This window comes from Cavia porcellus, unplaced genomic scaffold (assembly GCF_034190915.1).
Source record: "Cavia porcellus strain 051 isolate PalLab524CR breed Dunkin Hartley unplaced genomic scaffold, mCavPor4.1 scaffold_29, whole genome shotgun sequence".
Taxonomy (NCBI): Eukaryota; Metazoa; Chordata; class Mammalia; order Rodentia; family Caviidae; genus Cavia; species Cavia porcellus.
The window spans coordinates 23,943,391-24,231,748 of record NW_026947512.1 but is presented as its reverse complement, the minus strand read 5'-3'; the positions used below and the strand labels follow the sequence as shown (position 1 = coordinate 24,231,748).

Below are 288,358 nucleotides of genomic sequence, written 5' to 3'. Positions count from 1 at the left end.
ATACAGTATATGATTTTTCTTTTTCAAGTTATTGCATGTAACAATATTTTATTTTTATTGCTGAGTGAACTAGGGCCTTATAGATGTAATACACTGAGGCTGAATACCTCAACTTGTCTGTGTATTTTGATCAAGATAACTAAAGAAAGTGTAATAAAGCTTAGCATCCTACTTGGTTTTATTGGTTTTGTCAGTAACTTGCCACATAACTTGTAAAAACCATTCACTCACTTAATTAAATGTGTTGTGGGCCTGTCGTGAACAATGAACTATGTAAGTGCCTAAAATGTGAAGTAAAATAGAACCATGGAAGTGCCCAGACTTTCAATGACATGGTGATATCTGAAATGTAATCACTGAGCATTTGTGAACATAGACTAAGAATGCGATGCATCACTGAAGAGAAAGCCTCGGGATGTGCAGAATTAGGCTAGAGGCATCAGTAGCTGTTTGAAAGAACATTTGACCGGGATCTTGAAAGATGATAAGCATTTGTTAGGATAAGAATTTTGTTAAGAGAAGGGAGACAAAGAATACTTGTGGAACAGTAGTATCAAAGGCGTATGACCTCAGGACTTGATTCTATCTCCATTACTTAAAGAAAGCACAGTATTATTCACCTTCTACTCATGGACATGTTATTCTGCTGAGCAGGGTTATCTGTTTGCGTGGTCATGGTTCAACAGAAAAGAATGCCATGACAATTGGGAATTTACACTCCGAGATGAATTATCTCAAGATTTATTAATACATTCAAAGCATCTAACCCTAGACAGAAGCCTAACCACTCCGCATTGGATCACTCAACCTCTGGTTTGTCAGGCAGATTTGCCCGGTGTTTCTCCTCTAGACATCCTCTGTGACTTCTTTCTTGAGAGTGATATTCTAAGAAATATTCTTTTATCGCTGAAACTAACCACATTCTGTGGTCTCAGATGTGAGGTTTCTATCTATAACCACTGAAATTAAATAAACTGCTTTTTTAATTATGATTTCTTATAATGTGCCAATAACAGTGTAACCTTTGAACAGAAACAAGGAAAGTTTCTCTTTCTGGAAACAAACTGACATCACTGCAGAGAAGATTAGCAAGATTAGCAATTGGGAAACAAGCGTGACCCCTAACAGGGCTGACCACAGACCTTGGCGGAGCAACGCATCACCCACAAAGAGTGCCACAGTTATGCTGAGGACACACCAACTAAAATCGTATGACAGCAGCACTGCATACCTTCAGGATCCTCACTGAAATGTAAGTATACAAGCAGCAGACTTTGTGAGGGAACTCTCGAAATAAAAACTTGGACTGAGTTGAGGAAAATACTTAATTTTAATTTTCAGATGTTTCTGGAAGCGGACAGCCTGCACCAGCTCCCCTTGGAGGCACTGTGTGCACCAGATGCCAGGACGAGATGAAGCAGCAGAAAGAAGTAGCTGTGACCTGGTGCAGAGTACACCTTGTTCACAGTTTTGTATTATAATGCAGCTCTTCTTAAAAATCAAAAGAAGCTAGTCTTCAAACACAGAAACAAATCAATTTTACATGGGATGTATATGCACTCATCATCAATCAGAATTTAAAATATTTAGTAACTTGGAAAACCATTCATAGGCAGGAAGAACAGTTAGAAAAACCAAGTGTACAATTACCATTCCAAATAGGAAAATGAACAGGAGAAAAATACAATGCAGTATTACCAGTGATCAACTAGAAAGTATGTATTTCTCACACTGTCGCTTTTTTAATATCTCTACAGTGAACTTGCTTTATTCCAATATTGTATATACGTTTACAAATGTATAAATTTGTGCTAAATGTAAACATACATATGACAAGCGCGACAAGAAATTATTCTTTGTGATATGAATCCTTAAAAAAGCTTCCATGGATTTCAGACACCACTGTGATAGCAGGATAGCAGACACTGGAAGGCCAACAGTCCTAGGACTGAGTGCTTCAGTCCTAGTCCCTGCATTCCTGCTCCGGCTGCTCCCTCACACGCCCTAAGTGCTGGCTCTGACTCAGGGGAGGTGTGTGGCTTGTCCTCGGTGGCCTCACTATCTAGCCCAGCATTCACACCGTGTTTGAAATGGAAAGGAACTTTCAAGATTCCTGGCTTAAAGTGAGATGATGAAATATTCTTTCATTATTGGGACATGTTTGCAAAACATAATGATTACATTCATGGTGGGGAATTGGTCTGTGTCCATAACATATCTTGGTCCTTTTTGATATGATGAAATACTCTAAGGGACATGGTGGAGAGTGAACTGAATGTTTTTGAACCATTCGTAGTCAGTAAAAGGATAATCAAGTAAAATGCAAATAATTTATATTTATATATCCCCTTCCTAAGTCTGAAACAAATCAGAGGATAGAAGACATTCTAAAGCACAATATAAGGGAAAAAATCTAGAAAGCTAATAAATCTTATAGTACTATTCTTTAAGCATACTTTTAAATATTTTTAATATCTAGTAAAAATGAGTTAATTTCTTTGAAACTATAGTAAAGATGAAAGGTAAGGTAGTACTTGATGCATAAGTTGAAGGAATGAGCTAAAATTGTTTTGACTGGTTTTATAATTTATAATAATATTTCTCTATCCTCATATATGCATATAAACATACACACATAAGTAGGCACACATACAAATATACAGTAGTTCCCCAGTGTCCACTGAAGTGATGTTCTAAGACCCAGGCAGAGGGCTGAAGCCACAGGTGATGTGAAACCCTAGGTATGCTATGTTTGTTCCTATATACCCTGCCACAGTGCACATAGTACCAGAGATAAGCTATCCTTCCACATTTTATACTCTAGCATCTCTTTCTTGCTAATATTCTTCTGCCTTGAGGTCATTTTTAAGTCAAAGGATGACTAACTTGAACACAATCATTGTGACCCCTTAAATGCCTACTCAGTGAGGAGCAGACAGGGAGCACACACAGACAAAGGGATGATTCACGATTGGGTTGGATGGAGCCGGATGGCAAGAGGTTTCTTAATGTCACTCCAAGGGGCAAACAATGTAAAATGTATAAGGTACTTATCTCTGTAATTCTCCATTTAGCAATCTCAGAACACAGTTCACTGTGAGTAGCTGGAACTGAAAAAAGGAGATTATATGCAAACATATACACATTAACACATACAGGGATATATATGCACACATGTAATTAATATATCCGCATTACCAATCTTACGTTTTTTATCTTTTTGTATAACCAAGCAAAGAACAGCACCTCCCACCTGGTAAATAATGTCAAAATGTCTCCTTCACCTGCAAACACAGACTGCCATAAACAATCTAAGCAAATGGCATAGACACCGCTCCATCCCACCACCTGAAGGCCATGAGGTCCAACCTGACACTGCTCGTTTTTCATAATTCAAGTGTCTCGCTTTGTTCTGCCTGGACACATAATGTAGTTACAGTATTCAAAGAGTGTATGTAGTGTTGTGGCCAAACTTGGTAAGATCCTGTCAGTCACAAGAAGCCCCAGGAAGCCAGAAGTACTGGTGCATAGCTGTAATTCTAGCACTTGGAAGGCTGAGGTTAGGATTATCTGGTGGTGAAACACTACTCTGCTTAAATGGTTATGTTTTGATCTGCGCTGTTTCGTTGTTATGCCCTCTTTTATCTCAATCTCCACTCCATTATTTACTTTTTTATCTTTATCCTTTTAATTAAAGGAAAAAATAGCAGGATATATTATAGTAACCCACTTTGACTTTTCATTACCTTGATTTAAAGCCCTGTATTACTCTCACCATCTGGTTTTTAACTGATGTTCCCCTATTCTGTTTTGCTGGATAGTATCAGGTTCGAAAGTTTAGGCATCAGCTGTGAAGATAATGAGATTCATTATGACGCCCATTCTTGTTGACTTTTATCTACTTTTGAAGACCTACAATGTCTCCAATGTTTTGGTTTTGTCGGTTTTATTCTTTACTGTTTTGTTCAATTGTATTATAACTAACGATATAGGCAATTCTATTAGAGATAGCGGGAGGCATTATGGTAACCATTGTTGATCACCTTGTATTATGTTTTTACATTATCTATTATGTCCACCCTTTTGACTTGACCGATTCTGTTCTGTTATGTCACATTTGGTTTTACTCTCTTCCAAAAAAGTAATAAGAACCGTGGGAGCAATGAAACCCAAAATGTGTAATAGTCATGGTACAAAAGAGAGGAAAAGAAAGTGCTCCAAACTATATAACTGCATGTATATTTAAATGTATAAGATAGAAAATGATATCACAGAGTTTTATTGGATCAATGAACAGAACTGTTTGCAGTATCATTGATGGAATGTCCACTTTACAAGCTTTAATTTTGTGACTTGAACAATTATTTCTAAGATGACAATATGTAATCCATTAACTAGTGATTTCCTACTGTTCATTTTTTTTTCTGTAAATCTGTATAACTTGTACCCTTTCCCTGCTTTTTTTTTTCTTTTCTCCTTAAATAAAATTAAAAAAAAAAAAAAAAAAAGAATTGCTGTGAGTTCAAGGCCAGCCTGGGCTACGAAGTGAGTTGAAAGTCAGTCTAAACTACAGAGCAAGACAATGTCTCAAAAAGGCAAATAAATAGACAAACAAATAAATAAAAGCAGCCCAGGAACCTTAAAGGACTAGTGCTGTGAAACTCGGCTTTCTGCATTACTTAACTTCTCTTGTGGTACTGAAGCAGTAACTTGCAGTGTTCTGCACTTCCAGATAAGCCCTGTGGTGGAGGAGATCTTGCCATGATGATCATCTATTCTAATAATCACCATGTATTTCGTGAGAACCTTCTGCAGGCAAGAGGCCAACACAAAGTTAGGAAATCGATTGTGAAAACACTACCAATGAGTGTAAATTACACCCGTCACAGCCAGCACAGACGCAAACTTATTACAACTGCACGAGAATACTTCACTGATAAACCGAAATGTCCCAAGAAGATGAACACGTCTGTCTCTATTGAGAGCATGTCACATAATTTTGCCTTAATCCAAGGTAATCAGAACTGTTTTTAGATTTATGGTGGTTGAAGAATACGCTTTTCTGAGAGGCTTGTACTTCATTTCAGAGCGGGCTGTGCTGCAGCACCTTCTTCCTTAAAGTTAAGAAAAATATGTGACACTTAGGACCACAAAACAGCAACATTAATGTTAGTCACATGTTAATGTCTGTTTAAGTTTTAAACACATGCACACTTTTCTACCTGACATTAGAGTTCTTTTTACAGACTGGAATCGGAAATCACTGAAGAACAGGCATGTGGAATATGTTTTCGCTCAGCCACTGGATCCTCAATTTTGCCACCTCCCCAATTCTACCTCCACTGATTACTTAGGTCAACTTTAGCCCAGTTTTTTGAGATTTAGAACTTCTAGGCAAAAGAAAAATGACACGAATTAAAGAGGCATGAAATGAGCTTTTGGAAGAATCTATAAATGAGTCTAATCTCCTAATGATTATGCCAAAAAGAGAAAAACAGCATGAACTACAGCCTTAAAAAAGATTTATTCTTGCTTTTATTTTCAAGGGTTTTTTTCCTTTTTAATTTCTGAACTTCTATCCCCAAAAATGTAGGCCCCTCAAGTGTTTTTCCTATTCTATAAGAGTCTTCAATTTTCTTATCCTCTTTCTTATACTTCCAAATGAGAAAGGAGCTTATATTTTGCTTATCGTTTTGTTTTTTCTCTTTTACATCCCAGAGTTGGTTGGGAAACAAAGCCATGCTAAAAAGGAAAAACAGGAACCCTGCACCTGACAACAATAAAAAATATCTTCGTTTTAAACACCACACAGTTGGCTGACAGACACATTTTCTTTTTTTCTTTTTTCCTAGGCACCAACAGCTGCATAAGTCACTGGTGTGTGTTTTGCCTGTCTGAGCACTGAGTGGGCTGATGTAAATAGGAAGTGATGAGGAAAATCAATTTGGGGCAAACATATTTTTTTCAAGGCTGTAACAGGAAGAGATAGGAAGCCCAGGAAGATACTTGATAGATATTCAACTCCGTAGAAAGGAGGAAGTAGCATGCTGAAGCACTCGGCTAGTTATTTTGAGTTGTTGAACGGAAACGGGATACAAACAGAGAAAGGACACAGATAGGATGCATTCTGTTGCATAGCAACACAGAGCTTAGAAGCTACTGTACATAACTGAGACCATCTGTCTGCATGAAAGACAGAGGAGAAATGGTTTTAAACAAAGAAAAAGAAAGAGATTCACAAATACTTGCAAAGAATAGCTGAGGTTCTGTATTTCTTTTAAAGAGAATATTTTGTGGTACTATAAAAAGATTATTAGTGTAAAAGTTGTTTCAAATAGTTAGTTTTGATACATGAAATGTAATGCCTATACTTCTCCTTCGTCTTTGTTTTATACTCCTTGTTTTGTATCAACCACCTGCCTAGGAACTTTCCAGAAAGGTCTGCCGACATTGGGTTGGTGGAGTGAGTAGTACTTATAAATTTTGCAAGTCAATGATCAAGAAAAATTGGTGGCCAATTAGCTTAAGGACAAACCAGACTCAGTGGTGATAAATGGGAAAGGGAAAAAGAATTCCCAATGATAACCCTCTCTCCTGTCTTCTTGTCCACCCTGAGAGCTTCCTGGGAAGTAGTTCCTGTCATAGACTGCTGACTCAGGCAGAGGCAAGGAGACATACACAGTAATTCTTGCTTAGGAAGCCCTAGTTCAAGTAGGAAAATGTGCAAAGTGGATAAGCTTGTCCTTAGGGGAATGTCCAATTTCCTGCTGCCAAAGACTGTCAGCCCTGCAGTCGATTCTACTTCCACAGAAACCTAAGAGCCCGCTTCCTTCCCTTTACCCCTGGTCTTCCCCAGACATGCCCCTTACTCCACATCACAGAACCACCCAGCAATATTCTTCCTGAAGATGTATCTGTGTTCCCTCCCCTCACCTTAGTTGGGAGCTATATGATCATTACCTTCCCTGAGAGAGAAAAGGTGCAGAGACAAGCGGTTCCTCTAACAATAGTAGGCATTATTTCAGGGAAAACCCAAAGAAGAGTTGTACTTCATAGAAACCTTCGCTTTGCTGATATTCAAAGAGAACCCCACCCTGAAACATTTTGATTCAAGGAGATCTTCATACAATATACTGTGGGGTAGAAAACCACAAGAATGCCAAAGAATTAAGAGCAACATAAGACAACGACCTAGAAGAATGAGATGCAGGCATGCTCAGTGTTTTAGTGTGAGGATAATTTCTCTTTCTCTTTTCTTTTTGGTTATGCAGTCTGTTTTGATTTCATGCTAAGGTTCAAACCCGGGGCCATGCACATACTAAGCATATACTTTGCCACTGAACTACAACCCTAGCCTTCGGCGATGCTTTTACTGGGTAATGTTTTTTGAGCAGCGGCTTCTTGATTTTATAGTTTCACAATACAGTTAAAAGCATGATTTCTTGGAGCCAGAACACTGGGTACCATTCCAGTCTTCCCCTTTTGCCAGTATGATGACCTTTTGGCTTTCTTATCTGTAAAATGGTGATAAATATGCATAGCACATCCTGAAAGGAAAGTAGGATTCCAAAAGAAATGACAAAGCATATGCATAGGAAGAACACACATACACGGTCAGAACTCACTAAGCATTAATGATGAGCAAACCAAATTAGGCAAAGACCTTAAGAGACCTTAATCCAGATGACTGAGTCTACAATGATGCATAATATGTAGCAATCTGTGCAACAAATAGAAAATAATTCCTCACTGACATATTAAGAAATCAAGACCAAAAGATTTGTGTTATTTTTAAAGTGTATATATTTGTATTAACTAGTAACTGTGTACACACATTAAAGGTTGAATTTCACTTTTTGCCAGGCATGGTGGTGGCATGCTTGTGTCTCAGAACTCTGGGAGCTAAGGCAGAAGGATGGCTGCAAGTTCAAGACCAGCCTGCACTACATAGTAAAATCCTTTCTCAAAAAAAAAAAAATTGGACTTCAATTTTTGCTCTATTTTTTTCTTAACCAAAGTAGATTTATTGTAACACAAGCATCTCTTTTGATGTGTATGATTACTCTGAAGAATCATTTTAAGATTTATTGTAGCACATTAAAATTTTAAGCAAAAAAATAATTTTTAGTTTTAGTCCTAAGTTTCTGAATTTCAACATATCAGCAATTTCTCAAATGCATGTTCACAGGCTCTTATTTTGCTCAGTATAGTTTACTTTTGTATACTTCAAAGCTCTCAAGAAGTGGGAAAGTAGGGTTGGGGATTTAGTTCAGTGGCACAAGTGCCTGCCTGGCAAGTGTGAGGTTGTGAAGTTCAATCCCCAGTACCAAAAAAAAAAAAAAAAAAAAAAAAAAACTGGGAAAGAAACTAAGATACACAATGAAGTGTCTAAATCCCAGGACTGTGTGCTGTGCTGGGAAAGAGGGCATGGTGTATCTTAAGGTTACAAGAAACATACAAACAACAGCTCTGTCACCCTCATCTGGGAAGCCCTGGGCCTACTGTTCAATTTTTCAGAGCCTCCAGTTTCCCAATTTTTAAAATAGTGTAAGAATTTACCTTTGCAGTATAAGATTTTTATAAAGATTAAATGACTGAATAGGAGGGTATCTGGCTCAAAGGAGGCATTCGGCAGATGATCATTTCTTCCCCTCCTCCAGTTAATAAAAAGAATCCCCTCTATCTCTACTACTCTATTAGATCCTTAGATGGTAGGCACGATACCCTCTCCATTCTCAAAGGAGAGAAAGGAAGCAGTGATGAATGGGGAATTGTTTTAGAGACTGTGTTTCACCACACAGAGTAAAATAATTACTCTTGGCAAAAGCTAAGTGATTTCCCGTCGTGTGTGGGAAAGGGGCCCTCGAGAAGCCTCTCTGCTTGCCCAGTAACCCAGGACACAGCAACGACAAACAGCAGGCACTGCCTGGCCTCAGGGATGCGCCCGGCAGCTCACAGTTTTCCCAGCAGGTTTTCAAAGACCCTGGAGAGGCCCAGAATATAGCTCAGCGGCATAAGCCCCTGCCTAGCAAGTGCAGGGTCCTGATTTTGATTCTCAGTCAGTACCAAAGAGCCTGGGGAAGCCTGTGACAGTGACCTGCTCTCAGATCCCCAACTTGCTATGCATCAGTTCTCTAGGAAAGACCTGGACTAAACATGGGGAAGGAGTTCGGCTAGGGTGGGAGACTCTCAGATGGGAAGAAGGCATTGACATTAGATCCACATACTGCTGCGGTATGTGCTTGTTTTAATATATACTACAATTACATTCATGAGCTTTTCCAGACTGATATGAAAAGACTTTCTAATGTATATGTGAGATTTGCTTATGATAAGCTATCCGCCACATAGTCGATATGTTTATTTATCTAATTTGCAGATTGTTTTATGTCAAGATAAATGTATTCCCTATAGAGAATAGCATTCATACTTGGCACTTACTAAAAATTCTCACCTTTACCACATATCTTATCCTCCACCTCACTCATAAAGTAATCAAGAAAATTGAACCTATTATATCATATATAAAACAGTATAAAACAGTCACAGCTGAATTTGCTAATAAAGGGAAATGTCTATGTGAAATATGCCTATCACACATGGATAGAAGAAAGCTAAGAAGCACATCTAACTTTATTGCTGCCACATAAAGTTTTACTAAAAGATTTTTCCTGTAAGAGAATTTTTATTATATGAATAAACACAATGTTTCAGAATTTAGTATAACCTGAAAAAAATTGGGTTAGTCCACCCAGAAGGTCATTTTTTAATGAACAGATTTGATGTCAGATCCACAATGTGTGCTCCAAAGTGTTTTATTAGAGGGTAGTATACCAGCTGTAGCTCCCTAAATAATATCAATTTTAAAATCAGATTCTTATAAATTACCTAGAAGTCACTGTTCTAGCTAGCTAAAAATGATACGACTTATGTTTTTTATAAATATGAAATGAATTTATGACAGGGAAAAGGAAGGGAAATAGAAGGGGAGTAAGGGGTTTGGAGGGAAGATAAAGGCAAAAAGGGTAGAGAAAACAGAGCGGGAAAATTGTGGATACCTTAATCACATTTCCTGTTACTATAACTAAATACTGCATACTGGGTAATTTATAGGGTAAAGGTTTGTTCGTCTAACAGTTCAGAAGCTGGAGGTGTTGAAGATAGATCGCTACACTTGATGAGATCTTTCTTGCTGATGGGGACTCTTCTTGGACCTAGGCAGTGCAGGTTATCACATGGCAAGACTGGCACAGGACCTTTCTTTCTTTCTTTCTTTCTTTCTTTCTTTCTTTCTTTCTTTCTTTCTTTCTTTCTCTCTCTCTCTCTTTCTTTCTTTCTTTCTTTCTTTCTTTCTTTCTTTCTTTATTTCTTTCTTTCTTTCTTTCTTATAAATCCACTTACAAAATCCTGAGGGCTTCATCCTCATGTCATCTAACCCTAATTACTCCAACTCCTCTAAACACCAACTACAAACATGACTAATAAGTCAACTTTCTATCACTATGATAAATACTTGTTAAACATCATAAAGAAGGAAGAAAATTTTGCTTAACAGTTTCAGAAATTTCAAACCATGCTTGCTTGGCTCCATTGTTTCTAGGGATACCATATAGCAGAAGGGCATAGCAGGGAAAAGTTGCTTACCTCACAGTAGACAGATAAAATGACAGAATACAGCAACAGAACTGAGGGAAGGGGCAGAGCGGATACAGCCCCCAGGGTCACACTCCCTTCAATGAAGTCTCACTTGTTTCCATCACCTCCCAATAATGCTATCAGTTAGCATTTTATTTTGTGGACCAGAGATCGAACTCTTGACCATGTGCTTGCCAGGCAGACACTGACACAGCTGAGCTACATGGGCTAGGGATCAGTTAGGATCTTACCCAGTTGACAAAAAGGGAAAAATATTTGCCATGTACTCTTCTGACAGACGATTAATATCCAGAATATATAAAGAACTCAGAAACCTTAACACCAAAATATCGAATAACCCAATCAATAAATGGATAACTGAGCAGGACAAACACATCTCAAAAAAATAGTACAAGTAACCAATAAATGTATAAAAATGGCAGGCTGCAGTGGTACAATCCTGCAATCCCACCTTTCTAGAAGGGTGAGGTAGGAGGATCACAAATTCAAGCCCAAGTGGTCAATTTAATCAAATGGCAAGACCTTGTCTCAAAATAAGGAATAAAAAAGGGCCGAAGAAAGAGCTCAGTGAAAGGGCCGTTGATTTAATACCCAATGCCAAACAAAAGGGAAGCATATGAAAAATGTTCTACATCTTTAGCCACCAGGGAAATGCAAATCAAAACACTGAGACTCCATCTCACTCTAGTTCATCCTAGTAAGAATGGCAAGCATCAAGAACATGAAAACAATAAAAGCTGGTGTTATGGCTGAATCTAGATGTCCCCAGGAAACCTCGTGCACTCACAGATGGGGATGTTGGAGCTGGTTAAATCTAGGATGTGAGATGCTGTGATTAAGGGTGTGTGGTACTAAATTAGTCCACTGGTTGGAATTAGCATAGTTTTGGGTGTGGCTGAATGGATGTCCTAAAAATAAATGCCCCACCCTAGATGTGGGTGCCACCACCCAAAAGGCCTACAGCCTATCTGCGATATAAAGGAAAGGCACAGGCTGGGGAGTTTATCTCAGTGGCACAAATGTCTGCCTGGTAAGTGCAAGGTCATGAGTTCAATCCTTGGTACAAAAAGAAAAGAAAAAAGTGCAGGGGTGGGGGAAGGCTTACTGCTTCCTGCCTGCCTTCCATGGACTGTTCCTCCTCTGCCATGTCCTCGTGCCATGCCACTCTACCTTGGAGCCAGCTGCTAAAGACTGAAACCTCTACAAACTGTGAGCCAAAATAATAAGGCAAACACCAGAAAGGGTATTTTGTCCCAGCAACAATAAAAGTAACTAAGACAGCTGGAAAAGATACAGAGAAAAAGGATCCCTTATACACTGAGGGTGGGAATGTGAGCTAGTATAGTCAGTATGGAGGCTCCTCACAAATTAAAAATAGTCCCACCATTTATCAGGTATACCACTGCTCCGTATATTCCTGAAAGAATTAAAGTCAGCATACTAGAGAGAGACCTACATACCCATGTTTAATGCAGCACAGTTCATAATAGCCAAAATACAGAAACAGCCTAAGTGCCTGTCAACAAACAAATGGAGATAGATAGATAGATAGATAGATAGATAGATAGATAGATATCTAAAAGGGAAAAGGGATAAAGAAGAGAGAAAGGGTAGGTAGAAGGGTTAGAAAGGAAGGGAAATAAATGGTAGGTAAAGGGGACAAACAGGGGATGGGAATGCTCAATACATGTTATATGCATGCATGAATACACCAAAATGAACCTACTGTCCAGTATAACTAATACACAATAATATTTTTAAATTATAATCTTTTCCAACATTTGACTTTCTTGTATTTCCTTTCTCTAATACTCTTCAATCATCTTGATGGAGTAAGAGCTGTCATGATGCAATCACTTCCCAAAAAGCCCTCAGCTGGCAATTAAGTCTTTAGCCTATTAATTTTAGGAGACATTTCAAGTCAAACCATCGCAATTAACATGTGACTTTGAGGATGAAGTTCCCAACCTGTGAATTCTGGGCTACATACTCAAACCACTGGACAGGAATATAAATTTGGCTGGATTTCACAGCAGGCAGATAAACATGCATTTGAGTCCTGGCTGTGACCTCTAAAAGTCTCATGACCTGGTGAAAGTTTCTCTAAGTTCCAAGCTCCTAAGGTTTCTCTTTTGTAGTGTAATAACTGTGTTCTTAGTGCATTGTCATGAGGATACTTTCCTTTTACCTGATAAAAGATGTTCAACAGACAAAGGGTAGCTGCCAGCCTTTTATGCTGCTTTAATACATGTAATTGTGTATATTTAACTCATGTGTTCACTAGGTAATTCAACTCTAAAATACTATCACCCTATTTTTATTCCACAAAGAGTCTAAGAGAGTTATCTATGCATAGTGGAGCAGAGTAGCACAAAACTTTTGTTTGTTGGTTGGGTGTGTGTTTGTTTGTTTGTTTTCTTTGAGGCAGGTTCTGACTATGTAGTTCAGATTGACCTTGAACTCACTGTAGCCAAGGTTGGCCTTGAGCTCACAGTGATATTCCTGCCTCAGCTTCCTGAGAACTGGGATTACAGATGTGCTAACACGTCTGGCCTTATGAAGCCTTTCAAATACTAATTTTTTTCAAATACTTAGGTAACAAAACTTGTCCTTGTTTAGGACTTTACAGTACTGTACATTAAGTGACAAGCTTTCTTTCCCCAGGGCATTGAGTCCCAACACACACATACACCTACACCACAGGATGAAAGCAATACGAGTTACTGCCCCACCTGAGATGTGCAAAATAGAGGGCGCTAAAGTTCCAGAAATCAGCAGGAAAAGTTTGATCATCTGCCCCTGAATTCTGGCACAGCCTCCAAGCACAGCACAGGCTACCCTGGAGAGAGTCTTTCAGAAGCTGGCCAGGACCCAGGTTAATCTCCTTCATTTCTGTGCGTGGCGTGCACATGAATGGCCATTATTACCATGTACAGTGTAATGGGACATTTAAAAAAGAAGATACTGTCTCTTTCTAATGATCACCTGTCTGCCTTTGATCAGATTAAAATCCATGGGACGGGGGGGGGGGGGAAATATGTCAGAAAATGAAGCATAAATAGCTTCTCTTTTCCCACCATTTGACTCCATTCTATTTACTTTCTTTAATAGTGTTTGAAATGAGCATACAGCTAAGCAGTCATTTTCTGCAGCACCCAATACAATGTGTAATTGTTGAAGAAACAGCTATGTTAAATCTGCCTTTGCTAATTTATTATCATGTGGCTTGCTGGGCTGAATTGTCACAACTAGTGACATTGCAGGCTGTGTGTGGAATTCTGGGATCCCACCCTCAGCAGACCAAGAGACTAGTGTCTATGTATTATGTTTTCAATGTGAAATTTGTTTGAATAAAAGATTTCATTTTTAAAATGTCTTAAAATGATTATACGCATAACTAAAACAGAGATTCAAAATGAAAGCCAGAGATCCTAGGGATAGAAAAAGAATGAGACACTGGATGATAGCAAAATACAAATTTGAATTTCTGAAGTATTTACTTTGTAGAGTAACTCATTAGACCTTGCAGATGTCTATTTAGTTCTCAGTATTTCTTCTAGATAAAACAGGCATTCTTTTTCAATAGCAGGACTGTGGAACCTGAGAGACAGGGAATTGTACTGGAGCCACTGTCTCACCCTGCCCCACAGGAATAAGCTCTCAGAAACAGAGGACAGTCAGCTGGCAGAAGGGTACAGGCAGCAAGAAGCAAGTCCATGACTCATAAGGCTATAGCCCTAGACAGAGGCTTAGTGAGTCCAGAGAGAAGCTACGCAAACAGATCCACTCCTCACGTACAGCTTCTCCTAGTGAGAAAAGAACAGAGGACAGTGCAAACTGGAGTCTCCTCCCTGTCCAGACCCCTTCCCAGTAAGGAACTGGGGAAATCTACACATCCATTTCCTCCTGTGCTAACACATCATTTCTTCCCTATCTTTTCCCTTCATGCCTATTACTTTCTATTCTTATTTTTAACACTGCCTAAAAATTAATAAAATGTAAATGTAAATCATATGCAACTTAAATTAGTTTCTTCGCTCACTTAAATAGTTATGCATTATCTAACAGTGAGTGCCTAGGACACGGCAAAGAACAAAGCAGAGAGACAGTGTCTGTCATTTGTGACACTGTTTGTCTATTTGTGCTAGGAAGGTTGCAAATAATTACACTTGCTTCCACTTTTTTAGGGAAAAAAATCTTTTTCTAAATCAAATTGATATAGCCTACATATATTCATGGAAAAAAGATATAATGTTTTTATTGGTAAAAGTTTCCATTTTTACTATACACTCACAGCAATTCAAAGGAAACAGAGGTTCCCCGGGATTCTCCTTTCTGCTCAGTGGAAGGAATCTCCCCAAGGCAGATATTATAATAAAGTCCCATAAGCCTCCATTGTTGTACCTTAAACTTTTTTTTGATACTAGGAAACAGAAGTATTCACAGTATGGTCCACAGACCTGCATAATCAGCATTGAGGTGGAAACCCTGTGGAAGCACACAATGTTAGACCCCACCCTGGACCTACAGCATGTAATCCCCATTGTGAGGCATTAAGAGAGAAGAAGACATAACCCAGTGATGCCTGTGTGTAGTAAATAGGATTTTATGCAATTAGACATCAGGGTGGTGGTGCCATGAATACTGTGCCTTTATCAGAGTGAGGGAGACCAAAGTGCTCACAAGGGCTCCCTTTCAACATGATGCTCCGCACCACTCCAGTCCTCTGCCAAATAAAAGACATTACCAGTTAAAATCTCTTTCTTGGGGGGCTGGGGATTTAGCTCAGCGGCATAAGCGCCTGACTTGCAAGCAGGCAGTCGTGAGTTCGATCCCTGGTACTGGTAAAAAGGAAAAAGACCAAAAAAAAAAAAAAAAAATCTCTTTCTTGGACCAGAAATGTAAACCAAAATGCACCTCTTTTCTTCATAATAATCCCTAATAGTAGTATGCCTACTGGCAACAGAAAATGGACTAAGGTACCTGTTTATAGATTAAAAACTAGTGGTCAACTTAAACTTAACACCAGCTGAATTAAATCAGCATGGTGCTGAGCGTAAATGTTCCACCTAAGGAAAGTTGCCAGCATAGAGACATGGAGAAGGAAAGAGGAGGCATTGTGGGTTTCTCTAAGTGTTGCTGTTTTTGAGCCATTGGTTCTCCTGGAGGAGCTTGCCATGACTAGCCTCCCCAGTGTGAGTCAACCATTGTCATTGGAGGAGCTCAGGACCTTGTTGGTGAGAGTGGCTGTGGTTCACTTTGGCAGAGCTCTGGTCCTTACATCGAGCATTGCTTCCTGGCTCTGGGGGGAAATATATGTGCTGTTTAATCTTCAGGAGAAGCTTTTCATGCTGGCTTTCTGGCATGTACTTGACTGTTTTTATCATCAGAGGAACGTGTGAGCTCCATGTTGCTGATGATGGCTGTGGTACTTTTCAGGGCAGCCCTGTTCCTTAATTTGAGCATGACTTCTCAGCTCCAGTGTAGAATCCTCATCCTACCAGCACAGCTCCTTCACCCTACTGGCATAGACTTTCTAGCTTCCACCACTGATCTTTGGGCCTTCCCAGTGCAGATTCGTAAAAGAAACTGACGTGAGTCCTTCTGGTGAGCTCTAGACCTCCAGCTGGGCTCATGGGAGACATTGTCACGGGCTCTAGGTTTTCATCTGGTTTCATGCAGGACATTGTTATGGGATCCAGGCCGTTGGCTGAATATTTTGGGTCTTTAGTGTTATGTACACATTTTTCTGCACTTTCTTATGTTTAACTCTGAGTGACCATCATAAAATAATATTATAAATTCTGTGTCCTAATTCCAATTGTTTTCCTCACAATCCCTGATAACAACAATACCTACAAATCAGAAGCTCTGGAGCTAGGACTCAGCAAGCATGTTTCTAATAACCTGACCAAGAGACTGCAGTACACACCAAAGTCTGAAAGCCACTTCTACAAAGATAACCCCAATCAAAGCCAGCATGAGACGATAAAACTCTATGATTAAAAAGTTGGCCAGACCCTATCCTGAAACAGCTTAAACATCATGTATAGGCCAATTTTTAGCATATGAACACTAGGTAAGAAAAATAGGACAAAATGAGCTTTGGGGAAGATAAGTGAGAGCCAAGATGGAAGCTGAGCTCCTGCCTGAGGGCTGCGGAGAGGAGAAGAGCTCCCTCCCCCCACCATAAGCAACCCGCTGATTTGGAAGAACTATATTGTTTGATTGATTTTGCAAGCCTAAAGCCAAGCAACTCTTTAGAGGACAACAATATGCAGTATAGTAACTACTGTGAATTTCTTTGTCCTAACACTGTTTTGATTTGTTTTATTGCTCTGTTTTATCCTCTTTTAAAATTAAATTTAAAAAAAAATAAACCTTGAAAGGCAACCTACACTCACCACTATGCCACCAATGTACACCATGAACTTTGGTTTGGAATGGTTCCCTTTGGAGCTTTGAATTTGGCTTTGAGCACCTTGAATTTATTTGTATTCTCTCCACCAAGCCTCACCTTCAGACAGTTTCAATAACCCTGACACACCACTCCTTCTGAATCCCTGCCACCAGACCCCTCCACTATCTTGGCCTGCAGTTTCCTAAATACTTGAAGTTCAAGGGCCAGCAATTCACACCTGGTTGCCAAACTTCAGGCAAACCCCACCGGCTCCAGGATTCTTTGCCTCCTGTCTGCTGTGCAATGCCTATCATTTGTGTTGCACCATCTGTTAAGTCTTCCACCTGCTGTCACCAGCTGCTGCCCTGCCCACCTGGACTTCTGCTTGGGTCCTGCTACTTCTGAGGTCCCAGGTACTCATTAGCGTCTCCCTGCCTTTGACAAGAGTAAAATATGTTTTATTAGAAGATTTTATGGACTAATGAATGGGCATATTTTTATTTTATTTAACAAACAATGTTGCATATTCAGTGATGAAATAAGAAGTTATTGTGCTGCATAGGAAATCTTATATCAAAAATCTAACATTTTGTAATATATGAAAGTCTAAAGGGTAAACCAATATTCTGCATATTATTTATAGAATAAAAAATTATCTTCAAGGCCTGGAGGTATAAATCAGTGTCTTCATTACTTTTCTCATTTCTGAGACAAAATACCAGGCATCCACAAGTTAAGGTATAAAGGTCTGTTTAATTCACAGTCTGTAGAGGTTTCAGTCTGTAATCAGCTGACTCCATGCCAGGGTGGCACATGGCAGACAGGCATCGCAGAGGAGAACAGTTCACAGTGGGGAGAAGGTAGCAAAGCCAGCAAGGGACTTTAGCAACTTCTTTCTGTCCCTTTTATACTCTGAGCTCTCAGAACTAGGGTGGTGCCAAGCAATCAGTGCATCAATTTAGTAATTCCACTTCCTTAATTCCAGCGTCTATAATCCTAGCATTACACCATGAATCAATCACACACTCCAGATCCAGCCATTTCTGCAAAAGCTCCCACCCACTCGTGAGGCTTTGGCGAGACATCTAGACACAAGCCCTAACAGTCAGTGAGTGTTATAACAAAACTTCAGGGCTGGGGATTTAGCTCAGTGGGCATAAGCGCCTGCCTTGCAAGCATGTGGTCATGAGTTTGATCCCTGGTACCAATTAAAAAAAAAACTTCATAAAAATTAGCATAACAATAATTCATTGTGTATCATTATCTTTGAAGTAGATATGTAAAGACATCTGCTTAGCATGTGCAGGATCCTGGGTTTGATTCTCAGAACTAAAAGTAAAATAAAACAAAATTTTAAGAAAGATTACCTTCAAAGAACTACCTTGATTTGACGCTTGAAATTCATATCTCACCACAACTTGCCCCATTCCTGGACACAGAGCTATAGGATTTAATATTTACCCTACTAGGCTTCAGTCTTCCTTTGCTCCTATTCCTTTTTATCCCCCTGTCTCTCCCTTGGAATAGGAATGCTTACCCTGTGCCACTGTATGTCAGAAGCAGTTGACTTTGTTTTTAATTGTTATGGGAGCTGACAGCTGAGTTTGGCCTGAGTCTTAGGAGGGACTTTGGACTTGGACTTCTCAACAGTGGAACTGTTAAAAACTTTGATAACTCTGAAAGATGGAATAAATGCATTTTGTGTAAAGTGATGCACATGAGTCTTTTGGGCACCTGGGGAAAAATGTTATGGCTCTGATCTGGACCATCCCCAAATGTGCTCAGTAGATGGGGCCTGGAAGTGTGGCTTGGAAGGACATCCAATTCCCCAGCTTCCTGTGCTTCCTGGACACCAGGACATGAACAGTTTCCTGCCCCCCAGCCCCTTCTACCATGTTGCTCCTGCCTTGAAGCCAGCCAACCATGCAGCATAGCTGTGAGACACAGTGACCCTCTCCTCCTTAAGTCATAGTATAAAATATCGTGTCTCAGTGACATGGAAGATGACTAAGACACACACTGACCTGCCGGTCCTCAGAAACACCAAGTTTGCTCACACTCCAGTACATTTGCACAATCCCTTGCCTCAACTGAGTGGGATCCCCCTATTCCAGATGGTTCACTCATTCACACCTCTGCTCAAATGTCACTTTTTATCTAAATTATTCCATGTCACCTAGCTCAGCCCAGTTGAATCACTCTCACTGCTACTCACTGATTTATTTTTTTCTCTGGCATCTAAGTAAAATTTTTGTATTTTACTATTTTTAAAATTATTATCCATCTCCAAAACTCCAATGCATATTCTTTAACACGAGGCAAGGGATTTTTGTAACTACAGTATCCAGCAAAGACAGTGGTCTGTAAATGTTTGTAAAATGAGTGAATGAACTCATGGCTTTTGTAATAAATTTTATGGGGGAAATCATAAAAGGACTTCAAATAGGAGGGACAAAATAATGTATCTAAACTACATAAAATAGAGATCCTAATGAAAGATTAAATGTCTGAGAATTATACCAAGAAAGAATGAAGACAAATTCTATTTCATTAACAATCTTCAAGGGCACGTTTCAATCTACAAATGCTATTCCAACTTCCTAGATTTAAAAATATCAGTTCTTCTTACTCCTTAAGCGATTGCTGTGCAATCACTGGGCATCAGACAGTTTAAACACGGTTAGCACAGAGGTGAATCAACCGATAATTTCCTTGCCATCAAAGAGCTTATGTTCTAGTAGGAAATAGCAATTATAAACAAGTTGAAAATATAGGAAACATAACTTCAGAAAAGTGTTAGCAGGAAAATGCAAACCAGTCATACTATCTGCTTAATTCATAGCAACAAGGTGGATGGATAAGTGGATAGATGAATGGATGAATCTGCATAGAGTCTTCAAGAACCCTAGAAAATTATAGGAGATGGGGATTTGGCTCAGTGGCACAGCATCTGCCTGGCAAGTGTGAGGTCATGAGTTCAATCCCCAGGACCAAAAAAAAAAAAAATTATAATCATAAGGAAACAATCAACTTCTAACTCCTGTAAAATCTGTGGTTATTAATGAGCTGGCAGTGGTTGTACATACTTGTAATGCCAGCATTCAGGAGGCAGAGGCAAGAGGATCACTGAGTTTGGGACCAGCTTGAACTACACAGTGAGACCCGATCTCAAAAACAAAACACAAAATAATATGCAGAGAGAGGTATGCATCCAGCAATGGGTGGCCTCTAAGTTTGGAGGAATCTGTGTGACACAGTTTGAAGAAGTATCTTGTGCTTCAGTGTTGGAGACCACAAATTCATAATAGCTAATTCTGCAGCCTTCCCTAAGGGATAAATGGAGGCTTAAAATTATTGGTATCACCCTTTTGAGATTTCCTATTATCTCTTTAGGGATGAGCCATTCTCTCTTACCCACTAAGATGAAATCTAAGGCCACTAAGTTTAAAAAAACACTCCAGGACAAGATCCTCCTTAGCACAAGACCACCTCCACTCTCTTGAGTCATCCCAAATCATCCTTTACCCACTGAGTCATCAACCTCCGTGTCTTCCCCTAATCCCTCCTACCATTGTAAACCCAACAAACAGCAGATAGCATGAAGTGTGTGTCTCTGCCTATCCTGAGGCACTGACCTCCCAATCCCCTTCATGCACTACAAAATGTGGTTGTTTCTTATTTCATCCCTTTCACCATACCCCTCATACAGGCAGTTGGGGATCTTGGCCAGGTCTCTGATACTTCAGCTTTGATGTCTTGCCCTGAAACGTCACAGGTTCTTTCTCAAGTTTCAGTTTCATTCAATAGGGTGCCATCTCTTGGCCTGGTTCACACATACTAGTTGAGAGCTATAGGCTGGACATGACTGACCTGAAGCATTGCTTCAAAGCCTACAAATCAGTACCTTCGCTAGACCCACTTGCATTGCTTAAATACAGCTGAGAGACAAAGTGTTATCCTAGTGAGCTCTCTATATATAAGTACACAGAATTAGGGCCAGGTTTAGCCAAAATGAAGGCAAATGGTCTTCTTTTCAGGAGAGTTATCCTGGTGGTAGTCTGCACCCTATTTTTCCATCTAATTTGAAGGATAGTTTTGCTGGGCAAGGTAATCTGGGTTGTAAGTTATTTGCTATAAGGGCTTGAAATATTTCACCCCAACTTACCTAGTCTGTGCTGAGAAGTCTGCTGTGGTTTTGTATTTCCTTTATATGTCTTTTTTTTTTTTCCCATTCTTCTCTGGCTGCCTTTAAATTTCTGTATTTTTGCTGGATATCTAAATTTAATGGGACTATCCTTGGTGAACTTCTATTTTTACCATAATTGTTAATTGTTATAGTCAGGATTTATAAGGGGAAAGATTTAATACAGGAAACTTAATTTATAGGATTATCTTACAATATTTACCCAGAGTCAAATGCAAAAGAGTACAGGAGATCTGTCTATACACCAGAATATCCATTCAGGGGCTAGATCCCATGGCAGTGTCCCCCACAAGTCCAGCTGGAGACTTAGAGCCAGTGGCAATATCCTCCTTGAGTCCAGCTGGAGGCCTTGTGCCCATGACAATGCCTCATCCAAGTCTGTATCAAGGATCTGCACTCGGAAGGCCCAAAGGTCAGTGGTGGAAGCTAGAAAGTCTGCACTGCAGGATGAAGGATCTGTGCCAGCAGGCTCAGGGATCTGCACCGGTATAAGAAGTGATGTTCAAGGTGAGGGACAGAACTCATCCTCAGTGACTGCAAGGATTGGAGCTCCTCTGACATGAGAAAAGTTGACTTCAGGTCAGGAAGCCAACACAAGCTTGTCCAGGAAGATCAACAGCGCAACGTCTTCCTCTCGAGTTCTGCCTTTTTGCTGTGGGCAATGATCCTCAGGTGGGCCTTCCACACCCAGCACCACACTGATTCAGTTCAGCTGGGTATTACAAGTTAGCACTTAATCCACCACAGTGTTCTATTTGCATCACTTATTTATATTTTAAAATCTTTTCTTATAGTTTGGAGATTTTCTTGCAGAATTTCTGTAAGCATGTTAGTGAATCCATGTGTGCAACCTTCTAGATTTTCTCAATTGCTCTTTAGGTTTTTTTTTTTTTTTCCTTTCTTTGCTTATTCTCTTCTGTTACTTGTGTCTAATTCTATTGTCTTTCACTAATCAACTGGAACCTTTATTTCATTTTTTTCTCCTCATCTTTCAGTTTTTTCAGATTTTAAGTCTTTCCTTTTCCCCTTCTCCACCACCTACATTTGTATTTGTATTACTATTAAGCTTTAGCAATATTTAGAATGCTGTGTGTTATTATTTTTTAATTCTAATCTATTGTAAATGGTGGTATAGTTGTTACATTTAGCAAATATTTTCTGAATGTCAATACTTACTTTGCTTTGTGTTTATACTACTGCTGCAGATTTCTGTTATTAGGTGGCAGTAATAGCTCGGCAGTAATAGCTTTTATTGGTTCTTATTGTATGTCAATTTGTATTTGACTTTATTATTGTTGCTGATTGCTTTGTTGTTTCATTGGTTACATAGCTGCTATTAATTGGCTTTTACAGTATGTGAATATATGATTTGTCTTAATGACAAAAACACTGCTGTGGTTCATTTCCAGAGAAGCAGGTGCTAATCTCATTACCCTGAACCCTTCCCTCTTCAAAAGTAGTTTGATCTTGGGAAAGAGACAAAGGACACTAACTAAAGCGTTATCACTACCAGCTGCAATGTCCACCATGATCAGCCTTCAACTTTCAGCACAAAAAAACAAACGTGCAAACAACCAGCAAAAGGCCTCCAGAAAGTCCCATCTTTCCCAAACCTACTCACAGGGCATCAATGAGAATGAAATTCAGAATGGAAGAGCTGAGGCATACAACACAGTAAATGAAGAGACAACAGCAAAACAGATCGGTAAGGTTTCTGATAAGCACAAAGATGATGATATATACCTGAGAAAATAATGGAAATAATAAAATGACCAGTTAACTTACAGAAGACACTAATAAAAAGCTAGGCAAGCTAAACAAAATGATAAAAACATTAATGAATAGTTTAGCAAAACGAGAATCTCTGAAAAGGTACCAAACAGTAATCCAGGAGATAAAATTCAAAAACTAAAATAAGGCTCAGTGATAGAATACTTGCCTTACATGCATGATACATGCCTTACATGTATCTATCTATCTATCTATCTAAATTGCAGGAAAAAAATTCTTTAATTTTAAAACATATTAAAGGGTTGGACATGGTGGCACATGATTATTATCCCAGTATTCAGGAGGCTGAGGCAGGAGGATTGCTGTGAGTTTGAGGCCAGCCTGCCTAACATGGTAAGACTCTGCCTTAACAAAAGAAAGAAAAAGAAAACCAGAGACAGTGAATAAAGAGAAAAAGTCATTTATTGAAAGGAGGAAAAAAGAAACTGGAGTAGCTTGCTAAGGAAATGGAGTTGCACAGGAATGATTCTTTAAGCATTAGCTGCTCTGACATTGACATGACCCACCAGAGTGAGGAAGTGGCGTGGTGAGGATGGAAGAACAATTGGTGGCGGCCAGCCTTGGTGGGCAGGAGACGGGACGGGCTGGCCAAGCGAAAGCACAGAGAACTCATCCACTCTGGGGGCTGCAGAGGCGCTCGGCAGGTGGGAGCAGATGTGGAGATGTGGAGAAGGACTTTTACAGTTTCCTCCCAAGAGCAAGTGCATCAGCAAAAGTGAAGACAGAAAGGGGACTCTGGAAGTTTAGGAGGAAAACAGAAGCTGTGAAAGGGACATTTTACACTTATTTCTAAATTTTACAAATGATACGGTTTCCCGATAGCATTTCTATACCCGTATATATTGTGTTTTGATCATGCCAACCTTCTGTCTACCTCCCCCAATTTTTTTTCCAGATTCTAATTTTAAGGTCATCTTTGGGTTTTCGTTTGTTCAGTTTTGTATCCACATGTGAGAGAAAACATGCAAAACTATCTCTCTATATCTGGTTTATTTCACTTAATATGACTTCTGCAGTTCCAGCCATTTTCCTGAAAATGACAAAATTTCATTTATGGCTAATTTTGTATTGTGCACATGCACCATATTTTCCTTATACATTTATTTACTGATGGTCATCCAGTTTGATCCATGCCTTAGTTACTGTAAATGTTGCTGCCATACCCGTAACTGTGCTGGTGTCTCTCTTGCATGCTGACTTTTTTCCTCTGGGTACACACCCAGGAGTGCTACAGCCAGACATTATATAGATTTATTTTTAGTTTTTTGAGAAGCCTTCATACTGTTTTCCATAGAGGTTGTACTAACTTGCATTCCCACTATCAGTATATAGGAATTTCTTTTTCTTTACAACCTTACTAGCACTTGGTTTGGGGTTTTTGTTTTGTTTTGTTGTAATTTTTATTTTAAGGAGAATAAGTAAAATAAAACAAATAAACCAAGTAAAATAAAACAAAGTAAAGCAAATCAAAACAAAACAGTGTGGTACAGAACTTCAAAACAAGATAATAAAATGATATCACTAGCAGTTTATTTAAAACAGGATATTTATTTAAATAAAAAATATAAATTTCAAAAAAGATGATAGAAAATCAACAATGGTTAGCATAATGCCTCTTGTTGTCTTCAAAATAGTTGCCTATACCTTGCAACATAGTAAAAAGCAAACAAAACAGAATAAAAACAAAACAATAAACACAATACAAGATAATAGTAAATCCAAAATGGGTACCATAATAGATTTATCTTCAAAATAGATGCCAATGCCACTGGATATAATAAAATCAAACAAGACAAAACAGAACAAAACCCAACTCAAGAAAACAATGAAAATGATACAGGACTTCAAAACAAGACAATAGGGAATTAACAATGGCCACCACCTTCAGAAGGAATCCTGCACAGGTGCTACATTGCATACTGTTATCCTCCAGATGATCAGATGACTGACTTTAGGCCTATAAAGTCAGTGAAACACTAAACGCTATAAGCATTAAGCTGTATTCTGCTAACTCAATATCTATCATTGCAGCCTGTGTTTCTGGATTAGCAGCCAGTCGCTTAGGGGAATTTTTTGGGAGGATCTGGGCCCTTCCCATCCCCTAGCCAGCATGCTAGAAGGAACTGGCGTCTGAGTCTCACCCCAGTGACCAGTGCATGGTGCCAACTTGCAGGGAGGGCTTGGCTTCTTTTGGCTAATTGTTCTCCTCCCCTACCAGCATTTGTTATTTTAAAGGTCGATTTGTTAATAACAGACATCCCACCTAGTGTGAGATGGAATCCCAAAATAGTTTTGATTTGCAATTCCTTAATAGCTAAAGACACTGAGTATTTCTTCATGTATTTATTCGTCATTTATACTTCCCATTTTGTGAAGTTTCTATTCAGACTATTTGTGCAGTTATTGATTGGATTACTAGGTTATTTTTTAGATACTAAGTTTTTTCAGTTCTTTGTTTATTCTAGATATTAATCCTGTATTAGATGAATAGTTGGATATTAGTCCCATTCTGTAATTGTTCCTTCACTTTGTTGATCATTTCTTTTTTGTGCAGCTTTTTGATTCAATATAATCTCATTTATCAATTCTTTCTGACTCTTGAGCTGAAACCTTATCCAGAAAATTACTCCCTATGCCAATTTCATACCATATTTCCTCCGTTTTCTTCCAGTAGTGTCAAAGTCTCGGGTCTTGTATTAATATCTTTGATTCACTTTGTGCTGATGTTTGTATAGGATGAGAGATAAGAGTATAGTTTCAGTATTGTACATGTGAATATCCAGTTTTTCCAGCATCATTTGTTGAAGAGGCTGTCTTTTCTCCAATGTACATTTTTGATAGTTTTGTCCTTATCTGGGACTTGGCTAATATCCCCAATTGCCTACATGAAGTGTATGGTAAAGCATAAAATAAGAAACAGAGACAAGTTTAGCAATGCTTGAGCAATGATGAGGCCTGAAAGGTCAGTGCCTTAGATGAGTGAAGACCCAGATACTCCAAATTAGCCACTGTTTATTGGGTGTGTACAACGTGATAGGTGTATATAATGATAAGAGGGACTAGTGGAAGATTTCAAGGCCCATACCTCAGCAGGCAGTAAATAATTCTGGGATGTCTCAAGAGGGTGGAGATTTTAAGCTAAAAAGGATCTTGCTCTGAAATATTCTTTTTCATCTTAGTAGCCTTAGTTTAGTCTTAGTGGGTGGGAGAGGATGGTACATCCCAAGAGTTACTGGAAAGTCTCAAAATGGTGGTACCATAATCCCAAACCTCCATTTATCCCTTTGGGAAGTATATAAAATTAGCCATTGTGAATTCATGATTCCCAGTATTCCGAAATCAGTTGACTAAAACTGTGTGGATTTGTTTCTGGATCTTTTCTATGTCCCATTGATCTATAGGCCTGTTTTTATGTCAGTATCATCCTAGTTTTGTTATTATGCATCTGTGGTACATTTTGAAATCATGTATTATGATGCTGCCAGCATTGCTCTTTTTGCTTCGGGTTGCTCTGACTATTCAATGTCTTTTGTGTGTCTATATGAATTTCAGATTGTTTTCTCTGGTTCTTTGAAGAACGCCATTTTGAAAGTCATTGCATTGAATCTGTAGATTGCTCTGGATAGTATGACCATTTTAGCAGTATTGATTTTCACAATCCAGTAACATGGTAGTTCTTTCAATCTTCTAGTATCATCTTCAATGTCTGAAAGTCTTTTAAGATACAAGGAAAACAGCCAGGCATGGTAGTGCATGTCTGTAATCCCAGCACTTAGACGGCGGAGGCAGGAGGATCACTGTGAGTCTGAGGACAATCTGGACTATATAGTGAGTCCAAGGCCAGCCTGCACTACATTGTGAGAACCAAAAGAAAAAAAGAGAGTGACGGATAGGTAGACATTCAAGGAAAATATACAGCCTAGAAACATGTAATGTGACTAGTAGGATATCAGCAGGTCCAATTTGACATTCAAATCATGACTCATTGGAGTTTGTGATGTAAATCAGTAATAGAGAACATGCCTGGCATGCACAAGAACCTCAGCTCCATCTCCAGCACCAAATAAATAAATAGTAAAGTATAATCAGTTATCAGAATTATGCATTAATATCAAAATATGAAGTTTTAAAACTTAGGCATTTTGAATAATCTGAAGAGCTAGAAAAAATGAAGTACCCAAAAATATGTTATGAGCAAATACTATACAAAACCTTGACAGATAAAATAATTCCTGGGGCTGAGGATTTAGCTCAGTGGCTTAAGTGCCTGCCTGGCAAGCATGAAATCATGAGTTTGATCCCCAGTACAAAAAAAAAAAAAAAGATAATTCCTTATGCTGCAGAATCTAAGGACACTGTAATTTTGCACACTGAAAACCATGGATTTCTGAAATGTGTACAGGGTGTAAATTGTAAATAATCATGTTGCTGACAAAATTTTACTACTTTGCACAGAAAAGTTAATAATACTTTAATATTTTTTAAAATATGCAAATATTTAGAAAGAGCTGGAAGTTTCTAGTTTACATATTCACTCCATGCAGTAATGGTACCAAAGTGAACTGTGTTGGTTTCACTTACTCAGTACACAGTAATATAATTAAAGGAATCTACAGAAAGGGAAATCGGTAAAGAAAGGTATCTGACTCTTGTCATTGGCATTGAAATAAACAAAGCTCTGAGTGATTTTAGAACCCCGGCATATGCTTAGCTCACATCCTTCAGTTGTGTGCTCAGGAAGTAATTATGGCACAAAGTAAAGTAACAGAAATGCCAGCTGTGAGCATAAAGATTGTGGCCATGTTCATCATTCTTCTACAACCAATGACAATATGAGTTTTAAGGGATCCTGTACTCCATTAAGATAGTCAAACAAAGAGAAGCAGTAACTAACAGTTTTCTAAAACAAAACAAAAAAAATCTGCATGTTCAAAGGAAATCCTTCCCTTGCACTGTGGGAAGAATATTTGTATCTGCAGCAGAGAATTACTAACAAGTGAGTACTTCCTTGCAGACAAAGATCGCTGTCCATAAGAGGGTAAGCACTGCATGATAATTGCAATTGTGAAGTATTTGGGGATCACATTATACCACCAAGATGCTAAAGCTGAAAATGAATATTGTAATGGAGAACTGAGACATGGATGGAAATTCAGAGACTTCCCTAACCTAAAAGCCAGTTCCATGGCTCCACTGATACATTTCTAAATCTAAGCCTTAGGGATAAATTTTGCCCATGTAAGTATATGAAACTTACATGTATATCATGTGCACACAGAGATTATTGAAAAGAAAATACATACCACCACTTTATTCAGCAGTTTCTTCTTCTATCAGACAAAAAGCTTAAATTTGTGGTACTGCCTCTATGTAATTAACAATCACCAATGAGCAAATCTTCAAATGCAGAATAAGAAGGGTAGCTAAGTCTTCATTTTAGTTGGCTAGAATTCCAGAGCAATTCCCTAACTCTGTGGCAACACGACCATGTGGTGACAAACGGTATGTCCCTCCACTGTGTTCAGACGATCACAGACACAGTCTCAAGACCATGAGCTACTGAGACACTTCACTAGAAAATAACAAGCCTGCTGCATGTATATATAAGTGTGTAAGATAGATAATGATATCACTGAGTTTTGTTGGATCATTGAACAGAACTGTTTGCAGTCTCACTGTTGGAATGTCTACTTTACAAGCTTTAATTTTGTGACTTGAACAATTATTTCTAAGATGACAATATGTAATCCATTAACTAGTGATTTCCTACTGTTTATTTTTTTCTATAAATCTGTATAACTTGTACCCTTTCTCTGCTTTTTTTTTTCTCCTTAAATAAAATTAAAAAAAAAAAAAGAAAAGAAAATAACAAGCCTGGGCCACAGTACCGAAGTTTTTAACCTTATAATGTGAAAACTTTATCGTGAAATTTTACTGATGATTAAACTTATTGATCTTGTTTTAGATTCAGTTTGCTATTCGTGAAGTCCATTCTTTGATGGGTACATTGGCCTTTGGCCTCAGTTCCACAGAATACTGGTCTTAACAGCAGTCTCCCTCCATTCACCCAAAATGCATGAACTTCTATTTCATATGTAAAGAAGCCATATTTGCAATATAGAGATAGAGCTGAGAATAAACCAGGCCAAAATGTTGCCCATTACTTTCTGTAAGTACCAGTCAATTCTGGTTTTTTCCTTGGAACATGTTTTTATTGCCCGATTTCTTCAAGTAACACACACAGACACATACACACACACAGACACAGACACTGTAGGGAAAAGTCAAATGTTCTTTTTGCAAAAACAGCACTTATGAAACAAGTATCTTTAAAATGCAGACTTTGACAATTCTTTATACTTTTTTGTAACCATGGAAGTTGTTTTTAATGTTAGGATAGAGCTACACGAATTCGAACTCTTAGAGTTTGCTTTGGGATTGGACAATGATTTTAAACAGTCCTAATTTTGCTCCCACATTGTTTTTGCAGTGGCCTCTGTGAGTTGAGACTGAACGAGAGCTTTGGGATAATTAACAACTGAACTACAGCTAACAAGGAAGATGGAAATTTACATCTATTTGATCCTAAAGGCGGTTTAGGACATTTGGCAATTGTAGCCTGAGGCAAAAGAAATAGAAGTGAAGTGTGAGTGTGAAATTGAAGTCAATTAGATCATTTCTCAACCTACATTTGCCCTATGTATCTGATCCCAACCACAAAATTTACTGTGGAAAAAAATAGATTTTCTCTTCAAAATGAAGATTCTAAAATGTATCAGGCTGGGCATCATGGCACATGCCTATAATCCCAGCACTCTCAGAAGGCTGAGGCTGGAGAATTGCTGAGTTTAAGGCTATCCTGGACTATGTAAGAGAGTTCAAGGCCAGCCTGAACTACATAGCAAGACCTTGTCTCCAAAAAATAAACAAGTAATATAAATAATATATACATACACACATAAAATATATTGGAACTGACACATTATATGAAAATAAACTTCAAATGAATTAAATATTCAAAATATAAAAGAAAAGAGAAAAAACATATTTTTGATCTTGGAATAGAAAACAATCTTTTTAAGTGGTACCAAAAAAAAAAAAAATTCACCAATGTTACAAAGAAAAAATAAAAACTGAATAGTACTAAAAACCTGCATACAAACTGAGTGCCTACCAATGAAGAAATTATGATACATTCCAAGAAAAGAGTACTATGTACCCATTAAAAAGAATGAAGTATATCTCAATGCCCTGACAGAAAGTGTTTCAAAACATATTATTTGATTAAGAAAAAAGTTTTAGAAAAGTATACTATAATTTTGTTTTAATAAACATAAAGAGGTAATATACATAAGAATAAATCTATGTATGGTGAGAGTCCCATACTGAAAATATAGTAAACACTGACTCATCTCTTCTATAAAATCACATTCCCCTGCAGTCCTAGCATCTTATGGGCCTGAAGGACCAAGGTCAGTGCTGTCTCCTTATGGAGGAAAATACAGCCTGGCCATTCAGAAAGGGAAAGTAAAGAGAAAGTCCTTCATCTTCCAGAAGCAGAGCAAAGAGGTCACTTTAAGAGGAACTTAAAGGACAAAGCATAAGAAACACAGACAAATGTGACTGGACCTGAGACAGGACGGCAACAGTCCAGACACAGGAACCACACTGGAGAGAAAGGGGTCTGGCAAGGTAGACCTTGTCAACACTGTGAATGAAATGATGCCGATCCAGAGGTGCCAGATGAAGCAAGGATACACTGAGGGGATCTAAGAAATGGGCCTGGGGAGTAACACAGATGCCACAGCAAGCAAGTACATCGAGGTCCAAGGCCCAGGACAGAATTCTAACAGGTACCGAGTACCGAGTACTGAGACTCATTTACCACACTGATGGTTTAGGGGAGGAGACAGGTTCACAGCTAGGAAAAAGTAAATGGATGCAGCTAAAGACAGGAAGGAGTCAGACAATAGAATGTGGATTTCAGCCCGACCCCTCCAGCCCCTCAGAAACACCACTTTCTCACACCCAGATTCCCCCTTGGGGACAAATCGGGAAAGGCAAACCCATAGCATTCTGGAAGGTGGAGCTAACGTGAAGTGGAGGTAACCACCAGGAACTGAGTCAACCTGTACAGTCAAACAGCTTCCAAGTTCACCACCCACCGCTACCCACGCAAAGTCACACGTGTTTTATACAGTATGAACTCTAGAACATTAATGATCACTCAACTACAAAACGACTTGAAAATCTTTCTGAAGATTAAATTCATATGATAGAATAAAGCCAAGCGCGGTGGTGTACATCTGTAATCCCAGCACACAGGAGGCTGAGGAGGATCACTGTGAGTTCGAGATCAGCCTGGGCTACAAAGTGAGCTCCAGACCAGCCTTAATTGCATAAAGAGACCCTGTCTCAAAAAGACAATAAAAATAAAGATCTATGTCAACTACAATGTAAAAACAAACAAAAGTCTACTACAGAAATACATCTGCTTCAACTGCCAAACCCAAGGCAGTAAACAAGTATCACACACACTGAGAGTAGGTATGTTTTCTTTTCCTGTACTTTCTTGTAGAGCACAGTTGACATCTCTTTTGCTCTCCTGTTTTCATAGTAGGTCTCTGTGATGCTGTGCCTACCTATACACCTGTCAGCTCACCAGTGTGCTCCACAGTACTTTTATATAATTCCCTGGGCAAAAACATTTTGTTTTTCTTCTGCTGTAAACTATCTCTTACGAGCTCCAGCCCCAATCCTCTAAGAAAACTTTTCTGTGATATTTTTCACTTGTCATTTTCTTTGTAAACTATCAAATTATTTATGCCACATGTGCTTAGGTAAAACACAATGCTTTGTGTTTCAAGTGACATCATAATTGCTGCATAACTCATCATAACAACATCTAATCCACGTTTAGTTTTGTTGTAGAAAGTTTCCATCTCAGGCTTTTGTTTTGCTGAGCTTTTCTTAACATTTCCATCATAGTGAAATGTTGACATCACCAATACTAGTTTGCTTTTATTTGTCGTATACAAGCCAATGTTATATTTTCTGAAATTCAAAGATTATACCATAAAATTTTCTGTTTTGAAACTGTAGAACTTAATTTGGAATTCTTCCTTTTTTCCTGTGTGCAGTCCTGTACTAGTCAACTGGTGCTCTGTTAGCAAATGTAACATCAATTGGAAACTGATAAACCAATTGTCAGTCGTCATATTCCAATTAGTTTGGGAGATGTGAGAAATAAGTCTGTTTAGGACATCATATGATTTATTACTGTGCAAATAAGGAACTGATGGCTGAGTTCCAGGATAAATGTCTAAATTGAAAGAACAATAAGTCTTCACATCTACAAGGGCAAAAAATTTTATGGCATATTTTGAGCCAATGCTATTCCTTAAGTCTTTTACATTCCTGTGATCACCCTAAGAAAACTGTTCTAAGTGCTGCAAACTCATGAGTGATTTCAGCTCAGGCTACTAAGGTATCATAATAAATACATGTTTTAATATGGCTACTGTTGCACACAGAACTTTCTACTTGCATTTCAGCCTTCGTACATTTCACATTATTTAGTAGTAGTTTATTACAATTTCCAACATTTAATGACAATGCTGGCATTCTGTCCCGTTTATCCCTACCAAGACCTTCACTATATTTTCAGGCCAAGTTCTAACATTGGATGTTTTGTTGGGTCATGTGGACATTTCACTACATTTTGACTAGTCAAATATGTACTCACATTGCTGGTCTCTTCATCATTTGAGTCAAGGAGGTTTGCATCTCCTGTATCCGTATCAGTAGACTCTTGCTCCATTTTACTGTCACAGGAACTTTGGAATACTTGTCCACTATCAAAGTTGTCATCACCATCCAACTTCACTGCACTTCTGTCATGAAAGCATCTTCATCATTCATGCATCTGATGATTCACTTTGACCTTCCCTAAAAATTTGAAAACCTGGTTTTTCATGTGCCAATTGTATTGAACTGGACTACTTTTGCTGAAAAATCAAAAGAAAGCTTTTTTAAAAACAAATTCAGGAATAGTGTGGGTCTATTGGACCCTATGTGATGCTCGGGTAAACATACACAAAACCAGTTAGATAGAGCATAAAAGCGGGTCCAAATATCATTTTGATACTTTTGCACATGTGCACATTCCTTGCTGTCATACCAAATGGGTAAACACATACATTGCTTCCTGTATCCCTCAGAGAAAGGTACTAAGACTCAGCAGACTACTATAATGCTAAAGTACAAATTTACATTAGAAAATTAAGGGATGAGTCTACTGGACCCGGGCTTATGCTTCAAAAGTAAGATGGCAAGAGACCCATATACCATGAAAAACAGTATCTGCAGATCTTGGGAGGTGTACAGATGTAACTCAAGGTCTCCCCTGAAGTCAGAAGCTCTGAATGAATCATTCATTCCCTGCTTTTTTTTGCTTTACTTTCCTCTCCTACCTGCCACAATCAACTAGAAGAAAACACTCCTGCATCTCCTGAGAGTGTTTTAAAAGCATCATCTAAAAATATTCCAGAGATTCATCTTAATCTGTTCCACAATAGAGTGAAAGACTACCATGCACAGGATCTATCTTGGGTCATTGTTTATTTAACATTTCAGAAAGCAGTTGTCATAGTCACTTTCCTCATCCCCGAGACACAACACTGATGCCAGCACTTTAAAGGAGAGGTTATTTTGGTTCACATTTCAGTTTATACTGTAGCAAGATAGCAGGACAGGGTCAGAGCCAATGAAAAGCTCCCAAACAGCCCACCTCTGAGCAAATGAAGTTTTAGAGGATGTTCCCAATCCAAACCACCACAGCAGTAGTCCTAGTCATTTTCCTCATTCCTGCAACAAAATACGAGACACCCATAACTTAAAGGAGGGCAGGATAGTTTGTCTCACATTTTAGAAGTTTCAGTCCACCTTGGGGAGGCATAGGCCTGAGTAGAAAGAAGTGCTCACATCGTGACAGCCAGAACGCAGAAAGAAGAGGGGGTGTGGGGGTGAAATACCTTTCTGGGTTAGGGTTAGGGTTACCGTGACCACACCCTAGCCTCCTAACTGCACCTCAGCTGTCAGTCCACCCTACAGTCCAATCACCTTCCACAGCCCCACCTATGAGCACAGGAGGCTCGTGAGAACACCTAGAACAAACCACAGCAGCACCAGACTGAAGGCGGGCCACAGTGTAGTATATTCTCCAAAATGGAACGCTAGTGAAGTTTACCAATAAAACCACACATGCCTTAAAATTTATTTACCCACTTCCCACATTTCATGTAATCAATATCTACTACAGACATATACTAACCAAAAAAAAGGTCTTTTTAAATAAATATGAACAGAATCTGGGTTTGGTGGTACATGCTTTGTATCCCAGCACTCTGTAAAGTTGAGGCAGGAGAATGGTAAATTTGGGCCCAGTCTGGGTAATTTAGGAATTTAACAAGATCCTACCTCAAAATTTAAAAAAAAAACAAAAACAGTTTTTTTAAGAGACGAGGACTGCCAGTCTTGTGGTGGATGCCTCTAATCTCAGCACTCAGGAGGCTGATGCGAAAGGGTTGCTTGAGTTTGAGGCCAGCCTGAACTAAATAGTGAGTTCAAGGCCAGCCTGAACTGCAGACTAAGATCTTGCCCCCAAAAAAAAGCTGAGAAGGTGGCTCAGTGGTAAAGTCAGTCCTTGGTTCAATCTCCACAATTGCAGATGGACAGATAATAAAGATAGATGATAGATAGATAGATAGATAGATAGATAGATAGATAGATAATAAACAGATGTAAGTGCATACTTTATAGTAATTTAGAGATGCTTGATAGATTTCTAGTGTTCTAAATACTCTGTATACTCTTAAAAATAACAAAAGGCAGAGGATTTTGTTTGCTGGGAAAATGGCTTTAGTAGGGACAAATCATGCCTTTCCATGAGCCAGGCTCTGCTATGGGGATTGGGAAAAGCTGGTGCATGGGCTAGAAAACCAGCAGAGCATCTCCCCCTAACCAAAAATTTGGCTGATTTAGAGGACTGCAGGTGAGATGATAGCAAGAAAGGAGTAGCCTGATGCTTGTATTGTTTGACAGATTTTTCAGGCCTGGGGCCGGTAATCTGGGCATCTATTTGAAGGATGGCGGTGTACACTGTGGCAACTGTGGGGGTTTCCTTCTGTCTTGATTTTGAAATCCAATATTCTGTTCCATTTTAACGTTTTATTTTATTCCTGTATCTGGTAACCTGAGCAACTATTTTAAAGATAACAATATACAGTATAACAACCATCATTACATTATCATTTTATTTTGAAAAGCTATATAGGTACTGTTTTGTTTTTGTTTTTGTTTTGCTGTTGTCATTATGCTTTTGTTGTTTTTAGGTTTGTTTGCTTCTTGATTTTTGTGGGTTTTTTTCTTTTCTTTAAAATAACATGAAAGAAAATTTTAAAATGGCTTGGGGAGGAATTTTACTTTTATTTTTTCATTTCTGATATGTTAGTTTTTGTGCGATTTAAAATTTTAAAGATCTCAGGCCAGGGATTTAGCTCAGTGGCATAAGCGCCTGCCTGGCAAGCACAAGGTCCTGAGTTCGACCCCCCACAAAAAATTCGGTACCGAGAAAAAAAAAAAAATTCAAAGATCTGAGGCTAGGGATTTAGCTCAGCTGCATAAGTGCCTGCCTGGCAAGCCCACAGCTGTGAGTTCAATCCCCATTACCAACAAAAAAATATCCAAGATCCGGGTGCCACCCTGGGCGAAGGGAAATCTCCCCCTGCCCAGCCTAGTCCTGCTCTCTGGTGTCTTCCGTGTTCCTGGCCTGTCCTCCCCCTCCTCCCTCCCCCTCCCCCCTCCCCTATTCCCCCTCCTCCTTTCCCCCTCCCCCTCCCCCCCCCTTGCGGCGCAGCCTCCCCACAGTCTCTCCAAGTCTCCCATCCACAGCTTCTCTCCTGCTCTGGCTGAATCTGACATCATCTCTGGTCTTCGTTCTCATTCATTTCTACTTCCTGTGCTTCTCCTTTGCCCTCTGAATGTCGTGCTTTTTACATCCTTGAGGTCAAACTGAAACTCAAGTGGCAAAGGATAATGAGTTTTAAATGTCAAATGTTCTGAGAAAAAGAGACCTTTAAAGTTGTATTTTGACTCAAACTTTTTCCTTGACATATTGCTACTGTCACAGAAGTTACAATTTTAAAGAGTTAGAAATCTTTTTCCATCTACAGTCATATGCTAAGGTTACTTAATTTCAGGAAACACTGAGTGACAAAAATATGCATCTAATGTCATGATGGTACAAGCCTGCAATCACAGCATTCGGGAGGCTGAGACAGGTGGATTACCTAGAGAACGAGGCCAGAAAGGGCTACATGGTGAGTTCAAGGCTGGCCAGAATTATGGATCAAGATGCTATTTCAAAAAAAAAAAAAAAAAGAAGAAGAAGAAGAAAAAGAGAAAAGAAAAGAAAAGAAAAAAAAAGAATATTAAACATATTTTCCCTCCTTTCTGGGATATTCAATTGCATATGATTACTACTTAAAACTTTTAATTAGAAAACAAATATTTTTGAAACAGGTTCTTGCTATATAGTTCAACTTGGCCTTCAACTTATTGTGTAGCCCAGGCTGGCCTCAAATTCACAGCAATCCTCCTGCCTCAGCCTTCAGAGTACACAGATCACAGGTGTGTGCCACCACACACAGCCTTTTAATTGAAATTTTAACACAGATCGAACAGCTTCCTTTCAAACTGATAAAGCAAGCTTTTAACATTGCTCAAACCACTGGGCTACATAAAACCAAAAATATCTATGATCTCAGATTTCTCAGTTTAATAAGAAAAGCAGACATTAAACCTAAAAAGCCACACAGTGTGAGATATCCATAATCCAAAATGCCACTCCAGTGATGGAAACAACATGGTAATTAGGAGATGCGAAGATGAATTAGACACTGTCATGTCCTTAACAAATTTATAGTGTAAGAAAAAAGAAAATAGATCCAGACATGGTCGTAACTACTTTTAATCCTAGTAGTCTGGGAAGCTGAGGCAAAAGGATCACAAGTTCAACCCCAGGCAAGGCAAAACAAATTTGTAAAAAAGACTGGAGAGGTAGCCTAGAATTGAACCTAGAATAAAGATTCTAGGTTCAATCCTCAGTAACACTCACAAAGAAAAAAAAGAGGAAGAAGCAAAGAAAGGAAAAGTAAAGAAAAAATAAGTATGACTGGGCCAGGTGGAATGGCACATACCTATCATCTCAGCACTCAGGAGGCTGAGGCAGGAGGCTCACTTCAAGATCAAGGCCACTCTGCACTACGCCAAGTCCAAGGCCAGCCTTGACAACACAGCAAGACCCTTTCTCACCTTCCCCCCAAAATAGATTGGAAAATTAAAATATTATTAAATTTTTAAAGAAAAAGCTAGGAAATCTTAGCAGTTTTAATTTACATCTAGAAAGATTTCAGAGAGAATGATATAGATGGACCTTAAAAATACTAATGAAAAAACTATTATTTCTGCTTAATTTTACTGTTAACCTAAAACTGTTTTCAAAAATAAAGTTTAAAAACAAAATATAAGTAACAATTAAAAAACAGCATTAGATCAGCATGTGGTGTCACGTTTGTAATCTTGGCACAGGCTGAAGGATCACCAGCTGCAGGGCAGCCTGGGTAACAGAGTGAAACTACAGCTCAAAGTTTTAAACATTAAAATTATAAAAATGTTGAGCACGTAGCTCCCCTGAAAATCAATTCCCAATACTAAAAAAAAAAAAAAAAAAAATGAGTGTGTAAATATGCACATTTGGTGAGGCAGGATAGGAGTGACTCTAGAGAATCACTCAGGATTCTCCAGAAAGAGCGACACAGAGGAGTTGGGACAGCAGAGAGCACGCAGACAGGCTGGCAGCACGGCAGGCAGTGAGTGAGACCTTCCAAGAAGAAATTGGGTTTTCTGATTACCTATTGCTACTGCTGCGGCAAGCAGAAACACCCAAATGACAGCCAGGATTTGAGGGCAGATTTGTCTACAACTACGGGCACTGATAGGGGTCATTCCCAGAATGTTCAAAGAACTGGGACCATCAAATGTGTGAGGCCCTGAGTTCGAGGCTCAGCATGGCAGGAAAAGTGAAAGAAGGGAAGGAAGGAAGAGTAGAGCTTTGTTTTGTTTGTTTTGTTTTGTTTTGTTGAGATAAGGTCTTGCCATGTAGTTTAGGTTTGCCTTGAACTCACTTGTAATCCAGGCTGGCCTCAGACTTGTGGTGATCCTCCTGCCACAGCCTCCTGAGTGCTAGATTTACAGGCATGCACCACCACACTGCAGTAAAAGCTTTCTAAAACAATCTTGCTAAAATTGAGAAGAATGAATTTAGTATCTATGAAATTGTGAAGCAGAGGAAAGAAACGTGCTAATGTTGCTGTTGTACTTCAAGCTGAAAAAAGTTACAACTACACATTGTTGAAAGACATTAAAATGTCCATAAAGATTGTAGGAATTAAAATGAAGAAATTTTTGTTTAAAAAGTTACAGCTACAATATGAGGCAAGTGCTTAAAAATGGAGAAAGTACTGTGTGCGTGGGTGGAAGACAGAGAAAAACCCAGGCTTCAGCTGATGGCAGTATTGCCCTAGAGAGTGCCAAGTGTTCAGCAGGGGCCCCCTGACATGAGTGCTCTCAAGCCGTCCACTGCAGCAAGAGATGCACCCAGCCTCGAGGACAGGTACAGTACGTGGGTTTCAGTAGGATCCACGCTGTCAAGCATCCACCGGCAGATTTGGAATGGATCCTCCTCCGAATTTGAGACCAGCCTGGGCTACAAAAAGCCTGTCTCAAAAGACAAATCAAGCCGGGGGTGGTGGAGCACACCTGTAATCCCAGCACTTGGGAGCTGGGCTACATTGCAAGATCTGCCAAAAAAAACCTAATGCGAAAGGAGACCCATAACGAGGTGTCCCTAAATCAGGTGCCCTGGAAATAGGTCTCCATCAGGGCTGAGAGCAACGCAGGCCCACAGTACAGCACCACCCGCAGCCTGAGAGTAGCTTCTAATGAGGCTTCCAGCCAAGGACTTCTCTCAGGAGTGAAGTCAGGACCAAAGCAATGGGAGTGGCCTCAGATCTCAGTCCGTGTCGTTTTCCGTGACCCCAAGATTAGGTAAGAAATACTGTAGATTTTTTCTCTTGAAATTCTGTATTACTTGCAGCCTTTTACTGTTTTGTTTTGTTTTGTTTTTCTCTTTAAACAAAAATAAAAATAAAGATTAGGTAAGAAAGTAACGGGAAGAACTCGGTCCTGGGTGCTCACCGCTGACTCGGACTGCATGATGTCCAAGTGGCTGCGGATGGCAGAGCCCCCTAAGGAGTCGGCTGGATTCATTCACGGGTAATGGACCCGTCTGGGTGCAGGTGCCATGGGCGAAGTGGGGACGTGGGTGGAGGCCATGGTCTGTCACTGTCATCACAAGGTCACTGCCTGGCCCCAGGGGAAGGCCGAGGCCCAGACACCTCCCTGGCCTCTCAGAGATCAGCCTCCTGGCTGTCATTCACACAGAAGCCCAGAGACAGGATAAGGTTCCCAAGGTGAAACTGGCCCAGGAGGGTAGGGGGTAGGGTGCTCCTCGAAATCCCAGGATCGTTCTTGGTGCACAGCCAGTTCCTGATGGACAACACTGCAGGTCTTACAGACACAATTACCACCAGCTTTTATGTGCCAGACTGTGTTAACCCACATGGTACAAAGTGGAACATTGACTTGGCTCAAACCCTGTCTGATCCCAAGGGAACCCTGATCTATAAGGCTCTAAGGAAGCCTGTACAGGAAGTGTACTTAGAGCCAAGTCTATGGTTTTCTATCAAACAGAGGTAAAAGAGGGCGGGGGATACACGCCTCCTTGGCAAGCATGAGGCCCCGAGTTCAATTCCCAATACCAATTTAAAAAGGGCATCTTTGTATATATAAAGACACAGCCGATCACCGAGGCCCATGCCTGTAATCCTAGCAATCTGGGAGGCTGAGGCAGGTGCACCAAAAATTTGAGCCCAGTGAGAGCAATTTGGAAGAGGCTGTTTGAAAGAGTTTTGCCCTAGAATGAAGTACAGGACATTATGGTGGTGGCTCAACATGGTGGAAGGCCAAATTCGGGATGCTTACCCTGACAGCCACATCCTCCTTCTTTCTCCACACAACTTCTTCCTTTCCCTTTGCACAGGAAGAGAATTCCAATTAGCTCCTCACCCATCATCAATGCCTGCAGCAAGCGCCACTTCTGATCTATCCCACACACACACACCTCCATCTGCTCAGAGAAGAAAGCCAAACCCTTGCAGGTTGTGGACCCACTCCACATCCTTTAAATAAAAAGGCCACTTTCACTTTTTCTTACATTGTTTCTCTATTGCACCAGAAAACTCTAACGCTATTGCAAAAGAAAAAGGGGCTGAAGGTGCCTGTCCCTCAGGGTTAAGGCCTTAAGTTCATTCCTCAGTAAAAGGAGGGTTTTCTTAAGACACAGTCACACTGTGTAATTCAAGCTGGCCTTGAACTTTATAGCCCTGGCTGATCTCAAACTGACAGTGTTCCTCCTGCCTCAGCCTACCTAGTGCTGGGATAGCCAGTGTATACTACCACACCCAGCCCTTGACGTTCCCTAAGTAGAATTATAAAGAATATTTTCAAATGTGGAAGCCTTTAAATTGTATGTCTGGGCTGGGGGTTTAGCTCTGTGGCATAAGAGCCTGCCTGGCAAGCCCAAGGTCATGAGTTCAATCCCTGGTACTGCAAAAAAAAACAAAACAAAACCCACACAATAAGTTGTATGCTTACTAATCGCTTGTTAGGAATGGATTTTTCTTTGTGCGTGCTTTCTCTGCAGTCAAAAGTACGTGGAACAAAGCAACAGCTGCATAAGAGGCTTGGAAGGCAGGAGACCCAATCTACAAAGTGAAAAAAAAATTATCAATAGTTTAAAAAGTTGGCCAAATTAATCAGATACAGTGAATAAATAAACACCTGGTAGACAACCCACCCCCCCCACACACACACATACACAAATGGGCAAACCAATGTTAATCTTTTATTTATTTATTTGAGAGTTTCAGTTCTGCCTGGCCTTGAGCTCACCTTGTAGCCCAGGCTGGCTGGCTTTGAACTCACAGTGATTCTCCTGTCTCAGCCTCCCAAATGATGTTATTTCAAAAATATTAAATTTTCACTTTCAATCCAGAAATGCAGGGGTAAGAAGGGTGGCCTTCTCCCACCTGTTTTGACCACATATTCATTGGCAACTTGTAAAAATTGCTTCACCCATTGCAACTTCATTAATCACAGCAAGACTTGAGAAGAATTTGAAGGCGAAACATCATACTGGGAGTTGTGCTTGTAATTATTTCCACTTGGTTTTATTTGTCTCCTCTCCCCTCATTCTTTGCTTTGTTTCCTTCTCTGGTCAGTCTTCTGTCTTTGCTGCTCTCCTATCTCCTCACCAGCAATAACCATCACTGCCATTCAGCAAACACTTAATGAGACCCAGTCTCCTTCCCCAGCCACATCATTTACCTGCAGCGTTACGTGTTAACAACCAGAACTTGGTAACATGACCAAGACCTTCAGGATTTAGATCCCCTTCTGTTTCACTGTAACAACCTACTTCCTCTCTGCTTCAGTTTTTCACTTTATGTTGCTCTCAACTCAGATCAGATACAACTCACATAATGTATATGTTTTGTTTTGAGAAAGAGTCTCAAAATCTCAGTGATCTTCCTGCCTCAGCCTTCCGAGTGCTAGCATTACAGGTGTGTGCCACCACGCCTGGCATGTATATGTTATCTTAAGAGTTTGCATGAGTGTTTGGGGCAAGGAGAGGTGTGGTACATCTGGATGGATAGATGTGAAGCTCTCTAATTCATGGCATAGAGTTTGAAATTTACTTTAAATATAATACCAAATATATTAGCTAATGCTCCGTAATAACTCCCAAATCTAAACAAGACAAGAAGAAGAAAAACAAAAGAAAAGAAAAAGTGATTGGGAATTAGGAAATTTGGAACAATGGGAAAGAAAAGAGAAAACAGTACCTCCCAGCTACCCAGGTGCAGCCTCTAAGGCTGAGCTCTGTAGAGCCCTGAGTGTGGACTCTCACATCCTGCTTTCTTTCTAATGCGAATGAACAAAACCTTTGCCTCCCACCCTCACAAAGGACTGTGTGTATCCTCTAACACGGGTCACCGCGGCCCAGCAAAACAGAGCTGTGGTACCCAAAACACTGGTACGAGTTAACACTGTGATAAAATGTTTTATAAATACTTTCAGATATTCTCTTACCCTGGTTGGGTTAACCAAGTCAGCAAATTAAAATACAAACCACCTAGTTAAAATTTAATTTCACACAGAGAATAAGCCATTTGTCTCGTGTAGATGCAAAATTCTATACATACATCCGTATTTTTAAAAGTATTTGCTGTATATCTAAAATACAAACTCCACGAGGCAGTCTGTATTTTATCTGGTAACCCTACTAATAAGAAGTAACCTAGAATTTCTCTTTGGCTTACACTTTGTGGCAAGTTATTTTAACAGAGAACAGTAGGAGATATCCCTTTTAAAAGAAAGTTCAGCTAAGTAATTTAGTGAGGCAAAGATTCCAGTTGTAAAACAATCATGCCACTTTTGCATATTTGTATTTGTTTTGTTTTGTTTTTTGTACCAGAAATCAAACACAGGACCCAGGGGCAGGGGTGTAGCTTAACAATGTAAGCGCTTGCCCTGGCAAGTAAGAGGTTGTGAGTTCAATACCCAGTACCAAAAATGGACACAGGACTTTGTGTTTGCAGCGCAGGCGCTTGTGTACTGAGCTATATCCCGGGCACATGTTTGTATTTTTGTGTTATATGTTTCTCAATAATTCTGCCAGGAAAAGTATAATTTAAAAAAGGAAGATTTTTTTTTTTTTTTGTCAGTACTGGGGATCAAACTCACGACTGCCTGCTTGCAAGGCAGGTGCTTATGCCGCTGAGCTAAATCCCCAGCCCCAAAAAAGGAAGAATTATTTTTTAATTGTTTCAGATTCAGAAATACAGGGCTACACATTCATGAAAAGACATTCAAGCAACAAAAAAAGTGATGAACTCCAGTTATTATAAAGATGAAAAGACGTTAAAGCAAATGAGGATGAAAAACTGCCTCTTCTGACATCCTTTAAATTAACCAGAATATGATTGATTCTGCTTAACTTGTTCTGTAAACATAACATACAGAGGCCTTGCTCTGTTCTTGGGAAAAGATATGACTATTTACAAGGGGCAAGTTTTAAGATTGTTAAGTAAGCCAGGTGGGCCATTGTACCAAATGTCTGGAATCCCGGTACTCAGGAGGCTGAGGCAGGAGGATTAAAAGTTTGAATCCAGCCTGGACAACTGAAACCCTATTTCAAAATTATAATAAAAAAATGAAAAAAGACTGAGGATGTAGGCTGGAACAAAAAAAAAAAAAAAAAAAAAAAGGAAGGAAAATCTGAGGTCACATTCACCTCAGACCTACAAAATGTTTAGAAAAAGATATGCAGGATGATCTCCCAGCCACCCTAGGGCATGAACAGCCACCCCTCTGCCCTCCGGCTTGTAGTATGCATATTCAGAAAGTAACCCAAGGGGACTGTACAGCCGGACTGCAGGGCATCAGTATTCTCTGCAAATTATCACAGGGCTGACTTTATTTTCCCAGAATCTGCTTATTGAGACAGGTTCTTCCAAAACTATTTACATCTGTTTAGAACATGAGGCTCAGGACTGACCAACTCAGCCAAAGAGCAGGTCATTTATTAAAGATAAAACCAGACGAGGGGGAAAAAACCTCATAATATTTAGGGTTAGCTTATCTTCTCCATGTAACAATACAAACCAGAGGGGACTCCTGTTGCACCAGAGTAGTCTCGGGGAATTCAAATGTGTGTCTATTTCTGATTGGCTTGGTTACTTGAATAGCTAAGAATAAAAAATAAAATTTGAGGCTGGGGCTACAGCTCTTACCTAGCATATGTGAGGCCTTGGGGTCCACCCCCAGCACTGCAAACAGCAAATAATAATAATAATAATAATACTGTAAAATTTCACCTTTTCTTTAATTTAAAAAAAAACTTTAATACTTCCAGTATGCCTCTTTATAAACCATAGAAATAGAGAGGATCACCAAGCCAAAGGGAAAGTACACAGTACTTACCTTGAACATGGCAACATTTAAGATCCTGTGAGGGGTAAAACAAATGAAAATAACTACAGTATAAAGAAGAGAAAAAACGCAGTAGGGGTTATGTACAGAAGGAAGACTTGAGGTTTTCCCAAGAGATAGATTGTAAGTTTTATGTGGCACTGGGAGAAAAACAGAAAGTACCAAGGTGTTTGTTCTAAACCACAAAGGGAATAAATGGCAGAGCCTTGTCACAAAGCTGTAGAATGTGGCGTGGCTGGGGAATACCTCAAAGGGTGAGTCTGAGGCCTCGAAGGGTAGGCCCTGTTCTAGGTATGGTGTGGTGCTGTAGTATAGAGAGCCCTTAAGGAGATCTCGTGTTGCTCTGAGAATATATTTATAGTCCCATGGAAAAGTTATTGGAATTCTAGTGAATTAATTCCAATCTACCACTTCCAGTGCACTCAAGGCGAGAGTAAAGACACTAAGATATATATACAGGGGAGTGAAGGGGGTCCCAAATCCGGCCAAGATGGTGGTTCACACAAGGGCCAATGCTGGTTTTACTAATCCTCGGTGAGGGGAATGACTTAGGGATGAGTGACAGTGAGCGTGGCAGGAAATACCTGACTGCTGTGAGCTGGGCTAAAGTAAGAGGCCTGAGTTCACCTCCGCATAACACAGCTGAGGTAGTGTCTAATACTGGGAGGCCACACTTAAACTCTGATGTATGATCTTTTAAGCCCAGGGAAATCAAAGTCTCTTATCTTGAGGTTCAGTTCCAGCCAACAGCATGGAACACAGCTCTCTGTCCCACAGGGCTCAACCAGGAGTCATTGGGGGCGGGGCCTGTGCCTCGCTTCAAAGATTATACATCAAATCCTCAATCAGCCCAATTTACATTGCTTAAAGGCAATTGAAGGGACAAAGAAACGATGTAGCCAACTCTGTACATTTCAATACATGGAGATAGGTCCAAACTTACCCAAATTGGAGATAACTGCTCTTCTTTCAAGGAGCATCATCCAGGTGGTTCCCCACAGTGCAGGGCTGATACAGGAGGGTCACCACTAGTTTGAGGCCAGCCTGAATTACAAAGCAAGATCCTGTCTCAAAAAGAAAATAAAACAAAAAAAGGACCCCTCGCTTGCTTTGGCCTCATTGTTTTCCCTTACCGTCTTCCTATTCTGGCAGCAGCACTGGGACACCCTCTTTCCTGGCAGCCACTCACAGGCCTGTAGCATTATTGAGGGTGGAAGAAGAAGCAAGGAGGTCTGAAAGAGAGTGTGAACTACTGGGGAGAAAGGGAGCCCAAAAACAGACAGGCAAAAAGAGTAGGCAGCGGGGTCAGAGCGGTTGAGTCACAGAGGCCAAAGGTAGCAAGTCTTCCTAGCAGCAAGAGTGTGCAACGGCTCATAGTTTCTGAAGGGACAAATACAATGGAGACTGAATAATACGCTAGGGTTCATGACAGAAAAGCTAGAGAGCTGAACGGGAAGGAGAGAGGTTTGCACACAGTGCTAAGCCAAAGGCTGTGTCCCCTTGGGTCAGCACCTACTAGAGACAAGGAAATAGCCAGCCAGGATGGACAGTTCTTCCAGCCCCACAAAGCTGGGCTGTGCAAGAAAGATGACAGATAAGGCAGGGACTGAGAGGGAAATGAAGCATCTAATGGGTGTTTGCTTGTTTATATTTGGATATACTTTTTTTTTTTTTTTGGTACGGGGAATCAACTTGCCAGGCAGGTGCTTTTGCCATTGAGCTGTAACCCTGGCCCTAGGTGGATATACTTAAACATGATTTGAAAATGGTGGGAAGAGCCTAATACAGAAATTAGTTTGGTGTGGTGGTACATGCCTGGAACCCTAGCACTCAGGAGGCTGAGGCAGGAGGCTCACAAATTCAAAGGCAGCCTGGGAACACGGAGACAGGGCTGAGAGAGACTCCTAGCAGGTGGCAATCAGAGAGCTCAGGTCAGCAGGTCTTCAACTGGATGGGAATCAATGAGCAGGTGCACATGAGGGCAGTCTAGTACACTTAGTGTCAGAATAAGAAGATGGCTCAGATGACAGCTTCCTCCCGCTCGCACATGGAGGGTCTGAGTGAAGTGAGATAGACACCACGGTGGATAAGAAAGAAGTAAAAGAGGAAATTAGAACGGAAGGAGGACCATGACCCACTATGTATTCCTCTATAGGTTAATTTTTTTTTTAATCCAGGTATTTATTTGCACATCGATCTTGCCTATCAAGTGGCTAAAATGGAAGAAATAAATTAAGGTGTACTCAGAAATGTTTTTTTCACTTTTGAAAATAGATTAAACCATGCATGGTAGTACATACTTGTAATCCCAGCTTTTTAGGAGTTTGAAACAAGAGGATCACAAGATTGAAACTAGCCTGGGCAATTTAGCACCTTGTCTCAAAAGTTAAAAAAAAAAAAAGCACCAGACATGGTGGTCCACACCTGTAAACCCAGGGCTCAGGAGGCTGAGGCAGGAGGTTCAAGCCCAGTCTGAAATGCATAGGGAGACCCTGTCCCTCCAAAAATAGAAGGAAAGAAAGGAAGGAAAGAAGGAAGGAAGGAAGGAAGGAAGGAAGGAAGGAAGGAAGGAAGGAAGGAAGGAAGGAAGAAAGAAAGAAAAAAAGAAAGAAAGAAAGAAAGAAAGATTAAAAAGGCTATGGATATAGCTTAACATGCCCTGGGTTCAATCCTTAGAACTGAAAAAAAAAAAAGAGAGAGAGAGAAAACAAGAAAGGGAGGAAGGAAGGAAGAAAGCAAAGAGAAAGAAAGAGAGAAGAAAGTTAGGTTCAGTAAATTGCAAGTGGAACAATTCTTTCAATCTTCCAGCTTTAAACAGTTTTCAGAAGTTTGGATAAATCCAAGTCTTAAATGCCAAAATGTAAAATCATATTTGAAATATATTCATTTTTATAAATTAGAGGAACTGCAAATAGTATATTAATAAACACTCCAAACACTCAAATTTAATCAGCATGATTGTTTAAATCAAATAGATAAATAATACAATGGCTTTGTCTTTGGGATTTTGACTACAAAAGCCCTATTCCATCACACACACCTTAAAGGTAGCATAAACAATCCTCTAACATAAATCAGTGTATGCCTTGCAAAGCAGTATCACTGATGTCTTTTATATTTCTATGATTGATTATCTGCTTACCCCAAACTCATCTAACTGCCCATCAACAGTATACACTGAAAGCAGGTTTGATTCTAATAATAGGCAAGGAATTTTTAAAAGCCAATGCATTAGTGGTTTAGAATTTTTAATTACTCATCTTAAACATATCCAAGATCTGTAACACAAGTATTTGTTAGGTAGTATCCATAGATGGACAAATTGTTGGTATGATATTTTTTCCTTTTGTTTTTCAAGACAAGGTTTCAGTACATAGTTTAGGCTGGGCTTGAACTCACTTTGTAGCCCAGGCTGGCCTTGAACTCACAGTGATCTTCTTGCCTTGGCCTTCAGAAGGTTGAGATTACTTAAAGACACACGCCATACCGACTAGCTCATCAGTTTTCACCAAATGAATTGATTTATCATTACTGTTTAAAGTCACGGATGATTGTGTTATTTTAAAATGTTTTGACCTTTACTGTTATCACTGCGATTCTTTAGTCTATCTTCTTACACCTGCTCTTTTCATGTGCTGTTAGCTCTGACAAACATTTGTCTGGCAAAACCCAATTGAAAATGCTCCTCCATTTCTAAAGCCTTCCCTACCCCAGTTAGTAAAAAGCACCCTCTCTCCTCCTATGCTGGTATATAGTTATTTACTCATCGCTACCTCTAGCCTTTTTATATCCCTTGCAACAAGCACAGCTCCTGAAATTGCACTTTCAATAAACTGAGCGTTTTCGAGCTCACTAGCAGGTAGGTGGACACTGAGGGTCACGTAATATCTCGGCCAGCTCCTCACCGCACCTTGCTCCACCCGTGTTACCACAGCTTCTCAGACAGCACCTAAAATACACGTCCTTCCTGTCACTCTCATTCTGTTCTATGCTCATCCTCAAGCAATTCTGTGTCAGCCTAGGGCTGCAGTCAGGAGCGATGGTGCAGCCTGTAATCCTGGCTCCTGGGGACAGTGAAGCAGGAAGATGGTAAGTTCAAAGATAGCCTGGGTGACTCCACAAGGCCCCTCTCACAAGATGGACATAGAGATTAGAGAGCAAAAGAAAGAGGGGGAGAGAGGGCTGGGGCATGTGGCTCAGTTCCCTGTGGACTCAGTGTCCAGTGATGGGGAGAAAAACAAAACCATACCTAAAGTTCTCAGTTCCACTCATGCTCCATCTCACTCCCTTCCTTCTAAGTTTACCCTTACCTCTTAGCTGCTTACTATCGCTCTCCTGCGAGCCTTATTGTTCCTTTCTCCATAGAAACTGAAATCCATGCTACCTGACGATGATGGCTTCTCCCACTGCTTGTTGATCTCAGTGACATGTTTCAAGGTCATGAACCAAGTCACTGGTAATTGTGGCAACTGGTTCACACTTTCCCTCTGGTCTCTTACGTCATCATGGGCACTTCCAACAATTATGTGGGAACATCAAAGAGGAATGAAAATACTAGCTGGCATCGACCTGGTACTTTCTCTGTACAAAGAATTGTTCAAATCACTCGATGGGCAGGGCGTGGTAGAGCATTCTTAATCCCAGCACCCAGTAGGCTGAGGCAGGAAGACTGCCATGAGTTTCAGGTCAGCCTGGTCTACATAGTGACTTGAAGACCAGTCTGAACTACATAGGGAAACTGTTTCAAAACAACAACAAAAGGAAGCCATTATGAATAACCTTGATCAATCTTCCTACCAATCCCACGTGGCAAGGGATATAATTGACCCCACCTTTACCGGGGAGAAAATAGGAGGAGTGAAACTCTAAGGACTCTGGACTAGGTTATAGACTGGGAGGGAAACTCGGACACCATGACCACCACGCAGCCCTTCACACCACTGCCCAAGACTCTCTCTCCAACGGGGCCCTGCCTCTAGAGCAGCAGGATTCCCTGCCACATCCAGGAGTCTGGGGACACTGACAGCTTCCCACCTGGGAAAGCCTCATCTTCCAAACCCCACTGCACAACACCCATCCCCATCAGCCCACTACCCTGTGCTTCCTCTACTTCTGCTTTCTTTCCTCCTTCAGAGGCATCTCCTGGCCTCCTCTTCCTCCGTTTTATTTTTCCTTGTATTGTTTTTGGCAGTGCTGGGGATTGAACCTACGGCATACTGCACACTAGGCAAGCCCTCCACCACTGAGCACCACCCTTGGCCCTCCTGTTCTTCTCGTCTCCCTCACTGGTGTTTTCTAGACCTTGGTAATCACTGATACCCTAACCTGCAACAAGCAACCCCCACCCCACTGTCTGGCCTGAGATTCCTCATCAGAGTTGTTTTAGCAACTTGCCTTTCACGGGCTACACCGCATCTGATCAGGGTGGGACCCATCCATCTGGAAAGCTTGGGATGGGGCCCTCTGCTCCAATAAGATTTGCTGTATTGTATCTAACAGGTTTATGTGTTTGCAGTCAGCAGTTTTCAGGTTTCTGGTCTTCCTTACTGTACTGTCATAACTAGAAGGGCCCTCTTTCCATGTTGCTACATAAACAGCCAATGAGTAGCATTTATTCCCATAGCTTTATCTGCTATCTATATGTTGATTAACTCTCAGAACTGTCTCTAACATAGACATCTCATTTGAGTTCTAGAATTGACAGGTGAACATTTCTCCTGAAGACTGCAACCAGTCAGCAACTTTATAGGCTAAAAAAAGGGTTGGGATGGTTTCTGAGACAGGATTTAGCTCTGTAGTCCAGGCTGCACTTTAACTCACTGTGTAGCCCAGGCTGGCCTCAAACTCACCATGATTCTCCTGCCTCGGTCTCCTGAATGCTGGGGTTACAAGCATGTGCCACCACATGTAGCCTAGATGCAAATTTTAAACTTCCACAAAACTAAGTTTACTTTTCAACTAATGCAACCACCATTCCACAGTTCGCCATTCCATAAGTCTGGCAGTTTTCCTTAACATTTGTACTCTTTGTTCCCTGTCAGTACTCTATTTTTTGTTTTGTTTTGTTTGATTTGGTTTTGTTGGAGTTTTTTGTTTATTCATTCGTTTGCAGCACTGCAGGTCAGAGAGGCTAGGCCCTCGGGAAGCCCACACAGAGGACAGGTGTCTTGTTACTTTGGAGGAGACCGCATACCTCTTGCTGTGGGCCAGATCTCAAAACAGAAGGCAAAACAAATGCAACCACACCTTAAAGTATAAACTTCAGGGGTTAAATCTGGATCACCTTGAGGAAACCAGGAGTCAGCATCCCAACCACCTATGGGTAGAGTCATTGATCCATAAAGAATGCTTGCTTGCTACATGACTCCCATTTGTCCCTAATTTAGTCAATTGTACCTAAACAATTAATCTGATAGGTTGACCTTAGCTCTGCCTCACCTCATGCCTGTCTGCCTTGCAGGTTCCCAGTTTTCCCCACCTTAGGCCCACCTCACCTCATGGTTTTACTCTATAAAAACCCCTAGAAAATACAGAACATTCATGGCACCTCTTGGTACCCCTTCTGTCTTTCTCAGGCAGCTTTCTTTCTCTCAATAAATATTTCTGCTCTTAACCTCCATGGTTGCTAAAATTCATTCTTTGATTTTAGAGAACATGAATTCATACCAGACATATAGTAGGCCGGGAATTTCATTCCTCTATATCAATATGATTTGGGCATGGTGGCACATGCCTATAATCCCAGCACTCAGGAGCCTGAGGCAGGAGGATCACCACAAATTTGAGGCCAGCCTGGGCTACATAGTGAGTACAAGGCCAGCCTGAACTGTGTAGCGAGACACAGTCTCAAAAAATCCAAACCAAAACAAAAAAATTCATATGATCTCTTGGGTCTCCACCTAATCTAAAATCTATGATTTGTATCTTTAGTCAAACATCGAAATAATTCCCTCAAGAGCTACACAAGGGGGATAAATGCTTATTCTTTTCCTATTTGTAAGACATATATTATAAACACGATAAGGTAGATATAATTATATACTGCCCCATGCCTATGCCACCCCTGCTTCAGTCTATTTTTTAGAAAGCACGAGGATAAGTGTACATTATCCTTTCTTAGAGCAAATGGCACTTCAGCTTGACCAAATTTAATGTCCATATAAAAATCAGAAATGCCTCAAATTGAGGCATATAGAAACATCTCTCATCTCTCCTTCAGGCTCTGCCTGCCATCTGCATCCTCCATCCCCACTGCCAAGCTGCATCTGACCACTTTCAATCTAGGAACCTCATTCTCTGTGCAATACTTGAATCAGAACTAATTACAGCAATAACTAAAATGGTCCTACGAATGCACACACTGCACAACAAGAATACTTTTACTGGGTTACTTAGCCGTGGCCTGCCAGGCCTGTTAATGTGCTCTGCCTGGCTTCACTGCAGACATACTTCAGAAAATGCGAGTCTGCAGTTAAAGTCATAGAGGGCCAAAGAAACTCAGAGGAATAAAGAATCAAATTCATCTCCTTGGGAATATGTTTTAAAACAAGCCACTAATGGGAAGAAGGGATTTAAGAGGTTCATTTTCCAAGCAGATAGCAAACCTAAGGCCAGTTCAGTGTCATAGTTTTTGTTCACTAGTTGGTTTTCTGCTGCATCCATCTGACTCAGGTTCAGGAAAGGAAGCAGAGACCGGGTTTGGAGCAAACGCTGTTCTGGGTTATGATAGGTACACTCTTCAGCAAGCCCCACTGCAAGGACCCGGCCACCTTGTGGCTCACTCACTCAGCTACAGGGACATGACTCTTGTTCTTTGAAGAGAAAATGAAACAAAAAAAAAAAAGAAAAAGAAAAGAAAAGACTAATTTCAGCTTGTTGTTGAAGCGTAAGAACAATCAATGTGACCTTTGGTTAAGTCCACCAAAATGGAAGGAAATAAGGGAATAAACCTACAGTGGGGCAGTGTTTGAAGACAGAAAGCACATAGCTTGGTAAGCAGTGTGTGACTATGAATTAAACACAGGGGTTAAACTTAACTTTTCTCCAAGTGTAGTATCATACACCTGTAATCCCAGCACTTGGGAGGCTGAGGCAGGAGGGTTGCTGTGAGTTCATGGTCAGTGTGGGCCTCATAGCAAGATCAAAGTCAGTTTGAACTACATAGTGAGACCTCTATCTCAAAATAGAATAAAAATCTCAAGTTTAGAAACCTGGAAATTTAAATGTCAGAAAGCTCTTCTGAAAATTCTGGCGATCATGTCAGTCAGGCAAGTTTCATCTTATGGGAATCACAGCAAATATGTGTAAAGCACCACATGTGGATCAGACGTTTTCATATGCTCTGCATTCCTTCCAGTCATGTTTAAATTTTGTACTATCTACAGATAACTCCTGACAGTCTCCTTCCCCTAAATACTCAGGACTGTCCACATGCAATTCACCTGAATGCGCTCTGGAGAGACAGATGCCTCTATATTCCTCTCCTATGCCATAGCAGCAGAGTTCTTCCACTTAGCAAAGAAGACTGGGTTGCATTTTCTCATCACAGCTGGTGCTCACCATGCTGCATACACAAACCGTACAATGATCAAAAAGACTCACAGGTTATCAAAGTGTTACCGGGTTCCCAGTCCTGAGCTCACCTTTGGGAAGTGTTTTCAAGGTTCTTTCTGTCCTGACCAAAGAACTGATTAGCACAAGCACAAAGGGTAGCAGTTCATTAAAGGTAGGTAAAGAAGCAAACTCTGCAAAGCACCTTTGAGCCAAGTAAAGCAGGAAAAGGAAAACACCCTACAGCGTGAGGATGAGCCACCATGCAAGAGAGAGCACAGTGACAAAAACGCACTGTGGATCTCCTTTCCACACCACCCACCCCATGGTCAGGCTGGTGTCAGGTCTAGACTATCCTATCAAAAACCTACAAATTCTCTGGAGAAGTCCACATGCAGAGATTTGCAGACTGTTCTTTGCATGTGTGGTGGGGTTTTGTAATTAACCGGTCACTCCTAAGCTGGGCATGGTGGCTCATGCCTGTAATCCCAGCACTCGGGAGGCTGTGGCAGGAGGATTGTTGGGAGTTCAAGATCAGCCTGGGCTACAAAGTGAGCTCAAGGCCAGCCTGAACTGCATAGCGAGACCCTGTCTCAAAAAGACAAAAAAAAAAAAAAAACAGGTCACTCCTACTTGCCCAGCCAGGTTTGCCACATCCTAATCTCCTGCCTCAAAAGACCATAATTACTACTGAGTTTACACCTATTGTCTTGTTTTGTGTGTATAATTTTTGTTTTGTTTTGTTTTTTTGAGACAGGATGTCACTAGATAGCCCAGGCTGGTCTCAAGCTCCAAGTGGTCCTCTTTCCTTAGCCTCCCAAGTGCTAGGATTACAGGCAAGTGATTCTGTTTTTATTGATTGGGCTTTAGAACATGGGATAGGACATATCCTGGGACACAGCCCTCCCCAAGTCTGTTCTAATCTTCCTAGGATGCTTTTTGGGGCATTTCCTTCTTTTCCTTGGCTCTGCCCTTACTGGCAATGGACTCTTCCTTTTTCTTGGGGACACCCCTGCTGACTGCCTCTTCTGGTTCACTAGCTGTCTCTCCTGGGGTGGGTTTTTTGTGTGTGTGTGTTTTATTTTGTTTTTGGTGGTAGGGATGAAACCAAATATCTTTGTATTTAACCACATCCACAGCATGTTTGTTGTTGTTTTTATTGGTACTTATGCCACTGAGCTAAATCAACAGCCCCTAGTTGTTTTGTTTTTTGATGACTTGTAATTCTGAGACAAAGTCTCTAAGTCACCCAGGCTGGGCTTGAACTTGCAATCCTCCTGCCTCAGCATGGCAGAGCACTATTATAAGCAGTGCCTCACACCCAAACAGGTTTCATTTTTTATTCCAGAACATGGAATATATGTTCCAATGAACGGAGGAGAAAGAGTTCAGTTTTTTTACACACAGAAAAAGAACTCAAAAAAAGTGGACACAAAAATCAAATCAAATCAGACTGGTCATTTTGAGACAAGACCTCCAAATGATACAGGAAAAATAAGTGAACTCCCAACCTGCTAGATGACTGACATGCCAAGTTCATGTTGACCAAAGTCAAAGAATGAATTCTAAGGGACAACAGAGGTTAAGAGCAAGAAAAGGTATTGGGGGAAAGAAATGAAAAACAGAAATAGCTCCTGAGAGACAGGAGGGTTGCCAATGAGCCCACCTCAAGGGAAGTTTTATACAGCAAAACCATGAGATAAGAATAACATGGGTCAAAATGATGATCAACCATTAAGATTCCAAGTATAATCACATGGGTGCTATTGACTCAATGGGAAAGCAGTGTACATGGATGACATCATTAACCTTGATCAATAATCTATAGTGTTAGTCTTGAGTCTTAGTGGTTTTAGTGGGTGGGAAAGGCTGGCCGGCCCCTAATTAGATAATGCTTTATTTATACCAGGGAAGCTCAAAAGGGTGATCCTGATAATCCCAAACTTCCCGTTGAGCCCTGACGGATGTATGTACATCTGGCCACTGTGACTGCAATCTTCTTCAGATGCCCCTCCAGCCACTGTTTTGATGTGTCTGGTCTTCTACACTGACTCCCTCGAGGGCCTAGCCCTGTCTGACTGCCTACAATATTTCTACCTAATTTAGCTGTCATGTTGTCTTCCCTATAAGGCATTGGCAAGGAGACAACACAATAGAAAAACAAGTTAGTTAACATTAGTTAGTTCATTTCTGGTTACTTACTTTGTGTAAGAATTCAAGTATGGGGAACTTCATTACCATACCAATTGAACCGGCCTGGTTTGAAGAAGTAGCTGTTATCTCTAATCCTGTTTTCTAGGAACATCAGATTAAGAGTGTAGTTTCAATTTGGTGATATGGAACTTTAGCATGAATGATTCCATTTTGAGTTTTAGTCTGCTCTGTTGAGCAAGAGCATAGTCCAAAACAATGGCCTCTATAATGTTTATTTAACAAAACTGTTATAAAATTAATGAGTTCATGATTCAGCAACCCGAGTAAATTACCCAATGAGAAGCTTTCCTAGGGGTCAAAGCTCCCAGAATTAAACTTCCCCTCCCACCTCTAGCCATGCCCCTCCCTGTGGAGCCAATTCATGGGCTGCCCAACACCAGAGACACCTGGCTGGATATCTAGCTTCTCCTACACAGCCTGTTTTTGAGTTGTTATTGAAAATATCCACAACAAAATAAATTGAACTTCCAGCAATTTTGCTATTGCTGTGTGGTGGTGCACAGCTGTAATCCTAGCACTAGGGAGGCTGAAGAGGATCACCTTTTGTTCAAGGCCATCCTGGGCTACCTAAGCAAACTCAACGCCAGCCTGCATACATAGTGAGACCCTGCTTCAAAAATAAAACAAAATAAAATAAAATAAAATAATTAGCAACAAACACTTCAACATTAATGAAAATTGTTCACTTTTTAAATGATGGCTTTGTATCCTAACCGAGAAAATTTGTCTGTTGGGGTGAGAGGTTTAGCTTAATGGCATAAGCGCCTGCCTGGCAAGCACAAGGTCATGAGTTGGAGCCCTGGTACCAAAAAATAAAAAAAGAAAGAGAAAAAGAAAATCTGCCTGTTGAGCCGTTTGCCAAAACACCGAAACGAAACAGGGTAGCACTTACTGCCAGCCTTCACAGCCTTTAAATCCTTTCTGAACCCGAATCAAAGCCTCCCAAGGGAATGTTTGACAGCCTGAAGATGGCTAATCTCCTTAAAAATAGTTATTCTTCTAAATTGCCAGGGCATCGAATGGATTATAATGCAATAGAGCTATAAAAGTTAGTGCCTCCACAATAAATGTCAACTACACTTCTCATGTGGTTATTTAACCCTCCTTCAATCACAGAAGTTATGTTGCCAAAACTAAACTATAGATGAAGCAGGAAGGGATGTAAGAGATTCTTTCAAAAATTAAAAACTATAGGAGCCCTACTTACAGAAACATGGATATTTAGGGAAAACTTCAGAATCCTCGGGTTGCCACGTGGAATAAATAGCATGCTGGTAATCCCAGCTCCTCAGGAGGCAGGAGAACCTCAAATACATGCCCAGCCTGGGCAGTGTGATAAGCGTCTGTCTTAAAAGGAAAAAAAATAAATAAACAAGGAATCACTAAAGTTGTTGACAGGCAGTGAAATGAAAACTAAAAGTATAAGTAATCCTTTTAAAAATGTAAACGGAGCCAGGTGTGGTGGTGCGGACCTTTAATCCTAGCATTTGGGATACTGAGGCAGGAGGAACATTGGAAATTTGAGGCCAGTCTGCACTACATTAGTGAGTTCAAGGCCAGCCCGGACTACATAGGGAGACCCTAACTCAAAAAAATTTTTAAAATAATAATAAAAGAATGGGAAAAAAGAAAAATATATTATGTATAAGTACAAATTCTCTACAATGAATGTTATGATTATGTATATCCAAAATATACCAATAAAAAAATAAGTGTGGGGGGCCGACAGCTAAGTGTGTAGACTCAAGGAGTGAAAATAATGCGGCCTTATGGGGCTGAGAGACAGCGGATGCAAATGCTCAGAAACAAAATGCTTCCTCCAGCCTTAGACTTCCTCAGGAAGTGATGACAGATAGCTGGATTCATCCCATTTGCACTTGTCAGCAAAATCTACAGACAAAAATCCTATGGTTGATTTTTATTGTAGTTTTGTTTGTTTTGTTTTGCAGTACTGGGGGTTGAACCCAGGCCATTTGCACTGAGCTATGGTCCAGCCCCTTTTTCATCTTTTCTTCTTTGAGACAGTCTTGCTACATTGTTAAGGCTCAGCTTGCACAAGGATGTGCCACCATGCTCAGTTACAAAATCGGTTTGATCATTTTGAGACAGGATCTTATTATGTAGCCCAGGCTACCTTGAACTTGCGGTGATCCTCCTGCCTCAGCCTCCCAAGTGCTGGCATTATAGGCAAGTGCCACCATGCCCAGATTACAAAAGCATAGTTTAACAACAGTCCAAAGTTTGGGTGGATTACATTGCTATCAATCCTGAGGAACTAATAGAAATAATGCTATACACTATAAGCTTCATACCTTTCATCTAATGATGGGTCATTGTTTGTTGTGACCATTTCAGCAGGTGAAAGCTTACCGAAGTGCCTCAGTCATCCAGAAACCCAGAACTGTCACAGTAATGTTGGAGTTTATGGAAAATGCTGCTCATACAAGGACCAAGCAGGACACAGCATCTTAAGGCATCACCAGTGGGAAACACTTATCAACCCTGGGATTAAAGGGTCCCAGGAAGGGGGAGGCCTGAAAGTTGGGGACAGAAGTGCAAAAAATTCCAAAAAAGTCACCTTTCAAGAGCTGTGTATACTGGGCATGGTGGTGCAAGCCTGTAATCCTAGCACTCAGGAAGCTGAGGCAAAAGGAACACAGTGAGTTTGAGGCCAGCCTGGGCTAAAGGGCAGCTTGACCCTATCTCAAAAAAAAAAAGTGAGAGCCAGCTGGAAGCCTCTCTGTAGGAAGAGGACTCAAGGCCCATCGTCCCTTCCTCTATTCTCCAGCAGGTGCCGCCCATCAACCAAACCCAACCAAACCTAGGGAGCAGGAGTCCCTGGAACAGTACCGGGGAACAGGTGATGGAGACGGCAGGGTGAAGAGTGGGTCAGAAGGGACGAAGGGAAGGCACCAACCCATGTGAGAAGGCAGGATTGTCTCAAGTGATCAATATGATTGACGCACTGTGTCAACTTGAGAAGTTCAGAAGTTTAACTAAGAGACTCAGCAGGGCGCCAGGGTTCTTACTTTGTAAACATCCCCATCCTGTGTAAAAGGAGGACAAGGAGATTTTGTAAGTAGAGCTCCTGGAGTTGGAGGTGACCTGTGTACAATATGAAGGAGGAAAAGAGGCTTCCTCTCCCCCACCTGTTCTGCTCTGGCTACATTTGTTGGCTGCTGCCTTGAAGTGTTGTCCCAGTGCCGTGCCACTCTGCCTTGAAGCCAGCTGATTATGGACTGAAACCTCCACAAACAGTGAGCTAAAACCTTTCCTTTCTTTTTCTTCCTTCATTTTGGGTGTTGGGTGTTTTGTCCCAGCAATGACAGAAACGTAACCAAGACAGAGACTTTCAATCTTTCCTGTGTTTCTTTTAGCAGTAATTCTCTAGATGAAGCCATTTGCTTGGTTTCCTCCCTTACATGAGCCCTTCTAACAAAAAAAAAAAAAAAAAAAAAAAGGATGGAGGGTGGCCATGAATCCCAATTTCCTAAACATTTCCAGGTAATATAAGCTTCTCCCCCTTAAAAAAAAAAAAATCAAGTATTTACATTTAAACTGGGCACAAAGGACTCTCACCTATAATTGCAGCTACTGCCAAGGCTAAGACAAGAAGATTGCAAATTCAAGCTCAGATTGGGCAATTTAGCAAGATCCCATCTCAAAATTTAAAAAAATAAAAAGACCTGGACTCAGTGTGAAGGCTTGGGTTCAATCCTGGGGAAAGAAAGAAAAGAAAAAGTAAAGAAGAGAAAAGAAAAAAAACACAGATTTCCACTTAAGTCCATAAGAGATTTAATTTCATCTAACAAAGAATGACTTTTTTAAGGAGTATAATCAAAATTCTCCATTTTTTAGTTTTTACAAATCAGGTGAATAGTGTACTTACTCTGAATGATAGCAGTTCTTTGGCTACTTGCGAAGCTTGGAAATATTGATCAGTTAAAAATATTCGGTTATATCTCTTAAATTTGCTTACTGCAGCCCTTCTTCCCGGCTGGCCCAGAAAGCACCAGCATTTTTGCTATCATGATAAATTACCCTCTCTGGTAGGTCACTCTTTTTTACCTAAAGTCACAATTTGCTACTTCCTTTAGGTCACAACCTGGTTTTTCAGGGTGACAGATTTATTGCTTGCTTTATACTCCAAAAAACAAATCGCCAACATTGCTAAAAATACAGCCCTGTCACACTAACTTGGGATAGTTCCCAATGGCCCTGAGACCCAGCATTTCTACTCCTCTTGGGATATGGTAAGGATGTGTTTCCACATTGTTCTGATGTCATAGTCACTTTGTGCTCACTGAGATTCAATACTTGATGTTCGCAACGTCAAGGAGATGAGGTGTATTTTGGCTCACAGTTACGGAGGTGTTAGTACATGCATGGTCAGCCAGCACTAAAGCACAAATTGCATGGTGAAAAAGGATGACAGAGGAAAGCTACTTGTGTCACAACAGTCAGGAAGCAGAGGGGAAAAGGGAGACAGAGAAAGAAAAAGAGAGATCCTTCCAAGTCATGTCCCAGGTGACATGCTTTGAATGGGGCCATCTCCTCACTGAACACTCAGCTGCTAGTCTCCTTGGGAGTGAATCCATGGATGAGTATAGTACCTGCTCGACCCGATCACCTTCCAGAAGCCTGCCTCAGTGCCAGGAAAGTTTGTGGGGTGCTCTCGAGCTAATCTGTAACATCTGGACTGGAGTTAGGAGGATGGTAGTTTTAAGTCATGCTGCCATTAGAGTAATTGATGAGTAAGTATTTGTTGGCATTGCCTTGGGGAATCACTCTTTTTGAGGAAGCTCAGGAAGCAGAGGAAACAGTTGCTTCTGACCTGCAAAGCAAGCTTTTCTCACTGTAGGCACACTTTCCTCTAACATCAAACAAGTGAGACTCCATTTACACGTCCCTAAAACCCAAGAATGAAGTGACGACTCTTCCACAGTCAGGGAATGTCATGGAGTAGAGCTCTCATGGCAGAACATGCTGTAAAATCCTTCTGTGAGGAGCCTGAAAAACTTCCCATACTCAGTCCTCCGTGCCTCTTTCCAGCCCGAAGGAGGGTGGGCTGCAAAGCTCCAGCCATGTATGTAGTTTAGTTCCTGACTGGTCCAAGGGAGTTCTTCCAAAGAAAGGCTGCACTATACACACCGGAGTCTCTCATCTCAGAGGACCTTTAACAAAGCAACCTTATAAACCGGGTCCAATGGTGCATGCCTATAAACCCAACTATTTGGGAAGCTGAGGCAGGAGGACCAATTAAAGTTCAAGGCCAGCTGGGGCAAATTAGCAAGACTCAGGTACAATGCCCCCGGATTGATCTCTAGCACTGCAAAGCCATAATAATAATCCTATGATCTGGCTCTAGTCAGTGGACCACATCTTCTCTGCCTCATTTAAACTCACCCTCTTCCCCCAGAGCTCTAATCTTTTCCTCTACTCTTGATCTCAACCAATGGCACCTGGATCACCAGGAAAGCCCATTTTGCCCTTTTCTCTTTTTTGCCTCATTCACCTGAACACCTGGCTGTCCTAAATAGGTCCAGATGCACGAGGCTGTGGTCACACAATGGATTGTTACAATTTAAAGATTTAATTGGCTTTATTTTCAACTTCAGGAACTGGGTCATGGTTCATTCCATAACATAGAATGAGTCTTCCAGTGGACTATAAACAGAAACGTTTGATTTTATAAACAGAAGAGGAGGGAGCAAAAACAAAGAATAAAAACTGAATTGACCATTTCAAAATTAAATCCCCCTTTTCCCTGGTCACGTGGGGGACAGAACAATAGAAAAGCAATTGGTGGATTCACAGTAGGTGCCATAAGGTTACTTTTTGTAAGAATTAAAGGATATAAAATCTCATCCCCCTAACACTGTTGTTTGGGAAACTGGTTATCTCATTTTTCTCCTTGGTTCTCTGAAATCCTGGTGAACAGTTTACTGTCTCAGCAACCTAGAATGTTAGCATGAGCAACTCCATTTTCATTTTTAGTCTGGTTTCCTGGGGCCCAAGGCAGGAGCTGCTCTTCCCCGCTGTGAGGAGACAACACAGAGACGGCAGTCTGCACCCCAGAAAGGGTTCTCATCAGAACCCAACTCCTCTAGCAACTAATCGCAGACTCACCACATGCAGGACCGAGAAAAATAAATAATGCTGTTGATAAGTTCCCCAGAGTATGGCACTGTTAAAATGCAGGCCAACACCAAATATTTTATTCCCAGTGTTATCACTGGTTTTATAACAACAGCACATACCTGCGTGACTGACACCAGGGCTTCCCAGACAGATGAGTGAGCCAAACACAAACCATTTGATGCCATGAAACCAGAAACATTTCCAACAAGAACTAAAGTTATTAATTTACTTTCACAATGGATTAAACTCTATGATAGGATACAAATATCATTCAAATAATTTCTAGTCGCAGCCTTAAGTACAACATGTTTTCTTTTGTGTTTGCAGTGCTGGGGATCGAATCCAGGGCCTCACCCATGCCAGGCAGGCTCTCAGCCACCGAGCCCCAGCCCTGACATGGAGCGCATTTTCCATGTGGTCTCACTAAGCAGCCACACGCCTCCCACTGCATGCAGGCACTACGCCACACAGACCTAAATGGTACAAACACTGAGAAAAAGTCTCCTTTCTCAGAAGATTTATTGTCCACTGCAGACAGTGAGGGAGGGCCAACAACTGCTCAAGATGTAGAAGTCTAGGTAGAAAGAGCTGTACAAGGAGTAATCAAAATATATGATGAATGTTTGAAAAAAATTTTAGAATATGTATTGTAGTAAGACATAGCGTTACTCTCCCTCAAATCACTTCCCCTTGCTCCGAACACATTAACCCCATCATGCTTGCCAGTTCCTGAGAAGTTCAGGAAGCCCTCTTTCCTGATCTTTTTTGGTTTGTTTTTGTTTTTGCTTTTGAGTTGCAATCAAAAGAAGCAGGGAACACTGCTGCCAGACACAATTCATGGGAAAAGTAGGCCATAGAAACGGAAAAGCAGATCTGGCAACATGTGACCTGTGGCTTTTCCCTAGGTTAAAATGATCAGGAAAGCTATGAATTGATTCAGGACATTGAGACAGCCAGGACAGTGCAACTGAAGACACCCACAAGAGAGGACTTCCAAAGCTGCTTCAGAAAGTGACAAGAACAATGAGACAAGTGTGTGTGAAGTGTGTATGAGGAGGTATCAAGAAGGATTAATGGCAATGATCTTTCACTATAGCAACTTTTTAACTTGAAGCACTCACCATATTTTTTTCATCACACCTTGTAGTTTTCTAAGCAAATACAATTTTTAAAAATTCTTTCTGAAAAATAGATCTGAGAAAGCTTCACATTTGTGTTGTCTTGATTTTGGTTTGAAACTTCCTTTGGGGTTTCTTGGGCAGATGAATAGAAGCCAATCAACTGGAAAGAGTGAATGAGTATTTTCCTTTTTTTTTTTAATTTTTAAATTTTTTATCGGTACCAGGGATCGAACTCACAACTGCCTGCTTGCAAGGCAGGCACTTATGCCACTGAGCTAAATCCCCAGCCCTGAATGAGTATTTTCTAGGAAGAGAGAAAGTATGCAACCATGAAAGGGGGCCAAGTGCAAGGACACACGCCCGTAACTTTAGCAGTAAAGGAGGATTAGGCAGAAGGATTGCAAGTTCAAGTCCCACCTGGGAAAATTTTTGCTTTGTTTTGTTTTGGTTTTTGTTTGATACCAAGAATCAAATTCAGGGCCTCGCACTTGCTGGTCAGATGCTGCACCACTGAGCTACCTCCCCCGCTCTCACCTGGGCAATTTGACAAAAGCTTGTCTCAAAATAAAAACCAACAAAAGGGCTGGGGATGTCGCTCAGGGATAGAATATCCCGGATCTGGTCCTCAGTAACAGAAAAAAATTTAAAAAATAAGTGATGAGGGGATGAAGGATCTTCTATGACAAGCTTTTGGATACCATACTCCAGAATTGCCAACTGCAGCTTGTCACTGGCATGTGGTCTTGTGGTCCTACCCACTGGGCTGCACACATCCATGCCAGAGCTGAGCAGTTAGCTACAACAGAGACACTAGGACAGTAAAGCCTAAAACACTTCTCATCTGATCCCTTACAAAATCATTGGCTAACCTTGCTAGCATTGTGGAACAACATCAAGTTGGAAGAAAAAACTCAAATACATTGAATTTTATTCCACAGGAGGCCTCAACACAGTGCTCAGGGGTAAGGAATAAAGTGGTGAGACGAAAGGCTGGGTCTTGGTATAACAGAGCCACACTGTTCTTCAAAAGGGACAATGAGATGGCAGTTATAGTTTATTCCACTTTTTAAACAGCGTACAGTATTTGATAGTGCGAATGTCCTACAATTTATTTACCCTTTCTGCTTCATCCTGTGGTACAAGGGATGGAACCCTCAGCTTCTCACTAAGGCTCTAGCCCTTTTGCTGTTGTCACTATTTTCTCTTGTGATGGAGTCTCATTAAGTCACTAATTTGCCCAGGCTAGCCCTGAACTTGAGATCCTCTTGCTTTAGCCTCCTGAGCACTGGGATAACAGATGTCACCACACCTGGCCCTTTCAACCTGAATAGACACAGGGCTTATTTCTAAGCTCGTTCCTTTTTTATGACCACAACTACATTGAGTCTTTGACATCTCTCAGTTCACATAAGCAAAGGTCACTCAAGGATGAAGATCACAGAATCGTGTGCTTATGTGGTGCGCCCATGTTTTGTTTCACTGGGTCACGCCAAACTGTCTCCAAAAACTACTCACGGCTGAGATGCAGACTCACCACGTGCTTTATAATGGATGAAGAGCAAAACGGAAGTCAAAAGTCACAGACTCCACCTGGGGATTTAGTTTAGCAGCTTGAGCACCTTCCTGGTGAGTACAAGGTCATGAGTGCATTCCCTGGTACCAAAAAAAAAGTTATAAACTCCCAAAGCAGTGCATCTGCCTGCACCTTGTTCATTTGACTTGGGGGTGTCAGTTTGAGACAGGGTCCTGTTTAATTATCCAAGCTGGTCTGAGGAATTGAAGCCAGGGCCACATACATGCCTGTCTTTTTTTTTTTTTTTTTAAATCGGTACTGGGGATCGAACTCACAACCACGCACTTGCCAGGCAGGCGCTTATGCCACTGAGCTAAATCCCCAGCCCCTCATGCTTGTCTTTATAATTGACGTAACTTATTCTAAATAAACTGTAAAACTGCCAATCTTCAAAAGACAATTGCCTAATATTTCTGTCAGCTTTTTTTCCCCACAATACCAACTCAAACCTATGGCTTCCTGCATATTCCACAACCGCCCTGCTACTGAAATCCAGCTACTGCCCTTAATTTTTATTTTTGTTTATTTTTATAATTCTAGGAATTGAGCCCAGGACCTCCACACTAAACTGTTTCTTCAGTCTTTTTTAATTTTTTTTTTCTTTGAGACAGGGTCTTGCTTGGTTCACCAGGTTAGCCTTGAACTGTCAGTTCTGCCTCAGGCTCTGGAGTAGCTGGATTCCAGGTTTGCACCACCACGTCAAGCATTTTGCATTATCTTCAAGGTTGCCCTATGTGGTAGATATTGTTAGTGTCCCTGTTTCTCATTGTGTTTCATTTTGTTTCGGTGCTTAAACCTGAGAGCATTCTCATTTTTGAGCGTCTCTAAATTAGAGTTTATCTACTAAGCCCATAAACATTTCCCACGCACCTGTAACTCAGAAAGTGCTGTCCTAGAGGTTTCAGAAGCTGTAAAATTACAACACAAGTGATTATTCTGCAAGATAGTGTAGAGCCATGAGGTCGTGTAGGAAAAAGACAATTGCTTTAGTAGCTCAGAGACAACGATGACCACAGCTCAAAAGGAATCTGGAAATGCTGCATTGAGCAGCTACTGTAGTGTGGCTTTGAAACAGAGGTCGCTCCCCTTCCTTCCCAGTCCACACAAGCCACAGGGGTTCTGCTAGGAGCTCCTGCCGGAGGCACATGCAGCAGGTCATCCCCATGGACACCATCTGGAACTGTGGCACCATTTGCTCTCATTCCCATTCATGCTCTTCTGGACTCTGTGTGCTTCAACTCTGTTTGCTGGTGGTGTTGCCTACTCATGAACTGGTTCCTAGTCTCAGTCCATTCCAACTTCAGCCTACTCCCATCCCCTGGAAAGATGTGTTGGGAGTCAATAGAATATATCCACATAGCTATTGAAGTTCTTCAAACAGCCATCCAGTGCAAAGAAACATGGAGATTTACAAGTGCATCATCAGCCAGGAACAGTGGGGCTCACCTGCAATACAGCTGCATGGAAGGCTGAGGCAGGAGGATCTTTTAAACCCAAGGGCTTGTGATCCCTGAGCAACATTGTGAGACTCATCTCAGCAAACAAACAAGTACATTGTCCTATTACAGTATTCAATTTGTAAAAATAAAGATGGCAAAAAACACTGGATTGTTTGGCAAGTGGTTATGAACATGTTAGACATTTGGGGGAAATATGTTGGGCACAAAATAATACCCTGACTCCAACACACTCACATTTTTTCAATTTACATTCTGTGTATGATCTGTAATAACATGCCATCAAAAAAGAAATACTTACCCAGGAACCAACAGAATTTTCCAAAGTCCTCTCCAAACCACCCTACATATGCCCCATCTGAGCAGTAGAACTCCCAGTTTTCTTCTGCTGGTCACTGTCTTCTTTTTGTGGCCACCAGAAGCCACCAAGGCAATCACCCAGAAAATGTCACTCATGGGGAGCTCATGACAGTTTGCTCCCTATGCTTCGATTTATCTGAGAAAGCTTACTTGGGGCAAGAAGTTTCAGAGGCTAGGGAGAACTCAGCAAGCAGTCAGTCAGAATTCCATCAACAGCTCCCCCGTCTCCAGGCAGAGCACTGGCCAGAGCAATAAAACACAAGCTTGTCCTGTACTGCTAGCAATAAGAGGCCTCAGGTGAAAGTACTCTCTCCTCACCATTGCTTGTCTGGATTTATTACAGCTGCTATCTAGATGGCCTCCCAAAGCCTCATGGGCTCAAAGGTGGGGTTTTTGGAGTTTGTTTGGTATAGGGCATGTGATAATGGGGACTGAGGGTGTGTGATATGAAATTAGCCCACTGATTGGAATTAGCATGGTTCTGGGTGTGGCTAGTGGATTTACGGGATGAATGCTCCACCCTACACGTGAATGACAACACCTAGAAGGTTTGCAGCCAAGATGGGATAAAAGGGAAAGGGAGGCTGCTTGCTCTCTTCTGTCTGCCTTGCTGTGGACTGTTTCTCCTCTGTGACGCTCCTTCCAATGTCCTGCAATGGAGCCTGCCAGTTAGGGACTGAAACCTCTACAAACTGTGTACCAAAGTAAACTTTTCCTCATTTAACTTTGGGCATCAGGTATTTTGTCCCAGTAATGATAAAAATAACTAAGATACAATTGTGTGGTTTAATAGAGTTCCATAAACCAAGGTTGAAAGACGTGAGATCCAATCTGCCATTAAATAATCAGTAGATTCCATCTAGGTGTGGTGGCACCCACATCTGTAATCTCAGCACTCTGGGAGGCTGAGGCAAAAGGATCAAAAGTTCAAACTCAACCTGGGCACTAAAACAAAATTTAACCTCCAAATAAAATGTATAAAGTACCAAAAGCCATGGGTTCAATCCTTAGTACCCCCACCTCAAAAAAGAATAGACTAGGGCTGAGGATTTAGCTCAGTAGCATAAGCGCCTGCCTGGTAAGCACGAGGTCATGAGTTTGATTCCTGGTATCAAAAAATAAATAAACAGAGGCCTTCTAAATCACTTGCAACCCCCAATAAAAATGGGTGGAGTGTGAACTAAAAGATTTGCTCATGTTTCTGTCTGTGGACAAGAGAGTCTCTAGACTGACTCCTTCTTGGATTTAATTAAAACCTTTATTAAAGATTAGACCCCATCTGTGAACCAAAATAAGGCAGACCCATTTCACAGTTTGTTAGGACAAATTGACTTTCTCCATGATGAACTCAAATCAAACTCATAAAATATTTTAAAGTTGCATAAAGGGCTTTTTAGTCAGACCTGTTATTTAATCTTTGAGTCATTCGGATACTAAAGAAGAAAACCCTTAAGTTTATTCTTTTTTTTTTTTTGTCTTTTTTTGAGATGGGGTCTCGCTATGCAGTTCAGGCTGGCCTTGAGCTCACTTCGTAGCCCAGGCTGGTCTCGAACTCCCAACGATCCTCCCACCTCAGCCTCCGGAGTGCTGGGATTACAGGCATGAGCTATCATGCCCACCTCTTAAGTTTACTCTTAAGTAGTGTGGCACTATGCCTGTAAAGAGTTTGGTGCACACCTGTAACTCCAGCTACTCAAGAGGCTGAGGAAGGAACACAGCAAGCCTGAGTGACTTAGTGAGACTCTGTCTCTGAATAAAAGAAAAAGAGCTGGGAACATAACTAAGTGATAGAACACTTGCTTAGCATGCATGAAGCCTGCAATTCAATCCCCTGTACTATAAAGCAAAAGAAATACGTTTACAACACACTCAATAAAGAAGCCTATTGCAAGGCAAGCACACCTTTCTGTCCTATTTATTACAAGGCTTCTTTCCTAAATGAGGTGTCTTTGTTACTTTTCTTTCATTTTTGGGACAAAATTAAGGAACAAAAGGTTTATTTAGCTCACAGTTTGTGGAGGTTTTAGTCCATAATCAACTTGTTCCAACTTGCACCACAGCAACACTTCAAGGTAGCAGCCAGCAAAAGCAGCCAGAGCAAAAACAGGGGAAAGCAAGCCTCTTTTCCTCCTTTATACTGTACACAGGTCACCCATTAGTTCCTAGGACAGATGTAGCATTCACAAAATTTCTGTGCCCTCCTCTTGCACAAAATGAGAATACTTACAAAGCGACTCCCTGCTAAGTCGCTTACTTAAACTAAATTTCCCAAGTTGGGTCAGGGATGTGGCTCAGTGGTATAAGCACCTTCTTGACAAGTGTGAGGTTGTACTGAAATAAATAAATAAATAAACTTCCCAAGTTGAGGGCCACAGATTTAGCTCAGCGGCATAAGCACCTGCGTGGCAAGCACAAGGTCATGAGTTTGATTGGTACCAAAAAACAAAACAAAACAAAACAAGGAAATCTTCCCAAGTTGTCACACTGTATCAAGCATAACCTGAGGCTTTTCTGATCTACCCCAAACTTATCACCACTTATTCTCAGAAGCCATATGCTCAATCTCGTTTTTATTTTTCTCTTTAGTACTTATTATGTAACAGTTCGTTTACTGAACCTATTATCTGCCTGCTTTCTATGAAAACAGAGTATGGTCTATCAGTCACTGCAGTGTGCCACACAGAACACTACTGCATACACAGAAGGCCTTCCACAAATATCTGTTGAATAGTAAGTAAATATTATTTATTCTGATTTGCCATTTGTAAAAGAGTGACACCCAAAATAAAGGCGGTTCTCTTCCCTCAGGCTGTCTTCCAGTTCCAGATTTCTGGAAAGGCACACATACACCCTACTGAAATAACTAAACAGCCTGGAAAGGTGATGTGCACCTAGACTCTGAGAGGCTGAAGCAGGAGGATCACAAGCTCAAGCCCAGCCTGGGCAACTAAGTTACTTAGTAAGAGTTTATCTCAAAGTAAAAATTTAAAAACTGTTTGAGACTGTCTCTCGCTGTGTATCCTAGGCTGGCCTTGAACTCACAGTGATCTCTTGTGCTTCAACAGGAGTGCTGGGATGATAGGTGTGCAGCACCATACATGGTTAAAATAAAAATTTTAAAAAGGGTTGGAGATGTAGTTCAGTGTGAAGGCCCTGAGTTCCATCCTCAGACCCAAGAGAGAGAAAGCTAAATAAATTAATGTTACATCTCAGGTTTGAATATCTCTAGTATAACCAGGAGACATGGCTTTGAAATAAGAGAATCAAATAAATATATTATTCTAGAGTTTTTAGGCAGGTTTGGATGATGTATGGATTAAGTATAGATTCCTTAGAAGGCTTTTTTGCTGTCATAGCACCTGAGTGAATGAAGCTGTGGCCTTTCCATCCCTAGCACACTTTAGAATGAGCAGTTCCACAATGAGATGAGCCTCAGGTTCCACTTACCTCCCTGAGTAGAAGACAGTGCAGGCGGTCCTGGGCTCCTCTGAGATCAGCGATGGTGAACCTTTTAGAGACCCAGTGCTTCAACTACACTGCAAAACCCAATTCTCTAACACAAAGTGCCCAAAGTAAACCAAATTAACACTGCACTTAAGTCTGAATATGGAGGCTTCAGCTTAGAAAGAATGACTGCTACCAGATGCAGGGGTGCCGGAGTGACTAGTCATCACTGCTGACCTCGTGGATTACAGCTGCAGCAGCCCAGGCGGTGGGGAAGACAGTGTGTGCCAGCCAGACGTTTGTCCGGAAGGAGGAGCCACCAGGCCTGTACCTGCCCTGAGCCCAGTTGGGTTCCAGTCTCATGAGAGCCAGCAGCTGCTGTCCAGCCTTGGTGAATCCAGGCTGTGGCCATATCTTCCCTCCCAAAACTAGGCATTGTCCTTCCCACCACCAATTCCCAGGCCTCCCATGCTGGAGTTTGGCTCATCACTTCCAGGAAGCTTAACTAGAAACAAAGACCCTGTACTCTCCACCTCCCACACCCGCAGGTTCCACCAGTCCCCTTCACATCTGTATCCCGGAACCCAAGAATTCCTCTTCCTTGGCAACAGCACCAAGCTGGGCCTCAGGCAGCCTTCTTTCCTGCAAGTTCTCTGGAAGCAATATATCTTGTCTCCTTGTTAATTTACCAACTCACCACTCCAAGCTCATCCTCCCTGTTGGCAGCACTCCATGCCTCTCACAAGGACACTATTTTGCGATGGCCATCACCCAGGAGCCTTCTCTGGGCTGCAGGAGGCCGCCCCATCCTAGCCAGGTGGCTCCTCTTCCAAGTCAGCCCGGGTCCTAGAATCCTCAGGTCTCCTATCTTGGTAAATGAGAACCAGCACGGCTGCTCCAGCCCAAACTCTGGCCATCTTATCTGGGCACAGTGGTGCTTTCCTGTGATCTCAGCTACTCAAGGGTCTGGGAATTCAAGGCCAGCTGGGAAACAAAGCAAGGCCCTGTCTCAAAAAAAAAAAAAAAAACAATTCTGTCTCCTACTATTAAACCTACCCAATCCGTCCCACGTAGCCTCATCCTTCTTGTTACTATTTTACCTAAACTGCCAGGAATTGTCACCTGTATGTAGCAATTGTTCTGTTGCCACCCCACTTCCCGGTAACCCAAGCCACTGTGTTACATCCATTAAGTCGCTGTTCTAAGAGACAATGATTTCTCTAAATCACAGACCTATCTAATTTTTTAATTGCCTTCCTTGATTCCCTCTTATCCTCAGGATAAAGTTAAAATCTTTAAAGTGGTTCACAAAGGCTTTCCTAACCTGGGCTTTAACTAGCTTCAGCTTCATCTCTTGCCCCTCCCCCCATATCCCCTCTAGAGGGAGACCCCCAGTTTCCCTTTGGGGTGTCTCCCAAATTATTCAAAACCTACCTCGCCCTCAATGCCCCAGTCTTTTGGATCTGCTTTTCCTCTATGAACCATACAACACATTCTCTAACCCACAGCAAGCTCGAGGACCATCTTAGTGGCTTTCTCATTCCAGAGACACCATACCTGACACCTACAATTTAAAGGAGAAAGGTTTATTTTAGCTCACAGTTGTGGAGGTTTCAGTCCATAGTCGGCTGGCTGCAAGGCAGGGTGGCTTGGCAGAGCAGAAGGAGCTCGTGTCAAGGCAGCAGGAAGCAGACAGCCATGAAGGGAGGAGGAAGGATGTATGTGTAAACCCTGCCAGGCCACGCCCACAGTGACGCACCTCTTCCCACCAGGCTTCACCGCCCCACATCACACCCAGCTGTAGCCTGGGTGGACTCACCCGGTATCACACATCCGCGTCCAGTCACCTCCCTGCAGCCCCACCTGTGAACTTACGAGGCTTCTGGGGAGGGTGTCCAGATACCGTATAAGCCATGGCAGGGACACACACAGGACTCAATTTTCCAAAAGGCTGTCCTGCTCTTCAACTCTCTTCCTTGCTATCAAGTTGGACATCACTTTAAGAAACTGCCCCACTTCCTCCAACCCTAAACCACTCTGCTACACCACCTTTGCTGCACTGCCATCATTCAGTGGCTGCAGCCCATCTACCTATGTCCCTGCTGGACGACAATGAGCCCGCTAAGCTTAGGGACCATGTTTGTTTTTTTGTTTTGTTTTTTCTGATGTATCCCTAATAACTGGGAATTCACTAATAAATACTAAGCACAACATTTTTGAAAACCCAACGCATAAATTTTTGAATTCCCCAGGTTAGTTTCTTTAGAAGTTCTATTATAAGAAGTCAAGTATAAAAGGTTTTTCAGGGGAATTAGACTCTGGAGAAAATGGGGCGAGGCAGGGTGTGTAGCCAAACCGTGTGTGGCTTTTGTGTCTGTGACCAGAGGACACTTTAAGAAGAGCAGAACCTCAGCCCCGAGCCAAGGTTGACTCTAAACACGCCAAGACCTAGAACTGTCAGCCAACTGCACTTAGGGCAGCTGAGTAACAGAGCTCAGAACCTGCTACAGTGTCCAGAAGTGTCTGCCTTGGCCTCCAGAATCAACATCAAAAGGTAGTGCCATGCTGTGTGTGCGCAAGCTCAGATCCTCTGGAGGCTGAGGCAGGGTTAGAAGTTCGGGGCCGCTATGAGTACCATACTGAGATTCTCTCTTTATTAAAAAAAAAAAAAAAAAAGATGGCTGCCAAAAATAGTTTGACCGTCCATTCACAACATTTCTCACTGACAGTAATCCCATGAGAGGCTGAGGCAGGAGGATCATAAATTCAAGCCCAGCCTGGGCAATTTAGTGACTTAGCCAGACTCTGCTTCAAAGGAAAAATAAAAAATAAAAAAAAGCTGAGATGTAGCTCAGGAGAAATTCCCTGGATTCAATACCCAGTACCAGAAAGTACGATATTACTTATACCTGTAATTCTGGTTACTCATGAGGCTGAGGCAAGAGGATCCAAGTCTAAAGCCAGTCTGGCAACTTAATCAATACTTCTTTCTATCTCTCCAAAAAAGGCAGGGTGTGGGTTGTGGTGCATGGGGAAAAATACAGCCAGGGAGAGGAAAAGAAAAAAAGAAAGAAGAAAAGGTTAAAAAAAGAATTATTTTCCATTTTGTAAATGGAGAGGGAAAGAGGGTCTGAAGGGAGGGCAGGAAAAATGGGGAGAAAAAAGCAAGTTATGGGGCTGGGGATTTAGCTCAGCGGCATAAGCGCCTGCCTTGAAAGCAGGCAGTCGTGAGTTCAATCCCTGGTACCGATAAAAACGAAAAAGCCAAAAAAAAAAAAGCAAGTTATGTCATATACAGGTACAGATTCTCTATGATAGATGCCATCTTAGGTGGATCTAAAATGTATCAATAAAATTTGATTCAAAAATATTTTTAATTGAAAAAATAAAGCTGAAAAACTGTGCATCAGGCACTGTAACAGTCACTGAATAAAAATCAATAAAACAGCCAAACATCTTTGTTCTTGTGGTGCTTATAACATAATGCAAAAAAGACAGATCCAAAGTGTGGTGTGGGGGAAACACTATGGGCTGTGGTGTTTTAGGAGGATCTGAGAGGTAAAGGACAAAACAACACACATTAGGGGCGTGGGGTGCACTTTTCTTTTTCTTTTTTTGTTTAATCTTAAAGAGAATAAAACAGAGCAAAGCAAATCAGAACAAAACAATGCAAGCAACACAGGACTTCACCACAAGACAACAGGTCATCAACAGTGGCTACCAGAATGTCTCTTGTTTTCTTTGAAATAGTTGAGCATACCTTCACACACAACAATAGCGATCATAACAAAATAGTATAAAACCATTCAAAAGAAGGAAAGTGTTACAGGACTTCAAAACCAGATAACAGAACATGAACAATGGCTACTATAATATCTCATTTTCCTCAAAAATGTTGTCCAAACCATCACACATAATAAAATCAAATAAAACACAATGGGATGCAACCAATCAAAACATAAGAACAAAAGCATGAGAGGACTTCAAAGCAAGATGACAGGAAATGAAAGGTTCTTGCCCTCGTATAAATTACTCTACAGTTATGGCGGTGGTCTAACATGGTGGAAGGCCAGAGTGGGAATGCTTATCATTTCCTGCTTCTTCTCCAGCCCTAATTGCTACTCCTCTTCCTGTTTGCACACACAGAGAATTCCAGTCGGTTCCTCACACATCATCAATATCTTCCCCCTGTGCTACTTCAGTCAGAGGTCATATAACTCTCTGCCTCTCTGTATCCAGTCGGAGACAGCCCAGCCGCCACGGGCTGTGTTCTCCTTCCCACGCCCTCAACTCAATAAACCTTTCATTTTGTACTTTTGCTTCTCTGTTGTGCCAGAACACTCTAACATTATGGTGTCTTGAAAGTCAGATGGCAGAGTGCGTTAACTCCTGGGAGTCACTCCCAGTTCGAGCCACTCTGCCTATAAACCAGCTTTTTTTTCCTTCAGGACTGTTTTCTTGCTGCCACAAATCCACATGCAGCACCAGCCTTCCTAACTCATCCCAGGTGAGCTGACATCTGGGGTTTTCTGTTTCCATTTCTAAAATTTGCAAGCTTGCGTCAGAAAACCTATCCTTGCCGTCCCTGGACAGAGATAGCAGTTTTCATGCTCCTTAGGCCGCACAGCCTGAGGCAAAACTGTTATTTTGTTCCCTGGGACCCCGCCCTGCACTCTTTGGTGACTGCCTGAGGAGAATGGGGGTTGGGACTTTGCATGTCACACTTTCAAAACAGGGGACAACTTTTTGACAGGTGTAACCCAGCACAGCTTCCACGTTCCTTGAGGGAGAACTAAAGCTTTTATGTCCCCAGGCAAAGTTGTTCTCTCAACTCATTTATAATTCAGTCATGGGGACCACCTCCTGTCCCCCAGAAAACACACCTTTGTGGTACCTGGTTCATAACCTTGGTGCTCTTGGCATCTAAAAGGCTACCAAAAACCAAAAAGCTGATATTTTATTTATACTTTTGTCACAGTGGCAGCAAGTTGGCAGAAACCCCTCATTTTGGGGCCTTTTCCACTTGGTAGATGTGTCCTTCTCTCACTCTGTCTTCTATGATGGCCCAAATACTTCTGGCTCACTGTGCTCCCCACCAGACTCCTTAAATGATCCTGTCTTTACAGCTCCTCTCCCATATCTCCAAGACCAAATCCCTCAGCTTTCTCAGCCAGAGGCTTCTGTGCCCCCTGCGTCATCCTCTCCCCCTTCCTCACTCCAAGTGGCCTCTAATCCTTCTCTTAGTTTCTCTCCCCAGTCTCAGATTTCTTGATTCCCTCCACCTGAGCCATCTATCCCACCAGACGGCTCTTCTTTGTCCCCTACTGCATCGCCATTTTCGCCACCAGCTCACCATACTTGCTCTTGTGCCTTCCAGCCACCTAGAGGCCACATGGTATTTGACTGCTATCTTGTGATCCCATACCACATGGTCTTCAGCAGCCATCTACAGCAGCTCATGTGGGGGGCAGTTGTCATCTTGCAGCCCTCCACCACGTGACAGTGTGCTGCCATCTTGTAACAGGTCACAGGGTAAATGGCCACCATCTTGTGGTCCCTCATCGTGACACCAGCAGCAGCCATCTAGTTGTGGGTCTCGTGGTAATCAGTCACCATCAAGTGCTTCCCTGTCACATGGTGACGAGTGGCCGATTTGTAGTCATTTACCTGGTAATTGCCCATAGATGCCTGCTGGACAGTTGGCTGCTCAGTGGCCAGCTACACCTCCCACTCCAGAGCCTTCTCAGCCTCAATCCCTATTCCCGATTCAAGAACAGGCTGATCTCATGGGGTCAGTTCATATTCATGTTCTTTTGTCCCCTCACCAACCTGTCTCAGAGTAGCCATAAATTAGGTTCCTTTTCTGCTATTCTTATTTCAAGAGATCTCTATTAATTAATCTACAAAAAGATTCACACTAGTGTATTTATTATAGTTCAAATTGGCCAAATATATTTGAGGGCACTCTGATTTTGTAAGATATTTGTCAGTCTTTATATCTGTTGTCTGTTTGTCCAGGCTGTTTATACTATACAGATCATGTCCATGTTTATCCATTTGTCTGCTCTGTAAACATCTTTTCCTTTTTATTTGGGCTCAACAATATTTTTTCTTCTTCTTTTACATTTTCAGATCACTTAAGATTTATTTGGGTTATGGATTTTAAAAGCATGCTCCCAGCTAGGTTGCCAGCTGGTCAAAATGATGCTAAAACTGATTAAACAAAATCCTTTGAGATGAGGGGAGATTGGACAAGACTTCAATTGATGAATAAGAAAGTGACCACCTGGTAAATTTAACTGGCTCTTATGCATTAATCAGAGGACCCAATAATCTCTATAGCCTTATGAGAGACACACCAACTGAAGTATGACTAAGACAATTCATTGTTGCTGATCTGATGGTTTATTGATGCATTCAAATATAAACTTGGGATTATTTATGATGACAAGTGTTTTCTTTCAGATCCAGATGTCTGCCTTTTTCTTGTACTCCAGTCAAGAAATTCAAGTCAAACCAACATGAGGTTATCAGTCAAATGATAATTTTTAAACAAAAATTTATGTAATATCCATAAACAAAAGGACCTAAGAGTCAATGAATTACAATTGCTGTAAACTAAAAGCAGTTTCTAAACTTAACTGTTAGCCCTACTGCTAATGCTTTAATTATACATGCTTCATACTTTGATTATGTATGTTTTGGTTAACATCTGTTCTTGCCTAAAAGATGCCAAGCCCCAAGGTATCATAACAAATCTACTAAATTCTTTTTAGGTTCCTTTTACTGAGACCCACCAGATCTTTTCCATAAAAAAGTTATATGATGCAAATTGGGGCCATAATTAACTATACTCAACTGGCTTTAAATGATACCACAGCTGATCTCTCTTCTAAATAAAAAAGTTAAAATTAATAAAACAGGCCATCCTCCAAAATCAGATGGCATTAGACATTCTAATAGCACAGGAGGTATTTATATAATTGTAAAACCTAAATGTGTGTATGACAAATGAATAACATGGCAATTTCTAAAATTTCCTGGACCTTATATTATCCTCCTTATGGGAAGCCATTACTAAAATTATACTCATAAATACCTTGTTGATTCTATTATTTGACTCCTGCATACATAATTGGCTCTTTGCCTTTGTCTCCTTCAGACTTAAACCTGTACGCCTACCCAAGATGAAAATGCCTGCTATCTGCTGAGGGCCACTAGTTAAAAGCTCTGCAGAGTATCCCTGTCTGCCATTCAACAACTTCAACCCCCTTCCAGCCTGAAAAAGCCAGATCGGTAACCACCCATTATCCCTCATGGCACTTTGGGTTACTTCTTCGGAGAAAAAGTGGTATAGGCTGCTAAGTCAGTTAAAAATATTATAGGCAGTCAGACAGGGCTAGGGCCTCAAAGTAGCCAGCACAGAGGACCAGATGTCTTGTGATCATGGAAGAGACATATACCTGTGAGCCAGATTCCAAGACAAAAGGCTAAATTTGGCCCTCAAACCCTATAGGGAGACCTTCTTAATATGGCTTTTCATATTTTCAACAACAGAGATAAAAATCAAAAGGAAAAACAACACTCTGATCTTTTAGAAGTGACACTTAGAACTCTGAGACAGGTAAACTGAGACAAGGTGGAGCTGCTCAAGCCCCTCCCAGATCATGTTTCAAGTGCAATAAAAAGGACACTGGGCAAGGGAGTACCCCTTCTGCAATCTCAAGGACCATGAGAAGAGTGACTGTCCTAGTCACCAGAGAGCAGGTAAGCCATCCTCTAAATCCTTGCCCTCACAGGAGATCTCATCACCACTGCATTCATCACTGGCTGATCTACTTGGACTTGCTTCTGAAGATTAATGGGGCTCGGGGCCCACAGCCCCCCATTTTAAGGTATCCTTCTCAAAGCCCCAAGTCTCACTGGAGGTCTCAGGTAAGACATTCTCTGTACTTGTAGCCACAGGGGCCATGTATAGTGTTTTTCCAGAGTTTTCAGGATCTTGTATTAAGTCCTCAGTCTCTGTAGTGGGTGTTGATGGTCAACCTACACAGCCTCTACAGACAGGGCCTATTCCGTGCAGGTTCCAGACTCTCTTCTTTACTCATAACTTTCTAATAATTCCAACATGTCCCGCACCTCTTTTAGGTATAGATCTTCTTTAAAAGCTTAACTTCTCCTTTACTTTCTTCCTCCCCACCGCTCTTTGTCCTCCAAACACCCTCACAATGTGCTACCAAGCCATCCCCTCCCCTCCCTTACTTCTCAGGTTGATCCCATCATTTAAGATACCCCCAACTTCACCCGCTCTACCCATGCCATGCTTATTTTAATTTGTCTCAAGGATACTTCAATTTTTCCTTGCATTCCCCAATATCCTATAGCTCCCAAACATTTATGGGGACTTAAACCTATAATCAAGCATCTTTCACACAATGGTTTTCTTAAACCTACCCATTCACCCTATGATACTCCCATCCTCCTGGTATTCAAGCCTAATGGGTCCTATAATCTGATACAAAGCCTTAGGGTAATCAATGATGCTGTTACCCCAGTTCTCCCAGTGGTGCCAAATCCTTGTACTATGTTCTCTCATAGCCCCTTCCACCACTAACTTCATAGTCCTAGACCTTAAAGATGCCTTTTTTTTTTTTTACCATCCTCTCTACACCCTAATTGTCAGGATTCTTTTGTGTTTATGTAGACACATAAACACAGACACTTTGCGATCTCAACAACTTACACCTGTCATCCCTATATTAAGAACCTCTCTCAGGGACACATGCCACCACCTTCCTTTCCTTTTTATCAATTTGGACATACCCCTGTTCAGGACATGCCCCACCACAATACTCTCAAATACCTTCTCATCTTTGTTTGTACTTTTTCAGGATAGATAAAAGCCTTTTCCACAACCAGGGAGACTGCTGATATAGTTACTAAAGTCCTGTTACAAAACATCATTCCAAAGTTTGGTCTACCTCAGAGTATCCAGTCAATTAATGGTCAGCCTTTATTTCTCAGATCTCTCAACAGCACTACAGCTAAAATGAAGTGGCCCCTACCTAGTCTTCTTCAGAACTTCAACAGTGGTCCAGGTTGCTGGACTGCCATCCTGGTCCCACATTACACAAGCTAAGCTGTGCCCTCCTAACCCTAACTCTAAACATCCTAAGTGGTCATCTCATCTCCTATCTTCCTTCTCCATCTCACCAGGGCCCCACAGCCACAATTTTAAGGCCAGGTTTTCTTTGGTTATCTGTCAGAGTCACTCTTGGCCGGCAGGAAGAACACACGACAAGATCTGGCAGTGGCTAGGTTCTCTTTATTTTTCTTCTCCGCACAGTCTGCCCCGGGATTCTTCCCGGCCGAAGCCTCTACCGGTCCGCTCCCCGCGGCTCCTTTCGTGCTTCTTCCCCCGAGCGGGAGAGGCACTCGCTTATATGCAGGCACATCATCTAATCAAGCCGAAGCGGGTCAGGCAAGCTGATTGGCTAACATCAATTGTTGCTAGGCAGATTATTCTGTGAGGCAGGCTGTTTACGCGGCAAGGACACCCAGGAAGCAGGACGCAGGCGCCATCTTGGCGCCCTCGATGGGAGGAGTAATCTAGCTCAGGCTTTGCTCTTTCCTACAGGCCCCATGGCTGTTATGCATGGTGGCCTAGCATAGCCGCGGCTCCCAACAGTTATCCTATTTGGTTCCTGATCCCATACATCTGTTAATTATTTTTTTACAGTAGGATTCTTGCCAGCCTTTCCTAAAGATTCGCACATCATACCTAAACTTCTTCATGTTGTTCTACATAACATCTATCTTAGTTCTCTCTACCATCAGCTCTTTAGTTAAACATGAGACTCCCGTAGGTCTAAGATCTTATGTCAATTATAGTGACACAGCCATGGCCCTTCCCACCCCTACTCTATAATTTCTCAAACATGATTCAACTGTCAGACCTTATATTTCTCATGCTTCTTATTCTTTCCAGCTCAATTCTTGGAGCAAGGACAAGTCCTACCTACACTTTTAACTTTTACCCTTTCAGATGAGGAAATAATTATGTTTCATAACTCCACTCCTGCCAACTCCATGCTTATTTTTCAGATTCTACCTCACCGTGGCCCTGATGGAAAGACATATTTAGATCAAGGGCACCTTTCCTTCTACTTCTCCTGGGTCCTTTAATTATGATAGTGGACTGCCTCCTCATAGCACCTTGTAACTCTGTTTCTCCAATCTAGGATGTGAACATTCACCAATGATAAAGTTGTCCTGGCTAAAACAGCTGGTACCAGCTTCTACATGGGCACCAACCGTCATCCCATCAACCTTCCTAAACCCCAATATGGAGCCCCCTTTCAGCAGGAAGTAGTAAGAGAGAGGCTTTGCCCTTTTCCTAACAATACAAAGGCGGAAATTCAAGGTTCTTGCCCTAGTATAAATTACTGTACAGTTATGGAGTTGATCTAACATGGCAGAAGCCAAAGCGGGAACACCTACCACTTCCTGCTTCTTCTTCAGCCCTAATTACAACTCCCCTCCGTGTCTGCACGCACAGAGAATTCCAATCAATTCCTCACTGTCATCAATATCTTCCCCATGCACCACTTTACTCAGAGATCATATAACCCTGTGTCTCTGTATCTGGTCGAAGGAGACAGCCCAGCCGCCCTGGGCTGTGTTCTCCTTCCCATGACCTCAACTCAATAAACTTGTTCATTTTGTACTTTTGCTTCTCTATTGCACCAGAATACTCTAACAGGAAATCAGCAGTGGCTACCGTATTGCCTCATTTTCTGCTGTTCAAACCATCACACATAATAAAATCAAACAAAACAGCATAAAACCAATTAAACAAATGAAAGCATTATTAGACTTCAAAGCAATATAATAAGAAACCAAGATTACCATAATATATCCCATTATACTCAAAATAGCTGCCCCTATCATCAGAGTAAAATCTAACAAAACAAGACAAAGCAAAGCCAAACCGAACAAAATTGTGAAAATAATACACTAGTTCAGGACTAGACAATAAGAAATTAACAGTAGTTACCACCTTCCCCTCCCAGGTATGTCCTCCCCTGTCACTCTTATAATAACTATTTTGCTTTTGGATCCCATTAACTCCTTTTGTTTCTTATGTTAGGGTTCACAGGAATGAGTTCAAACTGTTTCATCCACGAACATGATCTCCAGTTGTGTCCATCTGGTTGTACTTTTCAATAAGGGAGTCAAGAGGTCGCCTCCTCAAAGGCACCAGCAGGGCAGAAACTGAACCAAAAGAGAGGGCTAAACTGGCTGTGGTGGCCCCCACCTGTGAGTCCAGCGGTGCAGGCGCTGGAACAGGATTGTAGGTTTGAGCCCAGCTGGATAGGTAGCAAGTTCAAGGCCAGCAAAGCACACAAGCACTGCCTTCTCAAGGTGTGCTTAACGGTCCTCCCTCTACAGTTACCCACAGCCACCCACTCCGAAGCAGAACTGGAAACCCGAGTCAGCTGTTCAAAAGGTTGATTGTTTGGTTGGCTTGTTTATTTGTTTGTTTTTGAGACAAAGTCTCTTAATTGCCCCAGGCTGGTCTCAAATTCCAGTTCCTTTTGCCTCAGTCTCCCAGGTAGCCAAGATTATAGGCATGGTCCACCATGCTCTGCTGAAAGGTTTCTGAAGTTTTGTTTGGCCTTTGAGTTTTAATTACTTAACGGAGAATAAGAACCGGTTAAGCCAATGTGATGTTTTCTTGTGTGAGAAATCCAGGTGGAAGGTAATTCTCACAAAGCTTTGGTCTCCAGGGAGACAAGGAGGAAACTTCTGTCTTCAGGGAGAAATAGCCAAAATGTGACTTTTCTAGTAGTTAAAAGGAAAAAATGTTGCAACTACTCAAATCAATAAATGACTACCTCCCTCAGCCCTGAGGCCAAATGTGTGGAAATATCCGGGCAGCACAGCCAGTATTTGCGCTAACATTAGCACACTCAAGGAAAATCAAAATGTGCTCTTTAAGGCTGTCAGACCTCTTAAAAGCTTTCCCCTCCCACATCTCTTAAATGAGGCAGACAGAGACGCAGGATAATGGAAGAGAAAGCAAAGCCCTCTTTCCTGTACAAGGCCTACGGCTAAAATTGTCTACAGGCTTTCCTCCCCTGATAATTCTGTATCGTACCTGCTTGGATTAGTAAACAGAATATTGAGTAAAATAGAGAAAACCCAAGAGACTACAAGAGCCGCCCTTTCTAGATCGCATACCAGTCCTTAGCGCTCTCTGCCTGAAAAGCACTTTCCTGAGCTACACATGCACAGCCTCTGCCTCTCATGGAAATTCCCCCGGCTTGTACTGCACCCCACAGTGGCCTATCCTGACCGCTCCTAAAGCAGGATCTAGGTCGGGTATTGTAGTAGCACATACCTGTAATCCCAGCACTCAGGAAGCTGAGACAGGAGGATCGCTGCGAGTTCCAGGTCACTTTGGACTACATAGTGAAACCTCATCTCAAAAAGACAAAAATAAATAAGCAAATAAATAACTTTTAAAAAGTCAAAAAATAAAGGACTGAGGAAGTAGCTCAGGGAAAGGCTTTGGGTTCAGCTCCCAGTCTAGGGGCGGGGGAGAGATTAGCAAGTAAACATAGGACCTGACTTTCCCAAGAGGCAGACAGCAATAGCTCAAATCTGCATATCATTTCTCAACGGATTCATAGTAATGGATACCCTCTAATTAGCAAGTCAAAAGCAAGTACAGCAGCAATTATCCAGGAATTCAGATACAAAATACTTTGATTTCCAAAGTTTTGTTTCAAGAGAAAGTTAATCTTTCAAGTTACTTCAATTCTTTTTTGCTTGGCTTGGTTTAGTTTTTTGAGACAGGTGTTTTGCTTTACAATTCAGACCAGCCTTGAATTCACTAGGCAGCCACACTGGTCTCAAAGGAACTCAGAGTCATCCTCCTGCCTCAGCCTCCTAAGTATGTACTGGGATCACAGGCCTCGCCACCACGCCCAGCTAAATTCCTTCAATTCTTGACTTGGATGTGTACATCTTGTTTCTTTCTGACTGTTAAACAAAATTTGCAGGAGTCTATTGATTTGGACTCTGCTCCTGCACTAAGCCACGGTAGATTCATTCATGTTAACTTGGGCGCAAATTGAGTTTCAGTTCTCCACAGCAGTCTGGGGCAGCTAGTCCATGCAGTGAGCTGTAGCCAACTAAAATATTCTTCTTACCTCATTTGGGGCTTTTGTCCACAAACATTGCCTGATCACATTGCAGCCCTTGAGTTCTTGGACTCTGTTCTGGTGCTGAGAGGTATTCAGTTCTTTATTCTTTTGTTTCTTTTCCCTTTATTGAAACTTGCCTACATTTTTGTTTTTTTAACACCACTGACAGCGGGCAGATGATTTTTCTCCTTTCTTAAGAACTAGAGCACTTCTGCCAGATGTGGTTGTTCATACCTGTAATCCCAGCATTTGGAGACTGAGATTTGAGACCAGCCTGGGCTACAACAGTGAACTCGAGGCCAGCCTGAGCTAATAGTGAGATCTGGTTTCAAAAAACAAGCAAACAAACAAACAAAGAAAAAAAACTAGAGCATTTCAAGTTAATGAGACCCTTGTAAATTATGAATAGGTGTGCATAAGATCTTTTCTTTTTTTCATCACTGATCCAAGGGTCTTCACATTTAACCATATTCCCAGTCCTTTAAAAATTTTTAAAATTTGAGACAGGGTCTCACTAAGTTGCGAAGTTGCCTCTAGGCTGGCCTCAAGCTTGTAATCCTCCAGCCTCAGCCTCCCAGAGTGCTGGAATTACAGGTGTGCATCACCACATCTAACTTACAATTTTTTAAATTTTTAATAATTTTAAAAGGTTTTCTACTTTTCTGTACTACTCAAGTAATAATGTGACATTAGATTATAAGGAGAAAACAATGTAAGTACTAAAGGCAGCCAGGAAAAAAAAGCATAAAGGAAATCACAAGTGTAAAAGAATTCATTCTATCTGAATTCACTTTGTTAAGTTTTCCTGAAGCACCATCTTCACTTTCCCTCCAATGAGGATGAAACAGAGATCCCCACCCAAATCAGACCTACTATTGCGCTACACCAGTAGTTTTTATTTTTGAGACACTCATTAAGCGGCCCAGGCTCCCCTTGAACTTGCGATCCTCTCACCTCAGCCTTTTCTTTTTCCTGTACCAGGAATCGAACTCATGACTTCACACTGGCCAGGCAGGCACTGAGCTGCTGAGCTGTACCCCCGGCACAGCCTCAGCCTTTTGAAGAGTGGAATTATAGCAGTGTGCTATGTGTAAGTGATAGTATACAGTCACCTAAATCCCCTACCGCCTCAAAGAAATTTTCTCTTTGTCAAGTCCTAGAGTTTTATTTATTTAGCTAAACAGTGTTTCGAGGCAGGGTCTCCCTATGTAACCCAGGCCAGCTTTGAACTCACTATGGAGGCCGAGCTTGCCTCAAACTTCCCACAATCTTCCTGCCTCAGCCTCTCAAGCTCCTGTGTTCTGAGATTCCAGGCATGTGCCACCGTGCCTATCTCCACATCCTAGAATTTTTTTAAACCGTGGCATTTGACCAAAACAAAAAACAAACAAAAGAAATCTAAACAAACATGCTAGACTCGGAATTCACAGGGCTCTAGGCTCCCAGTGAAAGCAGTGTGCCCCACATGCTGAAAGCAGAGTGGAGGCTCCGGGCACAGCGAGCCAGGCTTCCCTGAATGCATAGAGCCATCAGGCTGCACCCCTCGAGCACTTGGGAGCCCTGCAGCTCGCCAAACAGTGAAATAACTTCACGGTTGGCGATAAAAATAGTCATTTCTTGATGGCGCACGCCAGTAAGCCCAGCAACTCGGAAGAATGGGCCAGGAAGATCTTTGCAAGTTCGAGACCAGCCTGGGCTACAAAATGAGCTCAAGGCCGGCCTGAACTGCATAGTGAGACCTTGTCTCAAAAAAAGACACCCCCCAAAAAAAGTTGCTTCTCTCTAGACTTCATTAGTGCCAGTTTCCACTTAAAAAAAAAATTCTTTCAAAAAGGAGAATCAGCGTGGCAAGGCCTAGCTGCGCTTTGTTTCCAGACTCACACCTTGGGATCTTCGGAGATGGAGGCGCGCGAGCTACTCTTAAAAGGCTGGACTCCTCCAGATGGAAGGCATTTAAGGAAACTCAACGTAGCGTCCCAAAATTTATAAGCAACAGAAGACAACGGCATTTCTGTGCTAGAAGACGGACGGCCAAAACAAACGAACTGAGTCCTTTGCTGCTCCTGGGTGTCTTGGCCCAGCCATTAGCCCTGCACTGCAAGTCACAGTCAGCCAGGGCGGGGGCTGAGGTGACCAAAATTAACACCGAGGGCAGACACCTCATCGGGTACCACAGTGCCAACTGCCAGGGTGGCGGGGATCCCAGGGGCCAGGACTCGGCCTGTGTGGTCCGAGAACTGCACCTGGTGATTGGATTGAGGGGTCAGGGTGGTCAGAAAACATGATGATTTAAAACTTTACTAGGGTGCAAGCATTGCTAGTGGTCCCCTGCCAACCACCCCGCCCTTCCACACACATCCCATTGTTCCTGCCACTTTCCGAAACAGCTCTGGGAGTCCTCTTTCATGAGTGTCTTTAGTCACTGTGACAGCTCCCTCGAGGTCCTGAAATGATTCAAAACATTTACTTTTCATGGTCATTTTGACTTGAGGGAAGAGCAGGAAGAGACACAGTGCCAGAGGTGGTGAATAAGGAGGATGAGGACAGGTTGTTATTTCACAGAAATTGCCATAAACATTGCCTCGATGAGTGCTGAACAGAGGAAAATGGTAAATGTTTAAACTAAAAAGATAAACTGTGAACCAAGCGGGGTGGCACACACTTGTAATCTCGACACTCAGAAGGCTGAGGCGGGAGGATTGCCGAAGGTTCAACGCCAACCTGGGCTAAATGGTGAGCTCAAAGCCAGAAAAATCTTGCCTCAAAAAGCAAGTATATGTTTTACTATAAGGTTTTTTTTGTTTATATGTTTGTTTTAATTTGAAAGGGAAAAAACAGAACAGTATTTTAAGTGAAACAAAGCGAAACAGTGAGACATCCACAGCCATTACCATGTTGCATACTGTTATCCCCTAAGTAGCTGCTCACTCGATCGGCTCCAGGCTTGCACAGTCAATCCAGCAACAGGAATGTCAGGTTACTCTCAGCCTGGATTGCCTCCAGCTGCTTACTGGTTGGGTCGGTCAAGGGGCAGTGGCAGTTTCCTTGCAGGTCCCCCTCCCCATCGGGCAGCACCTCTGCCATCGCACTAGCATTTAATCTTTTGTTGTTTATTATTTTTTCTTTTTTTCAAATCCATTTTATTTCAAAGAGGAATAATTTTTTTTTTAATTTCAAAACACATGGACCAGGGGTAACAGTGGCACATATATTGCGCATTGTCACCCACCAGCATTTAATCTTTTCGCTGATAGTAGACTAAACTGTTGTGGGTTTGTTCCTCAAAAGCAAGAGCTTGTTTTGTTTTATGAAACAGAGTCTCACTGTGTAGGTCAGGCTGGCCTTGAACTCATGGCAATGCTCCTAACAGTCTCCTGAGTCCTGAGATTATAGGCACACACCACATGCCTAGTTTATAATTTGGTAATTTAAACATGCACAATATCTTTTGGTTACCCTTGGTATTTTAACACATATCTGAAAAATGACAGCTCAGTTAACAAGCAATAGAAATAAAGTATTTAGGTTACTTTAGTCAAATTATTTCTAAAAGTGTAGCTTTAGGGAGAGAGATGTAGTAGGGTGTGATGACACATGACTATAAACCCAGCACTTGGGAGGCTGAGGTAGGAAAATCAAAAATTCAACCACAGCCTGGGAAAATTTATGACTTAGCAAGATCTTGTCTCTGCAATGTGGCTCAGGGTGAAGTTCTTAGAGGGAAAAGAAGGAAAGAATTTTTTAAAAGTGGGGGAAAGGAAAGAAGCAGGCAGTAACCCCAGGACTTGGCAGCCTGAGGCAGGAGGATCACAAGTTTGAGGCCCTCTTGAGCTATTTAGCAAAAAAAAAAAAAAAAAAAAAGATGGGGCCCATAGGTGGGACTTCTGGGGGTTGACTGGGTCATGGGTGTGTAATGCTAGGTTAATCCATCTGTGGTTTTTCAGCTAGGTGTGGTGCTGGGAGCTGAGGCCTGAAGAGTATAACATCCTTTCTCCTTCCTGATCCCCTCTGTCGCCTCCTGCCTACCCTCCATGGACTGTTTCTCCTCTTTGGTGCCCTGGTGCCACCCTGCCTTGGAGCCAGCTGGGTAGAGACTGAAACCTCTGCAGACTGTGAGCTAAAGTAATCTTTCTCCTTTAACTTGTGGATGTCGGGTAACACAATAGGGAAATAGCTAAAGCACTAATGAAAAGCCAGATAATTCATAATTTCTTTCTCCCTCCAAAGTGTGCTTGCCACCCTACCCTTCCCCTGAATTGGGAAAGAGAGTGAGAAGGTGCACTCTTAACCCTACTTTGTATTTTCATAGTGAGACAGGGCCTCGCTAAGTTGCCTACACTGGCCTCAACTGTGTGATCCTGCTGCCTTAGCCGCCTGAGGAGCTGAAGTTACAAGAGTGTTCCATCACCCTGGTCGTGACACCTACTTTTAAAAGTTTGCCTGAGCTATTTCTGTTTAAATTTTTTTTCCGTTTAAATTTTTAAAACAAAGAAACTTAGTATATCTATTATTCTTGCATTCTTTTTTGTTTTCTGTATTTGCTCTTGTTATTTATATTTTATTTTTTAACTGATACATAAAAATTACACATATATTGGAATACTATGTGAAGTTTTCATTCATGCATACACTGGGTAACGTTTAAATCAGAATAAATGCATCTATCTCCTCAAACATTTATCATTTTTCAATAGTGAAAACACTCAAAATCCTTTCTTCTTGATTTTTGAAACTACAGTACTTTATAATTATCTCTGTGTAATTATCCTTTATTATTACTTATATTTTTATAGTCCACATATGAATCAGGCCATGCAGTGTCTATTTCTTCTTCTTCTTCTTCTTCTTTTCTTCTTCTTCTTCTTCTTCTTATTATTATTATTATTATTATTATTATTATTATTATTTGGTTGTGCTGGGGGCTGAACCCAGAGTTTCCACACTAAGCACTACCTGCAACCTATTTTATTTTTTAGGTTGAAAAAGGGTCTTACTAAAATGCTAAATTGTCCAGGCTTGACTCAAATTTGCAAGCTTCCTGCCTCAGCCTCCAGAGTGCTGACAGTGCAGGTGTGCATCACCACACTGGCCCCAGAGCAGTTTTAAATCCATTGCAAAACTGAGCAAAAGTACCACCCCAGCACCGTGCAGTCTCCCCTCCCTGCCAAGTGCCATTGGTCACACAGTTCCTGAAGCCACAGCCCAGAGGAGAGGACTAGCATGGCTCTTGTCCTTAGCCCACGGGAGGAGGGGGGGGTGGGCGAAGAGAGCCGCTCACCTCCAGGCAGCCAGCAAGCAGGGCATGCAGGGAGGAGCCTCAGAGAGAGATGCCCCATCCTGGCCACAGCCACAGGGGCCAGCTCCTCCCACCAGACAGGGTCCCTAAGAACTAGTCAGCTGCAGCCCCCACTGTTCAGTCACCTCCAAACGCATGAAGCTTTGGGTTCAACTCTATATCTAAACTCCAGAGTGGTCCTGTGATTACAACTGATGAACCTCCAGTGACCCCGCATGACCCACAGTTTATTTACATTAGAATCCACTCTTGCGCATTCTCTGGGTTTGGACAAATGGGTAAGGTCACACACACACTGTTAAAGTGTCGTGCAGAGTAGTTTCACTTTCCCAACAATGCCCTGGGCTTCCCCTTTCTCATGTTCATAAAAAATCCGAATGTCTCTTAATATAAAGGCACGTGTGGCATGGTGACGCACACCTGTAAGCCTAGTGCTCAGGAGACTGAGGAGGAGGACCGCTGAGAGTCTGAGACTAGCTTGGATTACATAAGTAGTTTAAGGCCAGCTTGAACTACACAAGTGAGCTGGAGACCCTGTCTCAAAAAACCCGTAAAACTTAAATAAAGAAAGAAATAGGCAGAATTGCAATGTGTCTATAACGATGTCACATTCAGATTCAAACAGCTGTGGGAACCTGAGGAAGACCAATAACTGAATACACCTAATTCCCTTCAGTTACGGGGGCAAAAGGCAGCCCCAGGAGGCGCTTCTGAAAGGGTCAAAGCTCCTTCCTCTGTTCTCTTCAGTGCACTCCGTGTCCGTCTCTGTGCTTTTCTCTGGGCTCCCCGTTTCCCAGTGTTCTCCCCACCTTCCCACCCTCTGCTGCTCCTCCCACTCTTGCTGCACCCCACTGCACCCTGAACTCTCATCCACGACTGTTCCATCAACTGGCTCCAATTATATCCTGGTTTTTACTGCTTGTTAAATTTCCATATGTGCAGGTTTCATCGCTCTAATTGCGTTGTAAACGCATGGGACACAATGGCTCTATTCTCTCCTCAAAGGAAGCCATCACTCCCTAGCTAGGGATGTAGCCCACTAAATTCTTTGCATATGGAGCCTTTGCACCAAGCTACATCCCCAGCCTTTCTTATTTTTTTTTTTTTCAATAGGGTCTTATTGAATCACCAAATTGCCCAGGCTAAGCTTGAACTCATAATCCTCCTGCCTCGGCCTCCTTCAGTGCTGGAGATTATAAGCATACACCATAATTTCTTTGCAAATTTGGCATCTATCCAAATCTGAAGCATTTCCACCCTAAACTGATGAGCTCAGAAAATCATATAGCATGCAGGAGTGGTGGCACATGCCACCACTCCCTCAGGAGGCTGAGGCAGGAGGATCATTGCAAATTCAAGACCAACCCAGGCTACATAAGTGAGTGCATGGCCAGCCCTGAACTACACAGTGAAACCGTCTGAAAAAAATCGTAAAGACCTTCCTTTTTTTTTTTTTTGGTACTGGGGATGGAACTCATGACCTCATACGTGCCAAGACAGGTACATATGCCACTGAGCTAAACGTTCATCTCTAAAAATCATCTCTTAATGCTGCAGTGTAACTGGGACTAAACAACCCAAGATCATGTCAGTCCACTGAGGCTCACCCATGCTCTTCTGCAGGCCAAGCTTGTTAGCAAGCTGTAACACACTGACACTAGAGAGTTAAACGACCAACAGCTACACAAGCCAGCTTTCCTCAATGCCGTGCTCCTCTGGCTCACATGTTGAATGGACAGATAATCGGGACTATCTGGAACAGTTAAGTTCTGGCCTTACACCTGTAATCACAGCACTTGGGAGGATCCCTGTGGGTGCCAGGTCAGCCTGGGCTGCATAGTGAACTCAAACCCAGCCTGAACTACATAGCAAGACCTTGCTTCAAAAGAAGAAAACACAAGAAAGAAAGAAAAAGAAAGAAAGAAAGAAAGAAAGAAAGAAAGAAAGAAAGAAAGAAAGAAAGAAAGAAAGAAAGAGAAAGAAAGAAAGAAAGAGAGAGAGAGAGAGAGAGAGAGAGAGAGAGGGAAAGAAAGAAAGAAAGAAAGAAAGAAAGAAAGAAAGAAAGAAAGAAAGAAAGAGAAAAGGTAAGAGGGAAGGAAAAGGAAAAAAATTATAGTTAAATTATTTCAACAAAACCACCCTGTTTGTTCATGCTTTCATGAGAGTCAGCTCCTGTTTTTTTCTGGAAAAGATAGCACAAATTGTGGTAATACAAACAAGTAAATTTTAGTGTAATTTCTTGCTGAATTTGGCAGGTGTAGAGACAACTGTGACACAAGGGGCTGAGTGGGAAAGGTGTATTTGCTTAGTGAGGGTGACCTGGCATTGGTGGACACAAAACCACTTTTTTTCCTTAAAAGCTGTTTTAGTGCCTTTGTGTTTTATTAAGAAACCCTCTTCTCTTTAAGGCCCATTCCTTAAAAGAAAAGAAAATACAGTTGGTGATCATTAGCCAGCTTTATTTTATTTACTGAGATAAGATTTATAGCTTCTAAGTAAGACTAAACTCTCGTGCACTGCCTACAATTACCCTGGGACACTGACCATGGTGGCTCAGCTGCTTTGTAAAGGCTGGACTCTTCTGAACAGTGACAGTTCCTGTACACGACTGGCTCAATAACCTCAGAGAAATGCTCACATACTGCTTCAGGACTGGGCAGGACCACTGCATGATCGAAGGTAATCTATGGAGAGAAGTTATTGCACAGTAATGGCAAAGAGAGTCAGGCAGGGTGGTGCACACCTGCAATCCCAGCACTCAGGAGGCTGAGGCAGGAAGGTGCGATGTGAGTTCAAGGTCAGCCTGGGCTACAAAGTGAGTTTAAAATGAGCCTGAACTGCGTAGTGAGAAAATAGAAAATAAATAAATAGAAAATAGAAATAGAAATAGAATAGAAAATAGAAATAAATAAAAAGATAAATGATACTGGCTGACAGGAGATAGGAGACAGGACAATGATTTAACTTAATGCATGAAATCTAAGGCCAAAATATAAACAGTTAATTAGTTTTAAATCCTTACAAATTAGCAGGAAAGCAAGCACATTTTTGAGACGATCATGAGTTCCTCACATTTGGCACAAGATAAGAAAGAATGAAAGAAAAAATAACTAGATCCAATAAATAAAAACATTTATTGTTTTAGATGAAAATTCAAGAATAGAAGACAGTAGTAATGCCAAGAGTGATATCAATATATCATTTTAAAATTTAAGAATAACAAAGCTACACACAATGGTGCATATCTGTAATCTCTACACTCTGGGAGGCAGAGGCAGGAAGATAACAAGTTGGATCTTAGCCTAAACAATTAGTGACTTAGTGAAACCCTTTTTTAAAGATCTGAGATGGGGGTGGCGCGGGTATAGCTCAGTGGCACAGTACCTACCTGGCAAGCGCAAGGTAATAAGTTCAATTCCCAGTACCAAAAAATAAATTAAATTAAAAATAAAGATCTGGGATGTAGCTCAGTGCAAAGACTCTAGGCTCAATTCCTGGTATACACACACATGTGCATGTTCACAGACACACACACACACACACACACACTCACACACATAATGAATAATGATTAGAGGCAGGGATGTTACTGTGATAGAGTGCTGACCCAGTGTGCAGAAAGCTCTGGCATTTACCCTCAGCTCCTCTCCTAAAAACCCCTCAAAAATGAAAAGACAAAAGAAAATAAAAATTATTAAAATATCATGTGAAAACTACTCAACCTGTCAGTAGTTTAAGAAATAATAAATCCTAACAATAGCTATAATAATTAACATTTAGGTACTAGATATTGCACTAAACACTTTATAGGTATTACTTATTTATTTATTTAGGATTGGGGATTTTTGTTTGTTTCTTTGTTTGAGACTGGGTCCATGCTGGCCTAGACCTAATGGGAGTCCCCCTGCCTCAGCCTCCCAAGTGTTGTATTATAGGATTGTGCCCTCTACTTTACCTATGGATGTTGATCCTCACGATCAATCACTGGGTATGTATTCTCATTCCTATTTTATAGTTAGAGAAGTTAAGATTTAGGGATGTTAGTAACTTACCCCAGGGCACAGGAATATGTTTTGTTGTCACTGAGACAGGGTCTCACTACATAGTCCAGCATGGCCTTGAATTTACTATGTAGCCCAGGCTGGCCGTGAACTCATGGTTGATCCTCCTGGCTCAGGCTCCCAAGGGCTGGGATTACAGGTGTCTGCCACCACACCCAGCGGTATAGAGGAATATGACTCCAAGCATTCAACGGACTATTTGCAATCTGGGCAGGAGTGGTACAACTGGTCAGGTTATGTGGCTTTTTTCCCTCCAGTAGTGGAGACTGAAGCCACGGGGTGCTGAGCCACCTTCTCAGACCTTTGCTTTTCTTTCTTTCTTCTGCTCTCCTCCTCTTTCCTCTCTTCTTCTCTTCTTTTCTCTTTTCAAGGCAGGGTCTTGCTAAATTGCCTAGGCTGAGCTCAAGCTTATGATTTTCCTGTGCCAGCCTCCCAAGCTGCCAGGATTACCCATCACCATGCCCAGCTCATCAGTTTGTATGTTGATGATGCGGTACAAATCAATAAAACTGTTTGTTTCCTTGTTTCTTTTGTGGCACTAGGGATTGAACCCAGAGCCTTTGAACTAAGCTACATTCCAACCCTTTTATTTATTTATTCTTTTTTAAAAAATTTGAAATAGGACCCCATCGATTTGCCCAGTCTGGGCTCAAACTTGCAATCCTCCTGCCTCAGCCTCCCACAGTGCTGAGATTACAGGTGCCACTATGACTTTAGATGACTCTTTGGAAAGACATGGCAACGTGTATCATGTCACAGTGCTGCTCACACCATTTATATTAATGATTTCATTTTTTAAAAAGTATATATTTACATATATGTATATAGCTTCTTTCAGCTTCTCACACTGGTGAGACAATACGATGTTTACACATGCCTGTCTCATTTATTTCACTTATGAGTATGGTCTCAAGTTGCATCTATTTACCTATAAATCTCAAGTTTGTCCTTCATTATGGCTAAGTAGTACTCCATTGTATAAAAGCACTGCATCTTTATTTTTTTTTAATTTTATTTAAGGAGAAAAAAAGCAGAAAAAGGTACAAGTTATACAGAATTTCAGAAAAAAAATAAACAGTAGGAAATCACTAGTTAATGGATTACATATTGTCATCTTAGAAATATTTGTTCAAGTTACAAAATTAAAGCATATAAAGTGGATATTCAAACAGTGAGACTGCAAACAGTTCTGTTCAATGGTCCAACAAAACTCAGTAATATCATTGTCTATTTTATACACTTAAATATACATGCAGTTATATCATTTAGAGCACTTTCTTTTCCTCTCTTTTGTACAATGACTACTACACTTTTTGGGTTTTATTACTCCCACAGTTCTTATTACTTTTTTGGAAGAAAGTAAAACCAAATGTGACATAACAGAACAGAGTCGGTCAAATCAAAAGGGTGGACATAATAGATAATATAAAAACATAATACAAGGTGATCAACAATGGTTACCATAATGCCTCCCACTATCTCCCATAGAATTGCCTATATTATCAGTTATAATAAAATTGAACAAAACAGTAAAGAACGAAACCAACAGAACCAAAACATTGGAGACATTACAGGTCTACAAAAGTAGATAATAGTCAACCAGAATGGGCGTCATAATAAATCCCACTATCTTCACAGCTGCTGCCTAAACTTTTGAACCTGGTATTATCAAGCAAAACAGAATAGAGGAAAATCAGTCAAAACAAGATGGTGAGAGCAATACAGGGCTCCAAATCAAGTTAATAGAAAATCAAAGTGGGTTACTATAATATATCCTGCTATTTTTTATTTATTTTTCCTTTAATTAAAAGGATAAAAATAAAAAATTAAATAATAAAATGGAGATTGAGATAAAAGAGGGCATAACAACAAAATAGCACAGATCAAAACATAACCATTTAAGCAAAATAGTGTTTCACCACAAGATAATCCTGACATAAAAGTAGTTACCATATTGTCTCTTTCCTTGAAATCTTTGAGCATAACTTCGTATACTGTAGCATCAAATATATCAAAACAATGTAAAACCATTCAAGAGAATGACAGTATTACAGGGTACTTAGAATCAACTAACAGAAAATGAACAATGGTTTCTGTATAATCTCCTTGTCTATAAAAGTTTTTATTTATACTATCACATATAATAAAATCCAATAAGATACAACATGTTAAGACCTATGGAGACAGAAGAACAAAAGCTTGATGGGACTTCAAAACAAGATGATATTAAATCAGCATTACTTATTATGATGTCGTTTTCTCCAAAATAGCTGTTGCTATCATCCAATCTTGTCTGCCTCATTTCTGTTGAGCTCTTTTTCTGCATTAGTTGTCAGTTTGTCTTCTTCATTTTGTTTTCTGCTCCATTCATTGTGGCCTCTCTGCCACTATTTCTGGATTCTTTGTATTTTTCTTTTTTAGAATATCCTGCAGTATTCTCTGTAGGGTTGAATTGGTGAGTGCATATTCCCCTAGTTCCTCTTTATCCTGGAAGCACCTTGTTTTTTCATCAATTTCCAGGGACAGTTGTGCAGGATATATCAATCTTGGATGGAGGTTATTATCTTTCAAAGCTTGAATTATTTCCCCCCACGCTCTTCATGATTTGATGGTTTATGCCGAGAAGTCTGCTGTAATTCTGATGGGTGTTCCCTTGTAAGTGATCTGTTTCTTGTCTCTGACAGCTTTTAATATTCTGTTCTTATATTGGATTTCTGGTATTTTGATTATTATATGCCTGGGTGTAGCTCTGTTTGGGTTGTAGGTGGCTGGGGTCCTGTATGCTTCATACATCTGAATACCTTTATCTTTTGCTAAATTAGGAAAAGTCTCCTGGATTATTTCTGTGAGTAGCTTTTGTAGTTCATTTGTTTGTGTCCCCACCTCTTCTTTTATGTTCTTTATTATTAAGTTATAGACTCTCTTATCATCTTCTAGTCTTTGTATTATTGCTGTTTGTTTCTTTGTTATTTTTAAGAAGTTTTTCATTTCATGCTCCCATATTATAAATCTGTCCTCCAGTTCAGATAATCTATTCTTAGTTTCTTTCAAGCTGTTATGCCAGTTTTCGATAGAGTTTTTAGTTTCTTGGTAATCTCTTTGAACCTGCTTCACATATTCTGTTTTCTTTATTTTCTCCATCAAACAATTCTGCCCTTTTTTTCTGTTCGTCTGTTCCACCATCTGTTTTTTCTTGGGTAGTGCTTAGCATTTCTCTAACTATTTTGCTTATGTCTTGCTTCATTAATGACTTGCTTCAAGTCATTAATAACTTCATTCCTGAACTCGTCTATGAGGCTCTGGAGATAGCACTTTATGTCTATTGGTGCCATGTCTGCTATTGCCTGTTTCTCAGGATTGGGGGCCGAGGAGCCTTTCTTGTTGCTCCCTCTTCCCATATTCTTTGTTCCTTAAATACAAGCGTATATAGGAGGCCCAGCTTCCTTTCCTGTTGGCCACAGTCTGTTTGAATTGCACTGGCTAGGTGTTCCCGCCCACCACAGTTCACCAGGGAGTTATGGACCGGGCAGCCTATGCGGGGCCTGCCCCTCCAGGTCAACCTACCGAAGGCTTCACCGCTAGCGTGCACCTCCAGGCACTGGGACCTGGGTTGTGCTAGCCTACTGGGTCTCAGCCAGCAGTGTCACGTAGGCTAGGCACTGCTCACCAATCCCGCTTGAGAGGGGGATATGTGACTGAGGTCACTACAGCGCCCTGTTCCGGCAAGTCTGCCTGGTCCCAGAATGTCCTCTGTTGGAGCCTCCTAGATCATGGAAGGGTCTCCGTTCCTCTCACTCACCGCAGGTCGATGCACGGCTCCCTGCCCCTCCCACTCCTAGCTCCGTTCACTGATTCCCGTTCTCAGAGCTTTCGTGTGTCTCTCTCCCTGCCAAGCTGATTCAGACGCTGTGGTGGCAGCAGGAAAGCCAAATCACGGCTTCCAATGGTGCAGGCTCCAGCTTCCACGCTGAGGCTTTATCTGTTCCTGTTATAGCACCAGGATTGCATTCCCAGTTGGTTTCTCTCAGCCCAGTTCGTTCTTAGGTCAGCAGGGCATATCTCCTCTCTTGCTTAGGATTCTTCACTCCACACCATTCCTGGATTCTAAGCTGGGTCTCTCACAGAGCCTCGGTAGCTGCTGCTATCTGTCCGTCATTTTCTCCCGGAAGTCAGTGCCTGTATTTCTAACTAACTCAGCTGCAATTGACACCATGACACTAAAAGCACCGCATCTTTTTTATGCATTCCTCTCTGGTTATTTAGGTTGTTTCCAATATCTGGCTATAACAAATTGTGCTGCCATGTCCATGCATGTACATACAATGATTTCATTTTTACAGACATTAATCCTGCTATAATTTAAATCTCCACGTGCCCTCAAAGCCTCATATGATCGTGGGTGGGCCTTTTGGGAGGTGAGTAGGGCCCTCCCTGCACTGGTGGGTGGATTAGACACTGGGGGCGTGGCCTGGAAGGGCAAACCTCTCCCCCAGTCCCTCTCTCCATGCTGCTTCTGCTGTGGCACGCTGTGGTCTGAGCAGCTCCTCCTCCACCAGACCCCTCTGCTCTGCCATTTCCTCTTAGGAACCGAGACCACGGACTGCAGCAGGAGCCAAAATAACCCTCTTCTTCCTTCAAATTGCTGGTGTCTGTATTGTGTTTCAGCGAGAAGGAAAGCAACGAAGACACATCCTGAGAAGATAATTCACAAGAGTTTTTACAGGATGATTCGTAAAGATGTTTGTTATAGATTCATTTAAAATAGCAAATTACTGGAAAGGACCATTTTACAAAGATGGAAATTTAATATAGTAAACGTTGGCACAAAAATTTGATGGGCTATTAAGTAACTTTTAACAGATACCATCATAAAAATAGAATAGTATTTAAAAATGCTAAAATATAACACAAAAATGAACAGGTGTTCTTTGTATACTTGTCACTGTAGTTACAGTGATCTAAATACTAAGTGGCCAAGCTTGGAGGAGGAGCACCCCTGTAGTCCCAGCACTCCAGAGACTGAGGCAGGAGGAGAATCAGCCCACATGGCTATGGGTTGGATGCAGTTTGCCACCCTCAGGTTCCTGTGCTTGAAGCGTGGCCTGCAATGCCATGGTGCTATTCCTTTCCCAGGGGACTCCTAGTAAAAGACAAATAGGTCATGGGTGCTCCTGTGAGTCTTCTCCATTGCCAATAAAATCCTCAGGTCCTCACTGCTAACTGAAAATATGCCCATTACAGTAAACACTGTGTCTCCCAGGCGCCTCTGTGCTTGTGAGCATGCATCCAAAACCTAGCTGTAAGCCTGCAATGGGCTTCAGTGGGTAGGTTGGAACCAGGCTCGTCAGAGCCTGTGGAGAGGGCACAGATTGAAAGAAATGGGACCTGTGTCCCTCATCTTCCTGGAGCCGCCATACCAGACCAGAGTCGTGCAAATCTGTGTGAGAGGAAAATAAACCCCTAACAGATGAAAGGCATTATTCTGGGTTATCATCACTCATACTTGTGTCAGATCCTAACTAGTGGATTCATTCCATTTGAATCACAAAAAAGTCTTTGTTGCACTTTTTGGGAGGTTTTGTTTGTCTGTTTGGATGATCTTCAACACGGAGGATGTTATTATTCACATGGGAAGAAGCAATAGTCAGGCACAGTGGTGGGCACCTACAGAATCATGTAATTGGGAGGCTGAAACAGGAGTATTCATGTCCTGAGCCCGAATTTGAGACCAGCTTGGGTAACACAATAAGACTTCATCTGGAGAAGGAGAGGGTAGGGAAGGGCGGGGAGAGGAGGAAGAAAAGAGAGGCAAAGGAAAGAACAGGAGGGGAGTGGAGGAGCAGACAAAAGAGAAGAGAAAAGAAAGCAAAAGAAACACTGTTTTAGGCTAGGGTATCTGTGTTAATAAAAGCTGCATTAATACAAGTGGGAAGACTACTCCTTACTTTTTTGATTTTTGTTTGTTTAGGTTTTTTGAGACAGAGTCTCCTTATGTAGCCCAAACTGGGCTTGAATTTGAGATCATCCTGCCTCAACTTCCCCAAAACAGGGATTACAGGCACGCATCCCTGGCTGCCATCACCTCCTTCTCCTCCTCCTCTTCTCCTTTTCCTTCTCTTCTTCCTGCCTCAGCCTCCCAAGTGCTAGGATTACAGGCATCAAGTCCAGCTTCTTCCTTCTTAAACTTTTTCTAGCCAGCAGCAGAATAAAAGCCTGAAAGGTGAACTGTAAAGCCAAGCTAAGCCGTTCTCTACTTTACATCACGGAGCTCCAGACTGGCTGAAGTCAGGGCTAGGACTTTGCCCTGTGGCAAAGCTTACTGCAGAAGAGAAAGGTGAACCAGTCACAGGGTGCACGTCCAGATGGGGGCTTCCCACAGACCCTACTGAGCTTCCCTCCGCCTGTCCCTGTTCTCCCCTTCCTCCCTCCTGACCGCAGGCGCCGGTGGCTCTTGGAGGTCAAGGTGGTCCTGGCTCCGTGGGGGAAGAGTGGAGTCTGTACATACTGGGGCTGCACTGTGCCTTTGTGTACTGTCTCCTCTCTGTAACTCAGGAGAACCAGGGATCCTTACTGAAGTATCTCAGGATTTAAACCAGTGTCTGCTCGTGGCAGAAGCTCATAAGAACTTTCTCAATGTGCTCCTGAGTTTCAACTCCTTAATGAATGGGTTACTGTAGGATTATGTGTGTTATAACTTTGTGTCTTATGATGCTATGATACTCATCTTAAGACACTATGCTATGGTTTGAGTTTGGATGTCCTCTCAAAGCCTCAAGCAGTCAGGGAAGTGGCTTCTAGAGTTTGTGAATGACTCATGGTCTAATGCTGGGATTATGGGAGTGAATGCTACACCAAGTGGGCGTGGCCTGCATACAATATAAGGGACAGAAAGAGTCTTCTCTCCATGCTCCTTCTCTTTTGCCCCTTTTGAACTTTTTACTCTTGTCCCTTGCAACTGTCATGAATGGCTGGCCCTTAGCCATGCCACCCTGCCTTGAAGCCAGCTGAGTATGGACTGAAACATCTAAAAACTGTAAACTAAATAAACCTTTTCTTCCCTAATTTTGAGGGTTGGGTATTTTGTGCCAGCAATGAGAGAAAAGTAACCAACACACACTATATCATCATTATTTTTATTATTTGGAATATCAGGAATTGAACTCAGGACCTTCACAATGAGCTATAACCCCAGAACTTCTTTTGTTTTTTTGAGACAGAATCTCATTAAATTGTTAAATTGTGCATGCTGTGGTCTGATTTGTGATCCTCCTGCTTCAGCCTCCCAGAGTGCTACAATTAGTGGCATGCTCCACTTCGTCAAGCTTCTTCTTACCATATTAAAATGGGAAATTGGGATTTGTTTCTTTTTGTATCCACAGAGGATTAATATCAACCCTTTCATTCCAAAATCCACAGATGTTCAAAACTCTCATACCACCTAGTATTTGCACAGAACCTATGCACATCCTTCCAGTATCCTATATCCTCCCTAGATTACTCACAATACTCAGTACCCTAAGAACTGACTGGGTACTTGTATCACTACACTGATGAGAAAAAAGCAGTTCATATGCTTAATATAGATGAATTTTCTTTTTCAGGTTTTTTGATCCATGGTTGGTTGAATCCATGGATACAGAACCTGAGAATATAAAGGGCAAGCTGTAATTTGTTGTTTTGTTTTGTTAGGATAAAACACACATGATAAGGCAGAGATAGCATTTTAATCTCAGTGCCTACTGAGCAGCTGTTATCTACCAGTAACTGAATTGGAAGTGCTGGAGACCAGAGAGCTATGAGACAAAAAGTCCAGGTGCGGGATATAGCTCATCAGCACAGCGCCTGCCTGGCAAGCACAAGGTCCTGAGTTCACTTCCCGGTACAAAAAAAAAAAAAAAAAAAAAAATGACAAAAAGTCTTTCCCTTCAAACAGCTGTTATGGAAGTCCAGAGAAAGACAGGCACCCATGGAGCCTGCACAGGCAGAGGGTAACAAGTCCTCCGGGGGAGGGACCGGATTTGCTTTCAGCTCAGGAACCTCAGTGTCCGTGGGCCTTCCACTTCCGGGGACCTCTTGTTTCTAATTAACTGCTGGTTAACTCACCCAAATCTCATCCTGAACTGAAAAATCCTCCAAAAGTCAGGGTTTATGTCTTATCTGCCATAGTCTCCGCAGCATCTAGTATACTGACTTAGAGTAAGCACACAATAAATATTGGTTAAATAAATGAATGAACTATGAGGCAACTGAAACCTTTTATCTTACATCTTTGCCTTCCCTCTTTCAAGTAAGGTCCTGGGCAGTTCCTCAAATGAAGGCCAAATAGGGTCATTCAAACCAGTTTAAATTTGAAAAGTCCAGTTTGAAAAGCACAAACAAGGTAGGACAAGGACTATGTGTGAAAGGGTATTCCAGAGATAGATAAACGGCAAGAAAAGATCCTGCTAAGTGATCCTCCTGCAGCCAACTAAACTAAAAGCTCAGCCTGGAGCTTGCTGGCTCTGGGCTGCAGCTGTAAGTGGCCCCCGCTTTCCAGGCAGATGTTAGCAGCCAAGATCTCAGATTCGGCCAAGCTTCCCTCCCACGAGTGCCAACCTGGCCTCCAGAATGGAAGGGAGAAGAGACACTGCCTGACTTCACCGTCCAGTCACGGTTTCGTAAATCAAGACTAAAGCAGGAAAAAGAAAAGGTGGAAAACAGTAAAATTAGTGTGGTGTTTTTTGGTTTTTTTTTTAAGTCCAGGCATGCTGACATCGACCTCCCTGTGTAGCTCAGGCTGACCTCGAACTTACAACCTCCTATCTCAACCCCCAACGTGTTGATCTTACAGCCATTGCCTCACCCGGCCGAAAAATGAGTTTGATGATTGATTGATTAAAACAAATAGGAGTAAAGTTACAATATTCATTTTCCACACTGTCTTAGCTAGTGCTCCACTGCTGTTCAAAACAAAAAAATACCTAGGCAGGTGCAGCAATGCACACCTGCCAGAACAGCACTGGGTAAAGGACCACAGGTTCAAGGCCAGCCTGGACCATGATGCAAAAATCTATCCCCAAACAAAACAAAACCAATGAAAAAACAAACTAACCAACAAAACCCTACCTAACAAACAAACACAGAGCTAAAGCGATCTGTTTCACTCATAGCTGTGGAGGACCAGGGTCTGACAGGAGCCTCTGCTATCTCTGGTGAGGCTGCAGGGAGGTGGCCTGTCATGGGCAGAGCCTGGGGAAGTGGGGGTGGGGGTGTCCAGATGGCGGGAGGGGCCAGCAACACTTCTCAGGACTCGGTCCCCTAGACGTGGGCCACCCATCAGAGTCCACAGGAACTCACTGGGGAGCTTGGGGCACCCTTGATTGGATCCTTGCTCCTTGGCTTAGCTTTTAAATGTTCCATGCTGGAGACCAGGTGCAAACACATGACACTGGGGGGACAACATCTACCCCTGACTCTCTATGTAGTGTAGACTGGCCTGGAACTCAATGATCCTCCTGCTTCAGCCTCCCAAGTGCTGGGATTATGGTCATGTGCCACCACATCCTGCAATCTTATTTTGTTGTTGTTGTTTTTGTTTTTTTTTTTTTTTTTTTTTTTTTTGTCTTTTTCATTTTTATCGGTACCAGGGATCGAACTCACGACTGCCTGCCTGCAAGGCAGGCACTTATGCCACTGAGCTAAATCCCCAGCCCCTTTGTTTTGTTTTTTAATTTTGAGTAAAGGAAAAAAATATTGAGACAGGGTCACTAAATGTCCCAGTCTGTGACTGAATTTGCAGTCTTCCTTTCTCAGCTTCCTAAAGTGCGGTGATTACAGACATGCACCATCATGCCCAGCTTCAACGGTACTTTTAAGCCTTCATGATGCAGTGTGGTGGGAAAAGCAGGTGTCTTAGAGCCCGGGGTGCTTTGGAGAGACTTTGGTTTTTGAAAGTTTACTAAACTTGGAGAATTCATTTACACTCTTCTCCTCTTCATGTCTCATTATACACCCAGCAGACACAGCCCCTTCGGTGAACATGGAGAGGGCAAAGAGCTCTGGGAAACCCAGCACTGACTGTGGAACGTTTTGTCCCCAGGATCATATCAGGGTCATTTCTCATATTGTGTTGACCAAAGAAATTTTCATAGCCGCACCCAGCTTCAAAGAGGCAGGAAAGCTTCACACCTGTGTGTGCAAGGACTGGTCACAGTGACTGCACTATGTGAGACGGGGAGTGCACCCGAGGCGAGAGAATAATCTAGCGAACTTCCTGTCAAAGCAGAGGACCGGACACCCCGTGGCCATCCTTCACTCCCTAATGTTGGAAGACCCCCAACGTGAGGGGTGGGAGGTTCTCACAGGGCGCCACTTTGTAGGAATTTCGATTACTCTCTGCTTTTGTGTCCTTACACATTAAAAAGAAGGCAATGGATTAGGCTCATCCCCAATGTTTCGTTCAGATCAAATAGCTATGATTTTCAATAAAACTTTAGAGCAGACAAATGAAGCCAACCAATTGTCACAAAAATTCCATGACAGATTTTCACTTATAGGAAACAAAAACAAAATAAAGGGGAGGGGGAAAACCCAGTTGGCAAATTTTGGGATTACTACTAGATGAGGCTGAACACTGCAGACATAAGGGGTGTACTGTGATTGCCTTAGTCAAGCTTCCCACATCTGGAACTTCCATGCCTAGCTGAAATGGTTTTTAATCTTGCTTGTTTTTGTAGTACTGAGTGTTGAACTCAGGGTCTTGCACTGAGCTACATCCTTAGCCCTTTTAAATTTTATTCTTGAGACAAGGTCTTGCTAAGTTGGCCTGGCTGGGCTCAAACTTAGGATCCTCCTGTCTCAGTGTCCCAAAGTTCTGGGACTTAGGCATGCACCACCACGCCCAGCTCCCCCTGAAATAGCTTTATGCCAGCTGCTTACACATTTCATATTTTCTGCCTGCCATCTCTGCCAGAGACTATGGAATGAGAACAGGAACTAGAATCCTCTTCTTTCAGTCATTCACTGATATTTCTAACCAGCAAGACTTTGGAGCTAAATACATAATTCTTACTTTTCTCCTGACACCCAAAGTTAAAGGAGGAAAGGGTTATTTCAGTTCACAGTATGTAGAGGTTTCAGTTGGCAGTTGGCTGGCTCCAAGGCAGGGCAGAAAAGCAGAGGAGCATCACAGTGAAGAAATAGTTCATGGCATGATAGAGCAGGCAGAAGGCAACAAGCAGCAAGCAGAAAAATAGCAGAAACAGCAGGCTTCCTTTCTCTTCTTTGGAAAAGCAGTAGGCTTCCCTATCCCTCCTTTTGGGTGGTATTACTCACACCCAGGGTGGGACACCTTTAATTCCAGGGTCATACCTATAATCCTAGCATCATATCCTGTTATGGTCTGTGTCTTGATGTTCTCCCAAAGCCTCTTATAGTCATAAGTGGGGCTTTTCAGAGGTGGCTTTCCTAGGGTGTGTGATGCTGGGATTAAGTGTGTGATGCTGAGATTATAGGTGTGTGATTGCTACATTAGTCTTCTGATTGGTTTGGCATAGTTTTGGTTATAGATAATGGGAAGGCCCAACCTGGGTGTGGATAGCACCACTCAAAGGGAAGGCACGCTGGATGGGTATGAAGGGACAGAAAGAAGGCAGGCCAATTGCTGCCTCTTTGCTTCATTCTATCTGCCATGAACTGATTCTCCTCTGTGATTCGCCCCTGACGTGGAGCCAATCAGTTATGGACTAAAACTTCTACAAAGTATGAGCCACAATAAACCTTGACTACTTAGCATGTGGGTGTCAGGTATTTTGTCTCAGCAATGAGAAAAACTAACAAAAACATACCCTTAATCTACATTCACTCATCTAATCCAGCCACCTTCAAAACTCGCTACCTTTGACTGCATGAGGCTTTGGAGGGACATCTAGATATAAGCCATAACATATATATTTTAGAAAGACCTGATTTCCTCTCACCAACACAGGACTTCAGTTATCTTCAGAGCTGACACTGAGGGCATATGTCATAGATAAAGGTCCTACCCTACATAGGATACTGAGGAAGTTACTGACAGCTAAATCTCATCTGTGCTTGGCCCTGGATCAGACCCTGGAACCAAACTAACTTCATCACTCACTAGTCCTGTGATCCCGGCATCCTGCCCAGCATCTTTAATTTTATGATATGTAATATAAGGTAGGTAACTGAAATGCAGTACTTACCTCACAGTGATATTTTGAAGTCACAAGGATTCACTGAGTTAATATTTTTGGAACTATACCTGACATATGACAATAATCAAGAAATGTCAGGTGAGTGTGGTGGCACAGGCCTGTAATCTCAGCACTGAGGAAGACTGAGACAGAAGACCACAAATTCAAGTCCCACCTGCACAAAAAAAGGCTGAGGCTGGGTCTCTAAAGTAGAAAGCAGAGTTCAATCCCCTGTGCTACAAGAGAAAGAACAACTCATTCACACTACTTTCAGAAATTATATAAAACTATTATAAAGAGTATATCTTGGTCTACCGTTCCTGGCAGTCTGGACCTAGGAAAAATCTGTCTTCAAAGGATTACCTGTAGACTAACATCATAATGGGTTGGTGTGTTACCCCCTTGACTTGTGAAGAAGACTTGATAGGAATTATCTATTAACTCCTAACATCAGCATTTATGGCAGCTTTGTAAAGAAATATCCCACAATAACCAGATCTTTCTGCATCTCTTGACTACAAAGTCATCATTGGTCACTGTAATACTAACCAGCTAACTTCAGCGATGCACTCATTAATTCTTAATGCCAGAAGAGAAATACTACTGAACCCTCAAATATTGTATTTTCTCAAATTATAATTGTGTTGAGCTGGTCATGGTGGCGCACATCTGTAATCCCAGCACTCAAGAGACTGAGGCAAGAGGATTGCTGAGTCTCAGGCCAGCCTGGGGTACAAAGGGAGTTCAAGGCCAGCCTGAACTATACAGTGAAACCCTGTCTCAAAATGACAAAAATAAAACAAAACCAAAAATTACAAATTAATACAAAATATCCAAATGCATGTTAGAGCTAATGTATAACGGCCAGTACAAGGAGTTACTGGTCAGATATCCTTTCCTAGATAGATCTACAAATAGCATAGCACTTCTAGGGATTTAAATTTTTTAAGTGTATAAGAATAAATAGCAATATGACATAACAGCACATTGACATATTTTAAATAATTCCTTGTTAGATGAGAGACAAGTTTCTCAAAACTTTGATGAAGCAGATTAAGTAATTGAACCCGGAGCATCTCAAATCTCTGAATCAGAGATTGAACACTAAAAGCAATTAGCCAGGAACCAGCCCCTGCCTCGGAGTCCTGTCAGAAGACAGCCAGGAGACAGCAGCTTTTGCTGACTCCCGGATCATTGTGCTGAACCTATCACCATGTCGCACTGTGCTTCTATTTCCTGCTCTGAAAATTGGGGCCAGTAGGTGAAACCAGCCCATAGATGGCTTCTGGAAAATAATTACTCTACCTGAAGGATGGAAAAATTCTCTTCTAGCATTAAGAGGAAACATTATTCTATGGTGTAAGTTCAAATGATTCAAAGCAGCTAGTGGAAATTAAAATGCATGAAAAAGCACAAAATAGAAACAATGGAGACCCCAAACAGGCTCCTGTGCCCCATAACAATGGTACCTAAGAATGGTCCAGATACAGTTGGTTGGACTTACTTGACTCACTTTCAGCAGGACAATCCTTTTTATTCTCGTGAAATATTTTTTAAGTCAAATGGTACCCTGACATTTCCTGGATTGTTTCACTTCTTAAAAAGTGACCCCTTGAAAAATGACACCTTTAAGGAGTGACGTTGGTGATAGAATGTACCCTTAGTAGAAACAGGTCCTATGTTCAAACCCCAGAATTAATGAGAATCGTAATAGTAACAGAAAAGAAAATTCAACAACTAATAGAAATCAAAGTGGGGCAAGGTTTCCCTCTATTTAGTCCATTATATCTCAGGGAGAAAATGACGTGCTCGTTATAGCTTTGAATATCTTCAAAGCCCTGTAGGGAGGGTCCTGAAAACAGTTGGCTCATATCGAATGATATATTCCTAGACACAAAGTACTGGGATAAATGGGAGATTTTACTCAATGAACACAAGACACTGCCACACTACAGTGTCATTCAAACTGATTTCAAAAAGCGTTCTGGTTTTTAGGGATACTGGAATGTCTGCTGACCAGTGTAACCTGACCTGGTCAGCTCAAGGCAAATTACAGTGCCTGCTTGTTCTCAAGGTATCTAGTATCAACTTCCAGTTCCTCAAAAACCTAGTTTAACATGAATCCTTTCCTTGCTTCCTCTAAGCAATCACTGGAAACCTATATAATTCCCATCTTATAAAAGCATTCATTTAAAGAGGTTAGAAAGTTAATGGTTAAACCCACTGTTTGTGGTTCCATGAATATAGGTCACAATAGTAACAAGTCTTGAGACAGAAGGTACATAAAGGGGCAGTGAACAGTTCAGGACCTTATTACAACATGTCTCTCAAACTGGAGGAGACACACAATGTGTCTGATTGATTAAAAAAAAAAAAAAACCCAGCAGACAAAGCTCATTGTGTCCCAAGCCTCCAAACCCTGCCCCAAACTAACATTTAGGTTAAAACAAAGCTTTTCTGACTCATCTGCCTGGGGCCAGCTTCCTTAAGGGAGAAGATTCAAGATTCTAATCCTCTGCCCCAGGTTCAGCTTTGCTGGCCCCGAATGTTCCTGTGTAAGTAACAGTCCCAAGGATGGACACTCTCATGGAGATCAAGACAGAGCCCCTTGCCTGACCCAACCAAACCCACTAATGAGGCCTTCCACACCTCACAGTCCAGCTCCACGGCTGTCCATCCTGCTCTGGAAAAGACCAGGTTTTGGCACAGTAAAGGGACATCCATGCCCCTGAGGGATGGTGTAGGAGAAAGAATATAAATAATTTCTAATGCTGTCATTTTTTGTTTTCCAAATTACTGTTGTGTCTATAAAAGATAAACAATAGGAAACAGGAAGCAGCCCTTTTGCAGACAGGAAGGGGACCTAGGGGTGGAAGGAAAGAAGGAGAAGCAAAGAGGTTAAGATGTGATCAGTACACGGTGCACATACCCACTCCCCACCACAAGGAACGCATTCATTACTCATGACAAACATGGGCAAAAACTCAAGTTATAGCAAAATAAATAAATAAATCAAGTTCCCCATTAGCAGTCATCCAGAGTCTTTTACATTTTATATGATGGCAGCCCTTGTTATATTATACTGTTGTTGCCTAGGTGACCGTGTATGGTTCCTTGGCTCCTCAGCATTACATTTTATGATCTCCAGCGGGAGTCCCAGGATCCACTGGCTCTGCAGGCCGATGCATTTAGAGGCTGTAAGGAAGGGTGTCAGGCTGAGGGTACAAGGCATGTGGCAAATTAGAAAAGATGATTCTTTATTTTATAAAGAAGAAAATTTTAGATTTATATAGGAGAAGACTACTGACGCAATTCTACCATACTCCAGATTTATTTTATTTTATTTTGGGTTTTTTTTTTGAGATAGGGTCTCCCTGTGTAATTCAATCCGGCCTTCAGTTCACTGTGTATCCCAGGCTGGCCTCAAACTTGTGCCAATCCTCCTGCCTCAGCCTCCTGACTGCTGGGCTTACAGGTGTGGACCACCACACCTGGCTTATATTCTAGATTTATGAAGCACATGCAACTGAATAATAAAAATTGGATATGCGAGATATAAGCTTTTATGAATATTTTTCAGGTATATATTATCTATATGGTATGAAGGAGATCTACATTCATGCTATGTATCTTGAGAATTATTTTACTATACATTCCAAATCCAAAGAATTATAAGCCAGAGCTCTGAGAGTAAGTTAAAAACATATTTAGGGGCCAGTGACGTAGCTCAGTGGCACAGCATTTGCCTGGCAAGTGTGGGGTCGTGAGTTTGATTCCTAGTACCAAAAAATTAAATTAAATTAAATTTAAAACATATTTAGATATACTTAAATTTGACTTTTTTTTACACTAACCAAATCCTAAAGAAATGGGAAAGGAAATATGAACTTAGCAAAATATCAAACTAAACAAACAAATAAAGCCTCCCAAAAAATTAAAAAGTCTTCTTTGAAGTGTGTTTAGTTCTTTGGGGATTAGGATGATGTCCCAGGCTTCTTTTGTCTTTTCCACAGAGACTACCAGTGCACTATAGAATGCAAATTACACTCATGTCCTGCTGTCTGCCTCATTTTTAACATGTCCCAGAGAGTTCTGTAAACATGCTCCTACCTCAGTGTGTGCTATACTGTTTCTTTCAATAAGAACAAAATGAGTAAGTTAGAGAGGACAGAGCGATGTCGCTGATCAGGGCTGTGCTCACCAAGATGACTCTGCAGCACTGCGGCATCTGGGTTCCCATTTCTCTCTAGCACTTTGCACAATGCCGGACACAAAACAGGTACTCAGCAAATATAATTAGCTGGTACTGGGAGCCTGAGGCAGGAGGATCACGAGGTCAAGCCCAGCCAGAGCACTTAGAAAGATTCTGTCTCAAAATAAAAAATAAAAAAGGATAAGGATGTACTTTAGTGCTAAAACACTCCTGGGTTCAATCCCTGGTTCCACAAAAATAAAAATAATAGAACTAATAATAATAATACCAATGAGTAAATATCTATCGGCAACTTTCCTCTTTAGGATTTTACTTTCTTTTGCTGCAGCAAATGTCTGCTTTTCTGCCAGGTTCCCCATCATCTCTCCTCACTGTGCTCTCACAGATACTGAGATGAGCCTCCCAAGAGAGACTGTGTCTGCGCTCTGGTCTTCCCTGATTAAACACAGGCTTAGTGCCCTGTGCCTGGTGACATGGGGATGGTTTGTCACACTTCTCGGGCCTTCAGATGCCAGTCTCTTGATGAAGCCTCACCATTCTGTCCCCATCTCCCAGATGGCCAGGTCATAGGTGGCACAGCTGGGATCTCTGCCTCTAACTCCAACATCTGGCCTCACTATGAACTCTGACAGGAAAATGAAACCTGTAACCAAACCTCCTTGACACCCGCGTCTCTCTGTCTGGCCTGTTTTTGGTGGTATTGATTGTTTGGGGGTTTTCTTTTCTTTTCTTTTTTCTTTTTTGGTGCTGGAATTGAATACAAGGCCTTGAATAGCCAAACAAACACACTACCACTGACCTATACCACCAACCTTAGCCATTTTTAAAATTTATCTTCACACTCGTTTCCTCAATTCTACCAGCAATGGCGGGCTTTCAATTTATTTGGAAGTTAACTGTATGTCGCCTTAGTATATCACTTAGTATATTATTTTACTATAAATTGTCTATGAGTATATTCTGCCCTCTGAGGGATAAGTAAGGCATGACTCTCCCCTAGCTTTTTCCTCTGGGCCCCACATTTCCAGCTTGCATCTGTGTTTCAAGCCCTTCTGGCTTCCACAGCCCCTCGAATTCATCCTTATAACAGCCCCCCACAGCGAGCCCTCTGATTTCCTGTTTTTCCTAGGAAGGGAAGTCTAGCTTTCTCTGAGGAGACCTTTTGCTTTGGAACCTCCAGTGCCTAGCACAGGGCCTGGCACAATACAAACACTCATCTAATCAGGCAGGTACTAAATAGCAGTGGAGAGCCAGTGCCGCGGGCTCCACTGCCGGCTCTGCGCTGCAGGCCCAGTAGTGAGTACCTGCACCTCACTGGCTCCTGGGTTCTTCAGCTCTAAGCTCATCAGACCGGATTCTCCCTCCAGGTCCCAGTCCCACTGCTCTGTTGTCTGGACTCTCTGTATCCCTGTGAAGCTAGGAGAGCTCTGAGTGGACACAGCAGGCGCTCACTCACACCCACCTGGCTCAGTTCTAATAACTGAATCAGGGGTGACGGAACTGTAAAAAAGCAAAACAAAACAAACAACTAGCCTTGAGCTCACTTTATAGTCCAGGCTGGCCTCTAACAATCCTCTGCCTCAGTCTCCAGGTGCTAGGATTTTAACCCTGACCCCGTGCCTGACTGCCCAGTGGCTTCAGATTTATGGCAACCAACCGTAGGAAATTTATTCAGATATGTACTTGGTGTGAGTGAGTGAGCAAGCCAGTGAGTAAATAGAAAAGTCAGACAAGGATGAAAGCTCAGTAAGCCAAAGAGGACCGAACAGCCAATCTCACAAACTTCAAGACAAACTGGATACTGACACTGCAAAAGGGCTTTTCATCTTACAGAAAAGGTACAAGTTTGCACAGTATCACAAACGTAATGGTTTTACTTTGCTAAATTTGATGTAAACCTTTTGTTTGTTTTGTTTTGCTTTTTTGTCTTTTTGAGACAGGATTTCACTCTGCAGTTCAGGCTGGCCTTAAACTCACTTTTGTAGCCCAAACTGGCCATGAATTTGCAGTAATCCTCCTGATTCAGCCTCCTGAATGCTGGGATTACAGGCATGTGCCATCACATGCAGTGAATTATACCTTTTCGTTTTTCATTTTTGGAAACAGGGTCTTGTTATATACTCCAGGCTGGTCTCAAACTCATGATCCTCTTGCCTCAGCCTCCCGAATGCTCAGATTACAGACATATATCATGCCAGGCTGCAATTTAATCTTTGAAAAAAGCCTATCACAGCTTGAGACCATACTCATAAGTGAAATAAATCAATCTCGCATGTGTGAATACCGAATAGTTTCCCTAATGTAAGTAATGATTCAAATATATAAAAATATGTGGTAATCATGATTCCCCATTAGGTGGCCTTGAAGCCTTATAAAGTTTTCACTCATTAATTAGAAAGGCTTTATTCTGGGCTTCTTGATATGAAAATATTTGAAGCTAGAGTATATGAAGTTTTACCCAAATATTTCAAGGAAAAAGACACTATGGTAACTACTATTAAGTCAGGTTATATAGTGGTGAAGTACTAGGTTATTGAAACAGTCATGCTGTGACCTCTATTGTTATATTGTTATGTCCTGTTTTATCTCAATCTCCCCCTTATTGTTTCAAAAAAAAATTATTTAGTCATTTCTTATGTTTGTCTTAATTAAAGAAAAAATTCAAAAAAATTAGGATATATAAATAGTAACTCTTTTCGATTTCCTATTAACTTGTTTTGAAGTCCTGTAGTACTCCCACGATCTTGTTTTGACTGATTAGACTCTGTTCCATTCTATATGATAGTATCAAGTTTGAAGACATAGGCAACTACTTTGAAGACAATAAGATTCACTAAGATACCCATTCTGGTTTGACTATTGTCTTCTTTGGAAGTCCTGTAATGTTTACAATGCCTAAGTTTTATTGGTCTTGTTCTCTACTGTTTTGTCCAACTTTATAATATCTAATAAGATAGACAATTCTTTTTAAGGAAACAAGGGACAACGTTGATAACCATTGTTGATAAACTTGTACTCTGTTCTACACCATGTGCTATGTCTATCCTTGGTATTGACTGACAGCTTTGTTTTGCCATATTTGACTGTATTCTTCCCCCCCCCCCAAAAGAAAGTAATAAGCACTAAGGAGTAATAAAATCCAAGATGTGTAAATTTTGTTGTAAAAAAGAGAGGGGAAAAAAAAAAAAAAAAGAAAGAAAAAGAGCTCTAACGGATATAACAGCAAGTGTGTTTGGGGGTGTTAAATAGTTGACTTTATCAATGTTTTTGGAACATTGAACACAGCTGTTCGCAGTCTCCCTGTTTGAATGTCCACCTTGTGTTCTTTGATACTGTGATTTGAGGAACTATTTTCAAGAAAATAGTGTGTAATCTACTAGCAGGTAATTTCTTACTGTTATGGTTTTTTGTTTCGTTTTGTTTTGTTTTGTTTTGTAGTTCTGTATTGCGTGTACCCTTACGCCGCTTTGGTTTGTTTTGTGTTTTTCTCTTTTTCCTCTTAAATTAAAAAAAAAAAAAAGAAAAAAAAAAAAGAAAAAAGCCTATCAGCTAGGCCTGATGCCACAGATTTGTAATCCCAGCACTTTGTAAGGCTTAGGGAGGAACAAATTACTGGGCAATTTAGTGAGACTATGTCTCAAAATAAAAATAGGCTTGTGGATGTAGCACAGTGTGAAGTTCCCTGATTCAATTCCCAGTACCAAAAGGTAGGTAGCTGAATGGAACTACTGAAGTCAGAAGCCCCACACTGGGTGTTCCAGTGGCCCCAGCCACTAGGCTTACAGCCTGGATGGAATAAAAAGGGAAAGGGAGGCTCACTGATGCTGCTGTCTGCCTTCCCTGGCATCTGACCTTGTTGCCTGCCAACTGTGGACTGAAACCTCTACAAACTATGAACCAAAATAAACCACTCTTCCTTAAAAAAATAAAAAAGAAGTGAAAGAATAACAGTCAAGTCTGAAGGTGTAGCTCACAGGTGGAGCACTTGCTTTAGCAGGTAGAATTCCTGAGTTCAATCCCAGTACCACAAACAAAACAAAACAAAATAAAATGGTCAACACATTGTTTTACATCTTCATATATTATAAGATCCTTCACTAAGGTTGAGAGAGACCACTTGGCATAGCAAGAACTCATCAATCTGGCACCTTGGGGAGGTCCAACCTCCTAAAATGGACAGTAGGATACAGTGGCCAGGTATAAAAGTAGTGGAATGAACCATGAAGAGTGACACACACCACTGTCACCACAGCACTCTGGGAGGTACGGCTCAGCTCCAGGCTCTGTCAGCTCCCCATGGGTGCTCTGAGCCCAGGTCCTTGCTCTCCCTGTGCTGTCTCTGCACCCTGGTCATGATGACCCACTCTGGTGGCAGCTTTTACCGCTCTGCCTTGCTGCTGTAAGACCCTGGGGACACACAGGTTTCTGAGATTCTCTTGGCTCCAGGCCTCCGGAACATCCGCACACGGTGACAGGCGTGCTCTGCAGCCCACCAGCCTCGCCGTTGCTGGTCCGCAGCCCCTCCTCCTCCTTCTCTGTGGTCTCCTCTCTGCCTTGCGGGGCATCCACACTCCCACCGTTCCATTCTACCTTCTTGAACTCTGTCCTGTCTACTTATGGGAAATTAATGATTGCCAGAGTGATGTGGATGTTTTAGAAGGCAGAAAGGGAGCAAAACTTAAGGGACATAGAACACATACTGATCACCGACCCCAGCCCATTCTTTTTTCCTCTCCTTGCCATTAGGTCCTTCATTTTTCCTTGCTGGAAAAATGACTCTATTGTGGACCCTGCTTAGCAGTAAATCCTGAATATTTTAACTGTTCCTGGCCACTCTAATCCTTTCCTGGTATCTCGTCTAGGGGTGAACATGTGCATGTAACCTGTGCCCATCAGTGCTAAAGAGGAGCCTGCCAGGCTTTATGGGGAGAGTATCCTTCCTTCCTTCCTTCCTTCCTTCCTTCCTTCCTTCCTTCCATCCTTCCTTCCTTTCTCTCTCTCTCTCTCTCTCTTTCTCTCTCTCTCTCTCTCTCTCTGTCTCTGTCTCTGTCTCTCTCTCTGTCTTTCACTTGTTTTTTTTTGAGACAAGATCTCACTATGCAGTTCAGTCCAGGCTGGCCTTGAACTCATTATGCAGCCCAGGCTGGTATCAAACTTCTAGCGATCCTTCTGCCTCAGCCTCCCAAGTGCATGAATTACAGGCATGTGCCACTGTGGCCAGCTAAGCCATGTCTTCAAGAGGAAAAAAAATCTAAAGATAAACCTGGCAAGACAGAGTCAGAGAACCAGAGCTGCTTAGTGATGGAGTCAAGATATGTTTTAATCTACTGTTTTAATTGTAAGGATAGCCTAATCTTTTACTTACATAAAAGCTGATTTTTAATGTTCCTTCAGCAAACTTTGATAGAAAAATATTTAGTGTCCAATATAAAACTGGCTTTTATCCAAAGATGGACTTGACTGAGGACACTTTAGGGATTTTGTTAAATGCCTCAAATTCATCAGATAGCCAAAGAAGAAATCAAATTTCAAATCTACCCCTTATCAAAATGTTCAGAGATTATCTTAGGTATTATCAAGGAAAAAAATCAATATCAATTGTTCAGATCCTTAACTCCCATTAACTGGCACCCCGAATCTCTGGCACAGTGGTTGACTGCAGACAAACCTAACTAACCCCCTAATGAGACTGAATGACTTTTGGGGGGATGGGAGAGTGTCACTGGGGATTGAACCCAGGTTCTTCACGCTGAGCTACACCTACAACCTCTTTTTTTCATTTTTTATTTTGGGACCCTTACAGTCTTCCTAAGAAAGTGCCTGTCCTGAGCTGGAATTTATGATTTTCCTGCCCCAGCCTTCCCAAGTGTTAGAATTACAGGTGTGTGCCCCATATCCTGCAAGCTTTTCACAAACTAACTGGAAGGCAAAGCACTTATCAAACTTCCTTCCAGCTGGGCGGCTTCTCTGTGAGACTCGAAAGTCCCATCCTATCACAGCTAAGACGTGCAGGATCTGGGCCAACGGGAATTTACAGTCATTGTATCCGCTGTGATCTCCCTGCCATGAGCATTTCCCTAGAACTGCAGTTAGAAAACTTGGATTCTTCATTCGGAAAAAACTCACATCCTTAGTTGATCTTTTAATTTTTGGTATGCCAAGAATTGAACCCAGGGCTTCAGCACAAGCCAAGCATGTGCTCTACCACTGAGCTCTGTCCCTGGACTCTTTTTTTCAAGCACTTTGTTCCAGGTTCTCTCTCTCTCTTTCCTCTCTCCTCTGTCTCATTTTTATGTAGTTTAATGCCAGTCTGAACTAAAGAAATTTGAAACTCTTTCCAAGAGTTAACAACAAAACTCATTTTATCTCTGAGTAAGAGATGTGAATCCTGACACCATCAGCAGCTGAGAAGCTTAAATACTATTATTTGAGGCAGGTCTTCTCATGATGTAGTGCAGGCTGGCCTTGAACTTACAGTTTTCCTCCTCAGCTTCCCTTGTGCAAAGATTATAAGCACACAGCAACATGCCCAGTTTGAGAATATATTTTCTTTTAAATCTTAAATTTGTGAACTTCAAGTAAACAAACCATAGTTAAGAGCATCAGAAAGCCTTGTAATCCCAGCACTTGACAGACAGGCTGTGGCAGGAGGATCGCTGTGAGTTTGAGGCCAGCCTGAGCTACATAAGCAGGTTCAAGGCCAGACTTCACTACATAGGGAGACCAGGTATCAGGAACAAAACAAAACAAAAACATTTACTTCAGTAAGTTGCCCAGACTGTGCTCAAATTTATGATGCTCCTGCCTCAGTCTCCAGAGCAACCAGGATTACGGTGTGGCCAGGTGGTTCCCCTGTCATTTAACTGACATGCACTATATTTCCATCATTAGCATCATAGAAGAATTCATCTCTTTTCTTCTGTGTCCTCAGTTTTCTGCTCACTGATGACTCAAGAGCAGCAAGATGCCAGATGTGAATTTAGAGAGGCAGCCTCACAACTCAAGGGAAAGGGCCATGACTACCCCAGACATTCGGCGGGGCACGCGAACACCAGACTCGGGCTGCAGCTCTCTTAGGACATCCTGACCTTCTTGGTCTGTTTTCTACTGCAAGACCCTGTATTACAGATCACTGAGTAGTACAGAAGAATGTCAATAACCATCTGCCAAACTATTAAAGAAGAAACACCGAGAGCCAGGTGGCTATGCAATTTAGCACTGGAATTGACAGGCCTACTTGACCTTATTCAACAGGCACTGAAGCTGGGTCTGGTCCAAGCTCCACAGAGGATGGAGGGAATCAGTGATGAGGCTTGGGCTCACTCACTTCCCGGTGCCTTACCAGCTGATTGGTCTGGGCTCCCAGCCAGGCATTCTGGGAGGCTGAGGCAGGAAGATCACAAGTTCAAACCCATCCTGGGCAACTTAGTAGCTTCATGAGAACCTGTCTCAAAATTTTAAAAAGTTTTCTTTTTTTTCAGAAGTGCCGGGGATACAGCTCTGCATGTTCACCCCCAGTAGTGCACAAAGAGCTGTGAGGATGCTGAAAACCTAGTTCCCTCATGGGGAGATGACTCCCACTCAGGATGAAATGAGACAGTCTCTATCGGAAGGTTGCTATGAATTGCCCTGCTGGCCGTGGAGACCCGCACTCACCCTCTCTCTGGATTTACCCGAGTGGTCGGCCCCTTTTCAGCTCCACTGCTTTCGTTATCTTTTACTCTGTCTTCCCCCTTCACCTTCGGTTTCCTTACCGTTGAACCTCATTCCCTATGATCATTTATCTTTTATCTTTTCCTTCCCTGCTGTCTCTTATAACTTTCGTTTCAGACCCTCCCTTTCTACTGTCCCTTGGCCAAACACTCACCAGGTGTCCACAGAGTTGAGCTGCCGTGCTGACCAGATGGGAAAAACTGACATCTTGGGGAAGAAGTGAAGGAGAAAAGGAGCCCCTGGAACACAAAGGGTTACACACTGAGTGCTGCTGGAGTACAGAGGAGCAGCACTGCAGAGACAGGAGAGCTGCAGAGACTGGAGAGCTGCAGAGATTGGAGAGCTGCAGAGACTGGAGAGCTGTGGCATCCAGGGCGTGGACAGAGGAGGCTCCTCCTGTGCTGGCACCTTGCTAGCCACTAGGGCACTCAGCACCACCACATCCAGTAAGCTGTTCATCCTTCACAGCTACCCTCTGTTATTACTATCTCCATCTCACAGATGAGAAAACAGAGCATTGAAAATATTAAATAAACTGTGCAGAGTCTCACAGCTAATGAGTAAGTAGTAAGGCCAGGACTGTTCGGGTCAGCATATGCAGACATATATATACACGTACTTAAGTATCCATAAACATAAACCCAGCCGGCTGGGACGCTGAGGTAGGAAGATAACAAATTCAAGACCGACCTGGGCTACTCAGTAAAAATAAAGTGTCTTAAATTAAAAATAAAATAAAAAGGGCTGGGATGTAGCTCTGTGGCCGAGCACCCCAGGTTCAATCCCCAGCTACCTGGAGCAAAACAAAAAGAAGAAAAGGGAAGAGAGGGGGAGGGGAAGGAGGGGGAAAGGGAAAAACAAACAAAAAGATGCTTTAGTAGCTCAGCGGTATAGTGCTTGCATGTTCAAGGTCCTGGGTTCAGTCCCCAATATCACAAAAAGAAATGCTAGAAGAAAAGTAATTCAACACATTAGAAACGCAAGACGTCAGAACTATAGGTGCTGCTATTATCTCTCCTTTTCACTTGTCCCCTAATTGTCTTAGTCTCTGTACTCTGTATACATATCCACAAGTACACTTCCACACTTTTTCTTTGCTTGAGTCTCCCAGTCAGGTAACTGTCTCACTTTGCTCACGCAACAGTAAGTATTGCACAAGACCCTCCGAGCCATCCAGTCAATTCCTTTTTATTAATGGCTGCCCTACAGCCAAAGCCTTTGAGGCGCTGTAATTTATGCCACTATTCCCTGTTGTAGGTTATTCTCTTCGCTACTGTTAAAGAAACGCTCCAGCGATATCCCAGATAGACCGCTAAGCATGGGTCAGGCTCAGCTCCACCAGAACGTGCTTAGGTGGCCACAGACCCCGAGTCTCTGCCAGCGCTGCTTCCTTTCAGGAGCACCCATGCTGCTTGGCCAGCTCTAAAAGTCACTCGGTAGAGGCTCAGACACCATCTCCTCTGGGATGCTTCTGCTTTTGTCTCCCAAGACAGACTCGCAGCTCCTGGGTATTCTCTACCTACCATCCTGAGCTTAGCACTGATAAACAACTGTTACCTTTCATCTGTTACACTAAATTGGACCTCACCAGGCTGACTCTGCACCATCAGCACCAATAATGAACTCCAGTACAGTTTGGTTAAAGGAACAAGTGCATGAATGGGTGGATGGATGAGAAGATGAAAGATAAGCATATGGCTTGTAATATCAAGATATTTTCAATGAACATCAAGTAGTTATTTTAGTTAGGGCACAGGAGTGCAAAGAGTGGGAAAAGGTAAACTAGAGAAGTGAAATTGGTTAGACCCTAAAGGATCTTACCTATCAACTTCAACAATATGACATTTATCCTAAAGGGTATGGAAAACCATTGAGAAAATTTATGCAGCAGAATATTATTTTTATTTGTTTCATTTTATTTCTATGGTGCTGAGGATTTAACTCAGACCTCCCCCATGCTAAGCACATACTATGCCCCTGAGATCTTTCTCCATGAACCATCAAGGAACAACAGAAGTACCCAAAGTAAGAAATGGTCAAGGCTACATGTATGTGCCCGTCATTAGGTGAGCCATGACACATCTGTACATTATCATTTGACCCACATGGTACCCCAAGAGGTGGGTTATATAAAACACAGACAAATGACTCAATGACCAAGAGTCACTAAGGGTCCCTAATAATCAGAGACTGGTCCTGACTGTACCTCGCGTCTGTCTGGCTCTTAGCCTGCAAGTTCCCAGGATGTTGATGAACAAGGGCAACAAGGACAGGTGACAGAGAAGGGCTGCCACTGCCAGGGTCCAGGAGACAGAGAGGGCTGAACAAATAGGGCATGTGAGCCACAGGAAATATTTGGGATGACACTCCGATTTCCCAGTTAGCAATGTGGCGACATTGCTCATCAAAAAAGTAATATTCTGAATGAAAAATATAGGCGGGATATACACATGGAAAGCCAATACTCTAGAATTAACAGTGAGAGACAGAGAAAGAGAGATTCCATCTGAGGCTTGATAAATTGGTTTGGCTTGTTGCTATTTTGCGCGCGCGTGTGTGCCTGTATCATTTGAAGATATTATTAATTCTAAATTAAAGTTCTGTGTATCTAGCCGGGTGTGGTGGCTCACGCCTGTAATCCCAGCACTCGGGAGGCTGAGGCAGGAGGATCCTTGCGAATTCGAGACCAGCCTAGGCTTCAAAGTGAGCTCAAGACCAGTCTGAACTGCATAGCGAGACCCTGTCTCAAAAAAAAAAAAAAAAAAAAAAAGTTCTTTACATCTCTCCAGTGTGAGCCTTCCCAACTATTGCTATTAACACTGAGACCAGCCATGGTGACACGTGCCTGAAATCCTAGCACTTAGGGGAGGAGAATCACAGGTTTGAATGCAGGCTGGGCAATTTAGAGACACAGTGAGAACTTGTCTCAAAATAAAAGGGACCAGGGATGAAGTACAGTGTGAAGACTCTGGGTCCAGTCCGAGCATTGCAAAAAATTGTAAGAATTAATATTGATAATTGATGTTTATGCATTTCCACTTGCCAAGTGTACATGTCATTTAATTCACAAAATAGTTTTTCAAAGAAGAATCTTATAATATCTTCACATTAAACATATATTTGAATCTATCAAAAACTTGGTAGCATTCATCAGATTATTTAAAATTTGTTTTTGTTTGTTTGTTTGTTTGTTTTGAGACAGGGTCTTACTGTGTAGTTCGGGTTGGCCTTGAGCTCATTATGTAGCTCAGGCTGGCCTCCAACCCATAGTGATCTCCTGCCTCAGCTGCCTACTACTGGGATTACAGGTGTGCACCTCCACAACAGGCACTTTAAAACTTCTGAGCATGAATTTTTTTCATATGTAATGAAGAGGGGAAAAAGTTTATTTTGAGAATTAAATAAAAGAACATATGTAAAACACTTAGCAGACATTACACACAATAAATTTAGAAATAATACATGAGTTTATAAATGTAAAAAGGGGTTGAAAAATTAGTTAAAAATCATAATGTAACAGAGCTGTTCTAAATCTGACATGGTCCAATATTAGTATAAGTAAAGCTTTCTGGTCATATTAAATAAAAATACACTAAATTTAAACACCCACAATTAAGTATTTCTTTTAGTGCTAAAACCTGAGCCCAGGGTCCCAAGCAAGCTAAACATGAACTCTACCAATTAACTATACCTCAGCCTCCACAGTTCGATTTTGTGACAATGGAAACCAATGACAAACAGAATATGTAATAGAAATCTTACAGTTCCAAATTATTTATTCACTCAGAAAGTCTATTTTCTCTTCTCTTAATTATAGAAATATAGAAAGATAGGACAAGTTGTGGACTTCTGAGAAAAGCAAAAGAACTGAGAAAATCTAAAATGCAAATATTCACTATCTAAATAAATAAAACTTGCGTGTATAGCTTGAGAGATCCATGGAAATAAAAGTAGCAAACCACTGCGTGAGGTGGTACGTGCCTGTGATCCCAGCCCTTATGAGGCTGAGTCAGGAGGATTGCTGTGAGTTTGAGGCCAACCTGGGGCACATAGGCAAAAAGTGAATATATCTCTTTGAAACTCTTCATTTTTGCTATTTCATATAATATGAAGAGAGATTTCTAAGGTGATCTCAGTGCTTTTATGTTTTTTTAATTTTTTTGAGACAGAGTCTCGGTACATAGCCCAAGCTGGCCTCAAACTCATGGTGATTCTCCTGCCTCAACCTCCAGAATGCTGAGATTACAGGCATGTGCACCATGCTCAGCTTCTAAGTCTCCTTTTAAATTAATCCACTCACTGGATGTGGTTACATACGCCTTTCTTGTTCCTTTCTTTCCTTGTTTTATTCTTTCTTCAATAAACTGAAAAATGTAACACATGAATTTATGCACTTATATTCTAGAGTCAGTAGATTGAAGTGATTTTTTTTTGTTTTGTTTTGTTTTTTTGTTTTCTTGGTACTAGGGACTGAATTTACAACCTCATGCTTACCAGGCAGGTGCTTATGCTGCTGAACTGAATCCTGGACCCTGAGATTGAGGTTTTGACTAAACTCAGAATTGATACATTAAGAAACTGCTTAAATAACAAAAATAACTAAAAATTCTGCTTTCTCATTTTTATTATACAGTTTCTCATTTTACAAAGGGCTGAGTCTATTGAAATACTGAAAATGAACATCACAACTGAGTTATGTGGCTCCACTGAACATGTAGCCATATAGAATCAGCCTAAAAGAACATCTACTATTTGGATAACTATTTTCAGATGTTTAAATTTTTAAAAAGTTATTACAGTAGGGGCTGGGGACTTAGCTCAACGGCATAAGCGCCTGCCTTGCAAGCAGGCAGTCGTGAGTTTGATCCAATAAAAACAAAAAAGACAAAAAAAAAAAAAAAGTTACTACAGTAAAAGACAAACTGCCATTTAATACCATCAAAATATTCTCTATCAATTTCAACACACCTGTCCTATTGTGCTTGCCACTTTTGTTTGTTTTTTGACTATTGAGGCAGGGTCTCACGATGTAGTTCAAGCTGGCCATGAATTCCCATTGCAGTCCAGACTGGCCTTGAACTCACAGCAATTTTCCTGCCTCAGCCTCCTAAATGTGCCAACACATCCCTTTGGCTGTTTCCTTTTTAAAGCATTTTGATCGTTTAGTTATTTACTTGCATGTTTTAAGAGGTCTTCAATGGAAACAAAACAACACTGCATTTATATGATTTATTCTATACAAAGGTATGAATTAGAAGCCATGAGACACAGATCAGAGACATGATAATCATGGGAAACTCAGCACAAACCGACCAGAGAATAAATTCTTAAACACCTCAATTGCCAAAATATTGACTAAGGCTCTGTTTAATCATTAGTGCTATAAAAAGTAGGTGATATTTACCTGGCCATAATAGTATTGCAGAAAAATCACTTATCTTTCCTGCCAGGTGCCACATTTCTCACAGTTACATTTAAAAAGAACACAAAGAAATCTTGAGTCACCTCTCTCTAAAAAAAAAAAAAACATCCACCATCATTATAATTTGGCAAGGAAGAGAATTTTTAAGAAAATGATTTTAAAATGAGTGCCAGCTCTAACTCAAGTCCTATATAAAACCAGTGACAATAACATTTCCAGTGAAAAGCACAAGCAAAATACACTATTAAGCAATGATTTGGCAGGAATGAACTGGCTCAATTATTCTAAGCCTTCTATAACATCTTGCTAATATTTGTTGCAGCCCATCTATCTGAAAGGTGGTAGTAAAGTGCTTGTTATTAAGAAATTTGGATTATAAACATACTTAAAGGAACTTTCTGGCATGTTTGTGTAGTGTTCATCATAAACCCAATTGTACAAAATTATCAGCTCCTACTGCGTATGTCACAATGCCTTGGAATCGTGTGTGCAGGAAGTTTACAGTGACTGTAACTCATTAACTGAACTTTAACATTATCATGCAATATGGGTTCAGATGACATTGTTGAATACCTTTTAGATTTTGGCAAAGATGCCTTGGAGTCATTAGTTATCTGTCAATCATTTACAAATCTCTTCTGCAATCAGTTAGCAAATAGTGTTTTATCATTATAAACGTGTATTCTTGTACATGTGAGTCATTAGAAGCATTCAGCACGGTGGTACCCAGTGAGTTCAATGGACTAGGGAAGGCATGAACTGAGATGCTGTCATGGAAAATGCTCACACGCACCAAAAGAAATGATTAAAATACACCTTGATTGAGAAAAATAATTAGTGAACCTGGACGGTGTAATTTGTTTTCTGTGCCCTCCAGCACAGTTGGAAGCTACATTGCTTGTTAACTGTGAATGAGCTGAGTTCCAAGCACCTGTTATTTGAAGCACATGTGAACATCGCTCTGGTCTCTCTTTCAGAAAAACATGTTCATTTCTCACAAACTACTGACTGGCCATTTCTATTAAATTGGCCTGTGTAGATAAGCTTCAAAAGACCAAAGTAACTCATTAATATAATATTTCCTCAGCATGCCAGTAAAGTTTAAAGGAAACTGAGTGAGAGAATGACGAATAGCAAAACGTATTTTACAAAAGTTCTGCAGGAGTTATTAGGCAACTCAGAAAGGCTACTGTTCTTCCATTTTTTTGTGTGTACATTTCCCAAAATAACTGTAGCTAATCAGAAGCAGTTTAAATTCAATATTTGTGCTATTAAATATTTTATTAACCGTAAACATAGAAGAGGAAAGCAAAACAAATGGTGCCATTAAGTTTCACAAAGCCAACAGGACTTCTTTAAAGTACAGCTGTATCTGTGACTAAGATACAACTCACACGGTGTACGTCTTCCATAATCCTATGCAGAGGTAGGTGTCCCCCACATAGAGAAATACTAGGTTTTTTTCAGTGCTGAGGATTAAACCCAGGGCTCTGTACCTTCTAGGCAAGCACTATATCCCCAGCGCATAAATGCTTGCTTTGATGACATTTGCATGTGTATTGAACACTATGTGCTCATATAGACAGATACATAGTATATAGATGTATATCCGTATAGATATATCTTTATAAATATACAAAGCTATACAATAAGTATATATAACATATATATATATATATATAACATAGATAGATAGATAGATAGATATTTCTTACCCAAAAAACTATTGGATTCCATCATTTTTATCTTTTCTTTTTTGAAGACAGGGTCTTGCTATGTAGCCCAGGCTGGTCTTGAACTCACTATGTAGCCCAGGCTGGTCTTGAACTTGCTATGTAGCCTGAGCTGGCCTCAAATTTGTGGCAATCCTCCTGCCTTTGCCTCCTGAGTGCTGGGATTACAAGCATGCACCACCAAGCCCAGTGTTTTTGTCACTTTTACCTAAGAAAAATTCAAGGCTTAAAGAGACCAAGCATCCCTCTGTCCCCAAGCAGAGGCACAGCAAGGGGCTCATGAGCTTCTGGTTCCAAATCCAGACTTGTAGCCATCCTACTACATGACACTTTTTTCTCACCAGGCTCTGCTGGTGAGTTCTGTTCAGTTAGGTTATATATGCTGTTCAAACTGTACGGTTTCTTGTGGGACACAATGAGAGTTTCAACCAATGTTTTCAGAGGATCTGAGGACTCCATAACTGGTAACACCTTAACAGACATGCATCCAACATTCGGGCATGTATCAAAGACCCACATATTCCAAAGTAGCAGCATACACAAAATACACTTGAAGAAAGAGATTAGATATCCCTCTGCATTTCCATCTCTGATTAAAGTATTGAGTTCAATAAAAATCATAGTTGAAATCCACCATATAGTTAAAAGAAAACTGACCTAAGTAAATAACACCTAATAGAGCATTAATGCAAAGTCAACTGCAATGGTTATGAATCCACAAGAAAGCTTAAAGCTCAAAGGAAAAATTGGCATGTTTATTTCTGCTCTCCACCAACATCCAGGATTACCAGTTATCTCAGCTGGTGAAAAGCAGCCCTAATTTTTCTTTGAGTATTGGAGATTGAACCCAGGTCTTTGCACTGAGTTACATCTTCAGCCTTTAAAAAAAATTTTTTTTGAGACAAATCCCCACAGCCAGATGGAACAGAGATTGAGTGTGCACAGACAGTGTTCAGAGGTAGCAGCCCAGCCCAAAGGCGTGCAGGCAAGAGGGCTGGAGGTGTTCGTCTCCTTTCCAGCTGCTCTCTCTCCACGCAGCACCTAACTGTTCAGATTCAACACCTAACATTTCAAGTGAAATAAAGTGGGTCAAGAGGGGAAATGAAGGGGCTGGGGATTTAGCTCAGCGGCATAAGTACCTGCCTTTCAAGCAGGCGGTCGTGAGTTCAATCCCCGGTACCAATAAAAATGAAAAAGACAAAAAACAAAAAAAACAAAAAAAAAAAAAGAGGGGAAATGAAAACATGACTGTCCTCAGAGCTAAAAACAAAGGAAAATGGGAGCACAAATTCCATTAATCAAAGCTTTAGGAAATCTACTGTAGATATGACATGTGAAAGTTTGCTATAAGAAATGTCTGCAGGTGTGATGGCATATGCTTGTAATCACCATGAGTTTGAAGCTAGCACAGACTGTATTAGTGAGTTCAAGGCCAGCTTGCCTCAGTATTTACTTACTTACTTAATTAATTAATTAATGTTGGTATATTGAGCTAATGATCTGTACACATACACAAACAACCTCATTCGCTGCATTTAAAAGAAGTGTCAATATTTTTCAAAACTCCTGGACATTGGGTGCATGCCTATAATCCCAGCACTCAGGAGAATGAGGCAGGAGGATCACAGAAGTTTGAGGCCAGCCCAAGCTACACAGTGAGTTTAAGGCCAGACTGAAATGCACAGTGAAAGTCTGTCTCAAAAAACTGAGAAAAAAATTTAGAAAGTAAAAAGAGCTGGTTGGCAAAACACCTCTGGGTTCAATACCCAGCACCTCCTCTCCCCAGAAGCACATTCTTCCACAGTGTGAGAAAGACATGCATTGCTCTAAGAATCCAGATTTTATTACTTTGCAGGACAATAGAAATATTCATCAAAAACTCAAAACTATCTTTCTTTGATTTTAATTTTTGGTACCAGGTATCAAACTCATGCCCTCCCACTTGCCAGGTAGGTGCTGTGCCATTGAGCTATATCCCTGGCCCTTCAAAATACTTTTAAATTTTTTAAATTTTTATTTTAAAGAGAACAAAGCCACCCAAGACAAGCTAGTGTAAGTGATACAGGACTTCAAAATAATATGAAATCAACAATAATGCCTCCTGCTGTCTTCAAAATAGCTGCCGATAACTTCAGACATTAAAAATCAAACAAAACAGAACAGAATAGAATCAATAAAAACACAACAATGAATGCAATAAAGGACTTCAAAAACAAGCTAATAGTACATCCAAAATGGCTATCATCTTATTATCTTTCAAATAGCTGCTTATGCCATCAGTTACAACAAAATCAAACAAAACAGAACAAAATTCAACCCAACAAAACAATGAAAATAATACAGAACTTCAAAGCAAGACAATAGGGAATCAACAATGACCACCACCCTCAGAAGGAAGCCCCCCTTTCATAGATGCGACACTGAGTATTGCCATCCTCTGAATAGATGATCAGACCACTGACTTTAGACCAGCAAAGTCAGTGAAACACTAAACACTACAAGTATTAAATTGTATTCCATTTCAATAGGCGTCATCACAGCCTGTTTCTCCAGATCAGCTGGTTGCCTATGGTGGGATGGGGTGAAGGGTGGGGTGTTGGCTCTTCTTGATTCCCAGCTGACATCTGGTTCTCCCCCTAGGGCCCATACATGGTGCCAACTTGCAGGGAGGGCTTACTTCTTGATGATGTCTTGTCTCTTCCTCTACAGTCCGCAAATGATGCTGACTCATGGGGAAAGACTGGCATCTGGCAGTCCCCCCAGCAGACCGTGCATGGCATTAATATCAAACCTTAAGTTCTAACTTTAGTAGGATAAAAAAAATAGACCTCTTTTTAACTCCTCACCTAATAAACAAGCACGGGTTTAAAACTCAGTTGAGGCCTAGTGTGGTGCATATGCCTGTAATCCTGGCATTTTGGGAGACCAGGACGATCACAAGTTTGAGTCCCATCTGTGCAATGTAGTGAGACCCTGTCTCAAAATTTAAAGAAATGAAAAGGGTTGCAAGTGTAACTCACTGCAAAGGTCCCAAGTTTCACCCCCTAGTGCTACCAAAAAAAAAAAAAAAAAAAAAAAGTAAGTTACTAAAATGTGAACAAATAAATGACCATAAGTTTGGAAATGCTACTAGTGGTGTCTCACAGTGTAGGTCATATTTGGGATTTTTTTTTGGTAGATAATACTTGTTATCAATTGAAGAATTAACATCTGCCAACGTTATCACCCAAAATGTATATATGAGAGGTCCAAGAGCTGTCTGTCCTTCTCCCTGAAAGAAGCAATGACATCAGGAGGGTATGTCACAACCCAAAGTGTAGTTAGTGGATCTGAGCTGGTTTGGAGCTTCATTCTCTCAGCATGATCTTCTGACCCCCGCCCCCCCCCCCCAGTTTTACAACTTTCCACTCTGTGTGCTGCATAGCACCTCTCCTCTTTTGAGTTAATCATTTCTTTGCCATTATCTGCCAAGAGTTCTTATCTCCTCTGCTGTCACTTTATAACAGGGACCTCTTATCAACCTGCACAGGGTCACATGACCTGCCCAAGCCTATCACAAGTTCCCATTCCTGTGATTAGAAACCATCATGAAACTGGATCCATGGTTTACAACAGGTCACTGATGCTGGAAAAGGTACAGAGTCCAGGGAAAGACTTGCTCGTAACTTTTTGAATTCTGGATTTTTTTAAAAAAAAAAACTTTTTCTTAACTTTCACTAAGGAAATACGGGTTACTGTAGTCTGATGTTTGCTCCCCAAGCTCACAAAATATGACAAGCAGCACTTTTTCTTATGCTCAATGATTTCTGCCTTAAGCGAAAGAACTGCCTATAATTTCACTAAGAATGTCTTCTAATTCCGATACGGGGGATACACATGAATCTCTAAAGCATGGATTTACACCTACTGGTAAGTAGGAAGTCGCTCTATTTATCAACTAGCTTTTATTCTGCTACTACAATATACATGTAATTTAATCTCATTGATGGGTTTTGTATGTTAAATCCTTCTTTTCCTACGTAATAAACCCATGCATGTATCACACATCTCTTACAGCTCAAAAACAGTAAATGAATATGTCAAAGTATATTATTCATTATAGCCAGTGTTTTTTGATGTCACTGTTATCTTAAGACAGTCAGAAAATAAAACTCATACTCTATGAATTGCAGCCTTAACATTTCTGGCAATTTTTAAACAGATATAAAGAGCTAAGAGTTGAACAATTTGAAACAAGTTTTTCACACCTAGTGACCATTGCTCAAACTATGGTTTTCAGTAGCTGTGAAATTTCAAACAACACGACAGCATGTTGTCAGTCACTGTGGAGACCTGCAGAAAAATTTTTATTTTCTTGACAAATTAAAGTCATGCAAGAAAAAAAAATCAGGATTAGAAGAATTGCTATCTTTCAAAAGAATGCTCATGTCTTGTTTTCATAAGCAAAAATAAGTACATAGGGGCTGGGGATTTAGCTCAGCGGCATAAGCACCTGCCTTGCAAGCAGGCAGTCGGTCGTGAGTTCGATCCCTGATACCGGTAAAAAGATTAAGAAAAAAAAAAAAGTACATTAAGTATTTTCTTCTCCTCCTCTTTGTCCTTTTATTTTAAAGGCCATGCTGGGTATGGACCCTTGGCCAGGGCAAGTGCTCTAAGAATAAGCTATACCTTTAGCTCCATAAATCATTTTTTCATTTTTAAAACATGCAGGATTACGAAGTTGGTTTTACTGCAAGGCTATGTCCAATTAAAAGGAAGGGGAGAGTTTTCCAACAGGCTGTGATCAGTCTGGTGGACATCACGTCCTGCTGGCCTCCAGTTTTGAGGAATCTGAGTCCAGTCTGGTGGGGGTTTCCGGGGTTCTTGGACCGGAACCCCCCCAACCCCAACTCCCAGGGGTCTGGCCAGAGTTCGGTGTTCCAACTGGGTCGTAACCAGAAGCAAAATCAAAGCTCAAGGCTCGGTCTTCTCCTCGTTCCCTCGGGGTAGCCAGCTGACTCCACAGACCGCAGTAATTGCTTTTTTTATGGGCCAACTACACCCTAAGTATACCAATTGAGGAAATGCGTACTAAAAACGTTCTGTACCTGAGAAAAAGAAAACATGGGGTGGGGGAGCACGCAGAGTGCAAAAAGAAACAGTTGCTTCGTAGGTCTCAGACACAATGCAGTTACAAGGATGGAGCTGGGAAAAAAGCACAAGAAACCATTTCAGATCTTTCTGGTCGCGCGCCAGCCGCCCGGAGCTCCGCGCCCCCGCAGGCTTGGTTGGGGGTGCGAGGGGAGCGCCCGTGAGCGCCGGCTGGGGACGCACACCACGTGGAGCGCGCGCACTCAGGGGCTCGGGCTCGCGCCCGCGGTGGCTCCCGTTGGTTGCAGCCAATGAAAACCCAGCAAGGGTTCGGGACCACACAAGTGGACCTCGCGCGTCGTGCCCCGACCTTAGGGATGAATTAAAGATGCTAGGTAGCGAGAGCAGGTGGTTTGCACATCTCTCTGCTACCGTGGGAGAACTGTATTTTTAGCACCAGTCATCACTGAGCAGGGGTTATGCTGCAACAGAGCCGGGTCCTGCTGACAGAAGACAGACCATGATCTGCAATCAGGCCTGTCACAGAGGGCTGGGAACCCTAAGAGTGTCAGTCTAAACCCGGACTGATATTCAAAAATTCACCAAAGCCGCGCGTGGTGGTGCAGACCCTCAATCCCAGCACTTTGGGAGGCTGAGGCAAATTCGAGCCGGGCCTGGGCCCCATCTCAGAAAAAAGAAAGAGAGAAGGACTAGGTTTACAAGGGACTGGGTGGGGATGAACTCAGTCCAAAGTTCACCCCCAGTTCCAAAGAAGGGGGACAGTGCCAAGAGGCAGCCACCCGGGTTTGGTGAGTTTACTCACTCTCCCACCCCCAACACACACACCTATGTCTGCCCAGGCACCTTGGGCGCCAGGTCCCTGAGGACAAACCTGTGGTCAGTTCTCCTTTCTCTGAGTTTTAATCACAGCCACGAGGCCCAAGCATGCTCCTAGAATCTCTTTTGCCTTGCATTGTGGTCTGGCAAGTGGTTGTGAGACATAGCCTTAGGGACCACCAGAGCTCCATCTGTTCACCAAGTAGCTGCCCAGGAGTGCCGAGGATCAGTCATGGGATCTTGGCTGAACGGAGCCATCCACAGGCCTGAGGAGAAAAGAGGCAGTGTGGAGTCCTCATACTGAATGGTTGGATTGGAAGGGTGGAGCCCATTCCTAAAGATCACACTTGGATGGGTCTTTCTGACTGTCCAGGTCAGGCCTAGTGAGAAGAATCTACTGGTGAAAATGAAGAGACATCACCTAGGGTCCCTGTAGAGCTCCAACCTGAGTCCAGCACATCCACACCCCTCCAAGGGCTTGCAGCACTACATCTGTAGTTACTCCAGGCAACACACTTCCTCCATTTAAAAAGCCCTTTACATGGGTCTTCACCAGGCACATTCTCTTCTATGTGCTGGGGATTAGATGGCAGCTGTGTATAGATGTTAGTGCTTATATATAAAAAGAGAACTAAGGTAAAGTTGTTCCTTCTGCCTACCTGCAGGATAATTTTCCAGATTTGGGATATAACTAGATCATTCCCTTCAAGGCAACTAGCTCAGGGACACTGGTCAGGGACACTTGGTTACTGATCTAAGATATTTCCCCCCTCCTTGACAGTTATTGTACTGAATGATGTACCATACTAACTTGGCTGTCTATAAAACAGCCACATCTGTATGGTAGGAAACAAGCTCTGTAACAGGTATTTATTGACCTCTTAAATATGGCCAACATCATGCTTTGATTTATATTAAATTTAACTAATGTTTTAACTGCACAGGCAGAATATTTTATGTACCTTTGATATGCCATTGCACAGTATCCACAGAAAGTTACGTCTTCATAGCTAAGGATACATAATACATAATGCAAACACTGTATTGAATCTGTGATATGAGATTTGCCATCTGGTCACCTTACCACTCCCAAAGTCTGATTTTAATTTGGTGATAACCTCTAGCAAACGCTGTACTCAGAGGAACTCTGAAAGTAGATGTCACTCAGTGGAAAATGTGACAGCTTGTTATATCACCCTAACCTCTAACCAACCTTATTTGCAATGCAGAGTAGAATGCCAGGCACCCTAATCCTATGACACCTGTACTTTGGGCTTAGGCAACCAGTTCCTTCCAGGAAGCTAAATCCTGGAATCTCTTTTCCTTTCCCTGTCCCATCTCACCTCTAAAACGGTGCTTCCCAGATTCCTCTTCACTGGCCTGCGTCCACAAGTGGAGGCCAGGATTTCTTAAAGATTTACTTTAATAGGCCAAGAAAGATTTACAACATAAGGGAAAACAGAGGTTTGGTCATGCCTCTGTCCTTTGTTTAACTCTCCACTGGTCACAATGTGTAGGCTTACCCAGGATTCTTGAACCGAGGTAGAAAGGCATTTCAGAAGACCAGGCCTGGTGGCACACACCTATAATCCCAGGACCCAAGAGGCTGAAGCAGAAAGATAGCCACAAATTTGAGACCAGCCTGGACTACATAGTGAGTTCAAAACCATCCTGAACTACATGGTGAAACCCTATCTAAGTAAATAAATAATTTTTTTTTTAATTTTTTAAAGGGGTTGGGGATTTAGCTCAGCAGCATAAGCGCCTGCCTTGCAAGCAGGCAGTCGTGAGTTCAATCCCTGGTACCGATAAAAATGAAAAAGACCAAAAAAAAAAAAAAAAAAAAAAAAGTAAAAAAAAATTTAAAAAGAAAGAAAATGGCTCTAGAACAGTTTTTCTGGGCAGAGCCAGCCGCAATGCATTCACTCCCAGGTCTACAAGTTCATAGTTCTATGAGTTGTCCCTCCTCATTCTTCACTTTTTTGTGACAGAAACTTTTCTGACAAATACTGTTGACTTCAAGGGAGTGCAGGAATTTTGAGGGGGCATCAGGCTTTGGGGAGGCCCTGAGAAACAACTGACACTGCCCTTCCCAGCCTGGGAGATGAGACTTAGAAAAACCAGGTGGACTGCAGTGGACCACACAAATGGATAAAAGCTGCCTCTTTTTTCATTCTTTTGGGAAGTTGAGAAGACTTGTAAACTCCAAATAATCTGAAAACATGTTCATGAGCTATGTGATGGACTCTCCCCCCACCCCAGTGATAATATAATTAATTGTCCATAACGACTGTAAATCCCCACAAGATGATAAGTTAGCAAGCCTCTTTCATTGAAAGGCTATGTCTATATTTAAGGCCCCAGAATGGTTAGTGATTTCCTACTTGTTCATATTCCTTTATAGGAAGTGTTTGGGTGAAGTTGGAGGAGGCTGATATTCATTAACAGATAATTATTTAAATATAAAGCCTACTTGGTTGGCCTCATTTTCGATGCAGAATATAAAATCAGAAACTTCACTTGACTTACCAAAGATTATCAGATTGTCTGAACAGCCATAAAATGTCAGAACTGATTCTGAAATCCATGTTCCTTCCCCAATGTAGTAACCATGTACAAGCTTTTGTTGATACAAAGTAATTATGATTTAAACTATTGGTCAGGGCTGTGAGTGTTGGTACTCCTATAATCCCAGCACTTGGAAGGCAGCAGGGCTGCTCAGAGCTCCAGGCCAGCCTGGGCTACATAATGAGTTCAAGGTCAGCCAGAACTACATACCAAGACCCTTCTTCAAAAATAAATAAATGTGTCAGTCAGACTTTCTTCTAAAATACAATGGGGCTTAAGAAAGACCATTTGTCTTTCTGAGACAGGGTCTTGCTATGTGGCCCAGGCTACCCTCAAACTTGCAGTGATCCTCCTGCCTCAGCCTCCCAGGCAGTGAAATCACAGGCATGTGTTACTATGCCCAGCTAAGAAAGACATCTTTAAATGACTCTTATATTTTTAAATTCCACAGTGGAAATCTCATTTGGATCTCTGTAGAACCCAGAAAGGTTTGATGGGAAGTAAACCAAGGGTAAAGTAGCTCATCGGGAAGGGTTCGGGTTAGAACAGGTGAGGTGAGAAGCAATTTCTGGTCACTCACTCTGGAAAAGAATCTCTGGAGTTTGTACAAAACCTATCTTGGTTGGCAGTGTGTAGTGTACCTTGGAGACCACAAGGCTACCAACCTTCCAGTGAGGACACAGGAAATTCAGTGCCTCCACCTCCTCCAGGGCCAATGGGCATGAGGAGGACCAGGACACGGAGGCACTGCGTTTAGACAGAAGAAACACGCTGTCGTCGCACTGGGAGAAGGGCTGGGGGAAAGGACAACCGGGCACTTTAAAAAGCGCTTCTGATAAGCCCTGCTGTGCCTCCTGCGGGGAGGGATGCAGGTCCCTGGCCGGCGCCAATAGTTTCCCCAGCGAGTCCTGGATTCCTTGCTCAGGGCTGAACGCATGAACTCTCTGTACCTGCCCACCCCAGCCGAGTTTTACTGGGTCCAGAAATCTCCATAGGATTACAAAGAAAATTGCTTGGAATCCGCGGACCGGTCCTGGAATCAACTCCCTAGTTAACAGACAAGAAACTCAGAGAAAAGGAATGAATTTGCCTGCAGCCTCGTCGCCCGCTGGCCTCCATCTCCTGATCGCAAAAAAAAAAATGCCCTAAGGTTGGAGAAATCGAGGCCCTCTAAGCTGTGGTCTCCGAAACACTTTCTCCGGGTCTGCGAGTGACCACCCCGCTGTGAATCCGGCTTTCCGAGCCCGCAGCTACTCCGCAGACCCAGTGCCCTGCGCGCTTGGACCTTGGGTCAGAGGGCTCCTTTCCCCAAGGGAGGTCCCACAAGAAGCAGCCCTGCGGCTCCAGAGCTGAGGGATTCGAAGGTCCCCTTTTCAGTGCAGCAGACCTAGCTGAGGACAGTGCCTCGGATTTAGTCCCTAGTCCAGGTTGGGACAGGGCTGGGGGCGTGCGGGGAGTGCCCCTGTCAAGTGTGCACTTGGCTTCTCTATGGGCGTCGTGGCTTGCAGGCGGCAAGGGTGTCTTCCCGGCTGGTCCCGCGGCGAGGACTCGGGTGGTGACAGTTGCTGGGACGTCAGTTCGAGCTACAGCTGGCTCCCCCTGCGCGTCAGCTGCGGAGAGGAAGAGACTGATGCGTTCCGACCACCTCCCGAAGATTCCTCTCCAGCCGATACTTTCTCCCTGCTGGGGGGCACCGACTGAGTTTGGGGCGCGCCTGTACCCCTAAATTGGGAAACTTGCTCAAAGAAAAGGAAGTTGGAAAGTTCTCCTATAAGTCATTTCTTATGTGGAGAGGCCCAGATTCCGACAATCCAGGCCGTATTCTCCAAATTCCCCGAGGGAGAGATGAACAAACCTGGATGATCCAAATTGCAGCTTTCCATGTCTTTTTCCCAGTGAAGACAGAGCTGTGCTGGCCTGAGCGCCTCCCAGAGTGAGCGGGAACCCAGCGCCTCACTTTCCATTCTCCCAGAAGAAGGATGTTTATGGGGGCTGCAGGTTTTCCCCTGCACTAGGGACTGAGGTTGATGCTGTCTTGAGTAGTTCTTTAATCCACGTGGCAAAAAGGGGATTTTTAAAACACATGGCCCATTTTCTCACTTACGTGTATTTTTTTTTTTTTCAAAGCTTCGGCCAGCGACTCCTTGGTAATTCACAAGGCTGCATTGAAATTTAACCCGTTTCTTTTTAAAACAAAGCGCTCCAGAGGGGGGCGGGTGGAGTCTAGGCGTGGGGGCGTGGAGCCCGCCTCTTGAGCCCAGAGCGAATCTTTGGAGCTTTTGCTCAACTTAATTTTCAGAAAAAGACTAAGGTGGTGTCATATGGGTTTTTTCAGATGGGAGGGGCGGAAAATTAAGCAAATTCGAGCTTCACAGTATGTAGATAAACTTGCTACTCTCTCGCCTCGGGCTATCGCTGCCAGTGATGAAGACCTTTAGAGAGGAAAAAAACTAGGTTTCTTCGAGGGGCGGAAAAGTAGAAACGCGCGGGACGAGAAAGGTAATTGTTTTTTTCTTTTCTTTCTTTATTGAGACAGGGTCTCACTAAGTAGTTCATGCTGGTCCTGAGCTCACTTTGTAGCCCAGGCTGGCCCGCAACTCACAACAATCCTCCTGCCTCAGCCTACCGAGTGCCAGGATTTAAGGGCATGTGTCACCACGCCCGGCTTGTTCTGGTTTCTTAAAAAAGCCAAAAAAGTAGATACGGAGAAGGAAATATTAGAAAGTGCCTAAAGGATAAAGGTTTGCAAACTTCTTGCGAGGTTGGATACATCAGGAGAAGCTTCATCTGCCCAGGCGCGTGGGAAAGTTTGGGCCTGCTACTCAGTTTCCGAGTCCAGGAAAAGAAACCGCTCTTGCATATCTAAACATCGGATCCCCCGCATCCCGCGTGGGTGAACGCCGCCGGGCCAAGCAGACTTCCCAGGTCAGACCAAGGGCTGGCAGCTCCCCGCGTGCTCCGGAGCGCGGCGCGGCAGTGCGGGAGGGAGTGTGAGGCCGATCGGCTCCAGCCCGCTGGGTGAGTGGGGCGCGCACGGCCCCCCCACGCCGTACCTGGATAAAATATGCTAGGCCTGCGCTTCTCGGGTTCATCAAGGCTGCGGGAGCCTCCCCGAGCCATCATCTTTTGTAATTGCAACCGTCAATCAACGCTTTAACACAAAGTCAGAAGCGGGAAGGCCGAGCCCTGGGAGACCAGTCACGTTAGCAAGAAGGAGAGGCGCGAGAGATGGAGAGAAGGGGAAGAAGTTTGCCAGAAGTTGGCAGCAGGCGAACTGGGAAGGAATTAAGGACGCGCCGGTTATCTAATACTAGAGCTGTGTCCCTGGCTTCTGGTCTCTGGTCTCCAGCGGTTAATCCGCGGGAATGAGGCCAGAGGTATTCCACGACTACTGGCTCTGAGAGGAGGAGTGGGGTTGGGTAAAAGATGCACTCGGCCAGAGATGGGCTGCGTTTGCCCGCCTGGTTTTGCAGATGTCGTGGTCCATCGAGACCACCACAGGGAACAGCGCTGAGAACACACAAGGGCGTGATCCACCTGTGTCCATCTGGACTGCCTCCCATCTCTGTTGGCCACAGGCCTCTTGGCCTCACACCTTCCTCGGGAGCCTAGAACTGTCCCGGGTAATCGGTCACAGACACTGCGAGCTGGAGCCCCTGCACCGTTCTACAGAGAGGGCCTTGCAGGGGACGCGGGGCTCCGACCAAGGTCACAGAGTAGGCGGGCCTTTGCCTTCCGCGGGGTCCTCAGCCCAGTACAATCGAAAGGTCAAGGGACCAGGGTGAGCGTTCAGAAAGGAGGAGTGCAGAGGCCATGGGAGACTGGTACTGCGCTCGGTGTGGGAGCCTGGCTCCGTGCCCCTCCCTCCGCGTCTGCACCGGGGTTGAGATCCGCACCTCTACCAAACTCCTGGAGGAGCTGCCCGGGGAAAGGTGAAAGCGCCTTTGGATCTCTGACAAGACCCGACTCCAGTAAAATTTCCCTTTTCGTCAGCCGCTGGAGGGGGTTTCGGAGGTCCCTGGAGAGAATCTGGAATTGGGCTGCCCTGGGGAGCTTTTCCCGCCCTGGAGGGCCTAAGGCTACCGGGCTTCCGCGCTCTGAGTCCCTGGGTTCCTAGAAAAGGTAGTTTCCTCTCTGCTTGAGACCTCTGGCTCTTCCGTGCCCCTTCCGTTCAGAGCAGAAGGTTCTGCTTGGACTAAACCTTTAAAGTAGGGAGGAAAGTTCTGGACTTGTCTTTCACCCGTGCTCCTAAACTTTAAAAGTTCGACTGCAAGCCCCACTTCCTTTCACCTCATTTCTATCTTTGAGCATTTTCTTAGAAATGTACCTGTAGGCGATATATGGATGCCAGCTGGCCTTTTGCCACCATCGCTGTCTGTCTTGGAGGATGTAGGAGGGCACACTGCCCTGGTGGGGGAAGTCACTCATGTGGCCTAAGCGGAGTCCCTTCCAGCTCTGAAGCTGGTGTTAACAGCATGACCACAAAATTTGCTTCTCTAGGTCAGTCTCTGCCTCAAGTCACAGATTTCTTGCCACACTGCAATTACAAGGTCCTGTGAAATTCCCTGTGAACTTTTTTCAGCTCTCTTGATCTCCTCCTCCTGGGCCACGCAGAGTCCATGCCACACAGGACTGGAAGCTTGTTCTTAGGATCAAGCTGTGGAGTCCTGCATCCTTGGAGGTGGGGGGATTGGGGAGGTCTTGCATAAGTGGCCCCAGCCTCTTTGAATTGCAGTGGGAGAAAACCTTCTCCAGGCTTTGAAACAAACTGATTTTCCAAGTTCACCTAAACTGACAATCAAAGCAGGAGAAACAATGATCTTCTTTCTGTGATGTTATCATAAATATCTAAGCTTCTTAAGCATTACTCATTTTGGCAACTTTAGCCCACTTCCCAATACACAGTAATGACTTCCCTAAATTTAAAATTTAAGTGTTTCCATGAAACTGAAATACAAGTAAAGCTAACATTTTAAAAATACAGATTCTGAAGGTAGATAGGCAAAAGGACAATTTAGTTCAGAGAGAATAGTACCTGACTTGCCAGGAGTGGGTGCATGATATGCAACTCACTTCATATAAAAGTGTAAATTATACACTGCAATGATTGGAATCATTTTAAATTCATTAAATAGTAGACTGGGCCATTTGAATGTGTGATCTCTGCCATTTAAATTGAATAAATTCAGATCTTTTGAGATTCAAATTCACCCCCTTGTGGGTAGATTCTGATAATTAACCCTGTTGCACAACAGACCCCGAATATGAGGCTTTTCGGATGCAGTCAGGAGGCTGGAAAAAAATGTTTTTCATCTCGTTGGGATGAAATCTGAAAACTTTGAAGATGTGGCTGGGCTGGTGGCCGAAGAGCTTGCATAACAGATGGTTCTTTAAAACTTTTTGTTTTTTTTTTTAAAAAATGCTGAGCCTCTGGGCCTCATGTGGATCTGTCCCACCAAAGAGACACCAGAATGGAAAAGGCAAGCAGTGACAGATCTGTGCATTCTGTATGGAAATACTATTCACTAAAACTAGGAAGCCTGTCACCAAGATAATCGTGGGCTCCGGTGCAGGGTTCACAGTGTGCAAAGTCGCAGAGCTGGGGAGCGGAGGGGCAGCCCCTTCCCCTAATCTCCCGCAAGTAAGTGAAACCTCAGGGACACGGATGTTCCCTCACCGAGTGCCCAACCTCGCTCGGGCCCTCTTAGGCACTCGGGCCCCACGCGCTGGCCTGTTGAAACGCTGAAGGTCGTGGGAGAGCAAAGCTGCGAGAGCCCCGACTGTAGACCATCTCTGCGTTGGAGAAGAGACGGCTGCTGAATTCAAAACCCCTTCTCTCCTTAAGTGAGCGTTTGCACTCCTCTCGGTCTCCTCACCGGACAAGACAGCGAGGGCACGTGCCCACAGCCACGCGCGCCCTAGCCCTTCTCCCCCCGCTAGCAGAGATCGCCGCCCGGCCCTGGCTCCTAATCCCCGGGCGCGGCGCTCAGGCAGAGGTCGCTTCTGGCCAGCTGCGAGACCCGGCAGCCTTTACCTCCCCCGCCCCAGGCCACGGTGGGTGGGAGTGGGCGAAGGCGGGGTGAAGAGGTTGGGCGAGCGGGGGACGGGATGGAGCATCCTCATTGGCTGGCGGCTGGTGTCCGACCTGAGTCCGGAACCCGCGTCCCGGCTCCCTGTCATCACCCTTCATCCCAGCCTCCCTACCCAGCCCCGGCCCTACTTACCTCCCTTCTCCTAGCCGAGCTCGGTTCCTTCCAGCGCCGTCGCCCTCGGGCTGGAAAGGGCCGCTCCCAGCCGCGCGCGCGGAGTGGACGCGCAGGAGAGGGAGGTCGGAACTTCACAACTCCGCGCTAGCGATAGGGAGCGCGAGGGAGGCAGACGGAGACGGGGAAGGGGCGGAGAGGCCGAGCGCGGGGAGAGGCGGGGAGAGCGGGAGGCGAGCGCCGCGGGAGAAGGGGAGCGAGACCCTGCCGATCGCGAGCTCAGGGCGGCGGAGGAGGACGGAGGCGCCCGGCCGTCCGGGAGCGGCGGCAGCAGCAGCCGGCGGCCGCCCGGAGCTCGGCGGCTGGAGGATCCGTGGCCCGGGCAGCTGTGCCCTCGCCGAGCGGAGCCGAGCAGAGCCGCGCCGGGGCGCCGGGACCTCGGCGTCCTCCCTCGCCTCGTAGCCCCGACCTCCTCGTCCGCGCGGGGTGCGGGACCGGACGGGGCTCCCAGGTCCCGGCCGGCAGCTCCGCGGGGGCGCGCGCCGGAGAGCGGGTGGGTGAGCGGCCGCCCCTTCTTCTTCCCGCCGGAGTTGAATGTGTGCTGCCCGTGTCCAGGTGCTGGGCCTCCGGACCGACACCGACCCCCCATTCCCGCCCGCGGCCGCCTTGTCATGCTGCCCAAAGTGGAGACGGAAGCCCTGGGACTGGCTCGATCGCATGGGGAACAGGGGCAGATGCCGGAAAACATGCAAGGTAAGGAAGGCGGCGCTGGCTCGGGCCGCGGCCGCTTCTCCACCCCCCATCCCGGCCCACGCCGCGGGCTGCAGCTCCCCGCCGAGGGGGGACAGGGGCGTAGGGCGTCGCGGGGCTTCACGCCCCCTCCTCAGGTACAGGCATAAAAGTTTATGCCCCTTCCCCAATGATATCTAATTAGCCGCCCCTAATTAAAGCGTGAGGCTTCGCGGTCTACGCAACTGGAGCGGTGAGGAGGGAGCTTGAGGCTGCACACACTTGGGGTGATAAGGTCCTGAGGACGGGAAGGTTTCACTGGACACCCGCGCGGGCTCGGTCACTGGAATCGCAGCGCGCCGTCCTATTCACACGTGGAGGGAGAGGACTGCCCAGGGAAGCCAACTGCAGAGCGACAGGGCGACCCAAGAGAGGCCGTGTTAGCAGAATTAGAGTACGCTCCCCCTCCCCCAAGCTTGGGGACCCCCTAGAGCCGGCTCAGGTGCGGACAACTGCAAAACTGTAAAGCTCAAGGGAACCAAAGTCACTGCCACCCCATTCCCTGCCAGGGTAGTGACCAGTCGAGGGGCTATTAGTTTACTGCCCCTTCCGTCTGTGAGCTGTGACCATGGAGAGCCTATGTGTTTCCCCAGGTCTTGATTGCTAACAACAGAAAGAAAAAAAAAATTCTACTGGCTATATTTTCTCCACATTCCAAAATAGTCACTCTAGATCTGGCTTGTATTAACCCCGTCAGAAGTTTATCGCATTTGCCCGGGGCCAGGAGGGAACAATGCTAGGAAAAGTCACCGGTGCTCTTCCATCCTCGCCCCTTCCCGCGCGCAGGATGTGCGGGCCGGCGGGCCTGTGATCCTGCACGCTTCCTGCCATCCCCTTGCGCGAACTTGAAAGGGCCGGGAGGTGTTGAGAGCAGAGTTCAGGGCTGGCGTGCTCTTCGGCGCGGGGTAGGCAGCGCGCCCGGGGCGCTCAGGCTGGGGGCCTAGACTCCCACATCGCCGGGGGAGAAGGGGGTGGCAGGAGGACGTGCATTTTCCTCGTGGGGTCGGTTGTTCTCTCGACGATCTGGGGTCCCTCCGAGACTTCGGATGGGGGAAGCCGTGAAAATCCCCTGGGTTCAAAGCCCCGGAGAGCAATTTTGCGGGTTTAACTGCAGAGGATCCCGGTTAGCCTAAAGAGGCGTTTCTTCCCAGAATCTGGAATGGAAGAGAAGTGTGTCTTGGCGGAGGCCCCAGGGGGATCTGGCCGGAGCGTCTCTTCCGCCAGCCCCAGGAGAGAGACGTCTCCCCTTTTCGCCGCCCTCGGAGGCCCGCGCGCTTTTGGCTCCGAAAGGAAAGTTAGTTCTTCGCGTACGCATTCTGGCGCGGGCGTTCCCGAGACTGGTAAAGCAGCTTAGGGAGGCACTGGAAGAAGCTGAGAAGGGGAAACCCCAGGGTTTAATGGTGGAGGAGTATCCAAGATGATATTTTCTTGGTAAAGTTCTAGAGGCGCCTTCCTGGCACTAGCTTAGGCCCCCAGTGGGGAGCACCGGCTTGCTGTGTGTCCGGGGCTCTGGAGAGTCCCCCCCCCCCACCCCGGCCGCTTGCCAGGGTCTGGGTTCAAAAGCAGCACCGGGAGAGCCTGGGCACGGTTTCCTCCAGGACCCAGCCTGTCTGTCGGAAGAGATCGTGGACCCCATTCCCTTGCGTGCTCTAGTTCCAGCGCCTTAGTGCAGCCTCTCCGGGGTCCAGAAAGAGGGTCTGCTGCTGGGTTCTCAGCGCGGCACACCCAGCCCCGCGGGAAGTTTTTGGCGCGCCCGAGGCCACAGCTTTCCCGGACCCTGTAGATATCTCCTCTCCCCAGATGGAGACCAGGGAGAGCGCAAAGACTTTGCTGCAATGGATTCGCTTGTCCTTCCGCTGCACCAGGGTACTGGTGACCCTAAGATGCCCCAGCCACCCACAGCGGCGCCTGTCTCCCCACTCAGCCTCTCTCTTTTTAATTTTTCAACAGGAGCCCCATTCCTAGAGCTAGGTCTTTAGGGTGTTAGACCCCGAGGAGGGTACGGAACCCTTCCTTCTGTAAGAGGCTGCCTGCCTCTCTGTGCCCATAGGTGTAAAGTTAAGAGTTTATTTGTTCCAGGGAAAAGCAGGTAGAAAAAGAACATACTTTACAAATACAATATTTTTCCGTCCTTAAAACATGGTTTGAGTTTTCAGAGTGCCATAAACGTGTAGGCTAAAAAGAACTTGTTGAACTCTCAGTGACTCGCCAAACCCTGGGCACCCTAAACCCAGACAGGGCTTCTCAGGGCCGGATTTCCAACCTGCATGCTGGTAAACTGCGCACAGCATCCCTTACTTCTGTGTGTGGCCTTTCCCAGAGCCTCTCCTCCTGGGATTCTCCCAGACTCTGGCGAACTCCTCCTCCTAAGCCCCAGCCAGGACCCTGTCTGGGGAGGGACACTGAGGCCACAGGGACACCCTCCACCGCCACTCCGACGGCGCTTTCCGAGGCTCTCAAGAAAAAAGAACTTTATTTAAAAAAAAAAAAAAAGGCACTGGCCAAGAGGTCCCTATGGTGACAAAGTGGTCGGGGTGGGGGTTTGGCGATAGGGCGGGGGCTACTTCTCTCGGTTTTTGGTAAACAAATCAGAGGAAACTTCTGCTGGACTGTGGTTACCCCCTCCCCCGCACCCCCCCAGCTCCACCCCCTGCAGTGCCACTGATTAACTTAAAACAAACTGGCCTCTGCGTTTGTACTCCATTGGGTAGCAGAAGGTTGAGCAAGGGACGGGAGCCGGGCGCGCCCGAGGGTTTGGGAGCGGGTTCCCGGGGAGCAAGGTCGGCCGCGCCTCCGAGCTGCGCAGACCTGCCCGGCGCCCTCGGCGCCCGCCCCCGCGCGCGCCTGCAGCCGCGCTCCTCCGCGAGCTGTGCTCGGGACTCGAGCTGCGCGAGTGCAGAGTCTCCGGGAAGTACCTGAGCAGGTACTTCTGGGGGGCCCCTGGTCCCTTCTCTTCACGTGCATAGTTTATCTTTTGATTTAAGACGCCTTCCTGTGTTAGCGTCCAGAGGAAGGCGATGACCCGAGCCGAGCTGTGAGCAGGGACCTGATTTCTGCCTAACAGGGCGATCTCCAGGTGTTGATACTCCTCAATGATGATCTGAAACACGTGAGGTTTATTATAGGGCGTCGGTCGTTGGTACTTTCCGACGAAATGAAATCTTTATGTCTTTCTTTTCCTCTGCTACACCACACACACACACACACACACACACACACACACACACACACACACACACACGCCGTCCAGAGTCCTTTCTTTTCTTTTTATTTCCACAGGACTGTTGTAAACTCGAGGTGAAAGTAACCAGGAGTACTGTCGATACAGAACTGAATGTTTCGATTAATCTAACAGATCTGAACACTGGGAGCCGCAGGCTGTTGAAGTTGGGCAGTGCTGAGAAGCAGGTTTCTAAAGTCTCAGCTCCTCAGTGGAGCAGCGGTTACACATATAAATGGGTGCTGCTGTCCTTACCAGCCAGGTGTACTGGCAGCAAACTGCTGTGAGAGTGGGGGAGTAACGGGTGTGCTTGTTTCTCTCCGAAGGCAAAGGTGACATTTTGGAACTGAACTTTGCAGAGACTTAAAACCAATTCTAGGTTCGCTGCTTTATGCAATTCATGTTTCCCTGCTGATCTGGTGCTTTGCAGAGTTAGGAGACTTGGTGTTCAACAGTTCTCGGTTTAGAATGTTAGCAAGAGAAGTTGGAATTATTTTTAAGTTTAGTAATGTGAAGTGCATGTTCACTGGTGCCCAAAGAGGTTTTACTTTCACTGTGTAAAAATACACAGTACCACCTGGGTAAAAATTATTTTTTTATTTTAGAACTTACCTAGTGATATTTTGCCAACCTATCACCAAAATGCTTTTCTTTGCATAGTGAATTAACTGGCCGTACATGTACATTGCTCTTTTTTGTTTCAGTGTCTCAATTTAAAATGGTGAATTACTCCTATGATGAAGATCTTGAAGAACTTTGTCCTGTGTGTGGCGATAAAGTGTCTGGGTACCATTATGGGCTCCTCACCTGTGAAAGCTGCAAGGTTTGCTTATGTGTTGCTACCTTTAAAAAATGCAATGTTCAAGACCAAAAGAAGCCATTTGAATTACTTTTCAAGGCTAAATTTAGGCTGTTTTATTTTACTCAAAAAATGAGTGCGAGAGAGAGCTAGTCTTTCGGAGATGATTCTTAGAAATATGTGTCTGATTTAGTTCAAAAGGCAAGGAAATTTATGCTGTTTAGAAAACTTTGCCAGTCTCATGGCCTTAAAATACTTTATTGTAGGAAAGTGATACTGCTGTGGAATGGTTGCCATTTCTTACACTAAATATTGATTTCACTTGAGTTATATATATTTAAAGCATTGTTGGTCTTCAGAAGCAACATGACAAAGTATTTCCCAAATAGGTTTTAACTTCAGGGTGCTTTGTCCTACAAATGTAAGCATTTTTTATCCACAGATATAAAAGCCTAAGTCCCCAGCTTCATGATTTCATCCTGATTTATTCCAAAAATAATTTTTAAGATTTTTGAAATTTGTGTTATAATGACAAAGAAACTGGGTTTTAGTTTCCGAATTTTTTAAAATAAGTGTATCATGTGATGTATTTAAATGCAAGGAATCTGAATATGTAAAAATGTCCTCTGTTGTTAGGAATATCTATGATACCTTAAGGATTTATGTTAAACTTTTTTGTATAGTCCTCGTTAACTCAGTGTTGACTAATTTTTAAACTGTTTTGTTTTTAAAGTTAAAGACAGTTCAACACAATTAATTAAAACATTGCCAGGAAAACCCTTTATAGTCTCTGTTACAAAGTGAGATTGTTTCCCTTGATGGCTAGTAGTATAAACAAGAGTACTGTTTTATAAAGCCGTTGTTCTACTACAAAGTTATAAACTTAATTTTTGATTAATCCATTTGAATGAAATATAATCAATGCACAAATTCTGCTGTAATTCAGTTTCATGATATTCTTTTTCTCATTAGTTTCACTTTTTTAAAACACAGTGCTCATACTTGAATGTATTCCAGTGGGGAATTATGAGCATTTTCCCATTTTACTCTTTAAATCCTTTTACTTTTAACTATCCAGTGTTGACATTTCTCAAAGATCTGAAGTATTTTATTATTCAGTTTTTCCATTGGCATTTTTGCAATGGTTTGTCACTGAAATTGTATCAGACTACTTAAAAACAATGCAGACTTCTATGAGTACTCTTGTCTGGAACATGAAGCTTAATAGGAAAATAGGTAAAAATCACTGGTCAATATAGAGTGTGTTTTTTCTATTAGAATGAAATAGTGTGAGCCTGGTGTGGTAGCACACACTTGTAATCGCAGCACTTGGGAGGCTGAGGCAGGAGGATCATAGCAAGTTCAAGACCAGTCTGGGCTACACAGTGAGCTCAAGGCCAGCCTGAACTGCATAGCATGATCCTGTCTCAAAAAGATAAATCAATCAATCAATAAAATAAAGAATGAAATGGTGTATAGATAAATCTCCCCAAGATTTGATGTAATTCATCAGGAACATAACTGAGACCAGAAAAATTTCTGTTATGTCCTGGCACTGTTTTGAAGGATTATATTGCTGAAATGTAAAGTAAACTACAGAACCACGTAAGGGTTCCAGTGTTGCAGTGAAAGGATTTACTGGTGATTTCTTTAAAATGAAACAGTGAAAGAGACTGGTGTTCGATTTATAACATATCTCACTATTTTCTGTCTTGTAGGGATTTTTTAAGCGAACAGTCCAAAATAATAAAAGGTATACATGTATAGAAAACCAGAATTGCCAAATTGACAAAACACAGAGAAAACGTTGTCCTTACTGTCGATTTCAAAAATGTCTGAGTGTTGGAATGAAGCTGGAAGGTAAGATTCTTCTGCAGACTGCTGCTATTAAGTCTCTAAGGATGAGGACTTTAAAACAACACTACTTATAACATGGTAACATTATTTCCCCAGTCTTTTAACACTACTGACAATAATGTCAGATCATTTTATATTTTGTCTGCCGAATAGTCGGAGTCTCATGGTAACATCTAGTAAGAAAGAAATGTACAGAAGTCCCCCTTCTTGTGAGTTTGGGAAACAGAAACTTTGATCAATAAAACTAGCTAATAGACAAGACCAAAGTAATTCAACTGAGTACAAACAAAAATAATTTATTAAAACATGAAAAATAAGATACCTGTTACATTTTTAAATCAAAAGTTTGCTTTCAATCCTTTTAATAAGTGTGCTGATCACAATTGTTTTGTGAGTAATATTTAGTCTTTCCTCATGAAAAGTTTCTCAGGTAAAATTTCATTATTTTGTAGTATAGGAATGTGCATTTGTTTTTTTTTTGAAAGATAATGACTGAGCCTGCGAAATGAAACAATTGAGAAGCAAGAAACGTGAAAAATAGCTATTAAGTCAGTAATGGTGGGTGCCAAGAACAAGAGACTGATGGTAGTGGTCGTTCCCCATAAGATACACTAAACTTTGTTTAAGGAGCAAAACCTACATGACGGCATTCGGATTGGTAGGCTGTAAAGTTAATGTGTGACTGCTGTAAATAATTTGTAGTGCATGGATTGTAATAGCGGGCGCTGCTGGTTTTCAGCCTTTGACCTACTGGCTTTTTACAGATTAAATATACTGCAAATAAAGTAATAATGAGAGACACAGCGCTCTGATGGTGCCAGATACAAGACTGCATTTTAGTTGATCAATGACACGCAGGCTATTTTTATTTGGAGCTTTTTTTTGTCATTTGGAACTCTTACTTAATAGAAATAAGAAAAAAAAAATTTAAATAAATCTTCCAGATTGCCAGGAAATTTCTTCCAAGCAGCCACATTGATGATCATGAAGACTATTAAAGTCAATACTGTATTGCTTTAAGAAAAGACTGAGAAGAGAAATAACTACTGTTTATTAATTTTCTTACCATTAGTCACTATTATTTACTAAATAGCAGTATGTTTTGGTGGATGCTTATTGCACTATGAGAAGACAGATGTGAAAAGATAGATGATATGATTTTATATGATGTCATTTGATTTTTTAAAAAAGAAACGAAAGAAAAAGGTTGCATTTCTTTACATTGAAAATTATGTTTTATTATACATCAGTCACTCGGGATATTCATACTTCTTAAAAGTGGTATGAAACAATTGAATATTAGGTAAATTATCATCCAGATGAAAAAATCTTTATGATCTTATGCAGTATTCTAGATACCTAGAATTCACAATAAATTTTTAATGTGATACTAATCCTAAGATAAAAAGCTCAGAAACTTAACCTCCAGCAATTTTAGTATGTCACAGGCTGTCAGAGGTTGCTGGTTTCTGTCTAATTGCCATTGGCCACCACCGGCTTGGAGAGAGCAGCTAACTAAGGTATTAGGCATGGCCCCAGCTCCACACACAGGGTGGCAGAAGAGCCTCTGGACAGCTTTAGGGAGGAATTTGCTTTAATTATTGTCCAATTCTGCTGAAATTAAAAGCAATAACTGGCTGTTATCTGATAGGCACTTACTAAGTCCAGGTGAAAATGGATTTTCCAAAAAGGACATATATGCAGTCCTTTTGCAACAAAGAAGCCACAATGGTCACAATTTAATTCAGAAGTAGATTGAGTGTGTGTGCATTCGTGTGTGCATGCATATTTGCACACATGTCTTTCTGAGACAGGGTTTCACTATGCAGATCAGGATAGCCTTGAATTCCCTTTGTAGCCCAGGCTGGCCTCAAACTTGCATTAGTCTTCTGCCTTAGCCTCCCCAATCCTGGGATTATAGGAGTGCACCACCACACCTGTCATTGATCCCCCCTCAAAAAACTCAAAATAAAAGAAAACAAACCCAAAGTGGATTTGGTTCCATAAAGAATTACCCCATACCACTGGGTTTGGAGGTATGCACCTTTAATCCCAGTGCTCAGGAAGTTGAGACAGGAGGATTTCTTTGAGTTTGAGGCCAGCCTGGGCTACAAAGTGGGTTCAAAGCCAGTATTCACTGCAACATAGTGAAATTCTGTTTCAAAAAGACCGCAAAAACCAAAGACAAAGTAATACCACATACCTGGCACTATAGAAACTATACTCCGATGAGCCAGGTGTGACTTGCCCTTAATTCCAGGATTTGAGAGGCTGAGGCAAGAGGATTGTTGTGAGTTGGAGGCCACCCTCAGCTACATACTGAGCTCAAGGCCAGCCTGAACTCCATGGCAAAAGCCTATCTCAACATCTCCCCTCAAAAAGACAAGAAACTGACACTCCTAATAAGAAAACATGCTCTTTCTTAGCAAGTATCCTCACATAAAGCAAAGATTATGAAACCTTTGGTTGACAGAAGGGTGTGTTCAAACATTTTTGATAGCAAAATACACTTGGAAGAATTCATAAGTAAATAAAGAAGACATGCTTTTATTTTGTTTCTTTCTTGGAACATGTGTGGGATATTGTAATGAAAACCACACAGAAACCATGTCTGTTCAATTCTCAACATTTCAGATATCTGGAGATGCTGGAAAATGCTGATAATTTGCATTTCATTTACATACTCTTCCTTTTTTCTTTTCCCTCCAGCCGTAAGGGCTGACCGAATGCGTGGAGGAAGGAATAAGTTTGGGCCAATGTATAAGAGAGACAGGGCCCTGAAGCAACAGAAAAAAGCCCTCATCCGAGCCAACGGACTTAAGCTAGAAGCCATGTCTCAGGTGATCCAAGCAATGCCCTCTGACCTGACTATCTCATCTGCGATTCAGAACATCCATTCCGCCTCCAAAGGCCTACCTCTGAACCATGCTGCCTTGCCTCCCACAGACTATGACAGAAGTCCTTTTGTAACATCCCCCATTAGCATGACAATGCCGCCTCATGGCAGCCTGCAAGGTTACCAAACATATGGCCATTTTCCTAGCAGGGCCATCAAGTCTGAGTACCCAGACCCCTACACCAGCTCGCCTGAGTCCATCATGGGCTATTCCTACATGGATGGTTACCAGACCAGCTCTCCAGCCAGCATCCCCCATCTGATACTGGAACTTTTAAAGTGTGAGCCGGATGAGCCTCAAGTGCAAGCCAAAATCATGGCCTATTTGCAGCAAGAACAGGCAAACAGGAGCAAGCACGAAAAGCTGAGCACGTTTGGGCTCATGTGCAAAATGGCAGATCAGACCCTCTTCTCCATCGTGGAGTGGGCAAGGAGTAGCATCTTCTTCCGGGAGCTGAAGGTACGTTCCAGCCACAGAGCTCACACTGTCCTCACATAGTGTTGGTGCTGAAAATAGATTCTCCTTTTCTGGTTTGTATGACTGGGAGAGTAGAGGTATCTCACGACCATTACTTCAGTCTGGACTCTGGTAGCTTCACTTTATGGCTTTTGTTTTGTGTAGCTCTTAATTTGAGGGGTGACATTTAAGCCAAAATATATTGGAAGCAAGTTTCTGTTGTCCCTCACCCCAGAATATATAGGGCTGGAGATATAGCTCAGTGGCACAAGTGCCTGCCTGGCAAGTATAAGGTCCTGGTACCAAAAAAAAAAAAAAAGAGTGGATATATTCTCTTGAATTTAGAGGCTTCATAGCCAAAACAGATTTAATGTCTAATAGTACCTGGTAAAGTACTTTTAAAAGTTACCAAGTAATGAGCTGTATTAAGTGGTGTCATCTTGAAGTTATTTTCAAAGGAAAAAAATGCCAATATTGAGTATGCTTATGCCCTGAAGAATCCAACCCCTAGTTAGTAGTATCAAATAGGTATTTACTATCTGTTTGCCTTGACATTAGGTTGGTAAAGCCTTTGTTTTTGGAGCAGATTCCAATAGGATGTTTGCTGTCATTGAGTGGGGAATGGCAAGTAGTGTTAGTCCACTGGGTTTGGGTTTTAGGCCTTGTGATGTGTGCCTGCTGTTTATTTTAGTGGATTGGTACATTGCAAACACAGTACTTGTTTGTATAAGGATCTGTGTTTAACTACATAATTATTTTATTTCCTGAAACATTAGACTGAATTAATATAGAAAAGTTACCTAGAAGTCTGGCATCTGAGTGGCTACCAAGCCACATTTGGTAGCCAGTGGTTTCATTTCTGACTGAATTTAAGCTCCTTTTTTCATTTTGTTTTTTGAGATGGGGTCTCACTGTGTAGTTTAGGCTGTCTTAGAACTCACATGTAGTCTAGGCTGGCCTCCAACTTGCAGTGAGCCTCCTGCTTCAGCTTTGTAGGTGCTGGAATTGTAGGTGTGCACTAATTGCCTGATTTATAAATGTGTTGTAGATTTGGTTTCTACAGATATTCTGCTATAAAATCAGTTTCTTCCTTTCTCTGTCATGAGAGAGATGGTTGGTAAATCTCTGCGGCTTGCAATTACCTGGAGCAGGGAGATCTTTAAATCTCTGGGAAAAGGAAAGTAACAAGGCAGATTTAAATGTAGGTAGAGGGTTATTGTTTATAATGCTCTGTGCAGGACACAGAAGGACTGTGGTGGACTGGGGAATATGGGAGCCATCTGAAAGTGGAAAATAATGCTTTTTATAGACGTCTTCTTCACACACTGCTGTTTGTTTAAAAAAGTTGTGTGGATGTATCTAAATAAGTTATGAAATATCATAGCATGCTTTTAGGACTTGCTGGCATATCCTGTTTTTTTACTATCACGTCCTTTATGATTTCACTGAAAGAAGGCTGTGGTGTAGATGTCACCATAGACTGCACAGGTCAGGCAGAGTGTGTCAGGTGGTGTCATCAGGCAGAGATGTTCTGTGCATGTAGATACTACATGGTCATCAGAGCCCAGTTCATTTAGGAGCCAAAAACATCAACAACAACAAACGCCAGCTTTCCTGGTATTCTTACATTTACGGTCACATCCTTAGGAGACCAGGTATGGGAAAACGAAATCTATGAAATTGTGTTGGAGGTGTCGTGGAGTGGTGTGGAGGAAACCACTGTCCTTTTAATTGAGCAGGGTTTTTTTTTTTTCCAAATTTTTACCTTAGTCTATGTTTGTAGCACATAATTATTACATTCATCGTGGGCAGGTGGGACACGTGAATAACACCATCTGAATCCCTCCCTGCCCCCATCTCTTGGTCGCATTTCCATTTGCAAAAACCAAATGAGAGGGTTTTGCACCAAAAATAGGGAATGAGAATTTGTAGGTAAAGCACCTCACTGGTGTCTGGTATGCCCTGCACTCTCATGAAAGGGGTGCTTGCTTGCTGGGTTTTTTCTTCTTTATCTAGTGCCAGAGATTGAACCTAGGATGTATGGTTCCTCGTTAAATGCTTTCTTTAAATTTTATTATAATTATTAATTTATGAAAACTGCAGTACTTGAACAACACAATCTTACATGCAGAGCAAAAAGCATACCAGTGGAATCTCATGCGAGTATCCCTGGGAAGCAATGTTATCATGTGTTCCAGGACAGTATAATTGTATTGTCATTAGCAGTCATTAATAAGTACAGATGAAGGACTTAAGTTTGTCAGGCAGTGAGCTGGGGTAAAAGATGAGCACCATTTGAGTTCTGAGGGATGTCTCATACCTGTACCGCCTTGGGGAGGTAGTGGCAGGAGGATCATAGGTTTGAGACCAGCCTCCACAACTTAACGAGACCCTGTCCCAAGAATAAAGAGAGGGGCTGAGGATGTAGCTCAGTGCTGGTCTATTGGCCTAGCATATGAAAGGCCCTGGGCTCAGTCCCCATCACTGGGGGAGTGGATTGAAAATTGGAAAGGATAAGATACTTTCTCTCGGAGTTTGTGATAAGGTAGCTTCATTAATTACTTTTTAAAAAAGACAGCTAGAGAGAATAAAGTCATATCTCAAATTAGCAAGGAAAGAAACCCTCCGTATTATTTACATGTGAAACGTGTTACTAGGGAACATAGCTACACTTGGGGAAATGTTCTTTTCCTACAGTTTCCTCCTCATACAGCTAATTCTACAGTGAGATTTTTGTATATGGCATGTGGTTACATATTTGGCTAAAATATAAAATGTCTTCAGGAATAGGCATATTAAAATCTGTATACTGTTGTTTTAAAGTGCAATGTATCAGTCTTTCCAAGGAAATATATGTTGGCAAAGGAAAGGGGAAAAGTACAAATACCTAGGTGCCTATCCAGGATGGGAGTGTTGTCTCCAGGGGAAAATTTTGAACCCACTTCACTGTTTGCTCTGGACTTACACTGAACAAGAGTGATTCAGTTTGAGTGTTTGTCAGACAAGAAAAAAAAATTCAGAGTCATATAGGAATGGTTTAAGCAGAGAGTTGTTAGGTAAATATTCACATTGGATTACTTTCTTTTCCTTTTATTTGTGAATTTACTTTATCTAACAAAACAGAGCAAGTCCTTTGAAGCCAATACTGAGGCATCTCCAAGACTGTGGTTTCTAAATATTTTAGTCATGACCTGGACATGCAATGAGAAAAATATCTTACACTGGGACATTGTGTATCAGACAAATCTCTAACGTTAGCACACAGACACACCCATGTACACGGACGTGTACAACTAAACCAAAGATTTGCCAGGTAGTATGTGACCTGTGTGCTATGCAGTATAATCTATTCTATTCTATTCTGTGTGTTTTTAAAAATCTTCTGGTCATGACTCACTAAATTGATTTCATGTTCTACTAACGAGTCATGACCTGTAATTCCTAAAACACTGCCTGTCACTGTGAAGAACAACTTCTCCTGAAGTCCCTAAAACCTGCGGAGTCCCTGTCATATTGTTCTGTGGAAGTTTTGGCTTTATTTTTTTTTTGTTCACATTTATTTATTTTATGTATTTATGTGTTTATTTTGCAATGCTGTGCAGTGAACCCAGCCCTTTTTATTTTGAGGCAGAGTCTCGTTAATTGCCCAGGCTGCCCTGAAGCATGTGATCCTCCTGCCTCATCCTCCTAAGTAAATGGGATTGCAGGCATGTGCATTGAACTGAGTTTAAAGGTATGGCTTTTAAATATCCTTTGGAAGGATGCCCTCATTTGAACATTTGTCTTTTTGTTATTAACTTCACAGCACATTGCCCATCCAGTGATAAACACAGGGAAGAGAGCTTACACCTCTACAACCCCAAGACAGAAAGCCTGTGCTTGTTCTCAGAAAGGAGAATAGTAAGGCAACTTTGCAAATTACCCTTCTTGCTCACTGAATCAGGGCAAGTTACATTCCACACCCTGTAGAAAAAATAAAATGTAGATTTCATTGATTTATTAGTTAGGGAAACAAGGACCAGAGGACATTTGGTGGGACCTTGTGTATTTCTACACATCTATATGGTACAAAAGTGATTCTGGTTTCTACTCAAAATATTGGAAAGAAAAAGAGGAAGCTACAGCTCCCAAATTTTTCAGCATCAGAGCTGGGGTGTTTGGTGATAGAGCACTTGCCTGGCATGTGCAAGGCTTTGGGTGCGAACCGCAGCTTCATTCTGGTCCCCAGGCAAAGTAAGAGAAGGAGAAAGGTGAGAGTACTTGTGTACTACTATGAAACAGCACAAGTGGGCCAGAAAACGCCCACTGCTGGACTCCACGGGGTTTCTCAGACTTCTTTTTTGTACATGAAGAAATTGAGGCAGGACAAGAAGCTTGACTTGTTCAGGATTCAGCAGCTACTGGAGAGCAGAACTGGGAAGGCAGATTCAGGTTCAAAGAAGCTGTCTTTCTGTACACGCCTCATTCGCTCTCTCTCTCTCTCTCTCTCTCTCTCTCTCTCTCTCTCTCTCTCTCTCTCTCTCTCTCTCTCTCTCACATGCAGTGTGACCTTTGACTCCAAAGCCCCAGACCTTTGCCAGGAAGGTTGAAGCCAATCTCCAGGTTATCAGAGCACCATCTGTGCTAACCAATTACTAAATCGCTAATCATCAGGGAGACAGAATTTTCCCTGAGCCAAGCCACCCCAGCGAGGGAGTGAGTCACTTCAGAAAGCTTCTTGAGTTGCCCAGGGCTGTGGGGGATCCTGCTGCATGTTGGATCCAGCAGTTAGCTTCAGAGCCTTGAAGACTGCCAAGCACTCCTGAGTTCCTGACCGACCGCTCAGGCTTCCTCAGAGGGGGACCCGGGGTTCACAGCAACATCTACTGAGTTTCCAGCAGTTAGAAGGCCAAACAGGACTCTGTCCTGTGATCAACATGGCTTTTTTTTTTTTAATGTCTGTTTGTGAAGATAGCACAGAATGCAGGATTGTAACCAGGTCAGAGATGAGCCACGAGGAAGATTTTCTGGAATATCAACTTATTTTCAATGTGCTTCCTAATCTATACAACACTTTTTTTCCCTTGAGTAAAAGGTTTACTTTGTTGCCCAGGATAGTCTTGAACTCCTGGGCTCAAGTGATCTTCCTGCCTCAGCCTCCCAAATAGCTGGGACCACACAAGTCTTAAAATCTATCTTCATTTGTACACATTACTTTTTCCTTGCCTTTTTGGAAATTAAGAGCAAATTCAAGGTAACTGATTCTGCTGAAACAGCTATCCTCCAGAGTGAGGTTTTCATTTTTTGTCTGTTGTGCTCTTACCTGTGACTGGAATATCTCATAAACACAGAGCATGAGAAAAGAATTCCCACTTTGTTAAACAACTAATGAACCTAGAGGATCTATTTGATCTTCTAATGAGACCAGATGTCTTCAGGGGGTTCTGGGAATGGATTTGTAAGAACTTCCCCTCCATGAATGATTCTGATACATATAGAAATTTAAAAAGTCTAAATTAATCCTGACTGAAACTTATAACTAGCATTTCTGTGGAAAATAGGTCTGAGACATTCAGGGAGTTTCTGTCAGAGGAATTCATCCACACTGAAGCTACGGTTTTTCTTCTTTTTCTTCTTCTTCTTCCTTTTTCTTTTCTAAAGCTGGTTTTAAGTGTGAATTTCTCAAAAAACGAGGCAGACAGAGAAGAGACAGCCTTCTTTCCTTTCTGGCCCATTACAGGTTTCTGAGCAGAATTTTACTTATTTGTAACATCTGCGATCCCCTTTCCCAAACTGTAGTCCACTGTTCCCCAATGACGCAGGTCTATAATCTACACTATAATCTCGCGGGCTGTCTTTTTAGGCTGTATTCTCTCCTAACTTAGTGTGGTCATTCTTTAATCCCAGTGGGAGAGGAAGTGAGAGAACAGGAGAGAGACCACACATCCGCACAGGGTTTCCCACCTGGGTGTGCTACGCGGCTCTCTGCCTTCGCTGGACAGTGGGATCACGAATCACAAGTCCAGTCCTTAGTCCGCTTTCCTTCTTGCTTTGTGTGGTTTCCAGAACTGCAGCCTCCACTTACCTTTGCTTTCACGTCTCTGGATGCAAATCTGGCTCGTCAGAGAAGGAGGCTGCTGAAAAGAACTTCATAAGTTTGTTTTCCAGTGAGCCAAAGAAAATTTGATAAAAGGCAAATTAAATCAGACCATCTGTTGCCAGTTCTACTCATCCGATAGGTAGCAGAAAGAGGCAAATCTATCGTGCAAAGGTTTAGAAGGAAATAAGAAAATTGGCTTTTTGTTCCTTCCTGGTGGAGAAAACTTCTTTGGGGATGTTTTCTTGTCTTTGCAAATTTGGAGAGAACTTTGGAAGCAGGAGGTTGGACTTAGTCTTTTATATCTCTGCTGATGTTAAACATCTGTTTCTAGGACCTGTTTCCCAGATCTGAAACAGATTCCTCTAGTCTTGCTGATGGTATTAAGAGTTCACATCTTGCTTACATACGTGTGCGTATCACAGATGAGGGAACCTGCTCATCCTCTGGGCTTGCTTCATGTGCACTGTTTGCTGCATGAATCAGCTCTCCTCAGTCACTACCTGTGTGTGCTCTGGTTAGTTAACTGAGGGGCCCTCTAATCGTGGTTGTATAGTCTTTACTTTTTGCATACCTTGCTGGGATGTCTTAAAAGAGCACCAGACACCCTGAAACGTCCATGCACCATCATACTTGTTTATATTGAGGTATCTTTCCTTAACATTTACTCTTCTTAGCATAAAACTACAGAACAGCTCTATCGCCTGACAAAGTTCTCTTGAGATCATTCCTCTGTATTCAGCTCTTTACTCCACTCCCTATCCGTGGGTTTTGTTTTTGTTGTTGTTTTTTTTTTTTGGTACTGAGAATTGAACTCAGGACCTTGCACTTGCCAGGCAGGCACTTGTGCCACTAAGCTATATCCCTGGCCCCTAGTCCCTGTCAATCTTGACCTGGTTTTTGTGTTTATAGTTTTTAGTTACTTTGAAAAGCTGTTAAATTGCTTCCCTCAGGGAATCACATTTGCAAACTGCAGGTTCAGTATAAACTCTTGACTTTCCGGAGCTCCCCCACAGCGGAGCACATGCCGCTACCAGGTGCACAGATCCTCCAGGGGAGCCCAGGGTGTTTAGCTAAGAGGGTTCCTGATGGCTTCACCCTGCGCTAGCGGGTTCATGCACCCACTGAACTTCCCGTTCCTGTCACTCTACGTGTTGTCTGCTAGAATCACAGAGAGGCACCAGGATAACCAGCCACACCCGAGGAGCCCACATTTGTTATTCAGATATGTAAATCTGAATGATGAGAGCAGGAAGGAAAGCAGCATTTCCCTTGATCTACTCCAGCTCAGATGGTGGAGGAGAGGGGCAGTAATTTTACTGGGCCCCACCAAGCTCTTGGTGTGTGCTGGGTGCTTTCAACCCTGTGAGCTGAGCATGTGTGGGCTCCTTGCTCAGAGTGAGGGTGGAAGGTTGGGACTCTTTTTCTTCATCGGGGTGTGCTGATTAAAAGACCTGTCCAACCATCCATCCCCTTTCATGATTCTTAGAATCATACTGCCTCACAGACACATTGAGTGTAATTGACTACTAAAGTTGGCTACTACCTCAGTTTTTAACTAAACAGTCCTTTTAGTCAAATAATTTGTCAGTGTTAGTGAAATTAACCAAAGCAATGGAATCAGTTTAGAATATAGGAAGAGCACAGTCACGAGGAAGATGGAGAAAGAACAAAGAAGGGGAAGGACCCCCAAACCCAAAGCTTGGAATAATACAGCTGAAAGTTTGAGGCAGAAAATATTTGCACTTTTCCTGGACTACTGAGTTTGAACAGGAGATGAGGATAATAATCACTACTGAGCTACAAGTCTGGCATCTATTAAGTGTTTGGCAGGTGTTACCTCATCTGATATTAACTTTGTATCAGATGATCCCTGTGCAATCATAGTTATTATTCTCACCTCCACAGATGAGAGCACTAAGACCTGGAGATCTTTAATGACTTGAGCCAGGTCATAGAGATAATGTGTGATAATGCTATTATTAAAGCAAACTTTGCCATGGAAGTCCTTCACAAGCTGTGAAGTACTTGAAAACGTTGCCATTGTCACTAAGCCCAGACTTCTACCAGTAAGTCTTAAAGGACCTGTTACTTTTCAGGGCAGATAGCGATCTTTCATAAGTTGGCTCAACAATACATAAAATTTATTACTGATTCTTTTAATTAGGGGAGAATACCATAGGAAACAGTACAGAACAGTTTACTAAGCTCATGGCAGAAAGAAGTCGATGTGTACCAATGATTTAAGACTTAGTCTGCAAATTGGGCTATACCTGTCTGGTGGAAAATGAGGCAGTAGGCTGTAGAGTACCAGTGTGGTCCTTCCCAACAGGTGGGCAGACCTGCCCCACCCACTCTGACCTCAGAATGCCCAGGAACAATCAGTAAAAGCAGTTTTGTCAATTTGTCTGCTTAGAAGTAATCACATGGCTATTTGTTGAGTATAATCAGTGTTTACTCTAATACTTGCAGTATTCACAAATTGCTCATAGAGCTGTAGATAGTCTGCCAGCATCCTTGTCAGGTAGGAGGTGAACCTCTCTGAGTCTGGGTCCTCTGGACCCTGTCTGCACACAGGCTCTACTGTTGTACGAGGTCCAGTAAAGGGTTTTTAAAAAGCTAGAAAACATGACTTCTGTGTAACATCCCTTAATTACATTAATGACGGACTTTGCCTCCTGAACTTACAACGTAAAAGAGATCTTTTTCTTTTCCAGGAAAAGTAAAGTATGAATTCACTCTGACTTACGCTTCTGCAGCCTGAGAAACATCTTACAAATCTTAGAAAGTTCAGCATGCATTTGTAGAGTGGGTGCATGGAAATTGGGCATTTAAACTATTTTTCACATTAAAGACGTTTTAACCCAACAATACCCCTCACCCACCCCTCATCAAGGACGTGCTGTATCACCTGTCCCAGCATCCGGATATTTCTCAAATGCTTAATACTTTTTTTTTCCCTAGTACATATGTATCTGGAAAGCTCAGACAGCTAGTGGGTCAGAGTCCCTACCCATCCCGTGGAAAATGCTCTAACCTTATGTATAATTTGCTATATTTTTCTTTTTCTGCAGCACTGTGTGTGAATGTCATGCAGGGCAGGTAACTACTCTACCCCTGGGCTGTGCTCCCACCTTCTTCCTATATATTTGTTCATTTGTTTGAGGTAGCACACATTGGCCTAGATATCCTCTTGTTGCAGTTTTCTTGGGCTTTTTATGCAGAGCATGCTACGTGACCCATGAGCTCTCCTGCATTGGTCCCAGGCTTCAGACCCACTGAGTTACAGTAAGCTTTCCTCGTCACCCCACCCCACCCCACATTAGAGTAGGGGGGACGGAACCTTCCCCCCGCCCCACCCAAAGCAAGTGCTTTGTCACTGAGCTACACTCTTCCAGCCCTTTGAAATTTATTTTGAGACAGGGTCTTGTTGAGTTGTCCAAGCTGGCCTCGAACTTGCCACCTACCTGCCTCAGCTCCTTTTCTCCTGTTTTCCGTCTTCCATTTTCTCCCTTGTTTTCACTTAACTCCCTCTCTGTTTGACCCTCATTTCCTTCCTTCCCGCCTTATTAGCTTCTTTCCTTATTTTTCTACCATTTAATTGAGACAGTCCTGCTGTGTAGCCCAGGCTGGCCTTCAATCCATGAGCTCCTGCTCACCCTCCCAGTCAGCTCCTTTGTCTTTTCCTGCTCAGCTTACTTTTCCACTTTTGCTTCTTATGCCTGAGGATCCAGGAACCCACAGCTATTCCCTTCCATAGCATGTAGCTCTGGGGACCAGTGGCTGCTAACTCCTGTGCTTGGCTGGGTCAGCATTTACCCTCAGGGGAAATGCAGTTGTGGCAGGAGGACAGTCCATGTACTCCATAGGTCTGAGGACGGGTGGTCAACACAAGAGAAACATTTGAGTAAGCCCTAGAAATGGACTATATGTAATAGTAAATAGAATTCCTTTCTAATCCTTCCACTGTACCAGATATGTGTCTTTTGCAGTGGCATTTTAGATTTTTTTTGCTGTGACAACATACCCGAGAAAAACAATTTAAAAGAAGAAAGGTTATTTTGGTTCATGGTTTCAAAGGTGTCAGTCCATGGTCAGAACCAGGCAGAAACAACATGGTCACGGTAAAGGAGAGCTTTTCATCTTGTGGTGGCCAGGAAGAAGAGAGAGAAGGGGGCTAGGGCCCCAAGATGCCCTTCAGAGTCACATTTCTGGTGACCTAATTCCTCACAGTATAATACTTCCCTCTACCCTTTTCCCCGCTTAATAAGGCATCGGTCTCAGGGAGTGGTTATCATCTTCATGATCCAAGAGCCTTTCTGCTTCAGTCCCTTAGCCACATCCCAGCAGTCACACATATGTTCACCACCGCATCCCTCACCCTTAATTTCCTCCTTGGACATATTTTCAAGTGCCATGTGTTTGACATACCAGGACCAATTCTATGAATTCTTCCTGAGGGACATACTGGGAAGGAGTAGATAAAGAGGAGAAAAATCAGAAAGCTGATGTACAGGAGCCACTGCTGTCTTTCTCTTTCTCAGAAAAACTGGAAGAAAATCACATTATCTTGAAATGTCACTCAGCTTGCACTAACATTCAGGGTTAACTTTACAACCAAACTTGATCCACCTTCTAACTCTATCAGACTGTTTCACCCGACAGGCGGAATAATTGGCTAACAGGTCTAAAGTCTACCTTTATTGCGAAAGAAGGACATTGGGAAGGTAGAATGGAACTGCAGGCCAGTGCTTTTAAATCTCTGTTGTGTCTTTCACGTGGGGAGCATGGCTTGGACCAGGCTTTCATGTCCATCTGTGGTGCTGGTTTTTAACCATGACCTGACAACCCAATTCCCAAATGCCCTGTCTGCTGAATGCTGTCCCTGGGAGAGCAGTTTAATAATTTCATTTAAATTAAGAACATATTTTAGGGTGGATGCAGGTTGAATCACTGTCCTTAAGACTTACGAGTGAGACAAACTCTTGCATGATGAAGGCAGTATCTGTACATCTTGTCTTTGCTTTTCTTTCTTTCTTTTTTCCTTTTAAGGGTCATTGAGGATTAAACCCAGAATCTTGCGTATACTAACTAAGCAAGTAACTTATCATTAAATTATGCCCCGTCTATCTTTATTTTTAAGCAACACAAAATAATTCTCAGTAAGTTGAAAATTCTCAGTGATGTTATAAATGACCCCTTTATTTGTGTTGCTGATTTTTATACTCGCCCTGATTTGCAAGTAAATAATTACATGTATGCATAGGCTCAGGGTTCTGAATAATTCTCCCTTGCAGATCTTGTGTCTGTATATCACAGAGTTTTACATATCCTGTTTTCAAATATGTCCTCTGGAATGTTGGCTTGCTATATATAAGACATGTTTTATTTTGATCACTGTATCCTGTCACTCTGAAAGCTTCGCAAATGCATTTTTTTGCCTCTTCATAATCTTTTTTCTTTTTTTATTGGTACATGTCTGCAGTTCATAATAATTAACATTCATTGTGGGGAGTTGGTACATGTCCTTAACACTTCTTAATTCTTTTATTTTTACCCTCCTTTTCTTCGACCGCCCTCCACAAATGCATTTTTACCACACACATCTTATCAGAGTCGTGCTTTTTTGATCTAAAGCTGTGGTGAATAATGAGGCCTTATTTACTGCCTAATTTTTAAAAAGGTACTAAATACTATATTTCTCCTAGTGAAAAGAACGATACAAATTGGTATTTATGCAGAAGTGTTGGCAACGGAATTCTTCAAAAGTTTTCCTCTGGGTGATGAAAAGCTGTTACATTATTTTGACTAGCTAATCAAATGGAATGGGTAGCTTGAAGTGCCTTAGATTGTCCTTGTGTACTTATCAAAGCAGGAAGTGTAACTTGAGGAGCTGATGAAAGGCATCTCACGCTACTCTTTCAATTATAGATCTTACAGAGCAAATGAAAGAACAACTCCGCTGCTAAAAACTCAGGCTTGCAATGCCTCTCAATGTTAACTGCTGTATTAGCTGGTTAACACATTATTATGTACTTTAATTGATTCTTGGTCTGGATTTGGAGGAAAAAAATTCTGGATCTATTTGGTGCATAAATCAAAAGGGGGGAGATACTGGAGCACAATAATTTTGCTATTTACACTAGATTCAAATCACATCAGGTAGCTGCAGTGAAACAATAGTCCTGCTTCACTTTGATGAGAACTAATGTGCTTTAAAAAGAATTCATAATTTGCACTCAGAAATTGGGCTTAGCCAGGGATATAGTTCAGCAGGCAGTGCCTGCCTGGCAAGTGCAAGGTCCTGAGTTTGACTCCTGGTAGCAGAGGGCTGGAGGGGAGGAATTGGACTTACTATTAGTGTTTTTAAAGAAGTTTAAAGAAGTTGAGAATTACTTTCATACCTATAACAATGAAATATTAGTTTTGGAAACATAGTTTCCTTCCAGTTACTTACATATTTGGAATAGTCCAACTGCCATTTCTGCTTTTGAGAAAGATCAAAGCACATTGTAACAGCATTTCACTGGTCAGTTCTTTTTTGGTGATACTGGTGATTTAACACAGGGACTCACACATACTAGGCAAGTGCTGTATCACTGAACAATATCTCCAGCACTTTTAAATTTTATTTTTGAGACAGGATCTCACTAAATTGCACAGGCTGGTCTTAAACTTGTGATCCTCCTGTTTCAGCCTCCTTAGTAGCTGAGATTACAGGCATGCACCACTAGGCTCATGTTATCATTTTTCTTTAGAGTCAAAAGCCACCCTTAAAAAATATGCCATAAATGAGTGAGCATGACCTAAGATTAGGCAAGAATGGGATTTTATTCATGGATTATGTATTCACTCAGTCATTCATCAAACATTCATTGAACTCTTACTGTGCATTAATCATTGCATTAAACTGCTAAAAAAAAGACAAGCAATCTTCCCCATTCACCTGTTAAGTCCTCCTGGCCACATTTCTCAATGCACACAGCAATGCAAACTAAATCCTAGCGCAGGCTGTGGCACTGACCCCTTCTATGAGTACTGCCCTTGGTTGTGACAGCAGGTGAGTGAGTTTAGGATGACATCTGAACTGCAAAGTGTAGTTTAATTCTCATAGATGATAAACCCTGAGAACCAAAGCATCTAAGCAGTGAGAACCACAGTAGATAGAGGTTTGTCCAGGCTGTAGTGCTAGCTCTTTGGAGAGGGTCTAAGAGTGTGGGGGAGGGGATGTAGCCAGGGAAGCCCGATGTGACCCCCAGCAGAGCCTAGAAGGGCGAGTAGGAGTGGGGGTGGCAGGAGGCCAGGGAGGCTTCGCTAGCACAAAACAGCGTGTGCAGAAGCAGGGAGGCGTGGGCGTGGGAGCTTGGCCTGATTCCTAGGCTGGAGGAGCCAGTGTGGGGAGGGGGCTATGGGGGCCACCTTCCTAAGGGTCTCATGCACCGTACGGATTTCATGCGAGGCAAAGCCAAGCCAGCAGAGAGATTTAAGTAGGGGAGATCAGAGGGATTGAAGGTGGGCCGCGGTAATCACTGGACCTGTGCCAGCTGTATAATTTCACAATTTTGGTTTGGATGTAGGTTTTTCCTGTTTGTCAGATAGTATTGAGTTGAATGTGCATTTAGCTTGGGGGTGGAGATGGGGAGTTAATGAGATTTTTATTTTTATAGGGGATTTTTTTTTTTGCATACAGCTGAAATTTTATTGTTGTGCAGAATACATACAATTGGTATCTTTTTTCATGCTGTTAATTTTATTTTTCCCAACAGATCTTTGCCATCCAAGGTACAGTTTGGTTATGAGTGGCTATCTGTGTTTGAGGTTTTAGTCTCCATTTCATGTTTAATGTAAAAAATGTGATATATTAAATTCCTTCAGTATAATATTCTTTTTGAACAGCAAGGGCCCCCCAACTTTAATTTGATTTGTTGCTATTTATTTCATAGTCAATTGATTTCATGTCTCCACAACAGGCTTGCAGTGTATTACACATCGAAGGGCCCACGTAGTATGCTTAGAGTCATCAAATAGGCTTTTAAGAATTGTTCCCAAATCCCAGTCGGACCTGATGATTCATTCATTCATCATTCATTCACCCAATATATGTTAACAGAGCACCCATGATGTACAAGCCCTGTTTAGGTGTGCATACTGACTTGGTTTGTTCTCTCATAGGTTTTAAGCAGTGGGTTGACTTAACCAAATTCACAGGGGATGTTACAGATGAGCGAGGGCGCTGTGTTGGCAGTGTTCACAGACAGAACAGATGTGCAGACGTGGGGCATGTAGCGGGCGGGAGCGAGCCAGCATCAGGGTTTCAGAGACCAGCGTGCCGCGCTGACCCTCCAGCCCAGACCTGCCCTGCAGGAGTTCAGGAGCCTGGAGAAACCTCCAGGAGACACACAGGCGGGCCGGAAGGGGACATGTGGAGGGCCCTGAGGTGGGACCCAGCTCGGTGTTTTCAGGAGACACTCGTGACTGGGCCAGAAAAGTGCCTCTTGATGAAGTCGAAGAGTTTAAAGTCCAGCTCACAGGGGAATTAGATTTTATTCTCTTTAAAGAGAAAATAATAAATATTTAAGCAGTGGGTTGACTTCACCAAGTTCACAATAGAAAAAAGTACTGCTAGCTGCAGAGGTCCGGTGAAGGGGACCCGGGAGAACCAGGAGCCGGGTTTACATGGGTGGGAGTAGACGGGGAATGGGGAAATGTGTCAACAGCCAGTTGGGTCTTAAAAATTTATTTATGTTCTCAATGCATAATACTGACATTCATTTTGGGGAGTTCGTATGCATATGTCGTATCTGGAATAATTTCCCATCCTTTACCACCCTGTCTTCCCTCTGATCTCCTCTGCCATCTCCAGGAAGTCTGCTTCCCTGTTTCCCACTCTCTCTATTCTATTCGTGATTCATGTTTTAGGATTCTCAGATAAGAGAAACCATGCAGTATCGAAGCCTGCATGCCTGTCCTATTTCATTTAACATTATGGTCTCAAGGCATATCCACTTAATACGATGACTCAAGTTTCTTTCTTAATGGCACAGGAGTGCTCCCTTCTCTGTAAATAACATTTTCTTTATCAAGTCATCAGATGGTGGACATACAGGCTCCTTCCACGACTTGGTTAGTGGTATAGACCTGTACTGCTGTAATCAGGGCTGTGCACACTGACTTGGTTTGTCCCCCATAGAATTCTTTGTTTGTTACTTTTCTTTCTTTTTTTTTTTTGTACCAGGGATGGAACTTACGACCTCATGCTTACTATGCAGGTGCGTGTGCTGCTGTGAGCTAAACCCCTGGCTTTTTTTTTTACATTTGTAAAACGGAGTTTTTTTGAGAGATATACAAACATGTGACAGAATTCCTCAGGAGCCCTAAAAACATACGTCATTTTGGAAACAAACTCTCAGAAATACTAACAACAGTGCACAGGTGTAACTGTTAGAGAATAGTTATTCGAGTCCTGGAGTCCAAAGCCTGAGAGCTTGCAGTTCTGATGTCCAAGGAAACCGAAGACGATGTAGTCCCGTTACTTAGAGATACACTGATTCTTTTCCCCAACAGTAGTTTAATGCTTGTGGCTTACCAGTGTCTTCACATTACACTTTTTGATCCAGTTGTACTGATAAGAAATAGGGAGTTATTAAGTTCCCTTCATTTTTTTTCCAGTCGGATTTTCCTGGTACATTTTAGTTATATGTAATGATCGCAGTCGTCATAGAGAACTCAGACCTGTACGTGATATGACTTGTTTCTTTTTTCCCATTTCCCTACCTTCCCTTCAACCCCTCTCTTTCTCCCCATTTACAAAAGCTTCGTTTCCATGTTTTCTTTTTTTAAACTTTTCCCTTCCCCTTTCCTCTCCCTTGTTCCTCACCCCATTTCAGCATTTTCTTCTTATTTCAGAATACCTATTACATTGTGGTCCTTATTTACACTTTTGATTTCTCACACCAGAGAAACCACGTGTGTCTGATTTATTTCACTTCAGAGTGTGGTCTCGAGGTCAGTGGTATAGGCAAAGACTTCATAAACAGCACCCGACTGCACAGGAACTATCACAAAGAAGCAACAGCTGGGGTCTCATCCTATTTAAAATCTTATACATAGCAAAAGAAATCACCAACAGAGTAAAAAGACACCCACAGAGTGGGGAAAAATTTTTACCAGCTGTCCGTCAAAGGACTAATATCTAAAATACATAAAGAATTGAACAAAACAGACATCCCAAATTAAAAGACCCTATCCAAAAATGAATATCTGAGATGAATACACACTTCTTAGATGAAGAAGTCTAAAAAGCAAATAAATATATTGAAAAATGTTCAGTATCACTGGTCATTCAAGAAATGCAAATTAAAACAACACTGACATTCCACCTCACCTTTATAAAGAATGGCTATTATCAAGAAACCAGCAGCAACAAATCCTGGCAGGGCTGTGGGGAAAAAGGAACCCTTCTACACTGTTTGTAGGAGTGTAGACTGGTGCAATCACTGTGGAAATCAGTGTGGAGATTTCTCAAAAAACTAGGACCAGAGGTTTCATTCAAACCAGCTTTTCCATCTCATGATATCTTCCCAAAAGAATTAAAAGCATCATCACAGCAATATATGCACACCCATGTTTATAGTGGCACAGTATGCAATAGTCAAATCTTGGAAACAACCCAAATGTCCATTGACTGGTGAATGGCAAAGAAATCATTTTTTATACAGTGGAGTACTACTCAGGCATAAAGAAGAGTAACCTTGAGACCATACCTTTTTTTAAAAATTGCTAATCATTTTAAATCTTTTTTCTAGGGCTTACCTTCAATCCTTTAATCATCTTTGTTATTCTTTTAAGAATTTGAGCTTTCTGTCCTACAGTCACATAAGATAGTCAAGCTATAATCTCACAAAGGTTTCTCTACTTCCAAGAGCAGGATAGTGACTGGTATTTAGATTATAAAACAAATCCAGGTTTATCTACACAATCGTACATTAGCATGAATATGTCATGCCTATCAGAATTAATAACCCTAGTAGTAATGAATGTTTTACCTCTTATTATACATAATTTTTTTGAGACAAGGTCTCTTGTCTCTTATCCAGGCTGGCCTCACAACAATGCTCCTGCCTCAGCCTCCTGAGTTCTGGGATTAGGTGTCCACATCACGCCTGCTTAGTAACTCTTTTGTTTTGGTGTGGTGCTGGCAGTAGAACCCAGTGCTATGGCTGAGTGAGCTATACCCCAGTCTCCTACCTGTTGTAATTATTAAGCCTTCCATTATTTTCACAGGACTTGGGGCCCCAGAACATTGCATCTTACTTCACTTTTAGGCATTCGTTTATAAAACAAAAAGGAAAGAAAAGTGAACAGATACATGTCGTCTAATACTATATCTTTATAGTAGAAAAAGGGTTTTTTTTAAAGTAGGAAAATACACTGAAGAAGAGGAGTGGAGATCAGCTCCCGAGAGACAGCTGGGATCCCGAATGGGTTGCCAGTCAGTGAACCCACCTCTCAAAGGAAGCTTTGTAGGGCAAAATCACGAGGCAGGGTCATCGTGGGTCAAAATGATGATCAACCAGTACGATCACAAGGGAGTTGCTTAGGTAATGATGATCTAGGAGTAGCAAGGGCACATGAGTGCCATTATCAACCTCGCTCAAAAGACAACCTGCAGACTTGTCTTTAGTCTCAGGAGTCTTAGTGGATAGGAGAGGATGGCCCACCAAAAAGCTTGTTTTATAAATTAATTTTACTGGTCCATTTTAGATACACATAATGATACATCCATCCTAGGGGGTTTTTACCTATAAGTGATCCTTTTTTTTTTTTTTTTTTTGTCTTTTTCCTTTTTATCGGTACCGGGGATCGAACTCATGACTGCCTGCTTGCAAGGCAGGTACTTATGCCACTGAGCTAAATTCCCAGCCCCAAGTGATACATTTTGATTCTTTTCCCCATTTCCCTACTCTCCCTTCAACCTCTCTTTCCTGCTGATTTACAGAAGCTGTGTTTCCATTTTTCCCTCTATTCTGTTTGCCCGTTTCCTTTCCCTCTGCTGCTCCCCATCTGAATATTTTCATGCCTCACAATACGGGGTATTGAACCCAAGGCTTTTGCCCTAGTCTGCCTACACAGGCTTTTTGTTTTGTTTTGTTTTGTTTTGAGATACAGTCTCGCTGAGTTGCGCAGGTGGAACTCAAACTTACCACCCTGCTGCTTCAGCCTCCCAGACACCAAATCAGTCACTCAGAGCAGAGATTGATCCACCTGTGCAGACCCTGAAGTTTATGAAACTGTCAGTGAAAAATAGTGCAAAAATCTCTCCCTTTTCCTGTTTTACAAGAATATCAGTCCTCGCTCATTCATGCTGTCCAGGTCCCTCAAAGAGTCTGGGAAGCGCCCATGAGAGCAAAGGCTCTTAAAGCCGAAGCTCGCTGTTCAGGTGAATCTGATTTGCAGTATTTCTGGTGCAGAGCATCGTGTGGTCGGAGGGGATGGGAATAAAGACAGAGATCCACACAGATGATATTTGAGCTTCAATGAAATAGGATTTAAGATTGAACTATCCAAATAGCTAATGCCTCAGATTCCTTTACTAAACTTCTTTCCCTACAATGAATTTCTCATTGGGCTCAGGACTATCAAGCAGCCATGCCTCCAGACATAATATTTACTGCAGGAGTAAATATTTTCATGTACTTCGTATTTATAGCACCATTAGCCCTTCCCGCCTGTTCCACCTTAATCATTTCACATTGTCTTCCTCACCTGCACTGACGGTGTCCCGCAGTTCTATGAGTTCTATTTTACTCTTTCTGCCTTAAGGAATTTCTAATATGTATATTAAGAGAATTTAGATAGATAGTGCCATAAGGTCTATTTCACTTCTAATAAAGAAATCATACTTCACAATAAGAACAGGATAGGTACAGGATACACAGTGACCTCCTTAGAAAAAGTCAGGGTTTCCTATGGAAAGAGTAGGAAGCATATTATAAAGGTTTTAGGAGGTCTTCATGCTACAGAAACTCAATTTTATTTTGAAAAAGGAATCGCATAGTAAATTACAGGTTGATTTTTCTTGTATCTAAAATGATTGAAACCTGGAGAGATTCAGATAGGATTTATTTTTTCTGATTGGGGAATATTTGTGTATACATCATTCTAAGGTATAATATCAATTTTAAACATGAAATTCATTAATGTTTCCCATGCACCTTATATACATAGATGGAAGGGAATCTTATATAGTAGTTGTAATATTTTAATTGCAATGTATCACTTGCGCTCAGGTATGAAATTGTATACTTGTAGAGGCCTATATTAGCACACAGTGTTTTAGATTTTGGAGCAGTTCAAATTTCAGATTTTTTGATTAAGGATGTTCAACATGTGTTAATCTCATAGTTCCTGTTTAGTTTTATTTATAGTCTTGCCTTCCACATCTAGGGAAAGAGAATTAGGTGATGAAGCGCATTTGAAAACATATCTCTTAGCTGGGTATGGTGGTACATGCCTGTAATCCCAGCACGCTGGAGACTGAGACAGGAGGGTCCTGCAAATTCAAGACCAGCCCAGACTACAAAGTGAGCTCAAGGCCAGCCTGAACTGCATAGTGAGACCCTGTCTCCAAAAGACAAAAAAAAAAAAAAAAAAAAAAAAAAAAAAAGCAAATCAACAACAAAAATACTTGTCTCTGATTTTCTACATGTTTCTATGAGTAGTAACCTCAAAAATGGACTCTAATTGACTTTAAAATGAGATGCTAGCATGAATTGCTTACTGTCTAGCACTCAATGTTAAACTAATTCAAATGGCTTTGAGAGTTTTTCAAGTCATTTTTATTCACTCCTAATATTTTACTAGAAAAATGAAGTGAATTTCTCAAGTACTTTTTAACAGTGAGACAGCAGGACTGATACAAATTATACCCAGAACTAAAAGAGTAGTTTTCTGTTTGACTGTTTTCCAGTTCATACTACGCTGCTGGTGCGTGCTAGTGGAATACACGAATGGCAGAGGTGTTGACACGTTTGCTGTGGGGTTTCTTAGTCTTTTGACTTGAGGAGTTAATAAAGTAAGGAGAGAAGGCTTCCTAGCAAAGTCTCTGAGCCAGTTATACTTTCGATTACTTGATGATTTTTTTTCTTTTGAGATACATTGGCCTTGAACTCACTTTGTAGCCCAGGCTGGTCTCAGTTTGCAGTGATCCTCCCGCCTCACCTCCAGAGTGCTGGTATTAGAGGTATACGCCACCACAGCTGGCTAAGAGACATGCTTTCAAATGTACTTCTACAGAGATCCTCCTGACTCGGCCTCCTGAGTGCTGAGATTATAGGCAAGTGCCACCACCCCCAGCCTGATGATTCATTTTTAAATACTCTGGAACTCAAGAATATATCCGTTAAATAAAGTGATCTACCCAGAGATTTCACTGAGTAGTCCTACATGATAGCATTTGACTGAAAATCTGTTCAAAAAACTAACTGAAGATATAAATAGGCCTGGGTGTGAGCTGGCCTGAGATGCTGGCCTTTGCCTTGTGGAATAGCCACATGTGTTCACATGTGTAGATGCCATGTACGATGCCTAGTAGAACATCGATTTTTGCATCAAGCTGGAAGAGTGCTGGGAGAAGCTGGAAGAAATAGCAGAAACATGTTAGCATATGTTGTAAGAGTCGGTGAAAGTGAGGCCTGTTTTTATACTGAGAACTAAACTGCCTGGCTTTTCAGTTACCTCTCCTTTTAGGAGGTTTTTTGAGCAGTGGACACCTTTGGTTAGGAATTACTTATCCAGAGCTAACTGCTGCCAATTCTCAAGTGCTCAAATCATTTTTAAAAAAATCTGTTTTGTTGATTTTTAAATCAAATGTACCAGACAAAACAATTTCAGACAGAGGAACTAATATTTGCAAAATATTATTTCATGTGCTTTTGCCGTAAGTTTTTCCATAGCTTTTAGCCCTCTCCCCACTTCATGTCCGGAGGTAGAGGAAAAGACCTAATATCAATAATTAGCTTGACTATGAAAGCACTTACTGCACAGATGCGATGTTTTACCGTGGTTCCTGGGCTCAGGAGTATGTGTTCCACTTTAACTTTATCAAAACAAGATATAAAAACACATCCAAATGGCACTTAACACAATAGCTCTGTCCCAAATCCATTGTTCCATGCCACTCGAACAAAGGGCAGACTCAGTTAAATTATCCTTTACTGAGATTTGGTAAATAAATGTCACATAATAAATGCATAATTTGCTGCTTCTCTTAGTTCTATCAGTAGAGCAGAAGAGTAAAAAACATTGTATTGAAAGAGAGCGTTTGAGATTGAATGCTCTAATTAACTGCCACTTATTTCCAAATAGAGTATTCTAGGTTAAAAACGCCATTGTTTGCCTTCTAGTGGAGTTTTGAAGTTTTTGATGAAAACAGCTGATTATTCCAGTGCAACCCCGTGACACTACCACCTGTGAGTTCCACTGCTCCTGTCAGCATCAGAGCCAATCTCAGGATTGAGCCATTGGTTTTTTTTTTTTTTTTTTTTCTGAGTATCTCCAGCACTGATCACTTTTAAAACATGCATGCAAACTGTGTTGAGTTTGACTTTAGGGTTAAAACAGTCTATACAAGGTACAGAAGTTAGAGTCTCTGTTCGGAGAGTCTCCATTTAGGTGACAGCCTACGCATTGCTGCTCTGACCAACATGGTGCAAAAGTCGATTTATGTTCAATGTGACTGGCCTCGCAAACGCTTATAAAAGGATAGTCTCGTGCACTCAACAAAAACCAAGGTAAAGGAGTAGCAGACTGACTGGTGAGATTGAATTTTCTGGAGTTTGGGTGCTTCTTAGGCCAGAAAACACTGTCAGTTTCATAGGAAAATCCTAGGCAGGACTGTCTGTAGAGACTTTGTTTTCCAGCAAGCAATTTATTGTGAGGTAGAGGGGGCATTTTTAATATTATATTTTCTAGCAGTGTTATATAATGATAACTCCATTGTCAAGTTATAGTGTTGGCTAGGATACACATGGGGGGTTGGCCATCATGGCCATTCTCCTTTCAGATCTAAGAGAAAGCCTAAGTGATTTGAGACTACACAATTTACCATATAAGGTGAGACTCTTAACCAAGGCACTTAAGGTCAAGTGATTAGATTTTGTATAAAATTTGGAAAGAAAACACAGTGGCATACACACTCCCCCATTGAAATCTGTTTTTAGTTAATACGGAAATGGAAGTAAAATATTTTATTGAGTCTAAATATAGGCTTTTATATATTAAAAGAGAAGCTATTTACAACTGATTTGTTACTAAATAAAATCTTGGATGAACACTTTTAATTGCTAAAAAGGTAAGACAACAATAAACACAGGAACTATAAATGAATAAAATGTTCACATCGTGAGGCTGCTTTCAGCACTATAAATAGCAGCCCCTGCTTTGCACTATTCTTAGCAAGAAGGAACAAAAGAAAGGGTCCAGAAATAGAAAGGGGAACCATCTCCATAAGCCTTGTATTTCATGGCATAGGAAATGTTTCGAGCAAGCTCATGAATTCTGGGGGTTAATTGATTTTTAAAAAGGACATTTCCATGCTGTCAGTTTGCCAAGGAAATTCTTTTACTGGCATGTTTGTAAAATTGGCAGGCTGATGTTTCCTCTGGGTGATACAAGGTGTGATGAAGAATTTTATCTTTACTTCCTCACTGAAATGTGCACTATTGGCTTGCCTTTTCGGTAACTTACTTGGTTATTATCAGATGATATCGCTAGAGGGTCTGTGGATGGCAGCTGAAGTTGGAAGGAGTTGGACATGGAAGGCAGCCCCAGACTAAGAACCAGGTCTAGGTTTCACCTAAGCCAAGTTTCCTGGCTAACTAGGAGCCCTATGATACGCCAGGCACAATGCTAAGCAGGAGGGCTGAAAGGTAAATTAAAATACTTAGTCCTTGCCCACAATCCATGCATGGCAAGGAGAATCAATTTGAGAAGTCATAGTTAGGGTTCAGAGGGCGTACAAAAGAAATGAGGCATGTTGGGGGCTGCAGAGGGGGCTACTGTATAGACAGGGGGACAGTGGGGAAAACTTCGCAGAGTCACTGCCAATTGAAGCAACTCAATCTTGAAGGACACCTCATAATGTAAAAAAAGGAATTGAAATGACTACTTACCTATCAAGGACCTGTGGGAGCCAATGACATGATAAAATTATGTTGGCTGTTTGATAGTATAAACATGGGCTGTTCTCTAACATGCATGAAAATTTCAATTTATCTTATTTTTGATAACAAAAGGATTCATGTGCATGAAAATTATAGACCTAATTTCTGATTGCTTGTTTATTAATTTCTTTCTGTTTCAACAACTAGAAGAAACAACAGTATTTGAGAACTTATTATGAGCCATAACTTTAAGTGAGAGTAATACAAATTTCAAGTATCTTCTTTAAAAAAAATTAGTATAAACCAGAATCAGATGAAGAGTGCCGTGGTTATACCCAGCGGCAGAGCACTTGCTTGGCATTCACAAGTCCTGTGTTCAATCCTCATTATTACTCTAAAAAGCAAACACAGCACAGAATAAAAAGAAGAAAATAGCTTTTTCAAATATGAATATAGTTTCTCACAAATAGTAATCATAAGCTGAATTATTATTATCATTATTATGATAGGCTTTTTGAGACAAGGTCTTGATTTGTAGATAAGGCTAACCTTGAATTTGTGGTAATCCTCCTTCAGCCTCCTGAATACTAGTATTGCAGGCACAAGCCACTGCCCTGGCTTGTATGATGACTTTTTCTAAATACGTTTTTAATAGTTTATCAGCATGTGAAACTAAGCAGAGGTGGAATTTTGTAATCATCACGTTATTTGTTCAAACATATATTGCTTAAGTCAAAAAACATGTGTATTCTGGCAAAAGATCATATTATAGGCAAAGTAAGTATTTGAATTAATTTCTCAGCAATAAAAACATTATATACTCATCAGACAGCTTGGGAGATATCATTTAGAGATCTGTTTAATGAATTTATTTTGAATTTCTATTATATGTAGTGCCAAAGAGTTAAGCGACATCTCATAGAATATGTCCCAATATGTCTTGTCTGTCTCTGTCTTTCTTTCGTTTGTTTATTTGTTTGTCTTTTTAAGACAGGGTCTCGCTAGGCAATTCAGTCTAGCTTTGAGCTCACTTTGTAGCCCAAGCTGATCTTGAACTTGCAAAGATCCTCCTGCCTCAACCTCCTGAGTGATGGGATTACAGGCATGTGCCACCATACCTGGCTCCCAATATGTCTTGTAAGGAAAACAAATTTTTTTAAAGTAGCTACATATTGATTGTATATCCCATTCAACATTCCCATAATATATGATCCCATATTTAACCACTAAAAAAGAAGGAAGCCTCTGGCCAAAGCAAAATGTAAATTACTATGCAGCATGCAAATAGTTTGAGCATATGTCCCTATAGAATTACCACTGTGAATAATTTTTATTTTCCACTGCTAATTTTGTTAAAATTAAATGCTACCCAGAGCAAAGGTGCATAAGAAAGCAGAGACCTGAAGACAGTAGGCCTATACGTTGATGGCACTTTATAAACAGTTACCTTTACAGTGTAGTCTAGCTGTAAAGGCAGAGTCCCACAGCTGTGCCTGTCACCTCTGTCTGCATCCCTGTGCTCCCAGCACTCTTTGCCCTGTTCCTTTGCACATTTGGGGCTGGGTGAGGATCTGCTTGCAGGAGGCTTTCTGAGCCTGCGGATGGTGGATTTTCAGAAGCTGGAAGCAGAGTAGTGTGAACTTGGAAAAAAATGCAAGTGTATATAAAAGCTCTTCTGGTTGCATTTGATTTTTTTGTTAAGAAACAATAGTGTTTATTTATCATGTTGGCTTAGAATTTCTTTGGTATTCCGTTCTCTCAATTTTAACAAGAAACTAAACTCAATAACATTTCGAAAAAACAAAGTAGTTTTTAGTTGAGGGTGGGTGAGGAAGTTATATGAAGATTGAGCGGGAACCTCAACCCAAGGACATAACACACAAGAAACAATTTTTTTCCTCGTCTTCAGAAGTAGTCTTCCGCATGGCTTAATGTGCTAACATAACCCCGGTTCCAATATTTCAAAAGATACAGAACTTCCCAGCATGATGATAAAGTTTTCCTGTGTTCCAATAATAAAGCCTCAGCGTACCAGTGATTTCCAGTTCCTTTGTGGCTCAGCAATTTGTGAAGACCAACTGAGTCCTAAGTACCCAGCCTGCAGTATCAGTGTGGGAGTCGGAAACAGATGTTCATGGGACAATGCCATTTGTTGTCACTGTCGATACTATGTGGCAACTTTCCCAAATGAAATTGTTTGTGGATGGAAAAGAATGTAAGCAGTGATTCATGGCCAGGACTTTTTTCGGGGGGTGAAGTGGGGTGCTGCAGGCTAACTGTACTTTGTTTGAAATCATAAAACTAGTGGTTTAAAAATTTTATGATAATTTAGTATTAGAGAATCTTGTCCTGTTTTTGTCCTGTGTTTCTTTAAAGGAATAAGTAACTATTTTAGGTGGCTAACTAAAAATAATAAATGCTTTTCTGTTATTTGAGAATTCTGAGGAAAATTGGCATTGCTTCAGATTTGGTATTTTAGATGTTGGTATTTTAATGTTTTATTTCATAGGCATAGATTCCACAAATAAATGACATGACTTGCTTAAGACTTTCGTTAATAATTTGTAAGTAGAATTCAAAGTAATAAAATATTAAGTAGAAACATGCTTATTGGCAGTAGGCAGACTTGCAGGGTCTTTGGTTGAGATTTTTCACAAACGTTAAAAAGGAACATCCTCTAACTCATGGATTTATCTGTGTCAATTATATTTTACATAGACACTAAAGCAAGTTTCCAGTAAAATACATACAACAAATCTATTTAAAAATTAGGTAACTGCTCCATGTGACATGTATACAAATGGTCTTTTGCAGGAAGAAGACCTAACTCAAGTCCAAGGCATAAAACCTATTATCCTAAGTTGTTTTTATGAGAACAAATTTTAATCCACAGATGAAAACCTTTTAACATTTATTCATACCAACAGATGCCTAAGGCCATAATTATAAAAATGTTTTATGTTCTTTTAAAAACATATGTATTTCTCATAATTAGGTTTCTACATCCCAGAAAAATTATTTTAAGGGACATAAAACAAAATCTGACTTTTAAACAACAGCCAGAGGAGAGATTGGTATCATATGTAGTGATCCTAGATTAGAAAGCAAGAACCTGGAGTCCAGTTCCTAATCTCCACTACTTGTTGCTTTAATGCATTGTGGTAAAGTGGCTCTCTCTCACTCTGCAGCTTTTTCTGTCTGCAAGCTGCTGGGTGAGGCTTGATGTCCAGAGTTACTCCTGGGCTTTCAGTGTTTGATTTTAGTTTGGTAATAAAAACTTAATGCTTCAAATTCTATTCTGTAGCAGTCACCATTACCATTCTTTGGGATCACAAATGCCTTTGAGTGTCTGATGAAAGCTGTTCCTAGAAAAATGCATAAACAGAAAAAGTTTGCCTGGTAATCCTGGGATTATTACTGAGCCCATGAAGACCAGGGTTGTTTGCAGGCAAAGAACTCTTGTGGTGCTGGATGTGGTGGCACATCACCTGTAATCCTAGCATTTGGGAGGCTGAGGCAGGAGGATCATTGCAAGTTCAGGATCAGCCTGGGCTACAAAGTGAACTTAAAGTCAGTATGAACTGCTTAGCAAGACACGGTCTCAAAAAAACCAAAAACAAACAAACAAGCAAAAAAACCCCCAAAACCTTGTGACTGGCTAGAGAAGGTTGGCATCCTTCTGTTTTAAGTAAAGATTAAATGGGCGTAGAAAGAAATTCCTCCAAATTTTGGCATTAGACTTTCCAATCATTTTTTTAAAAATTTAAATGAAACATACTAATTGTACATATTTATAGGGGACAGTGTGATAGCACAATACCATGTATATGATGCATTATGATCCAATCAGGGAGAACTTTCCTATTAAAAGTTTTGTTGTTGTTTTTGAGAAAAGGGTCTGGCTAAGTCACTACGGTGCCCAGGTTAGGTTTCTGGGTTTGAATTTCCAATCTCTTGCCTTACCTCAGCCTTTCAAAGTGCTGGGATTAAAGAGTGCACCACGATTCTGGGCCTGATGATTTGGTTTTTTAAAAATATTTTTGCATATTGGAAACGTGGCATTGGCCTCAGTATCCTGAGGAAGGAAAAACACACTGCACTTGTTGGGCCACTGAGGACTGGGGCAGCCCTGGAGGAGATCTGCTGTGTGCGCCCCTGTGGTGGAGGCCAGCGACGGATGTCACTGTGATCCTAGCTGCAGCCCCCTCGCTTTAGAATGGGTGCAGAATGAACTAAGAGGTGCTTGCATCTCAACCAATGACTCAAGACTGTTGTTACTGGCTTTTTTAGTTTAAGAGAAATGACAAATGGAATGTTTCTCCCAAGGAGGCAGTGGGCCAAGCTGTGAATGCCTATTTTAGGGCTCTTTTTAGGTCCTGGACACAGCAGAGACTGCTCAAATGTGCAAAATAATGTAAGTTATAAATTCAAACTAGGAATTAATTTAAATTGAATTGAAAATACTGAAACAGCTAATTGCCTTCCAATAGACACCTTCAATTTTTCTTCTATTTTTGAAAAGCAATTCAGGGCTGGGAATATAGCTCAGTGGCACAACACCTGCCTGCAAAGTGCGAGGTCTTGAGTTCAATCTCTGGTACCAAAAAAAGAAGTGTGTAAAAATAAGCCATTCATAGCTAATTCTATATTTTTCTTTTTCTTTTTTCAATCAGACTTTATTGATACATTTTAGATATACATTAATGATCACATTTATCATAGCAAATACATTTTTCTAAATTCTAATATTTCAAGAAGATTTTGAACTTTTTTTTTGTCTTTTTGAGACAGGGACTTGCAATGTAGTTCAGGCTGGCCTTGAGCTCACTTTGTAGCCCAGGCTGGTCTAGAACTTGCAGTGATCCTCCTGCCTCAGTCTCCCAGCTGCTGTGATTACAGGCATGTGCCACCATGCCCGGCTCAAATTTTTGAACTTTTAAGAGTAACTTCTAGGTCTGGAGATGGCACTCAGTGCCTAGCACATATGAGGCCTTAGGTTCCATGCCTAGCACTACAAACACAAATAAATAAAAATAACTGCCTGCTAGTGACCTCGTTATGTCCTTCAGTTACTGTCTTTTTAAAATGTCACACCAAATGCATAATTAACAAGTGCAGTTCATTTTAATGGATCAAAAATTTGCCAAACCACTTACTTAACCTACCAAATGTGTAAGCTGCAGTAAGACTTCCTATTCCCTTCATAGCTAGTTCTTAAGTACTCAAGGTAACAAATTCTTTATGGACTCACATCTTTTTCAAATCCTATTAATTTCTCCATATTAAGGTTGATTTGAATAGATTTATGTTGCCTATTGCCAGCATTCACAGGGACTATCAAGCATGATCAAGAAAACAGAAATTCTACTCCCAATGTCACAGGAGAAGCCCCAATTGTACTTGACACAAATGATTTCAATTAGGGAACCCCTGGGCCACCTTTTCTGTTTCACTAGAACAAATATTATTGGTATAAGGGGAAATCCTTGGACACCAGATAACCCACTCACTCTGTGGAGCAGAGTTACTTAGAACGCTCTGAATCCCATCTTTGATCTCTGGCGATATTTTTCTCTGTTATGTCACAGAGGTCACCTGGCTCATGTATGACAAACTGCCTGCATAAGTCACAGTGCCAGTGGCAGAGATTTGTAACCATGCCCCTGGTCCATTGCCTTTGAATTATTTCACAGGCCCGCTGCTTTACATTTACACTCTGTCGGAAGATGAACAGGGGAAGGGAGTAAAACCAAGGGCAGGGTCTCATCCTGAAGGACAAGGGGAAACAGGTGGAAGGTTAATGGCCCTGGAGCAATTCCACAAGCCTCTCAGGCTTGATATATGGGCCTCGAGCCTAAAACGGGCATTGGCTTTCAAAGATATATTATTTCATTTGAGGAGAGACATTCTGGAGTTCCTGCATTTGTCTGCTGATAGATGATCCTCTGTCCACAATTGGTTATGGCGTGTGAGTTTTCCTTGGGCCTGCTCCCGTACATAAAAATTTTGCTGAGCTCTCTAACCTTTCACATGCCTTTAGGAATAGGACGTGTGCAAACCTGCTGGCAGGCTGTTGGATTCTTGTTGCTGCTATTTTAGTAGTTCCTTTTAAACCGTGAGGCAAGTGGGGGATGAAAGACACTTCTGTTCATTCATACAGAACTTGATAAGGGTGGCCTTGCAGAGAGAGAGAGAGAGAGACACAGACAGACAGACAGACAGACAAACAGAGAGAGGGAGGGGTGAAAGGACCATTGGGAATTGAATACGTAGCTCAGTCTGGTAAAGAGCTTGGTCCCAAATTGTATCATTTAGGTTTCAGAAGTTCTTTACTTAAAAGATAGCTATTCTTGAAGTGCTTCTGATTACATAACTGTTTTTGCACTATCCCTAAGCTTTGGCCAAATGGCTCACTCTATTTTATTTTTATTGTTCTCAAAAAACTTTTAAGGTGATTTGGAGGAAGGTGGAGAACAATTCATAAAAAGATGCTTTGTACAGAGACAGGTGATTAATTTGCCCAGTAAGAATCACTAGGCAATCTTCCCCCCAAAATGTCTAATGGCTCAAATGTTGCAAATGAACTGGTCACCAGATTAATGGAACCAGTCACTTGAATTAACCCTGTGTGGCCTCTCAAGAGTTGTATGATTTTGGAGTCTACAGCCACAGCCTCCTTGTGTTCACAGATTTAGTAATCATGAAAATATTTGTAATTCTAATATGCCTCAATTTAAAGCATGTTGAAATTCATCATTAACTCTGAGTTGGACTATGTATATATAAAATATTTTAATTTATAATTCCTTGTCAAAGAGATAGTACTTATTTTTATAGCAAGCATTAAGGAAAAAGGTGATTTTTCTTTCCAGTTCTTTAGTATCCTGCTGCCCCGGTGTCTGGTGAATTCACACACCTTTGTATAAAATGTCAAAATTCTATTCATGGACATTTTTATCCTGTATAGTTTTGTCAGGAGCTAAATTCTTCACATAGAGAAAGTTTGCATCATTATTATGGACATTAGTATTTATATGTAGGAATGTATTACTGGATAACCAATTTGAGAATATCTATCAGTAGAAATTTTATTCTTGAATGAGGCACTGCTATACAACTAATTATAAATAATTTATATTTACAAGAGACCTTTTCACAGACCTTATTCATAGAAAATCAAGACCAGGGCTAGGGCTGCAGCGCAGGGTAGTTAGTGTGACTGCTGAGTATACGTGAGGCCCTGGGGTTTAATCCCCAACACCACAAAACAAACAAGCCCACTTCTCAGAAGAATGATCTGGCTTCTGTTCATGACAAAAGTATAAAGATGTTCTCTTTTCTTCTGAGATTAGATCAGAAGCTGGAAGACTAGAGGGACCTGTTTTGTACCTGTAGGAAGAAAATGTAATACACTTTTAAAAAGAAAAGATTCCAAACCCCTCATTTCATCATGTAGAGCTGAATGAGGAGTACTAACAGTCAGGAGAATCTACTTTTCCACTTGTTGCTTAGATAGCAGGATGAAAGGCTGCTAAGGACTTCAAGCCACCAGCTGAGAGTACATTCCAGAAATAAAATACTCCCAGCAGAAGGTAAGGTCCCAAACCACACAGGCATCACAGGATATAGTGTGGTTATTTCAGTCACTCTGCTTGTGATCAGAATGACTCGTTTTCATGTTCGAAAATTTACCAGTTTATTTCAGTTGTGTTTGGTTCCCTGTGGTACTTCCTAGTTGACAGACCCCAGGCATGTGGGTTATGTCAATTCATGAGGCAAAGATCAAATCAAAGCATCCAACATGAGAGGTTCAAATGGAAGCTTATTCAGCATTAGTAAATAATGGCGCCCCTTTTCCGCATCTGCCAGCATCTCCTGCCTCAGATGGACACCTCCTCCACAAGCCAGTCCATAGGAAGCCAAATACTTGCAAACAGCCTCTTAATTGCTCATTTGCAGTTGGACAAAATACTAAATGCAGAAAGACTTCAAAGCCAATGGAATCAGGCATTGAAAACAAGATCTCAATACACATAGCCGCTTATTGTTGCAAAATTAGAATAACAAATGTTCCCAGCGTGAAGCCAATGTAAACTTACTAGAGTTTTATTCACCCCAAGACAACCCCCCCTTTTTAAACAGCAATAGAAAATGCATACTTAGTACTCTGTTATTCTATACTGTTATTTTAATGATATATTGAAGTCTCCATCACACTTTGTATTTTTATGTGTAATTGCCCATATTTAAAAAAAAACACTCATTAGTGTTCTATTTCACTGACTTAATTATGCCCCTTAATTAAATCTTGACTAACTGTGGGTCACTGCAGTGTCAGTGGGATTTGTCACTGTTTGTCAGCAGGTGTCTGGTTGCATCTATTTCTGGTTTTCCTAGGGTTTGAATCTGTTTAAGAGATTGCTTTTTTTTTTCCTAAATACCAGAGAGAGATAGAGACAGAGACAGACACAGGGAAGGTAAGAGAAGAGAGAATCTCATTGGCGGGGAGAAAGTTTATTTCACAGGCTCTTGTTCCCAAAAGCCTGTTTGTAAAAGGCCATTTTTGTTTTCATGAGTCTAGAAAATATCAGAATCAGGGGAGAAATACTGAAAACAGAATCAAAATGTTCACATTCTATAAATTATGTTCCTAATTATGTTCCTAATTGTGTGTATAATTCTAAAAGTTCCTTATGAATAGTGATAATGGTCTTCTACCCATTGTATTTGTGCTATTGTGCATCATTATTCTTTTTAAGCATGAAAGAGGGCTGGGCGTGTAGCTCAGCAGTATAGTGTCTGCCTACCATGCACAAGACCTGGAGTTCAATCCACATTGCAATAAACATTAAAATCAAAAACCCATGAATTACAACAATAGGAATCAAGCTGAAACAAAAATATCTGCTTTGTGTCTAATGTATACACAGAAAATCAGTTCCTTATTTGGAATGAGTCATAATAATAAGACTGCTATGCCTTCACGTTTCACATTAGAGTGCTTTACACTCATAATTTTAGTACATTACTTCAGGGAGACATGATTCCCATGTTCCTGTGTATAATAGATACCTAATGCTGATCTGAATAATTGATCAGTCTAGTCAGGCTTTTATAATTAGTTGTCAGATTCTCAGCCTAAGCCCTCAAAACACTGGCTACAAACCTCAAAAGCTTTGCAATTCTTAATCTGTTTTTAATATAAAAATGTAAGAAAGCATTTCTGCTTTTTTTTTTTTTTTTGCAAAACTAGGATGACTGTTCTAACATAAGCTGTACAAATTAAACTTAGTCTACGCACCTCTGAGATTTCTGGTATAGATGATTTTAGGCTGAAATTATAATTTTTAAAATAATAACATTAACCTTCATTTAACAAGCAAAAAGTCAGGATTTTTCTATCAATTATATTTTGTAAAACTCAGGCTTAAATGAGACAACAGATTACAGATATCAACCATATACAGCAGTATTATGACTTTGATGTCATTTAATAAGCAACTTTATTTCTGTTTGTTTCCCTAAAAATATGGTAGGGGCAGAGTAGGAAAAAAATTTTTTTTGAATAAATGTATACAGTAATTTCACTTACTATATTTCAGAAATTCAAATCAATTTATTTTATCCCAAAGAATTTATTCCACCTGCTTCTTACAGTAACACATGTTCTCATTTGTTATCCAAGTAATTCTCAACATGATGCTCATTTGATGTTTCCTCTAAGTTCCCTTGTCTCGCTTAACTAATTCATAAGTTAAATATGATAATCTGCATGGTTCTTAACCAACTTTAATAAGTAAGATAATAAGAATTTTAATGCATTTTAAGGGTTCCTGTACAGCCTCATAATGGTACAACAAGAGAGTGGGTTATGTGGGGATCACAAAGACCTATTAACTAATGAAAGTCCAGACATCTTTGTAAGTATTTTTGACAGTTTTTAATTACCATAGAGGTGGCCAGATAGTCTTGAGATTCCTTGTTTGTTTGGTTGTTTGTTTGTTTTTTGAGACAGACCTCATTGTGTAGCTCAGGCTGCCCTTGAACTCACTTTGCAGCCAGGCTGAGCTTGAACTCGTGGTGATCCTCCTGGCTCAACCTCTGGAGTGCTGGAATTACAGGCATGTACCACTATGCCCGGTAGAAAGTCCATGTTTCACTCAGTAACTATTCAGTGTCAGATTTATGTCAGATAACATTTTTTGGGGACCAGGAGATTCCACATGAAAAGTATAGATAGAAATCTCTGCTTTTGAGGAGTGTATTTCATTATGTTTATTACATATTATATATTTATTATAAATTTTTATTTTAAAGGACTATATTAATGTAATTTTAAAAAGCAGTGGGAATTTAGCGAAGCAACCAACAGAGGACCCACAGGTCGTGGGAGGTCTCTGCTTCCCTCTGCTTAATCCGTCTGGAAACTGCACCTGTTTCCCTGCACTGTATTTACGGTCAGAAACATTTCCCATGGCCGTTCAAGCATGATCTTAATAGTGTTTTATTCTGGAGCTCAGATTCATGGGGAAAATACTAAGTTTTTTTGTTTCTTCTTTTTGCTTTTCGTTCAGAGAATCAAACTCAGGATCTTGTGCTTGTCAGGCACATGCTGTGAAAAATGCTAAGTTTTTGAAAATAAATTTATAGTTCATAATTTCGTGCAAGTGAGCTGATCACAGATGTGAAAATCATGTAACAAACAATGGGTTTGAAGCTTGCAAGAATCTCTAAGAATATTATTTCAGTGTAACAACTAAATGAGGCCCATTATGTAGGCTTTCAGATAAACTCAAAGCTTGCATCCACATAAACCTCATAGATCTACCGTTATTCCTAGTGAAAAGCTAGTCCTATCAAGCTATCTCATTTGCAGTGTATTAATCCCTTTGTAGTGCCTTTCTCTAATTCATTGACTTGATAGTACAAGAAAAAGCAACATTTTCAGCATAACAAAAATGTGATATCAGAATGCTCTACATTCCCAAATAGAAAATGGAGCAAGAAAGTAAATACAACTACCAAAGGACAATCAGGTTTTCTAAGTAAAGTAATACTATGTTGCCTACCTCTAAAATCTAATATAGTGTGCATTCTGTCATAAGACCTAATCTGAGCTGTTTTACACCAAGTCAGGTGACTCATTGAAGCTGCAGATGAGAGGTAACAGAAGTCCCCTAGGTGTCACCCTGAGGCGGACACCAGATAGGGTGCTCCTAATAACCAGTAATGCCTCTGCCTAAACCTGTGGGAAGAGAACCTTCCAATGGCCATGCACCCTTGCAGTTTATTCCCTTCCCTCCCTGAAGGCTTGATTCCCTCAGCTGTAAATCTAACATCTGTTGGAGATTTTTTTTTTTTTTTGGTCTTTTTTTGAGGCAACTATATGCTTCAGGCTGATCTTGAACTCATTTTGCAGCCTAGGCATTTTGTAGCTCAGGCTGGCCTTAGATTCACAGCAATCCTCCTACCTCAGCCTCCTGAGTGCTCAGATTACAGGCATGAACCACTATGCCTGGCTTGTTGGGAACACTAATAGGAATTAAATGATTGAGCACAACAAGTCAAGTTCTTGTTGAGTAGTATATTCAAGAAATGTTGGTTTTTCTTTTCCCTTTATTAATGCTTTAAAGTGTCCAGGGTTGTTCAGGTGGGGTGGTGCACTCTTGTAATCCCAGAAATCTTGGAGGCTGAGGCAGAAGGATCACAAATTTTAGCCCTGCTTGGGCAACTCAGCAACTTATGAAACTTTGCCTCAAAAATAAAAAATAAAAATAAAACAGGCTAGTAGGTGAAATTCATTCACGTGCATTTGATATCTTCTCTGTAGTTACTGTGATTCTTTGAGACAATCTGAGCCCATCTAACTCTTCCCTCTTCTCTTGGGTGTGATGTTAAAGTGAGCCTGGCTTGGTCCTGCTCACCCATGAAGGATGGGGAGAGAGACGGGGTGATGTTTTCACTCACGAACAGCTGTGAGTCCGTCAGTCTCACAATACTTCTGAGAGGCGGTAAAGGTATTGCCCTGCTGTGTGGAGTTAGGGTAGGGACGATGAGGGACTGATACAAGGACCCAGTCTGACTCATTCACTGCTGTCCAGGGACATTCAGCCTTCCTTTCATTTAGATGCCAAACAAGTCTTCTTTATGCCAAGTAATTAAGCCTATTATTAATGGAAAGGTATGGGAGTGGGGGGAGAATGAGTTCTGGAAACTTTTTTAGAACTAAAAAGCTCACTTAATTACTTTACAATATGGTGAGAGCAATAATAGAAGTCCCCTCAGGGGGGTACAGTCTCTACAAACTCGTGTCCCTTTTTTCTCTGTAACCCTGACCTGGGTTAAAATTGGGGCATAAAAACAAAGAGTAGACAGACTTTAGGTCCTGCAGTAGTGAGGGGCTTTCTTTCTTTCTTTTCTTCTCTCTCTGTCTTTTTTTTTGGGGGGGGGCTTTTTGAGACAAGGTCTCACTATGCATTCCAGTTGGCCTTGAGCTCACTTTGTAGCCCAGGCTGGTCTCGAATCTGCAGTGATCCTCCTGCCTCAGCTTCCCAAGTGCTGAGATTACAGGTGTGCACCTCCACAGCTGGAGAGAGCTTTCTGGGTGGTTTGTGCCTTCTAGCCGTGGCCCTTGCTGTCCCTGCTGTAGCCGTGCGCACCCTGTCTCTTGAAGTAGACACTGACAAGTGCCCCGCCCCCAGCAGCTCTCGCCTGCTGCACCCACGCACCCATGGTTGTGTCAGTACATGTGAGCACACACATTTCTGCTCCCAGCCTGCTCTTCAGGGAGGGCCACATTCATACCCACAGCTCTGTAGTGTTCTGCACTGTGTGACTGGAGCCACCACTCGGGTCACAGCTTAGTATTTTTTTGCTACTGGTTCCTGCTGAGCCCCTTCCCTGACTGAAACAATACTTTCTTGCATTTCTGTCGTCACCTGCCTTGCGTCTAGCTGTACACATTCTCGTGCTTTTTGGCAAACTCTACGGCAGCAGTTTGGTTGCCCGTTGAACACAGAAATACTCATCACACTCAGGAAGCTTCTTGCAGTCCTCCACTCTGTTTTCTGTTCTGTACCCCCATTGCCACATCTTCCCAGTTATTATCCTGGGCTTGCTGATTGGATCGTATCATCCACAACTTCCTGTTGTGTACACAGAAAGATCACCACCACCACCCCTGGCCCACTCTCCTGTTGTCAGTATTTTCCATCTCTTCTCAGACTCAAAGCCATGGATGTGATAAAGCTAAACACAGCTATGGAACTGCCATCTCACAGAAGCAGGGGCGTATGATGGTCACAACTCTGCTTTTTCCCAGCCCATTTTGTGTTACTTATGTTTAACCCCCCAGCTATGTCCTACCCCCTATTGTTGCTGATTTGAGCTCAGTAATTATTCTGCCAAAGTTTTAACTCTACCAAAATTCATTTACAATGATATGGAACTCATAGATACTAATCTAATGCAGCTGTTCTCAAACATTTTGATCTCGGAACAGTTTGTACTCTTAAGTGATGGAGGACTCGAAAGACCTGGAGCTTGTGTGAGTTTTTGTGGTTATTGTTGCTATTCTGCAGTACTAGGAACTGAACCCAGGACCGGGTTACATTCCCAGCCTTTTGTAAAAATTTTTGTGTTGGGGGCTGGTGATTTAGCTCAGCGGCATGAGCACCTGCCTTGCAAGTCCGCAGTCATAAATTCAATCCCCGGTACTGATTTTAAAAAAAAATTTTTTTTTTTTTTTTGTTTTGAGACAAAATCTCTCTGAGTTGCTCAGGATGGCCTCAAACTTGTGATCCTTCTGCCTCAACCCCCAAGAGCTCTGAGATTACAGGCATGCACTATCATGTCCAGCTAGTTTATATGAGGGTCTTAGAAATTATGTGTACATTCTTGGTTATGTAAGAGATTGAGCCCAAGGCCATGCTAAATACTCAAGCTACTATTGAGTGATGCCCCCAGGGCTTATGTGAGTTTTATCTATCAATATTAATGTATCAGGAGTTAAAACAGAAATAGTTAGAACAGGAGGACTTACAAGCACACATTCCATCTGCCACTGGGGCGGTGATGTCATCACATTCCGGGCCCTGTGCACTCCCCAGAGGTGGGGGTCAAGAGGGCAGATTACATCCCGGTATGGCTGAGAAAAGAGTTTTAACCTCTGGAACCTCCTGACCAGGCTTGTAAAACCACTGATTTAAATATTATTACTCTTGTGGTATTCACTGAACTTTCCTAAGGATTAAAGTTTAATACCAACTGAATGTGTTTCCCAAATTAGAATTTTCAAACAAATAAATAAGTAGAATGGTGGGAGAAACACCCGGGGAATGGGAGAAGCCTTCTCTGCGTCCAGGGGAGTTGAAGGTGCTGTCCTGGCAGGGCCGGTGTCCATGAGGCCACTAGGCTGTGGGGATCACAAGGAGGTGGTGTGGGTCACCAGCCCACAGGCACAGGCTCTTCCTGCATGTCAGACGCCTGTGTTCCCTCCCAGAATATGCATGTGTCACACTCATACACACGCCAAGAGGTTTGCCATGTTGGATTGAGCTACACATTAGGAGCTAGTTCTAACCCCTGGGGAAGAACAGTGCTCTATTCTAATGATGGCCATTATTTATTGAGCCCAGGCTTACATTCTAGATATGCATTAACTCAACTAATCCTTACAAGGCTGGGCACTGGGTTATGCCAGGATTGATGAGAGACTGGCTGAGCCGGAAGAAAGTAAAACTCAGGGGCTTCCGTCACTGGCCTGGGTTCACATAGATCTCTCGATTCTCTCTGGAGGACGCTGGGCTTGCACCAGGCCTGTCTGATTCCACAGCTCTTACCCTTGGAGTGTGTATGGTTCTACTCTGTATTCCTGTACCTAATGATGTGTTGAGTGTGTGTGAAGCTGTGTGCTCATACACGCCCATGTGGAGGGGCATCTGTTTGCTACAGTTTTCTTAAGATTTTATTCAAATTTGCCCTGTTCCACTAGCCACCTCGCTAGACATGCAGTCAGAGGCTTCATTACCTGCTGAATCGTAGTGCATCTCTTCCAAACTGGGGTCTGAATTCCAGGCCGCGAGCATGTTGGGGACGAGCTTTACCAGAGAGCTACATCTTCAACCTTTTAAAAATTTTATTTTCAGACAAGATCTGGCTAAATTTCCCATGCTGTCCTCCAACTAGTGATCCTCCTGCCTCAGCCTCCTGAGTAGCTGGGATTACAGACGTGTTTGCCTCTACAGCGTGCTTTATCACAAGATCCCTAGGTGAAGTGTAGGTAGGGGGAAGTCCAAGAAGTATGAACTTGAGTGTATTATGTCTTCTCAAACTTTCACTTTGAAAGAATTAAGTAAAATTATTAGTAGGGCATCTTCTTAGGAACATTCAGCACCTTTTCTCACAAAAACAGTGCCTCTTAAAATAATATACCTTCTTTTTAAGCTTGCATTTGTACTATCTTGCTTATAATCTCAAACATGATACACTAATTCTACGGGACCAACTCCTGTAGAAAGACACCCTATAATTTTTGATAGTTTGCGTGTGTGTGTGTGTGTGTGTGTGTGTGTGTGTGTGACAGTGTCTCACTGTGTAGCTCAGGCTGGCCTTGAGTTCACTATGTAGTAGAGGCTGGCCTTGAACTCACAGTAATTCTCCTGCCTCAGCCTCCCAAATATTGAGATTATAGGCACTATGTCTAGCCTTGGTAGTCATCTTTGAAGTCTGCCTTCAATGTGTTTTATTAAAAGCAAGCAAGGGCCGAAGGTCCCCATTCAAGAATGTGGTTTGTGGTGAAGTCTAATTTATACTAGCGGGCAAAGGTCACAGAGAGGGGCTTGTTAATGCACTCACTCTGGGATGAGATCAATCTCTATCCTTCACCATATTGATTCGAGAGTTCATCGGTGCTTCCCTCCTTGAGCTGCTCAGCTTGTGCGTGAATGGAGATGGATGCTCTCTGGCCTGAGAATTCTATCAGGAAAGATGTTTTCATGGCACTTCACCTTCCTAGTCTTAAGATCTTGTACTTGTTTATTGAAGTTCACCGAAAGCAAAGGTTTTAGAAGAAATAGGTAGCTCTTCTGTTAAGGGTAGTATTACTTTACTGCTGTAGTATTATAAACCGTGTGATCGAAGTAGAATTCAATTTATCTGAATATAGGCAGATGACTTGCTTTAAAGTATAACATATCAATGCTACTAAATCAATTCTTGTCTTCAGGTGGGGCAGTTCCTGGTGATGGAACCCAGGAGCCCTTGCATTGGGCTGCACCCCATCTGCCTTCTTGTTTTAAAACCAGGTCTTGCTAAGTTGTGTAATCAGCCTCCAGAGTCCTAAGAGTTTGAGGTTGCACCACCAGCTTAGTTCACATGTTCATTAAAAGGTGTCTGCTAGCTGCATCCTACAGAAATCAGGAGTACCTACTTTTTTCCTTTGTGTCAAAACTTTTGACCAGGCATGATGACACTCACTTTTAACCACAACTACTTGGGATGCTGAGTTTGTGGGCAACTGGACAACTTTATGAGATTCTGTTACAAAACAACACAAAACAGCAAGGAATATAGCTTAGTGCTAGAGAGCCTCTGGGTCCAACCCCCAGTACCAAGAAAGAAAGAAACTAACAAAGATGCGATCACTTAGTGGCAGAAACACGGAGGAAGTAGTAACTTGGAGCATCCAGCTTATGAAATCCTGTGCACTCTTTCTTGAGATAATAGGCTGTGTGAATTCTAGAAATAAGGTAAAAACTAAGAGCCAAGCTTTGCCTATTTTAAAAAACAAAAATGAATGGGTTCCAGATCGAAGCTGAATCCAAGCACACCCAGAGCCCTCCCACCTCTCGGTGCAAATGTTGGGGCCACAGCAGCTCTACAGTTCTCACCTTGCAGTTTCCAGCAGGGAGGGCGCAGAAGGTCTGCTTTCCTTCTCACCTGGAAGCCCTTCTGCCAGATACAGCACCTTGCAGGCGACAAGCAATGGCCTGGCTGCTCTGCACCCTTCCTAGGCTTCATTTCCCTGTTGCACTGAGCAACAGTGTGAAGCCCGAGTCTGAGGCAAGTAAGTTGAGGCTAATGCTTTGCAAAATGAAATCAAAGCCCATTCTTTATTTTTGTGGTTTGGAGGATGGAACCCAAGGTCACACATATGCTGTGCACTCACACTAGGACGGAGCTCCAGGTCCAGCCCAAACTTCATTCTTTACATGAGTATTTCTATGAAAAGCCGCACATGGAAAGTCAAAATGTGACTGTTTAAATGAGAGGTCTTTTTTGGTGGTCGAGTTAGATTTCGTGGTTAACAAAAGAGCTCCCAAGGGCACATGCAGAGAGTCTCCATGGATGGAAAATAGCATAAAGAAGCATATTAAAAGCAACACGAAGATGAGACATCTTAGTGTACATGGATCTTAGGGTACACTTCTCCCATTCTCTCCTCTTGTGAAGGTGAGCGGTCGGTCACATAAGGAAGAGGATGTAGTTTCCCTCACAGCCGGGCACTGTGTGAGCTCTTTTTGAGCAATTGAAATAGTAAAGAGATAGAAGCCCCAGGTCCTCAGTTAGAACTGCTACATTCCGTCACTGCTGTGAAGCCACTGGAGGTCAGGCACAGCTAAGCGGATTTCAGGGACAGAACTGAGCAGCGCTGCCCAGTTGCCAGTCTGCACTAGGGGCCACTTTAGCTATGCTCTCCTATGTGCAGGGTATGGTTCCTGCTTGCTGTCTTCTAGGGGAAGGTGCTGATTCTTTGTAAACAACGATTTATAAGATTGGTGGTGGGGGGGAGCAAGAAAGAACTCTGATCCAAATAAATAACAAAAAAAAAACTACTTCATGTTGGACCTGGAAACTTAATTTGCTTTCTAACTTGTGTATAGCAAGCAGCATCATTAAGAATAGGACATCAGGCAAACATTTTAAAACATTATGCTCATGTTTTGCATTTTTTGATGTTCTAATGATCAGAACGCCACTCATCCCATAATGCTACTGTTGCTCTCGCTCTCGCTCTCGCTCTCTCTCTCCTCCCTTCTCCTCTCCTCTCCTCTCCTCTCCTCTCCACTCCAGGGTCTCTATGCAATTCAGGCTGGTCTTGAACTCACCATGTAGCTTTGAACTTGTAACAATCCTTCTGTCTCAGTCTCCCAAGTGCTAAGATTACCCATAATGCTTTTTAATGCTCAGATGCAGTGTGGTGTGTATGACAAGCTTTGCAAAAACAGAACTGTGCCATGGTGGATATGTTGTTACAGCCCTTGTCTAGGCTTAGATCTTCCTACACAGTCTAAAAGCCACTGGTGCTTCACTTAAAAAATTAACTGACTTAATAAGTTGGCTGAATCACCTTCTTGTCTGACATAAATCAAGCAGCTACTCTAACAAGCAGCCAACTAGCTCAGAGTGTGAATCTAGCACGTTGTCAAAACAGCCAGCGTGCAGCACCCATAGCAAGCGTGTGCGTAGCAGGCTGTACAGACACCTGTAAAATCACAAAGCCATACCGCTCTTCTCTGTCTCTAAAGACTACTTTCCTTGCAGTTTGTAGGAGCTATACGTGCACATGGGAAATGTAGGCAATTTCTTTCCATAAATAATGTACCCATTTGCTGTGTTTCCACACTTGGAATTCACTACACACTTGAATAAAATACAAACCAAACCAAACACTGGAATTGAGGCTGCCTTCTATTGTGGGAAACCCAGAGGAGAAGGAATACAGGACCCTCAATATCCATTTTTTCTTGAGGGGGATATAGGGCTTCCTTCCCAGGCATCTCCATTAGAAAAAGGTTCCTTTAATATGAAGAGAAGAGGTTCCTGTTTTACATGAAAATCACCTGCGGCGTGATGTTCTCAGCCATCTCTGTTGAAGTGTTTATTCTGTATATCAGGGTATCTCTGCTAGGCATAAATGCTTCCAGGTTGTGGGGTGCTATGTTTCATCACGGTACTTGGTTAAAAATCCAATAGTTGTAAAGTTTGCAAAAAGCAAATAAGAGAAAGACTGGAAATTTGCAAGACAGTTGGCTTGCAACTGACTTGCTGAGTCTTCCCCTCCTGAGGAGAGATTTCAGGGGGGCAATGAGCTGTGTCATGAAGCGGTGCATGCAGGGTGTGAGTGTGTGTGTGTGTGTGTGTGTGTGTGTTGGGTGGAAGTAGAGGTAGGACAGCATCATACAGCCTGCCTGCTTTTCCCTCTGAAAATGGAATAGAAAGAACAGGGAAAAAACGGAGGTGAATGGGACCTGTACTATAAAATGGACCTTCTTGATGTGTATGACCGTAGAGCTAAATGTGGTATTGCTAGAAATTTAGCGTGCGTAGTTTTGCCTCTTAAAATCTTTACTTTGAAACTTCCTTTAACTAATCTGGGTAAGCAAAAAATGGACCAGAATTGTTCTGTCCATTACTGGTGCACTGTTTCTCTGTGGCAGTATTGTCCTTCACTTCTAGGTCTGAGCCCTTAGTTGGAGATGTAGGAGTCCAAGTGCCAAGCTACAAGCAGTTGTAACTGGGGACATGGACAATGAAGAGGGCACCTGTGGATCTTCTGAGGCTGAAGCCAGAACAGGAAGGACCAGCAGGAAGCCACGGGCGTTATGGTGCAGACCCCTGCAGGAAATAAATTGGGATAACGTTATCCTTAGCTTTCTGTTACTGTGACTGAATATCTGAGACAATCAGCTTAAAAGAAGGGAGATTTATTTTGGCTCGTGGCTTCAGAGGCATCCATGTATGATGACCCTGTTACTTTGGGTCTGTCATACGGCAGCAAGAGCACATGGCAGAGAATGCTGCTCCCGTATGGTGGCCAGGAAGCAAAGAGAAAGGAGCCCAGGGTCCCAGCAGCCACTGCTAAGGCACGACCCCAAAATCTACCTTCTTTTCATTAGAACCCACCCTCCAAAGGCCTGCCCTCATCCCCAGGGAGTTCCAGTTCTATGAAGGGACAAGTTCTGCATGTCCCTGGGCAAAGGGTTGAGGAATTCTCCAGGGAGCCTTTGTACCCAGAGAATTCCCATCACTGACCAATTCTCAGGGGCCTCACCTTTCCTTCTACCCTAATTTTAGTTATATTTATGGTGAGTAATATTTGGGCCACTGGGATATTTTTCTTCCTTTGGCCAACTGCCTGATTGAAACAGCTAGCCAGAAAGGAATCAAGGACATTTTAGCCTCTAAACATTTTTGTTTTTTTTTTTTAAGGTTTTAGAATGCACTTGAGAAAGGAAGAAATTGTATTAAGTGACCTTTTGGAACCCAGTGGACTTCTCCAGGTTCTCTTTTCCTTTCCTATCCTGCCATTCCAAAGCACTGAATTGTATGTGCAGGTGGATTTCAGGAAGTGGAGGGCACCAGAGAATTTTATTTTTTTTTTTGTACTGGGAATCAAAGTCAGGCTCTTAACACTTGCTAGGCAGGCTCTGTGCCACTGAGCTACATTTCTCCCCTACCTTTATTGAGAGAGAGTCTCACTGTATAGTTCAGGCTGACCTTGAACTCAGCAATCCTCCTGCCTCAGCCTTCCAAGTGCTGGCATTACAGGTGTGTGCTACCACACCCAGCTGGAACCTTCTTAATTTGTGTTGTAATTAGATGGTGTTCAGACGACGGGTGTGCTGCACACCTGGAATTCTGTACTTGGGGCTGTGCTTCTCATTAGACAGTATCTCAAAAAGGATTATGAATGAAACTCCCTGCTGCAAAAATGACCACCATGTTCACAAATGCTTTCTTGACATTTTAAGCAAATCCACAGAAATGTGTCGTACTTCAAAGGAACTTCTCTTCAGTGCTTGACTGTTATTTGCCAGGTCGGATACATGAGGGTGTTGATTTAATTATACGTAGATTTCTGAACTGACGAACAGGTAACAGGTAGAGATTATTTTTTAAAAATATCCAGCAAAGCAAGCACTGGAAAATTGATCACATTAAGCTACTCTAAAATATTTCTTTTCTAGTTCATGGACCTCTTCCACCTCCTGAAATTTTTCCCTTTGTGTTTTGTTTAGCTTCTTTTGGGTCTTTTTCCTTCTTCTATTTATTCAGATAGAGCTTCCTCTACCACCGGAAGCCGTGGAGTCTGCTACCCTCTGGGCTGGGCACCTTTATTTCATCTCCTTTGACAAAAGCAGTGGCTGTGAGAACCACCTGTGGTTGGCACCTTTGAGTTCCTTGTCTAGCTCTTTGCCTACCATTGCATGGATGAACCAGGGTCCAGATCAGAGCCCAGGCCAGGGCGGCCCATGGCCAGGTATCTTACTCCCATATCTGACGCTGCCGCAAGTGACACACATTTTCTCCACTTCTAGATGATCGCAGTTCATTTTTGGAATGAAACAAATGGGCAAAGGATCGTGTGTTGGGGTCCCAGTGTCCTTCATGCCTCTTAACATTTGCCGTCTGCTTACACTAAGCTTCAAACAGCAATCTTGTACCTCCTGTGGGTGTCAGAGTATGATTGGCTTGGTGCCTGCCTTGGGACAGCCCTGGAGCTGCAGACTTAGGAGTGTGGACTTTAGGAGGAGAAGCAGCTTTCACAGTAGCTGCTTTCTTTTATGTCATGAATATTACAAATCATGCTAGCCCAAAGGAACCAAATTGTAGACTATTTCCAGGACCCTTACCAACAAAACTTACAGTGCCTAGTTTGGGGACTGATCCTATTTTTGACTTAATTTATTTTCCTACTTTTATTTTGTGTTTATATGCACTTACAGTGTATTTGGTTATCCATCTTTTACTATGTGTACATATAAACTGCTATAAATTGCTTTCAAATCTTTTTGAAGGAATTGTGCAATTTTCTTTTTCTTTTCTTTCCTCCACCCCAATCCTGTGTGTGATGCTGCTGATTGAACTCAGGACTTCATAACCCCTAGGCAAATACTCTACCACTAAATTACACTGTGGCCCCTATTTTTTAAATATTCCACAGAGTTTAAGAGTTTATATGCACTAATTAATTAGTTTGCATATATCTTGTTTCTTCAAGTCATTCATGAGTTCCTTGAAGATAAGAACCAGGTCATGTGTTCATTCAGATTTTCATAACACAAACCAGAAATTTTCCTTGTTTAATTATTTATGTATTTATTTATTTTTGAGGCAAGGTCTCACACTGTAGTTCAGGTTGTACTTGAACTCATTATGTAGCCAAAAGTGTCCTTGGTGATGATCCTCCTGCCTCTGCCTCCCAAATCCTGGGATTAAGGTGTGTGTCACCATGCCCAGTTTATACTTTAATTTCTGTTTCATCTGCTATTGGTTGGGATTTATCTATAATCTAACAATAATAATGGAGTCCACTGAAATGCTAATTTCTGTGTTCTTTATTTTGCAAAATACTGCAGGCTCATGCAATAAACACTCCTGTTTCCAAAAGGTATGGTGGTGCATGCCCATAATCTCGGTTTCTTAGGAGACTAAGGGAGAAGGATCTCAAGTTGGAGACCAGCATGAGAAGTTTAGTGAGACACTGTCTTAAAAATAAATTAATTGATTGACTTTAAAAGGGGAGTGAAGAAGTAACACAGAGGTGGAGTACTTACCTAACATGCACAAGGCCCTGGGTTAAATCTATATCTATATCTATATCTATATCTATATCTATATCTATATCTATATCTATATCTATATATCTATATCTATATATCTCAATCAGCCAGTCACTCCTAACAAGCTCATTGCACCAGCATGAGGGAAATTCGGACATAGCAGCTAAACTTCAATAAATGGAAGATCCTCCCTTCCCTTCTCTATCTCTCTATATGGTTACGCCTTGACTCTGAAACAATAAACATGACTGATTCCATAAATCACAACCAAAAAACCTTCTTACCTGTTATTGGCCACCATGGTCAGGTGGTAAGAGTGACAGGCCACTATACTGAAGAACCAAAATCCCATCAGGAAGCTGTGTGACAGTTTCTCTTTGACAACCAGTTATGATGAGCTCATCATCACCTTGTAATTAGCTGATAATTCAACAAGAAATTTTTTGAAATAGGGCTAAGAGAAGATTAAAAGCTGGCCAAAATTCAGAGAATGGAGCCACAATTCTATTAGAGAGAATCTGGCTAATTTATACACCTTGCCAAAGATGTTTTTCTGAGCAGTGATTGATATTCAATCTTTACAGACACCGTGTGATCTTATCTCTGAACTCTGAAGATGTTTTTCACTTAGGTAATTACTTCATTTTTAGGTAAATGAAAAAAATTGGCATTTACTCTCTAGTATTCATGTATATTTGCATCATGTAATTTAGCATATTTACAGCCCTAGGAAATAAGTTCTACAAAGTATATGAAACTTCTAAATAAAGAAATGTTCTTTTGGGGGAATTGAACTTTGAAAGAAGTACAAGCCTGCTGAGCATGTGTGAGTGTGAGCGTGTGTGAACATGTATGAGTGTGTGTGTGTGCATGTTACTGGGGAGTGAGCAGGACTAGTGATAGCCACACCCCGATTATTCTTTATTTTGAGACAGGGTCTATCTATTGCACCACTTGGCTTTGAACTTGGGATCTTCCTGCACTGCCATGACCAGTGGCAAGTTCTGATGGAGGCTCTATCATCCCCATTGCAGACAGCTCCTGCCCCTTTACATGAAGGATTTGAGGAGTGTGTTGCTGATGACACCTCGTGATTGTGAATGTCCAGGGTTGGGCCAAGTGACAGAGTAGCTCCTGTCCAGGCTCCTATCAGCCTGGGCTGCAGTGTCCTGTGCCCCTAGGCGGCTCTGAATAGAGTCACCAAAGAAATGAAGGACAGGGCTGCTCCATTTCCCATCTCCCTTTCAACTGACAGCTCTGCTGGACGTTTCCCAGCCACTGCTGCACTCCACACTTTACTGCTAATCATGGGGAGGTGGCTTGGAACTAAAGTACCCTGTTTTTGTGCAGATGAAAATAAGAGACATTGCAGCCTGGTATCCCTTTCCTCCCTCAATTTATGGTTAATGGTGTCATAATAGATGACCTCCCCAAAATCTGGTCCCTCAACCAAGGATTATTACAGTTTACTTTTCGTAAGTCCATAGACTCAAGTTTTGAGCCCCTAGTTTTTAAAATTTAAAGGATTTTTTTTTTGTATTATTAGCAGGCAAGCACTTGAGCTGCTGAGCTAAATCCCCGGCCCCAGTGTTTACACTTTAAACAGAATTGAAATCAACCAGTGCAAGGTTCACTTGTTGCAAAGTTTTCAAGAGTACAGGGATGATTGGCCAGCAGGGGATGGAGTTGATCAGGAAGGACTTCCTGAGGGAGGCAGCATGTGGGATACTATAGTGATAGATATTGTAGACAGAGAGAATTGTGCATTCTTCATTGCTAGGATAAGAACTTTTAAAATCCTGGTTCTCTTACTTAGCTGAGTAACCCTGGACAAGTGACTTAATCTTTGTGCCTCAGTTTCTTCATTGGTAAAATAGGGATCATTGTAAGTCTTGCTTTGTTGAGTTGTTGGGAAGACTCAAGGAGTTCACGCATTATTTTTTATTTATTACTGATTTAAAATGTATTGGCAAGACTCATAAAGCCCTCGCTTCCTGTTAGGATATAGGACCTTCAGAACAGTTCCTGAGAGAACCATGCTTTCTAAGAGCAGTCGTGGCAGCAGCAAGTTATGAGAAAGATCCCCACAGCAAACACCATGGTGATTACTGTGGGATCAGGATGCAATGGGACAGCAATTTGATGGGGAAAGCGACCTTTTCTGGGTGGTGGTACTAGGAATTGAACAAAGGTTTTTGCAGTATTGCCAGCTCTTTTTTAATTTTTTGAGACAGGGTCTCAACACGAACTAAACCAGGCTGGGCTCAAACTTGTGGTCTTCCTGCCTCAGTCTCCCAGAGTGATAGGAGACTATGCCATCCCTTGCATCCTGGTGAGAAAGGACCACTTACAGAAAGCATCTCCATCTTTCATGATAGGGCCTCCATAGAAACAGACAATGTCTGTTTGGGTACCTCAGTGTAAACTATACAGGTTGCCATGGTTTCCACTCTGCTGGCAGCACTGTGCCCTCCTCCTAGGCAGTAGCATCAGCAAGAAGGCTGGCTAGGAAGCTCTGGTTTGCTGGAGATCATTGAAGGAAAGTCTCTAGCGAATTTGGGAGAGGTCCGTGTCCAGAGAAATAGCATAAGCAAAATGAATAATCCGAGTAACTGCATATGTGATGGATTACAGTGAGAGGGAAGAATACGTTGGCTATCCTGGTCCTAGATTCTGAGAGACTGTCAGTCTTGACCAAATGGGAAAGGAGATGAGTGAAAATCCCAAAGGAGTTGGTGGCAGTGGGAGAGAAGAGGCAGGTGTCTTGTACTTAACACCCCCTCTGCCTCCTGTTTCCCGGTCTGAGAGTTCAGATGCCAAAATGCAAAGTCCTTTTTTGCTCCACTGGGGAAAATGGGGCAAGGATAGCTCAGCTCCTGCAAAGTGCTGATAGACAGATCTTTGTATTGTGGAACAAGAGCAGTGCGGTTAGAAGCACACTGGCGTCTCTTGCTGTTATCTCGGAGTGGGGAAGAACTTGGCGGTTGTAAATCTATTGGGCATTGCAGCAATTGACTGGGGAGTTTCACTGGCTGTGAGTTCTCTTGTACGGTATTGTTCTTAGTGCTTGTTTAATCATTGTTAATGTGAAATCATTTTTTCTTGGACTTTGTAGCAGTTTATTATAGAGGTTTCGATAATCACCAGTGTTCTTTATAAAAACGCAAAAGAAGGAAAACAGTGCGGTGTCTTTTTTGCCTACAGCAGCTTTTCATTGAGGTTTCTTGAGTTGACTTGGATTTTGGGGAGTGTCATTTTTTTCTTGCTACTTGTGGATATGCTTCAGTAATGTTGTCCTTGTCTCTGAAGTAAATGATGATCGACCTTCAGGGATTTTTTTCTTTTTACTAGAAAAAAAAAAAGTAGCTGGGCCTCATTTACAGTGATTTGAAGAATCTTCAAGTCATTTGTTTTCAAATTATACTTTGGAACCGCTGAGAAGAAAAACATGCACTTGCATGTGCGCGTGCGCACGTGTGTGTGTGTGTGTGTGTGTGTGTGTGTGTGTGTGTGCATGCATGCGTTCATGTGTGCATCTTTAAGGGGCTCTGCACAGTGAAGCATTGCTTAAACAGACCCTTGTCTGAACCCCAGAAATCCCTGCAAGCCACAGACGGGGGTGAAGTCCTGGTGAGCTTTAGCACACTGGATGGTAAGGGGCTCACACCTCTGTCTCGCCTATTAGGGTGTGAGTCTCCAGGCCTCACCCCACCCCAGCAGTACTAGGGATTGAGCCCAAGGCAGTCACTGAGCTGCACCACTACCCCCCCCGACCTATTTTTTCTTTTGTGACAGAGTCTCGCTGAGTTTGAACTTGAGGAGTGTGAATTCTTGAAGACAGAAACCGTCTCTTAGTTACCTGTTGCATCCACATTTCTAACAGCAAGGGGCTGGCACATCGAGTCTCATGGTCAGAAATAAGATGTGGGTTTACTTTTTCTTGCAACTACCAGTCTAATTCAGGAGAATGCTTTCCTGAAACTGTCTTATTTAACGCCTGGCCACTAGATTCATGATACCAGTTTCCCAAAGCTTCTGTAGAAGGAAAGTGGAAGGACAGCTCACTGGCTGAATTGTTCAAAGGTCACAGGAAGGAGGCAGCAGAAAAGTTGCTAAGTTGATGTGGGTTTGAGAAAGTGCTACACATTTGTCTCCTAATTGTCTAATCACCCTCGGTATGAGAGCGCTCACATCTCTAATGATTAACATTCTGGGTTGTGGAGAGTACTGTGTGATAACAGTATCAGAACTGTATTCCTTTAAGCTCTCGTCTGTAATAACATTGTAAATAGTTTCTCTCGTGAGTAACCAGGATTCTGAGATAAGGCCTTTTTTATAACAGCTGATAACTGGGATTATATGATGGGGTATTGCTGTGATACATTATGGGAATTATACTCCACTGGTCCCCTTCATGGGCTCCCCAAATGCCACTCTATAAATTGCTCATCAATAGCATTAATACCAGGAGAATCACTCCAAGGAAGTAGATTACTTTCTCCTCTTCGCTCTGGCTGACACCCCTTAAAACTGGTTCCTTTTTTATTTGTTTGTTTGGTTTTTGAGATAATCTGAGCCATGTTGTTCAGGCTGGTCTTGAACTTTCAGCAATCCTCCTGCCTCAGCTTCCCAAGAACTGGGATTATAGGTATGCATCACCTTGCCTGGCAAAACTGTTTTCTAAAGAAAAAAATCTTCACAAAGCTCCTGTTTCTCATGTAGGTATAGGGAACAAGTTGGCCATCAGTTTTACCCTGTCCTTATTCATAGCACAGCACAAAAACCATATGATCCACAGGACTGCAAAGCTGCGCATGCACCAATTTCAAGGTGACATAAAGTATCACATAACCAATTATGGGAAATAATGAAATGGAATATTAGTGCGGAAAACCTCTGCAGAGAGTGTTCAAACAAGGAATCAATTGCTCAGGAGCAGTGTTAAAACTACAATCATTCAGGGAGTCCACCCAGGGGTCTTTAGCAAAGGCCAGCAGTTAGAGCAGACCTGTGGGGCACTGGGAGAAGGGTCCAGGCACTATTATTAGAGATCTTCTTTTTGAGCACATGAATAGCACAGCATATAAAAAAAGAAGTGCTAGTTATGGGAAGCAAACATGATCCATTTTACTTATTTGCACAATTTTGAAGGAAGCAGAGGAAATGGAAAAGATGCAGATTCTAGAAGTGTATCCACAACATTCTAAAAGAAAAGGTGTTCTTTGTTTTATTTTATTTCTTTACGGGTACCAAAGTTTTATTAAAGGTAGGAAAAAGTTGGCTCTTAGAGTGAGTTTGGGCCAAGTAAAAGTAGGAAAAGTGTACCCTACAGCATGCACTGTAGCCCAATTTTTATTTTATGCTTTGAACATGATTTAATTGTGGCAAACTCTGTTACCATGTGATACAAGAAATGCAGGGACCATGTAATGTAAATGAATAGGAAAGCCTTGCTGAGATATAGAGCCAGGAAATATGCTTCTCCTTAATGTCCACTTGCCTTTTCTTCTCCACTTAGACAGAAAATACTCTCTTGGTGCTTTCAGTTTTCTACCTCCAAAAGGAGGATCATAAATTTCCTTGCTGTCATTATGCTGCAATCCCTTTATGCATCCATAAATGGACTTAACGAGCATCTCCTCCCCACCCACATGGAAATTCTGTGTAGCATTAACATGTGTGGTTATGGTTTCTGGAGAAATGATCTCAAAGTACAACATTTTGGGCTTTCTTGAAAGGAATGGTAAATAAATAACTATGCTTGATTATAGGATGAAAAATGAATGAAATCAGATTCTCATCATAGACTAATAAGTCTGAAATAAGATACTGTATGAGAATATAATAAAACTCAGAAGGGCAAAGTGCACTTATTATGAATTCCTCCTTACCTCTGAGAGGAGCGTTCCAGGCATCTGCTCTGAGTGCTGAGACGTGTGCATTGCTGGGTCACCAGGCCACAGCTCGTCAGGTCAGCTGTGTGCAGAGAAGGGTTGGGTAAGGCTACGTGAGCAGCTGTGTGAGGACCCGGATGAGCAGCATCACCCGATACTCTGCAGACCACCCTGTAAGGAGGGACATGAACTTGGGCTGTCAACTCAGCCACTCGATAGTGGTCAGCTGAGTCTTCTCCCCAGTGGAAGTCATTGTCACACAGGTGGGGACTATAGTCACACTGCTTACTGTGTGCCCCAGAGCACCTACACATACCAAGTATTTGGCTCTGGAAACATGGCTACTGGCTGAACAACATTATTTTCATGAGAACAGTCTTACTGGTTTGTGTGTTTCTGATGGCAATAGCTTGGGGGTTTCTTTTGCTAATCATGAGACTTAGATGGTAGCTTTAGTCTCTGCAATTGCTTTTTTTCCTTCCACAAAGAACTTTCCAGTGTGGAGTCTCTGTCTGTTATTTTTCATTTGTACATGGGCTTTCTCACCTATTATCTCACAGAAAGACCCGCTTCACACATTTTTAGGTGAGAAAATAATGCTCGAGAATTAAGTGACTCAGCCAAGCTCTCACAGACAAAGGGTGAAGATCTGTGCCTCGAGTCCTTGCTTTCTTCCATGCTCAATGTTCTCCTTCCACGACCTCTTACCCCCACGAAAGTGTTAGTGGCAACTACCCAGAGTCCAGCGACGGTCTCTTTAAAGTGAACTTGTCCTGATGAATCTGATCATTAAGTACTGTGCATATGTGCTAGTAAAGATTAAAAAGTTAATTTATTAAAATGATTGAAATTTAGTCTAGAAAATGTTAGGGCTTTTATTTATTTACTTGTTTAGTTTTGCAGTACTAGGGATATGAACCCAGGGTTTTCACATTGAGCTATGTCCTTAGGGCTGTTTATTTTTCATTTTGAGACACAGTCTTGCCAAGACTCTGCTCTAAGACTCTGCTAAGTCTTATTAAGTTGCCCAGGATTCGTTCAAACTTATGATCCTCCTACCTCAGCCTTCCAGAGTGCCGGGATTTATAATACATGCACTAAGATAAAAATTCTAGGGCCCCTGGATGTAATTTGGAGACAGCCTAAATCTTGAGAAGAAAGAGAATTCTTTAGGAAAGACCAGATACTTCTCTAAGACCCCATTTTTCTCTCTTTTTGCCCTTCCAATCAGATTTTATTGGTACAACTTAAATATAGGTCATGATCACATTCATCATGGAGAATGTGTTCCTGTACGTGATATAACTTGTTTTCCCCTTCTCCTACCCTCCCTTCATCCCTTTCTCTCCCTATTTCCAAAAGCTTTGTTTCCATTTTTTCCTTTACTCATTTTTTTCCTTTTCCTTTCCTTTCTTTCCCCTTCCCCTCTCCCTGTTCCCCTTCCCATTCGAACATTTTTTTCCTATTTCACATTATCTATTATACATCTTGGTCCTTATTTACACTTTTAGTTTCTCATGCCAAAGAAACAATGTGGCAAGGTGTCCAGTTTATTTCACTTAAGAGTATGTCATCAGGGTGTGTCATTTCCCCAGAAATGCCTTTAGTACATTCTTCTTTATGGCTGAGTAGTACTCCACTGTATATTTTTAAAACCACATCTTTATCCATTCACTAGTTGATGGGCACTTGGGTTGTTTCTAAGATTTGGCAATTACAAACTGAGCTGCTGTAAATATAGGTGTGAATATATCACTGTGGCATGCTGATTTTAATTCTTTTGGAAAGATACCCAGGAGGGTAGTGACTGAATCAAAAGAACCTGTGGTCCTAGTTTTTTGAGGAATCTTCACACTGATTTCCAGTGTTTGTACCAGTCCACACTCCCCCAACAGTGGAGAAGGGTTCTTTTTTTTTGCCACAGCCCCACCAGCATGTGTTATTGGTTGATTTCTTGATAATGGCTATTCTTTCTGGGGTGAGATAAGGCCCTATTTTCTCATCTGAAAATTGAATGTAATGGTACCAGTTCTGCTATCTTCAAAAGGATATTCTGCCATTCAAATATAAGCTAATGCACAACACTTGCTAAAGATATTCCACAGCACACAAACTTCAGGTGTTAGTCTTACTAACTTACAGTCTACATCTAAACAGGGCTTGGGTATACCAGGTTTTTGCTGGGTTTAAACCCCAAAGAGAAGAGTGAACTGTTACAGAAAGCCATGCAAAGGGCCGGTATTCTCTGCACATTTACACCGTGGCTGTGTGGACTGCACATGAGATAGGTTTTGTTCTGACTGAATGCAGACTTCCTGGAGGAAAGGTGGCACCCACACAGTGTGCCCGCTGTGGCACAGCAGCTCCCATTCTCATCTTCACAGCTGTCCTGGAAAGGGGAATCTCTTCTTGGTCCACGTTTTTAGGTGACCATGCTGAAGTTTAGGGAGTTTGTGGTAAAATTGTCTGAATCATAAAAACAGGTGCAGGTCAACACCAGCAACACGCTTGGCCGTTGTCCTGTTCAGATGGCAGCGCGGTCGCCCTCAGGCAACACTGGGGACACAGTGGTGGTGCTCTGGCTCCAGAAGCCACTGGGGCTTCTGTTTTAATTTTCTTTTTTTCCTTTCACCCTCTCCATTTGCCAGATGGCAAATATTTAAGAGAGGTGATCAAAAAGCATGGTGAATGCACATTTAGTTAAGTCCCACAGCGGTTAATCCTCCTCAAAATACTCACTTTCATTTCAAACTCATTTACCCATGCTTCTTGCCACTTTCTGAAGCAGGTCTGGAAACTCCCCTCTTGTGAGTGTGTTTAAATTGTACTGTCGGGGATGCCTCAGAGCTCTGACTTGATTCCAAATGTTACAGTGATTTCTGTCACATAGAAACATGGTGGCATGTCCTCAGGTACTTCATTCACCATATCTGGCACTGGGTGACTTGTGGCTCTTCCCCAAAGTCAAAATGACTGAAAGATCATCATTTGAATCTGTTCAGAACATCAAGGTGGCCACAGCAATGCAAGTGAAGACACAAAAGGGCTTCCAGAAGTACTTTAGGAAGTGGAGAGAATCTTGAAAAAAGTGTATTAAAAGCAAGTTAGAGTATTTTGAAGGCGATTAATGGCCATGTGTCTTTTACACTGATTTTTAAATTTTACTTTATTCAGTCTTACTATATAGTTCAGGCTGGCCTCAAATTTTTGTGGTCATCCTTCTGCCTTAGCATCCAAGTGTTAGGATTATAGTCATGCAACACTGTGCCCTGCTGATAAATTAATAAACAAAACAAAAACATTTACTGTGTTTTTTACCCACCTTGGTACAATTTCACTTTAGCATACTTTCAGATACAAGAGCGTTGGCTGCTTGGGGCCATTCTAATGTGGCTGTTGTAGACAGGGTAAAGCACTCACACCTCCCACAACTGTAATAGCCCTGTTAATGCTAAATGCACCAATCTGATGGAATACCTTTTCCTAGAGCTCATGGATTATAAACACCTAGCTTTAAGTACTCATACGTTTCCCAAAAAGTACTTTGCTAAATAAAAATAATGATTTTCACTAGCAGTGTGATGAATTCTGAGCACCTGTACTTTTGGTGATCATTGGTAGAGATTTCCTTTACTTAGTGTTTGCTCTCTCATCTGGCATACAGTATTATGCAAAAACAAAAAGGTCGTGGCTAACCATTCCTTTTTCTATTACAGGTTGATGACCAAATGAAGCTGCTTCAGAATTGCTGGAGTGAGCTCTTAATCCTTGACCACATTTACCGACAAGTGGTGCATGGGAAGGAAGGGTCCATCTTCCTGGTTACTGGGCAACAAGTGAGTATAGTCCACCCCCACCCCCACCCCGCCCCCAGCACCTTGTTATTAAGCATGTCCAGAATGGCAGGAATGTAACTAGGTCAGAAGCACTCTTAGGCTTTGAAAGGAAGAGATTGGCTGCAAGTAATTTAGAAAAGATGACCTGGTACACTCAGTTCCTGCTCTGATGATTACTGATAAACTTGTAAAAGCAAACATAATCGTGAGCTTCGGTTGCTACTTCCAGTCTGTGGGGATGGAAAGTTCTGCTTCCAGAGGTCAGAAAAGTTGCTAAGTCAAATTCAGTGGTTAGTACTGAGTTTTTCCTCGTGAGCTTCTGCATTAACCTGCCCTGTGTGCTTGCTGACAATTTCAAAACCTTAAAATCTGTAGAGTCCTTCACTATGTTGGAATGATATTGGTGGAAGATTGAGTCAGATGTTACCTACAGTCAAAATAATTAATATAAAAACCAGCACATCTAGCTTTCAAGAACCAGCCATTCAAAAAGAAAAAGTTATCATTAAACTGTACTACTTTTTTTTATATTTTGTTCATTCAAGAAAGATTTATTGAACATTCCGTTGTGTACTAGTCACTGATTTAGGGAATTGGCATATGTTAGTGAACAGAAAAAAGAAATCTGCCTATGTTGATAAGCTGACAATCAACAACTTAATAAACACACTGGGCATGGTGACTCATGCCTGTAAGCTGAGGACCCTGAAGGCTGAGGCAGGAGGATTGTGAATTCCAGGCAAGTCTGGGCTATACTGTAGTAAGAATTTGTCTCAAAAACAAAAAAGAAAAATAAATCTTAATTAAACGACTCTGTAATATGTTAGAGGCTGAAGTCCTAGGGAAGGATAGAGAAGGGAAAGCAAGGGAAGGGGAAAAAGGAGAAGAGAGCAGAGGAAAGGGAAGGAAAGGAATCAGGAGGTAAAGGGGAATCTGTACATACTCATGGATGTGTGTTGTGATATGACCCATGAGTCACAGTAGATATTTTGTTTCTATGTTTTATTTTTTGCAGTGTCAGGGTTCAAACCCGGGACCCTGCACTTGCTAAGAAAGCACTTTGCCACTGAGCTACACTCCCTGCCTCTTGGATTGCAGTGTTAAACAGGAGTGGCCATTAGCCCTGCTGAAGAGGTGACATTTGAGCAAAGACTTAAAGAGGGAGACACTATGGAGATAATCTCAGAAAAGAGAGAATCTGTTTAACAGACCTAATATCAGCTGTGCAGGCTACGGACAGATCCTTCCCGCTTCTTCCCCTGTATTCTGCAGCTGATGGATTAGTGGATCCCCATGACTGCTCAGTCTGTCAGGCCAGCCCTGTGCAGGCCACGACCGCCTTGTTCAGCGGCAGTGACTACAGTGCTAGCACTGTGATCTTTTACGTCCAGCCATAAATGTTTATGTGCCGTGAAACCACAGTGGTGCATATTTGGAGATGAAAAGCTGTCTCCACACCATTTGCTGTATTATTAATAAATCACATTTTCCCAATCAAATTAAAGGCAAGCTCTCTTTCGGAGTTTTTGCAGATTGGATCAATTCAACCGTCTCCCATCACTATCTGGTCTTGGCTCTCCCAACCTCTCTGAGCAAAGCTCTCTAGACATGCTGTGCTTTCCAATTGTGTGCAGCATTTTTATCCCGAGACCCAAGCTTTGGAGGCCATGTACCCATTGTCAGAGTCTAATCACTGGGGTCCACACCTCCACCTCCCCTCACCTCGGCCCTCTGCAACCTGCATTAGAAGCACAAGACTCAGCTCACAAATTAATTCAATTTCATTTCCTTCAGAGTTTTAAGGAATAAAATGGGCTTGGACCTTTCCATTCCTGCTCTTTAGAAATATTTCTTCACATTTCATTTTGCCTTAAGTGCTGACCCTGGGTAAAGGTAATTACGATGGAAGAAGTAGAGAAAAGTGCATTTTGTTGCTTCTCTGATTTTCAAAAACGGAACAATCAAGGACTAAGTAGTATCATAGTCTTTAGGATCAATTATTTCTCTTTGTGTGTTGCACCAGAAGAGAAAGAGGGACTGTCCCACTAGAAAACTAGTCTTCCCTGCACACCTTTTTCTATACCCTAAATCTGCCAGCTCCCTTCTTCCCTAAGGTGCTAGAGTTGTGCTACAATCCAGGCAGACTGCTCACCTACTGATGACACCTTGCCATCAGATGTTCTCATTTAGAGTAATTATGGAAGAAATCTTTTTCCTTGGTGAAACAGGCTAGTCAAGGCATTTTGAATGCATATACAGACTTTCTGAAAATGTATATAATGAAGCTAGAAATGCTCCAAATGAAAACTTTTTCAAAGCGTGTGACTTTTCCAACAGAATGAGAAAGATGTCTGATTTTTTTTCTCCTTCCTGGAGATTGCTCCCAGAGCTTCATTCATGGAAGCATATACAAGCAAACCTCCAACACCCAAAAGCCATTTGAAAGCAGGTTGATTCAGATGTAGCTCTTACAGCCCCAATCTATGGAGTATATTAGGCAGATGCTGAATAATGCTGATTGATTATACTCAGTGACACTTATCGTGGCTCTACCTCAATGCTTAACTCAGACTCAGGGCCCCCAGGACCACCTTCGCTGTGTCCCCATGCTTAACTCAGACCCTCTCTTCCTTTCAACTTACTCTCGTGGCTCTGGGATACCAACAGTGTTTTCCAGTAAAAAATCACCTTCCTGCTGCCGCAGTCCATTCTTACAGTTGTGAATAGTTCCATGATGATAAGGACAGGGACACTAGATTTTTAATCAAAACAGCGTCAGGAACACTAATTTTTTTTTGGTACTGGGAGTCAAAACTGCAACCTTGCACTTGCCAGGCAGGTGCTTATGCCACTGAGCTAAGTCCCCGGCAAGTAACACTAATATTAAATTATTTGGTGTACATACCAGTTACAAGAAGGTAAGAAAGGAAGAGCATGTATCAAGTGTAAAAGAGCAATATTCTAAAAAAGATTATTTTGAAAAACAAATATATGGAAATAATGAAAAGGGAAAGAGAAAACCATTTCTCATTGCCATTTGTAAAGCCCACTAATAACTGAGCTGAGGGCCTGGGAATTTAGCTCAGCAGCATAAGGGCCTGCTTGGCAAATACAAGGTTGTGAGTTTGATCACCAGTACCTATTACCACCAAAAATATATATATGCAACTGAGCTATAGGTAGACGTGTTCTTGTCACTAGCACAGACTGCTTGCTCTGGGTCTAAAATGGTATGTGCACACTTAAGTGTGAAATATCATCTGTAGTCTGGTTTGAAGCCAAAACCCTGTGTCTGTGTTCCCATGCAGAATCAACTAACTTTGTCATCCCATGTGAGCAGGTATCTTTTACCTTTCAAGCTTCTGTGTCCTCCGCTGTCCCGTGGAGATGTAACACTGCCCACAGGAGAGAATTATGGGATAGCGTTCTGTAAAGTGCTGACAGTGAGCGTTGGAAGTCACCCAGCTCTAGACTGACACAAGTCTGACATTACTGAAGTCAACTACCTGATAAAGACAATATTACAGCTTTTTGGAGATGAAGATTCAAGATAAAAGGCGATGAAGGAATTGATTCAAGGTCAAAACTCACACTCTAGTCTAGGCACTCTGGCACCCCACCGGGATTTTGGTTTTGCTTAGTTTTTCAGATAGGCTCTGAATATGCTGCCCAGGCTTATCTCAAACTCCTGGGTTCACATGGTACTCCTGTCTCAGCCTCCTGAGTATACTGCATCTTAGAATTTGTATTCAGGCTGACTTTGAACTCATTTTTGTATTCTTAACACCCTTTACTATTTTTCTGAGTAGCTCACAGATACCACATAGCTTCTCTTTGCCACAGGCTTGTAATTTGGTATTTCTATATAATTTATTTCAGTGTGCGAGAGCCTCTGTGGATTCTAAACACAATAATCTTTTTCTCTACTGTTGAAAATAAATGCATGAATTTTTTTGTGGGTTTTTTTTTGGGGGGGGGTGATTTTTTTTGCAGAGGAGCATTTTAAACACACCATAATGGTAAGTTTAAATTTCCCAGAAACAATTTTAATGTGATCACTACTTACTTTTGTGATGCCACTTTAGCATTAAGAAAGAAATTAGTAATGAAACACTCTGGGTCACCTGGACTGGCCATACATCACTGATTTTATTTGTTAATTACTATTTTTATTTATTTTTTACTATGAATCAAACTCAGGACCCTCTCCTTGCCAAGCAGAGACTTGGGCCACTGAACTAAATCCCCAACTCAGCACTGATCTTTCGTGGGCCTTTTCTCTATCAGGTATATGGCCAGGCTCTGCTCTGTTTCCTCTCACCACTTCTCTTAGATAAATAAGGCTGTGAACCCCTGGCACTTGGTGACACACTGTCCTCAGTCAGCTGGGTGGTTAATTCTTTTGTGTTTATGTGGGTGGAATCTATGGCTTTTGAGAGGGTTGCAAGAGCCAAGAAGTCGTCCTTTGGCTGTCTCAGTCAAAACAGCTGAGTGAACACACAAATTCTGTGGTGGAGGGGCACACGGAAAATGCCCTTCTCTGTCAGTTTTCTTTAAGAAAAGCAGTTTTCTTTAGCAAAAGCAACATTAGCCTGTGGAAATTATTAGAAAGCTGAGGTCCAAGTTTCCTTGTGGAGAAAGATCCTTTAGTTTGATCATCAACCACCATCTCTTCCCAAATTAGTTAAGATATTTGATGACTAAATAACTCATTGGTTATGCTGTGGCTACTTAGGTCACTGAAGTCTGTAATTTATGTTTAATTTGTTGCTTTTTGTATTTGCAATTTTATGACATTCAAAATTTTTGTGTTCTTTTAATTAATTTTTTGCACAATGCTTTTGCTCCTTTGTTTTTAATTCCATACAGAGTATTCAACTCTTGCAAACACATTAAAATAATTGGCCTTCTAGGCTAGGGTTTTTAAATAATTGAAAAAAAATGAGTTGGGGTGCAGCTCAGTGGTGGAACATGGGGTTAATGTGCACAGGGCACATGGGGTTGATCTCCATCTTGGGAGGGAAAGAGAGAGACAGAAACAGAGAGAGAGACAGAGAGTGAGAGGGAAAGACACAGAGGGGAGGAGAGGAGAGAAAAGAAAGCCAAGCGATCACTGCAAGTTCAAAGCCAGCTTGGGCTACATGGTGAGTTCAAGGCCAACCTGAATTACAAAATGAAACCGAGTCTCACATAAAAAAGAAATTAAAGAAAAGACAACTCAAATGCTACCACCCTAAGTCAATTGTTTTTGTTAGCATTCTCTCCCAATCTTTGGAAATGATGTATACTTTAAACGAAATTTTCCATTGCTTTATAAAATGAAGTAACCTACCTGCCAGAGAGACATGCTGATCCTCTCCCGGGGATTTGTGTGGGGCTCAAACTGTCAGACAGTGATAAAAGTCTGTTTCTGTGACATACCTTGTCAAGGCCCCAGTGCTGACATCATGGGGAAAATAAATTAAATGGCATTATACCAACGAAGAAGACAGCATTCCCACAAGAAACTTGGTGGGTGCTCATCTGCGAGCGAGGTAGAAACCTTTTCATTTAGTGAAAAACTCTTTCTGACAGCCTGGTAGGTGAAGGGAAATCAAAGATGCAAGGGGTGAAAGATCAGCCAGAGCATCCTAGTCAGCAGTGATAAGAAACACAATCCCTCCAGAACAATGACTGCAGGGATCACCGCTGCATGGCACTTTGCACGTCTGCATGGCACATTGTACAGTGCAGTTTCATAGGTGACACCATAGCCTGAGCTCAGATAAGGAGCACAGAGGTACAGAGGAGGAAGTGTGAGGGTCGGGGCCTTTGAGCTGTCTGATGATTTAGTTCCCATAAGGAAGCGCTTGGCTTGCGGGAAAGAGCCGCTGTGAGTGGGCATACTGCCTGCACACTGACGCGGATCCCAGGGCTTCTGTTCTTTATGAAGAGGCAAGGAATGGCTGGAAGAGGCTTTATCTAGATTCCACAGCACTTCAGCTGCACCCAGAAGTAATACAGTGTGATACTCCTAAATCAATCATCATAAGCTTCCAGGTTGGTGTATAGAATATTTTCAGTTGTTCCATGGTTATTTCTGGAACAAAAGAAAATGTTTATTGAGAATCTTTTAAACTTGTCAAATATTAATAATACGACTTTAAACCTGTCTGTGGCAGCCTCGGGTGGCTTTCTGGCATTTACTAGCTGCTCCACAGTCTGCTGTCCTGTTTCCTGTGAAGGCAGCTTACTGCAATGTGGCAAACTTATTAAGGCAGAGGAGCAGGAAAAAGAGTAGATTGAATTTTTAAAGAGAGGTGAGCCTGCAATCTAACTCAGTGATGGCATGCTTACCTGGCATACCTGAAGCCTGGGCTGAGAAACTGCGGCTTGGAGCTTGAAGACAGGACAGTTTGATACAAAGCATTAAATTTTCTCTTAGGCCTGGTGGCCAGTGAGGTTGCTTAGTAGTTGCTGGCAGAATTGATTCTCTCCCAGACCTAGAGTAATGCGCATGTTACTGCAGAGCACTTCCGGACACCAATGCCCAGCACTGAAATGAGGATCCTGTATTTCACACAAAGCCTTGTTGTTAGTTTTTGTTTCTAGGGGGCAGGAGGTGGGCAAACCTAGGGATTCTCTCTCACTGAGCTACATCACTGCCTATTTTGTTTGTTTTGACATAAGGTCTCACTAAGTAAGACCCTGTTGCCCAGACTGGCCTTGAACTTATGATCTTCTTACCTCAGTCTCCCAAAGTAGCTGGGATTATAGGAATGCACCACTCAGGCTGGTGCACATCATACTTTTTTACTGAAACCTAAAGCATGCTATTATGTTTTAATTATTTTATTTTATTTTTAAATTCTGTCTCTTAAGCATTCACCTAAATATATGCTAAATAGCTGTACTGAGCAAAATACAATAATGACTATAAGTAGCATTCAGCACTGTCAAATCAATTCTGTATGGTTACTATCTTATTTTTATGACAAAAATTGTTTTCTTCTAGTATTTTAAAAAAATACATGCCACATGCACATATCTTTGTGTATTAAATAACAGTAAGGTACTTTGATATGGGGGTCAGATTTTAGGATATAATATTAAAATGACAGACGTAAGTGTACAAGTCATCAAAATTTCAGCAAGTAGATCCAAAAGCAATTTAGCAAAAATTGTTTCTACCTTCACGATGAGTGAAATTTCTCCAAAGGGGACATCAGTTTAGAGTATTTCTTCAACATCTCCCTCGAACCTAATGACACAAAGATTGCATGTAAGAGAGCAATAAATTAATTTTACTAAGTACATAAAAGACAAGGACAGCTACTCATGAGATGAGCACAAATGCTGCATTCGACAATGGAAATATAATTACATTTGTAATAAAACGGAAGGAAGTTGCAGATCTGCGTGTTATTTGAGGAATTAATCAGCCATCCTCCTTCAGAGCTGTGCAGTTTGATAAACTATCCTTGAAAGATATGTTATCAGAACCCCCATTTAGTAAGTACGTTGGAGCCTTCAACTTAGCATGTGAATAAGAGTATGGCTGTAAAGCTTTTGAGGTACCAATTGATCTCCTTAGGTCTGCTCACTCAAGACCTCTTCCTAGGTACATAATACTATGAAACTTAAGATTTCGTTCTGTTACAGTACACTACACTCTCACATGTGAAATTCTGTCCAAACTTACTTAAGAACTGTTGGAACTACATACATATCAAAATTTAATTAACACTGCTTTTTTTGGACTGGATATCAAAGCCAGCACCTTACTTGCTCTAGATAAGCACTCGAGGCTGAACTGCATCTCAAGTTTCCCTATGTTTCCACGTCAGGCAGACTCTTGCTAAGTTGCCTTGAACTTGCCTCTCTCCTATCTCACCCTTCCCAATAGCTGGGATTATAGGCGAGTGCCACCCTGCAGTATTCTTTACTTGATGAATATCATGTATTTGTGTTGTATTTTAATATGATCTTCCTGATTGAGGGCTTACATAGTGACTTTCATTTAAGTCTACCCCTACATATTAAGCTATACCCAGCCTGTTGAGCTGGCCCCAAGCTTAAGTTGGTGGGATTGTTTTGACTAGGATTCTTAGTAATCACAGAAGTAAGAGGCCCCTTCCTGTCTTCATCTAGCTCAGCTGCCTTGTTTAAAGATGACACCAAGGGATGGAGATGCTGTCTGCATTGCCCAAGCCCTTTCTTGGCTCACCAGGGGCCACACTGGTCAGATCTGTCCTGACCAGCTCTGTTCAGCCACTGCCACCTCCTCAGGCCTTGCTCTCACTGGCTTGTCGAGTCCATTTGTCCCTATGGGATCTGTATTACAGGTTCAGGATGGGAGCTAGAAGTATTTTGGATCTCAGATTTTTTTTTAGATTTTGGAACATTTGCACATCCATAATGATATCTTAGGCATGGAACCAAAGTTTAAACACAATCTTCCTTGATAATTTCATGTAGTATCTTTAGCGAGTTTATGATTTGACAGCAGCCTGTCCCATGAAGTCAGGTGGGAAATTCTTGTGGGGTCACATTGGCACTCAAAACAATTCAGATTTTGGAGCATTTTGGATTTCAGTTTTTCGAACTGAGTATATCTGCCTATATTATTACCTCAAGACTTGGGCAGGTTTTAAGGAATTTAGAGCATTAGGCACTGTTTTTAAGTAGGAGGATCCTTCCCAAGGTGGAAAGTTCCCCTGTATGAGAGGTGGCAGGACAACTGGTGTCACATTGAGCCTTGGGCAAGGGCTCCTGCTGTGCCCTGCAGAGCATGACAGCCTGTCTTGTCTTCCAGCCTAGGGTTCAGGCTGCCTGGCATTCATTCCAACCACTTTACACATTCTAACAGAGAATCCAAAGCAGCTCTTTGGATGCTTGATGTTTGCATTTAGGAGGCAGATGCCAACCCGTGGATGGACAGAGCAGTAGGACAGTGTGGTGCTTGACTCAGGAGCTTTCCTAGAACACATATTATTAACTGTGGCTTTTTCATGCATAGTTGACTCTCTGTAAACTGATTGACACCTTTGGGGGCCATCTTTCCACTGACTCATAATTTTCCTCACTCTCAAAAAAGGTTTCTGTACACCCAGTATTCTCTAGTTAAAGCTGAAAATTCAACTCATCATATTTACACAATAAAAAAAATCTATTCTGCCTTGTTTTTAATTGCAAATTCTACTCAGGGGACTAGTTCTCCTGCTTAGGAGGCAGCCCCGTGCCTTCTCCTAGAGATTCAAGCACAGTCAATTATGGTAATGAAATGTCAATAAATATAAAAATTTAATACAGTCTGCTCTGGGTGAGTGGCAGATGAGGACTTGCCTTCCAGACAAATTTGCTGCTGCTGCAAATATTAAATGCACCTAAAAGAGTATCTGGTTGCCTGAGAGCTCTCCAGGAAAATAAGGGTGGGCACAAGCATCAGGTACCAAGCGGGCTTTCCCATTATGCTGTAAGTGCAGCTGCAAAGTCAGTACCACTGACAGCACCTCCAGCATCTTAACTTATATAGATGGAGCTTCTGTGTCCCATGAATACCCTAACACGGGTGCCTTATTGCACTTTTTTTAAGAAAAGGGAAATAATAAGCCTTCTCTTACTCTTACAACTCCTTTGCTGTCCTTAAAGGGAGATGTATTAATTTGATGGGCTCTGATGTAATCACCTGAAACTAACAATTTTACATCATAAGTTTTAAGGAAGCAGCACACTAAAGAATGCTTAAAATACGATATTTTGGTCATCCCCAAGCTTGACTACATTTTCCCTGATTGCATTAAAATGTAGCCTTTCTGAGGCTACATTGAGGCTACATTATATGCACAATGGGAATGTATCTCTGCTTTTATTTTCTTCATATACTATTTAGTGTCATTGTGTATTTTCAGAGTGATGTCTTGGGTTCAATTCTTGTGGACAGTATCTTATTCTATCAATGAATTTTAAGAATTAAAAATGTTTATTGTGACAATGTAATTTCATATATATGTATGTGTGTATGTATATGTGTGTGTGTGTGTATATATATATATGTATGTATATATAATTGTAACATTCCCATTCTCTACAAAGCTCATCACATGATTAGGTTTATCAGAATAATTGTGATTGTATTCTGTTAATAGACTGTATCAGAAATGCCTTTCAAGAGGAAACCCTCCTCTGTTGTTAGTCTGTGTTGCAGCATGGCAGTACCCATGCTTCTTGATTTCAAGTGCTATGTGTATTTCTGATTGTGACACTAGTGCTTATAATCATGATTCTGTGTTGCAGGTGGACTATTCTATAATAGCATCACAAGCTGGCGCCACCCTCAACAACCTCATGAGTCACGCGCAGGAGCTAGTGGCAAAACTTCGGTCCATACAGCTTGATCAGCGAGAGTTTGTTTGTCTAAAGTTCTTGGTGCTCTTTAGTGTAGGTAAGAAAAAAAATGTTCTCATACTAAGTACAATCAAATATTTCTAAGTGGGGCCAAATATTGAGTGTCTTCAAGTCTATAGTTATGGTTTTGTCCTATCAAGATGGTGCCTTTTCTTTCAAATCATGAACTCTTCAAACACGAATATGTCTTCCTATATATTTTTACATGATTCTTAGCCTTTCGGTGGCTAGGTTGGGGTTTGGAAAAGGAGTTAATTCGGTTGGAGTCCTGGGTTTTCTTCCATAATGGGCAGATAATCAACAGCCAAGTAAACATATGATAGATTAGCAAAGATAACTTAGGGGCAACATATGGTATCAGAGTTTAGCCATCTTTCTGCTATTGATTGTTTCTGTGCACGTTTTGTTTCATCTTGCTACGTAGTGCTGCTTTTATTCTTCTAAAATATGGATAGTAATTAAAAGCTTGTTTTTAAAATCTATATCAGGATTAACCAGAGCGTGTTTATAACCAGATGTACCCCAATGCAAGTATAAAAGGTGACAGTTGTCAAGAGGAAAGATGCTTCTTTAGCAAAGCTTTAGAGAAGAAAGATAACTAAGCAAGACAGATTAGCTAAATCAAGGTTCTCAGTGAGCCAGTGGAGAAAAATCACCACTGATTGGAATAAAAAAAGGATTAAGGAGATGGATTTTTATTGACTTCAAAGGAACAGATTTTTCTGCCTGTCCCTTGCTTGATTTCTGTATTTTGTTGGCTTAATAAAGCCAACTTAAATAAACTTTTTGCCAAGTCCATTTATTCCTCATTGGCAGACAGCTGAGGGAGGCAACTTCCCTTGACTGAAAAAAAAATGCAGAAATCAGATTTACCAACATGTGTTTTTTCTTTAGTCTTCAGTTATAAGATAGTTGCAAATTCAGATCCTAAGAAATAAAACAATAAAACAAACTGCAAAGTAAAACAGATGTGTCTGCTCTCTAAATTGGGCACTTTAAATTAAAAATTCCTCTTGACAGCACTGCACAACTGTTGCTAATAAAGGAATAGTCTGAAGTAATAGAAACAGCTAATTTTTCACATCTAGTCAACATTTAAAATAAAAAGAACATTTTCATATTTTGGAAAGTGCGATAAATATAGCAAAAAAAAAGTTACAGAAAATTTAAAAAGACAACAGAATTTTATAGATGTGGTGTTCAAAAGTTTGCAGTACCAGGACTAGATCCTGTGTGGTTTCTGCATTTGCCACACTAATCAGGAAAGTTCCATTCAAGTCAGTCTGTGCGTGGGATCCACCAAGCGCTTTTAGCAAGCCCAGGGTATGTAGGCATGGGCCCGTGGGCCAGAATCTCATGACCACTCTGGCTTGTGGCAAATCTTAGCCTTTTCAACTGGTATGTTTGCTCAGTAATTAAATGGAAAATGTGGTAATGTATGTGTCAGAAGTCTTATAGCATTTCAGTGATAAAATATTTAGAGAGAGTCATCTCACTTCAAAGGTATTTTAAATTAGCTAACGAACTGTGTGATATTTGAAGATGTACATATTAGGCATGAACCATCCTTAGTTCTCATCACTTTTATGTTGGCCCTCAGCATTTCTCAAAACTATTCTATTCTCTGCCAGTTGGGGGTGGATCCTTTAGATTTTCAACCTTTGAACCTTACAAATTATCTACCTGAATGATGGCATTTACTGAACCTCAATCACACACTCTCTCACTTAAGGAGTGTCTTGACTGTTTCAGGACTGTAGGGTATCAGTGGCCTAAATTTCCACTTCTCTCTCTCTTCTTCCTCTTCCTCTCCCTCTTCCTCTTCTTCCTCTTGTTGTTCTTCATCATCTTCTTTCTTTCTTCTTGTTCTTCCTCCTCCATCACTTCTTCCTCCTCCTCTTCCTCTTGTTCTGTTTCTTTTTTTGGTGGTGCTAGGGTCAAACCCAAAGCCTCACAACTGCTGAGTGATAGACTTACCACTGATCTATATCCCCAGTCCCAAAGCAGTGTCTACACTTGTTTAAGGAAGAAAGGAAAGCATAGTAAATAAGGTTTGAACAAAACTTAGGAGTTTGTTTATTTGTTTGTTTTTGAGACAGGGTCTTGCTATACAGTTCAGCCTGGTCTTGAACTCACTGTTGTAGCCCAGGCCAGTCTTGAACTCACAGCAATCCTCCTGCTTTCGCCTCCAGAGTGCTGAGATTACCTGCATGTGCCACCATGCCCAGCAAGAGTTTATTTTTAAAGAAGCAGGGAAAAATTAACTGTCCATAAAATTTAGGTAGTTTCCAGTTTATGAGTCAAAAACTCTGTTCCCCATAGAAACAATGGATTATTGACTTTTTTCAAAAATTTCATCTTTATTGAACTGTATGAATAGTCAACCTGTAGAATCCCAGGCTTGTTCCACCTGTGAATGAGGGTAAAACTACTTAGAATCACCCTTAAGGGCCAGTCCAAGCCCTTAATCTGCTGCCTTAAACCCCCTTGAATCTTTAGTCTCCTGAGTCTGAAACCAGGTGTGTTCTGATCTTAAGTCACCCTTGAGCTTTCATCCTGTAAAGAAAAAAGAAAAAGAAAGGATGCTGGAAGCCATGCAGAGATGGCTGCTGGCGTCATATTTTCCTGTGAACCTGAGTCAGGCTTTCCCAGATGGATCTGCAGAGAAAAGGTGGGGTGAGGTCCTGAGCAGGCACAGCATCCCCAGCCGAAAGGATGGCCCTGGATGGTGTTGGACAGGGAGAGCACAGAAAGCACAGGGGAGCAGTCCAGGAATATGGGCTGAGGGACTGGGGACAGATGGACAGAGGGCTGGCAAGGTAGGCGAGCGCCCAGCCAAAATCCATCTGACAAGTGCTCATGGAGCACTTCCTATGCAACCTACACTGCGGTAAGTGCTCCGGAGACAGTGTCAGCCAAAGCATTTTGCAAATGCGTTTCATTGTTTAAGCAAACGGGAAGCATCTCAGATCTCTTAAAACACAGGCAAGGCGGTGGGTGGCCCAGGTTGATTTTCGGCAGCGAAGTAGAAAGATTGTACCTTGTCATGGGATGGGAATGAGTTGAGGGACGTGAATTAGTTGGAAGTTGCAAACCACAGGATGTGACAGGGGTAAAGCGGGAAACCTAGCGGGGAGTCTCTGGGTTCCACATGCTTAGAGAGAAAGAAAAGTTTGCCTGGACAGTCAAACTAAGGCCCAGAGGCAGCACCCCTTCTCACGGTTCACTGACCCTGAGTCCCACTTCTGTGAGAAGAACCATAGGAAATAAGTCTTGTCCACTGTCTGCTTCCCAGTTGAATTAATGAGCAAACATCAGTTGGGTAGGCGGCTCAAAAAAGGCAAAGTCAAACTCTCACCCGCACCCTCTGTGTGATAGACCCTCATGGTGCAGTCTGTATTTTGTGCTTGTTATAATGTGTTCTTGAATTCTGCCAAATTACTGAGTTTTGTTGCCTGACTGAGATAGTGCTGATTGTGATCGTTGATACTGTAGCAGAAAAGGAGGTATTCTGAGTTAGCCAGTTAAAATTCATGATCCAAGAGAGACCAAAAGAAAACTTTTAATCTTTATTTATTCATTTTCACTCCCACTCTCTAACAAGGAATCAAAGTGACGACTGATGAAAGGAAATTCACAGTCTGTCACCCAGTGGAAAAAAAAATCCTACAGAAGAAAAGGCGGTCATGATTGTCTATATCATGATTGTCTATATATTATGACTGCATTTTGCATAAGTAGAATTCCTATAAACTTACCTGAAGAACAGTGACTTGGTTTTAATATGCACCCAGGTATGGCAATACATATCTATAACCTTAGCACTTGGAGGCTGCTGAGGCAGGAGGATTGCTGTGAATTCAAGGCCAGCCTTGGCAACATAGTGTGTTCAAGACCACACTCAACTAACTACACAGTGAGACACTGACTTAAGAAACGAAAGAAAAACCAAAAGGCAGTATCTCGAATAATGTCACTACATGTTCAAGCCCATTAGAAACATTAATTAATGTGACATCAGTGTTCGAAGCAACAAGTAACCAGACTTGCTAGCTAAGATGCCATGCATATGTTTCTTGGCCTTGGGACTTGAGGGCTGGATGCTGCTGCCGTATTTTTTTATATACCCTAGATGCCCCCCCCCAAAAGTACCAGAAGCATATTATATCCTATTTTCTCTAATGAGTATCCCTGATTTGTTATAAATAATTCTCTTTTCTGATCAGCCAATGTTTCTGAAAGTACTTCTTTTTTATGCCTGAGTTATACCCACTGTTGGTATTTTTGAAAAGGTTTCCCAGGTCAAAATGATGACTAAGAATTGGTTCAAATCTCTTTAAATTACACTTTCTAGATCCACTGAATGAAACTACTCTGCTTTGAAACTGGTTTAGTACAGCAGAATCAGCACTCTATCTCCACCAAAGGGAAATTCTCCTTTATGTTTCCTTGCTATGCCAGGTTTTTGAGCATTGGTTGGTACATTGGTATACACAGGTAGGCCCTACAGAATGGTTACTAATAAAATAGATAAATAAATGGATCTATTTAAATGCAAAACAAAGCCTTTATGAAAATAATTGTGATAGCTAGTTAAAAGTAATGTAGCCAAAAATCCCATTGCAGTTTAGGTAGGTTTTCTGGGACTCATATTTTGAAGGCGTTCTCTAACTTGCCCTTGCTCTCAATTCTCATTCTCCCAGTTTATGACAGGGAGTGTTTCTATATAAGCTCTTTGGGAGCACTAATTACAGAAAAAATACAGCTGGCTGAAGCCAGGTGACGTATGTACTTCTGTTACAAGCAAGTGAAAGACCAGAGACTTGTAGCCTGCGATCAGAACAGTGGTTGAAGAGCGTTCTGTACTTTCTCCCTGTCCCTAACAGTTTTATTTCTAATAAAACACATGTGAGATATCTTACCTTCATTCATCATGTGGCAGATTTTCAGTGCGTGAATGTGGCTTGTGACTCCACCTTCACATGGTCCAGGTAAGAGTCACCAATGCAAGCGCCCAGGGAAGACGAGCTGTGATCAGGGAAGGACTGAACCATTCCAGATGGGAAGCTATTGCCTGGTGGATGCCCCCCTCCCCGCACTGCCACCACAGCCCTCTCTGTAGCACCTCCTGAGGTACAAAGGCATAAGGTAAAGATCATGCTATTGGAAGAATTGTTTCCTTCACACCCAGAGTTAACTTAGATATTGTACAGTTTCAGAGCACAGTTTGAAACTTGAAGGAAACAAAAGTAAAAACCAAGGCCAGGTGTGATGGTGCAGGCCTGTGACCCCAGCACAGAAGGGAGCTGAGGCAGGAGGATCACTGAGTCTGAGGTCAGACTAGGCTACGTAGTAAGTTCAAAGCCAGCCTGAAATGCATAGGGACACTCCGTCTGTAAAAAGAAGTGAAGAAAACAGGAAAAAGAAAGAAACTAACGACATTCTATCTTAAATATAAATGGTATCTAAACAATTTCTGTAACAGTCTTAATAAACAGTATTCATAAAGTTTGATCAACAAGTTGGAAAGGATTCCAAATAGACCTTAAGATGATGAAATACCTTTATAATTTGGAAGAATAAAGTGAGGCATTCAAAGGCCAGGCAGAACATTTTTCACCTTGTCTGATGTGGCTCCTTTAAACTACGCAGGTCTGCCAGGAAGGGGGACGGGGTGCTGTAAGGGGAGCACAGGCCTTTTATCTATCAAATTAATAAGCTATAAGGTCCACCAACAGTGTATGCTTTACTCCTCGTACACTCCCTGACAGATATGGGTTTTTAACAAATATTTATAGCATTTACTGATGAGAATTTGCTTTTCCTTCCAACTGCTATGTTACATATACAGACACATATGTATATATAATGGGAACCAGGATGATAGGTATAAAATCGAATAGTATAAACAAAATTTGGAAGAAGGCAGGCTAGAAAAAGACCTTATGGGTAATATTAGGGGATTCGGCATCTTTAGAGAGTAAAGATGCTAAGCTAAGCATTATGGAGAATATATGTATATGTATGTGTATATTTAGTGTTTTGTTTTTGTTTTTGTTTTTTTTTGTGGGGGAGAACTAGGGATCAAACTCATGATGAAAAGGAATGGGAGGAATAGGAATAGCTTCTTACAGGAGGGATCTCGAGTGGGTTGCCCATGAGTCCATTTCTCAAAAGAAGTTTTACAAAGCAAAATCATGAGGTGGGTACAGTGTGGAACAAAATTTTGTTCAATTAAGATTACAAGAATGGTCACTTAGATAATGTTAATCCATTTAGTAGTATGGGGTTATCAATCTTGGTTGATAATCTTTTTTTTTTTTTTGTCTTTTTGAGATAGGGCCTCACTATGCAGTTCAGGCTGGCCTTGGCTTAGTTTATAACCCAGGCTGACTTGAACTCAGAGTGATCCTCATGTCTCAGCCTCCCAACAATAGGTCTGGGCTTCCACGCCCAGTTGATAGTCTTAGTTTTATTTTTAGTTTTAATAGTGTTAGTCTTAGTCTTAGCAGGTGGGAAAGGATGGTCCACCCCTAATGAGATAATGGTTTATTTATATGGAAAATCTCAAAAGAGAAATACCAGTAATCTTAAGCTTCCCTTCATCCCTGAGGGAAGTATGTAAATCTGGCCATTGTGACTTTAATCTTCCTCAGATGGCCTCCAGCCACAGTTTTGATGTGTATTGACTCTTTTGAGAGGGATCCCTGTCTGACTGCCTATAATATTTCTACCTAACTGAGCTATGTATAACTGAGCATCATTTATCTAGGCAAAATAATGTACAAATTTAGACAATCACCTGAAGATGTAGACCAAGGAGAAAGCCAACCCCTGTTGAATAAAGCAGGCAACCATTTGACATGACTTCCAGTCTTTGAATACCAAGTGCAGTCATTCTTCAGCATCCTGGATCAAGGCTGATTTCTCTTTTACCTAAGAGACTTGAGTATGCTCAAGTGGCTTACCTAAAATGGCTTAGTATTTGTATGTAACTTAAGCCTGTCCTCCTGAATACTTTAAATCTTCTCTAGAGTACATACTTACAATACCTGATGCAGTGTAAATTATAGGAAAATAGTTGTACACTATTGTTGAATGGGAAGAAAAATATATTCAAGTTGAATATAGATGCAGATGATGTTCAGAGATTGTGGAACCTATGGATATGAAGGGCTGATTGTAATTACATCACTTTAATTCTGTTGGTTTCAGAAGTTTTAGTCATCTCTGCATGACCTCCAGGTTTCAGATCTTTTAGAAAGCATTTATCATAAAGTTTTGGCACTTCCCTCCCTCCCCAAAAGGCTTCCTTCATACAGTTTGTGGCCTCTTAGTGATTTTTTTTTTTTTGAGACAAGGTCTTGCTATGTAGTTGAGGCTGGTCTGGATCCTCCTGCCTCAGCTTCCCAAGTGCTGGGATTACAGATGTGCATCACTACCCCTACCTTGCCCTCTTTGGTTTGACATTTAAATGGGCCTATGCACTAGACACAAGAAAATCTATATGATCATAAACTCTAATTACTCAGATGTCCACTTTGGCATGTATTTTAATTCTTTGTGGTAATCAATAAAGTAGCTTGATGGCCATCCTCTTTACCTCTGGTGTTCACTATCTATAGAAACCCAACAGTGCTTTACAAATTTGTCTTCAGATAGTCTCCTACCTTAAGGTTTATTTTCCTTGTTTGTTTTTATTTGCTGGGATCAGGGATTAAACCCGGGCCTTTGCCCTGAGCTATAACCCCAGCCCTTGTTGAATTTTTTATCTTGAGACCATCTTTCTGCTTTAGCCTCCCAAGGTGGGGGAGGATTATGGACTCACCACGCCCAGTCTCAGGGTGTTAAGTGTAATTGCTCATATAACAAGGTGTTAACATTTCTAACAGTAAACACAATTGCATGTTTATTGACCAGAAAGTGTAGAGAACTTCTTAGCTTTCAGGGTGAGGAAGCTTATTTGCAGTGGTTAGTTTTTCAACAAGCTTTAGTTTTTGATATGATAGGGATTTTCTCCTTATTTGAATTGTCCAGTAGTTCTGCTTCATCAACCACATGAAGATCTAGTGGTCATTTTTGTTGCACCTTAGGCCGCCGTTTGTCCTCTGACTTCCAGTAATCAAGGGTTTTTTGAAAAGCAGCTGTTAAAAGCACAGTGCCAGTGCTGCCACTTGGTTGACCAAGTCAGTGGGTCTCTGCAGGGCTTAAGATTGCAGCATCAGCAGTCATGGGTGAGATGGATATAATTTGAAAAGTAAAAGGTTTTGTAAATGGGCAAAGAATTTCAGAGCAGCTATTGATCCTCCATCTCACTTAACAAGAGACAGCGAGAACTTGTAGAATGTAAGCATTCAATCATGATGTGTGGCATACAAAAGGTTCCTGTGTTAACATCACCTGGACAAACGTGGTCCTTCGATTGCAATCTTTAAGAGAGGCTCTTCCCTTTCTCCTGATGGAAAAGACTCTCTAGAAGCTACTGTTAAGGCTGCTGAGTGCTGTCCCACGAGGGGAAAAGACTTGGCTGTGTGTGCGTGGCCTCTTCGCCCTGTCTGCTCAGGGTTGACCACCCCAGGGAAGGACAAGGTCCTGCAGTCTTGGGCCTAATCAGTGCTTCAGCAGTGATTCCGTCAGCTAATTCAAGTCCAGATATCTGAGGCATTGTAGTGTAAATCATGAAGAAGGTTTTCTTCCAGCTTCTGTGGATATGAAATGGTTTCCCAGGGTTCCTGATGATTGGCCAAGTATGGAGCTGTCTGCTTAGGAAAAGAGCATTTTGTGACCCAGGCTATGCGCAGGATTTTGCATTCTTTCCTTTCCTAAACTGAGCCTCCAGGAGAAGTGTGCATGGGGGAACAGGTAGAGTCCTAGGTTCCTTCCTCTCAGCAGTTGGAGAGTCAGCTGAAAACACCACACACAGCTTTAGAGGAAGGATGCAAGGGACTTACAAAAAAGAAAGATGACCCTTTTCCACTCTAAGAGGCTTGGCAACTTGATGGGGTTTTACTTGTTTGATTTTTGCTAGTATACTAAGTGTCCCTGTTGTGTCTCAGAACAGCCACAGAAACACAGAGAATGATTTTTTACCCTTGCTGTTTTACAGCATTAATCCAGTTAATAAAAGAGGTTTCCAAATCCAATACAGAAATTTGATTACAGTGATTCAGCTCTATGTTTGTACTGCCTCAAGCAAAATAAATCATTTTCCACCAAGGGTGGTGACTCCTTGGGTATCACTTGCAAGAAAGCCAATCTAGAAAACAAAAGAAGCATTCTGGCTCCATGCTTGCCTGGCTGCCTTACTCTGGAAGCGCTCTGAAGGGACTCAGAGAGCAAAACTTTCTATTTATGCATCACCATTTAGGCCTGAATATTAAGGTTATTCAGAAGCAAGCATAAGAGTCTGCATGTCATAAAATTCTAATGTGGAACCTGATATAGGAGGCGGCCTTGAGCCCTGAGCACCAGTCACCCGTTCTGCAGCAGTCACCTTCTCTGAGGCTGGCAGTGGTTGCTGTCTTGCAGAACCCTCCTAACTGTGGCCAAGGTCACGAGCCACCACCATCACTGCTGGCCTTGCTGAGTCTAGTCAGCTGCACGCCCGCCTCGCATCATCACCCGAATGCATTGCTTAAATTGTTCCTCATGAAGTCAGATAAGCAAAAGAAATATCCCGGGGTTCATCTCACCATTAGCATGCCGACTTGGTTTTCTACCTTTTCATTTGTGATATTCTAATTTAGAAAAACACTCACTAGACACTTGTCAAATAACCACGCATATCTTCATACTAATGCCTTGTTCCATGTCTGCTGCTGAGGGTTAAACTGGCACATAAGCATTTCCTAAAATTTATGTAATCATTTGAAATTCAGAAAGGATTGATTAGCATTCAAGAGATGCCACTGTTCAATATTTACGCCATAGAGATTTGGCAGAAGCAAATAATGGCACATAAAGTTGATGTTTGTCTTAATTAAATGCTGTATAATAGGCATTGTGTGGCTTTTTTTTTTCTTTCAGTGAGCAAAGCAGTTTAGCAGTGACCAGATATAATTCATTTTGGAGTTCTAAGTTTGAACTTAATCAATACGTATTTACAGCCATGGAAGAAGTGATTATCATCTGTTATCTGCTGCTGTGAGAATATAATTGCCCAAATAGCATTTATTTAGGCATATTTCTGAGTAGTTTATGCCTAAAATATTTATCATATTTTAGTTGTTCATACTAGTGTTGTCATTTGGCTAACTGCCGCTGTTGAATAAGACGATTTTTCAGAGGCATATTGGCCTGGGAATTTGAGAATAAAACCTGCGAGGCAAAAAAAGTGAGATTCCCTTTGCTCTGGTGGACACTTTCCCCCTGCATTAGCTGTGCACATCGCTTGGTGAAAGCCTCATGATGAATTGGCCTCTTGGTGCTGGTCGAAGATGTCCCGTGGTAGCGCAGTGAGTTCAGATCTGCACACCAGGGGACTCTGGATGCCTGTGGTTCTTGACTCTGTCCTGCAATGGAGCAGTGAGTGACTGCCCTAAATTACCAGTTAAACCCCTCTCCTTCTTTACTGGTGAAACATGAGGATTCCAATCTTAGTTTATGGCTGCGTTTGGTGAACAGGGTTAAATTCCAGATGGACCCATCTAATACAAGAACAATTATGAAAGAAAGAGATTTTGCACCATTTCAAAACATTAAATTCCACAAAATATACTGAGCACCTACTAGGCAAGATCATTGTACGAGGCAACATATAGCCTTTCCCAAGAGAAGAGAGCTCTGTGTAACACAGAACTGCACATTGGACCTTGGGGACCCTGCTGTCCCCAAGGCATGCTGCACCAGGTGCAAAGTCCAGAACTCACCAGCCCTCAGCACACGGTACACTCCAGTGTCTTCCCCTCTCTGCTTTCTGCTGATCAGATGAAGGGTTGGACCTGAGTTCTTCACTTCATTGGTGTCTATCACTGAGAAGACATCCTCCAGCCTGTGTTGCACAGACCTGGCAGCCGTCTGAGGTGTGAAGAAAGGGGAGAGGACCGTGTGTGTCTCCAGGAAAAACTGAATCCTAGAATGTTAGTGTAGAAAAGCACCCACAGCATACAGAGCCTGCAACATTGTGGAGTCCAAGCCCTGTCATGCCTGGGTCAAGAAATTGATGTGAACATAAGTTAATTACCATACATGCAGTCAGATTGGGTCAGGATTCCAAGGGAAGCTTTGGACTCTGTGCAGGAAAGGTACATAGATCTACATTTCAATAATAATATACTGTTGCTTTATTTTCAAACTTAGACTCAGATATTTTTTGGTTGTCCTTTTTAACTAAATCTAAATTTTTCTTCACTATAATGCTAAAGTGATTTCCAAGAAAAAGAGGCTCTGCACACTGCTCCACTGTGGGTGTGTAAGCTGGTAGCCTATCTTTGGAAAAGAACATCTCTGCTACTGTCCCTCTCCCTCGGGCTCTTCTGAGTACCGGGAGCTCTGTGCTGTCTGTAAAGGTCAGAGTGACCTCACTGACAATGCCACGCTCAAATCTGTCAGTGCTTCCTATGAAGCGCAATCTGCCACATCCCCCTCCACACCCTGTCTACTACAGAGCTTCTTTTACGCCCCCAAATTGAAACTGCACCCACAAACCCATGCTCCCCACTGGCCCCTCCCTCCATTGTTTTCCAGGCAGGCCTGTTTTTTTCTATTTAGGAAGTACTCTTTACATCTTTGCATGCAGCATTACGGTTGCTTTACAGAATACACCAAGGCCACACAGCAGGAGGCTGGGAAAGCCCATGGTCCATGCAGATTCATAACTCCAGACCCATGCCATCACTGCAAATAACACAGCAAAGGGAGTTTTATCATTTGGATCTGAAAGGATCTATGAAGTGAGGAGCGAGAAAAAGGAGAGGTGTTCACAACCAGTACTTAGCAGTGAAGTAGTGAGGTGATGGGACCAAATGTGGGCTTCGATTGTGTGTTGTCATGGCTGCTGTCACTGTTGTTTTCCAGTACTGTGGACTGAACCCAGAACCTGCACACTGAGCTGCATCCCTGGCCCTTTTTACCACTTATTTTATGACAGAATCTCAAAAGTTGCCCAGGTGAGCTCAAACCTGGGATCATAGACACACGCCATTACATCCAGACTCTTGTTCTACTCCATCCTTAGGAGCTTACATTATCACAGATTCCCCATCTGTAAAATCAAAATAATGACGATCTACCTAAAGTATTGTTGTAGGATTAAATGAATTTATTTATGAAGAATTTAGTGCAATGCTGGCATGTTGGACCAATAAATTATGGTTATTATTCAGCACATCTATATTGACATTAGTGGAAGTCATACAAATGCAATCTGCTTACTGGAAAATGCCTTTTCTTGAGTAAATCCTTGGATGAAGAGCTTATAAAAATCTTCATTCTGGTGTTAGGATAACTGATCTACGAACTCTGTACTAAGACCTACTCTCAGATTTTTGCTCTACTAACCAAAGGTATTATTATCATCGTTGATATTTGGAAATGTGTCAGAGGGAGTAAACTCCAGCCACTTTCCTTTTTCTTGTCTACCAGGCATCTCAGAGGCAAGCAGTAAGTGTTTCTGCATCTGCTCGGGCCCTGAGGTGAAGGAACTGGTGGAGGAGGAAGGAAACTCTTGAACTACTTTTCAGTTTCCCAGGACTGTGACTGCGTCTTACTTGAGTTGCCTAAAGAGATTATCACTCTTTTTTAGATTCACCAGAATCTAGTCTTTAAAGTTAAGGATCGTTTCAAACATACAAAATTGAAAGATTTCACTTAGAGAAGCTTGTCTTTCGTGGGTCTTTTGGTTTGGTTTGGTTTTTAAAAGAAATTAATTTTGTGGGTTTTTTAAAACAAAATTTGAATAATATGACCCAAGATGATATAATTCCTTATTAATGCTAATTATTTCTAGTAATAATAATAATACCACCACCAGACTCTCTGCATTGCTAGCCTTGATCTCAAGTATCTAAGAAGAATGGAAAAATGAGCAGAGAACAGTATGTAAAACTGCGGGTTCTGAAATGTGTTCATAGTTCAAATAGTGGAAACTGAAGTCTGAGGTCCCGAGTTCTGCTGCCTAGAAACAGAGAAACAGGCCCAGGGAAGACGGGGCTAACGTCAGCAGCGCCCCACTAAGAGACAATGTGCGTGTCCTCCACAAGGGCCAGCTTCCTCTGCTGCCCATGTGCACGCTGAGGTCCACTTTGCAGGGGGCTCCTGCTGGGAGGTTTGTCCTTTGTGTCTCAGGTCCAGGCGACATTCTCTGAGAAGTCCTCCCAAGCAACACACACACACACATTCCTGATTGCTCCATATACGTCTATTGAACATCTATTGAAAGTATTATTTTGTAACTGCTCTATATGGCCCATAGTTCAAATGCCGGTTGTTTTTCTTTGTATATTCCTAACACTTAGCATCAAGCCTACCACTTAGCATTAAGTTCATGTTAAAGGGCGATACGTGCTTGGTAGTATGTTCAGTGATAACAGCTACATTTTATTAATATCTCTGAGCACAGCGACTTACGCACAAAATTCTAATCGTCACAGTGATCCTTAGATGTCATTAGCCATTCTTGTTTAACAATTTTCCTCACAGATCACAAAATCGCTTAGCTTATAACTGAGATTCGCACACTTCTCATACCAAAGTCCAGGCTTTCTCCGTTGCTCACACTGCTCCTTTTCCGGTGAATCGATTAAGTGTGGAATCTCCGGGCACTCTACCAAAGCCCGTCATTTATGAGGATGGTAACTCATTCTAAGTAGATCAATCAGGGGTCTAGAGGGAATCTGATCCCTCTGGATCTTACTTGCAAGTACAAGGATGTGTACCAACCCCAGCTTTTTAAAGGGTTATCAGCTCCTCATTGCTGACATCCCACTCAAAACTGGCAAGCACGGTTTCAGCTGGACCCACTTCCTATTTCCCGTTTCAGGAATTGAAAGTTTGTCACAGCACAGCCAGAAGTGCTCCAGAAGTGATATGTACTTCTCGTGGGTGCCTCTCTGCACATTTAGCTTGTACTATGAAGAAGAAATAGGCATTCAGTTCCTACACTCTTACATACTTTTACTCTGGACAGAATCAGATCATAGGTGAGAGGTTCGGAGTGGTTTATTAGCAGATTCTCCTTTTCCTAAAATCGCCACTTCACATTGAAGGACCAGACTAAAGTGTGTGGGATAAGCAGAAGTGGCAGTTAAAATAGTTTGTATAGTTTTCAAAAATATTAAAGTCCATGTTTTATTGTAGATGTATTAGTGTGTTCTCATCACACTAACTCTATCCTAGGATAGTTTTAGTAATTAGCAATTTCTTATAAAATGTTTTTGTTGGCCAAAGAAATTATGGAGCAAATTGGATCACCACATGTGCTGGCATTTGTCCAGCACAACTCCTATCAAAAAGGATCAAGGCCTAGGAATACTGTAACAGCATCATTTCTAATTATAACTTCAAGGAAATACCTCTCTCAAAGAGATGTCTGCAGAAACTTATTCTTGTCTTACAGAAGAGTAAGTCTTTTAGGATTTTAAAACCTCTCAGCATGCCCTGGTTGTCCTATGTTATGTTTTGCAGGTTTCTGTTTTGATTCATGAAGCTCCGGAATCCTTAAGAAATCCAGAGACTGGACCATTGTTTTCATTGGCCCAGTTTCAGTGTACAGCACACCCCACAATCTATCAATTCAGTCTTCAGTTGAGGGATCTTTATTACATACATGTTAAAGAGCATTTTTCTCCATGTCTTTCTCTAGTATAAAGTTGGGCAGTCATTTTCAATTCTAGAAAATTTCAATTTATTCTTTAAAAGGACTGTAACAAATTACATTTCTATCCACAGTAAATGAGAACTCCTGTGTGCTCTACCTCATCATCGGCACTGTAATAATAGCTCTCATTATTCTGCTTTAATATGTATATTTGGTTACCAGGGAGATGGAGCCTCTTTTTATGTTTCTCTGAAATATCTGTTGGTGCGATTTGGATTGCCATTTGGATTGTATGTCTTTCTGCGTTGATCCACAGATGGATGGATGGATGGATGGGGAGAATAATTTGGCCATTCTTTTCACTTTATTTTTTCTTTGACAGAATCATCCACAGATATCAATATATTCCTAAGTAACATTTTTTGCCTTTTGTGTGGTCTTTAAAAATCATTCCCAATCTTAAGGTCACTAAATATATTTCCCTTTAGCTCTTTTCCAAATATATTTAAAATTTGCTTTTATTATTTAGATGTTTAATAGACCCAGGGTTCGTTTTTGTGTATGATATGAGGTACATTTTGTGTACATTTTGTGTATGGTAGAGATTCAAGTGGGCTTCATTTTGCATGAGTTTGGTTTGGTTTGGTTTTGAGGTGTATGCGTTTTTGAAAAAGTGTCACTCTGTTGCCTGGGCTGGTCTCAAACTTCTAGGCAAAAGCGATAGTCCCTCCTCAATTTCCCAAGTAGCTGGGACTGCAGGCATGCACCCATCTGTTCAGCAGACATACAGTTTTTATTTCATTTTATTTTCCTTATATGTATCAACTGTCCCAGCACTATTTATTGAGGAGCCTGCCTTTCCTGATATTTTAATGAGTCCTCTTTTATATTATATACTTAAGACTCATATATGTATAGGTCTCTTTCTTGATTTTCTGCTTTATTTCATTGGCCCATTTGATTATCTTAGTGCTAGTCCCACGTGTTTTAAGAATTATAACAAATCTTTAATCCTAGCACTCAGGAAGCAGAGACAGGAGGATCATTGTGAGTTCGAAACCAGCCTGGGCTACAAAGTGAGCTCAAGGTCAATCTGAACTGCATAGTGTCTCAAAAAGACAAACCACGAAAAGGAATTATAACAAATTTTAATATCTGACTGAGCAGTTCCTTCACTTTATATTTCAAAACAGACTTAGTTGTTCTTCCACATACACTTTAGATTTAGCTTGTCATTCCAAGCAAATAGGGTTTAGTGGAACTGCATTGTATTTAGAAAGTTATTTTCTTCATAGACAGGATCCTTGTCATGATCATTTCTTGTGGATTTTGTTTTATTTTTCATGAACATAGTTTATCCTTCCTTTACTTAGACATATTTTGAGGCCCTAAAGTAAAGCCATGCCATTCTCTCCATAGAAATACTGCTCATTATCTAACCTTGGTTTTTTTTCTAGTTTATAGAGTTTGTTGTTATAATGGAAAATTTTTGGTTATTATTTTCTAATTAGTAGATATTCATGTAACTGTACATTTTTATATTGAACTCAAATCTAGCAAACCTGATGAGCTGTCTTGCATGACATGACTTTTCCGTAGTTTACCTTGTGTAAACAACCAGTCTGAAATTTACAGACCTAGCTTTTGCCTCTCTGCTCCTTTTCTTGTCTTCCTGTATTGACTGGCTAATGTGACTTGGGGCTAACAAGAATGTCTCTCGTTGCAGGGTCTCTAAGATCATTTTCCTTTTAATGCTCCTATCTTAAAATTTACTTTGTTATTAAGAAAATTTGATGAGCCTTTAAAAAATTAACCTTAGCATTTTCCCATCTCTTTATTTTCCCGTGTGGACACAGTGGGATTTTTTGTGTTTCTGTGATGTGATGTTCCCGTAAACAGCATAGTGCTGCCCTTCCCTTGGCTTTTCTGGAATTCTGCCCGTCGGGTCTTTCTCATTTTAGGATTATAGATTTGTGGGGGTCCTGCACACCCTTCTTTCAGTTCCTCTACTAGTAACTCAGTGATTACAAATTTTAAGAAAACAGGAAAATTGATATTGGTACAGCCCAACAAACTTATAGAGTTATTAAGTTATTAAGGCTGTGCATTTCACCCATTGTACATGCACTCACACGTGTGTGATTCTTCTCATTTTATGACACGTATGGGCTTGTGTAACCACCAACATAATCATGACACGGAACTTTTCCATCCCAAGTCTTTGGTGCTGTGCCTCTGTAGCTACACTCATCCCCATCTTCCCATTTTCACCTTTGCTGGTCACTCATTTGTTTCTGTTTTAAAGGAATATAAAATTCCTTCTCCATAATTTTGGTATTTCAAGAATACTACATAAATATTATTATACATTATGGGACCTTTTTTTTTTTGAGACAGAGTCTCACTAAGCAGTTTAGTAGGCTAGTGTTGAGCTCACTTTGTAGCCCAGGCTGGCCTTGAGCTTACAGCAGTCCTCCTGCCTCAGTTTCCCCACTTCTTGGATTACAAGCATGTGCCACTATGCCCAGCTTTTTTTCATTCCACAATATTATCTTGAGATTTACCCATGAATACATTTTTAGATTATTTCTTTTTTAAGACCGTGTATTATTTCTGTGTATGGATGTACCATAGTTAACTTAACCTGATAAAATACATTTAGGTTATTAAGTTTAGGCATATTACACGTATACATTTTTATATGAACAAAAATTTTCATTTGAGTAAATTCTTCAGAATACATTTGCTGGTTCATATGGCAAGCACATTTTCATAATTTATTTTTTAAGAAGTGAATGTGATCTTTTTACTAGTCGACCATCTTAGACTTTGTATGTTTAAAAGGGTTTCTTCACCAGGGCCTTGTCTTACCTGGTAGTTTAGTTGGCTGTAATGCTTTAGGCTGACGACATACTCACTACACACTTGGGAAGACTGTTAGAAGTCTACTGCTTTGCTTTCCGTGGCTTTCAAGCTCTTTCTTGCTTTGATTTTATACTTTTACCACAAAGTGTCTAAGTATAGTTTTATACTATAAATTTATGCCATATCCAACTAGAGGATACAAAAGATTCTGTAACTTTTTACTGTACCACTTCTGTGTAAATCATTCTGCTAATTCCTATTAATTGTATGTTGCAGTCTGTCTTCTATATCTTCCACCCTTTTTGTCTTTTTTTGTTTCACTGTGCTCCTTTTTGTATTAATATCTCCTAAGTCCTTCCTCAAGTATAACTACTCTACTGTGTATTACATCAATTACTTTTTTGTTTGAATAGCTACTTTTTATTTTAAAGATTTCTGATAGGTCCTTTTTCTTTAAGCCACCTACTGGGCCTTAATTTTTGTCTCTTTCATGTCATAATTTGTCTCTCTTAAATAATACTTTATTATATTTACTAATAAACTTTTATCTCTTGAACAACCTAAGAAACTCATTTTTAAATTCTTATTAAATACATGTTTGCATTCTGAATGTTTATACTCATTGTGTGGAGTTTCATAAATACATTACACAGTTTTATTGTTGTTATTTTGCTTTGTTTTATTTGTTTATTTTGAGACAAAATCTTGCTATGTAGTTTAGGATGGCCTTGAACTCACTATGTAATCCTGGCTGGTCGAGAATTCATGGTGATCCTCCTGCCTTCAGCCTCCCAAGTGTTGGGATTACAGGTGCCCACCACCATGCCCAACCAATCACACATCTTAAATCCCTTTCTCATTCCCTTCTCCCTCCTTCCACTTCCTCAATCTCTTGAACCCCTTCCCATCTGCAAAAAATTTATATTCCCATTTCCTATTATCAAATTTTGCTCTCTATTTATAATTTGGATTTCTCTTATAGGAGAAACAGTGCAATATTTAAGCTTGTGTGCCTGATCTATCTCACTGAAAACTTTCTGGCCTCAAGGTATATTCATTTACCAACAAATGACTCAAGTTTATCTTTTTAAAGGCAGAATAGTATTCCATTGTGTGTAAATAGTAAGCTTTATCCATTTGTTTATCTGCTACTGGACATATAGACTGATTCCAAGGTTTGGCTATCATGAATTGGGCTACTATAAACCTGGGCATGCATGTTTTACATAATATGATGCCTTTAACTCCTTCAAGAAGATATCTAAAAAGATACCAGTTTTTGAAGTTTTTATCTGATTTTTCCCAGAAATAATTTCATCTGGGAATTGATATCTAAATTGCTTTTATTGGCCTCATCCAATAAAAGCAATTTGTTCTTGTACCGGGAGTTGAGCTCCCCACCTCATGCTTGCCAGGCAGACTGTGCTGCTGAGCTGTATCCCCTGCTGTCCTGCCTTCTGAGCAGAGCTTCTGTCTGTTGAGATTATCTCTCTTCTTGTTTTGCTCTTTCCTCTCTTTGTGTGCTGCTTCTTCCTCAGCATTCCTGAATTTGTTCCACTTTGTTCCACAAGATCCTGGCCCAGAGCTAACCGTGTCATGACAGCTCAGCTCCGTGTGGTGACAGTCCGGGTTTGGGTCACCATGACCCGCCACCTCCTAGCCCCAGCGCTGCTGATTGAGGGAAGGCGCTCAGGCCTGGAGCCCGGCCCCAGCACGGAGCCTCCCTCCTCGTGCCCAATGCCCAGGCCTCTGGGTCCCTCACTCTTCACTCTTCAGAAAGTGCTGGTGACCTCATGACGTGTTCTCTGGCTCGAAAAATGTAGGTATGGGAGAATATGACCATTTAAAATAAATCGAGTTGTGGGGCAGGTAGAGTAGATGAATAGCTTTGCTGAAGACTCAGTACCAAACGTCATTTTACTTACGAAGCTTCTCTATAACCCCTTACTTTCATAGAAAGCAAATAAAATATCAATAAAATGAAATTCTGATTACTAAATATTACCAACTATTCAATACAAGGTACCAGATTGCTAAATGTTAGTGATGAATCACTTGAGTTCCTAATCTACCAGCCCGTCCCCCAGGTCCCCTCTTCTCCCCCATCCCCCCATCCCCATCCCCCCGCCCCATGCTGGGGATCAAACCTGGGCCTTGGAGAGACACCAGCCAAGCTCTGGACCACTGAGCTACGCGCCCAGTTGCATTTTGCCTTGATACATGGAGAATTCTTCCAGATGAACCTGCACTTTCTGTAGCACACTAAATAGAAGCAATGACAAAGTTTCGCTTTCCCCAAGCCTCTTTTGCTGGTCCTTTTGCTCTGGGCTGCTGAGCTGTGGCCTGGTGAGTTTTGGACCTTTTAAAGGTAACTTATAAGTAACTTAAGACCTTTTTTCAACTACTAAGCAAAGGTCTTTTGTGACCTTTAAACTATTTACTTTCTTTCTTTCTTCCTTCCTTCCTTCCTTCCTTCTTTCCTTCTTTCCTTCTTTCTTTCAGAGACAGGGTCTCACCATGTAGTTCAGGCGGGCCTCAAACTTGCTATGTATTCCAAGCTGGCCTCAAACTCATGGCAATCCTCTTACTTCAGCCTGCGCAGTGCTGGAATTACAGGTGTGTGTCACTACACCCGTCTCCTTTAAACTTCAGATAAAATTAAATCAGGCATATTTGTCCAATGTGAAAGTCACTGTGATAGGAGCAGTAAACTTTGTATGTATCCCGGAATCAGGGCTTCAAAACTGGACTAACACTGGGGCTAGAACTCAAATCCACGAGCAAGTCACCTAAAACAGTTTTATATTTTGAAAAGCTCATACAGAAAATGCCATTTATCTAAAAGAAGTTTGCATAGGCCAAATTTCACAAAAGGTTTCCTTAATTTTTACTTAGCTCTAGCAAGTCAGTGAAACTAGTTATTTTATACTAGATGGGTATCTGAGTGGAAGTTACATGTATTTTTGATTCAGAATAAAAACAAAATTGGGTATATATTAGTTAATAATCACATGTTAATTTTTGAAAAAGTGGAGAGAAAATGCTACTTTAAAGATGGAAGGTGGAGGCTGGGGATTTAGCTCAGTGGCACAGTGCCTGCATGGCAAGCACAAGGTCGTGAGTTCGATCCCAATTGCCCAACAAAAGAAAAAAAAAGAAAAAGAAAAAAAAAAAGATGGCAGGTTTTTTTTTTTTTTTTTCTTTTCTTGTACTAGGAATCAAACTTACAACTTTGCCTTTGCCAGGCAGGCACTGTGCTGCCAAAATGGAAGTTTAACGGGGAAATTTCTGCATCAAAATTAAGATAAGTAAGAGTAAATAAATAGATAAACTCCAAATTTGAGCAAAAACATCTTTAAAAGCAAAGCTGTCCACCAGGTATGGTGCCCATGGCTATATTCCCAGTGCTTGAGGCAGGAGGATATAAGTTCAAGGTCCGCCTGAGGAACAGTGACACCCTGTCTCAAAATAAAATCAATCTCCCTGATAAACACATTCGCATTTATTAAAATTATTATGTATAAATGATTTTCTCCTTTCGTTTATACATTTCATGAGCCCAAAAAATAATATACAAAAAATGAAACAGATTGATCTGTAGATATCGAGAAAAATGGGAGGATTCTCTGGGCATTTGCTGTTCTTTGTCATCTATTTGGCTCCAGCTCCGGACGCAGAGCGCATTTGTAGACAGTCTAATTGGTTTGCACGGCTTGGTGCTGTCTATTCCCTTGTGACGAATGAGAGGGCAGGACAATAAGCAGTGCGTGGCCCGGGCTCCCTGCCACCCTGACTTCGGGAGGACCTTGTGGCTTTCTCTGCAGTGCCGCCCGCAGTGCAGTTGCGCTTCCCTTCTGAGCCCTTGGGTGGCGTAAGAAGTGCTGAGACTCCTGACCATCCAGTGAGCACTGTGAGCCACTGAGCCACAGGGATTTAGAAGCAGCAAGAGCTACCTTGTCATCTCTGTGTGGTCCACATCAGTGTACAGCAAATGCAATGGAGAAGGTGAGATTAGGGAGAAAGGACTTCTGTACTGAGGAAGGCCCGTGGGTAGAGGACCCTGAAGGACTCAGGGTTTACACCTGAGGCCATTTGGAGCAAAGTAGCAGCACAGATGGGAGAATTCTGGGCCAGCAGCACGTGTGCATCACAGCAACAGAAGCACATGTATGATCCGCTTCTTCTTGACAAAAAACCCATCCTATATCTCTCTCCTGTTTCAGCTACCCTGAGCCCAGCACTAGCCACACAACAGGCATCCTTGTCTGTGATGATTCAGTTGTATGTGTCTATTATGAACTCTTTCCTGTGTGTCCTTTGGGCCTGTCTAAATGCCGCTTCTCTGAAGACCTCTGATTGGCTCCCTTTTGCCACTTTGTACTTAACCTCCATGCATTAATTGTTCTATGATGTCATTTGTTTGTACCAGGATTTACGTCACTTGTCTGAAGTTCATGACCTCAAAGCTTTGCCATAGTAGGTGTTCACATAGCACAACTGATAGATAAATCAATGAATGGGTGGGTAAAAGGGTCTATCTTGATTGGTTAGAAGCTAGGTCAAGGAATTCGAAGATGTACTTTCCCCTGTTCCACCACCACCATTTTCTCCTCCCCCCTTCTGTTTTAATTCATTCATCCCCAGAATGATACATAAAAGGCAAACAAAATTAGGTCAAAAGCTAAGAGTCTAAACCACTTCATATCATTCTTGGTGGCCACTTAGTGGAAAAAAATGTGAAATTTTGCTCTTTATGCGTGCAGTTAATGGGTAAACCATGAGCAGCTTGTTTCTGTAGTATTCACCTGGTGTAAAGACAAAAACAATCTTGGACAGTAGTAAAAATCATCCATATTTAATGCCTCTATGCTATCCAGTAAAACTCTGGATAATTATCAGTATCACTTAAAAATATGACTCCTTGTTAAATAATTAATATATTGGATGGGAGGAGAGCTTCAAACAATGCTCAGAGCTCCGGTAATTAATGGACTGATTAGAAGAAGCTTTGTAAAGTGGCTTAAACACTAAAAGTCCTCTATAGGATAATTGTCTTAGAGTCAACCCTATGTGTATAAATATGTACAAGTGCTCAGTGAAGGTGGGTGGGGGCTGGGAGAGAGAGACTAGAAGACATCACACCAGTTTAGAGGTCTCAGCTATTAAGATTTTCAAAGACTCCACGAATGGAAGAATGCAGACCTTCCCATTCCAAATAATTTTCCATTGCTGTATCCTAATCATGGCAGAATTACCCAGGAGTCACAGGACTCTGGTACCTTTTTAGAAGTTAGAAACCACTAAGAGCATAGTCCTTTAAGCTTGGATGCCTCTAATGATCCAATAACTAAAACATTTTCACTAACAATACCTAAGTTAAACAAGGCTTCTCTGTATTATTCTGCCTGCTTGAGAGTTAAGAATCAGTGATAGTTCTGTTTGTCTGTTTATTCTCCTTTTGGTTGCTTTTTTTTTTTAAATGGCTTACTTTCTTAGAGAAATTAAAATCTATGTTACCGCAGTTGAGGGAGGAGGTGGGCAACAAAGATGATCCCCCCTAACTGCATATCATTTAGCTGAAATTCTCCCCACTCGAATAAAGGGGAAAGCTTTCTGTCAAAGATAAAGCATCATCTCCTGTCCTTTAGCAGCAGTCTGTTAGGACATATTGGGCGATTATAGGACAGCCTCTTTTGAGAAAACCATGGGTTTCAAGTTAGCAAGAACCATCTATCAATTCCTAAGATTATGCCATGATTTACTGTCAGGGCATCACGTAGTCTCTGATTTTCTGCCTCCTGTGAAACATTGTGCTTTCCTTTTCTATTGATGTATCAACTATAATAGTTACAAGCAGCTACAGAAAAATCAATAGGGAGCTTTCATTACTGTGTACATCAAGCAAAGAGCCCCGCACTTCAGGAGCGCACCTTGTTAGCTATTTGCCATGGAAGAGAGCTGTACTCAACGATTTTTTTTTTTTTTTGGTGTTTGTTTGTTTGTTTACTGAATCAGAAAAAATTGACTTTATGGAATTTTAAACATGGGGAATTTTGGGACTGGGGATTTAGTTCACCAGCATAAGTGCCTGCCTGGCAAGCACAAGGTTGTGAGTTCAATCCCCAGTACCAATAATAATAATAATAAAATAATAACATAAGGAATTTTTACATAATTGTCATTTTCTAAATGACATAGAACCTAGGGGGAAAAATCTCTCAAAAGGTGCAGATAAGAGGCACAACCATTTTTCAGAAGGAAAGCAGTGTTTCCAAAATGAGCTGGAGGTGCAGACCCCTTATGTTCTCTTTTGCAGTTGTTTCAAAGTGTTCTGCACAACTGAAGTAAATACAAGGTTAAAACTCACTAGTTGTCTAAAGTACAAAGTTACCTTGGTCAGCTGGCTGCTATGGCCTCATGCTCAGGCAAACAGTGAGGAACCCCAAGAACAATAGGAATGGTGGGGGACACTGCCTTCATCTTAATTAAATTCTGGAGTCTTCCGCATGCATATGTACAAAGTTTCATTCTCTTTCAAAGCACATGCGGGAACAGACAAGACTTAGGACTTTAAAGCAACAAATACCTTCATTTGCCTCTGGGAGCACATTAGCTACCAATTAGTGCATGTAAATCAAGATTGCTGCAAAACAAAACACAAGCTTTGGTAGTCTGGGGGACTGTCAAGGCCTCCGAAGTTCCCTAGCACTTCAGCATCAATTTGGGCAACATACAGAGGAGATTTCCCAAGCAAATCCTAACAAGTTCTGATTCTGTAACAGTGTAAATCATAAATCCCAGAGAATTCCCAATCTCAAAACCTGTGCCACGAGTACATTCAGGTCTATATATTTAAGTAATTTGTTCATTAATTTTCTAGCAATAGTCTACATAAAGAATGTTCATAGTTCAGTATTATGACTCCAACTCCAAATCGCAAGAATTTTTATCTTTAGTAATAATGTATTTAGATAGAAGGGGCATGGGAAGGAGAAAGGAACTTGTGCTTCCATAATTTTTGCTCATTTAAGAATCTTGTACTATGCCTTCTGAAGATGTAAAAAAAAAAAAAAAGAATCTTAAGGAACCATAACATATTTTTTGAAATATCACAGGAACACATAGCCAACACCTAACAGCAAATAAAGTAGTCCTTCAGGACCACATCAACTGCCTCAAAAGACCATTTTGAAATATTGATGAATCTGAATAGATGATTTGATTTCTTTAGGTTTATTTTGTCTTAAAGGGAAGGCAAGACTATTTCAGTGATGAGCTTGTGTAAGATCCCCCTTTCTTTCATACTTTTCCAGACTTTTAGGTTGTTTCTTTCATGATTTTTGCAGTCAAAAATAATGTGAGCCACCTATCTCCACCTTTGATAGTCTAGCAGTAGGACAGAGTGCTGTTAAGCTGTAGGCATTGGGTCAGGGTGGGATTTTCCAAAACCTTTGCTTCTCAAGGGCTGTAAAGATTAGTCAGCCTGTGCTTGTATCAGTGGATGCTGAGGACCTAGCAGTAGGCTATTGCTCTTTCCGCACCCGTGTCAGGGAGAAAGAGCCCCCTCTCTTGCCAATCAGATAGTAGTGACATTTACCACATTCATCTTTTTATAGGTCAGTGTCTTTAACAATCAAAACTAAACATGATTCCCACAATCCCTATCTTAATTGTATTCCTGTTTTCATTTATTTCTTTTGCAGTTTTCTTGTTTGGTTATTTACATGCAATACGTTTTTTATTTTTTAAATCTTTGTTAGATGTGGTTATCTTAACTATCACTGGAGGTCTAAATAGAATAAGTATCATTCTCCTAAAGAGTCTCCGAACTTAGTGAACACTCCTTCTGGGTAGCACTCATGCTTGTATTAAAAGTACATTCTTTCCACACTTTTTCTTACATAGTTAAAAACAAGTAGCTGGACATAGTGATACTACATGTCTGTAATCCCAGCAGTCAGGAAGCTGAGGCAGGAGTTTTGTCACGAGTTCAAGGCAGCCTGGACTACACAGTGAGTTCCAGGCCAGCCTGAGCTATATAGAAAGACCCGCTGGAGGATTCTAACTGTGGTAAATCACTTGGTCTAGCATGTCCTGAGTTCAGTCCCCAGCACTGGAAAGGGGGGAGGGAAGAGAGAGAGAGAGAGACAGACAGACAGACAGACAGACAGAGAGAGACCCTTCCATGACACACTGGATCTTAATACCAGTTAATCTGGTGCCTCTGTTGAGCCGCTCAGGAGCGTGTATACTCTGAATTTTCATGCTGCTCTGGTACATCAAAATCAGAAGGTGCAGATGGTGACAGGAAAACCCAGAGCAGGATATTGTGTGCAGTAGGGACTTTCCAACCCAGCAGTTCCAAGTCCTGTAGGGTCAAGTTGATGGGGGGAAATCCAGAATGACAGCGAATTTGCCATAACTTGTGTGGCCCTCTGCCAGGGAGGCTGCTGCTCAGACACACATGTAGTAAGTGATCAATGGGTTTTAAATATAGGTACAGTGACAAAATGCATTTTTAAGAAGAAATTGAGAGGATGTTAAAAAATAGGGCAGTAACTGATGAGTGAATATATAGAAAAAGCGAAGAAAGTAGCTAAGAAAGGTAACAGCAAAAAAGAATACACTAAAGCAAAGATGATTGTGATTACATTTTGTTCCCAAATCATGTAAGATTTGAAGTTTCTTCCTAATTAAGAAAATGAAAAAATTATATATGAAAAAATGGTTCTGATTTTCACTGGCATAAATATTTTTCTGTAGTCCATAATTCTGCAAATTCTTACAATAGTTTATTATATGTTATTTTAAATAATTTAAGGTCTTTACTATATCTCACAGATACGCTTTTGCTGCTTTATTTCGAGGAGCGCGGCTCTATCCGTAGGGTGCCCTGTCTGCCCTTGCTTGTTCACAGTCCCTTCAGATGAACCTTGGTGGTCCTGATGCTGTGTGGGGTCGGCGTGACTAAGCACGTGCCTGTGGGAGAGTCCCAAGTGGCCAGCTTGGCAGCTGGTGCTGTGTCCTGCACTGCACTCCCCACTTGCTGGGAACTGGGCCCACAGTTGCCATATGTGAGAAAGGGCCAGGTCTGTACCATGCACCCACCCTACACTGTCTGTAGCGTAGCTCCAGACAAAGCTTTACAATCCACAACAGGAACTATACTCTGCACTGGCTCAATGAATAGTGACTATCACTGATGTTCAAAAGTCCCTGCAGAGCAATGGGGTGCTCTTGAGTCAGAGGGGCCCCTTCTTTCTGGGGTCCCCCCAACATTGCCCACTACCTGAAGAAAGATGAGCAGATAATTAATGGCTTTCTGAGAGTTCCAACATAACTTTTAGGCAAGGTATCATCAGTGACAGGGATGGGCATATGGTCAAGACGAGGCTTTATTTATATCACAGTGCCCAGATATCATCTAATAATCCCTGTGTCCCCTGGGTTTCAGGGTAGAAAGATGTGCATTTTGTGAGTTTTCTCCCTCATCTCCATCCCTTGAGAAAATTAAGTCTCCCAATACCAAAGAGCAGAATACAGAGAAAGACATTAGAAAGTAGGATTATAGAGTCTCATGTTCCTGGCTTCTAATCCCAGTTGTCACCAACTAATGTAGAAATGAGAATAATAAAATAACATTAATGTTGTCAACATCAGTGAGTTTCTCAAGTATTAAATGTGACAGCAATGAAAGTTTATTGCTGATATTAGTAAACAATGAATAAAAGTAAATACAAAGTGCTTACTTACCTGCCTGTGGCTAGATAATACATACTTTCATGTATCAAAACTGTTTTCTTTCTGTCATGACTTTTCAGTCTGAGAAATAAAAGTTGTTCTTAATTAGATGTCAGTTGGGTAATCAGGAATTTGCTTTGAAAGTTCTGGTAAAGATAATCATTTGCTGTTAACCTCATCCAATCTAAAATCGATGCATTTTTCTAAAACTTTTCTGTATCTGAATGATGTTTCAGTAGAGTTTAAAATAAAGCTCAAAAGATAGAGCTTTCACTTAATAATTATACCATAGAGAGTTGGGGAAAGACAGTGAAGCATCTCAAGACTCATTTTTAAAAGCTTTGGTTAGTGCCATGAGGTGTTTAAGATGTGGAAATGGAAGGCACTGGTGTTTCTTCACAGCTGAAGAATAACCCCACCCGCTGACTTGTATAGATGTGAGATGATCTGAAGTCTTCAATGACTTTGCCATCTGTGTGCTGTCTGTATGTGTCTCACTGTGTTGGGAAAAGCTAAGCCTAGTTAGTCCAGGCTGTGAATCAGTGCTGAACACTATTTTAATCTTGTTCTCACTAAGCAGTGTGCTTCAACTCATCTTGCAATCTGCAAGCTGGAGACTTTTGAGTGGTCTCAGGCTGCCCTGGACCTTAACATGCATGTAGCTCCTGAGTCACCTTCTGATGGGTGGTTTGTCTTACGTCCCAAACAGTTAAGTTTGAAATCCTCAAGAAGCAGAGAGATGAGGGACATCCACAGACCCGTGCCCTTCTCATGCACAGGGAAGAGGTCAGAGTGACTCAGATGACTGGAGCTGTTCCTGGTGATCTGAAGCAGCTGCACTCTGGAAGCTGGCTGACACCTGGGGTAGACTGCAGGGTGCTGATGTTTCCTGTTCCGTAAAGCCTGTGGCTGCAGGATGGTGAAATTAACTAATGATATTCAGTTAGTCAAGGACTGACCTGCTTCATGGTAATTACTGTTAGAATACATCTCAAAGATGAGGAACGTGAGACTGAGAGTAGCTTCCTAATTTAAGGATCTTGTGACCTGTGTAGATTTAGAGTATCCTTCCTTCTTTCCTTCCCTCCACTTTTTAGGACTAGAAATTGGAAGCCAGGGCCTTATACATGCTAAGCAAGTGCTCTGTCACTGGTGTCACTGGGTTTTTTTTAAACCCCAGCCTTTTAAAAAATGTTGAAACAGAGTCTCGCTGTGTTGCTGAGGCTGGCTTTGAATTTGCAACTCTCTTGCTCAGCTTCTTTAGTAGCTGAGATTACAGATGAGCACCATCACACATGGCTGATTTTTATCTTTCTTCTGAGATGTGAAGGCAAAAGTAATAGTAATTCTCCCAAATACTGAGGAGTTGAGTATAATAAAACTGTACAAACATAAGCATTTTCCCACACTTACATTAATGATATCTGGGTGTGAATGCATGGTGATCACACATTCTTAATTTCTTTCTTATACAAGGCTTTGGAAAGAGCACAGTATTTTCAAGCCAACGGAGATAGGCAGTTATAGGTATTGTATTATCACAGTATTAGCAAAACCTACAATTATGCATGCATGCACTCTCTCTCTCAAAGGATACTTCCCTTTGCAAGTACAAGCCCCTAAAGTTCTCAGACTAATCTTTCCTGTTATTTTCTCTACCACATAGTTATACAAATACAAAACAGATTGTTAATATGGATTTTCTGTCTTTTATGTACAAGTACAAATCCATGAACAACTGAATGAATTAATAATTTAAGTTTTGTCCAAAAACTGGGTTTGACTTTAATGACCAGTTTGCTTTTCCCTTAAGTTTCTCACTCCAAAGCCTCTCTTTTTTCTTTTTTCAGGCCAAATAATTCAGAATAGATATTGGTTTGCTGAATGATTTTTTTCCCCCTTCATTTCAAGCTTGTATCTTTGTGAGAAGAATTTTAATAAGCTAAGGGAAATTATGTAATAGTAAGTAACAAGTATATCTAGCTCTTAAGGGCAGCTTTATTTTAACTCTATAAACTACTAAAACCTTGGATCTATAGAATCCTTTATATAGTAACAGTTTTCATATGGACTTAAAGCTGCAAGAATTTTACTGATTGTCATGTATTATTTTTTAGAATAAGCAGAAACAGAGTATACAAAGTACCACAAATCTCACTAATTTAAAACATTTCAAGTTGGCAACAAAACACTGAATGTATGTGTAGTTAAAGGGATACAATTTCGGTGACCTCAACCCAATGTTTTCTGTAAAGGAGGCCAGATGTGATGGTGCATACCTGTAATCTCAGTACTCGGGAGGCTGAGGCAGGGGGATTGCTGGGAGTTCAAGGCCAGCCTGGGCCACAATGTGAGTTCACAGCCAGGCTGAGCTGCACAGTGAAACCCTGAGTCAGAAAGATAAAGATAAGAGAAAAATGAAAAGAGAAATGTAGTTAGCATAGTGAGCGAGGTAAACACGTTTAAAGGATAGAAAGCACCAGATACAGCAGTACAGTACCTAGCTCTGCCTGTAATGCTCTCATGTATTCATTGTATATCTCTTAGGATAATACCTAACTTGCCGGAAGTGTTGGAAAATATGAAATAGACTAGATGAAGACTTTGATAAAAATTTATAGAACAGGAAGTATAACTTAAAATAAGCCCACATTTTATAAAGTAGACTTGCAAAGGTCTTGGTATTGGGGTGCTGTTGAAATAAGGGGTTGAGAACGGAGGCTGATGCAGGGAGCAGTTCCCCGATGTTTCACTGCTTTACAGTTAAGCCCCCTTTCTTCCCCAGGAAACATAAAGCCCAGGGTGGAGGCCAAGCGGGAACACAGAGGGCCGGGGAGCTCACCCCCTGCCTGACTGCCCCAGGTAGTCCTACCATCTCAAGGTCAAATCCAGGATGGCATGTTAGGAAATTTCTTGCCCATTTACTTACTGGTATCATGGCAGGAGTCATAGAAGGAATACAAAATGCATTATTTTGTAGAGAGCCTCGAATACCTTTATTCAACATTGCCAATTTGAGATGCTTTTTTTAAAGAGCTGTCCTGCTGTGTGGTTTAGTCTCAGAATCTTCTCTTCTCCTGATTCCTCCTCCTTTTCCTTCTTGTCCATTTGTTACCACCTGAGACCCAAAAGACAGCATGGACCCTCAGCAGCCTTCCGCAGGGAACAAAGCAGGAAGCTGTGCCTGGTGATGGGAACTGCACCAGGGCCTGGGGACTAACACGAGTTTAAAAGGAAAGAGTTTCTGTAAAATACTGAATTATGAAGGAGTATTGATTGGGTGGGTGGAAATACCTAAAAGACTTGTCTTTTGTCTTCTAGATTTGCTATAATATAGAAAAATGTCTCAAGTCAACTATTTATTCTGAAAGTAGCGCCTCATCTGCTAATGTACAGTTTGTTATAGTCTAAAATGTTGCCTTTTCCCCTCTTGGAAATAATCTTGCAAGAAATCAATAGTGTATGTTGAGCACTACCACAGCTAAGAAAGTTGAGCCTATTGGGCTCTTAGCCACATGCACACAAAATAATATTTTAATTGGCTAAGCTAATATTTGATCCAAGTTCATAAAAGTTTGAAATCAAATAATTAAATGCAAATATGGTCTTCCTCCCAAAGACGTTAAGAATGCCTGTAAGCTAATATTTTTTAACAAGAAGTATTCGACAGCACTCTCTTGTAAATTTTATCATACCTGAGGCAGTTTTCCTCTTTCGATTAGCTGGAAAGCTGAATTTATCCCGAGGCAAGCCAGACTTCTAGTACCGGCTAAACTCAACAACTGGAGCTTAAATTTGGTTTAATATATCCCCACTTGGATCTGCCTGTTTAATTCTCTTTCATATGATAACGTTGGTTTATTCATAGTCTTGCCTTGCCACCTGAACAAACCCAACCTCATATCTTATTCTAGGAAAATAAGGAAAAAACTTTGCAAAAAATCCACCAAAGTTCCTGAATGGAAATCAAATGCAAACGTATAGCTCAAAAACTGTTTTGGGTTGTGACTCTAAGAATGGAAGGAAACTTTCTTTGACAGGGGATTGCTTTTTATGAATGTGGCTGTTTGCTAGTCTGTGGGGACAGATGGTCTTTATAAAAGAATAAGGACTTGCATCCCAGGACCTTTAGACAGCTGCAGTCCTGAGGCTCATGCTTGGAGTGCTGTATGCTGCTCATTTTATCAAATACTGAGTGTATTTGGCTTTAGTGTTTGAAGTTTAGTGACAGCCAGGAAAATGTCGAATCCTATGTGAAATCTGTTTCCATCTCAGAGAATTTGATTAATTCTCAAATAGAGACTTTGTTTTTCTCTTATTTTCCATGTGTGTTAATGTGCTTTTCACTCTTAGCAGTTCTGTAGAGGTTGATTTAAGATCTAATCTGTTTCACGGCTTTAAAACCCCTTTCATGTATCATTTTTATCTCTAAAAATTCCAAAAACCAATCTGCAAATGGGAGCGTAGATGTAAAAAAGGGAAATGCTCTATCAGTGATGCACCTATATGAACACAGCATCAAAGTAGGTTTTCTAGAGAAATGTTTTAGATTGCCACTTCATAACACTAAACAAAACACGGTTCCTTTTATTCACTGAACTCAGTTCTTACATGTTTGGATCAAATTACACTTGTCCTGAGATAATTATAGGAGTTGGTGTCTTGGTTACTTTTCTCTCATTGCTGAGATAAAATACCTGGCACCCCAAATGAAGGAAGGAAAGGTTTATTTAGCTCACTGTTTGTGAAGGTTTCAGTCCATAATCAGCAGGCTCCAAGGCAGTGTGGCACAGCACCAGGCAACACTTCAAGGCAGCAGTCAGAGCAAAAGGGGAGAAAACAAGCCTGCTCTCCTTCCTTATAGTGTGTGCAGGCCACCCTCACCCCTCACCGCATGTCAGGTGTAGCACTCACAAAATCTCCTTGCCCTCTTTTGCACAGGATTAGAATATTTACAAAGTAAGAACCCTGGCTCCCTGCTGAGTCTCTTAGACTGTTCAAGTTGATACATCTAGACTGTTCAAGTTGATACAATGTATCAACTATGACAATGGATTCTATTATTTTATTTGAAATTGATTTTAAACTTAAGGTAAACTTAAAAGTTAAAAACTGGTTATTATGAGAATTGAGACTGCACACAGAAAGTGCCCAGTGTATTTTTTGAGTGGTTCTGGGGATTGAACCCAGGGCTTTCATACTGAGTTACATCCCCAGCACAACCACCACCTTCCCCTGCCCTTCTTAATTTTGAGATAATGTCTTGTTAAATTGCTAAACTGCCCAGACTGGGCTTGAACTTTTGATCTCTTAACTCAACTTCCCATCATGCTGGGATTATAGATATGAGCCACTGTGTCTAGCTCTGGATGTATTTTTGTCAAATTAATTTGTATATGCTTTATATTAATAGGAGTTAATGAAAATTAGTAAGTTCTATAACACTGGCATTTGGCATCTTGTATATGTAAGGCACTGCACTTTATTGTGTGGGAAATAAGAAACCTAAGATAGAATCCTCTGCCTTCTGGGAAAATGCAGTCTACTGGGGAGGCAGATAGGAAACACTAGAGGCTGAAGAATCAGGGAAACTTGATGAGAAAGGGTGAGACCAGAAATATTTGGAAGATCTTCTGAACATTACCAAGAGGGAAAGCTAGAGAGATTAATGGGGAAACACGTTCTTTTTTTCTGACAAATAAGAAAAGGTTTTCCACTCTGTCTGGACACCAAGATCAGCCTGGAGAGGGCGACAGTGAACTGGGCAGACATAGAATAGTCTTCACAGAGAAGCCAAGCAGAAGGACCAAGATGGCAACCTTTCAGGGACCGGTAAGTGATCCTCTTGGAAGACAGCTTGACGAAGAGAAGGAAAGAGGTGGATCTCCAGGAGCTCAGTGGGAGCTATAAAAATTTGGGAAACTAGGGAGAAACTGAAAGATAGAGCACGGTGCACAGAAAGGAATGAGGTAGTCTGTAAGACTCACTCCAGCTCCTCAGGAGGGTGACCTGTGGCCACTGAAGCAAGGATAAGCCTGGAAAGGACAGCAGCTCCAAGGAGACACAGTGGGCCAAACCAACAATGTTGGCCTCAAGATAAGACTATGGCTGTTATAAACTGCAAAATATATGACCTTTTACTCTCAAAGTAACATTTACCACAAGGCAGCTAGAGTTGGGAGGAAGTCCATTGCAGGTGGCGCCAGGTTTGACAGTGGTCAGTTTACCTCTTTGGGAAGAGGTGAATTGTTGGGACAGTGTTGCAGAGCAGTTGTACTCCAGGGTTGCTGCTGATACTGCCCTGCCACAGTGATTGGGTGGGAGGAAGTCATGGAGAGCATGTGGCCTCCATGTTATATCCCCTGAGAAGTTCAAGCTTGGCCAGGAGAGATGCAGGGGGCCCTGCCTTTCATGGTGAGAAGCCAGGCAGGGACTGTGTGTAGCTTCCAAAGGGTTAGGTCTGAAAGTAGCAGGCCCAGCAGGCTGCTTGACCCAAGCTCCTTGCTGCCTACCTCACCACAGAATTCAGTGGTCTCTTTGCTTTCCCACCAACCAATGTGAGCAAGAAGGCAGCTCAAATGGAGCAGTGGCGGCGTCTTTGGTATATGGATGGAGCTAACTCTGGTTCAGAAGGGCACCTCACACTTACAGGCCAGAGAGGTAGACAGACAGGAAAAACCTTGACTTTGGGTGGAGAGAGGAACCTTGAAAGTGGGAGTTGCCTGAGTGGCTACAGCTGTAGGGTGCACACCAATGACACACCACATGTCAGGGCAGGATGCAGCACTGACACACAAAAACGTGATGTGCAAACAAAACAGGTCTCAGCGGTGACTTCCCTCCCCAACATCTAAATTTCAAGACTGTAGAGCCTGGAAGGAAACCACTCATTCAAAAACACAGAGGAACTGTTTTGTATTTTCTTTTTCTCTTTGGACTTTAAGGTCTTCTGGGTTTTTTTTTTTTTTCTAATTTTCCTTTATTTTGTTTTTTTTTTTTCCTTCTTTGTTTTCTGTAAATTTTATTAATATCCTTTTATTCCTTAATAGGACTCTTTATCTCACTTTTCTCTCCTCATTCTCTTCTTTATTTTTCATATTTTACTACTTTCTTCTGTTCCCAACCCAATCTATCTTTACTAATATAATCATTAAGCTTTATTAATCTTTAGAAATTTAGGTAACTCTATGTAAGACTGTTGAATTCTATTATTAGTGAAAGTATAGTTGTTGCATTTAGTAGATGTTTATACAAATACATGGTTCATCCATGTTTTTATCCTATAATTATAGACCCCCTTTTCTGGTGGTTAAAAGCGGTACATTATTGGTTCTTATTGTATGTCAATATCTAGTTTTCCTTTGAATCTTATTGTTGCTGATTTTGTTGCTATTACCATGGAGGCACAATTGTTTATGAGTATGGAAATATCTATACTGTCATTGTGTCATTAACAATACTGTGGCCCAGTTCTGAAGAATGGGGTGTGGTCAATTACAGTGCACCCTCTTCTAAATTAGTAGAGGTGGTTGGATCTTTGATGAGGCAGAGGCCTATAAGTTAACCATGCCCAGAGTGCATTACTCTTCACACTGCGATAGTCTTTCCATTATAATTCACCCACAGGGAAGAAAGGAATGAAAAAAAAACAAAGATGAGACTGTGAAGGCAAGGCAACAAAAATGCCTACAAAACCTCCCAGTGTTACCAAAGCTGATCCATGGAGAGTGTCAGTAGGGAAGAAATCATATAAGTGAATTATTTGAAATGATAAAACATTAAAAAAGAGGTCAGTCGGGTGCTTAGCTAGCTCACTGGAGATATAACTGGACATACAATTAAGCAAAATGAGCAGACAATTTCCAAAAGACACTAAAGACAGTGCTGATGCAGGTGACCATGTATCCAGGGATAAAAAAAAAAAAAAAAAAAACATGAAAAATGGGTCCAACAGTTGCTAGATAGTGCAAAGAAGACTAAAATTAATTGGAACTAGGGAACATCAGTGGATAAGCACATGACTCGCAAAGAAACCTATTTACAGACATAATAGCAGAGAACATTCTAGGTATTGAAAATAGTTTAACATACAGATAAGTGACTTGTGTAGAATTCTACATGATCAGAAAAGAACTTCTCCAGAACACATCAAAAGCCAAAACCCAGAAGTCGGGCACAAAGGCAGAATCCTAAAAGCTGTTAGAGAAAAGGCAACAAATCACCTAACGGCCAAACTTTATAATTGTAGCAAACTTTTTAATACAAACCTGTAAGGGACAGGACAGCTTGGAGTGAAGTTTCAAGCCTTAAAAGAAAACACCTTCCAACTCAGACTGCTATATCCTGCAAAACTAGCTTTCAAAATTGATAAAAGAAGTATTTTCTTGCAGCAAAAGAAACCTTTAAAAATTTATGACCATCAAACATGCATTTCAAAAAATTCTCAACAATCACCTAGAGACAGTGAAGCCCCCAGTGCCAAAATGTCTAGTAAAATAAATACATCAGGCAGGGTGAACAGTTGTGCAGAAGGGGTAAAAGGGAGAATGAACAGTAGGAAATAATGCAATGACAGAAATCAATATCTTTCAGTAGTGATTGTCAGTGTGCATGGTCTCAGGTCTCTAATCAAAAGATATAGATGGAGAGAAGCCCAACAGTATGCTGTATACAAGAAACACATTTAATAAAAAAATTCATAGACAAACTCAAAGGATGAAAAACTATTCCATGCAATGAGATCCTGAAAACAAGAGCAATTATCATATTCTCAGACAATGTGGACTTCATGCAAAAACTGCTCAAAAGAGGCAAATAAAGTTACTACATACTGGTACAGGAGAACAACTCAACAAAAGAGATAGTAATTATATAAACATATGCACCAAACATTTACACACCCAACCACATAAATACTACTGGCCGTAAAAGATCTCTCAACATTAATTTATAGTTAGAGTGAGGGTCATCAATAATTTACTGTCAAAAATAGATCAACTAGGCAAAAAAGAAAAAGAAAAAAATTAGAGTTGCACCAAACCTTAGAATGAACGGATTTACTAGATATTTATGTAGTGTTTAATCCAACAACAAAAGCACAAAACAAACTCTTCTCAGCAGCACATGGAACTTTCTCCAAAATAGACCACATCCTAGCCCATAAAGTATGCTTAAGCATACAAAAGAATTGAAACTAGTCCATGCCTACTACCATACCATTGCACAGTGAAACTAGAAATCATTGGCAGAAGAATCCACAGAAATAATACAAACACATGGAAATTAGGTATGGGGATTTAGATCAGCAGGGGTAAGCACCTGCTTGGCAAGCATAAGGTCATGAGTTTAATCCCCGGTACAGAAAAAAAAAAAAAAAGAAAAGAAAAAGAAATTAAACATATGGAAATTAAGTAATATAATCAACAGGTCACAGATGAAATCAAGGAAGAAATTAGACAGCTCCTAGAATCAGCAGTAATGGCAGTAAAATAAATTAGAATAAGACACACTGAAAGCCTTTATATGAAGGATGTTTATAGCTGTGAATGCCCATATTAGAGCAAGTACAAATAACCTAATAATGTACCTCGAGATCCTAGGAAAACAAAATAAGAACAACCAAAATCTAGTAAGGGAAGGAAAATTTTAAAGATCAGAGTAGATATTAATGAAATTGTGAAAAAAAAATTCAGAGAATCTGTGAATTGAACTGGTTCTTCAGAAGAATGAAACTACCTTCAGAAGAATGAAAATACCTAAACTGTTTTCCAGTCTTAAAAAAAAGACATCAATAAAATGATTGAAGGAATGAAAAAAAAGGCAAAATCACAGTAGACACTCAAAATCCAGATTAAAAGTGACTACTTTGAAAACCTGTGATCTAATAAATTGGAGAGTTCAGAAATAGATTTCCCAGATACATAGGAATTGCCAAAGCTGAGCCAAGCTGGGTGTGGTAGTATACACCTATCATCCTAGCATTCAGAAGGCTGAGGCAGGAGGATGACAGCAAGTTTGAGCCAGCTTGACCTACACTGTGGTTCAAGGACAGCTTGACAGAGCAAGACCCTGTCTAAAGAGAAAAGCAAACAAAGAAAACTGAGCCAAGAAGATATAATAACGGTGAATAATCCAATAACAGCCAATGCAATTGAAGCAGTAACAAAAAAAATCTACCAATTATAAAAGCCCCAGGACCTGATGGGTTCACTACTGAATCTTACAAGAACTTCAGAGAAGATCTGAGACCCAGTAGCACAAGAAATAATACCAAGAATCAACAAATGCCATCATATCAAATTTAAAGTTTTTGCATAACAAAGGAAACAATGAACAGAGTGAAGTCACAACCTACAAACCTGGGAAAAAAATTTGCTAGCTATACCTCAAACAGAGGACTACTATCTAGAGTATGTAAAGAACTCATAAAAATTTAGAACCCCCCAAATAAATAACCAATAAAATTTGAGCTAGCAAAAATAGACACTGTGTGCCATCAACAGAGAAGTGGATAAAGAAAACGTATTTATGTGCAATGAAATACTATTCTGCCATAAGGATGGAATAAACTTGAGATATTGTAGGAAAGTGGATGAACCTTAAGATCAAAATGCAAGTGAAATATGTCAGATGCACAATCCCGAATAGCACATGATTTCTCTTCTATAAGAAGCCCACAATATACATAAATTAAAGAATAGAATAAAAGATAATAGGAAACATAGAGACAGATGTTTTGCAAAAGGGGAGGGGACCAATAGATAGAGGGAAGATGACCAGAGAGGAGGGGAACGTGGTGAAAAAAGAATTAATCTGTGTTACGTACATGTGCCAACTCCCCACAGTGAATGTAGTCATTCTGTGCTGTAAACGTACACTAGTAAAATAAAAATTAAAAATAAAAGAAAACCTTCCAAGTGACCCTGTAATACCCAATGCCCTGTGTGCTGAGCAAGCAGAATGTGCCATAGAAACATAGGGGAGAGGACTTTGGGGAGGCTTCTTGGAGGCAGTGGTGTCTATGCCAAGGCTTTCAGGAGAATGTGACGCTGCCCAAAATGAAGGTGAGGAGGAGTCAGAGGAAACTGGCCCTCAACCATGCACAGAAAACTGCAAGAAGTCAGTGAGTGCGAGGAAGTAAGGCTGGGCAGGTAAATGCTGGCTGAATGTCTGTAATCCAGAGCCCGAGACCAGTACAGAGCCATTGGAGCATTTCGAGCAGGGGGCACTGGAGGACATGACCCAGTACACATTAAAAGATGACCACCCTAGCTACGGAGAAGAAAATCATTGGAGAAACCACACTGGTAGAATTAAGAACAATTAAGAAAGTTATGGTGGTGATGGCTTCAAGATCCAATTAGATAGCAAATTCAGTGAGACTTGCTGCTGATTGGGTTGGAGGAGAAGAGAGCAGTTAATGACTTTAGGTCTGTGCTTTGAGCTCCTACCTAAGTACTGGGTGATGTGGATGGATACTGATGCAATCAGTGGTACAGAATAAACAGAAAAAGGAGCAGGTTTGGGGCACTGGAGAAGTTGCATGAAAGTTTAGACTTTTGATGCTTTCATGCCATCTGAATAGATGTCCAGTAAGCAACTGAATGTCACAAGGTTATTAAGTGCACCAGGAAGGTGTTGAGAAGGGGGATAGCAGAGTATTCTGCACATAGACAAGTCCAAGAGACTCATACAAAACAAGCAGGCTTGGCACTGCAGTCAAAACACCCGGCCAGAATTCCTGTTGGAATCTGTTTCCCAGAAAACACAATACATCATGGTGTTTGTGCTTTTTGCTTGCTGTTATAAAACAATTCTACATGAAACCAAAATAAAGCCTGTCACAAATTTGATATGGGAGAATAGTAGCATGTTGAAAGCAAAAATAAAAAAGTGGAAAGAGAAAAAAGGAATATTTAATTGAGAAGTTTATTGAGCTATTTATTGAGGATCTTCTGTTTGCTGGGCCTGGGCTGGTCCTAGGGCTACAGCAGCAAACGAGACCAAATTTCTGCCGTCAGTTTCCAATCCGGTGGGGGTGGCGGGCAATTTAAAAATTTTGACAAGAAGATATGTAATCTAAGGCCACTCAAAAAGCAGTAATACAACTGTTTAAAGACTGGGCAAAGTAAATACTGAATTCTAAATCTTAGTCATCTCTAGGGCATCAGGAGTGCATTTGTGGGAGGAACACACAGGCAGCCTGAGGGGCTGGTAATTTTCTACCTTTTCTGATGAGCAGCAGATCCACAAGTGATCATTACGCTGTGGTTTGAAACTTACACATGTGCTACATTTTTAAAATTTTGTAGAACCAGAGATCAAACCCACATTCTCATATAAGGTATGGTTGAAATACAGGTGAATGTTTAATTTTTTAAAAGACATATGATCCCTCAAAATCTCCCCCTGACTTTGGACATACTTAGCCTATGGTCCTTGCCAGTTTCTAGGTTCTGGGAGTCCTGTTTTGTGTGTGTCCACAGATGTGATAAAAATACAGTGAGTGATACTGCTGAGCAGCGTCCAGCAGAAAGGCAGGCCCACTACAGCTGTCCCCATCTACCTAATCCCCAAAGTCAAGGTGACCATGAAAGGTCAATATTTTGAATCAGCTCAGAACATCAAGGCAGCCATGGCAGAGCAATTAAAGACACTCACAGAAGAGGAGCTTCCGAGAGTGGCCAGAGCAATATGACAAGCATCCAAAGAGGAGGGGAGAACTTTGAGGGGGACTTACGTCAATGCATCTTTAATTTTTTGAAAGTTTTCTATAGTCTCTATACTCTCAATAGTCTCTATCATATGTTGTGCTAACAAGGCCAGCCTTCTACCACTGAGCCATAGTCCCAACTTGAAATAGTGTTTAATTACGCTAAAATATATATAATATGCATCATCTGAGTCATTTTTCTGTGGAGTTTAATTTTTATTATGTAGCAATCTTTTTTTGTTTGTTTTTGATTTTTGGCTTTATTTTTTAGAGTACTTTTGGGTTCATAGCAAAATTGAGCAGAAGGTACCGACTTTCCATATATGTATACACACACACACACATACACCACCATTAGCAACACTACGCACTGGAGTAGCACTTAGGTTACCCTTGATGAAACTGCTTTGACAGGTGGTTCGCACCGAGTTCTCAGTTCACACAGGGAGGTCAGGCTGGTGTGGTGTGTTCTGTGGGTTTGCATAAATGTATAATGACGTAGATCCATCATGACAGTGTCATACAGAGCAACTGCAGTGTCCTGGAAGTGCCCGTGCACCACCTGTTCCTTCTTCTTGCCCTTACCCAGTAACCACTGATCTGTCAACTGTCTCTATAGTTTTATCTTCTGTAGAATTTTGTATAGATGGAATTATACAGTAGGTGGCTTTTTTTCCTGTCTTTTGTTTGTGGAAGCAGGATCTCACTGGATAGTCCAGGCTGGCCTTGAAATCACTGTATATCCCAGCCTGGCCACAAGTGCTGGGATAATGGGCATGTACCACCACCCCTGGCAGGCAGCATTTTTAAATTGGCTTCTTTTACTTAGTAATATTCATTTAAAGTTCTACCATGTAGCTGGGCATAGGGCTGCAAACCTGCACTTCCAGTATTCTGGGAGTCTGAGCCCAACCTGGGAAGTTTAGCAATTTCTGTAAATAAAAAAGGTGAACTGAAGATTGTAGCTCATAAGAAAGGGGCCCTGGATTGAATCTCTACTACTGTGTGTGCATTTGAGAGGGAGGGAGGGAGAGAGAGAGACAGAGACAGACAGACACACAGAGACAGAGTTTCCTTAATGACTTTTTTATTTAAAGGAAAAAAAATAAAACAGTATAAGGGTACAAGTAATACAGAATTACAAAAAACCCGGTAAGAAACCCAGTTAATAGATTACATATTGTAATCTTAAAAATAGTTATTCAAGTTACAAGATTAAACATACAAAGTGGACATTCAAACAGTGAGACTGCAAACAGTTGTGTTCAATGATCCAATAAAAACTCAGTAATATGGTCATCTATCTTAACATACCTAAGCACACTTGCAGTTGTATCCTTTAGAGCACTTTTTTTTTCCTCCTTTTTTACAACAAAATTTACACATTTTGGGTTTTATTACTTCCATAGATCTTATTACTTTTTTTTGAAGCGAAACCAAATATGACAAAACAAAGCAGTCAGTCAAAACCAAGGATAGACATAGCACATGATGTACAAACAGAATACAAGGTTATCAACAATGGTTACCATAATGCCTCTTGCTTCCTTAAAAAGAATTGCCTATATCATTAGGTATAATAAAATTGAACAAAACAGTACAGAACAAGTCCAATAAAACCCCTAAACATTGGAAACATTACAGGACTTCAAAAGAAGATAATAGTCAAACCAGAATGGGCATCATAGTGAATCTTACTGCCTTCAAAGTAGTTGCCTATGCCCTCAAACTTGATACTGTCATACAGAACAGAACAGAGTAAAATCAGTCAAAACAAGTAATGGGAGTGATACAGAGCTTTAAATCAAGTTAATAGGAAATCAAAAAAGTTACTATAATATATCCTGCTAATTTTTTTGATTTTTCCCTTAATTAAAAAAATAAATAAATAAAATTTTTTATGAATAAGGGGGAGACCTTAATGACTCTTGATAGCTCATTTCTTTTTGGAATTCAATAGTATTTCTTTGAGAGTACCAAAATTTATCCATTCACCTACTAAAGGACATATTATTTGCTTCCAAGTTTAGATAATTATGAAGGAAGTTTCTATAAATATCCTTGCATATTTTTGTGTGGAGATAAATTTTCAATGCAACCATTTTAAATATACAGTTCACTAGTGTTCAGTTCATCACCCTGTTACCCAGCCAATCTCCAAATCACTTTTTGTCTTGAAAAACTAAGACTCTGTTAGTCAATAGTTCCAACCGCCATTCTGCTTTCTGTGTCTGTGGATTTGACAGCTCTAGCTGCTCATGTAAGTTGAATCACGGTGTTTGTCTTTTTGTTGCCAGCTTATTTTACTTAACATAATGTCATCCAGGCAGCATGTGGCAGGATTTTCCACTTTTGCTATTTCTTCCCCAGTACTACAAAATGTACAAAGTCTTCGCACTGAACTGCACTCCCAGACTTTTTTCTGTATTTTTTATTTTTAAACAGTGTCGTACTATATTGCCCAGACTTGGCTTGAATTTATGATCCTCTCATCTCACCCTCCTGGGATCCTGGGATTACAAGCACCCCTCCCTCCCCCCTTTCTCTTTCTGTCTCTGTCTCTGTCTGTCAGCTGAATCGTCTCTTTCTGTATGCCTGTGTGTCTCTGTCTCTCCTCTCCCACTCTCCCCTTTCCTCTCTCCCTCTCTGACATTCTTTCTCCATTGATGAACCTTCTTGGGCTATTTTGAGTAGTTTACAATGGTGTTCCAATGTATTGTATGCTCTTTTAAAGACAGATTTTAAATGATGAAGGCACCAAGAGTGGTTTGAAAGGAACACAGAGCTTCTTTAGGAAGGCTGGTCAGCAAAGCTGACTTTGCTGAAGAGAACGGTAGAAGTTCAGTGAGTAAATGAGGCTCTCACATGGGGGAAGAAGCAGACAGAGCAAGAGGGAAGCAGATGGAAAGCTCTCGAGGCAGAATCAAGGTCAATAAATTGAAGAACCAGCAAGAAAGACCGTGTGTCTAGACAGGAGTGTGTGAGGCAGGAATGTGCTCTAGAGTGAGGCTGTGGTAGGTTTTCAGTTTTAGTAAATTGTGTAGGGTGACTGTAGAGGCACAATCCTGTAATCCTGACACTCTGGGAGGCTGAGGTAGGAGAATCTCTACAAGTTCAACACCAGGCTACACAGTGAGTTCAAGGCTAGCTTGAACTACATATCAAGACTCTGTCTCAAAAAATAAACAATTTAGTAAGGTATATAAACACAAGAAATATTGCTTTTCTCTGAGCATTGAAGCATTACCATTTGTATTCGATGTTATATTCTCTGTAATCACAATAATGCCAACAATGTCTAGCATGTCCTAGCACATGGGAGCTACATTAGGAAATTGGCAAATTTTGACTTCACACCCTGCAAAAGCTGCATGGGTCGCTGTAAAGGGGGACTCCTTTCATAAATGAATTTGATTGCCATATTTCTTTTTTCTTTTTGGATATTGAACCCCGGGCCTTTACACTGAGCTACATTCCAACTGTTTTAAAACTAATTTTTGTTTTTAAAATGGGGTCCCACTAAGTTGCCTAGACTGGGCTGGAACTTGCATTCCTCCTGCCTCAGCCTCCCAGAGTAGTGGGATTACAGGTATGAGCCACTGTGCCCAGTTTCAGTTCCCATTTTTGAATGATGCCCTGTGTCAAATCATAGCTGTATACTAAACAGTGTTTGAAATAATTGGTAATGTGGTTCCCTCATCATGGAGAATTCAAGAAACATCCCGAGGGTTATGTAAAAAAAAGCAAGCCATTAGTTCATGAAACATAGGTAGAACAGTGTCTGGACTTGTTTTCCAACAAGCATCCAATGTCTCCTTCCCAAGTTTCACTGACAATTCCACAGAACACTAGGCTGCCAGTGACAACTGGGATCTTGAAGTCCAACCCTGCAGCCTCAGAACCTCGAGTCCCAAAGCAGGGACTTGCCTCTGACTCACAGAGACTAAACTAAGGTGAAAACTCAAGGGGACTCTGAGGAGTACTCCTTCCTGCTGGGAGCTATGCTCTCTCTTGAGGATTATCTTGAACAAAAACTGACAGAAGGTCAGGCACAGCTGGGGAGATTCTTCATGAAGAAACATTTCCCGAGCCCTGCTTTCTGAGCACTGTGCTGGGCGTGGCATTGGTAGGTGTTGCAGAGAATGCCTTGTGTGCTTTGTGGAGTGGACTGCAAGATGAATAGCTGTTTAACTGACTAATGGCAAGTGTTTAACAGAAATGCAGGACTTGGTTACACTTTCCCAGATATGCTTTTTGAAAGGAAATGGGATATCCTCGCAAGTATTTGCTCCACCTTCCACAAATCTCGAATTTTGGGAGAGCTCACTATTCTGTGTTTATGAAATGTTACCATGGTGAAAATCAAGCTATGCATGAGAAGCAAAGACAATCTCCAAATTCTAGTGGTGCAATTATAAGAATCATGCCTTGTGAGAATATAATACCTCTGCATTTTTAAGTTTGCTCATCCTTGTTGTCATTCTACTTTTAAGTGGTTCTAAAACATAGGCAAGGGGTGGCTGGGGATTTAGCTCAGCAGCAATAAGTGCCTACCTGGCAAGTGCAAAGTCCTGAGTTCTATCCTTGGTACAAAAAAAAAGGCAAAACATAGGCAAGGAATTTCCTGTATTTTACAGTTGGAGAAATAGAGCCAGAGGGGTTGAGTGCCTCTCTTAACAAGGCTGGTCTTGAGATCAGCTCAGCCCCCTTGTACTTGTTTCCTTCTAGCCTGATGTACCATGAGACCAGGATTTCAAAGTTCTTTCATTGGTGAGACCCTTTATTCCAAACCCTGCACATAAAAAGAGCAAAGCAGAAGTCCTCTGTCCTACACTGCTCAAAAGGGAAGGGCTAGAGAACTCTCCCCAAAGATACCTTTTGACACTGGACTACGTGCGGTCTCAGTTATGACTTGTTTATCATGATCTGTGGCATTGGAGATGTTAAAGTTCCTTCCCAGTCATCAAAATCAAGGGATGAGTCATGCCAGTATGTCAGTACTGACAATGTTATTTCATTCCAAGTCTCAACACCACTCATGCAAAATACAATGAAGCATTTAAGAAACTGAACTGTGCAATGCAGCAGCGTGTCTTACACTCCACCTCCGACAAGCGACAGAAACCTGCAGGCTGTGACAAGGGGCAGGGAGCTTTAGGAGTTCAAAGTTTAGGTGTTTCAATCCCAGCCCTATATGAGAGAGGTCCTATGGTAGAGGAGTCAGGAGACTTGAAAGAGGACTGCTCATACATTCAAGATCTGCTTTTTATTAGGGTTGAGACCCCAGCTAAAGCTCAGTTTTCTTAACTGTAGAAAAAAAAATTGGCACACTCATTGGTGCTTGATAAACAGTAGATTTTTCCTTAATTTTCTAGACCTAATTAGAGATCTTGAAAAAGCCAAGATCGTTGAGTCTTAATTGTGTAATCTCTGTGGTGCTGTCTCAAGATGGAATCCTTTAAAAGAAGCCTTTTACTGAAATCTCACTCCTTGAGCTGTTTCCCACACATTCTTATAGACTGGTTGGGTTTCACCCATCACCAGTCTTGTGATGAGTTCCAGATCTAGATCACTGTCCCAGGCTTCTCTGCTGAAGTGTAGACCTTTATTCCCAGTCCTTTCCTGGACATCTTCCAGCATCTCATGGCCCCCTTAAACTCGACTTGGCCGCACCTAAGCTCCTCCAATGTGCTCTTTCCCCATGTGCCTTAGTGTTGGCCACTACTTCCTTCTTTAATAGAAACCTAGAAACCATCTAGGATTGGCTTTCTCTTTCCTACTCTTAACCCATGGTCAACAATTCTTGATGCTTGTTGAGTCTGCCTGTGCCCTCATGGCTGCCATATTTCACACATATTTTCCTGTAATGGCCCCTTTGATGGCCTTGCTCTTTCCTTGCTCCCAATGTAGACATCAACCTCTTATTCACACTTTCAGCAGAGTGATCTTTCTAAATGAGAAAGCTGACCATTTCCTTTTCCCACAAAGCCCTTCAATACCTCCATGTTACTTTCCGAACAAAATACAGGCTCAGTCAGTATACAGAGCCCACACCTTGTGGTTCATCACTGTCTGAACTACTTGCTCCCCTTCTCCCCAATGGCTGCACTCTTTAACATGGTCTCAAGGACCTCTTCACTCTGGCCCCGGGGCTTTGTGTATGGGAAACCATCATCTGCCAGAACTTATTTGCCTCCATGTGTTGCTTGGCTCATTCCTGTTCATCTTTTAAAATTTCTCAGGCATTAGCTCCTCCTGAGCCCTGAGTTAGGTGCCCATCCTATGTGGCCCCCAAGGTACCAGGTGCTTGTCTGTATCACATTAAAGAAGCCATGAGAAGGGAGACTCATTCCTGTATCTTTAACACCTGGCGCCTCAAGGCTATCAGAGCTCCAAATGAGTGAATGCATTATGCATTGTGTATACATGATGCTGTGAAATAATAAAGCAGGCTAGTGTGCTTTGTAAGTTGTAAGAGTTTGTTATTTCTATGCACATAAAGAGCCCATATGCTTCATGAACAGGTGTGTGTGCATGTGTACAGCCCCTGTCAAATGTTGCATTTTCTTTTCTAATTTGCATATAAAGGCACTCAACTGGCAAAAATTGTTTTAAGTGGCAAAAATAGCTCTTGGGTTAATAAGTACACACACCTATCTATTTCACACCTATGTTATTATTAAGAATCTGTAGAGATTAAGTAAAATCTTGATATTCATATACTGAAAACTATAGGTAGAATATCATCTTAAACATCACCAGTAAAAACAATCTCTCACCCCTGAATATCTCAGACTCTTCTTTAAGAGAACTTTGTTCATATGAGAACTATCGTGTTGCTCTCCACCCTCTGAAAGTTCTTGCAGAATTACCTACACACATTATTCATGTTGATCCCTGTAAAAAGTAATTTATGAAATTAATTCCTTACAAAAAGTTCATTTCTTTTCTCCTTTTCTATGTCAAAGGAAAAGATCTTCTGAAGACAAGATGTGACAATTTATAGACTGTCTACCTTGCAAAAGCCTGTGCCTTTATGTCTTTTAAAAGACTTATATCCCCCAGTTCACAGCAAAGTACTGTTCTTACTACCCGCAGCCCTCCTGCTCGGCAGAGGACCCATCTCTGGAAAAGTGTGTGGAGAGGGAAGATTTGGGGCTGCACCACTCCATCAGGGACCAGGGATGCAGAGATAAAATTCTGCATCTTCAGAGAGAGTGAGAGAGCCTGAATGCTGTGTAGGACTAAGAGGGCTGAACTCTAATATATTCAAGAAGACCTAAGGGTTTAGTTTCCAATAAGGATGGAAAAAATCTGAGCACCCCACTGTGAGCTTATCATAATGCTGTTTCATATAAAAAGTTGGTAATTAGTCCCTGAGTGAATAAAGTAGAATAGATGATAAGAGACTAATACTTAGAGGGAAAGCACAAAATGCTCTTGCCAGCCATCAAAATTTAAAAACTGTAGAGAAAGGGCTAGGGATGCTTCTGTCTGTTTATATACAATTTCCAGCCCAGAATTTGTAATGATAGAGTTCGTTAAGTAGTATTTTCTGTTGTATTAAAATGATGCTTACCTACTTTTCAAAGGAGAGCACAGAGTTCTGAATACCAAAGATTTGGGGATTTGGCATTAGAGCCACAGGACTGGAGGGAATTTTGGCCACACAGCAATCTCTGTCCCTCCGGCTAGATGTCTGATGCTAAAATCCAGATGTGATGTGATACTGTTTAATACAGGACCCAAGCAGCAAGTTTCTAAAATGTATTTCTGAGAACTCCAGAACATGGAATGAATTTATCCAGATTTCCTTTCCTTGTGTATAACTTAATACCAGTTCATATGGGAAAGTCTGGTATTCCAGACTCCTGCTATAGATGAATTAAGACTTTCAAATATACCAACTACCTATCATTGATTTGAAGGAGGGACATTCCAGGAAAAAATAGTTAAGTTTTTAATTTCTTTTTAAGCTGATTTCATACTTTTCATGAAAGGGTTTAAGTTTACATAAAAATTAATTCCTTGCATATTATGAAAATATACTTGGGTTTTTAGAGTCTTCCTAAAAAAGGCAATAAATGTAAAATACCTAAAAGAAAATTCCAAGTCCCCAAGAGCTATCATCTACATTTAACACTTCTCTATCCCCCTTAGGACCTTGTGAGCTCTCTCTTTATGAACTTGTGTATAGATTGTAAATCCAAGGTTTATCTGTGATATGCAGAGACCTGGGTGACTTGGGATCCCGAGACAGATTCCAGCCTCAGTGAGAATGCAGGCACCCTTCACTAAGCCACACTCACCTGGGAAGAGCCCTCATCTGGAGAACATGTAAATTAAGACTACATTATTTGAAGGACAGCTAAAGGAGTCACTCTAGGATGCTCTAACTCTGAGCTATCTTTAAATAAAATATCTTTAAGATGTTTTATTTCAGAAAGACGTCTATCATACATACTGGTTTTTGAAAATCAGTTTCTATTTAGAAAAAGAAAATTTGGGTTATAGGAATTTAACAGCCAGCGTGGTGGTGCCTGCCTATAATCCCAACATTGGGAGGCTGAGGCTTGGAGGATCGCTAGGAGTTTGAGGCCAGCGTAGGCTACAAAGAGAGTTCAAGGCCAGCCTGAACTGCATAGGAAGAGCCAGTCTCACCCCCGCAAAAAAAAGAATTCAATAAGTCATTTCACAGTCTTTGGACAAACACCAGCAATAACAAGGAAACAGTAATGATGGTTTTCTTGGGCGGCCTTTACAAATGCATAGTGCTCACCCCAAGGAATTTACTGTCGTAGTAGAGAAACAGGAGAGCAGTGACCCAGGAACAGCCACCGAGTGAGTCGGCAAACTACAGGTTCCTCCTCTTCTCCATTGCTTTCTCCTCACCCCCTTTCCTTTTCAAACTTGTAGCTTAAATATCAGGATCATTGTCAGCAGTATAGTCACAGACATATAGCAAGCAAGTATTGAGGGAGGGATTAGTGATATATTTGTTATATTTACTGATGAATTCATTGAAACAGCTTAATGCAGTCATTTAGTTATGTGAATTCAGCTCTGATGATCTTTAAAAGGAGACCTGATATTTGCGTCAAGTATGAGAAAGCCACGTATTTTCCTCTCTATAGGAATACTGCGTGTGTGTTTAAGCTTTTGGAGAAAGGTGCTGGTGTGGACCATACTCAGATTATCAGCAAAAGTTAATCTGAAGACTTCAATGATTATTCTATAATAGTATGTGATCAACCAAAACTTAGTTTATCTAGCCTCTGGGTTATGCTTGTTGATAGGGTTCATTTTTTAAACTTTAATAGAGTGGCATAACATCACAGGATGTTAAAATTTAGTTCTCAAAGAATACATTTATCAAAAAGCAACCTTCTAAAAAGCTATTATTCATTTTTCTTATATTACTGTCCAAATTCTTATGTCCTCTTATTAATCTGTATGACTATGATTTATTTTTCTTCTTGTGAAACCCTTTCACTGGGGCATAAAATAATACTCTTTCTTTCTTTTTGTCTTTTTGAGACAGGGTCTCGCTGTGCAATTCAGGCTGGTCGTGGGCTCACTTTGTAGCTTAGGCTGGTTTCGAACTTGCAATGATCCTCCTGCCTCAGCCTCCCAAGTGCTGGGATTACAGGTGTGAGCCACCATGCCTGGCTCTCTTTCAAATTTTTATAGTTGTTTGTAAATCACTATAACAACACATCAATTTTTTTCTTTGGACCTAGGTACAACATATTGAAGGTATTTTGAATGTTTACATCTTACAAGTTTGGACCAAGGATATCTGTAGAGCCATATCCATATTTACACATTTTTAAACCACTTTTAGTGATGGGATGGTGGTGTACACTTGTAATTTCAGCACTCAGGAGGCTGAGAGAAGAGTATCACCTTGAATTCGAGGCTAGCTTGGGCTAATAGTGAGTTCAAGTCCAGCCTGAACTACATAGCAAGACCTTGTCTCAAAAATAAGCTAATTAATTCATTTAAGAAATCATTTTTAACTTTGATATATAGAAGATAAAAAATGCTTTATAAACTATGAGGTGCTACCTATAGAAAATGTCAAATGAATACAGGTTGGCTGTCAATTCAAACACCACAAAAAGATGGAGAGTTCCTGACAGTATAGCATTTGTCTGTAAACTCATTAATAGGTCATCCAATATTTTTGTGTCTCCCATATCACTTTGGAATAGATGTGGGATCCAAGTCTCACACTCCCTATGTATTTCTCTGTAAATTTGCTGTTCTGAATTTGGGTCAGAGACTTGGGGATAGAAAGAAGAATGTTTAATGCAGTATGTGGCCTAAATGCAAGCTCTGAAATTATCTAGAACACATTTGAACAACAAATGTAAGTCAAACTTACTGTGGATCCGTTTAGCTATGCATGGTATAAGGTGCCCAGAATATTGGATATGACTTACGATGGTGACCATTAATTTTGTAATGCATGTAACCTTTAACTCATAATGTTATGTTATTTTCTTCAGAATCTTCCTTGTTTACTTTGTCCAAATAGGAAATTAAAAGTGAGGGAGACTGCATCTATTTACTTTCTGTTCAGAGATTTATGTAAACACGCACACACATCTGTATTTTTTTCCAGAGGCTTCTATATACATATTGTATCAAAAGTTGTACAGTTAACATAAACTCCAGAGAAAGATGCCAACATTTCATTTTCTCTTGCCCATTATCCATGTGTATATTTGCGTGTCGTTCTGTCTTTTTAGTCGGTGTTTCTCTCTTATTCATTATTTATAAGCACCTCTGGGGCAGATGTCCTGAAACAACTGGATGATCACCAGGAGTTAGGCAGAGTGAATTGCCTGTGTCTCACTTCTCCTTACAAGTGGCCCAGGACCAGAAGAAAAAAGGAAAAAATCAGACTTTAGAAACCACATTCGGGTTAAAGGGCACCAACCATCCTGGCTTGTATTCTGCCTAAAGGACAAGGATTTCATTTGATAAAGATCATTAGTCACCAAGATATATATTTTAGAGAGTTCCTAGTAGCAACTATTCTGTTGGCAGTCACTGGAGTGTACCAGATGGTTCATTAGCATAGGCAAGACAAGTCAAAGGCTTTCAGAATCATTTAGAAAATGTCAAACAGAAACAAGAACCCTGTCACTTTTTATTAGAATTAACTACATCATACCCTGGACACAGATTTCACCTTGGGTCAGAAAAATTAATACAGAATTATATGAATTGTGTAATATACTGGGTTAAGATAGGTCTTTCTCTAGGGACTCATTTGCTGGCAATATATTATGATCCCTCTACTTTAGGAATCCTCAAACCTTTCCTTTTGTAAGATAGGAAAAGAATTGACCTTGCTCAAAATCCGTCAGTGTCTAATTGATTTGAGGTATATGCAGAATTTCAACAAGACATTCTTGTAAAGCTCTTTGTGATCATTTTCCCAGGAAGCTCAGTGAGTGGGGCTTACTAAGCATTCAGCAGCATATAAAGTGTGCTTTATGTCAAAAGGAAAATGCACCCACTAAATGAGCACGTTACTCTAGTAAACAGGAATTAAAATGCCATTGAAATGTTGTTGCTATGTTTGTTTTTTAAATGCAGATGTCAAAAACCTTGAGAACTTCCAGCTGGTTGAAGGTGTCCAGGAGCAAGTCAACTCAGCCCTGCTGGACTACACTCTTTGCAACTACCCGCAGCAAGCAGAGAAATTTGGGCAGCTACTATGTGGACTACCAGAAATCCGGGCGATTAGCATGCAGGCTGAAGAATACCTCTACTACAAGCACCTGAACGGAGATGTCCCCTATAATAACCTTCTCATCGAAATGTTGCATGCAAAAAGAGCGTAAGTTACAACCTTAGGAGCGCTGCTTTCCCAACAAAAAGAGATTGGGGCGGGAGGGGGAAGAAGAACAGGAAGAGGAAAAAAATACTCTGAACTGCTCCAAGCAACACTAATTAAAAACTTGGTTTAAAGATATTGAATTTTAAAAAGCATAATAATCAAATACTTAATAACAAATAAATGATGTATCAGGGTATTTGTATTGCAAACTGTGAATCAAAGGCTTCACATCCCCAAAGGGTGCATATGAAAGACATTGTAATGGAGTGGATTGAACTCACAGATGGATTCCAACACTGTGTCAGAATAAAAATGGACAGAACAATTCTTGTATATTTAAGCTGATCTCCGCTGTGAAGAAATTTAGGAACTAATCTGCATTATTAATTAGGCTTGTTCAGTGGAGGGTTTGCATTTACCGAATTCCTCCATGGTGAAGCTAGACTGAAACACTTCTGCAGAATGCGTCAGCTGTACCCCAGCAACTCCTCCCTCTTCCTCTGAAGGCCCCCACACCTTCCGGCCTGTGACCACCAAATCTGTACTAAGGACCTGTGGTCAGACATGCCTGGTAGTAGCTCCACTAAATCATGAATTCTGAATGTCTGTGTTGTAGACCTGCAAACAGCTAATAAGAACAGTCTATAAATATGTCAGCTTGCCATTTTAAATATGTTCTGGTTTGTTTTGTCACATGTTCATGACTGGAAAAAGGGCAGTATCCCTCTTTTATCATATATAAGCGTTAATTAATATTAAGGGATATGACTACCAATTTTCAAAGCAGATGCTCCATAATTAAAGCAAGTTAGATCTTATCTCTGCTATTGTTGGTGAAGTGTGGTTTTGGCATTGTTGAATTTCCTAAGAATGTCTGACCAAAAGGCTTACTAGGACATGTCTGTCTTTTTAATCGTCAAAAGTTTGTATTTATTTAAAAACAAGACATTAAACATCTTTTGCTGGGATATCAAATAGTCACAGATTTAAGTCGTTGAACACAAAAAGTGAAGCATGTAAGCTATGCAAAATGAAAAAAAAAAGGATGAACTGATAAACTGACTCAAAGTTCATTCTAGTTGCAAATGAGTATCTCCTAAACTTGGGATGGAAACTGGTTTTTCACATACAGCCTGGAAAGATATCAAAGTAATTCAAATCTTTCCCAAAGGGGAAAAGAAGAGAGTGATACTGATCCTTTAAGTCATAGGCCAAAGTCTGCTGTAGAACAAATATCAGAGGACCACGAATTGCAAACAAACTCTCCGAACAACACTGTCAGTATTATTAACATGTAATGCCACAGGTATGAAAGTCTTGCCTTATGTCATGATTCTAAAAGGTAGCTCTGCAGATATAGATCAACGTTTGTTTGAAATAAAGTATTAATACTTTAAAGTCAAATAAAAATATAGTGTTTACATTCTTTAGGTCCTGGGAGGGGGGTGGGACTGTGATATTACAAAATAGCAAAAGCAGTTATTTCTTTAATGTTATTTTTCTGATTGGTAATTATTTTTAACAGTACTTAATTATTGTATGTCGTGAGACACTAAAATCAAAAACAGGAATCTCATTTAGACTTTAATTTTTTGAGATTATCGGCCGCACAATCACTTGTAAAAACTGTAAAAACTAAAAGTATCTCCTAGTCCCTTAATTTTTTTCATTAATGTTTCTGGCTTTTGAATAGTTTATTTATATTGTATATCATCGTTTCAACTGTAGACAATTATGATGCTAATTTATTGTACCTTGGTTTCACCTTTGTATAAGAGATAGCCAAGACTGAAGAAACCAAATATATGTGTTTACTGTAGCATGTCTTCAAGTTAGTGGAACATAGTTCAGGGACATAGAAGGGTCTTAACGAATTAAAATCATCCACTTAATTAAATGTCTGTAAATCTTCATAATTATAATTCTTACTATAGCTTATTTAATATTGATTGTAAATTATGTGACCTATAGCTTTCTCTGTTTTCAAGTAAATTTAACAAGGTGGAGTCTTACCTGGTTTTTTTTTTTCAAGCATTGTAAGTTGTATACCAAAGATATTAGTTATTACTTCAGTGTGTACAAAGATTATTTTATTATTCTTGTTAATCACCTCCACTTGTCCACCTGAAGGGTACACCCTAGCCAAACTGGGTATCGACTTATCCCCGGGTTTCAGTCACCTGTGTTGTCTTCATGGTTCAAAGGGCGATGAAAAATCACCTATCAGAGCTCAGATCCGAAGCATTAAAGGGAATGGCAGCAGCATTACATCCCTTAGTTAAAGACCAAGCTGGCTAATGGCAGGTGGAGAGGAGTGGTACAGTCAATGGCTAGTGAACGAGCTCCATCACGTGTGTGTCGCACTGGGGAGTGATTTGGAGATTAGAAGAATAGTTATTGGGATGGTCTTTAGTATTGCAAAAGTGCCAGATGTGTGGATTCATAAAATCTGTTTTTTATTACTTTACATGTACAGTGCTCCTCACTGAAATTAAACCTGAAAAATGTCAGATATTGGTGTTGTTCACCAGGTGGCTTTGTACCCCGAGAGTGGTTTGCAAGTCGGCAACACAGCCACTTTCATACTACTGGTGAAACCAAGGGCAGACATTGGTAAGCAAGACAGTGCAACAGCAGCCTGTGGCCCTTCCGAGATTGGCCAGTGAAGTGTTCTGATGTGAATTGTTAACCAGTTTGTAACCAGACATTGACTTAGCCAACTGCCTTATCAATCACAGGATTTAGTCTAAGCAGACTCAAATATTAAGGTTTTTGGCTTAGCTTGGTTTACGATAGTTGGTCTGTGTTTGTTAACAGACAATCTGCCATGTCTGGATATTTGTATTACGATGTTTAGAGTGTAAAGTCAGAGTTACACATTGACATTTTCTTACTGTATCAGTGAAATACATATTGTCATGTCAGTTCTTGCCAGGAATTTCTCAACAAAATGGATTTTTTTTTCAGTATTTCAATAAATATTGATATGCCCAGCCTGATAATTTTTAAAAGTCTTTTGTCCTTCTTTTACTACCAAAAGTTCTAAGAAGTTAAATATTTAACCAGGAATGAAATCAAAAGAACTTCCTAAGCGTAGATACTGTCTCCTCTATAGACATTCTCTAGGGCAGTCTGTCATCCTTTACTGGATGCCCAAAGCATTAAACACAGTCTGAGCCTCGGTGCCATTCACAAAAGGAAGCGTTTTGTCATTTACTATTGTAACCAATTGGAAGAAGAGTCTTAATGGTTTCTAACTTTTTATCAACCAGATGATATCCTCATAACTTTTAATTCACTTGATTCTCAAAACAGCTTCATGAGATATTATCCACTTCTTACTAATATGCTAGCAAGGGAAAGAGCAGGGGTATGTTTTTCAGTATTTTGGTTTTTGTGTCACAGGAGATCAAACCCAGGGCAGGGCTTCATGAATGCCAAGGAAGAACTCCGCCCCCTGCCCAGGAGCAGGGATTCGAACCCAGGCAGTTTGACTCCAGGATCAGCGCTTTTAAATACCACGCCATTCTGTCTCAAGACCATCATGACATTTCAGATTTGCTTCAAAAGGAACAGATACTTGAGAAAATCAGGCCACAGTACATCATGAAATATACAGATGTTTATCAAAAACAGAAACATCAAAGCCTTAATGTGCTCAGTAGTTTAAAAAGTAGGATACCCATGTTTTAGGAAGTAGCCTCTTTCAGTACCATGAAATCTTTGGAGAAGTGTAAACCAATAAAATCACCATAGAATCCATTTTGGGAATATATAAAATTTTTATTTAAAAAAGAAAATTGCAGGAGTCATCGAACACTTAATGCTTATGAAACAGAAGCCCATCCTTGTAGGGCCTTGGGGATCCATTCTTCCCATCCTAACCCTGGGTCAAGACAAGCAAGAGAAATTAGCACTTCAGTAAGCAGGCTCCAAATTTTCTTAGGATCCTACAAAAAGACCAAGGAGTCAAAGTCAGAACACTGAGCTGAAGGACTGAACTAGTAGGTCATGGAACTTTTTAAGCAACTAAGTAGTGACCTATGAAACCTATTTCCCTGTCAACTTTTAAAATTGTTCTGCTAAGACTACATGAACTTCGAAAACATAATTCACATTTAAATGGACTATAATTTACATGCAGAGAAGTGATACATATACTCACAAGGTCAAGCAAGGTGAAGAATGTAGATTTTTATAAGACATTTTATTAAAGTGGTTAGTTATCTATATTTGTAGGAATCATGGACAGTTTCTCCAAAGCCCAGCCTGGTAGCTGCCAGGGTTCGTGCTGAGGAGAGCTGAGGCAGGTAGCTTTGTCACTTAGGCTAATATCCAGGAAGTCACTAAGTCCAATGATGTGAGACAGCCCTGGAAAGAAACATGGCCCTTGCTGATATGCATTTGATTGTTATATTTGATATTCAAAATAACTCCAAGGAGGTTTGTACCTTTAACTAAGTTTGACATTCGGTTTGAAGCCATCTCTGATGTGTATTTTTATGAGAAACACGTGGAGACTTTGTTTCAACATAACACAGGTCAAAATGCAATAATGCTTAGTGATCTTGACATTTCCCTGGAATAATAAAGACCAATTTTCCTTAACACTGAACAGGAAGTGTATAGTTTAGTCACTCAAAATAAATATTCTTGCAATTCTTTAGCCATTTCACAAAGGCATTTGTTTTATGTTAAGTTAGGAATTAGTAACTCAGTGACTGGTGTCAGGCTGTGATTGCGGTATCGTTTGTAGAAAAGCTTTGCGTGTTGCTAGGAGAGGGACAAAGGAGTCTGTAATTAGACTAATTGCTGAGTGTCCCTGCAGTGAGTTAGAAATGCCTGAGCTAGCCAGGGCCAGGCCCACCACACTCCATTCCTCAGCTGATGCCAGCACAGATCAGACTTAAGGCTTCCCCAGGAGGTTTGGGGCACTTCCATCAGGACTCCCTTGGACACAGGGTCAGGCCTTTGACTCTCCTTAGACCCTGTTAGCTAGAAAGAGCCAAGGAGGGATGTAAGACATGTGGCCACATGATTAGTGTCTTTGCTCTTCAGCTGGACAGTTACCCACTCATCCATTGGCAGCTCCAATTCTTGGTGGTCTTGTGCAGCTTCCTCTCTGAAGACAAAGCCTTGCACAGTGGGCTGTACCTGGGTCAGGACTTCTCACCATGTCAGCAGAGGAATGAAAGTCCCCCAGACTCTCCACCACTGGGCCTCTTCTGCCTCCCACAGGGCCGCATATCCAGTCCCTTCCTGTTGCCCTCTGCAGTCCATACCTCTCCTGCCCTGGAGCTCTATGTCAGACCTTTGGTATTTGTTCTCTGAAACCATGCAACAGAGCCAGTTTGGACTCCTGCAAACCATCATGGCAACACTCCCCAGCCACCCAGTCCTTTGACTCTGAAGCAGGTGTGACTGCAGTCAGCTCCTTCCATTCGCATGTTGTTAACCCAAAGTGCTGGGCAGTGAAAATAGCACTGCTCTGTTAGTATAAGTTGCTTATATTGCTCAGTATGGCTGCCCACCACCTACAGAAAGAGCTACCCGTGAAAGGTGGCTCCAGGAAACAGAAATAGGTAAAATGTGTAGATACTGCGATGGAAGAGAGGTTAATGTAATGTGAACAAATGAATATCTAACAATCAAAGCCATCTCCAGTACAGCCTGGAGACCTTTATTAGAGGTTGGAGACCTTCCAGGAACTGTCCCAAGGTTGGACTGGACAGCAGTGTTGAGGATCGTAAGATAACTGGCTGTTAATGGGAGGTGAGTCTATGATTTCAAAATGGCCAGTCAACATGGACTGGCCCAAAACTTCAGGAAGGACTTCTCTTGTGTCTTCCTTCTAGGGAAAATCTGCTCATTCCTTTGAAGTCTGCTAGAATGAGGAGACAATGGGAGGCAAGAGCCAATTCCAGACATCTATATGTGTTAAAAATGAATATATGAAAGTTCATTTCAGTATTTATTTTTAACACAGGAGAGAATTCATAGCCTGCCAAACATCTTAGACCAATTCATCCTTACGTTTTGAAGGAGAAATATTTATATATTCAAAACTGCTTCTCCATGGGGCAGTGTCTAGCTCAGGGGAAGAGTTTGGCTAGCATGCATAAGGCCCTGGGTTTTATCCTCAGCACCCCAAAACTATTGCTTCTCCAAGCCAGGCATGGTGGTACATGTCTGTAATGCACTCTGGGAAGCTGACATGGGAGGACTGCAAACTTAAACCAACCTTGAGCAACTTAGCAACTGAACAAGAGCCCATCCCCCAAAACGGGAAGGAGGGACCTGGGGATGTAGCATAGTGTGGAAGCCCTGGGTTCAATCAGCAGTACAGAAGAAGAAGGAGGAGGAGGAGGAGGAAGGGGGGAGGGGGGGAGGAGGGAGGAGAAAGAGGAGGAGGAGGAAGAAGAGAAAGAAAAAGAAGGGAAAGAAGAGGAAACCCTGCTTTTCCAAGCATCTGTGTTTGGAGACAGCACATGGAGACAGTTTATGGCAGATGAGGTTATACAGGAAAGCTGCGTGTATTTATCCTGCTAAGTATCCTCTTCACAGAAACCTCTACTACCTGACAAAAGAGAGAAGAGTGAATTGTTCTTGAGATATCCATAAAAAATCTTAAGAAGAGAAAACAACTTGTTCCTATCTCCTCTATTTCTCACTTGAAAAATATTGAGCATCTATTTATGTCCCAGGCAATGTTCCAGCCAAGGAAATGTATTCAAAGAACACACACTAAAGATAATTCATGAAAATAACAACATCTATTTTAAGCAATGTGCTATATATGATGATAGATTGTTAGAGGCTTCCCAGAAATCCACCCTCCTGTTTTGCCTTGGACACACAGATGATGTTTCTGTCTTCCTTGCAACCAGGTGTGGTCACAGGAGCGAGAAGGGGCTTGTGGCAACAGAGTGAGAGCAGAAAAGGTTGGCACAACCCCTCTGTCTCCTCAGGCTGTGGAGACAAGCGACCTTCCCCGTCTTTGCCTCTTGCCCTTCCTGGCTGGACTCCCAGTGTGGACTGAAAACAGGTAGATGAAGCAGTGTATAAAGACGCCCAGGTCCTGGGACAGCCCCATGGAATAGTCCCCTGACAGCTCAGATGAGAGAAATGAGCTGCCTTTATCTAAGCTACTGTATCTGAGGGTCTCTTTGTTTCAAAACTTGGCCTTTACCCTAACATATAGACATGATTTCATGTAATCCTTACAATGACCCCTTCTTAGTAACACTTGCCCCAGATCCTACTGCTTGTAAGTGATAGAGCACGGAGTCCAACCCCAGGCTCCCACCACTCGGCCGGCCACAGCATTTTCCCTACAGCATGCAGCACGACACATCGTGGGACTGATCTGCTGTCCATCGGGTGTCTCCTTTTGAATGGAAAAGGAGCAGTTGTGACAGATGAGTTTCTAAAAACTACAGCACATCGCTTCTCCACCTTTAGGCTAAGACCAAGTGTGAAAACTGCAGCACAAAACAACCCAGAAATTCTCTTTGCTCAACAAAAGCCTGGACAAGTTTAGTTATAACGACCAACCAGAAAAACAAGTATCACCTGCCCAGCGCTTTGGAAAATCCACAGTACAGACAGTTTGAGTCTTACCTGGATGAGAATTGGTCAGACTCCCTTATTTACATAGCATATTGATAGGAAACGTCCACTCCACTATGTTTCCCCAATATAAGCCCTGACCATATCGTAACTGTAAGATCTATGCTTCCTCATGCCTCATTTTGATGAATAATTTTCCTATTTATTTTATCACAAAATTATTTGAGCTATATCTCCCTGCAATAATTACCAGGGAATATGCAAATCCACAGTGATATTTATGGAGAGAAAACACTTTGTCTTCATGATTTCTGCTCACATCCCACTGCCCCGGCATAGCTAGTAAAGAGCTCCCTATTTTAAAATTTTTTTCCAAAGAATTTTTTTCCCAGAAATAAATAGGGAGTATCAGAAATCCTCTGCGACAGCGGTGGAATGAGCTTCTATAAATAAGTGTGGAAACACAGGCTAATTCCCCCTGAGTGTTGCTGTAACAGGTTTTATTTCCCTTCTGTTCCTGCCTGGTGGCCTTGTGTTATTTGAGTGACCAGTGTCCCTGTGACCATTGTGTGGCCTGGAACCCAGCCGAGCTCTCTGAGCAGTGCCTGATCAGTGCCCACTCAGCCTCTCTACCTCCCTTAAAGAAATCTCAAAGAGGCTCAGCCTCTTGGCAGGGGGAGGGGGTTTTCACATCTTTACACAGGCAGCACACGTACACACACACACACACACACACACACACACACAACCATTGTCATTTATGAAAATAGGGATGAGGGTGACTCTAATGACTGAACCTGACAGTGCTGAGTCCTGATTTTATTAAATTATCTCCTTGAATTCTCACAGCAACCCTACGAGGTGGGCATAGTTACAGTCACATCACAGAGGAGAGAACTGTGGCTTCAATACTGTTGGTTTCTTAGGGTCACTGATAAGTGCCAAGATCAGCTCTACCTGACCCTGAAGTCCAGGCTTTAACCACTGAGCCACATATCTTATTAAGGATTAATAGAGAATCTATGAAAAACTGTCAAAGAGGTGGGTTGTTAAACTCCATGTCTACTTTTTCATTTTCTTGCCCAACACTTAAGAAAGAATCTTCCTTTTCCCAACCGAAATTGAAGCACTTGAAAATAAATCATAGGTTTACTTCACCCCTTTGTAAAGAATCATCTTGGCATAGCTAAACTCAGAAATAATCATGCTGGCAAACTAACCTCCGGTTTCTGTCTTTCATGCTGACTTCTCTTTGTGAGCTTGCGTGTCGTTCTGTTTAATACAAAGAGCACGCGGCTGAGGGCCTGGTTTGTACTCAGCATGAGAACACAGAATCTTATTTGGCTATATGTGTGCTTGAAGTGTTACTGGCCAAAGAATTTGTGACAGGGTCAAGGCATAAAGGGCTGAATAATAGATGACTCCTGAGAGAGGAGGAAGGGGAGCCAGAAGGCAAGAAAAAGCGATAGATGGGGAAAGGAAGAAGCCAGAAGTTGAGTGCTTAGAATGGAAGGAAGAATGAGCTCCAGGCATGGAGGAGCTAAATGAAAAAATGTGATGAGGCTATTACATTGGAAAACAAAAAGCCTCTGAGCCAGCTGAACCAGGTGAAAATGACAGACCTAGCCTAGAGCTGGGGTTGGTGGCCCACAACCACAATCCCAGCACACTGGGATTGGATCCCAGCCTGCCCAGCTTATTGTCTTAGCGAGACCCGGTCTCCACAAAGGGAGCTGGGGTTTTGGCTCAGTGCAAGGCCCTGGGCTCAGTCCCCAGTAGTGCAAAAGCAGTTTTGTTTGTTTGTTTCTAATACTAAACTTGCCACTGCTTTGCCTCGTTCTGGGAAAACTGTGTGGCCAAATAAGGTAAGGTATCAGTGTGCTTGGAGCTGGTATCAAGTTCTCCCATGCTCCACATTTCTACCCACAGCATTTCAGTCAACCATAGGCCACATCCCATGCTGGTCCCATAAGATTAGATCCCCGCTGCCAAATGTTATAGCACCCTAGTCCTTAGTCTACATAAACTGAAATCGCCTGATGCTGCATCCTTCCTCCCGTGCTCCAAAGTTACACAGCAGATGCCACGATCTATGTGAGCTCTGCGGAACATCAGAAGAGTCTCCTGCCTTTATCATCCTCTGGGGCAGCAGTAACTTAGCACTGAAAAGCGAGGGAAGGGGTTTTCCACCTACACTGATTCACACTCCCCAAAGATGCCAACTTCCTGTTTTCCAAGTGCTGTGGAAAACTTTCCCAACTACACAACAGAGCCTCAAACGCCAGGCAAAGAAGCACGAGGGGCTCCAAAACACGCGAGCAGGTGCAAGCTGCTGCAGCCTCATGGCAAACACTTCAGGGAATCTGGAGACCATGAAGGCTTTTGTGTGTTTATATTTTTGCAAACAATGAGGTAGAAATAGGGAACCCCAAAGCCTGCTTGTTTTGCAGTCAGTCAATGAACTATTGTATTATTCAGAATCTCTCTGCTCCTGAACAAAATGAAGTCTGTGTCCTCTTCTCTTGCTCCACCAGGTGTTTAGCAGGTGGTCAGGAATGGAAAGTAGTTCCCATCCTCTGCTCAGTGCTGACACGGGGCAGGGGGTGGGGCCTGCGACAGTGGCACAGGTAGGCAAAGTTTCTCCCAGCCCCAATCGGGAGCATGGGGAAGAGTATGACAGTGGCTTTGGGGACTTGCATATTTGGTCAAGAGAGAACTACAGGCTCCTGGGGAGGAAGGATGAGGGAAGGAGAGGGCAGCAGGGGTGACAGCACCCTCCACCCATGCCCTGAGCTCCAGCTGTGTCGCCCCCTACTCACCTCTCAGGCGACCATGTTCCCTACACCAGCCTGTGTCACTCACACCCATGTTGCAGATTCTGCTTTATGTCTTTAAGAGGACAGATCTGTGCTCTTCTCAGGCAGAGGAAGGTAAACAGGGTATTTACCACCCTGTGTTTGGTGCTCTGGGTCCTGGCCCATGAGCCAAAAGGCAAGAAACCTTCTGTTTCTCCTCTTTTATTCCTTTTGAATGAATTGTTGTATTTTCAGAAAGAGACAAAATTTACAAAATATATTACATTACAAAATTTTCAAAATATGTATGATCATAACAAAATAGCATCCCAGTGATGTAATGCACTGTGGCCTGCATGTACAGAATTAAAAGGGAAATAAGAGTTTACTGAACACCCCCTTTGCCCCTCACCACAAAAGGGGGGAAACAGGCTATCAAGGATCCAAATCCTGATCACACTTTATCTGTTTTTAACTCAAATACCAATTCATCATAAGTACTCAATAAATATTTCTTGGGTGAACCAAAGACTTAATTGCATTTCTCCTGGTTTCTGTTGTGTTTCTTTTTGTCTTGTTTTGCCTTGTTGTTTGAGGCAGAGTATCATTACATAACTCAGGCTGAACTTATGTAGCCTATGCTAGATTTGAACACAGGGTCATCTTGCCCCATCGTGCCTCCCAAGTGATGGGATTAGAGACAGGCACAATTCTCCTGCTTAAACAATATTCAACCATGCAAATAACTTGAAAAGCAGCATTAATGGTCTATCTTTAGTCTTATAAAAAAAAACTACACATCCTCGTTTCTGTGAAAATATTTTTCTGCTTTAAAAGAAAAACAAATCATTCAAAACTGCACTCTTCACTGCTAATTTCTGGGTCATCATCTCTTCACAAATTCACTGTGACTGTCTGCATGGTTTGAAAGTTTTAACCCTAAAGTTTTCAAACTTTAGTTTGAAAGTTTAACCTTTGCACTTAAAAGCCCAGTACTATGAGCTTCACTTGGCCTTACAATTATTACATCACACATGAGACAGTTCTTATTTGGTGAGCTTTTTGCTAAGTCACTCTTTAATCTGGAAAGCCAAGGGAAAAATACCTTATTTCTTCAAAGGCACTATTGAAAAAGAGCTCGTGTTTCTGATACCATTGAAAGCCAAATCCTGGCTTGAGAGAAGTTAAATGGTAAAGAAATGTGTGTTAGGGATGATGAGAAATTATTTCCATGACTAGGATTATTCACTGTCATGTCTGAGAGCCCAGAATCCTGGGGCCACGACTGGCTCAGCCCACAAAGCATTTCTTCTATGACTAATGTCATCCACCAAAAAACTATACTAGAGCTGTCATGGGGCATAGGTGTTTATCTCATAATCAGTAGATATTCCTCTGTACCTACTAAATATGTTAGACCCCATTCCTCCCCTCACACACCTACAGCCTAGAAAGCCAGGACTCCAATGGAGGTGAGGGATCAGCAAATCATGGCCCACATGCCAAATCCCACTGACCTGTGGTTACAGACTTTTGTCACAGTTTATAAAATTTCACCCACGTATGAAGCGCCATCTCTGCCTGCCTTCACATCAACAGCAGCAGTGTGATTACAGCAGACCACATGGCATCTGTAAAGCCTGGAATACTTTCTAGGCTAGTTTGCTGACCTTTGGGCTTGGATAAAAGTTTGGGATAATACTAAAAATTATTGAAAACATATATTCCATGAGCTCTAAGTAGAACAAACTGGCTAAAAAGAAAAACTAACAGAAAAATAAAGAACAGAAAGTGGAAGAAACAGGATTATTTAAGACCTTGGCTTTCTTTCTCTACCTCTAATGTGTGAACATAGGATGAGGCAGAGAAAGACCTGCAAACTAGCAAGTCTGTCCCTTTTTTTTGTGGGTGACATCAACTGTCAAGACAAGGCACTGGAGCCCGCTGTCTCCTGTCCTGTATCGGTGACACTATCTTGTTATGTGCTGTTCACACCTCCCTCAGCCAGCATTTGTGAAGCACTTACTATAAGCTAGGAAGTCCAGAGCCCTGGGGGAAAAGCAGTGACCAAGGCACATCCTTTACTTCACAGAGACTGGATTTTAATAGGAAGATACACGCAAATCAAATAAAAGGCGTGGAGACCAGTGCTGAGATGGAGTAGAGGGAGGAGACTGTTGGGAAGGAGGGAGAGGATGCGGTCAGGGCCACCCTGTCCTGTGAGAAAACCTGCATGAAGAGGGTCCCAGCCACCTGCATGTCTGGGAAGTGTTCTAGCAGGTGATGAGTGAGGAGCGAGGAGAAGCAGCCTTGGGCGCAATGAAAGGAGACAAGAGGAAGTCACGGGGGAGTGTAGGGTTGGGCGGCCTTGCAGGCTCCAGCAAGGACTTCACTGTCCTTCCATGTAAGCCTGGGAGCCGCCAGAGGGACCCCAAACAGAAGGGCCTGATTTGGTGGCCAGGTAGACAAGCGGCAGGGAGGGCGGCAGAGTGCACTGATTCCTGTGGCGGTTAAGGCAGCTTGACCTCCAGGTGGCAGGAGGTGCACCGAGCAGTGACAGTCCCTGGATGTCCCAAAGGTGAGTTCGCTCATGGAGCCCAGGAAGGGTCCTTAACAAAAAACCTCGATCCTTGTTATAGGGAATTGACATTTGCTCTGTTCTACATAAAATGTGGATAAATGTGTCTTCAAACAATTTATACATTGGCTTGGTAAAACAGTCTACGCAAAAAAAGCACCTGTCATAGAGACAGGACCTAAAACCAAGTGTCCAGCTGCCTCTTCTGCCCCTAGGGTGAGGAAATTCTGGGTGCTCTGCTCGGGCACATCCTTACTCATCCTCATGATCAGAAAGTCCCTATATAAGCAGGAAGTTTCTGTACCGTGGAAATAGCAAATGTAAATGACAATTTATACTTTCACTGCAAATTGTTTTTAAAATTAGCAGACTAGAGTTTTAATAGAAACTTTTAAAAATTGGCTTAGAATGACAGAATTATTTTTTTAAAAGAAACAAAATTGTATCTCTTCCGGTTACCTCTGGTAGTGCTTCTCACACCCCAAGGTATGCTGGACCCCTAGAGGTCTTATGTAGCTACAAGTGCCCAGGGGCAGCCACAGTGCAACCATGCTGTGCATTTCCAGGTTGGGCCAAGGTTACTGGTCTTCTGATTCTGCTTTAGCTAGCAGATCCATCAGCCAAGGCTAAAGAAGAAGTGACTAGGAGACTTTTTAGAGCAAGTTTAGTTAGTAGATAAGAACCACTGATTTAGAAATAGTTATTGCCTGCCAAGGGTCCCCAAGTGTGGTGAATGCTGGGCCTCCAGGATAACAGCCAGTCACTGGAGAGAGGACACCCCCAGTCTGCTGAGGGAGAAACCACATCATAAACAATGGTGGTGCCCCGGGTACAGGTTTGGAGAACTGTGAGGAAGGGAGGGACAGGATTACTGGGTCACTAGTAAGACTGCCTGGCAATGTGACAGGTGTGTTGCATCTTGAAAAGTATGTGAAACAGGGCACAGGGAAACCTGCACTCACGTGAGACCTGCCTGGAGCAGACACAGCTCCGAGAGCTCATGAATCCCTCAGCAACTGTAAACTGTTCAGCAAGATTGGCAAGCAGGTATGCTAGGGAGGGCGGAGAACCAGGAGGGACAGGGAAGCCAAGAAGACAACAGGGCAGGAGGGCTTGCAAGTGCCAGAGGGACTCTGAGGGTTTTCAAGAACAGAATCAAATTTCCATCCTAAAGAGAGCGGCCCAGCTCTGTGCTGCTGGATATGGGGAAGGATGGGGCAGACACCCTGAAAACCACTGAACCTGAGTCAGCATTTCTGGAATGCAGGAGATGGGATACATGCACTTTTTTAAAAATGTAATACTGAGTTTTTATTGAAGTAAAGCACACTAAGTCAAATCAATTGCAAAGATACATGTGTCACACCAAGAAAACATTTTCAGTTATACTGACAGCCCCAAACACTTTCCATTTTCGAAGACCTTGGGAAAACATGTTCATGACATTAAAAGTGAAAAAAATGCAAAATATAGTTATTATACACACATTTTTAAGAAAACATGAAGGTTACATGAACTCGATAGCATAGAAGCCTGTAAACGGTGAGTAATGTCAGTGTTTTGCAAGTGATCATCTCATAGCACTTGGGGAAACGAAGGTATCCTCTGATGCTCTGACACATTTAATTTGCTCTGTGAAAGTCAAAATAATGTCTGCCTACAAATCACAAATTCCAAGTGGGATCACCAGACTCAAAGGCAAAGTAAAATGGTAACTTTGGCTTGCTCTCCTGTCTGTGGAGCAGAGACCACGTATGTGATCGGCGCCGTCCAGCAGGTGGGACCACGGACCACACAGTGAGTTGTGACCAAGGAGCATGCGCAGCACCAGCAAAGCCTGCAAGCTGTTCAGGTGATGGTGGGAACGTGGACCCGTGTCGACGCATGTGATAATTTATTTGAATGCCTGTGACTTTTCAGAATAACGTGTGTATGTAAGGGTTAATAATTTCAGTTTCTAAGACTGGATTCTGCCTACCAAATTGGAGGTGACAGAGATAAATTCTGCCTCATAAACAGAGGAAAGAATTAAACAAATTGGCAAGTGAGGGGTAGTATCCTCAGGTTGTGCAGTCTGCATCAGACAGGAGCAGCCTCGGGACAGGAAGGCCCAGAGGCTCAGCCAGAAACCACTGTGTGGCCCCATTGTCTAAGAGTAGGGCGTCCAATGCTATACACATGCGTTGGGTTCAGAAATCAGACATGCAAGTCAAGAAAGCCCCAAGCACTATCTTGGCTGACCTGTTTTCTCTCGTGAAGCCACTTGAGAATTCCAAATCTGATTTAGAATCTATTTAAATAAGAACAAGAAGAAAAGTGGTGACAACAATTGTAACAATGGCAACAGTCTCCACTTGCCTAGTACCTTAACCTCCTCCTCTAACCAGGTCTTCACTGTGATCTGAAATAATGCAGCAGGAGTGGTCTCCCATGCATGCAATGGGGAAGAAAACAGAGGTACAAAGATGAGAAACTGGCACTTAGTCGCTCAAGGGGAGTACATTTTTTATGGCTCCGTGTGACATTTCTTGAGAAATTACAGGGCAAATATTCATTCCTTATAGGCCAGTTTGTGCTTTCAAAGTATAAATATACACACGCCACCAAAATCACTGAGAATGTGGACTGGTGTTTTCCCACAGGTGGCAGTTCCTGCTTGGATTCATTGGCCTCCACACTCCTAAAAGTCATTTCCTTTCTGAATCATAATGCAGTTGGCAATAGATAATAAACAGTTTAGAGAACCCTTATAAAAACAGCCATCTGTGCTCCAAAATAAACCTTGCAGAATTAAGAAGAGCCCAGCATAATGGAAAGGTGGGGGGTGGCAGGCGCTGGAGAGTGGTGAGGTGGCTGGTTTCAGGCTCCCGGGGTCCCCTGAAGACTGCCCATGACAGAGAGGCCCCGTGATACACAGATTCACAGGCACAGAGACAACACAGGCTCCTCAGGTACGGGGAAAGAGGCTCCCCTGTGGCCCCTTCCCTTTTCTTCGGGTTTCACTGAGTTTACCTGTGCCATCTGGAGCTGCCTGTCCTTACCCAGCACTCCCTGAATCCCAGACTTACCAAGATGTGTCTTTGATCTTTGGTTTTCACTGAAAACCCAGGTCCCAGGACTCCACTGCCCCATGCTCTCAAGGTCCCAGTGGCAGGCAGTTATGTGTGTTAGTTCAGGCAGGTTATGGTACCTGGTTACCGAAATACTGATCCGAGGGTTTCGCCTTGGTATTTAATAGGCACGATTAAACAAAGCAAAGTGGTTAACCACAAAATCACGGGCAAAAAGGCCAAACAAAACAAAGCCAAATCCCAAGAAGACACTGTAGACTCCACCCTGCAGGTTGCGAGGTTCATCCTTCAGCTCTGCTACCTGCCTCATGGCACAGGGGGGACAGCAAGTGACAGCAAAGTAGGCAGGTGCCTTGTGGGGCAGGAACAAAGACCAAGGGGCAGAGGAGGGGAGTGGCCATCTGGGGCCCGGCAGGCTGGAAACCCAGTCCCACACAGTGGCTGCTTCAGGAAAATGTGGCTCTGGGCGCTCGGGCGTCTGCACCTCAAGCTGCAGCACAGTTATGTTCAGCTGCAAATGTGTTTTGTGGTTTGTTTGTGTTTGGTTTTTGGTTGTCCTTTTCACCAGCCTGGTCCAATACCACGTGCCTACTTGAATTTTCCTTTCCTTTCTTTCCCTTCTTCTCCTGTCCTTTCTTTTTCTTTTCAGTAGTGAGAGTTACACTCAGGATTGAGTGCCCTTTTCCATTTTTTGTTTTGAGACAGGGCCTCACTTAATCACTAAATTGCACAGGCAGGACTTGAGTTTACGTTCCTCCTGCCTCAGCCTCCTAGAGTGCTGAGAACACAGATGTGCACCACAGTGCCCAGCGTTAACTCTTTTCTTGACCATTATTTCTTGAGTATCTCAAATACAGTCAGTCTAAGTTCAAAGGACACAAGCTTCCTCTACATAGTTCTTTTCAAGGGCTTACAAGTTGAGTGTCTGTCACATCCATCCGTCAATTTCTTGAAGGCAGAATTTGGAAGATGTTACACTTCTTTCTCTCATCCTCTTATTTCTGATTTATCACCAACCCCTACAGATATTATTCCATAAATGCTCTCAAATCTGTCTCTATTGCTTCCTCTCCAATGACCTGAATTCTGGCCACCCTCACTCTCACTTAGAGCACGGCACGGGCCTCATAAACTGGGACCTTTGCTACAATGGTGGTCGGATCATATTTTCAAAATGTGAATCAGCCCTGTCCTCTGATTGAACTCCTTATGCACATTGCTGAGAGGACATAGTAAACAATCGGGTACACCAGCAGTTACAACACAAATGAAGAAGGTTGTAGCTGGTGCACCCCAGTAACCCCAGCACTAGGAGGCTGAGGCAGGCCTGTGAGTCTAAGGTCAGCCTGGGATAGAGAGTGAGTTCAAAGCCAGCCCGAGCAGCACAGTGAAACCTGTCTCGAACACACACACACACAGAATCTGTGTCTGGATAGGGTGGGTCCCACCAGCCCTGACATTTTATCCCACCTGTACCCTCCCCTTGCATACTTTGCTCCAAACACACTGGGTTCCCTCACACTCAGCTCCTCAGGCTGCCTCCTGCCTGCAGACTTCGCAAAACTGCCCCTTCGCCTGAGTGACGACTCTCAGTCACTTTAAGAAACACCAGCTTGTGCCCTCAGGAAGCAGCAGCCAAGACGGCAGGAGAATCACCAGGACCGTGTGAAAGACACCAAGCGAGGGAGCAAGAGAAACCTTGCACCAGGGGAGCCTTACGTGCCTGGAGGGGTCAGTACAGGAATGGAAAGGTAAAAGGGGCGGCTGCAGAGGGAGAGTCTGGTCCACAGTGTGGCTCTGAGGGATTCGGCCAGGTTGGTGATCGAGAGAAGTCTGAGGGGACTCGGCCTCAGAGGAGCTAAAGGTACAGCAGCCGGAGGCCACCTAGGCTTCTGTCACCAGCCCCCTCTGAGAGGGAGGCCTCCTGGCTTCTCTGTAGGGGCCCCATGATCTCAGCTCAAACTTTGTGCAAAATCTGCAAACTCTTTTCCTGTACTTTGGGCAGATTCTTTGGACTACTCGAAATTGTAGGAGAAAGAGATAGAAACATTCTCCATTTCCTCACCAACACTTGTGGTCTCTTATCTTGCAGGGAGGACAGGGCTAGGAATGGAACCCAAGCCTGCGAGCTCACTAGGCAAGTGCTGTGTGCACTGAGCCACCCTACTGGCCCATATCTCCTCTTATTGATGAGGTGCCTGCTACCTTGGTTATTCAAAATGTTATAAAATGCATTGGTATATTCTTCTGTCTTATTTAACACAGCATGATGAAAATGATTTCATCTTTTTTTCATTGATTGAGAATGTTGATCATATGGCCCAACAATGTCATTTCTGAGAACCTGAAAAAAGAGTGTTGTTACCACCTTATATAGATATCTGCACCCTGTGTTCATTGCAGTGTATGTCACGGGAGCCAAGATGTGGAAACAATCTACATGTCCATCAATAGCTAAAGAAACAGTGAAATATGGAAAAAAAATAAAGGAGGAGCGTAATACTATTCAGTTGTTAAAAAGTAGGTCTTGCCATTTGCCATGACATGGAGAAGCTGGAGAGGGCCAGACACAGAAAGGAGCCAGACACAGAAAGAAAAATACTGCATGATTTCAATTCTATGTGGGATCTGAAAAAGAAAAAAGTCAACTACACAGAGACAACAGAGAGAATAAAAGAGATTACCAGAGAGGAAGGGAGCAGGAAGAATGGGAAGATATGTCAAAGAACATGAAGTAGCAGACAAATAGGACAAAGAAGTCCAGAGATCTAGCAAACTAGTTATTAACACTGCATTGTGGTTTTATTAGGTGAACAGATTTTTAGGTTTTCTAGTCACCAAAAAAATGAATATCTGGGGCCAGGGATTTAGCTCAGTGGTGTAAGCACCTGCCTAGTAAGTGCAAGATAATGAGTTTGATCCCGGTACCAAAAAAAAAAAAAAAAAAAAAAAAGAAAGAAACAAATGAGTACCTATGTGAAATTGTGGACGCATGATTTTGTTTCTCTGTACAAATCATTTTAGCATCTTTGCATGTCTTACAGCATCATCATGTAAATGTTAAATGTGTATGATTTGTTTTCAGTTCTAGGGATTGAACCCAGGGCCTCTGTACTAAGCTCCATTCTCCATCCTTTTCTACTTTTTATTTTGAGACAGGGTCTCACTAAATCACTAAGTTGACACCCAAAGTTAAAGGCAAAAGGTTTATTTAGCTCACAGTTTGTAGAAGTTTCAGTTCATAATGGGCATAATTGGCTCTAAGGCAGGGTGACACATGGCAGAGGGGCACTGCAGAGGGGAAACAATTCATGGCACACACAGGTGGCAAAAGCAACAAGGAACCTTGATAATGTCTTTCTGCCCTTTTTATCTTATCCAGCCTACTTATCAGGGGCAGCACTCACACCCTTAACCCTAGTGACCTTGATCCTAGCATTGCACCATGAACCAATCCCAGCATCACACACGCTAGATCCCGCCATCTCTGAAAAAGCCCCACCTATGACCACATGGGGCTCTGAGGGACATCTAGACACAGCCATAACAAGTACATAATAATTACACTCCTCCCGGGGAGTTGGTACAGTATATAACACTTGTAATTCTTTTTTTTTTTTTTCCATGTTTTCCCTCCTCCAGCCTTGCTCTTTCAAACTCTTGGTCCCCCTCCTATCTTATAAAAGCCATATTGTAATTTTTTTCCCCTTCAATTCTCTTTTCCTCCATCCTTTTCCCCTTCCCTTCCCTCACTGTCTGTCTGTCTTCCTTCATCCTTTTTTGTTTTGTTTTGTTTTGTTTTATACCAGGGATTGAACTCACAACCTCTCGCTTGCCAAGCAGGTGACTATGCCACTGAGCTAAATCCCCAACCCCTCATCTATTTGAAAAAACTCTCTTTAGTTTCTGTTTATCGATCTTCTATTTTAATCTCTGTTTCTCCAATAGATGATAGGGAGATAGATATAGATATATAGATACAAAAGATATATAGCTGTTATAGACATAGATATATTTAAATTTTTCACAAAAAAGAAAACATGCTATATTTAAGCTTGTGTGAGATTCCATTTTACTCCAGAAAGAATAACTATCTTAAAGAAATCAAATAGTAAATACTGGTGAGGCTGTCAGGAAAAAGAAGCCTTCTGCATTGCTGGTGGGAGTGTAAACTATCACAACCATTATGCAAATCAGCGTGGAGCTTTTTCAAAAAAACTAAAGTTAGAAACTGGATGTGGTGGTGGACGTCTGTAGTCCCAGCACTTGGCAGGCTGACCTTGAACTTGCGAATCTCCTGCCTCCCACACCCTCATAGCTAGGATTACAAGCACTTGTTTTTCTCTTTGTTTTGATTGAAATAAAAATTGATCAATCGTTTCATAACACACTTTTACATGTATTCTCAGTTAAATAATCAATAATCATTTAGAAGGCTCATATAAGGGAGAGGAGCTCCCATTTGCCCTCCGTGGATTTTGGACACTCTAGAGGTGCTCCCTCTGCCTCTACTTACCTAACAGTGAACAATGCCCTCTCCCCTTCCCTCTACCTTTGGATGCTCAGTGCTCCCCATATGGGCAACCCTGTTGCTGTCACCCAACAATTGATTTCAGGCCCCTTGTTGGCTTGGGGAGTAGAGATTGAGGATTCAACTAAGAATCCGTATTATAAACTGATTATAAATTGTCCTAAGCATTTCCTTGGGCAGCAACAGCGATGAGCCCAATTCGCCACAGGCTGTGGTCTTTGCCTCATTATCCTGGCCAGAAGGTAGACTCCCACCTGCTGGTGCTGCAGCCCTTGGGCACCCTGGGCCCTTTCCCAAGGAGCCCGTCTGCATTTAAACAGCCCTCGCTCGCCATTTGTTTCACTTCTGGAAGGTTAACTTCTGAAACCAAGAACATTTTTATTAGTATTTAACAAGCCAGTCCCAAATTGCATTTAGCTGAACTCGAAGGTACAATTTGATTTACTCAAACACAATTTCTTGTGATTGTACTTGGAGAGAAGGCCAATAAAGCAGGGCTGGGATAATTTCCTTGAATCTATTACATTTCCCTTCACCGGCATGGAAGTCAGGAACTTTCACAGAAGAGGACAGAATGTTCTGCATTCCAGTAATTAACCACACCTAATCTGGACATGAAAGGAAAAAAAAAAAAAAAAGAACAGAGATCTCTCTTGAATGCAGAAACGGCACACAGATATTCAGCAGAGATACAGTGAGTTGCATGTGTCTAGCTGATAAAGAGAAAAACTTAAGGCCACATACTAAAGGTTTTTTCTTTATTAATTACAGGATTTAGTAGATACATATGCTCTGTTTAATTTTGCAATATTTGAACTTCATCATTTTAAAATTTTGTTTGTGTTTTGCTTTCTCCTCCAGATGATGTGGCAGCATGTAATTAGCTTAACTACTTAGTTGATGCTGATTTTTATTTCTCAATTGTTTTCTTCTAACTCTTAGGTCTTTTCCACCAATTGTAAAAAGCCATCAGTAGCTTTCTAGTCAATGAGTTATAACTTCTTTACAAAAAGAAGCCGAGATCCATCTAAATTACAATGTGACAAAAAGTCTATTCCTTTAGTTAGCGGGGGAAAAAAAAAAAAAACATAAGAGGTAATAGAGACTGAGATCTCAGTGTTCAAAATTCCTTGGATAAAATCTGTGACAATAATTCTCTTTAGATTCCTCTGATGAGTAAACCTTAGTTTCTAGTAATCATTTAAGAGCTCCTTCAAGAAAATGAGGCAGACAAAATTCTAATTTCCAAATCGAAATTAAATGAGTACAATTCCATGGAGAACTTGGAACAGCTCCCTGAAAGTGTAGGATTCCCATGTGGAATTCTAGAATTGTTTTCCTGTCAGAGTCTCATTATGTTAAACAATCCATGAGAATTGTAAGAAAGGGCAGGGGTAGGACTTCTGATCTTTCCTGCATGGTTTGTCTGTTGCTGGAGTTGACCGATCATGAGGCCCAGGTCCCTTAACCCTGTCGCCGCCACATGGACATGGACGCCCACTAGGACGCTGGTCACTTGAGAGACTCGCAGGGACCATGGGTGTTGTGGGATCTGGCAGGGAAGATGTATGCAGCCTGAGAAGCCTCCGCGGGGCAGCTGCGCTGACCACAAGGAGCTCCTTGGGGGTGATAATAGATTTAAATGAGAGGTTTAGGTAAAAGACCAGTAATACTCAGGCAGTTTGTGCCTTGGCTCCAGCCCATTACCTGTCTGACCTTTACTCGCCAGGGGCTGCTTTTTGTTTCCTTCTGACACTCCTTCTTTCCCTGCCTTCTTTCTTTTCTTTTTCCAGTATTGGGGTTTGAACCCAGGGTCTTTGCACTGAGCTGCATCACTATCTTGAGACAAGGTATTGCTATGCTACTAAGTTGCCCAGGCTGGGCTCAAATTTGAGATCCTCCTGCCTCAGCCTTCCAAAGTGCTGGGGTTACAGGGATGGCCACTATTCCTGGCTCAGACTTCACTGTCTTTATATGAAAGAGAATTTATGGTGGGATGACCTCAAGACTTTTCCCAGTGCTAAGAATTCTGAATTTTCAATGAATGGTGAATCTATAAGGAGCGGTATATTATATCACCAACAATAAACGAGCTATAAGGAAAAATACAGGAAATAATGCTCCAAATGCTAATACATTAATGTAATTACCAACTGTAATCACCAACTTCCTTCTGTGTGTGTGCACGCCCATGCATGTACATGTGCACGTATGACTACATGCACATGCCCACAAGCAAGAGTTCAAATCCAGGGCCTCTATATGCTGAGAACATGGCCACTAC

General features: G+C 41.7%; 1 protein-coding gene and 1 long non-coding RNA gene across 7 annotated transcripts; one reads left to right on the top strand and one right to left on the bottom strand.

Moving 5' to 3' along the window:
- Positions 1-40,173: 40,173 nt before the first annotated feature.
- LOC134473962 (uncharacterized) lies at positions 40,174-45,331 on the bottom strand. The gene is made up of 3 exons (XR_010044469.1): positions 45,229-45,331; positions 40,887-40,996; positions 40,174-40,262 (listed from the first exon to the last, which is right to left on the bottom strand). It is a non-coding gene; the product is annotated as an uncharacterized LOC134473962 (long non-coding RNA).
- Positions 45,332-126,606: 81,275 nt separating this feature from the next.
- Positions 126,607-268,532, top strand: Nr5a2 (nuclear receptor subfamily 5 group A member 2). Of its 6 annotated transcripts, none has more exons than XM_003474704.4 (8): positions 126,607-126,897; positions 138,282-138,419; positions 142,380-142,498; positions 144,193-144,334; positions 147,041-147,687; positions 203,098-203,217; positions 213,493-213,640; positions 265,287-268,532. In XM_003474704.4, the coding sequence occupies exons 1-8, from the start codon at positions 126,834-126,836 to the stop codon at positions 265,532-265,534; spliced, it is 1,626 nt and encodes a 541-aa protein (XP_003474752.3). In that variant the 5' UTR covers positions 126,607-126,833; the 3' UTR covers positions 265,535-268,532. The 6 variants fall into 6 exon arrangements, with proteins under 6 accessions (XP_003474752.3, XP_013013568.2, XP_023422953.1 ...); XM_013158114.3 differs by lacking the exon at positions 126,607-126,897 and adding an exon at positions 137,563-137,791; XM_023567185.2 differs by lacking the exon at positions 126,607-126,897 and having other exon boundaries at positions 137,730-138,419.
- Positions 268,533-288,358: the final 19,826 nt, after the last annotated feature.

Coding starts and splice junctions, on each gene's coding strand:
- Nr5a2 (XM_013158114.3), top strand. CDS start 137,572: ATGGAGCATCCTCATTGGCTGGCGGCTGGTGTCCGACCTGAGTCCGGA. Junction 137,792..138,281: donor TGGACGCGCAGGAGAGGGAG/GTCGGAACTTCA, acceptor GCCCGTGTCCAG/GTGCTGGGCCTCCGGACCGA. Junction 144,335..147,040: donor TGTTGGAATGAAGCTGGAAG/GTAAGATTCTTC, acceptor TTTTCCCTCCAG/CCGTAAGGGCTGACCGAATG.